Source organism: Dermacentor albipictus, chromosome 1 (assembly GCF_038994185.2).
Source record: "Dermacentor albipictus isolate Rhodes 1998 colony chromosome 1, USDA_Dalb.pri_finalv2, whole genome shotgun sequence".
In the NCBI taxonomy this organism is placed as follows: Eukaryota; Metazoa; Arthropoda; class Arachnida; order Ixodida; family Ixodidae; genus Dermacentor; species Dermacentor albipictus.
This window is the reverse complement of record NC_091821.1, coordinates 73,716,719-73,962,995: the sequence shown is the minus strand read 5'-3', so window position 1 is coordinate 73,962,995 and position 246,277 is coordinate 73,716,719. Positions and strand designations below refer to the sequence as shown.

The 246,277-nt window shown below is 46.4% G+C and overlaps 3 protein-coding genes across 7 annotated transcripts; 1 reads left to right on the top strand and 2 right to left on the bottom strand.

The window, feature by feature from the left end:
• Positions 1-6,422: 6,422 nt before the first annotated feature.
• On the bottom strand, positions 6,423-67,016 carry LOC135903956 (serine/threonine-protein phosphatase 1 regulatory subunit 10-like). Of its 2 annotated transcripts, XM_065434465.1 has the most exons (11): positions 66,884-67,016; positions 66,533-66,754; positions 65,916-65,985; positions 28,708-28,805; positions 19,466-19,655; positions 17,684-19,025; positions 15,992-16,238; positions 15,629-15,704; positions 13,854-14,292; positions 8,166-8,447; positions 6,423-6,913 (listed from the first exon to the last, which is right to left on the bottom strand). In XM_065434465.1, the coding sequence occupies exons 3-11, from the start codon at positions 65,916-65,918 to the stop codon at positions 6,792-6,794; spliced, it is 2,799 nt and encodes a 932-aa protein (XP_065290537.1). In that variant the 5' UTR covers positions 65,919-65,985; positions 66,533-66,754; positions 66,884-67,016; the 3' UTR covers positions 6,423-6,791. The 2 variants fall into 2 exon arrangements, with proteins under 2 accessions (XP_065290537.1, XP_065290538.1); XM_065434466.1 differs by lacking the exons at positions 66,533-66,754; positions 66,884-67,016 and adding an exon at positions 66,063-66,204.
• A 136-nt stretch (positions 67,017-67,152) lies between these two features.
• mRpS18B (mitochondrial ribosomal protein S18B) lies at positions 67,153-105,093 on the top strand. Its single transcript, XM_065434469.1, has 7 exons — positions 67,153-67,337; positions 67,670-67,835; positions 72,472-72,569; positions 89,501-89,572; positions 91,931-91,997; positions 94,792-94,851; positions 104,940-105,093. The coding sequence occupies exons 1-7, from the start codon at positions 67,179-67,181 to the stop codon at positions 105,011-105,013; spliced, it is 696 nt and encodes a 231-aa protein (XP_065290541.1). The 5' UTR covers positions 67,153-67,178; the 3' UTR covers positions 105,014-105,093.
• LOC135903957 (amiloride-sensitive sodium channel subunit delta-like) lies at positions 101,021-237,933 on the bottom strand. Of its 4 annotated transcripts, XR_011507438.1 has the most exons (15): positions 237,600-237,933; positions 186,337-186,394; positions 174,433-174,569; positions 161,214-161,314; positions 160,932-161,092; positions 158,469-158,567; positions 147,251-147,365; positions 145,381-145,453; positions 128,766-128,831; positions 123,947-124,019; positions 119,625-119,752; positions 116,671-116,751; positions 106,157-106,208; positions 102,457-102,583; positions 101,021-101,359 (listed from the first exon to the last, which is right to left on the bottom strand). XR_011507438.1 is itself a non-coding variant. In XM_065434467.1 (14 exons), the coding sequence occupies exons 1-13, from the start codon at positions 237,650-237,652 to the stop codon at positions 106,157-106,159; spliced, it is 1,197 nt and encodes a 398-aa protein (XP_065290539.1). In that variant the 5' UTR covers positions 237,653-237,933; the 3' UTR covers positions 101,021-101,359. The 4 variants fall into 4 exon arrangements, 2 of the variants coding, with proteins under 2 accessions (XP_065290539.1, XP_070378486.1); XM_065434467.1 differs by lacking the exon at positions 102,457-102,583; XM_070522385.1 differs by lacking the exon at positions 101,021-101,359 and having other exon boundaries at positions 101,386-102,583.
• Positions 237,934-246,277: the final 8,344 nt, after the last annotated feature.

Below are 246,277 nucleotides of genomic sequence, written 5' to 3'. Positions count from 1 at the left end.
GTCGCTTCCAACAGTATGTGTGAGAGCAGTAGCAGACGACAACCCTTTGCAGCAAGGATGGCTGTTCGCGGCTGCGATTTCTCCTTTGTACGGGCGTCAGACTGCTTCTTCTGCGGTGACAGCTGTAGGGAAGACGCTGGCCTCTGTGGGAGCGGGTATGAACACGATGTTACCGGTTTTTGGGACAACATGGTCCACATACGTGCCACATACGTGCCGTTTGTCTGCGGGACGCAGACAAACGCCATGGACCCCATTTACATTAAGTAGAGCTCATGCGAACTAGCCGATAAATTTTGTGGACTAATGTGATGTCTCGATCGTGTTCTTTTTTATTCTACGCTTGCCGTAATGCTGCTTCTGTACCTCAAAACGCATGCGGAATAATAAGTATCCGTCGTAAGTGCAGACTTAATTATATCAAACAAATCCGCACGGTGCGATGTCTACATATTCCGCTGTGATTTTTCTGCCGATGAATACATGTGATATCGCCGAATAAGTGCAGTCAAAGTTGCTTCAAGAAGAGTAATTGCGAATTTATTGATGGAAACGCGTACATTATAGTGAACGAAGTCACCAAACGCAAGGGTTATTAAGAACGCGTGTTTGCGCGGTACCACCGATGAACTGCCGTTCCCGCTGCAGTTTTCGCAATATTAAATTCCCCAAGTGAGCTGCTTGGAAACGTACAAAGGTAAAGTCTGACCAACTTTTCAGTACTTTTTTTTTAAATGTTACTAGAGAGAGGTGCCACATGATATATTTAAAGGCAGAGCAGCACCAGTCAAAGTAAATGAGCGCTAGCGGCAAGGCCGGGTTTAGTCCTCTGCGGCGTAAGCATAATAAGAAAATTCAATTCAGTAAAAAATTAACACGCAAGAAGTGACTACGTTGTGAGATAAACAAATCACTCGGCGTGTTAAGTCTGTGCAGTGTTACGGCTAGCGTCTAGGACCTCATGCAGAAAGGACTTTCTCCCACCATGCCTCGTCAAAATGAAGCGCGACTTCTGTTACTGTTGGCACCTCGTGCAGAAAGGACTTTCTCCCACCATGCCTCGTCAAAATGAAGTGCGACTTCTCCGTTACTGTTGGCACCTCGTGCAGAAAGGACTTTCACCCACCATGCCTCGTCGAAATGAAGCGTGACTTCCTAATTTGCCATGGGCATCTCGAGTGTCTGCCGGAAGCCCCGCAGTTTTCAGGCCTCTTTTGTGTGTGTGACTTTAGAGCGATCCTTTCCTCGAACTGTCCAGCTCTACAGGGGAACTTCCGCGAACCAGCAACGCCCAAAAGGGAAGGACAAGCGTTGGAATTCCCGGACCCGAGGCTTGGTATAATCGGAGGCGGGACACCCTTCTCCTTGCAGCAGACTCGGTATAACCAGAGGCTCGGTATAACTAGACGAGGAGGGGCCCTCTTTCCGCAAATCAAACTCTGTGCCGGTCACGTGACGTCGACGGAAGCAAGATCCCTCCGATTGTAGGGAGCTTATTTAAGGGGCTCCGAAATGTACCTTTAGATCAGTTCATTCTCTTCTCACCATCTTTCATCAACCTTTGAATAAACCATGCAATCGTCTCGTCCTTGCCTGGTCGCCATGGTCTACCGGATGCCTGCAGCCCGCCGACAACGCCACGCTACCCAACAGCAACGTCGATCAAGCTTCGATAGGCAGGCGTCGCTACAACTCATCAGCAGTATGATATACTACCCACTACCCTGGAGTACGCAACAAACTGACTGGCAGCGATTGGAATATGGAACCCTGGAGACCCCAACTTGGACGAGAACTACGAGATCGTAGCCTCTTCGTCGTGGCGACAACGTTCGGAAGGAAGGTGTCTGGATTCATGACTGCATATGGTGAGTGCACGGCTTTTCTTCACTAAGATATCACTTGGCTTTACATATTTTTTTGGAAAGTACAGTGCAGTTATTTTTCTTTAACCGTTGATGGAAGTTTTGAGTACGTCAAGGTTGTTATAGAGTGAAGAGTTAGCAGCACTAAGTGCACCCATGAACTTGAAGGCACTAAAGAAGCCAGAATTGTTGCGCTTGGCCAAAGAGTTTTGCCTCCAAATTAACGAATCAAAGAGAAAGCCAGAGATTATTGAGGCGATCGGGGCAGACGACGAACTGAAGGAATGCCTGGAGAGCATTGCAGAGAAGGAGGAAGAGCGTAAGCGCCTAGAGGAAAAACAAGAGCGCGACCGTGTTGCACGCGACGCACTCATGAAATGAAGCGCCTAGAGACTGAAGAGCACGAGCGCGCAGCATGCGAGGCCAAAAAAGAGCGCGACCTTGAAATGAAGCGCCTAGAGATTGAGCTCCTGAAAGCTCAAAATACTGAAAGACCTTGCACAGAGGCACATGAAAGCGAGCACAGAATGACAGACTTGATGGCACTCTACGCAGTAGGAGGGGACATAGGTCTTTTTCTGGTACGGTTTGAGCGCACGTGTGAGAAGGCTTTGGTAAAAACGGTAGTGCTGTGTTATTATTAGTGTTTCAGCATAGCATATTGGGCTGCATTTACATGAATGTGACGCAAGTGGGTCGAGTCAGAAGTCTGGCTGATTGATACCGATATGACCGTGTTAAAATAAACTATAGCTTCTGGTGGGTCTGGACACAGCGACACATAGGCAGCCTCGAGCCGAGACATACAAGCTTTCATACAGGGCTTCCAGTATTTCATTACTTTAGTAAACATTCTCAGAGTGTTCCAAAGCATGCTTATCAGTCAATAAGTGCAGCTGGCCATCCAGAAAGGCAGGCCACAACTAGGTGAAACGAGTTTGTGGTCCTTTGCACTTGTCACAACAGAAAACACAATGAACCGGCAAAAGTGTTAACCTTTGTTACTTATAAGGTGTCTGCCAGTCTAAAATCACCGTGCAAGAGTATTTGTTGGGAAGTACCTGCCTTCATACTTGCATAAGGTTATACATATTCTGCCATCATTCAGAGACCCAGACACTATTTGAGTGCATTTACCAGTCCAGCAGGCAAGATGCTGCTACAGTCAACCATGAAATTGCTTTCAACGGCATTTGGATTTGATAGTTGTTGTTGGATATCCTTTTTCTTCTTTTTAGGTTTTTACTAGCATGTCTTGCATGAACCTGGAATTTCAGTAGGCCTTCCATTTATAGAAAATATGTACAGAACACTCATATGTGCCCCTCTTTCTTTTTTAAGCCACACCTCTTTTGTACACTGTTCAATGTGCAATGGTACACAGTAAAGCCTCATTAATACACACCCACTTAAGAGGAAGCTTTAGCTCGGGCCCAACTCCGACGCGGCCTATTCAAATACATGTAAAAACGCAAAAACGTTTTTCTGAGATAACTCCTGGACCGATTTTAATGAAATTTGTTGTATTTGAGAGAGAAAGTTGAATTCTAGTGACTGTTGGAAGCGGAATTTTGATTTAGGGCTTGAATTTTGTTAAAACGATTTTCAAAAATTCAGAAGTTTGAAAAAAAATAGAAGCACGAAGTTTACAAACTAATAGCTCTGCATCGAAAACAGATATCGCGATTCTGTAAACGGCATCCATTAGACCATTCAAAGCGGACAAATTTGATATGTCAGTTTACATCTTACGTGAATTCGTTACGTTGTTTACGAAGGTTCTGCAAAAGTTGTAATTACACATTACTCCATTTATTGAGGTTCATGTGTAACATATCAATTTTGTCCGCTTTAGATGTGCTATCAGGTACAATTCAAAGAATTGCGATATAATTTTTTCTTGCTGAGTTACGGAGTTGTAAACTTGATAGTTTCGTTTTCTGAAAATTTGCGATTTTTGCGAAATTTTTATAAAAATTTGACGACCTAAATCGAAAATTCAAAACCAACAGTCACTAGATTTTATGCTTTTCTTTTATGCAGCAAACCCCGTCAAATTTGGTGCAGCGGTTGCCGAGAAAAACGAATTCTCCTTTTACATGTATTTAGATAGGAGCACCTGAGCTAAAGCTTCCTCTTAATAAGCAATTCTGGTTTAAAGGGCCCCTGAAACGGTTCGGACAAATTTTGCAGGCGCATAGGGTACAGCTTAAGTAGAACATTCGCGCCACAATATAAGTGAAGCGCTACGTATTAATAGAGTTACAAGCGATTAGAAGTTACCCTCCTCCCTAGCCATGCCTTTCCTCCTCAACTCGCTCGCCGAGCGAGCGGCGCTAAGCTCCGCCTTCACTGGTCCTGCGTCACGATGCGACGTCACAGCGTCCACTTCCGGTTGTTGGAGCACGCCTCCTCCCGCGCGAGACTTCTCCGCTGGCCGCTTGGCCGTCTACCGAGAGCCATCGAAGCAGCGTGCGTTGCGAGCATTCTGTCGTAGCGCCAAAGGTGGCCGGTATTCCGGTAACCACAGGCAAGCTGGTCATTTCGGCAAATGACTGGAGGCATAAACGCAAGCTGATGAAGGAACTTCAGAGTAGACGTACGTGAGCAGCCTGATCGGTCTGCACTGTCCAGACACTTGTTGGCGCAGCGCTTAACCAGTCAAACGAAGCGCTAATATTGCTCTAACCAAGTGTAAAACATTTTAAACATTTATAAGAACAACGTGTTGATGATTACACTCCTGCGAAAAATACACACCAGCAGCAAAGAAGAATGCACTTCGTTGCTGCTACTGTGTATGGTTGAGCTCTGTGCCACCAGGTGGCTGCACCGTGCAGACCATTCACATTTACCTTTCTGCTCATCTCATGGCTCATCCCGGCACAGTCAAGCGGCCAGACCCTGTCCCCTTGCGCTTGTGTTTGCCCTAATACCGGACTTGCGAAACGCTATTGCGTTAGTAATCTTCCGCTGTAAAGTGACGGCCACAAACGCGCAAATCCTGGCGCCTATCGGATAGCCGCAGTCCGATGCGCAGCAGCCAGTTCGCTCGTATGCTGCCTTGCAGAGGGACCCGATTTCGCAACTTCACATCTTTCCAGTCGCTACGTCTGCAGCCCACAACGCAACAAGGGTGATTCATCGTGCTCACGAAAAGACTGATCGACACTGACGGCGGAGCTCTCGTCAAAGACTGCGCACGTTGTAACACAAGCAGACGACACTTGCTGTGTGCCGGAAGTGCTCAAGTGTACTAAAAAAATATTCTTGTGTACTCTCTTTTTTAAGTTATTTTCTTTTTACAAAAACAAAGTAACTAACATTCCAACTATTACGAACATCATTTGTTCACCATAAAGTTGGAAAAATTATCGACCACGCACCCTGGTCAGCCAATCAGATAGCTCGCCCATGTGACGTCACATGGGTTATTTGCATCATATGGGTAGGGGCGGCTTAAAATTCCGCCGAGCAGTGCGCTGCGATCGACAGCGATGTGCATTTTTAAAACCTTATAATAAATTACACGCTTTACACAGAGCACTTAGATGTGTCAATTAATGATCAGAAGGACCTACTCTAACGACTCAGTACGTTTGTAGAAAATCACCAAAATCGTTTCAGGGTCCCTTTAAGTATGGTAATAAATCCCCCAGCCTGTCGCCATTGAACTTAATGCATTGGCTGACCGCATAAGCTGTAGTCGCTCAACACATGCTAAATGGTTAGTGTGTAGCATTTATTTAATTTTTCGGCATGTAAAAGCGTGGCATCAGTGGAATGTGTGCACTGACAACAGATAGTGAAATCGCTACACATGTACCTTTCCCAGACTGTAGTCGCCACCGATAGCAACATCAAAACATGGTAGCCATGACGTGTTTTCTGAACCCATAGCTTCTGGCACTTCCATGTTGTCGTCATTGATGGATGATGGCCCTTCCATATCCGACGCACTAGTGCATTGAACGTCATGAGGACATTCACAGAGAAATGGCGCCTGATGAAACTGGCTCATGGCATCGCCGAGTTTGAGAACGTCATTGTCGCTGCAAGGCTTCTACGGCGGCAAGTGAAAATCTGATTTTTTACTGCCTGCTTGCAAATAAAACTTGTCTGCGTGCATGTTTGAGTGAGAATTAACACATTTTTCTTGGCCAGTAAGTCTATAGCCGCTCATCTGGCATTGTCGGTTAGTTAGTATATTGCTTAGTGCATACCCGATCCGTGTTCCCCGCCAACTAGTATTAATGAGATTTTACTGTACCAAGGCACTGCTGCTGTTGACCAGGTTTGTCAAATGAAGTTCAAGAGGTGGCACAATCGTAGAGACTGGGTTTAACATCCCGAAGCTATAATTGGGCTATGAGGGAGAACAGCCAGGGCTTGTTTTGGTTTAGGGGGTTTAGTAACTTACATGACAGCAGTGATAAAATTTAGCACTGTAATTTAAATAAAAAGCATCAAGTAAAACATGCTCACAAACACAGAGAGGGGAGAGAAAAAGAAGAAAGAAAAAGAAAACATGCACAATAAAATGCACCAAGTCAGCAATACGAAAATCAACATTTTTAATTCATTTAGAAAAGTTTGCAATATTTACATATGATTTTGTCTGCGCATATCTACAAGTATGTACACATTGAATTTATGATGCATGATAAACTTATAGTGGCACGAAAATGTATATACAAAATACATGCTGTTATTTACAGTCACACAAGCAGCCATCAGCCACAACTTCCGTGATTTCTCAGGATGCATCATCCACAAATGAAACAATGAGGGTTGGAAATAAATAAGCACCACTTTTTCACTATTTTTCATATTGAACATTGTTTGTGAACCTATTTACACATTATACAGGCACCTATATACACCGAGATTTGCACAATGTGACACTTAAGTGAGCATGTTCTTGAATCACTGCAGTGGCGGTCCATTCACACCAGGATGCAAAAATGAACAGCTTGCACCAAACCGGCACTGTGAGGTCATGTAGTACTTGCAGGGTACACGGGGTGGATGGTTTCTCATGCGAGAGTCTGAAATAAAGCAAAGGAATAGCTTATTACTGCATGGCTTATTGATACACTAGCAGGTGGCATTGGATGTGCATACAATTAGATAATGATGCTTCTATGAAACTTGTTCAAAAGACAAAGACAAGGACAGCAGCCCTTGTGCCATTACAAACAAGAGGCTGCACGCAATGCCCATGAATGGAACAACGGACTCGGCAGACAGTAGCACTGTTACGTACTAGATGGCGCTAGGGACGGCAGTGGTTGCTTTTGTTATTTCATGGTTTATGTGACAGATGGCACTGATCGTGTCCTCATAACTTTCTTGCTCCGGCCAGCTTGCACAATCACTGCATTCATTCTCTGCATCTTTGCATAGTGGCAGCCTGTCATAATGCATCTTTGCATATGGACACCGTTGATCTCATGAGGCGGTTTGCTGGGGCCCACGAGAGAACCGAGGATGCATTGCAAGCGCTTGTGGGCTATGAGAAGTGTGTACTATCCACTGCTGGTGAAGCGCACGAGGCGAAGATCACGAGTTTTTTTCATTACAAAATACTAAATTCGCAGTTCTCTCCAAAACACCAAAGTGTGTTGTTTTGTTTTTTTATTTCGGTTTCATGCACAAGCGATTTAAGCTGCCCTTGCGGAATTTTACCACGTGCAGGGGGGCTAGCGGCAAATACAGTGGAATCTCGATAAACAGAAATCGCTTAAACGGAATTGCTGCAACAGAACACCATCCTCATCCTCATGGTTGGTTGGTTTTGTATTCATGCAATGCTGTCTGCAATGTCTCAGTAAATGGAACTCTTGATAAACGAAACCAATTTCCTTGGTCCCTTGAGGTTCCGTTTAAAGAGAGTCCACTGTACAATGCCACAGTAGCTTTTGGGTGTCACTAAGTTACAATTTAAGATTTCGAAGCATCGAACAATCCCTTTCTCGATTTTACAAACTTCCAGAATTAATGAAATAATTTGAGCGTTAACATCACTTCGTTAAATTGAGTTTCAGCTGTATACGCAGGCCAAACTAAGTGAGAAGAATAGTCTGTTAAATCCGAAAGTATTAGTCGTTAAATCCGAAAGTATGCTGTATCTGGATCCACTGTAACGGGCGTGGACTGTACCTAGTAATTTCCGAGACCATGGATTGCAAACAAAATAAACTTCAGCACCTGTCCTGTTCTCTTCTTTGTGTGCATACTTCTATTACACCAATATGTAAGAGGAATGGTTGATTCATGCATAATGTCAGCAGTCCTCACTTCTTCCATGAGGTGGTCCTCCACGAGGCATGTCCATCATGTGCGGGCCCCCTACACCACCGGCTCCCATTGGTGGTCCTACCATGCCCATGTGTGGACCACCCATGCCTGGATGATGCCCTCGGCTGTAGTACTCTGCCCCATCCTGAGGCATGCCAGGGTGCATCATGCCCCAGTCCCCGGCATTGGCCCCTGCACTGTGGGGGTGCATTGGACCACCAGCTCCCATGGGGAAGCCTGCAGCTCCACCAATGCCAATTGGAGGACCGATCATTCCGATGCCTAGAAAAAACAGGTACATCAAGGTTACTATCGATAAAATGGAAAAACTGTCATCTACTCAACAGTAGCACAAAACTACAAAGGAAACCAGTATCGGTTTCCCAGAATAAAAGCTTTCCAGTTTAAGAAAATTTGACCTGGTCCGAGGCTCGAACTCGGGGCCAACACCTTCTGATCTAACCAGGAGGCTAGCAGGTAGAAGGGCAAGGTCAAATTAATCGACAACGGGAACTGCAGGCACACTGAATATGGCAAATCAGTTCAGAGGAAATCTGCAACGTAGAGAAAGGTGGAACATCCACCACCTTGCAAATTTCCACAGAAGTGATTTGCCATCAATGCAATTATTACATCAAAGTTTCTGGCAGCCTGTCTTATGTACATGCTAAACATGCTGCGCCGCTTTCAGCAAAAGCTAGAGGCTCTGCATACAAGACCATGAGAAGTCAGGGAGATCAACAAACAAAACCTTCTCGTAAATATTTATGCAACATTTGCAAAACTGCAACATAAACTCAAATTTGTAAACCTTAGGATAAATTTCCAATAGATGGAAGGTATGCACATTTTAGAAGGAAACTTCACAGGGAAAACTGTAGCAAAATCCTGCCACTCTATGAAATTTGCTCCCAAATTACATCATATAGTCTGCGGGATGATCTCACAGTCCTTCCGCCACCAATAAAATAAAGAGAATGATTTTACAAGCCAAATTACATCATATAGTCTGCGGGATGATCTCAGAGTCCTTCCTCCACCAATAAAATAGAGAGAATAATTTTACAAATGCATAACAAGTGTATTCAAAGAACAATCAACAGATATACAAGAATATTCAGGATGCCTTTTTTCTTATGCAAAACATTTACATACCGTATTTACTCGCATAAAGATCGCACCCCGAACTTGCAGCAGCGATATGTCGTGTGCCAAGACTAGCTAATAATGATCGCGCTTACCACCTGTCGAATGCTACGCGAACGACTCTTCAAGACAAACCAAGCGGTCTTCACGCAAACATACTTAAGGGGGGATGAGGGTCTTGAAAACTTTTTTTTTATTTCTTAACGTATCTTCCTGAAAATTCGCATGCAGATATATCTTTCAATGCTGATTCCAAATATATATTCAGATTTGATATATCTCATTTAGAAATGAAGATATCGCAAAATAACTTATCCCACATAGGTCTTTTGTTACGGGCCATTATGGTAATTTCTTAATTAAAAAAACTAGTTTTAAAGAATAGCTGTCATTTCCAAGGACCTACTGCACATCCTAAAGCTAAAGAAATTTTTTAAAAGTCATCATATAGGTCATGAATGAATATCAAAGTAGGAAGAAAAAAACAATGCAGGAGTAATTAGCTTACACCTGACCTAATTGCTAGTCTATTTGGTTTAATGAAAAATGGAAAGCTTTAGGATGCAGCTGAGGTTTCACTGAAAAAAATGATACCTAATTCAATAAAATCAGTTGATGCAAACATTATGAAAAGTTCCGTAAGGCAAAGGCATTTGATCGAAAAAGCAAAGCTGAGAAAATTGCATTCAAAGTTTTGCTTACTCTGCCACTTTTGTTTACCTATCACATGGAAAAATTTAATGCTTTAGCATGCAGCCCAGTCATTACTGAACACAATAACACCAAACTCACAGAAATCTGTTCATGTAAAGATTGTGAAAACTTCTGTATTGCGTTGGCCTTTGACAAAAAAAAAGCTCAAAAAGTCACCTGCTATTTTCTATGAATCTGCCACACATTCACAAAAGTCCTGGGTTCTGTCAGGCTTGTGTTTCTTGGCCATCCTCTTCTTCACCTTTTCAGCGTTGGTGTGACTTTTATCAGACCTGCACAGCCTCTGCTTATCTTTCTCAAGGCTCCTACGAATGAGGCAGCTCCCAGGACTGTAACCAAGCTGTGCTGCAACAGCTCTGCTGGTTGCTGCCATTCCTTGGTTGAAGCGAGAAACTGCTTCTGCAACAGCTCTTTCAACAGCCAGCAAAGAGTCATGCGTGTTCTTGGAGCTTTGGCTCCAAATGACAGAGTGTAGGCACTCAATGGCGTTCTGTGTCATGCCATCTTTGCAGCGCTCCAAGAGGGCCTCGTCGCCCAGCCTTGCAAAGATTGGCTCAAGAGCAGTGCGAACGTGGCCTGGCAGAGGGTTTTTGTGTGGTGACGGCTCCACTTGGTTCGCCAAAGCACGATTGAAGGCACACCACGAGTCAACCCCTTGAGGACAGCAACTGTGGTCTGGGGCTTCATCTGTCGAGGTCATGTGCAACAGCGTGGCATGCACTGCCTTTTTCATGCCTGCAACGTCGTGGCTGTGGCTCCGCAAGGCATACCCATAGTAGTTTGTAATTTTCTTTATCTTATCTTGGGTGAGGTTGCCCTTTCCGCCAAGAGATTCTCCTTGTGCCTTCTTCTTCTCCACCAAGTTGCGAAGAGCCGTCCCCATCCGCTTGTGGACATGGTTCAAGCAGTCTTTCTTTTCAATGGATATATATCCATACACTTCTCCTGAGGTCAATGCATGAAAGGTGCGGCTATCACCATCAGAAAGTATAGTTGTGTACCGCAACCCATTTTTTTCCAGAGACCTGTTGAACAAAATGATAGCTGCTTCAGTCTCCATCCGGCCGGCATTGCAGTCGATGTTTTTCATGCACTTGTGGTTCATAGCCCAGTCACCGTACCCATCATCACTGGGATCAGGTGCCCCTTGGCACCCACGACAGTACCTCGAGAGCACAACATGGTCCAGTACTAGGCCAGTGTATAGCTCTATGATGCAGCCTACTGCAATATTTGAATTGTGACCACGTGTTTTCCATGTGCCATCAAATATGACATCTACATTTCCTGGTGGATTCAGGAAGTTCTTGTACATGTCCTTCACCACTTTGACGCTTGCTGCTTCTGTAGCAGTAGCTACTGCCTGGCAAGCTTTCACCATGGTGTCCATATGCCCCCTGAAAGTCTTGTGGTGAAGTCCTCGGTGAGAGAGGTTCATGGTGGCACAAAAATCTGCTAGGGCAGTCGCTCCCTTGCCTATACTTTGAATTCCCTTCATTGCCCGCAAATTGACTTCAAAGGGCGTGATGTTGGATTTCCCGGGCACTCGTGGCGACGAGAAGTGCCGCTCGGCGAAATCGCAATTTGAGCATGTGAGCTCCAACTTCACTGCTAGGCCGTATTCTCTCTCACTGCACTTTGCGAGTTGGAGAGTGGTCATCCCACACTTGCTGCAGCTTGTGGACACAAACATCTTCTTTAGCACTGAGAGATCAACGATGATGTACTCTGTGCCGCGATCGTCATCTTCACTTGCTGTGCCGACGTTCATTAGCTCGAACTTGCGGGAAGTCGCGGACTGCTTCGCCAATGAAGTTTTAACGTTGTCTGCGTAATTTTCGCGCCCCGCGCACTCCGCCTCCGTGAAAAACACCGTGTCGAAGCGTTGAGCACGCGAGCTCGGTTCAGCCGCGTCCGTCGGCACCGAAGCGGCGTGCGGAAACGCCGAAGTCAACGTTAGGCTTAGGTCAGCCGGCTCGGCCGCTTCCGACGACACGGAATCCGAAGCGACTTGCAGCGTCTCAAAAGTTGGCATTTTCGACGGGCTTAGTCCAGGCGCATCCACCGGCACTGCACAGACTTGCGGTAACGAAGTTGACACTGATCGGCACTGTCCAGCCGCGTCCACAGGCGAAGCTAGCGTCGACGGGGTTTGTTCAGCCGCGTCCACCGGCGAAGCTGTTGTTGGCGAGCTCAGTCCTGCCGCATCCACCAAGGGCACAGCAGCTTGCGGCATCACCGAAGCTGTAGTTCTCGACGATGTAGCGCTGTTCTTATTCCATGCGCGTCTCTTTTTGCCGACTGCTTTTCGCGTGCTTGCTTTCAAGCGCGCGTCTCGCGCCATCGTGACACGCGGAACAAAGCCACCAGGCACGCAAAAGCAAGAAATTCGTGGTTAAAAGAAGCGACCCAATAGCCAAAATATCTAGAAGAACGATAAAGAAAAAGGCAGAACGAAAAATACTAGGAAACAAAGAGGAGCTCGAAAAATGACGTGCGTCCAGGCGAAAGCAGACGACGTGAAGGAGTCGGACAACGCGGCCGCGGAAGGCGAAGCATACGTCACGGCCAATCAGAGGGCTGCGCCTCGAGGAGGCGCCCGGTTCACCCAATCAGCGGCTGTCTCGCGACGATTTCCCGCTTGAGAACGGGTGCCAATCCCTCCGCTGCACGAGGGTCTACAGCGTGCCGAGGGGCGCCAGAATGGAGAGCGGGAAACCAGCTTTCAAACGAGACCAAGATGGCGCCGATCGGTACGCGTCGCGCGGAGCTACGGCAGCTTGAAAATGAGGCAAATCTTCGCGCTTGGCGTTCAATTTCGGCTCACCGACGTTTATAAATTACCGTTTATTTTATACTTCGAGTAGGAATTGCGCCATAATATTTTGTAGAGGCATAGTTGGGACATTAAGGACTTCAAAAACGCAATTTTTGAAAATTGCCATTTTTGACCATTTTTCGCGATTTCAAGACCCGCGTTTCATTACTTTCATCATTTTCCGCACTTCCACGACTAAAAAAAGCTGCAACCAAACTTGCCTTTATTATGTGTAGGCTTTATAATGGTTGTGGTCAAGAACAACAAAAAAGGCACCATTAGATTCTTCTCATCTGCACTCGTGGGCATGCAACAAATCGTGAGCGGCAGCGATAGTAGCCACGTTATACACTGATACATTAAAAGTGTACCCTATTTATACGCCGAGGCTTGTAACACAGCTAAGATATTCACCCACCCTTAGCGGAAACGTGCCGTATTAGGATAGTAGTGAAGACAGATGCCACAGTTTCCGCAGCATGCCGGCCATGCGTTTCTATGTCACTGGCAGCTAAGTGAGCCCATCTGTTTCTGTCCCCTCAAAGTGGACATGGCTACGTTATTGCTGCAAACTTGGCGATATTAACGATATTATTCATTACTGATATGGAAGAAACTGTTTCAATGCACATAATGTACTCACAAGAAAAAAAAAAGAAATTAAAAAATTGCGTTCGGCTTGCTCTGCCGGCCGCCATTCTTGTTTTGGTGTCCCGCAGCAAACACTGGACGAACAAAATTTTTTTGTTCTTTTCGCGAAAAATGTTACCCGCGTAATGATCGCACCCCTGATTTTGCGTCAATTTTTGTGACAAAAGAGTGCGATCATTATGCGATTAAATACGGTATTATGCAGAAAACTTATTCAAAAGCTATTGCTGGTGTATGTACATTACTTCTAAAAGAACATTAAAGCAAAATAGAAAAGACAGCATTTTAAATTTGTGCATTCCTTTTGAAATTAGGATGTGGAAGGACCACATTGGCCAGCTGGACAGATCTCGGCTCACCTGGGTTTTGCATGGAGTTGCCATGCATGAAAGGCGGCCCGTTGGGGTCTCCTCCCATAGGTATGCCTCCTGGGTGCATCCCAGCCTGCACTCCATCTGGGCCTATTACACCCATCATGGCCAGTGTCTGTTGCTGCTGAATGTCGGCCGCAATCTGGCCACTGCCAGGATGCAGGCCAGCCAAGTTTTGGAGGAGGGCTCCCTGCTGCTGCTGTGGCTGCTGCTGCTGCTGCATGGGACCACCACCCTGGAATGGTCCCTGTAGGAGGCCACCCTGAAGCGGCGGCTGCTGCACCCCCTGGTGTGAAGGGGCACTTCCTTGAGGCTGCTGACCCTTGGAAGCTATGGAGAGCACCAGATTTGACAAGATAGGTGGCAGGCTGCTGGATTTGGGAAGCTCCATGTGCGAGTAGTCCAATGTACCTCCCGGGCTGTTTTCCTGCATTAGAAACATTCTCAGTCACTTCCACTGCATACTGACTGATAAAACCAACAGAAGTTGATTTGAGGAATTAAACACGTGGCTGATGATCATATCACCTGCAGGTGATTTTTGATTAGCCTTCTTTTATTCGTTTCTTTCTTTTTTCAAATCTCGCATTTCATGAGGTAATGAAACACTTTTTGAACATAAACGTTGCCGATCTGGCGTCGAGACTGCTGTGAACATGTGAGCCAAATATTACTGCACTGCATGCAGCAGGGAATTTACAACCTCAGGCCAAACCTTGTGCAAAAATGTTTGCCCTCAATGCCGTCACATCGTAAGCAGTTAGCCGACCAACGCTACTGGCTGATTTCGTGACTGCGAGAGCATTTGCAGTAATACATAATTGCTAATTTTGAGTTAAATCCTCAAAAAGATGGAAAAATTTTAAAAAAAATATGGAAAAAATTTCGTCTTTGCACTGCGCGTAGCTGTGTCTGCTGTGTATGGCCTCCTAGATGGCAGCAGCGCACTGCGTAGTGTAGTCTACCCCGGCTGCCATGGGGTGCTACAATGAGCCCTTTCTTCCGCCGCCACGACACTCAACTTTTGGCCAGGGCTTTTGGGCTCGAATCCTGGCTGTGGCGGCCGCATTTTGATGGGGGCGAAATTCAAAAACACCTGCGTCCTGTGCATTGGGGGCATGTTAAAGATCCTCAGCTGGTCAACGTTAATCCGGATTTCCCCACCATAGCGTGCCTCATAATCAAATCATAGCTTTGGCATACAAAACCCCAGAATTCAATTTAATTGGGCTTTGTCCTCTTGGCTTTTCCGCTGTGTAGCTTCCAGCACGCTAATGGAGGCGAAAAGGGAGAGAAAGCCAGGTATCAATGCGATAACTCCACTTATAGTTAAAGGATTCGAAAAAATTTTTCAGCATGAGATTCGCGAGACAACTTCCTTTAGAAGTGAGGCAATTCCACGATTAGATAAAGTGGCTTTTAGGGCCTCTTTAAGTGCATGTACGACAGCAGAAAAGCCACAACAAATGTCTACTGGCATTCAAAAATTTTTTTGTCAATTTGCCAAGAGCACATGCCTTTTGCGGAGTAGACACACACTTTGTTAACAATGATTTACTTTCAGTGGCTCTGGTGGAGCATCAAAGCAGGCATTGAAAAGTCCTCATATATATAGGGCACTATACTTGTGGTGTATGGCAACTGACACTGCCACAAGAGGGTGGCATAGGTATTGCAGAAAATTCGGGAGAGCAGAGAGCTATGGAATAGACACCTAGATAAGATTTTAAAAACTCAAAGGGGAAAAAAAAAATTTCACTTACATCTTCAAGTGGGATAAGCTTCGGCTCTTGTGAAGACAGTTGTTCGGGGTCAGGTTCATATGCAGAGTCTGGAATCCTGCGAAGAAACATTTAACATAACAATCGACTTAACTTCACAGAAACTGATATGTGCACACATGGGAACAAGGTAATAAAGTCAGTTACCTCTTTTCAGACTGCTAGCAACATAGCTTTCACAGCAGTATGAGACAGAATATTACCTGACTTGCTCATTGCTAAGCAACAAGCTAGACCTATTTTTAAGGTTGAATAAAAAGGTAAGCACGTGATTCAGACACTTGAAAAGGTAGCTCTTACTGGCATTTGTTAAATGATAGCTCAATGTATTTTTAGTTCACTTACATTTCTTTTGAGAAATAGATTTCCTGCAATGTCTTCTGCTGCCGAAGCTTCTGTATTTCCTTTTCCTGGCTGTTGGCACCCGGCTCAGCAAGAGGTTCAGGCAGTGTCAACCGCCGAGGTGGTCGAAATGGAATGGCCTCCTCCATACGGTCGCCCATCAGCCTACGAGCTGTCTCAACTGCTTGCCTCTCACGCTTCATTTCTAGGGTCTTCATGTCACCAAAGTTGTGCAGGTTATTAACATTCACTGTAAAAATGGGGGAAAAAACATTTGTGTGATCGAGCTTCACATGCTAAGGCTTACTGAATATTAGGTACATTCGGCATCACACTGAACTCGCACAACACTAAAGTGTTACAATGAGCTAAATTCCTTTCCTCGGCACATTGTTAGCCCTTTCAGCTCTGAAGAAATGAAAATTTTACAATAAGATCTTCTAGCTTTTTATGTGAAGACAACTTTTCTTTTCATAGAAATTCCTGTGCTAAAGCACTTAGTTTAGCCAGAAATGTCATTAATATAGAAGTCCCAGTGATGGGCTTCACTGTGCAACACTAGTTGCCAGAGTTTATGCTTTGGTGACATCTCTAATGCCTCAAAAAGCAAAACATCGTTTTTGGAGCTGCTCAAACAAAATTTGTTGTGTAAGCAATATGAACTCTACACATACACACATAGTTCACACTGACACATTGTGCCTTGTATATGTCAGATTTCCATTATTATTTCCATGATTTATGATATGCAGACTCATTTCAAGCCTTCCACTTAAAGAACTATTCGAACGTATATGCTTCATCTTCTCTTGCAATGTGGACAAACCACAACACTGTCAACAGTGGACAGTATTTTTTCCCTAAACATTGGCAAAGCCAACCACAAAACAAAAGACTATTCTTTCAAATGGCATCTACAGGTCTTCACCCACTTCCTAGTATGCTAAGAGGCCTACTGCCACAGACTGTGTTTTAAGTGAATTAATATGCATAGACATGGTAGACTTGCTTGCATAAATAAATATTATAGCTTATAGTCCTGTGAAGATTCTTGTAGGCATTAAAGCAGCAGAACAAAAAACACACAGAAGCTTCACTAATGCTAATAGTTTGTACCTCATACAGTCGGGATAATTACTAGCATCCACCACTGCAATATACTGTGGATATTCCCTTCAGACGCTCTGTGTACTAGTGTTCAGGCCAAGGAAGTGCCTCAAAATCAGAAGCATTATGCAGGCAATGTTTTGAATGTTTTGCATACGTTTCCTAACACTTGTGATCAAACCTGTGCTCGAGCTTAACAAACATCACGTGTGCTATTAAAAAAGAGCTACAATAGACTTATGGGTTTGCTGCAAAGGTAATATGTTGCCATGTAACTGGTTATTTCCCTGCTTTTGACAGCAATGATTTTCACTAGGACAATTTTTGAAGGGACTTGTTGCTTTCAAAGCATAATCCATGTGAGATAGTCTACATCTGGTTCCCACACCTCAAGCATTCTTTAGAATTTAGCACGGGGGCCATACTTGTGGATGCAACAAAACTCACTAAAAATTTAAGGTTCCAAATCTGTTCTGCTGCTTCAAGTTTCGAATGAGGCTGAACACACCAGAAATTTACTAAAACTGAATTTCCAACAAACAGAACTAACTGGTGCCTGAAGAGGATATATAAAGATGGGTAACTCACCTCTTTCAGTCTCATCAAGCTCGAAGTAGTGGAACTGCTTCAGTTTGCTTTCTTCCACCCAGCGCACAGACTTCTTGGTCTTTTTTCTTGTCATTGAAAGTATTGAAGTTGGCCTGTCTGATGATGGTACATCAACCTCACTGCTCTTCTCTTCACCTTCATTTTCCTTGTTAGCAATTTCTTCTTTGCTGTCCCCTTCTGAAGCCTTTGCTGCCCCCTCCTGGCCTTCGCTTGTTGTCCCTTCTTCCTCTCCTGTAGCTGTTGGAGTTGGTGGCGAATCCTCCCTCTCTGGGGATTCAATACCTTCTCCATCAGACTTGCCTTCAACTGCTGCTGTGGCCTGTCCCCTCTTCCTCCGCTTCACTCTCTTTCCAATATCATCCTCCTCCTCCTCCTCCTCTTCTGTCTTTGCGGCTTCTTTTGTCTTCTCGCTGTCCGCTTCCCCTGCAGCCTCTGCAGTCTCTAGTGTGTCCTTGTAGAATTGGAACTTCGGCGCAGCAGGCGTGGGGCTGGTGGGAGAACTGGAAGCAGCATTCTTGCCACCTCCAGGGCCCGCAGCTGTGGCGGCACCAGAAGGCTTGCGCTTACGCCGTGCTGCTGTTGTGGTCGATGGTGCAGGAGCTGCTGTGAGAGCATCCATGAATCCGCCATCCTCGTGCAGTACATGAACAGGTTTTGGTGCAATGAGCCGAATTCCAGGGCCTGCCGTGTCACGTCCATCCCCACCCATGGATACAAGACTTGAAGGCTTCACCCTTCTCTCAGCATGTACCGTTGGAGCAAGCCTTTGCCGTGCCGACAGAACTGCATTTTTATCAACAGCTGGCCGACTCACTTTCTTGGTGCCTGCTTTTGTGGGTGGTGGCAGGGGTGCCTCCTCTAGGCCTGTAGATCGGAATCGTGTTTGAAAGGTCTTCACTGTCTTCGGACGATCAGCAACTTTAGGCTTCTTAGCTGGCACTTCCTTCAGTGTTGAAGTGGTCTCCTTTTCAGAGGATCCACTGGATGAAGGACTTTTAGAAGGGCCATGTGTGCCACAAGACGTATTACTATTTTCACTGCTAGACTCATCTATGGAACCCTTTGAGCGATCCTTCTTCACAGGAGCCGCCTTTGGAGTATTCGCAGATGCTGATGACGACTTCTTCTTTTTCTTGACCGTGGTGTCTGCCTCCCGGGCTGGCTTGACAGCCTCCTTGGAATCGCCCTTGATCAGCTTCATCCAGCCACTAACAACTTTCTCAGCTGTTAAACGCACATTTTCATCGCTGCTTTTCATCAGACTCTTAATAAGTTTAGGACTGCTGTTCTCTTTCAATCGTTCCAGTGACATGGGAAGAATCTGAAATGGATATGCATAAACAAAATGACATGTGAGCATTGATTCATGCATGTTTAAAAATGCCCAAGCTCAAATTAAATATGCACAGCACACAATACATCTAATTAGACTACCCATTCTGTTTGTTTACACACTCAATACTCCATTTGAATTTAGTTTTCGAACCTATGTGTCAACATGTAGGTCAAACTACACAGCAGTCGCTAGCAATGAATTTGAAAGATGCACAGTTCCTGCACAGTATCGCTTTAAACACTTGCAACACATTCATTCAGAGCAGGGCCTACACCTTCTTCATTTAACTGCAACAAATGCTTTTCAGCCAGCTGGGCTCCAACATAATGCAGAAACTGCAAATCCTCACTCGGGTTTCAGGGGTGCTTATGTGCAGTGTTCAAACAGGCTACTCCAATTAATACACATCAGAAAATGGTTCACACCTGGCACAGCTTAAGCAGCTCACAGAGGAATGGCATGTTCTCAGCAGTCTTAGCTTCTTGCAGCCACATGTGAATTGTAGACCAGCCATCCAGCTCCAGAAACACCTCCAAGATGTCTGGCGAGGTAGCGCGCAGCACATTGCAGTAGATGCACCGGCTCACCAGCTTACGTGAAAACTTTTTCATAAGGCTGCAGGTACACAAAGAAGAAATTAGTCTACTAGTTTAGCACAGTCTTCCACAAGCACAACAATCTGTTTTACTGGCATGGTTGCAGATTGACAATTACTGTAGTAGTGCATAGCCAGCAGCTTTACTGTGGGCTATGAGAAATGTAGTGGAGGCTTGTAATTAAGGCTTGGTGCAAGTTTTCTTTCATAAGCTAACAAGATATGTGTAAGCACCCACATTTCTGGAACATGGAAATCACAAATTTTTCGTTGCTAAAGCATGCAGCCAGCCACTGCATTTGTGTGCATGACCTAAGAAGTACTATAATTTTAGGCAGTGTGCCTATGCTGCAACAAAACACCGTCCTTTCGTGGCTTCCATGTTCCAAAAACTTCTGTGGCCACCTGCACAGGTGTATAGGACTAATAGCAGAAAACTACTCTTGGAGGTACTTTCTGGTAACAAGTGTAATCGTCCAATAATATTAACTAGGCCAAAAAACTTTTCCTCTGCAATATCCTTTTGTGCTTTTTAGTGTGCATGACCTAAGCACACTTGAGAAGGGCTATAACACATTGCATGAGGATGATGCCCTTTCATTAAAAGCACTTAAGCAGCAATTAAGTCATAGGCATCTCCAACGAAAACAAATAGGTGATAATGCTGTAGACATTAACCCTCAGACAAAAAGCAATTGCTTTAGGCATCCCGACTAATGTCTTCCACAATATAAAGAATAATTACCCTTATTCTGAAGCTAAATGCGGAAACAAGTGAACACAAGTTCCAGCCTTTGAAAAAAAATCCTCCACTACTCAACACACAGAGGAATAAGCTCCACTCAAGGTTTTTATAAATTAGCCACATGTTACGGTTCAACATACTGCCATGCAAAGCGGCAACAAAGCTAGTCCTGTAATGCCTTTGAAGGGAAAAGGCATTGCAGGCCTGCTGTGCCTTGGTACATGCAATTAAAATCATGCTCAAGGTCACACATTGAACACAAATAAGCTCGTGACTTGCTCCAAGCAGCTGGTATGAATGTACAAGATGCATAGCATTTAATTCCCATTGCACAGAAGCCAATTTCCATTTGTCTGGTGTACACAGCACCTGGTTAACCACAGTGATGGCAAGTATTCATTTTTCGCCACTAAAGTAGACTTGCAACAAAGCACGAGCTTGTTAGATTTTTTAAAATGCAATTGCACATATATATTTTTTAATTTGCTACAACACTTGCTGCTACTCATGTGTATTCTGCACTCTGGCTGCTGTATACGTACTGCTTATGTGCTTTTCTTCAAGCACTTATAAAATCATAATTGCCTTCTAGGAATACCATGCTAACAATGCAGTTAAATTCCTGCACATCTGGTGCTCAACTAGGAACAGTTTAGAAAAAAAGAAAAAGAACAGAGAACACACATTTTCCAGTTCACAAACCTTTATTTTCATTTCTCTGGCTGTGAGCAAACTCACAGATACAATAGAACATTCACAATTGCACACAGCCAAACACACAAGACACATTTGAAAAACAAGCTGCTAACAAAGCACACTAAGCCATTAACACATGCATATCAATTACTATATTATTGAGCAACAAAATATTTTGTTTCCTTTTGCACCTGTAACTTACTTTATACTGCAAAAAACAAAAAACAATATACCCTTGGCCAGAGCTGTACAAATGTATAAGCACAAACTACTGCACATCTATCCATAATTACTTCCTGCAATGGTGGTTTCGAACAAAACCTTCTCATTGCAAATCCAATAAACAGAATTGCCACTCATTGCTTTTATTACATTGTTTCAACACAAATGGCCAGTTGCTAACAGTTCATATGCTCATGTTTTGCTGACATTGGCAGTTGGCATTTTAACTAAAGCCCACAAGCTATCACACTTGATGCCCAGCTGCTTTGTTGCATTGTCCTCCATTAGATTCTTTTATGTGCTTGTCAGAGCTACATAAGAACACTTACATTTCTCCCAATACAACTCTTAACATTTGTATGGTTTGTCAGAATGGAACTGCACACATTCTAATGAGCTACTGAAGCTCTGCTGTACAGATATATAGTATTTACAACTCGCCACTTACATGAGAACAATGGACATTTTGTTTGCAATACAACAAATGGAAGTTCACAGTTGTCATTTATTTTTTTGCAAGGTGACCTGGTGTTCTCTCTCTGTGAACGTACAAAGAAAATTTCCTTGTGCTGCAATTTTCAAACTTCGAAACTGTAGCAACACATAACACAGTCTCCAATTCATATAGGCTATGGCAGCCAATCGAGTACCCACACACAAGTTATGCAGAAAATACATTTTGTACAAGCTTTTAATTTATTTGCAACCTACCAAATGGAGAGCTATATAGCCTTCACATGCGGGAAGCCTAGAAGGGCTTTGCAACTTCAACGAGAGTAAATTCTACTAGGTGAAATCAAATGTGATTACAGAAATACAATGGATATGTACAATGTACATTATCTTACATGTGTTTGCCAACATGTAGCAACTGATGTTCTGAACTCGCACTAAAAATTGAAAGTTCAGAGTAACACTCACGTGAGACATTGTTTCACTTTGCATCAGTGCTACATCACATGTGTAAAATGCTTTTATGGTGCCCTGTTAAGCCACTTGCAAATTAAAGATGGCATGCATTTTAGTTTTAGCACAGCTTTTGGAACTACCTATAGTCGGATACAACTTTAGAAAAAAGGGGGCGTTTACTCCTCCGAGGCGGATGCACACGAGCATCCACCATTGGGCGCGCACTCTGGACCGACGTCATGCGCCGGACGGCCGGTGACTTCGCCGCTTCGGCCATCTGGGCGGGGCCTCCCCTTTTTTCTAAAGTTGTATCTGACTATAGTGTATACATACTCATATAAACACAGCCAGCTAAATTTGCGAAGGTACATTGTATGCTGTGCTTGCTTTTTCAAAAAGCTCCATTAGCATAAAGCCAAATGAGGTTAGCAACGGGTTGTTTTCTGCGCTACGGTGGAGGAAAAAAAAAAAACAGTGCAACACAGGAAGGTGTCATGGAAAGCCCATAACTGCAGCCACAGCCGGAGAACATGTTCCACACAGCCTCACTAAGATTACTGCTAATCACACGTCTAGGGGATAAGACGTGCAGAGAAACACCTTAGGCAAAGTTACATAAATTTATATATATATATATATATATATATATATATATATATATATATATATATATATATATATATATATATATATATAATGTACAGAAGTACCATGCGTCTCGAGTACACAAGCACAACTGTGTCGCGAATTGTCACAAGACCACGCTCACTCAACCATTCCGCAGGTAACATTTAATGTAGGTCGAGTTTATCGCGCGACGCCCATGCATGCTTTACAGGCTGTCAATCTACTTGTAGATGCGATCATCTACACCTCCTCTAGTGGCGGGCAAAGAAACTTCGAAGACGCGCGCCCCAAATCAAGTAGCGACGGCGCAAGCCAGTGTTGAGAGAGAGAGAGAGAGAAACGGAGAGAAATACCCAAGGCGAACGAGGAGACTCCGAGCTACGCCTGGCTCGCCTGGCCGCGCGCCGAATTGAGACAAACAGTTGGGAAAGGGCACCATTTCCTGCTTCCCTGCAGGGAGCACGGCTCAGCGCGACCGAATGACGCATGCTACTGCCGTCCTCTTCCTAGCACTCGCCAACTGCGTTGCTACGGCAACACGCCCCTCACGCGAGCCGACCTCGTCAACCTACCCATGCAGCTTTTCTCTCGCCGATTCCGAGGAGGAAAGCGCTGCTATGGCAACCAGAGCCACCCTCTCTCACAAGTTTTCCCGAAGCTCCTTTCTGGCTGCGCGCGCGCGTCGCGAAGCGGTGGTTTTGGATTCCCCCCCCCTCCCCCCTCAGTTGAAGCTCCAGACGCCAGACCAAATTCGTGGACGAGCACTACGCAAGTGCCGCCGAAACACGCCGCGGACGAGCCGCTGGCGGCGCGATGCGTGTGGCAGAGTTACGTCACGCTTGTCTGTGCGCTGAATGGGCTATCTCTCGTGCCGTGTAATTATAGCTTAACAGAAAACATCCATAAGCACGAAGATAATGCTATCCGTAAACGTATTCCGGCATTTCCTTCTCGCCCGTTGGTTATGCGAAAGTAAGCGTTGACATACTGCTGCGCGCTGGTGATGAATGAAGCACTTATGCTCTCCTCCTTTAACAGCATACCTATTAACCAAGGTGCTAACAAAATTCCGACACCGGCGCTTAGTCTCGCGCCCCGAGAGGTTGCCACTCTCGCAGAGCCAATACACAACTGTTCCAGCTGCTGCGACATCTGGGTACCGCAAGCGCCGTCGCATATCCTGTGGAACGCAGCTCTCAACGGCATTGCAGAGCAGTAACTTGCTTCACGAAAACCGCGCCGCTCACGCTAGCTCAGAGATCGACGCATGGGCGCATGTAATGCTCGTGCACCTATTGACATGCTGCGCTGCGATACTATTTAGCCAATCGATGGTCACGGTCCCCGATACACCGTCGTTCTATAGAAAAAAAAAAAAGGGCGAGGGAAAACACGCATGTATACGCAAGTTCTGGAGATCCTACCGCGGACGGTCTAATGCACTTCCTCTTTGCGGCGCCCTCACTATAGGCAAGCCACTAACTTTGAAGCCACATTTTTTTTTAACCTTCCAGTTAAGTCACTACCACAAAACGGAGTTGCCACCGACAACCAACGAACACACGATTTAACAGCTACGGGCCTTAACCGCCACTAAGGTGCGACGCAGGACAAGTTTGATCAGTCATGCAAATTCTGGGGTGATATGCCGCGTTTACCACGCCGGCTTCTTCACACAGCTAAGGTGAAGGCTCTTGCAATAGTACGTACAACTCAGTCTCTAGGTAGCCATAAGGTGGGTATCCCACCGACTCGTAAACCGGTAGTACTGTAGCTGGTCGCCGTCGAGGCCCCATTTCTTCGTCCCGTGAGTGCTAGGCTATGCAAGCCCTGCGGCGTTGTTCCGCCGTTCTGTGACGGAACCACGGGAAACTAGATGAAGTGGTGAACGTTGCTTGCAGCCGGGTACCAATAGAGCCTGAAACAAATGCTCTCGCAGAAAGGGGGACCGAACTAACTAACGTTAGCGAGCACCCTGAAGGAGGCACGGGCGGCACTGACGTTTTATGAATTCATGTGTTGCAGCTACACCATTGCGTAAGTACAAGAACGAAGTCTGCACACGAGCTATAACATCGATCCTGCCTTCGCGGTTTCACAGCTACCAATTCAACAGAGGCGGATCAGTAATCCATAAGGTTGTATCCATTCGCTAGAGGTGCTATTTCAGGCGTAACGAAAGTAAACGGAACATAATTCTGCGATCCGAGTGGCACACGACTTAGAGCAAATCGGGAAGCGCATTGCCCGCAAGTCGTCAGTGCGCTTGCGCATGAGCAGATCGCGCATCAATCAATGCATACCACTAATATCGGAACTATTCCAGATTCTTTCGGCAGCAGAAAAAGTATCTGGCGTCATCACGCGGCCCTCGGATAAATCGCTATCCCCTGCTTATGAAAGAAGCGGACCGCTTCATGCTCCCTACATATTGCAAGGTGTCTTGAACCTAAATGTATGTAGATTGCAGGTCCAGAATTAACAAAAACGCTGCTCACGTGCCGAGACAACAGCGCACTACCTACCGCGGTAGCTCGGTGGTTAAGGCATTCTGCTACAAAGCACGAGGTCGCAGCGGCCTCACTCGAATGGGGCGGAATGCCAGAACGCTTGAGAGCCTCGTTTCAGGCGCACATTAAGAGCCCTTGGTAACCGGAATGGGTACTCATCGTATTTAGTAATGCGCAGCCTTTGGACTCCGCAAATCAGCTGACGCCACAGTTTCACACCGAGCATCCCCTAATTGATGCAGATTATAGAAGCGAATTGCCAACAGCGCGTTAACACGGCTGACCCCTACCGCTTGCATACGTGGTGCCCGGGGTCGGGATGCACACGCTAGACAATGTCGATCAGTTGACAGTGCCGCCCGTCCAGTGCGCAGTCTTTTTCCCAGTGAACGGTGCACACGACGTGCCACTACTTTCTTAATGCGATGTGAATAAGCCCTATTTTATTGAGAAATAATTCAATGGAGAATTGTTTCATTACGTCCCACAGGGGTAAAACAAAGTACTGGTAAGGAGTAGGCGCGCCACACTGATTAATCCACAGGTTTTGCCGTACCTGGCGCACATAAGATACAAACCTGAAAGCTGCATGAAAAAAATCGCTGTCCCTTAAGGAATGTGTAAACGGACGCAGGGTACAACCCCCAATAGGTCCTGCGGTAAAAATAATCACCTGCCGTGGTTGCTTAGTGGCTAGGGCGCTGCGCTGCGAAGCACGAGGTCGCGGGGTCAAATCCCCGCCACGGCGGCCGCATTTCGATGAGGGCGAAATGCAAGAACGCTTGTGTACCGTGCAATGGGTGTACGTTAAAAACCCCAGGTCAAATTAATCCGGTATCCCCCACCCATAATCAGAACGTGGCTTTGACACGTAAAACCCCAGAATTCATTTTTTTTTTATTTTCATGCAAGAACGGAGACGCCCTTCAAAAACATACTTCAGCGCTTTCATTTGTTGGGACCGTTTTCATACAGCGTGTAACTTGCGCCAACAATGGCCGTCTGGTGCAAATGACGCTCTCTGGGCTATATTGGCTTGCGTGCCGTGCCAGATGAGCCAAGTGCCTGAACCAGGGCGGCCTTTCGAAAGCCACCTCGCCTATGATTAAAACCTTGTTTTCTGTACCGTAGGCCTCCCAATCCCAAACTGTAAGCAGATGGGCCGTGACGCAAGCCGGTGTTGTAAAAGTCCTTCCCATTGTTCAGCTAAACGGCGATGAAACGTGCTAGCGCGTAAGTGCTACATCAATAGCAGCCGATGTCCAGGTACAACGCAACACGCTGTAGAAAACGTTACACCAGAATCATGTTAACTGTTACTGTGCCCATATCCCTGCAGGAGCTAACTGAGCGGAGTCGCAACAGAGTATAGACGCGGTCAGCTCGTCTCTCGATGTCGACTCGGCACAGGTCACCTCGGTTGCACCGAGCTTTGAAAATCACCTGCTGCACGGAGGGGGTAGCTATTATGACACAGCTGTTCTGGTAGACTGACAAGAATTTGCATATAACTTGCAAGCCAATACAGGTGTACCGACCGCAGTGCTTTTAAGGCTGAATCTTTGTAGGCTTTCAGTCTGAAACTTCCGTCGACGTAAGTATTGACATTAACGGCAACAGCTCTTTACAGCTGTTGTCGCACCGCATTTTGTCAGTTTCTGCATTGACAATCGGGACACCAGCGATTCTCAGTTAATACGCCTCACAGCCTCAGCGACAAACCCATGTCCATTTTGTGAAATGCAATCGGGACACGTATTAGCCGGTGACGAAAGCAGTGCAGCGCAGAGGCATGTATCCAGATTCGGTGTGCTCTGTCCAAGAAACTTCGGCCCGGTCAGACTAACGTTAACCGTACCAGCAAAAAACTTCTGGTTACGTGCCTGGCTGCGCTGGTTCTTGCCATTTCCTTTTAGCTACAGGCAACAGATGCCCAAGTCTGTCCTTGTCGGTTTCACCACTCGCTACATGTGGAGCTTGTTGAACTGACAGCCGGTGCCAGTAGCCGCCAGTGTTGCGGCGTTCAGGATCTACAATGCAGACATGCAATACTGGATGGAAACGTCGATTATCAATGTTGCTGAAAGGCTAGTTACAACGCGTGGCTCTCCTGGGCGCTGGATAAAGATCGTGTCATTGAGCAGGTTGTTCTACTTCCAGGGCGATGCTTAACACTTGCCACCACATTCGATGGCCTGAGGACGGGGATATAGTAGCTGAGATGAGAGACTGCTTCGAAAGAAACAGCCCAAAATTCCATCAATGTTCATTTATTGGGCACCAGACAAAAGTACAGTTTTCCTTTTCTCCATTACAGGAATGAAACATGCTGCACACATCAATATCTCCCGGGTGAAATATTCAGCAATTTAGCCATGCACTATTTAAGTGCCTGAGACCTACCACCGACTACGGCGACACTCTTAAAACAACTGCCGCGGGCAGCTTTTTCTCTACGAGTTACCGATAATCCATCCCTTAAATGGCGAGTACGCGATGCCAGCATCGCTACAGTCGATTCCCCGATAAACTCCAGCTTCCACTTACCTGCAAAGTCTTCACAGAAACATGCTTCAGCTTCTCAGATGGGGAATATGGAGTAGCTGCCAAAGCAACGGGGAGTTCCATACATATACCCCCCATCGTCTTCGTGCTCCGGAGAGGGGGGGACGGCCGGCTAAGACGAAGGCATAATCGCTTCTTCAGCCCTGCCATATCGCGCTTAAGCTGGGTCGAGAGCAAGGCGCCCTAGCTTCACACAAATTCTACGCGCACGCCCAACCCAACGAGCCCTGGCACTGAAAGCGTAAGCAAAAAATGCTCGCACCACACATCAGTAAGAAGTCAGTCCCTCAAGACCCACGCGCGCCGTCCCCACCACGATGGCGCCGCAGCCACTTGGCGAGCGATGCGTCTTGCGCAGCCCCAAGCAAGCGGCGTGGGTGCGGAGTGTCCTTACTCTTGGCTTGCCAGTTATACACGTTGTCGCCAGCCGACGGGCCAGTCCCCGACGGCTTCCGGACGGCAGGTCCCCTTGGCGATCCGCAAAGGGTGCTAGCGATCACAGTGGGAGACGGGTAAAAAGGAAACGGGGTGGGAAAGAGGGAGGGAACGCAGAGAAACGCACACAGAGGCGCCAGTCCGGCGGGACAGGCGCCATTTCCTCCAGGGTCGGAGAGCGAGCTGGGCCCTCCCTGTCCTGGAAAAACAAGACCCGCGTTTCATAGATGCAAATGGCAACAAAATCCCAGCTCCCACGGTGAACCACCCATCAACCAAAAAGTTCCAAAGAGCAGCCAGTAGTGTAGTCATTACTCAGGAGTAGCAGCCAGTGAGGACAATAGTGTAAGGCGAGGTCCTCACCTAGACAACCTGGACACTTCATCGGAACTCCTGATGCCACCTTCCGGCGACAGCAGAGGAGACAGTGCCTTTAGCAGCTGCAGCGGGTCAATTGGAGCCTGAAAATAGACAAAATAAGTCCGGTGAGTACAAAAGCAGGCATACAAGCGAGGGCGCGGCACGGATGTGTATGTGGCAAGTATTACAAATAAAATTAGGTCACATGGCAACTGGGCTTTGCGTTTGACGGGTACGCAACACTAGTACCGAACTTTGCTCGACGATGCGCGCGGCATGTAAGATTTGACAGCATTTTTACTGGTAGTTGCGGATTGGAAACATTACGGTATGCTTTACATTTCTATGACAACCTCCCTCATCAACAAATCACTTTGGTGAACATGAGCCTTGTGGTGATGAAACGGCACGCATCCCAAAACCTACAGGGTTTGGATGCGTTAAAGGAACCCTGAACCCCTTTATACAGAAATCAATTTAATTTGAAATAGACTACTTCAGAAATTGCAGCGAAAAGTACTTCAATTCCTTCAGTACAAGCAGATTTACTGGCAATCAAAGATCGCCTATGATCCCCATCGCGGTGCTGCCCCGCTCTTTGTTCAATGCCTCGCACTGCGAGGATGAAGGCTGAGTGGGCGTGCCCACAACGCTCAACCTACTGAACGTCAATATGGTGCGCAGTTCAAATTCGATTTTGGTTGCTCACGAAAACGCCACTACAGATTTTGGCGCCTACGACGCGCCAAACTCGAAGGCGTGCGCTGCCATGTTGCTACGACTCATTTTTGTAACGCTAAAATATTCAGCATCTAATGCAAAAACAAGCATTTATACGTAGCACGTACGTATGGAACAGTATGTAAAGATTATTCTGTATATTTTTTCAGCAAGATCGAATCAATATAAAACACTGATGCAAAATTTACGGTGTGAAAGGATACGTTTACAGTAACCTAAACTAGATGGCGCCACCATACTGGAGGAGACTCGGGAAAGGCGTCGATTGGGATAGCCCCTCGTCGTTTGCGCCTGCGCGCCTGTACCGAGTAGATGGAACACGGCGGCGCCTATGCGGTTGCTGATTTCAATCCATGGGTGCAATGGAGTGGTTTACCACTAAGGGTTCGTTATATTATCTCGGAGGCTATCCCTCAACTTACCATAGAGTTAAAGTGCCACGCCACATTCCTTTCCTGTGCTACTGAGTACTTTGATAGCTAATGCTTTATCAACACGACGGACGGCTCCGAGCAAATCTGTGCCGCGGATGCTTATTCCGCCGCCCGTCCGGCTGCGAAGCGCATCCAGACGACGGACGGACTGAGCAGACGACCACGCCGGAAAAATAAAGATGGCGGCACCACCCGAAGCGACTGCCGTCCGCCTCGAACCTGTAGGGTCGTCGTCGCCCACTGTGTGGCACGTAACTTTCAAACTGAGGCTTGTATTTGGTTTAAACTTGTGTACAGAAGCTTCGACAGCAATGTATTCGCGATGAGTAGGTACCGTTTCCGAAAGCGATACTCAGATTCTCGGCGTGTAGGCTTAGAGTGGCTGTATTGGCTGAACATGGCCTCGAAGATGTTTCGGCGGCCCCCGCGGATCTCAGTTGCCGTAAGTTAATGATTGCTTGTTTCTACTCACTCTAAATGGCGCTATCGGTGTAACAAAGACTTGTCATACGTGTTTTTCACTGCGAATGAAAATGGAGATCCAAAGGAAACGACTTGGCCACAATGGCTGTTGTTTTGTCCGAATTGGATGATGACGAGTGCTTGTTTCATCGAAAGAAGTCTTGTTGCGCTCTCGTGTCCGCGTAATCGGTTAAAGTCATGTCCCACAACGCGGCGCGGGGAACTGCTCCACGATATGTAAGAACAAAGGTACCTCGTCGCTCTGGTTCATTTCAGTCGCTCTTGTTCGAGTCGCGCGCGCGCGCGAACAGACACGAACGGTGTCAGCAGCGATGAAGCTGTTTCAGAAAGATCCCAAAGCCGCGCTTGTTGCCAGACTGTAGAGCATGCTAGGCTAAATCCGCAGCATTCGACCCCCAAAATCCGGGTGCGAAAAATAGCTCGGCATTTTACGTCCGTGGGGGTCGCGGACGACGCGCGGACGGCACAAATCTGACGCGTGGTCACGTGATGCGCCGTCCGTGGTGAAAAAGACGGATTTCGTCCGCCGTGTGGATCCCACCACAAGCGCAGCTTTCTCGCACCGACTGGCATGAGTAGCCCATTTCCTTTCGCACTTCTCTAAGGCAGTCACACAATTTCCGCGGGTCGAACGAAACGTCTTTAAGTTGCTCATGTGGCGACACCTCGAAAGTGTGCGACTCCGAAAGCAGACGACCTGTTCTAGTGGGATGTTGGCGCTCGTGCAGGCGCGCGCCTGGAGCCACATCGCTCACAAGGGACCACGTGGTTGTCTTCAGCGAGCGGGCTCGCCGCGGCATTCCTCGGGATCTACGTTTTGTTGAAGACGCGCTACATGCAGCTGTACCGCGTTTGCTATGAGCACAACAGGGCAGGCGTGCGCGTTCGCGCTCATGTGCTCCAGTCTGGCCGTGCTACTTGGTGCCGACCAGCTTTGTCCTGCACCAGTTTGACGGACAGTAGCCACATGCTCATTACGCAATAGCTCATTACCAAGCGAAGTCTGAAGGCGTCTAGCCACGAGCGGCCAGGCATGAGCGCGCGCTGGCAAGCATACGCGTGGTCCGACTTAAGGTTTCGCGTGGTTCGAGGCTAGTTCAGTGTTCAAAACTAATCGAAATCGGTGAGACCTGACGGCTACGGCACTCGTAAGCAATGTGATCAAAGTTCCTAGACGGGCGGTCGCGGCCGAGCGTGAGCAGACAGTAGTCTGCTTCAGGAAGTACGTACAGAAAAGTTTACATTTACACCCTTTGAGTTGTATCTTGCCACACAAAGATGAACGTCATCCGTCTTTTCCGCATTTCGTTTCTTTAACGCTGCGAGCCCTGTACTTCCCAGTAACGAACGGCATGCGCGTTATCAGCATGGCATAGCATTGGCGACAGGAAAGTAGCGGGCGCGGCGTTTTCAAGAAAGGAAACGCAAACAAGGCAGATGACGATTATCGTTGTGTGGCAGATATGCACCCGAAAGGGCGTAAACTATTATTACAGTGTAGAGTAACTCTTATCAGAATTCAAAACGAAGATTTTCGGTTACCTCAGTCTGTTTAATAAACTGCGCCGCTAAATATGCACAGAAACAGCAGGAAGAAGCGCAATGACCCCAAACGATTTCTGATTTATGTTGCATATCGGCCAATGGCAGCCCCGAAAAGGCGAGAAGGCCTCTGCTGAATATAGCGTTCGAGAAAAAGGCGACTGCGCGCTCCGCGGGCTAAAGCCCCTTAAACTTTGTGTAAGGAGACATTGCACTAGCGCGTAAAATGTTTTTCATGTTCCTGTCCGTGTCCTTTTTTACGCCCTATGTCCCCTTATACGAATAACCACCAACTAGCCCAGCTCACTGCCTTAAATGAATTCCTTAAACTTCGTAGAGCAGAGAAACTCCTCCTCCGCCTTCACTCCTTTCTCCTCTCTTTTGCACGCTCCGTCCTCGACCCTGGCGCCGCCTACACTGCTAGAGCGTAGCAATGCCGCCAACATGTGCTCCTCGCCACTCCTTAGACGCTTCTCGAGCAAAAATGGCGCTGATGCACGGCGCGAGGGCCCACGTGATGCTATTAGACCAATAGCGACGCGGCGTCGGCCTCGGCCAGAGCGCACGAGGAGGAGGCGGCATTCTTCAAAGCGTACCGCTACTTTACGAAGTTTAAGGGGCTTTAACGCATGCGAGTCCCACGCGCCGCGCACGAGTGCAAAATTTGGCTGAGATACAGCAGCGTATGCTATCCGTAAAATGCGTTTTTTAACCAAACCCGAGGGGTGGTTCAGGGCCATCTGAATACTTTGTCATTGCTGTGAGTTTAAGCGAAGTAATTTCTTTTAAGGGGGATGGGGGCGCTGAGCGATAGGCATGGTAACTTAACGCACCTACGGCGAATTCCGCTCGAAACGTGCGGTTCCAGCTATCATCGGCGCCGCCAAACCACGCTAAGCGCACAAACGAAGCAAAATCCTTCAAAACGGATGCCCGATATGTTCCTGCGTATGCATACACAAGGATTCTGAGCACGCAGTTCAGCAAAAGTACGTTACGCTGAAATTACGTAACCTTTATTAATTACTTCGAGGAACCGTGCCCACTACGCACAACGAATGCTGGGGGATTCACAATCGCAACTTTCAGTTGGTATTTGCTATTGAAGCGCGGTCACGTCAGCAACAACCATGCAACGACTGATCTTGAATATAAAGCATACGACGGGTAGCGGCTATAGGCTTTTAAACCCTTTTAAAATGCATGAACTGTCTGATAGCGCACCACTAACTTCGGCACGAGTTGGCGCCGCGATCGAGTTGATTTTTCGCGGCGTGATCGTGAAAATGAAGGAACTTGTCGGTGGTATAAGCACTTGTTGAAAGTAATTTCAGACCACACAAGACGCCCCACAAATTCTGTCCGATACAGCTTGGCAGGTCGGGGCGAGCGGCTTCGGGGCAGGTTGCATCAAACCGCCTGCAGCAGCTGGGACGAGTTGACTCGCTCGGTCCCCCAGACAAAACGCTCGTAAACGCGGTCGTTCAGGGATGACGACTGAGTTGTGACGATTAACGAAGCAAGGAGAAACCGATTTTTATATACCCGCTGTGGCCCCGAGCCTCGCTAGCCTTTCTGTTCTGTGCGAAAAAGCCGTCGAGCGATAACGCCGATTTTCGCTTTGCTATACCACTAGCTCACAGGAGTGCGTGGTACCTCAATTTGTAAACGTTGAGTTTAAAAACTCTCCAACACCTCTACCAACCGCTTTCTGGTCTACGACCGACACGACAGTTCTGGCCTGTACGTATGCGTATGGGCAACCACGCTCAAACTTCGCTAGCCAACGCAGCACCGTAACCCAGCCTAGTGAGCGGAGCCGCCAGCGACACATCTTCAGGCTCCTGGCTTGTTGGAAAGTAGAAGCGCATGCGCTCCCTGTAACGCGCATTGCCATTGACATATGTTGGCGGCACGCATCGGGCTAAGCGAACGTGGATACAGGCGAGCGTCTGTTATCGCCTCATGTGTCTTGCCACTTTCACGGCCTCTATCGGACGGCGACAGCTTATTTTAGTTGCACGCCTCCTATCCAGCGCTGGTTCGCCGTTGCATTTTCACTGAATAACGGAGCGATCACATGGATGGTAGCAGCAGTGCAAGTAGTGACATCCCGTGGCTGCTGCTTGTTCAACAACTAAACCTCATACGTTCTTGTTTGGTCGAAAAAAAGAAAAGCCACAATAAATTAATGATAACGTTAATGCCGACGCATCTACGCCTGTGCCTAAGTTCGGTAACAATTCGGTAATAACGATTTGGTGTGATCTGGTCGAACTAAGATTCACAATATGGCGCCACTAGCGCTGTGTTGTCACACGCCGTTTTCTGCCAGCTTTCTTGGTACACAGAAATTTGAGAGGGAAACACGAGCTCGGAGTAACTATTGGCTAATACTTTGACCGCTGGCTTGTTCCCGCTTTATATAGGTAGTTACGAAACCTAAGCGCTAGCTCCAAGAACGCACGCAAGCACATGCAACGTTTAACGCAAGGCTGTTGACGACCAAAACATCCAAATTTCACAAGTCTCCTTATGTTCGTTTATCTGACCCGACCTCTCATTATGGCACTATGGCATGAAGTTTTTATCGAAATAGTGGGATAAAAAAAAATCTCGTAAAAATGGCACTTTGTGGTCTTTCCAATTGTGTCGAATTTATCACTAAAGAAATATTCCACATAGTAATTTGCTGCAAAAGTAGACAGTAGATAAACCAACAGGCCCAAATAAAAAAAAAAGTTCAACCATGACAAGTAACGCGCTCGCCCACCCCGAACCTCCAGCTACGGTTACGTCAGAGCAGACGTTACAACCGATTACAATTACATCATTCAAAATTATTTGATTACACTTACCGATTACTGCCCCACGAAAATTATTGAGGATTTAGTCAAAATTATTCGAGTACTTCGGCATTACTTTTCTCCAACTTTATTAACATTGCATAGATACAGTAACAAAAGCAGGCTTTGTACTTTATCTTCTGCAGCCCTTCATATATAGCTTAATTACACTAGCTATTACTAGCACAATTAAGCTGCAGCGACACTGAAAACTCAGTCGAGGACGACAAAGAGAAAGAAAGGGAGGTTAACCAGTTCGTCAGATGTGCGCGCTGGGGGGTACAAGGCGGTGTTGTATACGGATCTTGCAGGCAAGATTGCCGTTACTAAGCGTCTCGGTCCTCTATAAAGCGCAGCGTGCTTCATTGTTACTTGAAGACGCTCCCGCTTGGGCCAATGAAAAGCTGAAAAGATGGCCCCGTATGTGATTTCCTGTTAACGTCATAAGTCGCCTTCGCTATCAACATGCACGCACGGGTTTAACGAGGAAACAAATACTGAACCACCGGGTTTGCCTGTCTGAACATGCGCAATCGCGAGGCTACTGCGCGGCAATATCTCAGACGGTCTACTGTAGGTTATGCCAAATTCAGGTTCTCAAGGTTGCCTCGCTTGTTACAGCTTGTCCCGTCAATAAAGTAATAGGCTGCATGTAATTGCGAACGGTACTGTGTAAACAAAGTAATCTTGCATCACAAAATTACCAATAAATGTGATTACAAGTTATTGCATGTAATTCGCTACGTAAAAGTCTGCTTCAGAGAATACTTGGCCAAAACTTGGCAGTGAACTTAGACCGGCAATTTGGTCTTTCAAAGTTTCACATGTGATGTCTACAGTAACTAACCAAGAGGAGACAGTACGAGCCTATAATACTGGACGTCTGATTGTACACCGGGAAACTGGAGCAGGGGCAGCACCTTTGCTTTTTATGGAGATGGGGGACGTTTCCGACAATCGTGCAAGCATGGCAAGACACTATAGCACGCGCGTCTGTCGCGGGATGTCTAGCGCAAGGCTCGTGCGCGAGAACGGCTGAATTCATTCAAGAGCCGGCTAGTCGAGGCTGAAAGGCGGTGTCAAGTGTTTATTACGAGCTCGAATTTAAGCACTTAACGCACAGGCCTATCAAAGACGCATGCAACCGAGTGGAAAATTCTGGAGGGCTAAAATGCTTTTGACAAAGGACGCAATGGGCAGAACAATCTTGCAATTCACTCCACAGTTCGAAGCTTTTGGTTCACAGTGTGGCTGCCGGTACGTACCCACGTGCTGGGCATGAACCCGAAGAAAAGGGATGGGGCTCCAGTCAATCACAACGGGAAGTGCGATGCGCGGACGGGTGAAGTGTGCCGACTGCAAGACAACTCAGTTGCGCCAAAAACAAGTCCAAAGCACTTTCGCGGTTCGAGGGTCGGTGTCGCATCCTGAAATCTGTGTAAACTGATTTACGACTGAAATTATGGTCAACATGGCAAGGAAATCTAGGGCTTCCTATGCGAAAACCAATTCTGAAACGCCGCTACTTGAAACATTCGAAGCGAAGCGAAAAAATGTTTCATTTACAACCCGGAGACCCGGAGCGGCAGCCAGCGACTGCCGTTCATTTCAAGAGCCACATTGTACGCTCGTGTCGCTATACTCAACCGAATCTTCTGTTTGCCCGAAATTATCCCGGGGTTGGTAATGCGGTGGCGAAACTAGGCATTTGGTGGGAAACACCACGCAGTTTTAAATGTCGGAAGCTTCTTTGGACGCAAAGAGGCCTACCTCACTTGCACATAGCTGTGCATAACCATCGGCAGCACATGCCCGCGTGCCCCTGGATAAGAACATTCGGTAAGCACGCGGCACTGCGCGCCTTGCCCACAACCCGGAAAGTACTCCAACATCAAGCGAATGGATACGCGCGCTATTTCGGCGGCGGGACACCTGCCGAAGGACACGCGAGGCAGTCTGCGAGTGCCGCCCGCACTCCCGCCGCAATCATTCACAAAATTCTACAACAGCTTGCTTTTCACGGAAAACCACGACTAGTATAAACAGGCATAAAAGTCTGGCTTCTAGTCCGAAGTTTTTTAAAACGCGGTCGAATCGCTAGCACGAGCAGTTCAATGAAAATACGACTTAGCACCACCAGCGCTCTGTTTTATCACTTGCGATTACACTTGCGCCTAACCAGACTAACGTAGAAAACTTACTCGCGCACGCTAATCCGACAGCACACATACAGGTCGCTTCGCCATAATCTGTCGCCTTTACCTGTACCTGCCGACGTGTTAATTTTATTTCGTAAGATCCCTCAGGGGGAGCGGGATATCGGGTACTTTTCCTTTCTAAAGCTTGCCCTGAGCGCACGTCTTTTCAGGCATTCACACTAGAGTAACCAGGATTTAACTTTAGACGCCGCACACCAAGCAGCATAAAATATGGAGAAGCAAATACTGACAGGCGACAAGCCGTTTCAAGATCACAGTTACTTTTTCAGAGATTTAGCTGTTGCCAATTTTACCTCGTTAAAGAACATGTCTGTATAAACGAGCTTTTAAACTATCCCTCTTGCCTCCTTTCATCACCAAAAGACTTTCAACGGAAGATACGGAAACCCGACGTGCGATACATTTTCGCAAACAATTATTTTTCGTAAAATCTTAACAGGCCCAAATACTTAACCTTTACAAAATACCCGGGGGAGTTTGCAGATATGCGTTCCCGCGCTCACAAGTTAAGTAAAGCTCAGAACAGAGGACCAGGGCAAAAGGCATTTGGGTTGCCTCATCCGGTGTGCTATTCTGTAGAAAAGCACCGCCGATAAGAAAAAAGAACGAAAACCCGGTTTTGAGGCTTCCAGCAGACTTGAGAATTCGAGCTATCGGAAGCCTCGTAGGAACAACCGTGAAGGGACGTCTTGACATGCAGTACATGGATACGTAGTAACTATCGAACGGTGCAACTTCTTGGATGGCAAAACAACCTAACGCAAAAGATAATCCTGTCAAAAAAATTGTTTCTCGCCATTAGCTTATGTAAGTTGTTTTTCTACAACACTTATTTTTCCATAAAAAATACTTCGTTAAGCGCAATCGCGTTCTGTTGGAACGGATCGAAACCCCGGGAAGCTGATCCCCGCAAACTGTTAAATTATATTTTAAACTAAAGGCGAAAGGTGGATAGCGGCTTGCAATACATTACTGCTAAATTACTTAAGCTGCCAAATATGCATTAGCGAACTTTGGAAGCACGCTGAAACCTAATGCCACAAAGCGGGTAATTTCAAACAGTCCTAACACATACCCTCGTACTTTTCTTAATTCTTACATTGCTGTTTTAACTGGCCTGTAGAGTAGTGCCCTCAGTCTCTACACAACTAAAGGGAGCGGAAAGGAGAAGACAGCGAGTAATCACAAGACTGGTAAGAAAAACCGTGGAAGGGACGCCTGGACACGTCAAAACGCTCAAATATCCGACTTTTTGTACTACAACAGAGCCGAAACCAAAACAGAAGAAATTGTTTCTGGCTATTAGTTCATGCATATTGCTTTTTACCCACTTTTTTTTTTCTCCATGAGCTTAGCTCGGCAAAGTTGCTCTATCGGTACGAATTAAACGCCGGGAAAGTGTTAAATGGCTGCTCGAAATGGTCTGCAGAATAGCGCCCAAGGTTTCTCCACAACTAAGTCAGATGAAATTATATAACAGAGAGAGAGCGAGCCTTTGGACACTGATCACGAATTCGAGCGATCGCAAGACTGCTAGGAAAAACCGTGGGTCGCCTTGACATTTACGACGTACGCACGTAATCGCGTTCAAAATTTTGAATTGCAACAATTAATGCATGTTGGTTTTTACCACTTCTTTTTCTCCGAAACCTTGGCAAAGTCACGCGAACTGAACCTCCGGACAGCTTGCACCCGCAAAGTTTATCAGTTAGAACTAGCGCCAGATGGTGGACAGCAGTTTGCAATATACACAGTGTGTCTACTAAATTTCAAGATTGACAACACTGCCAGATAACCGGTGGAGCCACCAAGCGGTAATTGTGTGTAGTTTTTAGTGTCGAGTGTGTTGTGCTTTGTGTGAAGAATTCAAGAATTTATGTTCCGAATTTTGTGAGGTACAGTGATTTCAGTGAACTGTGTTTTGTGTGTTCATCATGGACAGTAAAGTGGAGCAGAGAGTAGCCACCAAGTTTTGCGTAGAACTTCGCGAAACAACCACGGAGACAGAGGACATGACTCAAACAGCTTACAACAATGATGCTTTTTCTCGAGCGAACATTTTCGTATGCCATCGTCGTTTTCATGAGGATCGGGAGGTGGTTACGGACGACCTTAGACATGGCCGTCCGACAAACGTTCGAACTGACAAAAATGTGGAGAAAGTACGAAAAAGCTGGCTGAAGATCGTTGTCAGACCCTCAGGATGATTGCGGAGTACTTGAACATTGGTAAGGATACTGTTCGGAAGATCGCAGAACAAGATCTACAGAAGAGGATTTGTTCCAGATTTCTGCCCCACAGTCTGACAGAAGAGCAACAAGACCGGGCGTCTTCGTGTCAGGAGTGCGCGGTCCAACAGGCCGAAAATTACCGAGAATGGACAGAGACAATCCGCAGTATGGGTGCGGAAGAGTTCCCCACCAGAAAAACTCCACATCCAGAAGTGCGAAGACAATGCTAGTGATGTTTTTCGACTGGCAAGGTGTTGTGCATAAAGAATTAAATGATGGGGTTTTACGTGCCAAAACCACGACCCGATTATGAGCCACGCCGTAGTGGGGGGGACTCTGGAAATTCGGGCCGCCTGAGGTTCTTTACCGTGCGTGCATAAAGAATTGATTCCACAAGGTCAAACTGTCAATGCTACCACGCACAGAGACATTTTAGCACGCTTACTGCAGAGAATGCAACTGGTCCGTCTAGAAATGGTTCATTCGGGCGCCTGGCTCTTGTTGCACGACAATGCACCATGCCACAGAGCCATTCAAGTACACATTTTGAAAAAAAAAAAAAGACAAAAACAGGTAACATGTTTCCACCATCCGCCCTACTCACCTCACCTGGCCCCAGCAGACTTTTTTTTTTTTTGAAAGGTCGAAATGACACTGAAAGGAAAACATTTTGACTCAATTTCAGACATCCAAAGGGCTGCGGTGAAGGAACCCAACACTGTTGGACAAGAGGACTTCCAGAAAGGAATCCAGAAACTACAGAGCCGTGCAAGTGGTTGTATACAAGGAGGGTCATATATTGAATATTAGCAGCCAATCAAGGCAATTCTCTTCTGCATTATTTTCTGATAATGCCAGTCTTGAAATTTAGTGCACAAACTGCGCTACTAAAAAAACTTAGGGGGCCCTAAACCACGCTTTATCGAAGTAGAGAAAGGCATTTGAAGTGAAAATAGGCTATTTCAGAATGATATTGGCCGCAAAAAGTACTTCAATGCGTTCAGCAGAAGCGGAGTTATTGGCAATCAAACACGGCCCCCGCTGTGCTCCCGTTTCTTCTTCAATGCATTGCACAGTGCACTGCGAAGGCTACGGCGCAGCGAGGTGTGCCCACAACGGTCCGCCTTCTAAATGTCACCGTGGCGTGCAGTTCAAATTTCATTTCGGATGTTGACGTAGACACCACAACTTCCGCCTTTGGTGCCTACAAGGTGCTAACGGTAAGCCACCAAACGCGGTTGTCCTCAGCGAGCCGCAGCGTGATGTCAGCTATCGGCGAATAGCAGTCGGATAAGGGAATGACTAGATAAAGCGTCCATAAGAGTGAGTCCAGGGCCTTCTGTTGAAAAAAGAGCGTTTGAGAGAAAAGCAACTTCGCGATCCGCTTACGAAGCTCCACGCGCTGCGTGCGACAGCAGAACATCGCCGAGATGTTCACGGCAGCGTATGCTACCCGCGGACTATGATATTTCACGAAGTCCGAGGGTGTATTGGGGCCCCTTTAAGCTAGCGAATAAATATTGGCAAACTTCGGGAGAAACGTGGGCTCAAACCCCATGGCGGCCGCGTTATCTAGGCTAAGTAGTAGACCGCCACTATATGCAACTGTAGTACGTATGCGCAGCGCTTCCTTTGTGCACTACAGGGTTTGAGTGCGTGCTCGCGCTCATATGCTCCAGTCTGACCGTGCTACGTAGTGGGATTGGCTTTGTCCTTCACCAGCTTGACCGAAGGATAGTAACGACCATTGTGTCGAAACGGAACGAAAACGTAACCGAAACGTTATTTTGGTTCCGAGTGAAACCGAAATATTTTTGATCGGCTTTCGATTCAAGGGGAAAATCGGCAATCCGAAATAATCGACGTCAGCCAATGTCAGAGCTAGCGCGTATCTCAGGGTTTCGCATAAGCGCGTATCTCATGCAGGGACAATGCGAGCGATAGCCGGTCGAGCGCTCCACTAACCTAAGCCTGCCGCTCGATGCACTAACCGATCGGCATCGCAGCAAAACCTAGGCCTCGCGCGTTGAAGAGCTTATCGTTCGTTTTCTACGGGTACAGCGCTTTCTTACAGAAGCTTTATTCATTTTATCAGAACAGCAGTGCCGCATTTCGGAGAGTACCCTCAATGACGTGCTGCTTCCGAGATCGTGCTCAGTGCCTTGACTCAAGGCACTGAGCACGATGACAAAAATGACAATAAATGAATTCACGCATTGCGTAAACGCCCGGCACCACATGTTCACTTAAGAACTTGCCACATTTTTTTTTACTTTGTATTTAATGAGCAAACAGGAACACTGCGCAGTCATTCGACTAGCGCTCAGTATGATGACGCACACTTCAGAGGTGGCGCCCTCTCGTCTATTTGCCGCGTCCTCCTATTCTTCCACGTCTGCCATGGGACGTGGAAGTGGCGAAGCGAACCGTTCGCTTTTTTTAACGCGTGCGCTTACGTGACAAACTACATCACGACAAGTGCACGCTATTTTTCTAGCATCCCCGCAAGATGGTCCCATTTTTGTCACTCTGTGCTCTGACGGTCTGCGGTGACGACGCAGTTTCGCCACGTGGATTATCTTCCGAGTGGGATTGACCGATGACGCCTGGTTTCCTTCGGAGTGCAGTTTAAACGCCCTGTAGCAGTGTTTACATGCCGCTTACTGCATCGTTTGCAATGGCACAAAATAGCAATGCCGCGGTTTAAGCGCCGCAGAAAGACATTGACGTCAACGGGGGAATGCTATGACATTGACTACTCTGGACCAGCGAGAGACACGCCAGCGGGAAGCACAACGCATTCGCGCGTACCGGAAGGCGCACACTGCCAACTGTGCCTCTCGAATTCGTGAAGCTGAGCGCGTCACCAGTTACTGGGCTGTAAAAGACACTTCCGAGTCACATCAAAATGTACTACCCAATAGTGATAGACACTGTAAATTTATGGCCTTGCATTTCTTAATGTCCAACAAAGCTGCAACTATTACTATGAAAACACGTTTCACTTTCGTGTGATGACCGATTCCTATGAAAGAGATGAACAAATTCTTTACCACCTCCTTGTAAATAGAGGCAGTACCTTCGAATATGTCCCCACCGTAACACAGCCCTAGAGTGCGTGTGTATACGTAGGCTATCTAGCGATGCGCGGAATGCAAACCATCTGGTGCTGCAACAGGCAATCGAGCTTTGCATCACGTGACCGAACTCACCCACTGTTGGAAACACTTTCTGGTGTCCTTGTCAAGCTATGCGCTACGGACAGCACCGACGACCACACGAAACTGAAAAAGCTAAGCTGGTGCATAATATATAGCATCCTGTTTCGAGATTGGGCATCCTGAATGAGGAAGGGTGGACAGCGGTTTGCAATACATTGCTACATTCCTTGAATCTTTCCGTAACGCGCCCATTGGGCATCGTTAGCCCGCTAACGATGACTGGAAACGCCGCTCACGGACACACTGCGCTATCGGACGTGAAGGAGAACTACATTTTTGTTTGCTAAGCAGTTCGCTTTTGTTTTTCTCACCCCAGGCGGTGATTTTTTTACGCACTCCGAAGTATTCGCGATCGTCAAAATAGAAAGCAAAAATGGCCGCCTCTGGGAGCGGCGCACGCGCGCGGCTGATTTTATCGATGGATCGAGCACTAAAAAAGTTTACACCCTTTGGGGGCTTATCTTGTCCCCTAACAATAATCGTCATCTGCATTGCTTGCGCTTACTACCCTCTTGAAAACACGGCGCTCGCGACTCTCCTGTCGTGAATGCTGTGTCAAGCTGATAACGCAAAAGCCGGTTGTGGCTAGGAAGTACCGGGCTCGCAACGTTAAAGGAAATGCAGGCAAGACAGATGACGATTATCGTTGGGAGACAAAATACAACCCAAAGGGTATAAACTTTTTTTAGAGTGAGCAGCAACGAGTCTGAGGATGCTACACTTTCGTAGGACGTCTGACTCAGAGCGACGACGACGCAAGCCAGCCCGGAACATCGGCGGCAGCAGCCCGACACGCCAAACTTTAGTGCTCGAACTTATTTTATCCCACAACCTTGAATCTGGTAATTTATATCTTTTTTTTGACATTCATCTCGTTAATAAAACTTATGCGTGAAAAGTGCATTCATTCTACTTTTTGTTTATGTGTTACAAAACATATCGAGTGCAGTAGTTCCTTCAGAAAAAATCTGGCGTTACCTATAACACCTATTTTCCACATGGTAGGGACAAAAACGCGCGTGCCCCGTGCATTGGGGGAGCGTTAAAAATCCCCTGGTGGCCAACATTATTCCGCAGTGCCGCACTACGGCGTGCCTCATGATCAAATCGCGGTTTTGGCACGCAAAACCCCAGAATTCGATACACACGATCGAGAAATGTGGACCTGCATAGCCTCTCAGATTTCCTAGTGCATCATAGCAATAGCTTTTCACGCTGATAGTCATATTCTGGGAGCGAATGGTAAACATGAGCTTCTGTAATGGGTGAATTTCTGTAGTGAATAAACTACCGTAAGAGCACGTAACGCGCTTACACGAGCAGCCAAGGGCCGCATTTCAAACAAATCACTTCGCGTCGGTTTTGTTATCCACAAAGGCGAGTGGCTGAATCCGGCGTTAACGGCAGCGTCCGAACCAGTGGCCATGAAGCGAAAATACAAGGGCTGAGTACTCTTACAAAACCTGGGCGAAGGGCCGGATTTTGAGCTCAACGATTCTTTTCACGCACGGCCACCGGCTTCCGCGTCGCCGTGCTGCCGTTACCACTGGAACCGGCCACTCGACGCTACGGATACTAACGCTTGTAAGTATAACATAAGTGGTTCCCCTCTCGAAGAAGTGACTACTTGCAGATACTTAGGGGTCCACATTAATTCTAACCTGTCTTGGAAACCACATATTACATTGAAAGTAATGCTAACCGCATGCTTGGGTACCTGCGTCGTAAGTTTTCAATGGTCCCTTCTCTGAAACTTCTTTTATAAAACTTTTGTTCGTTCCGAACTAGAATTTGCACCAGCTGTGTGGGATCCATTTACGGAATGTCTTACTAGTCACCTTGAAGCTGCACAGAATCGTAGCGCACGCTTCATTTTTACCAACTACTACCGTCTTTTCAGTGTTTCATCTATAAAAACAATTGCGTTAGGGCTTCCGTCCTTTACGCAGGAAAATAGCACGTCTTTCCTTATTTCAGGAGGTTTACTACCATAACCCTCGTCTTAAGTAAGAATTACTTTCCCACCCTTCATTCATATAAGCTCGTATTGACCACTGTTATAAAGTGTTTGTTCCTTGTCACGCTAACCAACACTTTCATCTTTCGTTCCTCAAACCTATGATTGGAACCACTTGCCCACCTCCATCGTACATATAACGGACCCCAGTGACTTTAAAAAATGCGCTTGAATATGTTACGTAATATTTGCTTTGTTTTTTCTTCTATTTATTGGTACCACTCATTTCTGTAACGCCCTATGGGCCCTGAAAGTATTCAAAGAAATAAATACATAATCGAAGGAAATTGCTTGAAGGCCCCGCTTTTCTTCGCAGCAAAAATACGGCGCCAAACACAAAATTAGTTATTGAAATACATCGGCGGGGAGAGGGGGAAGTGCGGCGTCAGCTGCACAAACCGTCACTTCGCACAAGAGACAAAACGTGCGTTGTTCTGGCATCGGACGATTCATCGCAGCCGCACAGCAGACAGTTATCTCCGAGGCAGCACGAGCGTCTAGCGTGGACAGTGCACGTTCCTGTCACCAAAACAGCCATTCTTGTTTAATTTTGTTTCCCGTCCGTTTACACTAATATGGCACGGTAAACTTATGGTGCAATTTCTAAAATAGATGTAAAGTTAGGGATGTGACCTCATACGAGCGACACCTGGAGACATGTTTTGTAAGAATTATCCTCAGAGTATATTGCACTCATTTCGTGGAGTGGCCGATCCCAGAGACAGCGGAGACTCGCGCATGTGCGAACCAGTCATGAAGTGCACAATGAAATGAACGCGGCTCCAAAGTTCGACTGTGCAAGGACACGCTACTTCTTTGGAACTCTAAACATCTATGCACACTGGAGATCGCGAAAGCAGGTCTCGATTTTTGCTACAGCAAGAAGAGAGAAGTTAATAAAAAAGTTGCTGCATCTGCCAAAACAAGTTGCAATAGATATTCTCTAGTTGCACCTCCTAGAAGGGACCTTGAGCTTTTTCAAGCTAATTGGTTATGTTTCACGGCTTGTATGTGCCCACAGCATTTATAAATTACATTCGTGTTGGAGATAAATAATCTCGTTCGGTGTTCGCGAATCTTCATTATGAAAAACGCCTACATCTAAATGTGCAATATCGAGGGTTTCAACGCTTATGCACATGAGCAAACGCCTTTCCCATCGGCTGCGTTCGCTAGCTTATTATGCGTGTTAATATAAAGTATGGCTAAAATTTTGATCTATCGGTTGTAACAACCATTTCGCTGTCATTTACTATTATAGCTTTTGCAGCCTGTTACTGCGTTGTTTCTAAATGACATCTTTCAAGGTACAAATGATTTATATTTACTACGTGCGGCTGATACAGTACAAAAGGAGGCAGGGGCCCTATCAGGCATGTAATGTATTTAGTTTTCATACACTGTTGAAAATTTTCGAAGAAACAGATGAGACAAGTCACAGAACCCCTCTCAACCACACGTTCTGAAAGCTTAGCCCGACATCGACGCTAACTGTTCCCGATCTCGAGCTCGTAGTGAGGCATACCGTGGTTTGAGTTACGGCAACAGTGATGAGGTGCATCCCCACAACAGCTACAGTACTAAATAACCGGCCCACGCACAGGGCTGCCGCACTCGTGCAATGTGCCCCGCCGTGGCTACATTCCGGTCGGTTATGTCTAATATATCTTTAAGCGTAGAGTTCTGGCAGCTTCTGTAATCCTGATTTCAGCTCTCCCAAAAGAATAATGCTCTCCGCGCCAAGGTCCTGTACTTCTACGTTATCGCTGGCAGCGCTGCTCGATGTCAGTCAATCTGACTGGCGCCAAAGACATGCGCCGGCACTAATGAAAGCAGACATGTTCTAGCAGTGGTGCAGGTACAGGATCAGAGTTGTTCGATATAACATAAGCAATAAATTCCGTACTGGCTACGTTTAGCGAGTTGGGGCTATTAAGGTCGCACATTCACAGTGTCAGAATTCTCTACGTCACGTCCGTACACTTGTCATGCGATGTGCTGGAAGTTGAAATGCCGTCTGTCACTAAAATTCCCGCTTAAAAAAGCGAAAGCTAATAACTACGCGACACGGCCCTTAATAAACCAGACGTGCTAACGGCAAACTCGCCAAAAAATTCCTCATGAAAGTAGCACTAGCATGACTTTTATAGTTAACGCGTGAAGACTCAAGTAACGAGATATGTACATCACTCGCCCATGCTGAGCACGCTGATCAAACTTTATTCAGTAAGATTGGCTCATAACAGCAGAGGAAGAGAGGGTGAAGTAATGAAGTGGGCCAGCCGTCGAAAGGTGCTCCGCGCTACACCATGCGAAGGATGCCATACTTTACAGCGAAGAGCGTTCGCTAATCGCCGCCAGCCTCCGCCGGTGGATGGATCTTCATGGCTGGCGCCCGTAAAACCAGCACGCCAACGAGCATGCTCTTTATCAGTTCTCGTTGGAGGATGGGTTCTAATTTTGCGTTAACCTACCATTTTTAATAACTTCAGAGCTCGTCTGAGGCTACTACCTGTAGCCATAACGTTCTAAATGTCATGAGAACGACCAAAGATCGCCGTAGAACCCCCCATATTAAAAAAAGGCGGGAAAGGGGAATAAACTCCACTAGCAAAACTAAAATTCGCCTGACGAAAGATCCCACGCATATTCAAGAAACCTGCATTGAAGAACAGTTAAGTGAGATGCGCGGCGAGGTCCACCAGTGACCAACGGCGATAAGCCCAAGATAACAATGAAGCGCGCCGATAATTGTATGGAAAAGAGGCCGGAATCTAGTGGGGGCAAAGCCAGCTGTTGGAAATAGTATCTGTTCACGAGGTTGCGAGTTTGCCCAGTTGCGCAGCAAGCAAGCAAGCCGATTACTCGTAACTGCTACTGGTTTCAACATCTCGCGCTGCGAAGAGCACTACTTTCTGCGGTGCAGCCAGCGGTCACATTGATGTTTCTCGCCGAGTTAAGACGCACCAAAGCACAGCAATGTGCCTTGGCGCACATGTGATCACAGTGCCGCCATGCAAAATGCCAGTGCTGTGAAGTGAACTCCCGGAACAAGTGAAATTGTGGAATCTGATTTACCAATGTGCCAGTGCACGCCGAGAGATGACATGCTTCCTTTACCTAGACAATCTTTCGCACAATCCGATAAAAGCGCAAGCGCTGCTATCGCTTTTGGGTCCAAAGTTGAATGACACTACTCCGCATTGATAGAGCACGCACGACTTAATACAATTGCTTGTTTTTTATTAACGAACGTTGCCCTTGTATTACACTATTGTATTACCCCCCCCCCCCCATCCCCGAGGCTTCGGAAAGCTCCATGTGTGATGGCGCTTGCCGTTGTGAAATAATAATAATGATAATATGCGACCATGGGCCACCCATCGCAGCTTCGCGTTAATATCAGTTTTTGCAAGTCGTTCGAAATACTAAAAGCAGAACACAGTCACTCGTCTTCTGTGTCAGTGCAGAGATACGTTATCTATCCGGCGCGGTCCACTGTTATCTGCAAGAAATTAATCGGACGCTGACGCACTGCCCGCGATAGACGTGCTCACATCCCAGCGTTACGCATATATGAAACACGGTGGACCGATTGTACCAACGAAGTAACAGACGAGCTCATGTGGTCAGCGAAAAGCTGTACCAGCAAAGCTTGAACATTGTCGGAATGATTGCCGTTCGTGTTCCATTCAGTTAAACGATTCTGGTTTTACTTGAACGGTTACAATGTCGCACGAATTTACGATTGCACGACTTCTTTACCGCATCCGAATGCGTCAGTACGCCTTCCATGATTTGTACATATGACCGCTAAAACTCCAGAGAAGCTTGCAAGCCCGCCTATTTGCAGAGAACAGTTGCCGCACAGGCAGTACACACGGCAGCTTGAGAAAATGGCAGAGAAAAACGCGGGATTTTCTCATACCGCGTGTGCCTGTGACGACTATCAGATTGTTATAAACTGGGGACTCGACATACACTTATATTTTGCTTACCAAGCCTCACAACCATGACGGAGTTAGAAAATTTGCACGATAATGGCCAATGCGAATAATTTACCAATTAAAATTAGGGACCATGCTGTAATTGCACGAGCTGAAATCCAACTTTTGCTAACGCTTTGTGCCTAGATCCAGTTTCAATACGGGCTACACATGGCGGCAACACCTGGAAGAGCGATGCGTTTCACCGCAGACTGAATACTTATTTCTAGAACTCGGTGCAAGGCACACAGTTTCCAGCAAGAGGTCACGCTTTGAGCACTGGCCGACTTCAATTACAAAATGAACTCTAAAGACAAATGATCAAATTTCATTAATAGTCGGGTTGGCGATTATCTCGCAAATCCTGATGTCCGCCGTTATCAAGCGAGAGTCGTCGCAAAAATATGTGACATCGCATACAAAACAGTCGTATAAATAATAATAATAATAATGCGAAGAATAAAAACGCAAAAATGATCACCTTAACCGACCATGGAAGACAGTAGCGGCTGGCGGCCAGCGCCGGTGGTAGACGGCGCCACAGTGTCATGCGCTCACAGGGTACAGCTATCTGCGGCTACGCGCGTTCGAGAGCGCTACTGTACACACTGCCAAATTTGATGGCCGCTTTAGCCGTAACAAAGATTGAACTCTTAATTGTAGAAGTCTATCGAATTATACTGTGGTGTTTGCCATTACGATACAAAATTTCTACTTAAAAGCTTTGTGGCAGCGCTTTAGGCGACGACACAGAAACTGAAAGCGACATCAAACTTGTTCACTCATGGTACTGAAAGGCAAGCGTGCAAACACAAGTAGTGGACAACACTAACGCCTTGCAGTACCATGCATGCCCGCCAACTTGCTCAAGGTCCGGAATACTGGAGGCTCTGTCAAGCTCAAAAGCATATTTAACATCGCTGGTAGGTTATCCCTAAGCGTAACCTTAACGACAGCGCATCACGTGACGGCGTTACTTAGAAGACAGGAGGTCCATTATTACTATGCAAAATCACGCCGCGCCGCTACCACCTGAGTATTTTGAATGCGCAAATTACGGGCGTTACTGCGCACACCTGTATCGATCGCACCTGTGCGCCTCTAACACGAATTCTCTGTGTAAGAGTTGCGCAGCTGCAAGTACGTCCAAAAATAGCATAACAGGTAATGCTTCTCTATTGTTCTTCAAAACAAACGGAGACAGCTTAGCCCCCCCCCCCCCCCCCCCCTCTCCAAGATTAACCCACCAAACTCAAAACAAGTTGTTTCGGCCAGCACTTTCCATGCCACGGTCACCAACACTGCTTGTCTAAAGTGCGCGCAAGGCTCCCTGCATTGTACAATTCGAGACTTTCTTTCTCCCTTGTGTCGCATGAATACGGCGGTGCTTTAGTGCTCGTAGGAGCGTCGAGACATTACGAACAATTAACGTTTTATTTTATCCGGGACATTTTATGCAGCACTAGCGGTAGCACACATTTTCACAGTGGCGATGTAACGGAAGAAAAAAAAAAAAGGAAGGAAAAAGTAAAAGTGAAAAGTGTGTCGTGTAAAATCCACTCAAATGTTTTCAGAGGCATTCTGTAGTCTCGGCTTAGATTTACTAAAACCAGGACGTACACCAAAAAAAAAAAAAGAAACTAGAGGGCGATTGTTAAGTCGCGTATTACCTTAGGCGCTGACCAATTGGCCGCGATAGTACGCCTAGTTCCTCCAAGTGTCAGCAATTCGCCAGTGCGCATGGTAGCATCCAGCAACGTCACTAGCAGAGCGAAATGCAAAGACCCGCCAAAATTCGAGCTGACCCGAAAACTTTATTCTTTTCGGTGCCAAGGTCAGATATGGCGCAAAAGTGATAGCATGCACTCAGGTGCCTTTTAAGCACGTCGCCACTTTCAAACTTGGTTATTACTACTACATTATTAACTCACGCAGGCGAAGGAGGGAAACTTTGACGCGAGTAAAATCAAGCAATGGTTTTTCGACGAGTGTCGCCGCAACATAAAGCACTTTGGCTCGACATCTGGTGCATGTTCAACTGTTGGCCTGGTACCGTGTCGGGCCAGCATTAACAACCTTCTATTAAGGCACTTTCCACACAATCGCCGTTCGGTTCCTCCAAGGAATGATAGTTACGCCATGAACATCTGCGCTGGAAGGTTTAGCAGCGACGGCCCCAAAGCTTATATAAAAAGTCTTCCGTAAGCAGCTTTCCCAAAGAGGCACACATTCATGCACAAGCTCACACCTCTCGCGAGAAGAGAAAGTCACATGAGCAACAGAGAACAGGTAACCACAAGAATATTTAAAATGTGCTCGACTGCTAATAATGAAATCGCATATTGAAGAGGCCGACAGCCGATTTGGACGACTTTACCGACCGCCCTATTTTTCGTAGCGCAACGGGAAGCTAGTAATGGAAACAGCAGTTGCTATAAAAAATGCCCAGATAAAACTGCAGCAGCAGTGACAACTGGTGAACTGCACATTACAAACTTTTGAGTACTGGCTAAGAATGCAGCTTTGGCGGCAAATTTTTTTTCTCGGTGATACGGCCATACGTTAAAACCGCCTTTAAAATGCTAGCAGAATGCAGCAGAAACTCCCCACGACAGCTGTTTTCCCTTGCCTTGTCCGACTACCCGATGCAGCCTTGCGCATTTGCCGTCGACACACACAATACGTGCGAGTAGAAAATCCTCGAGTACGAAGAAAGGGGAAACGAGCGGAAGCGCATACAACACAGCATGCCATGCGAAGCACCAGCTGGAGGTATATATGTCTGCGACGGCTAAAACATAAAATACTCGCACACTGGCAACGAACCATCTGCATTGCCATTTTCTTCGGGTATGCATTTAACTTCACAATCAATACAGTATCATGCCGTCCATGCTTATATTCGATGTTTCGAGCTATTTAGATACGGCGAAAAGAAGTTTTCTTACTGTTATTTGGCCAGTGACAAGAATGTAAAGGCCATCGCCGTCATAAAATTGTGCGAAGGTCTCTGCCATAGTCTCATCCTTCTCAAGAAAAGACGAGCACATAATTAAAGCACTTAGGCTTCGCAAATACATTTTACTGTTATTACACTGCCACAGCCTGAATAGGTAGCGACTTCTTGGGAGAGTACTGCCGACAAAACACCACAAAAGTCTTATTTTTATAAGCGACTATGTCGACCACTTCCCAAGCTGGAGCAACAAGTTGGAGTAACATTTCATGCCAAACAATCGAAATTTTGGTACTACTAGACATTGCAATGAGATTGCCAATGCTTGGACGCTAACTATGTGCAGATATGGCAACAGGAGTGCTTCATCCATGCTCATAAAGAACCATGCTAACAGGCATTGCAAAAGCTTGGATGCCTGGCAAGGGTTACAAGAGACGAATGGCATATCAAACTATTTAACCTTGTCAAGTATTGCGCGTGCAGGTAAGAGCTGACAATTTCTGCAGGTTTTTTTTTTTTGCCTTTGTACTTAGAGAATCTGCAAAGACCTCGACATGCAGCTTGTTTACACATGCTGCAATAGAAATGAAATGGCAGAAAATCTGAGTACTACTACAGAGGCCAAAATGTCTATTATAATGTGTTGCAAATGCTTGAGATGTTACCTAAATAACAAAGCAAATAGTAATGATTTATAAGATTGACACATTATCAAACAACACTCATTTTTGCAGCGTGCTTATTTTCCAAGACAAAAACTTGAACATTTGCCACAGCCACAATGTTCTGTGGGCTCATTAGTGCCCAGGCCACACTGAAAGCTTCCTACCCTTTTCACTGCCCATGTGTCCATTCATGCAACTCAAAGCAAAATGATCATTAACCGAAGGGCAGGCAATAGCTAAAATTGTGCTGGAGGTATGGAGAAATCTAAGAATTTTACAAGCACCCCCCCCCCCCCTATTTTTAAAACTTCACTGTAAACATTCAACAGATGAAGGGGAGAAGCAAAACCAGGCATGTCGCACTAGCCCATCCTCGGAACATTCACAAGAGGAAAGCTGTCCAATAGTTTTTTCATGTTAATCTGCCTCCCATGTCACCTTCCAGGAGTCAAAAAGATAATATACTACTGATAATTGTGAGCTGTTAATAGAACTGATCTGTAGAGCCAGAATGTTAGCTGCATTTGCAAATAGAAAAGGTTGTCTTTTTATGCTTCCCGACGAATAAACTGCAAATATTAAAGTAACACAATGGTAGAGAACAAGGCTATTAAGCCATAGTTTCACTGTTACAGCACAACAAATAAACAATAAGTCTGTCTGGCTCCCAAGTATTTCTAAATCAAATGGAATGAAACATGCAATGTTGTCCAGGTTAAGCAGTCACCTATTCAGTGTTTCAAAGACTTCAGGTATGTTAAAAGGCTTTCAAAGTAAAAAGATGCTTCTCTCAGTAACAACGCTGACAGACTACTTAAATATTTTATGAACTATTATATTTAAGAGTTTCATTGTCATCGGCAAATTGAAGCAAGGTTATACGTACATGCAATACCAACTAACTTGCAGACATCAAACAAAACTGTTTTCAGGGTTGTAGCACAACATTCTGGGTGAGCGAAACTGAAGCTCACAGGTGTGCACCCATGCCACTGGGATACATAATTCAGTGCTGTGGCCTTGTTTACATAACACTGCGAACTAGCCCCCAATGGCACGGAGTGGCGTAGTGCGCGTGGACTAATGAGTTACTGGGCTCAGCAATGGGTAGCTTATCTCTGAGCAGTGACGATGTCTGCAAATGCAGTGCAATTGTGTCTGAATTGATACGATGATAAAAAATAATGTCCCACTGAGCAATGAAACCTAACACCAATCGCAGGCCACGGTGTGTGACGCACCCCGCTGCTTAGTGACATACTCCAATCTGATCAAGGCTGTGGCTAAGCGAGCTCTTCAGCCACTTTGCGTAGATTTTGCGGCCTAAATCACCTATATACAGTGTGTCCCAGCTAATGTTAGCCAAGCTGTTCAGCGGAAAAGGAGAATACAAAAACATGATGCAGGATAAAATTATAAAACCTAAGATGGTTGGTCCTCAGAGATCTGATGACCAAACACCGTAGGTGTTAAAATCGTACCTTGCCGTGTTCTTAATTTTTTTTTTTCATTGAAGAACTCTCAGATCTGGCAACTGCCACTGCTGAAAACAATGACACCAAAAAAAAAAGCATCTTTCTGTTTCAAGCATAAATTTAAAAGTTTGGTGAAACATGACAAAGCATACTCAAGCATAAACAGACGTCATATTTCTGTTGTGAAATGCAATGTACTAGAAATACAATATTATCATATGCTAGCGAAACTATGCAACCACTGTTTTAGGTGAAGGTGTGGGAGTATGTTCAGAAGAACGAGCAGTGAAATTAAAGCCACAGCCTATGGATTAACTTAAAAAATGGACACATGTAAGCAAGAAAAGGCGTACATGCTGTACACCATGTTTACAAAAACTCTAAAGAACCCACATTACATGCAGAAGAGGGAAATGTAGACAACTTGTGAATAAAAGATTTTTATGCTGCGACATTAGCGTTTTACGAACATTTTAAGACAGCCACAGGCGGGGTTGTCATCCCAACTGGAATGATGCATGAACAAGCTGAGCACATGGTCCGCCAATGGCTGCCTCGTGGAATCTGTTGTAACCATAAAAGTGGCACCAATGGTGGCATCCAGTGCTGCAAACATTAGAGTTGAGGGCTACTTTTTGCTTGTGTTCTGATGTTTCTGCAACCAATACCTTGGGTTTGCATGCATTAATTGCCATACTTCAGTTTCCCTTTAAAGTCTAGAGGAAAAATGGTGCACTCGAAAAGTGTAGCACCACCCCTTACTTTAAACAGCAATTGTTTGAATGGAAAAAAGAGAAGAATGACTGCCAATATATATGACAGGGTATAGTAATTCACATTACAGCAATGAGCATGTCACTAGCTTTTGCTCCTAAATTAGTCTACGCACTAATACTGTCATTAGATATGGAAAATGTGTTTCTCTGAGTAGAGGGATTGAGCCATGCAAACATTTGCAGTCATAAATACTTGCAACATATAAGCAACTGCATGAATTTTACAGTACTATAGTTTCAGTAAGTAAACACAGTGAACCATTCAAATCATGCACTTACATGTAAGCAGCAAAGTAAATGCTGATTTACAATATTCAAATCAACAAGCTGATACTGTTAAAAAGAAGCAGGCTTCTTGGCAACACTATTAAACAAAAAAATGCTATTGCCTTAGGCAGTTAAATTTGCACACGTGAGGCCACCTTCATAAAGCTTTCCCCAGCTCTCAAAAATGCTGTCTGAGGCATTCTTTTGATTATGCACTATAATACTTCAGCCTATTAGAAAAAATGTTGCCATGTAAGCGCATGGTGCAAGGTTGGACATTTGAGAAACTCGCACCAGAAGGCAAACCCTTGCTTGCACAGCGCGGGTGCTGAGAGATCACACCATTGGTGCAAATATCAAAGTTGGATGCAACAAAAAAGTTGCATTCATATTTTAATTAGCAGTATATAAAGTAGAAATTACTTACAAATGTGGCTGCTAAAACAACAAACTGAACCTTCAGTTAACAAAGTCGTGGTGGATGCCGTTAATACATTATGGAAATTTTGTTAGTGAGGTTTCCATTCTTTCGCAATGTTAATGGCTTCACATAATCGGAAACAGTCCCACTGAAAACTGCATTTGCATTCTTAAAGACCTTGCCTACGCGAACTAGAGGAACCTAACTGTAGGAGCAGTAAAGGAACAAAACCTCAGAGTTAAGAAGACCACCAGCACATAATACTCAACCACTTTTAGTTTTGCGCACTTGTACACAACTTATTTATCACACGATGCATCCTGATGCGTGGCACTGCTGAAGCTGCCTTAATCACAGATTAAGAGTTCGAAAAGAATGAATCATGGTAGACCTGAGCTAGTTGGTTTTGTGCACGAAAATGGGACAACTGTTTTCACAGAAGCTAAAAGAAGTTTTGGTCAAACGTTAAGCATGGGTACTCAGTGCAAGTCTTAGGACTTGTATGATGGGTCGGGTCACCAGCAAACACGCATTTTTATCGCTTGCATAGGTGGAAGTATGAAAACATGTGAGCTTCTATAGATATTTGACATGCCAACGTTTGCGAAATTTATTTCTTAATCAAAAAGAGCATTTTGCTGAGGCATTCTTGGGAAATCATGAATAAAAATTGAGAACTTGGAACTTTGTTAACTCTGAGTTGGACTGTGCTGAAGAAGCATAGAACAAGACTGTACTCACTATATTTAAAGACAATGTACGCACTGCAGCTTTGATAGCATCGCTGCAATATTTAGGAGTTAGCTGTGTGTCCTACACGTTGGCCGCATAAACGATCACCCTGCGCATACAATGGAGACCTTCGATGGTTGGTACTGCCAATAACAGATCACGGAAAATGGAGCCGATTAGCAAAGTGCTCACTCGGGAGAAGTTTGCCCCCAGAGAATTGACTTGAGCTAGCTGGCACAAGAGATCATAGAAAAACTGACAATAGTATGTGCGCCTGTAGGTGTAGCAACAGGCTGCGGTCCCTCAACAGCTGTGGCATTCTGCTGCTATGTGTGGGGGCACGGGATTGAATATTGGCAGCATTCCGATATACAAAAACGTTCATGTACCTCGATTTATGTGCAAGTTAAATAAACAGAGGTGATAAAACAAAATCCAGAAGCCTCCACTGCAGCATCAATCACATAGTGAACGATAAGATGTTTTTTTTAGTGTGAAAAATTCATTTACCAGTGTTCTCATACCTGCACCCCCCCCCCCCCCCTGATCTAAAGTAAAATTCGTAAAATCCCGTAGTCATGACACAAACGGACTAAGGGAATTGCGCATGAATTTTTTTAAAAGCTCATCCTGAGCACATGCCTCTGGTGGGGAAACATACGCATTTTGTTAATGATAATTCACCTTTAGAGACTAATGAGAACCCCACTTCATATACATTACTGTAACCTTTTAAGAGACTTTGTTGCCAATTTCACATGCTTAAAGATTTGTCTCACAGACATGCTGCTGGAATTCTTTCACCATCAGAAGACTTCCCAACCGAAGGTTCAAAGATTGACAAGCAAAACATCGTGAATAACTTTAATAAAACTTGGAGCAACATTAGTAGAGTGAGCCCTAACCCATAAACATAACAGAAAATTGGGAAGAGTTGGCGGGCATGGATTGCTTTGTTTTTATAATGGCACACAGGATGCACACTGCTGCCGCTAGGAGGACAACATATTTTTTTGACATTGTCATAGCTCCACTTCGTGTCATGGTGCTCATTTGCGCACGAGTGCTTTTCTTTTCTTTTGCCACTCATCAGACGTGCACATTACACCTGCAGCAGCATGCCAAGCCTGTCACTGGGACAATATCTCCAGTTATCACTAAATTTTCTCTCGCACACGCTGGTCGATGTACTGATCAATGTATACAGCAGTCCACTGTTTAAATATCAGAGTGCCTGGCCACCATTAGATGCCATCTCCAAGCAGCTGCTGCAATAGTTTCGCGCAGGTGCAGCTCAGCTCGCATCTGCTTCCTCTCTGAGCAGCGAAGGCCAGTGCTGAATCACCACTACCCAAGCTGCTTGTGTATTTTTCCTTTTCCTTGCAACCATATGCTTTGAAAATTTTTTTTCAAAAGTGCAAAATTACCTTCGGTTGTTCTGCTGGCTAATACTTGTCTGCCAGCGGCCTAAGAGGCTGACATTTATAAAGTCAGGTTATGGGTGTTAGAAGGCGTTCCCCAACTTCGACAAGGTCAAATGTAGGGCTGCAGCAGCAATGACACTGCAGCCCTTTATTCGCCCTTCTTGCTTCATAAACAAATGCCTGCCGAGCAAAAGGTTTGATTCCTCGTGGATGCCTGCAGTTGCACAGTGGTTCAAGTGGCGGTTGATGAAAGCCAGTGTATTGTTGGGCTATAACTAGGCAAACGAAGTCAATGTGCTATTCCGAAAATAAAGAGGAGGCACAGACAATCTTCAAAACATTTTGAACCCAAACATTTACAATTTTTTCTTGCAGCAAAACTTTAGGTACTACATCAAAGTGCCTGTTACTAGTAATAAACACGTTATTGAGACCCCAGAGGCTACAAATACCCCATAGTTCCTATGCCCTGCGCTTTCAGTTGGGATACGCTTTGGAGGTGCCCGAGTGTTTGTTGTTCAGCCGACACACCAGTTGAATAGTGCTTTAGTGCACAGGCATTGCACAAAATACACAGGGATTTCCAATTGTTGCTGTGCTGCCATCTTCCAATAACAGCAAACGATAGCGTGAAGTAATGAGAATGTAGGACAGCTTGTCAAGACACTCATAAGTTGAAACGATGAAGTGAAGATTACTACGCAATATTTTGTGTAAGTGGCCTGACCCCTGGCTATGAGATTGACCAAGCAGTTGTCAGTCAACTCCAAAAAATATGCTAGTGCTGCTTTGTAACAGTTCAAGTCGAGCACCACCCACAGCACTCGCTGCACCTGTGCGAGTGTTTTTGCAGCCACCACTAGCGTGGCACCGAGCAGGGGCCACATACTCCAGTACTCTTTCTAACATTAGGCCGTTCTGTACATGATTTCCTTGCGTAAGAGATGGGTAGGCTATGTGGCACAAACAACAGTGACCTGTGTTCAAGAGGCCATTGTTCAAAGCTATCGAGGTCTAGGATTACCATATTTACACGATTGTAAGTCGACCACTTTTTTAAAATTTGAAAGTCTGAAGTTGGGGGGTCGACTTACAATCGAAACCAAAACATGGCCCCGCCAAAAAACCGAGACCAATGGGAGCTACAGTGTAGTTACAATTTTATGTTTGCTCTATGGCCCTACCCGTATCTTTTCGATATCCCGCGTGTTTGCTTTTCGGAAGGGTTTTTCAACATTTTTGAGAGTTTTACAGTGCACGCAACACTCATGGGGAGGGTGTCGATAGTTGATGGAAGCGCCACTGTTCCCATTTGCAGCAGCACCCTCAGAACGGCAGCGCTTGCGGGTAGTATCGGTAGTTCATGGAAGAGCAGACACCGCTCGCGGGTTTCTCTTTCTCTGTTGAAAGGCATTGGCATTGGTTTGACGCGTTCTACTTGACTGCCGACTACGTGCTACTTCCATGCTTCCCCAGTCGTCATGAGTGCTCCAGGCCCACTAATCGCTCGGCACTCGTTCACAGCAGAGTTCAAGAGGGCTGCCATCTTTTACACCAAAGAAACAAATCACTGCGCAGCGAGTCGTAATTTCGATGTTTCTGAATGGGTGTTGCGAGAGTGGCGACTGCAGCGAAGCGGAATTTTCACCTGTGACGGCAAGTGAGAAGTTTCCCATGTGCCGAAGCCTGGACGCTCTCTGGAGCTGTAGGCTAACTTGGGGCGTACGTCGCTGAAGTGCATGATCGGTCCCTGCCAGTGAAGTGCGACATGGTCATGAAACAAGCCCGGACCTTCGCCTTTTAAGACCCTGCTCCGCTGTGAGTACGAGTGGCTGGCGGCAGAAGACCGCGAAATTACGCCAACCAGACCTGTCAAAAGAGCCTCCCTGACGGCTGAATGTGTTCCACAAGGTGTCATGGTGCGGTCGTTTGCCAAATGTGAAATTTAGCTGGACAACGACGCGCTGTGGGACTGCAGTAAAGATGACGATGCCAGCACTAGTGAAGACCAGTAGTCCAGTGACCATGTCAGCTACTAATAAATTATCGTTATCGAATGTGCCCTCGGGTATGCTCCTTTTTTTTTCCTGTCACGCGATATGGGGGGGTCGACCTACATTCGAGTCGACTTACAATCGTGTAAATACGGTACGTAGTGCCAGGTTTCAGAGACCATATAGAGAAAATGTATTTTTTGTCCACTACTGCAGACCAGAGTAGCTTTAGGACTTGGCTATTACTCAATTATTACATGAGTTCGCACAGCTTGTGATGCCCACCTTATATTCACTTTGAACTCCCAACAGCCCTACAAAAAATATCATTTGTAACAGTATTCTTACTATCAAAGTTTACCACACTGTTGTTTACATTTAAAAAAGTACAAACTTCGCAATCTGTTAGCTTACAGTTATTTAAAAGCAAAACAGTTACTTTAAAAAGTGACGAGAGGCTGTGAATTTTTATTGGAGTTGCGTTAACTGCAAAGAGTTCACATCTGAAGACGAGTCAGCACAGTTCAAATAAATTACATAACAAATGGCCGGCTGCACTGTTCCGGCTGCAAAGTGCCGGCTGCACTGTTCACTATGTGACATTGGATAAAAATTGGGCTTATAAACGGGTACTACCATGTTACAGTGGGTGCTGAACGTCCCTTAATTTGCAATTAGTACATAGTAGTTATTTAGACCTTAATGAATTAAAGCAGTAACAAATATTGAATTAAATGACAAATATGAATTAAAGCAGTAACAAAAAAAGGATAAACTTTAGCTTTCTAACCAAATTCCTGCAGTGCAAACATAACTTTCCTCCAAATTTTTTTTTTACAACTTTCAATGTGCCTACAATTTTTTTTTCCTTTGTATGACAAAATGGTGGAATTCAGTAAGGAGTTATACCTCGAAAACATTATATGTCCATTAATTCTAGCAGACAGTAAGCACGCTTAAAGACAAGGCGGGGGGGCTAACGATTCTGCCATTTTCAAGTTTGCAAAATTCAGACAAATGGCATCTATTAACTTGCACCATTTATGGTACCTTCTGAAAACCTACCCTTCCCAGAATAGTTAAATGCTTCATGGCTACCAGTGTACCATAACAGTACTGGTGCTAACCTGCTTGTCATGCTTAGGAGGTGAAACCGGAGGGTCTGCATTAGTTGGGCTTCTCTAACTATGACCAAAAAATGTGATATTGTGGAAGAGCAAGTCAGCCACAATATAATGTTTCACATGAATGCAACATTAGCCTTTCTTTCCCCATTGTGTTCACCTTCTCAGGGCTTGGTGGACTCACTCAGTCTGGTGGACTCACTCAGAAAGAGAATCTTGGTGGACACACTCAGTCGGCAGTGGCTGAAAACTATTCTTTTCTAATCATTTCCTGCACATATGCACGAGGTAATTGAAATAGCATTCATAAAATCTTGCGCAAGGCTTATGTTTGTATGAAGGACCAGACATGCAATTCTCTTTTTTAACAGTGCTGTACACACAACAATGAAGAAACCCCACACTAACTGGTGATAACCTAGTGACTTGTACACTCATTTAAATGTGGTGTCCTTGCTTGCATGCAAATTTTGACTAATGTGCTCAGTGTGCAGCAGGGCATCTGGTATGTGGTAGCCTTAAATGCGAGATGAGTTTTGCAGAGTAAAATGCTTTTCATGGAGGCAAGCTTAAAAGGATACATGTCAGCAGCACCCAGCCTCTCTTGCCCCAAGCTGCAAGACTATGCATCTCATTTCTCCACTTGTGGCAATGTTTTCATTACTGTGGAAGCCATAAAATTTATTACAAGTATGCTTCTTTTAGAAACAAAAGCCTGAAAGGTATCCTGCAATCTGTGAACTGAAAGAACTGCAGACTTCACTGTGGCACTACACTTAAGCCAAATACAATAAGAATGTGATGCAGAAATATGGTTCATAATGTTATGCCTAGAAGAAACAGAAAAATAAATTAAGTTGCATTCAAAATTTGAGTAAAAATGACTGCAAGCATATGGTATAAGGAGAATGTTTATAACAAAGCAACCAATACTGCCTTTGCTAAAGCAAAGAATAAGCTGCGTCTTCCTGCATAGGCCAAACATTCACGCATGCCAGCCATGTGCTTTGCTCAGCTTAAACAGCAACAGATTTTGAACATGCTTTGAGAAGGGTGCACTTCAAACAAATAGCATGCAAGAAGTGCAAGAACACATCTATAAAAGTAAAGTAGCACAAAACAGTATCAAAAGTCAAAAATGGCCTAGCCATGCCACACTTCTCTCATATGTCTTGGTTTTGGGAATGCCTATGTGAACCCCATTAAGTATATTGACACTTGTTAGCTTTGCACTGAGGGGTGGGCTTGAGTCAAATAGTGGCGATGTATTCAGCAGTTTGAGAAAAGCTCATCATTACAAAGCAAAGAATAATCTGAAAAACTAACTATACCTCAATTGTAGCTGTTATCATGAACACTACCTATTCAGAACAAAGTTACTATGGCCACAATGGCAGATTCGGGATAGAAAGCCTACTGCATAAGTTTCAGTGGACATGGTAAGCAACTCTAGTACAAGCTGCATGGATGATAACATGTTGCTGCTTGGGAAGTGACTAACCCCAAATATGGTACCCAATAACTAAAGGTATGTGCATACAAGTATACAACTTACCTACAAATAAACGATTGTTCAAATAGCTGCCGCCACGCTAGTGAAATTCAGTATGCATAAATGAGTACAATGCCAGTGCATGAGAAACAAATCGATAGGGTTTGGCCAATTGATTAACATGCCCAATGTAATATATACAATGTTCAATGCTGTATTACCCTTTCTAACTTTAAAAGGGCCAACAACCATCAAGAACTTGTCATAAGATTTTGAAGGAAATGAAAAGACTGATTTATAAGGATAAAATCCAGTATGCAGCTACTTGTGGTTTAAGTAGGAAGTATAAATTTAAATTGAAAAAAAGTCCACAAAAACAGTTTGTCGCGCCACTTTGCAGTAAAACCTTGGTATAAGAGCTGGATGCCAATTACTGTTTGCAGGTCTGCTGTTATTAAGTGCACTATATATAGTGTTTAAATTTGCAGTTTTTATATTATACAGGCACTTTATTCTATGCATATTACTATATAAAAAACGGCCGCGCTGCCTTCGCAGCAAGAAGTGGAACTGTGGCGAGCGATGGCATTCCTGGGCGCTATTACATAAAACTATTCCAAACTTTTCTATTCCAATTCTGCAATCAGCCCACCGCGATTGATCAAAAATTTTTGGACCACCCCCACTTCACCTGTCTGTCACACGACGTCACGAAAACCGCGATAGCTCCCCATCTGACATGACTTGTACACACTGATTATGCATAATTTGACCGAACAAAACAAAAATAGTTATTCCCGATTCGACGCCTTTTTGCCATTAGCCCTCAGCTAATTGTCAAAAGTTTTCAGGCTGCCCCCCTTCAACTGCCTCTCACGCGATGTCACAAAACCGCATGAACTTACCGCGTCAAAGTGACGCGTATGCGTTAAAGATGCATTAATATACCGAACAGAACTTTATTTTCTTCTGAATAGCCGCAGGCTGCCCTGTTCTGAAAGGAATAAAAGATGGCTGCCGCCGATCGCTTCGCCGCTGGCTACTCGCCCCTGCCGGAGAGCATGGGTTTATTTGTATGTAATAAAACTTTTCGCGTGGTCGTGTAACGTTTTCGAGAACTTTCGACAAGTTTACGACCTCGTTCTGCCAACTCTTCTTAGCTCAGGATCCATTTTAGCGTCATTCTTAAGCTTCCGTTGCATGCCGCCGCGATTGTCGACGAGCCACCGCAAGCTAAGTAAGAGAAAGCAGACCAATCGCAGATGCCGGCATCACCCTCTTCATCCGTTTATCGATATTCAGTGCAGTGGCTCGGCCCCATCGAATCCCTCTGCACTTGAGCATGCTCCTCGCCTTTTGTCAGCCAATCAGATAAGACAAGCCGTTTAGTGCAGGCAATGTTATTCGTTTTTCAAGCAAACAAAAGTGACCTCCTATGAACGAGGGGAGCATTTGATAGGTTCGTTCAGACAACCCTGCCGGCGACTGCCAATGCTTGCGTCGGCGGTTACGCAAACTAGATGTCAGGAGATTGGAATAAAAACATATTGGAATAGTTTTACATTATACGGCCCCCTCTTATGTATGGCAGCGCACATGAGCGCTTTTGTATGCATGGGAGTGAGCATGTCAACCGAGTTCTGTGGTTTCGCAGCAAAATGCCTTCGCATGACCATCAACTTGATAAAATATTAATTTCTTACATCTAGGGCTGCACTTGCCTGCTTCCCACCAATGCCAGCGCAGAATCTGTATCGTGCTCACCTATCACTGTTTCCAGCATGTCACCCAGCATAAGACTTCATTACCACTACAGCAAGCGCAGATAGAGAAGTTCTCACAAATGTCCCAGAATGTTTTGCACATTACCACTCCAGTATTACATTTACTGACCAGTACGCCTACATTGGTTGTTGGTCCCTTTAAAGTTCGAGCACAAGCCATACCTAAATCTGGTTGAACAGGTCCTTCATTGCATGCAAGCCAATATATGTTTCTGTGAATGGCTATAACCCTCCCAGAGCTAGGAAACAGTCCTCTAGGCTATCGTAAAAAAATATCTTATTAAAATCTAAAATGAAGTGTCTTATACCGAGATTTTGCAGGCAGCAGCACTAAGTCAATGCAGTGCTTAGTTAAATAAATTTTCAAGCTTCTCACATTAGTATTTTCTGTGGCTTGTATGGCACATTCAATTGTTAAAGCGTGTACCCAACGGAAGGAGAGGGGTATGGCCTGGAAAGCAGTTGCATGTGCAGTGCAGGCATTGAGTGAGATTTGTTTTTTTTTCAAGTTTTACAATGCTTGGTTTTGCAAGCTAATAAAATAAGCATGTTTTCTTAAGCCTGAGCTATTACTGCCAGCCGAGACATGTACAGTCGAATGTCCCTAAATCGAAATGAGCTGTGTACGAATTATTGATATCTCAGCTGAACTTTTATCTTCTATAGGTAATGTGAATACCTCAACAATGAAAACCACTACACGAATTTGCCTGTACAATGAAAAAATTTAGGAGTCCCCGCCAGCTTATGTGATTCTGAACAATGAATACTAGATAGCGCTGCCGCGGACGCCTTCCAAAGACGTCACCAAGGTGCATTCTGCACCAGCACAAAGAGCTGCACTGACATGCCGATATTAGTAGTCCTGCACTGCTCCAGGAATCATTCAGCTTGCATGCACTTTTTGTAACGCGTAAACGGGCATGACAGCTGATGAAGGTATCACAGTTGCATAACTATGTAATAATATAATTGTAGCTAACGTCTGATTATGTCTTGAACGTCACCGAAGGCGACAGTGATGAAAATCCTGTAAGTGAACCATTAATTTTGATAGCAAGGAAGGCATAGCAATTTTTGACAAACTATACAGTTTTACTCTGCAAAGTTTGTTTTTCTGTGGCGCATGCTGCGAACCTTAGTACAATAAGGTTGCTTGCAGTCACAGATTCTGTCAGACAAAGTGCACAAGAAAATTAATGACCTAGTCCATTAATTCATGTCATATAGAAGCTTTTCGTTGTTGAATGTGCTTAGCGTGTTTTATTGTGAGTGGTATGATGCACGACTTTTACAACGCTGTGACCTGTATAACAAAGGATTTTTGAGACCCTCAGAAATTTGATATGAAGGTGCTTGACGGTAATTTGTGAGTGCAGCTACCAAATAACATGTGCACGGCAACTAATTTATGTAGCGTCCATCACGTACTGCTCTTACAGCATCCAACTTAAGGTTTCCTTAAGAAGTAGCCGTAAGATAGTACACCACTGACAGGTTACATATTGTTAAAGTGGCAGCAGCTAACAAAAGCAGCAGGAACAAAATTGTGTCAAGCAGCAGCAGACTGCAAAGCAACCCTGCAGGAAAAATTCAGTTCTTCAATGCAGTGCTCACATCACGTCAAAACGCATGGCTAAGTGATACGTACTGCCTGCTAAAGTGTACAATGCCAACAACAATTTCAGACCCACATTAATGGCCAGAACAAACTCAAGATGAGGGATGCGAGCTAACGAAAAGCATAAGCTGCAGCACTAGTTCCAGCCTTTCAAGAATAATAAACGTGGATAAATTACTACGGCGAACCCTGATGCCAAGCATTGTCCTTAATGTTACCAGGTCGATAATGCAATTACAAATTTAGGAAAAGATCACCGCAGCTTTATAGGGACACTAAAATCTGATGGCACAAGTAATTCTGACCAAGAGCCCCTAAACGGACGCTACCGCTAAGTTCACCACATCCTAGGTATGTCAGTAAGTGCAATAACTACACCATAAAATCAATCTAAATTTACACATCAGTGTCTGCTTCTGTGTGACAAGTATTGAGCAAAAAAAAAAGGGGACGTGTTTTATTTCCTTTACGTACCCGTATATTTAGATGCGAAATCTGAACCTCTTAACTGGGCGTGTCAAGATGCGACAGACAAAACAGGTGGTGGTCAAATGATGTGTCGAGTAGTAATCGATGGTGCAGGACGCGCACAATACACGCATCAAGCCTGCCGTCGTATACACGAAGTTCGAAATAACGTACGCCATACAGATTTTAAAAAAAAAAAAAACCCTTCCGCTTCGAAATATCACGAGCCTCGCTGTTTGGGCGGACGCCGCGCCAGAAGCCGAAAACAGAAGCGTAGTAAATCACTCACCATCGCAGATTTCGCTCAGGAAACGCGAATACTCGTCTATCAGCTGGTGTTCTGCAACATAGTCCGCATACTGCAAGAAAGCCGGAAGCGACACGTTAGCACGCAGGGTTAACCCTTCGCAGCGTGGCAAAACCGCATACTACTAACTTGCACGCATTTCACGACTGATTTCGAAGCACACCAGCCAACTAGCCTGTATACATAGTCGCTATGAAAGCAAGATACGGCCCGTTACGCAGCCACGGTGTGCACGAGCGCGCCATCTTGGACGCAAGGCATAGGAGCATGCATAGGAGGGAGGCAGTCTTATGGGCAGCCATCTTGGTACTGTGGTGACGCAGCGTTCCATACGCTTATATCACGAGCTCGACGGAACGCTTCCTAACGCTACTATTTTGTCCAGCGTACATGCATTGTCCCTTTATATGACTCATTTAATTACTTCACTCGGCACCACGGGCACTCAGCTCGAAAGCTGAAACACCACGCGGGCTTAGCGCGGTATTTCATTACTTTTTCACGCGTTAAATCGCATGCCACCAGTAAGTTTAATTGGGTATTAAAACAATATTTTTATCTTTTCCTACGGCATATAGAGAGAATAAAACGATGCGTACCTTTTATATTTTTATGGTATATTTTTGAATACGCGATCTGTTTAATGCTGGCGTTGCCTTTATACAACCCGCGAACAGGAAAAAGACCGTGTTTAGTTCAGAAGAGCTGGGGTGTCCAAGTCGTTCAAAGGAACAGTATTTTTTTCTTTTCGTGGTAATCCCGCGAGCTCTTCCTGGGTCAATTTTCGAAGTCCTCAGTCTTTCAGGCAACGGCCAGTCACTCTGCAAAACAAAACATGTACGGGAACATAAGAAACGTCGAATTTACCATCAAAGGTCACAGCTTCAAACGCAAGGGCGTACAGAACAGCACATTCTCGGGAAGACGCAGAACAAGCGCCCGTCACCTACCTCAGCGATCGCAAGAATGGAATGTGGCACGTGATCACCGTTGCCTATGCGAGATCACAGCCATGGTAGTCAGTACGATCCAATCTTCGTTCCTCTCTAAATCAAAACAATAGTAATTTATTTGCAAATGAAATTTGTTTTATTTAGCTTCGAATAGATATGTGTTGATAAGTTAGAAATAAATATTTTAGAGTTGGTTAATATTTAATTGAACGGCTACTGACGACGCCAAGTGACAATGCAAACGATGCAAGACGAAGCCAAGAAATGACTGAAGACAAATCCGCTTGTCAAAATGGCTGCGCTCGTGCGGCAGGCGAGTTGGGCGAGGAATTTGCGTGTTGCGTTGAGTTCTCCAGTTAAACATTTGGAATCATTTCGAAAGAAATCGTTAGATTTCGAGCGTTCCATATCCAAAAAACCTATCTTTGCTGGTTTCTTACGTTCATCTCAGGTGAGCACTTATGTGTGATCGATAAACACTTCTGCATGTATACAGTAGTGAGCATCCCAGAATGGAGGATTTCGTGATACTTACGGGGCCTTTGTAACTAGACGCTATTAAGCGAATTTGCAGAACCGCGCTAAGCATCTGTGCATCTTATGCCGCGTTAATATTTCATTTGTTTGCTTTCGTGAGATGTTTTCGCACCGAGTAAATGAAAGGTACTAGGTACAGTAACCGTAAACTTGCACTTAAAAAAAAAAAAAGCAGTAATAATAAATGAGTCTCGTAGTTGCGATGTGACGACTATGACATTTCATGTGGTGTAATTGTTTTGGCAGAGCTGCAGAGAGTTGTCGACGTCAGTTCGCCGTCCTTGTAAAGGCGATTTGCAAAATGAAGAGGTCGGAGCTGATACTGAAAAGGCTGACGGTGATGACAAGCTGAACGTAAAGAAGGTGACGCTTCACCCTCCGGAAATAAGCATCCAGTATCTAGAAAGCAAAGGTCTGTCCATGTTTTGTTCATTTCTGGTAGAGCACTTAGCGAAGATCTACTTGAAGCTATCATGGCAGAAACGCGCTGCTTAAACGATAACGTTGGATATATATGCCACTGATAAAGGTGCCTTAATACACTTTTACTCCAAAAGTGTTTTGTCAGAGTGTAAATGATGTTTGTAGCGCTAAAAAAGAAAAAAAAGGCTTAATATGCTTTTGAATCCGGCCTCTCAGTATTTGCTCAAATCTTGGGAAATACCTGTTTTCCACAGAACTTCAGTCACGTGGCACTTTTACGTGTATCGCGGCCTTTCTTTCAGGCTTGGAAAAAACTTACATGTAGCACTTATTAAGCAACAAAAAGCAGGATCGGAAATATTTCAAGATGGTCTACAATTTTCTCATTAGCACATTTGCTCTGTGTATAATATTTGAGAAGTGGATTAATCAATAATAACATAAATGTAAGTAGACAAAATACAAAAAATAGTCTGACTTGCTCCAACTATTGCAAACAACATTACCTTGGTTCTGTCCACCTATGTGGCATATGTATATTTTTTAAATTTTGTCACAAGTTACGTGGGACACATGGTGTAGTGTGAATATATATATGTGTGTGTGTGTGTGTAGGATGATGCTATGCACACTACAGAGTGTGCCCCTGCTGGAAATGGCTGGGTGCATGATGCCCAGGTGCCGCACGATGATGCTGCGACATCCTGTGTAAGACTTGTTATTTCAGCAGTACAGTAGCTTGCCTATCGAAACCTACACTAGCCAGCTATACCGAGTCTGGCTTAGACTTTTATAATTCGTGCACCCAATCGCTGAGCTTCAGTTATGTTTTGTTCTAACCCAATTATTCCCAACCTATTTTTAACCTAGCCTTACCTAACCTTGCACCAACCTTAATCTATGTGATAACATGCGCTAAAAAAAGTTTCACCAGTGCAAGAATTGCCATTCCCTAGATGGTGCTGCATCGTCGTGCACTCAGCCATTTCCAGCAGGGGCGTACTCCGAAGTGCTCATAGCGTCATTCATATATATATATATATATATATATATATATATATATATATATATATATATATATATATATATATATATATATATATATATATATATACACATATACACATATCATTGATAGTGCAGTGCATGTGTAATGCGGAGGCTTTAGGTTTGGTTCCCACTGGCAACAAGTTACCTTTTCGTCTACTTTCATTCTGCCTTTTCCTTATTGTTTTCTATATGTCAACTTCAACCACAGCTAATTACCACTATGCTTTCCTTGACTTCATTGCCTGTTGATTTTATATGGTCGTGATCAACAAAAATCGCGCCCATCTGTTTCCCTTCTTGTTCATTCATAGCGAGTGTCTCGAATCTGGCAGCTGTGATGCCATTAGATAGCTTTCGTGGGTTTATTTCGCACATGCTTGCTCTTAAATTGGCCCTGCAATGCCATTTTCAGGTCCCCATATTTGCTCTATATCTATTCTGAGCATGTTGTAGAACAAAGAGTAAAAGGAATTATGAAATTTGACCCAAACAAACCTAGGTGATTGATCGGAGAAAACTCAGAATACAAGCAAAATGAAAGCTGCCCTCCATTCAAACATTTACGGCTTTAAGGAGTACAACTCACTCTCCCATGGCATCGTATGGTGCCGCCGAATAGCAGGAGCGCTTTAGCTGAAGTAACCATACCACGGTTGCCAAGCCTGCTCAACCTGTTGCTGACGTTCGCATGGCATCCACGATCACTCACGTGTGCGGTCAAATCTCAGAGGTCATGGCGTCGCTTTTCTGGTTACAACAGCGTCCATGAGGCAGGTAGCTGTTGGCACACCAAAGTGCTTGGCAAGTGATGCATCATTACCCTGGCTCTGCAATACTTAAAATGATTGTAAAGTGTAGTGCCGTAGATTTTTTTTGCATACTCTCAGTATCGTGTGAACGTCACTCGCACATTACATTTTTAACCAATCATCATAGCAGCACTCTAACATGTGACATCCTGTCTACGAAGTACACAATATCACTGCATCGAGGTGATGTCATCGGTGCTGCTCAACAAGTTTTCCCTGGCGCGTTGCAAAACCCCTTTAAGTTCACATGTTACATGACACTATCTGGTAAAAAAGGATGTTCCACATGTGCCCACCACGACCCTGAGAGGTGCTGGCTAACACTTCAGGACTATATCTGGTGCACATGTAGTAATAGAAATTGTCTTTGTCAAATTACAAATTATTTGTATAGCTAGCATAGTGTCTTTATCAGAATAACTGATACCCTTACCTCTAAATAACTTGTGTTATAAAGCCTTCAAAAAATTTTTCACCAGAAAAAAGAGATAGAAGAAACAAAAATTATATATGTGTGATGTGCAATGCAATCAATGGTATTTCTATGTAGGCGGGAGTGTTGTGGTTACGCAGCCTGCTTTAGCTGTAGCGTGAAGGATAGCATTTTGACATGTTATTACTGACATTTCATTACTCAACTACATGCACTTGAAGAGCACAATTCTTGCCCTACCAAGGGGAATACACTTTCCTTTTCAAACAGATCTTTTTTTAATCACCTGTGGCAATTCGGATTCTGCATCTTCTGGTGGATTATACTTAAGAGGCAGGCGTTTGCATGACAAATCACCGTGTCCATGTGAATGCAAGAAAAAGTGACAGAAGAACATAGCAGTAATTCCCTACATCTGCACCTTATAGAAATGAGGGCACTGAGGAAACATAGAGATTGTCTTTTTACATCCAAATATGTTGGCTAATTTCTTTTGCAGAAAGACAAATCCACACTTCCGAAAGAAATACTGATATAAGTTTGTTGCATGGTCGATAGGGGCGGTTTACAACATTGTATTGTCTTATTTTAAATCTTACATCAAGCAGACAGGCAGGTTTGAGTGATTGCAAGAATGTAGCAAAAAGGTTAACGAAGCTCTGTTTTATGGGTTTCATGTGTTACACTGACAAATATGGCGCTGCTTTCCCTATTTCGTAGATGCAAATGTTTAGGTAAATATAACTCCTAAATGATGAGATTAACTAGAGGCTGAATATATCTATTCTTCCACTGAGCAGTGCATCAGCAGATCTAAGGCAGATGTGTGTCATGTGAAGTGTATCGCACAATAGTTGCATTGCAAGTTTTATGTCTGTTTTTTATTTTCATTTTTTTTGTATTTTTGCTCTAAAACTTGTATTTACATGTGGTTGTATTTGCGTATAGATACAGCAGGTCTGGACATAACCTTTATTTTTGAATAAATTAGTGAATGAATATTGTAAGGAACCGCTTTATTCCAGCTGAGCTCGTGCTACTACCACGAGAATCAAGCTTTGCTGCTGGTTATGATATATACAGGTGAAGGTGATATGTGGAGATGATGAAGTTGAAAGTCAGGCATATGTTGCGCTCACAATATATATTTTATTTAAGAAAGTATGACTCCATGGTCTATGCTGAGGTACGGGAAAATGGGTAAGGTATGGAGAAGCAATTTCTAAGTCATGTCCATTTAACAGAAATCTTCATATACCCGTCCCACAATGTGCTATGAAATACATTTGCATTACAGTTAAAATTTTCTTAAAGAGCCTCTATCACTCGTACGAGGAAATTGTACAGGATGCCATGGCGTCCACATTTCGATCGTGGCAGAGAGCAGATGCACTCATGTACCAAGACTTTGGTTGCACATTACAGAATCCTAGGTGGTCAAGTTAATATGGAATTTCCAGCTACTGCATGTCTCGTAGCCCATGATTTGCTTTGGGACTCCCATATTTAAGTAGGAACTATGTGGCATGTCTGTACTTCTTATTAAAGCACTAAAATATTCTATCAAATGTGCACATATGGCCTGCATCTGTTACTCCAGTGTGTACGAGTGCAGACTACCTTGCATGCACTTCTGCTTTGAGGTCCTGCACTGTCCAGGTTCTTGTAACTCTTGTGACATGGTTTCTAATTCACCTCCTGGTGGGCTAGTATTACGGTATATGCACCTGGGGGCATGCTCCAAGGCCACTCCATTTATGCGAACTCCTGCAGGGAGCTGCTAGTCAGCATACTATATCAGAGGACTGGGCTGGAATAGCGTGAGGATTCTCTTCCAAATGATTTTTCTTGTTGTGCTTCATGAGTGATCAGAGTGGCACCCCACCCACAAATCACCGAGATCAGCTGGCTGTAAATGATGGATAAGAAAGGAACAGAATCAAGCAAACTGAATCCTTATGTTATACTTGGCCCTTTATTGAGACTGTTTATTTTGCCATTTCTTTTTTAAAGCAAAACACATATGATTGTTGACATAATGTTTTATTTGAGAAATAGCAAAACATAATTGCAGTGAATTTTGATGCACTTCACACAAGTGACAGTCACATCATCGTGTCATCTTTTTTGGCATTTTCTACACGAATTAACTTTGGAATGTGGCAGGACAGTGCTGTAGCCACATCCTCTACAACCTACATAAAAAATTAAATCAGTGTGCCTTTGATTTAAGGTGGAACTGTAGTCTTTTTGTATGATTGGTTTACTCATGCAAGAGATTATGTATAGCTTGTTTTGAGGCATACCAACTTGTCACGAACTTCTGTTCGCAGCCTACAAGGACACCTATGGTGATGACCCAGTGTGGACCATGTACCGAAGAAATTTCAAAGGCCAATTTCCACCACCAAAAACACGGCGTACATGCATTGTGAGTAGTGTGGGAAACCTCCATCTGGTTTTATTTTGCAACCAGCTGAATATATAGAATGTTTATTGACCATAATTTACAATGATGCGCAATGCTTTCACATTCATCTTGGCACCAATAACTAGAAGGACACTAAAGAGAAACAGTAATTCAGTTTAGACTTTGGTAAAGTATCCTATGAAAACTTTATTTTCGTTAATTTCATGATAAGAAATCGATTATTAAAAGAAAATGAAGGTCAAAACTTAATTTATTCAATTTCACACCTAAACGCTAGCGCCGGTACATAAATGTGATGTCATGAATTTCAAAATATTCTTCCATGCATTGGGGGCACATTAAATATCCCCAGGTGGTAAAAATAATCCGTAGTCCCCCACTACAGGGTGCCTCATAATCCAATCGTGGTTTTGGCGCTCAAAACCCCAGAATTCATTCTTCAAAGCATTTTTCGTATTTGAGCTGCATTAGCACAGTAAAAAGTAAGAAAATTTGCCATCTCCAATCTTTGGCTTCTTTAGAACACAATGTTAGTCCATCTTTAACAATAAAGAATTAGCAGGGTGTCGGCAAACAGTCAAAATTCATGACATCACGCCGACTTAGTCTTTACCTTTTGTCTGTTTGCTGGCTTACCAAGCCTTTTCTCGTGGTAAAAGTAATGTTTTTTGGTGTGTGAAGGGTAATCTACTAAGACAGACGAAATAATTTCTCTCTTTAGTGTCCGTTTAAGAATTGGTGTTTCACATTCGCCGCTATGGTCATGAGTGTGCTTGCGACTTAAAAAGGAAGTAACATATCATAAGCAGTTGGAAAAAAAATCACTTTGGTTGGTGTCTGTTTTCTGTTCTCACATATAATAAGTACACACAAGAATCAGGATAGAAGCCACTGCCATGATTTTGGTTTGATTCCGGCAGGTGCATGCAGCTTTTTCTTTTTCATTTGGAATTTCATCCTCTCTACCTCCATAGAGATGAAAGAATGTATCACGATGCGCTTCCATTTGCAATACCAAAACTAATATTTATGCGCATTTACGATGAAATTAGTCGTAGAAGTACCAGAGGCTGCCATAAATTATTCACTGCTGCTGTTACGCGGCAACTCGGATGGTCAGGGTAGAACTACTGGCCTTGTGCACAACCTATGGTTGCACTGTGATCAGCGCTTATTTAGTAATGTCTTTAAGAGGGCGCATTTGCCATGCGCTGTACTCTATGCAGAATTGCAGCACTTCCTTTTGCTTGTTCGTTCTCTCTGTATGTACTAGTATACTTAGTGTTGCTTTAAAATAACAGTTAACTTTTTATGTGCATAAAAAAGAACCATATTAGGCCAAGAACCAACCTGCCTCTCCTATCTTTTTCTTGTTCTCATCCGTCCACGTTAAAGCTACAACTGTTGCAACCGTGCATCCAAGCATGACCTCAGCATCAAATCAGCAGAGTTGCACAGTATGACACAGAACAACTTTACTGCCTCAATCATAAAATGTTACACTGAATGAATTGCAAAGCTAAAGACAGATGCACTTTGCTCAAAATTCCGCTAATTTCTTGCTGTAAGGGGCCCCTCACCAGGTCTGGCCATATTGAGCTGACATGCACAGTGCATACGATCATAGTTGCCGACTGCGGCAGGGCTCTGGGGTCCGAGCCCCCTCTGGAGTTTTCCGGGGGGTAGGGGGGCGCTGAGCCCCCCCCCCCTCCTCTGGGGGTGCCGAAGCCTTCCCCCCTCCCCCCCCCCCACACCTAAAGTGTCATTACTAGAGCTTTTTCACCCATATCATTTGAGGTGTCTTTTGACTTGCCTCGACCTTTTCACTTAAAATTTTATTGTGGCTAGTAGCTTACTACATCATTATTGGCGCGGATGTGCATGGCTTTTAATTCGTACTTTCACTTTATTCCTGCAAATCCTGACAATAGGAGGACAATCACATTAGAAACACCAGCGGCGGCTGCCTTATCCCTATTTTTTCACGTCAACATAATTTTAAATTGACACTGTAAGCACTATGTACATACACAATATATTTAAATATACACATAGGACAAATTTCATTATATTTTTGAAAGAGAAGGAGGTAGCCAATTAACAATTATTTCTAAAGGTATGAATAGCCTATGCCTTGAGAATGAATATGTTGCTGTATGTTCACCTTGCTTCCAATTGCATCGCATACTTTTCTGACCCTGAAAAAAACCTATAGACTTCAGTGATCCCTTCGGCAAAGTCTTTTATCAGTGGCATGAGAAATGCATATGAATGATATGTATCTCAGTATTGCTTCTCTTTCCAGTAAACAAGGCTAACGACTCTTGAAAAAAACTTCTCTAATAATTTATAAAACTTATTAAGGGCAGAAGCATCGTCACTTGTATGCAGAGGTCATAACTATATATAGGGTGTCCAAATGAACTATCATTCACCAAGATTTTTAGAAAAGAGCAATGCGTTGCTTGAAGAAAATGTAGCGCTTATTATTTCCAGTACACTGGAGTAGCTGCCAGTAATTTTTTCGTTACTCAGATTTAATTATGTCATTGTACTTAATTATCTAACTCCATACCTACTATTCTAATTATAAAAGTGTTGAGGTATTTGTAAGTGCAGATAAGGAACATCTAACTGTGGTAGCTTCAGCAACATACTAATTGCGTATTAAGTTTTTATTATTGATAAATAAACCCTGCGAAATATGGAGAATACCACGTGACTGTGCCCCTACCCGCATCATAAAGCAGCGCCCTTAAATATACTAAATAAAGAGATAAAGAAAAACAGCGCGATCGAGCTAGTGCCTTATCTGCCGCACCCCGGCCGAATGAACACGTCGCGTTTGGTGTTAGTTGGAAACAAGCTGTAATAGCTGTTGTCTTAGTGTAGATAAAGTACACTGACATTTTTTTTTGTTTTTTTTTTCCCACAGAACCTATCATCACAAAAGTAAATTGACAATGTTAGTGCAAAGGTTTAAAGGTGCGTTTCGTCCCAGTCTCAATGTTTTACTCTAATGAGTAGAAGGTAAACATGATCCTTGCCTTGGGAACTGAAAATGACAACAAGAGGGAGGCTGCAGATATATGTATCAGTCATGGAAGTGTGGCGGTACACCAAATGCATCGACTATCATCAGAAATTATGAAAACCCGAGACTAATCGGCAGCTTTAAGAAACAGTGGCGGAGGACTCCATCTTTGAGTCCCAGCGTATACTCACTGATGTTCTACCATTTATGGCCTCAAACACTCATGCCCCTCATGCTAGCGTGCGGGACATAGCCCAGGTACCAATTTCCAAGTCATCACTTTGGAGGATTCTCAATGACGGCCTGAATGGAAGAAGACGACGACGGTGCGAGCGGTCGCATGTTGCCTCGGCTCCTGCATTTTTCCTTTTTGTGCCTAACCAATCGCTTCAAGAGCCTGATTTCCTGCCTGGACCTACGTGAGTGTTATCGGCACTTCTTGACAGTTCCTTTAGCAACTCTGACGTCCCTTACGCGAGCCGCAGCCCTTTTTAGGGCTCTCGGCTGACCGTCTCGCTGCTGGGCCTAGCTCCGCCTAGCATGGGCGCAGGAACGGAGCGCGATGGCGCGCGCACTTGGCGCGAGATCCACGATAACCTCTCGAAACAGCGTCAGCATCCTTCGCCACCAGCATACCCCGCAGTGGCTCATAGGACTCAATCAAGAGCAGAACCGAAGCCCCCGCCGCTGCCACGCAGCGATTATAAAATCATCCTAAGAGTTCGTGGGGGCCTCAACTGCGCTGGAATCCATGCATGCATCCTCAGACAAGTCATCCTCAAGGCTGCGGGGCTCCCCATCACCGACTGCACCAGTTCTGACCAAATTCGTGTCAACACCATCAACAATACCGTTCTAATCAGCACGCCAGACGTGGGACGTGCAGATCTCTACCACAACATCCAGAGTCTGCAATTCAATGGTAACCCTTACGAATTTGCCACTCATGTGGCCGATCCCATCGATACCTGCAGAGGATGCATTCACTTGCCCCCAGATTACTCAGAAGATGACATCGCCTCAACCCTCCGTAGATGCAACCCAACATTGATTATTGGGGGTGCACGACGCCTGGGCAATACTGAAACCATCATGGTCATATTCCAAGGCAAAATCATCCCTTTCTACGTCAACTACGACGGCTGTTCACTTCGATGCCGCCCCTTCAGGCAGAAGGTAGAAGCCTGCACCCGATGCCGCGGGATTGGTCATCGCCAGGACGTCTGCACTAGTGCCACCGACACACTCTGCCCCAAGTGTGGAATGAAAGACGCACCCATGGACCACGAATGTGACCCGATATGTGTTGTGTGCAACGGCAACCATCAAACCGGCTCCTCACTGTGCAAACAAAGGTTCAAACCACGCCCTACACGTCCCAGGCATAAACAAGACACTGCACCCACCAACCGAACTCCCAGTCTCGACCGCACTCGTGACTCAAGCCGGCGAAGAAGTCGCAGCAAAAGCAAGGACCGCGGGCCTGGCTACGCAACCCAAGACGTCGCCTGGCCAGCTCTATCATCAAGCCCTACTCTCGCCAACTCCTCGCGCAACCCACCCCAGGTAAGCTGGGCTAAGGTAGCCTCTTCCAGCTGCTCCTCAAACCAGACTGCTACTAATGAATCCCTCCTTGAAGAAAATACAATTCTAAAAGCCGAAATTCAAAAACTTAAATTAGAACTCCAATTTCGTCACCCCTCTACTTCAACCTCTGAAGCCCCTCTCTCTAACACGACCCTTTCGACTCATCATCCATCAGCCCTACCTGAAACCTCTTCACACCGCCCTATGGACACTAGCCCCTCCACTGAACGGGAACCGCTTCACCCTCCCCCCAGCAAACGTAAAACTCCGAGCACTCCGCGATCAGAGGACACCCTGGACGAGACAATCTTAAATTATAACGACAGGCTAACCGCTTTGGAAACTAAATTCCATAATATACTCACTGCAATTGAAAAAATCAATACAGATGACACATCCAGGAATGAAAAGCTCGACAAATTTATTGAATTCGTACAAGTACACATCCAACAAACTACAAGTTGGATAGCTGGAGTCACCGCGAATCAACCTAACATAGCTGCACCTGCTCGATCCGCCTCCCCGCCAGCTCCGCTTAACAATGGCCAATAACCCGACCCGCTCCGAGCTTGAAGTGTGGCAATGGAACTGTAGGGGGTTTCGAAAAAAGAAAGCACACCTCCAGCAGTTTCTAGCCTCCTCTTCTAATCTCCCAGCTGTCATTGCGCTTCAGGAAACTCACGGACTAATCAGCTTTCCAGGTTATAATGTTTATCAGAACAATAAGGTCTCCCGGCCCGATACGGCAATTCTTATGCAAAAGCACCTCACTGCCAATCACTCCCAATTCGACAGCGTTGATATAGAGCACGATTTTCTAGAAATTATTCCTCGCAAAAATAATGCACCTGGCCTTTACATTCTCAATATCTATAGTCGTCCACAAGACAAACATCACCGCTTTGACTCCCTTTTCGCTCAAGCTATTGCCGCTGCCACCCACCACCCCCTCCTAATCCTTGGAGATTTCAACGCACCCAATCATTTGTGGGGTCACTCCGTTTCTACTCCTAAGGGCAGAGCCCTATGGATCCACATACAAGACCACAGACTCACATTACATAACGACATCGATGCACCAACCAGGCTAGGCAATAGCGTAGCTAAGGACACCTCCCCCGATCTTACGCTTACACACAGAATCCAACACGTCACATGGCACAACTCACAAGTTAACCTCGGTAGCGACCATTACATCATTACCATCACACTACAATTCAAACACAAACCCTTTGCACCCAAACGCCTCAGCCTTACCAATTGGGACAATTTTCGAGAGGCCCGCCAGATATCAGCTCCCACAAACATTCAAGACATTTCAGAATGGGTTCAGCAACTACACTCAGACGCCCAGACGCACACTACCACTCTGCCCCCCGAAACCGCTCTCACTACGGTTGATTCCAAGCTTCTACACATGTGGGAAGCCAAAGAGTCTCTTCTCAAACGGTGGAAGAGGCAACGGTTCAACCGAAAACTAAGACTCCGAATTGCCAAATTAGACCTCCAGATCCAGGAGTACGCCACGCAACTGGCCTGCCAGCAGTGGGGCCAGGTATGTGAAAGTATGCATGACAACCTCGATAACAAGCGCACATGGCAACTCTTGCGACACTTATTAGACCCTACCACATCGCGCACACGGCACAACCATAGCATAAACAAACTGTTACATGCACACAAGAACAATCTCAACGGATTCTTCGACGACCTCCGCCATAAACATCTGCCTCCCGCTCAGAAGTATGACATGCCAAAATATACTGGCGAACCCAACGAGCTACTTAGCGCCGCTATCACGGAAGCAGAGGTTCGCCATGCCCTCGCCACCCTGCGCATAATGTCAGCACCAGGCCCCGACCTTATTAACAACAAAATACTCCGCAATCTAGACGACAACTCTGTCACAGCCATTACGGCGTACTTCAATCACTGCTTTGACACAGGCACCCTCCCTAGCTCGTGGAAAGATGCCAGGGTAATTTTTATCCCAAAGCCAAACAAACCACTCAACATTTCTAATCTCAGGCCTATATCACTAACCTCTTGTCTAGGTAAAACACTCGAACACGTCATCCTCAACCGGCTTAGTAAATACATGGAGGACAACAATCTTTATCCATCAGAAATGGTAGGTTTTCGAAAATCTCTCTCATGCCAAGATATCATGCTTCGAATGAAGCATGACATCATTACACCTAATAGCAGTCTAGATACGCAAGCAATTCTCAGTCTGGACCTCCACGGAGCTTTCAATAACGTTTCACATTCCGCCATCCTCCGAGAGCTTAATCTCATTGGGGTTGGCGGAAAGACATATGACTACATATGTACCTTTTTATCCAACCGTACCGCAACGATACACATAGGCACAGAGCAATCCCTTTCATACGATTTAGGTAGCTACGGCACGCCCCAAGGCTCTGTGCTGTCCCCTTTTCTTTTTAATCTTTCTATGATGCCGATGGCGCAAGCATTGCGGTCTATTCCCGAGCTCAAATTTTCACTCTACGCCGATGATATCACTCTTTGGACGACTGGCGGTTCTGATGGAGAGATTCAAGACACCCTACAGGCCGCAGCAGACGCCGTCGTGGCTCATGCCGGGGCTATGAATCTCACATGCTCCCCTCAAAAATCCGAGCTGCTGCTTCTACCATCCCACCGGGGGGCAGGAAAACACATGTCTAGTATAGAGGTAATCCTAAACCACATCCCTGTTACTAGAGTGGACAGGCTCCGGGTGCTCGGTTTACACATTCAAAGCAACCGGCTCAACACATATACCCTACATACACTCCACACCACAGTCGATCACACCCTGCGCCTTCTAGGGCGAGTCTCCAATAAACATGGCGGACTAAAGGAGGCCGAACTTCTCCGCTTGATTCAGGCCTTCGTCATCAGCAAGATTACATTCGCAACACCATATCTACATTTCCTTAAATCAGAATCAGATAAGATCGACACTCTTTTACGCAAAATATATAAATTCGCTCTGGGAGTCCCCATACGTACCTCCACTGAAAGGCTAATGCTTACTGGAACTTTCAACACACTTACTGAACTCACAGAAGCCCACCTCACCTCCCAATATAGCAGACTTTCTAACACCGCAACAGGTCGGCACATTCTACAAACTCTTTCTATCACTCCGGCACCCATCATCAAGACTAAATACACCATTCCACATCACATACACGAAAACCTCTGCATCCCCCCACTTCCTAAAAACATGCACCCTGTGCATCACAAACAGCGCAGGAGGCAGCGAGCAAAGGCTCTCCAAAAACAATTCTCCACCTCTAAAGACGTGCTCTATGTTGATGCCGCCGAATATGGGAACAGAAATCATTACGCAATATCAGTCATTAACTCTCATGGCCAGGTCGCTGCGGCCGCCTCCATTCCTGGCTCTTCCTCGGAGGAGGCGGAGGAAGCGGCCATAGCCCTGGCCCTCACAATTCCAAATTCATCAGTTATCGTTAGCGACTCCAAAGCAGCCATACATAACTTCGGAGCGGGTAGGGTCTCTAAGCCAGCCCTTTCTCTCCTCTTGGCCCATCCTTTTCAGCAAACTGTGGCATTAATCTGGACTCCCGCGCATGCGGGCCTTGCCGGAAACGAGGCGGCTCATGCCTGTGCCCGAGGATTTACTGTCCGGGCTCAGGCATCAGATGTGTCGGACCTCGCCATGGAGGAGGCACCGTTTACAGCGCGGGATCGACTTATTACTTACCACGACATCTGCGCACACTACCGATTAGACCGCTTAACCTTTCCGCCACTCATGGGCAAATCCCCGCGTAGGTGTGAAGTTCTGTGGCGACAGCTGCAGACTCGCACCTTTCCGTCCCCTTACCTCCTCCACCGCATTCATCCCGCCATTTACCTTTCTCCCTCTTGTAAATTCTGTGTCTCTCCCAAAGCAGACTTAAACCACATCATGTGGGGGTGCCCTAAGCACCCCCTTCCCCCTTTCCTTAAGCAATTAATATCTAGTGAGGAGCAGTGGGAGGCTGCCTTGCGCAGCTCCAGGCCCGATCTTCAGGAGGCCATCCTGGAGTGGGCTGAGAGGATGAAGGAGGCCTACTTCAAGTAGTTCCTCCCCCACCCTCTATTCCATTGCCCCCTTCCCTTTAAAGAGGGATAAATAAAGTTTTTCATCATCATCATCATCATCAATGACGGCCTTTCACCCACACCACCTTAACCAGCACCAATGCTTGAAAGATAGGGACATGTAGAGTCGCCTAGATTTCTTGAATTGGGTCCTCGCAAATGCCGGTGCTTCACCGGACTTTTTGAGCAACATCCTGTGCACAGATGAAGCCAATTTTCGAAGAAATGCCCGGATAAATCTGCATGATGCACACTGTTCAAGTTGCTCCAATCCACATGGGGTAAAGCGCAATTGGCACAAGTACCAGTCGTCATTCATTGTGTGGTGCGAAATTTATGCCTGTGCTATAATCAGGCCAATCTTCTTCGATCACATACTGGCTGGACAGCGTTACGTGGACTAAATCCTTGGAGGAGTGTTTGATGAGTTTCTCAGTGAAGTCCCGCTGTCACGTCTTCCACTTCTGTGGCATCAGCAAGATGGGGCATCCACACACAACAGTAGCCGAGCACAACGCTGGCTGAATGCAACTTTTTATGCGCAATAGATTGGAAAGCATGGGTCTGTAAATTGGCCGGCTAGGTCACCTGACCTCTCTTCACTCGCTTTCTTTCTTTGGGCTTATGTGAAAGATTGTGCTTATATGATCAAGATGGATGCCAGATTAGCTCAAAGCAAGGATAACGGATGCCTGTCGTAGAGTTTCAGCGTTGGTCATCAAGATAGCCACTGAACATATGATAAAGCGGTCTCATTACTGCCTAGCAGCAGAAGGAGACCTATTCGAACGCGTCCTCTGGGCAGCAGCTGGTGATCAACGGGGCTTACGAATTCATAGGCAATAAGGGGAAACTGTAATCTGAGTTTTCTTTTCTTTTTTTTTTTATTTCTTTGTGGAGGAATCCCGATTGCCAATTTACCTCATTTAGAAGCGACATATTTTCTTTGTTGAACACATCAGTTTTGCCTTTTCTATAGATGTGGGTCGCTTCTCAGTCTGTTTGTTCCGCTTTTATTTTTTGTCACGATCCTGTTTTTGAGCACGCATACACTTTCATGAAAAATAAAACTGTCACTTTAATTTGGTTTTAGTCTGCAGCAAATTTCTGGCGCGAAATATAGCTGCCCGCGCACTCTTTTGATGAGGTGCGAGCGGAGCCGGGATCTTGAAACATTCCATGCCTATTCCATTGCTTTTTGCGTTTCGTATGCAGTCAGAGTGGCGCTTCGGCTGCGTTATCAAGAGGATATTTTACCTATGTGATCAGAAGGCCTTGAGAGACGTATAATAAGTGTGTCATAGAAATGAGAGGAAGAAATAGCTGCGAAACACAAAACCTGCTATTGGTTCTCTTTCCGTACCATTATCAAGGTGATGTGCTGTCTCTTCGGGTTTGCGACAGGCACGCAGTTGCCTTCAATCAAAATATTTAAGGGCGTTGCTTTATGATGTGAGTGGAAGCGCAGCTACATAGTATTTTTTATATTTCGTGATGTTTCTTTGCCAGTAAGAAAAAACTACGCAATTAGTATGTTGCTGAAAACACCCCAATTAGATGTCATGTGGGGGTGCCTACAGATGTCCCATTGACACTTTGATCATTAGACAGCACTTCTTGAGTTAGGTAAATAATTGCAATTACCGAGATAAATCTCCGTAACAAAAAAATTACTGGCGGCTGGAGTAACGCTGTTGGAGCACCCAACGTTATTAGACTAGCTTCAGTTGTAAAACTTTCCACCCGTGCCCTTACAGCCACTGTGACAGCCGCCAAATGGCAGCGCCATTCCATCGAGCTCCACTGCAGATGCCTCGCCGCAGCCTTGGTGCTCGGGTGGACAGGCAGCTTGCGCTTGTTTCACGCTCGCTGGCGTTCTCCCTGGTCCGAATTAGTGATACCATGAGAAAACGGTATCCACCTACAGCAATAAGATTTATCGGGCCAGTTGGTTCATACTGAAAGAAGGGTAAACTGCACGAAAGGAAGAAACGCATGCAGCGAAGCACAGAAGCTGTGTTTCTAAATGTGTGTTTCTTCCTGTCGTCTTAACGTTTCACGTAGTTTAGGCTCAAGAGCCTGAAGATCTGGCCAAAGTGCGTGATTGTAGGATGATCTTCATCCCCAACGAAGCTTCTCATCACGCCAAAGAAGCACTACAAAAAGAAAGATGAAGTCAGTCTTTGAACAGACAAGCACCCCCCCTCCCCCCCCCCCAAAAAAATAGACCTTTTCACTTCATGGAGATGGTTAACCAGCGAAGCTGAAATGTGCGGCCTCCGTGTTTATCACTGGGTTAATCCCGAAGGTTCATTAAAGTATTTCTCAATTATTAGGTTACACGCACAATCGGATGCAACGGAGAGAACAACGTCACTGACGGTATGCCCGCAGTCCGCCGTTGTCGCTTGCGTTCGATGTCTCGAGTTTGCTCAGCGGCGTAGTTAGCAGCCTTCGCCTGCCATTTGCCGCTTGTGATTCTTCGAAATGAAATTTTTTCAAAATTAAATCTGTCCGTTGCGTAACACAACAAGTGGCTCATACTCCCTTAAGCAATGGCTCATGCCCCCGTAAATGCGGCCTCCCCTTAAACAACGACAGAAGTGAAATTCTACGCTGCAGTGATGAACTGCAACGCAGCCAGCTGAGGATGACGACAAACGCGGGAGCAGTGGCACGAGCGCGTGCCATGGATATCGCAGGGAGTTCCCGGTTGGCACGAGGAATCGCTCTGTTCCATGACGAGCGAAGCGTCGCATTGCTGGCAGCACAGAAAAAGTGGCACACCGAACTGTCGGCATCGTTCCGATAGGCTCCTATGCAGCCAGGTACGCAGCACACCGGCATCGTGTGCTCATATTCTGAACAAACTCGGCAACGGCTACAGTTTCGCGGATGACATGCTTGCTGAAATTCGCCGTCAACAACGAACCACAGAATACACCAAGGCTGCACCGCGTGCATAGTTCAGCCCGCCTTCGTAGCCGGCTAGTGAGAAAGTGAAGCTGGGCACGACTGCAGCGCCATGAAGGCGCGGGCGGGTGGCGGTTCTGCGCATCAGCGCCGAGTTTTAAAACTGAAGCTAGTCTAGTAATGTTGGGAGCACCCTGTATAATTCACTCAGTAATCGAAATGAGGCCAAGTCGGATTCACTCGAAATCAGAATCAACAGCAGTCATGCGCAGCAGCGCTTATAGTGTGGCTCACAGAAAATAAAGAAACAGAAGAGAGAGAGGGTGCTGCAGTTTTGCCGGAAAGGCCAAGCAATATTAGTGATAGCCAAGTATACGACAATTACACAAGGAAGATTACACCATCGAGATACGCCAGATTCTTGGTGGTGGCGCGAGGGGACTCAGGCTGTGAAACTGAACTGCCTCCTATGAGGTCTTGTAAATTCTCATATTCTTCTATTGTCCGACAGGTGACCGATATATATATATATATATGAGGTCCGGAAAGCTGGTCGGCCGCAAGCTCCCCTTCCCCCTCCCCCGGAAAAATAAAAACTTTCCACCTATGCATACAGTGCACGCTAATGATTGTGTGTGCTAAGTATTACATTGCTACGCACCGTGGAAGGAGCTGCAATATTGAACCAAAGCCCTTTTGTCCTCCTCCTTGCGGGCACTGCGCTCTCAGCTGGGGAGGTGACGTATATGCACATGTATGTGCTCTGACATCGCTCATAGTGACACATGACTTTGAGAATGATTCAAGGCAACATCTGTTATTTGTGTAATCTGCTGCTTCAGTTGGTTAGTTATGTGGAGTTTTATGGTGCAAATGCAACTGAGGCTATGATGTGCCAACCATTTGTGTTGCTTCATTAGACGAATTAAAGTTTATAGAGATAATAAAACACATAAACCGAATGTCTGCACGTTTTTGTTTTACTACAAACCGTAGCAAGAGAGATGTACTTCTGTTTCTTCTGCTTGTTTCCACATTGTTCAGCCGTGCGTACAGACAATAAAACTATGTCATTTTCTACTGTGTTCCAGCATGCGATCATGCTCTGTGATCCGCTTGTGTCTGCCTTAGTGTTTGTGTGGCACTGACTTGTACAGCTAGCCAGGTGTTTTCATGTAAAGCGTGCAAAATCATGCACTGCGTGAAACAAGACAAATGGAACAGCTTGTGCGCGACATTGTCAGTGGAAGTGCGCCACACAGCAAAAAAAAGGGGGGGGGGGAGGAGAAGAAGAAGGCAGGGCCTGTAACGTATACATCACGTGATTCTTGAGCTTCAGTATGGGAGAATGCAGGGAAGGAATTTCACTTGTGGAGACTAGAAGGGGCCAGTGGAGAAAGTGTCTTGTGGCGGTGATGCTCACCTCCTGAAATCATGGATTCGTGGCATTTAAATATTTCTGTCTCGGCTATTAATGAACCAATTTGAAAAACTCTTGCGGTAGAACGCTCTCTAGAGGCTATGTAACAACTTCCAGCGTATAACCAAAATATTCCATGTGGCCTGCTGAGGTTTGGTAAAAAACCACAGTCCGCAGACAGCATACACTGCTGTGAACATCTCGGCCAGATATTGCAGTTGGCACTGTGCATGCAGCTTGCAAGCGGAGCATGAAATCACCTTTTTAACAAGCGCTCTTTTTTCAATGGAAGTACCCGCCGCTGTTGCTTAGTGGCTGTGGTGTTGAGCTGCTAAGCACCAGGCCACGGGTTTGAATCCCAGCCACGGCAGCCACATTTGGATGGGGGCAAAATGCAAAAACACCCATGGGCTTAGATTTAGGCAGATGTTAAAGAACTCAAGGCGGCCAAATTATTACGGAGTCCCCCACTACTGCTTGCCTGATAATCGGATTGTGGTTTTGGCACATAAAACCCCATAATTAAAAAGAAAAATTAACTTTTCAGCAGAAGCCTTCTCCTCACTCTTTTTGGGGCGTCCATATCTTCTCTAAAGCAGATTCCCATACAGTGCTGCTGTTTGGCCAATAGCTGACATCACTCAAGAAGGGTGTTTGGAGCAGTGCACTTCTTTTTACTGTTATGGCATAAATTTATTGACGCAATTTAATAAACCAGCAGAAGTAAGCTAAAATCTGTGTTTGGAATTTTGATTAAAAATTCCATACTTCTGAAAATACGACTATTGTACTATCACTCGGTCGCGTGGAAATAAAACTTTGGCCACACTGCTTATTAGTGTCGTAGTTGTTGGTTGTCGCTAATTTCTATTAGTTTGAACACTCAACTAGCCTTAAACCATGCGAAACTTAAGGTCAGACCACATGTACGCTTGCCGCAGGTGCTAACTCTTCTACACACTTGGCCAGATGCCTCAGCAGACCTAGTGCGGATGTCAGCCGAGCTGGTGCAGGAAAAAGCTGGTCCACACCACATAGCACAGTCGGACTGGAGCACGCTGTGCCTCTAGCGGCCAGTCATGCGGCAATTTCGTGTGTATAAGCGGGCTTCTTTCACACTTAGAAAAACACTTTTATGGATCATGTATTGAGCAACAGAAAGCTGTATTGGGAGTTTTTCATGTTGCTCTACAATTTTCTCATTGGCAGTTTTCATCTAATTATAATATTTGAAAAATTGTTCAATTAAGACTAATTATGTAATTTGGCCAAATGCAAATAATAATCTGAGTATCTCCAAGTGACAGCAAACGATATTACCTTGGTTCTGTCCAGCTATGTGGCATTTGCATATATTTAAATCTTTGTGCATGATAGTTGGGACAGCCTGTATATACCACATGTAATCGATGAGGTAAAACTGCAAATCTCTCTTAATTGATAAATTTAATTTTACACCTGCTAACATTGGTATTAGCAATCCAACATCATTAGAATACTTGTCCTTGCAATGTCCACTGTAATGGTTGAGAAGATACATCTAAAATATTTGCTAGAGTTAAATATTAAAGCATAGTTGTGTTGTTTTTACCTATAATTTTTTATTTGCAAATTCATTCACATTCCTTGCACATTATTCACACATTCATTGGCACACTTTATTCCATTTGGTGATGTCCCTCGTACATCCATCAGAAATCTTATGTGGAGGTTAATTAGTGGGTGTGCCATGAGTATCGAGTCATTCAGCATGAATATTCCTGTAAAATGTGCAATGTTAGGACCATACTTGGATGGCCCACAGATATCCATAGCTATTATTGTTGCAATACCTGGAGCTTGCAGCTGGTGCTAAAACGTGTTTGCAGAAAGTATGTTTTATTTCTCTTGCAGCTTTGAATATTGCCACAAATATCAGCTGGAAACATCTGGTTGGAATATAATCAGAAAATTAAGTTTTCTTGCAGTCAGTGCAAGGGTACTTGTGCACTGTGTTGTGTGGGGAAGTAATCACAAACACCATTTTTTCATACCTTTGCATTAAACCCTTCTTGGCATTTTTATCTGTGTTGTTGTAGTGTTCTTTTATCTCTGAATGTTCCTTGCATATTGGCTCAAACTTTGCACAGGCATTACAGCATTGACGCAGCGTAACTGTTGACCACTAATTAAGAGCGGAGCATTAACCTATTTAAAACACTAGAAAGATCTACCAGCCAGATTTTATTGATTTTTGGTGCTCAGTGACATTCTCATGCAGTAACTGCATTGTGAGAGTTTTTTTAATTGTCCTTGAAATGCTTCGATGATGCACTTTATCAAATATGCTGGGCCTTTATGGAAGCAAACCTAATGCAGCTCTTTGAAGGTATGTTATATCATGGAACTTCCTGAAACCAAATTCTTTCAACAAAGGGTCAAACCATACTGTACAAGTGCCTAGTTAATTTATGATGGCCAAATTGTACATTTTATTGGCAGTTATTCTTTCTTAGGGAGATCTTTTTTACTGTTCACATGTGTGTATTTGTTTCAATGATGGTTGAAACATTTGACATAACTGGCGGTCTCTTCTGCTATTACAGTCGATTTCTATTTCTGCAGTCCTGTTGCATTGTTTGCTTGGTGCCATCTATAAAACCAGTCATTTCTGTTAAAATTTTCTGAGCTATCATGAGATTAGGACCACCTCTGGTTCCTATTGGGTTACACAACTTTTGTCATATTGCTCCTCTTGCACACAGCAAAGAAATGGGCACTGTCTTTGTTGCTTTCTATTTTCTCTCACTTAGTTTGCAGTTTGTAATAGAATCATGCATATATGCTCTCTCCTTTCAAAATTCTTCATAGAATATTGAAATTTTAAAAACTTATTGAATTTACTGTGACATAACTCGCTATTTTTTTACTGTGAAGACTAGTGCATCATCATCTTTGCTGGCAAGAAAGAGAGCGGAAGGAATAATAACGTTGATTTAATCCTTATTCTTTTTTTTATATTTTCAACAGTCTGTGAAGGTTTCTTAATCAGCAAACATTTTTTTTTTTTTGCCAAAATAAAGGTAAAAAGCCATCATATGTGTTAAGGGAACAAGCAAGCCATTTAGCATGCACAATAGCCCAGCATACTTTATAAAGTACAACTGCATTAATTTTGTTGCAACACTTTAAAGTTGCATAGTATATGAAGTGTCACACATTTATCATTTAGTATTCCATTTTTTGTTCTAAAACTTGCACAAAAAAATGATGTTCGGCAAGCATGTACTAAGAATGATGAATAAAGCTGCACACCTAGCAGTCTCTGCTCTCTCCAGTAATCTTCCGAGTATCGCTATTGGCAATCCTTGTTCAACTCTGAAGTAGTTAAGCAATTCCAACAGACTTTACACCCATACCAAGAGGCCCACAATGCCTTTATGTGAAAGAGAGAGGAAGTAGAAGGAAAAAAACAGAGTGTAGAGGAAAGAGAAAAGTATGGAAGGAGTATAGGATACAACTCGGTATGGTAAGTGCAGTTATAAGTTCCACAGGTATGATGTATTATGTAAGCATAGTTTCTCAGGTCGCATCAAAGACATCATACAGCCAACAAAAAACTACATAATCATCTTTGCAAGACCCTTTGCAGCAAAATTATGTACTAAGGAAAATTTTTCTTTAAATATTTAGAAATAAGAATGGTGCTGTAATTTCAAAATTATACAGGGTGCTATTAGGTTAACAGGTTATTTCCGTGGGGTATTACGGGTGAGTGAAATGATAAATGTGGGGGCATAAAATGTAAGTGTACGTTAACAATGCTAGTGTTGGCTTGTGTGTTCTATCCGTTTACTGGTGTACTTCACTTTTCAGAAGGCGGGCATGATTGCCACGGGTAGCCCCTGCCCTCTGTGCAGAGATGAGTACCTTGTCGTTCACCACACTGTGAGTCACTGAACCAAAACTTTTGTTAGGTTTGTTGCATTTGAAACAGTTCTTATTTCTGAGCTTAAGGGACAAAAAAAAAAAACGTAAATCAGTTTAGACTGACAATGTATTCCTTCAAAACTCTGTTTTCATTAATTTCATGGTAGTAGGTTTAGTAGCAGAAAAGAAAATGATGGCCAAACATTTTTTTTCACCAAAACCCTAACGCTATTATGTCTGTGTGACATCATGGATTTCAAAGTGTTTTCTCATGTTTAGAGCCTAGTGGCACAGTAAACTTTCTTGAAATTTGTAAAGTTGAGGCTGTCGCTCCTTTAGCATGGAATGTAGCCAACCTTTACTGGTAGTAGAAAATTAGGGGCTCCAAGCAGGTGCTGTAATATCCATGACATCACAGCAAGCTGTTGTGGGAACTTCAAGATAGCGTCACTACCTGTCTTCATTTTTTGTGTATTTTTTGTTTTCTGGCTTGCCAAACCTTTTCTCATAGTAAGGGTGGCTTCTTTAGTATTGTAAATGTGTAATTTACTAACATACAGCTCAACTTATCTTTCTCTTTAGTGTCTCTGTAAAACGTGTGTTATTTTTTTTTTCCCCATGTGAGAGAAGTATTTGAGTGTATAAGCTTCAGTCTATAAATTTGTTAATGCTGCCCTTGGTGAAATGCTGTATGAGTTTGTTTTTTTTACCTAGGATGCATCTGTGCTTAGCTTGGTTTAGTGGTTGCATCCTAGTAACATACATCTTGATTGAAGTACTAATTATTTGTGTAAGGACCTGGCAGGCTAGACTTCATGAAGTTTTGTAGCAGTATTTGAGCTTCACCTTGAGTAAGCTCGCATGATGTCTACACTGTCATTTTAGAAAGTCTTGGTAGATGATTAGTTGAAATGCACCCATAAAAGTAGATAAACTGTTGTATACAACATTTCTGCCATGTGTGTAAGTCGAAGTCTATTTGTCGGCCCTTTGCAGTTAATTTTATCGAAAGCATTAGTTTTATTTGTACAAAGAACTCAGTTCTTGGACATTTGACATAAGAGGCTTATGGCAGAATGTAGCAGCATCATGTGAGAAACCCTAAGGGGTCTTTAGCAAGCAGGGTGAACATCCATGTGAGTGATAAATGTTTGGAGTGTAAATGTTTTCTTTGTGCTTTTGCATCCACCATACACCTGTAAGAGCACCGAGAACATCTTCATTTAATGCTTATGCTATCACCACCCACACAGCCTAGCCTCTGCAGGCCCTCATGATGTCAGGATGTGTCAGCTTTGGTTACGCATTGGTATGTTATCATGGAAGTTCTGGTGACCAATGACCAATGGTAGCAGTTGCACAGCTGATGTTAGCAAAGAGAGGGCATTGGAGTCATCCTTGTCGAGACACTTGAAGGGCAAGAAGTACAAAGCACTAAAACCTGTTTAGGGTCATATTAACAAAACCTCCATGTTAACTTGGGTGCTAACAAAATGTAGCCAAAGGGGCCCTGAAACACTTTTTGAACATAATAAAAAACATTGCTGATCTGTTAATAAGGCTCCTGTGAACATGTGAGCCAAATATTGTGGCACTGCATGCAGTAGGGAATTGACAATTTCATGTAAGAATAAGTGAAAAATTGCTTGCTCTCTCCTTTGTAATGTTGTCATGCAGCGTCATCGCAAGCAGCTGGACCCATCAATAGCTGCTGGCTGATTTTGCGATCACAAGAACATTCTTAGTACTGTAATACAATTATTGCTCATTTGAGTTAAATGAAATAATATATATATATATATATATATATATATATATATATATATATATATATATATATATATATATATATATATATATATATATATATATATACACACACACACACACACACACTCGTCTGCAATCTGAAAGCAACAGAAAAACCATATCATCTTTGCACTGTCGGTCTACACATGGCAGTTATGTGTTGCTGGGTCTGCTGCGTGTGGTCTCTGTGATAAAAAGGCGTAGTGTAGATACCGTGGCGAGGCCACACATTGTTGCCATGAGCCGTCTTGCCACCGAGACATTCAGCCTTTTGGGTGGGCCCAGCAGGGCATTGCCCCTTTGCGCCCCTTTGCCGTCTCCCTTGTGTAGCTTCCAGCACGCTAGTGGAAATGAAAAGAGAAAGCAAGTCGCCCATTTTTCTTATAACTAGGTCTAACATCACTTGTGCTTGAAGGTTTTGAAAAAATGTTTGCAAAAGAGGATTCATGAGATAAAATAATTTACATAATAGTGATGTCATTCAATGATTAGTAAAGCCAGACTATCTGTTCTAGAGACAAATATTGCATTCTGTGATTATGAATATTTATCTCTGGTCTCTTACAGAACACTAAATTACTGACTCAGTTCATTTCACCATACACAGGAGAAACACTGCGACCACAAAAAACAGGTGAGTGTGAGAGCACAAATTGTATGTGTAGCAGGAATTATGTAGTTGTTTGCAGAGACACCTTGTCTAGCAACTAGTAAAATCATGCTTAATGTAGAGCCCCGGGTAAGTCATTTACCTGAGGGCTGCTTGTTTCGTCTTCATCAGCGATATGAACACTCACCAGAAATGTGTAGTACATGCATACACGCCAAATGTAATTTTAAAGAAAACTCAGTATGTTTACACAGTAATTTCTTGTGTACTCTATTGCATGGAAATTGCATAATTTTTTGTCGTCAATTCAAGCCTAAATGTGCAGCTTGCACTGCAATCGGTATGGTGCTCCAAAGAGAACATTTTTGTTCAGTGCATTAGGCCCTACCACTACCTATCTGACAGGTGGAAGAAGGCCAAGCTAAGACTTCACTCAATAATTTGTAAGTGGACTTCACCTTGTACCTAAGGTACAGTGTGTTCCACTGTTAAAGGGAACACCTAACCAGTAATAAGTCTTATATAAACGGAACATTTCTTCATCTTCAAGTGGCCAATATAATATACAGTTATGCATTAAAATTTTAGTCTGTGGGCTTTTTAAGCCATGTCTAAGTGATAATGACAAAACAGTATGTGCGTGTTGCGGACACTAAAGGCAAATATCAAGGCAACACCGATTGTTAAAGTACCTATCCGAAAACTTTGGGGTTTTTGTTTTGCAGTAAGAAAAAACTTAGTTACAGAGAAAATCACGACTGAAGTTTCTGCATTCCTCTGCCGCAATTTCAACAATCCTTTCACTAGTGAGCCAGTGTGACAAAGAATACTTCACCACCACCATTTGTGAGTTAAATGGAACCCCACAGCTGTCACTAGAACTTTTTTTGTGAGACGTGAAGTGATGGCTGGTAACCGAGACAAAACAGATGCAGTCATGAGACCAAAACAAATCATGTGCCTATCGTGAACATTGCCTACTAATCATTTTAGAAGGCTTATCACCATTGGCCCTGTTAATGTCCCCGGTAAGGATGCTTTGGCTTCTGATGCTGGACACCATTTCAGCAATTTATGCTCATAACGTCGCATGAACGCAGCGTTTCCTGCGGCTTGCAGTCAGCATGAGCTTTGCAAGACAAAAGAATCAGTGCAGCCTTACGTGGTACTGAAACTACCAAAACATGAGAGCACAGATGCTGTGGGGTTAAGCAAAAATTAAACTTTTTGACCATCCACAGTGTCGTCAAGGGTACCGTTTAATTAGTTCTTTTTGAGAATCCAATAGGAGACAACTAGCACTTTCTTCCATGTTAAAATGCTATGTAGTCATATTTTTATTATCAATGATTGGCTAATAATAAACTTAACAAGGTGTCTATCATCAGGGAAAACCTGAAATTCTTAGGGAATTTGTCAGTTCTTGAAAACTCAGGAAAATGGAAAAAAAATTGAGAAAATTTTCACCCTAGCTCGCTTGAATCAGGGAAATTCGTATACCTACAGTGACCAGAAGAAAGTAAAGTTTTAAACTGAACCTATGCAATCTACAAAATAATGGTGTCTTATGCTGATTTTGTTAGTGTGAGCTTGGCCATATGGTTGGAATATCAACACAATTCATTCAATTCTAGTAGTCCATCCTGCCTGATCTAAGCTTACTGGTAGCAGTTATTGAAAATTATGGGCTGGCGTAGTAGCTTGGCAAGCTAGAAACCACCATATCCCTTCTCTAACGTGCACCCTGTAGTGTCATAGACTGCGAGGGAATTTTCATGGATAGTCAAGGAAAACCTTCAAAATTCAGGGAATTTGAAAGTGTTAACATGGGAGACTGATAGTGACAAAATTATAATGAGGCAGTGTGACTTCATTGGGCCATTGTTGGAAGGTCCTTGTAAATTAGGAAAGCGTGTCTTACACTTGCCTCATTTTCTCACTCACCTACTAAAGCTTTGTTCTTGGTAATATTGATGCCTTAGATGTTTTCAAGCATTATCCTATTACTTTAGCTTGACTTTGTGTCTGCCTTTAGTGTACCTTGAACAGTGAAATGTACTGTACAAAGTGGTGAAATGGCGATGCAGGGTGGCATCAGTGGCCAGGCCCATGGGCACATACCCGCTAGCACATATCAGCCCACGAAAAAGACTAGAAACATACCTGATATAGAAAAGTGGTGGCAACTCGCTAAGAAAGACATTGTCTTAAAAAACAAACAAACAATATGCATATGGTTTAATCAAAGAATTTGGATATGAATTTTGGATATAGATATTTTGTGTAACCTAAGAAGATTTGCATCACACAAGGTTTTTTTATAGCACTGACATCACATGTAAAGTGGTGCTACTTTTTTTTAATTTCTCAAAAGTTGTTTATAAATAAAAAATGGAGCTGCACAAAAAATAGTGTGCTGTGTGCAGCATAAGTTTGCATTTTCAAATGTAATCTACATGTCATTTGTTTAAACATTAACTCTTCAATGATTTTTGAAGTTGGTACAGTATACTTACTTTTCAGCAAATAACCAAAACAGAAAAAGTTACCCGTGCTTTGCAAGACAGCGACTAACAAGATGCAGTTACTTTTGTCTTTGCAGAAAAGCATGTGGGTTGTGTTTATTGTATGATAATTTGGTCATGCTGTTTGTGTAAACTGTATGCTGCACATCTCATAAAAAATGACAAAGCTTGCCATGGCACTTATTCTGTCAGTGCCATGTGGTTTTTATGGGTAATGTATTCACTATCTTTTTATCTGTGCTTATTATTTATCACGGACATTGTGTCCTATTCAAATTGCTGTTTTCCTGCAGGTTTGTGCAGAGAGAAACAGTTCCAGCTTGATCTGGCCATCTTAAAAGCCAAAGATTTAGGTGAGTCATTTTCACAAGTCCTCTTCCATTTGCCACCGTGTGCAAAACCTTGCTATAGCACAGTGTTCGAATGAAAGCTTATTGCAGTAATAACCATATTGTTTAAGAGGGTTAGCCTTTCTGCTTCAATTTTTTTTTTTATCAGAAAGCAACCAACATTTTCTGAATTTTTTAATGGCTGATTCGTTGTGAACAGCTTTCATTTATGCAATATCGGCAGTGCATTTTTTATTTTTTGTTTTCACTTACTCTTAGCTATTTATCCATGTTTTTAAGTTGCAGATAGGCTAGGCCATAAAAGCAGTCTGTGTGAAGTGCAATATTTTTTGTAACAAAAATCAAGCATGCTTTTGTTCTCTCTGTGATGCGTTATTGATAGCATAATGAGGAACGGAAATCATACAGAAGCTGGTGGTAAGGCATTTTTGTCGCGCTGCGTCCATGTTAGAGAAGCCACCAGAAGCTATAAATCTTTTTCGCAGTTGTTGGTACTAAGTTGAAGCTACGAATAGGACTCACTAGAGCTTTCCAGGTCTAATTGTTTGCTTGATGTGAGGAAACATTCTAAGACGCCACAATTTCAGCATTAAAAAAGGCAATCGCTATAGCTGCCTCACTCCATGCCACCATTTATAAAACCCAAGGGAGCTGAACTTCTGCTTGGTTTCAACCAATTATGCACTCAAAAAATAAATTTCCCTGAAAGCTGGTGTCATTTAATAGCGCAGCATTCACACCGAAATTATGAAAACAACTGCCACACTTTTGTGGCACTCACTATAGTAGGATACAACCTAAAGAAACAACAGTTGGCAACCAAGGCACACAGCTCGCGCGGGGTTGTGTTACTCCGCTAGCCAATCACAGAAGCAAATGAAGTCGCCATGCGATATTTTCAAAATGGCGTCGTACTTGATACCTCCGGAGCGTCTGCCGTTCTTGAAGAGTCTTTTTATCGATGAAAGCGATCAGGTGTACAACATACATGTGCGAAGTGTATGGTGTCTGAGCATTTCACTCATCAAAAGTCCATGGTACAGTTCATTTCGCTACTGAGTCCGTTTTACTCATGTAACTTCAATGCCAACTGAAGTGAAACTTGGCAATAAATAGTTGTAGCGAAGCAAACATTTTATTTCAGTTCAATAAAGGATATAAAATATATATTCCACTATAAAAGACGATTGAAGACATAAAATTACGCGCTTATAATTTTATTTTTGTGGTTACTGCCTTATTTAGCTAACAGGGAAAATTTGATGTACGAACTACTCCCAGCCTCACGGACGAACAGTGGCTGGCGGTTATGAGGGTGTGGGCTGGGCTTCAGTGCGGCTGTTTTAGGCTTGTAGCGCAGCTCGGAAGAGCAAAAAAGGAATAGGGTAGGGGTAATCAAAGGGAACGGGAAACAGAGTGAACAAAACAAAGGGAACAGAAACAGAGCTCACTCTGTTTCCCGTTCCCTTTGATTACCCCTACCCTATTCCTTTTTTGCTCTTCCGAGCTGCGCTACAAGCCTGAAACAGTCATGACATACCAACTCGCCCAAACTGCCACGCTTTTGACCTTCAGTGCGGACTTAAGTTGTATCCGACTGCAGATGAAGGGAAACCTCTGGACTAGCTAGACTTGTTAGTGCAATATTTTGGAGGAAATGCCTAGACAAGTGTGGCTATACAATCTTACTACCACAAGATTGTATAAGTGATTTAGCTGCGAACATTGAAGAATAAATACAGGCCATAATTATGTAAGACCTGCTAATTTTTTTAATATTCCGAATGGGCTCAATTGTGACGTGCAGGCTCTGTATTGTGCATGCTAATGAGTTCTTGAATACTCAAAGACAACCTGCATGTGCCGCGGCCTTTGAGGCATACCAGATCTTACAATGGTGCAGACTTTATTGCTTGTCACAATGTGTGTGTCTCAAAAGCTCTTTCACTACTATATAAGCATAGGCGTAACCTTCAGGTAGCAAGTCTGTTGTACGCATTAGTAGTCAAACAAGAGTTTACAATATTTTACATTAGGTCTTTCCTTACTATGGAAGAAATGGTACTTTCTTGAAAGCTCTAGTCAGAATTTTTTATTGAATACACCATCAGGATTACAATAATGTGTTATGTATCAGCTGAAAGCTAAAGAAATTTACTTTTCAAAGATAGAAATTCTAAAAAATGCATGGTAGGGTGTAATATGTAATATTTACATTGTTATGCTGATAACATAAAAAATAAAAGGGAAAAATACAGTTGAGCTCAGATCCAACAAACACCTTAAATGTACAAAATGTATTTGCTCAATCAGGGGTTTGTTATAATTAGGTTTGCTGTCAAAAGTTCAGATAACAAACTGAACAAGGTTCAAAAGAGATGTTGTATTAAAAAAAAAATATGCAGATCCACTGTACGCGTTGAAATATATGTACAGCAAAGTTTTAGTGAAGCAGTTAATACAAATAATGGTGATGCATACAATTGTGTTTACTAAATTGTGTGCAATGTGTAATGTTGTGTAGTGTAGTGTTTATCCACAACAAAAGTCACATCTTTATTCTTGTGCAATTTTTATGCACTACACTGCTCACAAGCTATGCTGAAATGCAAACACAAAATGAGGTGCATGCACAGTGCCAGATGTCTACGCAGCAATGTCACGAGGACTAGATCGATGTACGGTGCTTGTCTAGGGAAGAATGGCGATGACAGGTGCTTGCACAGAGGAGCACGACACATCTATACGTCTTGTGTCATAGTGACACATACCTGTGGCGCATACCAAATGGCTAAATCAAGGAAAACTAGCTCAAAGGATTTGTTGAATATAATGTGCTATTGCATCAAGAGGTCGGTAGACTTTAGAGAAACATCTGGGCCTGCATTATACTGTATGTGTTATTGTTTTGAGTAGGATTTTTTTTTATTATTATTATTATTTATACAAGACAGATGTGCACTTACTGGCACTACTTTGTTGGTCAACACAAAGGGGTTATTTATATAAACCCATTTGCTGGTACTACTTGTGTTCAGTGCACGTATAACCTTTGTATATACAGGGTGTCCTAGCTAACTTGGACGAAGATTTTGAAAAAAACCTATGCATTATTCAGAACAGAAGTCACATGGATGTTGTTAGCATTTATATAAACTTACAGTACCATTTTTTTGCTCGTCTTTGTTTGAGTAATTAGCCGAGATAAGTTAACTTTTTAAATATAGCTGGAAATGTTAAGGAGTCAATAAGAAAGTTGTGGAGCTCCACAGATATTGCCCAATCCAGGTGCTTCCAACGAGATAGACTTAGCATGGACGTTTTTATTTGGGAAAAACGAAAGCCCGCTGAGTTTAAAAAATACCACGTGACAGCGCGTTCTGTGCGCTTGAATGCGCTGCGATTACAGCGCTCTCATGAGTGATTTGTCAAAACATCACCAGTGCCGTGCCTTCCCTTCATTGACGAGAAAGGGCTTCAACCTTTGCTCAGCTCTGACATTACTGGCAGTGGCTGGCGACGGTGCTTCTGAAAAGCGCTTTGTCAGCAGGCACTCGTGCCTATAGCCGAAGAATGTGCCATCATCAGCCGTTTATTCCGATATGACGAGAAGAGCAATTTTTTTTTCCAGTGTTCAAGTCGATGCGGAATAGAAAAAATACACACAAAACATGCATCATACATCTGGAACCTGTGTGAGAGAGAGCATAGTTTTTTACAACGCCGCTTTTCTTCCAAGCTGTGCCAGCGGCTGGATGCATGTGAGCTGGACTGTCTATTACTGTCGTGCCGCGCAACCGTTTCGAAGAATTTGTTTGCAGTGCCTAAAGCATGCCATACTCATGCGGGCAGAAGGCGAACATGGTTTTAGCCTTGGGAGCGGCACGGGGCGACAAGAGGAAAGCTGCCAAGGTATACCGAAATCGGCAATGTGGAGGAAGACCTAGCATAAACACAATTATGAGGAGTTACTTGATGCTGAAAGAAACAGGTAGCTTCAAGAAGATGCGGCACAGGTAGGGGACCATCAGTGAAGAGGCTGAAGGAGACGTCTTCGCTTTCATGACTGCAAACCCTCATTCCAGTGTGCGTGATGTGAGTGGTGAGGTCGGCATTTCAAAGTCTTCAGTGTCAAGAGTTCTTAGGAAGGCTGAGATGCATCCATATCACCTCTAACTGCATCAAAAGCTGCAAGAAAGAGACCTTCAATGGTGGCTTGATTTCTCAAATTGGATCCTTGTGAACAGTGATGAAATACCGGATTTTGTTGACAGAGTGCTCTGGACAGATGAGGAAACCTTCTCCAGAAATTCTCGAGTCAACATCCATAATGCGCATTACTGGAGCGATACGAACCCGCATTGGTTGGCGCAGACTAAACACCAGTACCAGTGGTCATACAGTGTGTGGTGCGGTATCTTTCATGGAAGAATAATTGGCCCCATATTTTTTTACCACGTGCTCACAGCTGTGATACGTGAACGACATCTTGGAAGGCCCAGTCGAAGATTTTTCGTTGTGATCTTCCTCTTGCATTTTTAAAGCGAACTTGGTATCAGTACCACAGTGCACCAGCTCACAGCAGCAGCCTTGCCCGAGCCTGGCTTGGCGAAGCCTTCGAACGCCAGTGGGTCGGGCGGCATGGACCAGTGGCATGCCCTGCAAGGTCACCGGACTTGACACCTCTTGACTTCTTGTGGGGACATGTGAAAGACCAAGTGTACCGTAAACCTACAACTACACCAGAAGCGCTAAAGGCAGAGATTGCTTAGGCCTGCGGCGAGATACCGTCTTGCGTCATCAAAAAAGCTACATCGGACGGGCTGAAAAGGTGCCAATACTGCATTATGGCAGAGGGCGACTTGTTTGAACACATTCTTTAGACAGACATCACAGTGAATAAATCTCTACAATCATTATCCATGAAAAGAGCCATCTGTGTGAAACTCTTGTACGACGTGGAAAAGGCACGTAAGTAATATGAAATTACAAATTCTCTGCCGACAAGGAATGGACAGGAAGCTAAAAAGCAACCTTCTGTGTCAGTTTACTGTTCTTTTTGTGACAACCAGCGTAATTCACACGACGTTATCAAGCTTGTTATAATGCGTGTTTGCTTGTTGGGGTCTTGCTCCCAAATTCGAACTGGTGAGCTTGTCATTTTTCTTCCGCATGCATTTTGCTAGCGTGAGACTGCAATTATCGCCGCAGAGACGGGAGCCCGTATTTCAACTGCCGCTTGAACCCATTGGCGTTTATCTCGGAACCAAGCACAATTCGAAGCTCGGTCGTGGCAGCACGAAAGGCGCGAAGCGAGCTATGTTTTTTACAAAGCACGGTTGAGAGCGCTGTAATCGTGGTGCATTTAGGCGCACAGAGCGCACTGTCGCGTGGTATTTTTTAAACTCCGTGGGCTTTCATTTTTCCCAAATAAAAACGGCCACGCTAAGTATTTCTCGTTGGAAGTGCCTGGGTTGGGCAATATTTGTGGAGCTCCACAACTTTCCTATTGACACATGAATGTTTCAAGCTATATTTAAAAAGTTAATTAATTTATCTCGGCTAATTACACAAAAAGAAGACGAGCAAAAAAATGGTACTGTAAGTTTAGATAAACGCTAACAGCATCCACGCGATTTCTGTTCTTAGACTATGTTCTATATGGCACAATAAGTCTGTAACGATGCCACAAGCCTTGAAATTGAACATGGCACTCATGCGTCGCCCGTGATAAGGAAATAGTTAAAGACGTTGAGGTGGGAAGGTCAGTAATGCTTAGAGGAGGTAACGTAGGGAGGGAATATGCAGGTGTGAAGTGTGTCCAGCTCACACACAGCATTAATTGGTCCTGTAGCGGACTTAACTAGGCTGGCATCCCTAATAATGAGTTGATTTTTCTCTAAACAAAAGGGATGTGGTGGTGAAAAGCAGACAAGTAGAAAGACAACACCCTTTTCTCCAGTGTTCAGTCTTATCTCTAGCCATTGCCATGAGAATGTTCGATGAGTAGTAGGAGCAATGACAGTGAGTGCTGAGAGTGTCTTTTACTTGTTTACATTTATTACTTTTATGGTGTAGGCTAAATAATGTGCTGTGAAATGCTTGTCATAAAATAACTATGTAGCTGTGCAGTGTAGAGCATTTAGACAGTGAAACTGGAACAAATTTGTTTTGTCAGAATATTTTATTGATGTTTCAAAGCCCTCACAAGGGTGCAGTGTTCACTTCAGACTCTTTATTGCTTGAAATGCACCTTGAGTAGAGCACATACCCATGGCACAGTGCCTAGATGCTGCAGTGCAGCAGTAAGATGGAAAACAAAAGGTTCTTTATTTTATGGCCTAGCCTAACATTAACCTTCTTTAATGAGTGAAAAAAAAAAAGAACTACTGTTTGTTCACGGCGACTAGTACCGTGAATGTCTTACTAAGCATACTGTTTGCAGACATGAGTCAGTTGCATGCCCGTATCCGTTGGGTGTGTTCATTGGCAGCATTGCAGCACAGGAACCCTGTAACAAGTATTGTTATAGGTAAACAGTACAAATGGGACACTGAGGTAGAAGGTGACATATAATTTACTGGCCATTCTTTCTCCTCTTTTTTTTTTCTTCTAAAAAAGAAATACTGAGTCAGCAGAGAGTGGTAAATTACTTTAAAAAGCAGCTGGGTTCATGGAACAGAACTGATAGTTGGGCGAGTTGGTACGAATTCATAGTGAAATATTTAGCGCGCGCAATTGACAAGCGCTCGTGTGTCCCCCTTCACTTTGTCCTTGTCAATTGTGCGCGTTAAATATTTCACTATGGGTTCATGGGTTTGTAGTAAGTCAAAAAAGCGATATAAAATACTTGTGGTAATGCCATCTTAAAATTTCCAAGAAGCCTTCCATCGTGTCACAAATTGTGGCAACTAAATGATGCCTGTCTGTTGTTTAGGATTAGAAAAAGATGACTGCATAACTCGTAAATTAAAGGAAATTGAGCCACCAAACGATAGTGTACACTCAAATGCTGAATAAAACCATGAAATCTGTGGCGTAATGCACAGTTACATAATTTGTGCTATGGCTAAGGTAAAATAATAAAAAAGAAGAAAAAAAAAGACTTCAAGGTGGACCATTGAGAATACTGCAGAAAATACTAGTTGACTTAGTAGTGAACGGTTTTCATAATTAACTTCATTTACTTAATTTACACACATCAATTGTATATGGCAACTAAAGAATGAAGAATAAATGCTGAGGTTTCACATGACAAAGCCACCACAATCTGATTATGAGGCACGCTGTAGTGGGGGACTCTGTATTGATTTTCACCACCTGGTGTTCTTTAACATGTGCCTAAATATAAGTACACAAGCTTTCTGGCATTTCACTCTATCAAAATTCAACCACCGCAGCCTGAATTGAACCTGCGACCTTAGCTCTGCAGCGAAATGCCATAGCAAGTGGTTTACCACGGCAAGTTGTGTATGGCTACTGATACCGGTATTCAAGTAATGACAAGTAAGATATAACAGCTTGAAATAAATCATTGCGAATCAGACCATTTAGTAAAGCTTTGCAAGCCTCTCTCCCATTTCTAAATGTACAGAAAAGAACACGCACACCGAAAAGGAGCTGAATACCACAGCGCTCCGACAGATAGCGTCTGGCAGCATTCGGGGCACTTGACTGCATCGGGCTACGCAATGCCAGTGCAAGCTTCTGTTGCAGAAAACTTCTTAAAAGGATTCTGTGAAAGCAGAACAGAAGGCTCAGACACGCTAACAATGATTAACTCTTGTATTGTGCACAGTATACCAGTCGTCAAACCTGTGACCATGTTAGTTGTGAAAAATGAAAATTGCTTTTGTAGCTACATTTTTGTTTTATTTTTAAACGTGAGCCATATGAATTCAAGATATGAGGGCAAATCAGAAAGTCTGTCTCTATTTTTTATCAGCCAAAATTAGACACATACAGGTAATTACAAATATATGCACTGTTCTACATAGAGTACCTTACGCTGTTTTTCCACATATTCCCCACACCCGTTCAAACACTTGTCCCGTCGCATCAATAAATTTGAGATGCTCCTGTCGTCAGTGTTGCGACTTTGGGGTGGTCTCGTAGCGCTTGTCACCAGTTTCGTGACAGAGTGTTGCCAGCTCTCTACTCAGTAGCGAAGACTCCGAGTCAGGCATCGGTGAAAATAACAAAAGGGACTTTATACACTATATACAGGTCATTATACAGGACAAGATTGGATCGGCACGGTGGCCGAGAGCTAACAGCAAACGCGACTGTTCCCGCACGGCAACGTCCGGCGAGACTCCAACGCGTAGCACATCTCACCCCACTCGAGAGCGGCACTCGGCTCACAGTGATTCGATGGATCTGGTTCTCCAGGCGGCGGCGTTGGGGCTTATAAAGCCCCGAGAAACGATTGTCACTCAAACGGCCCAATACAAAGCCCGCACTTGACGGTCGTCCGAGAGGTCCAACCAGCAACCGCGCTAGCCACCCGCTTCAATTTTGCCGCGTGCGGTGACCTCCAGGGGAAAGGAAATATGGCGGCGGGCTGTCTAGCACTTAGTTGCACATTTGGACATGTCGCTTGCCGATGCTCCTCCACAGGACGCCACTGCCTGGCAGCACAGCACCTTGACTTGTCAAGGTAGCGTTAGGGCGCTGTGCCTTTCAATGCAGCCCTGGGTTTGTCCAAAGGGCGTCCGCAGGATAAATTCTGCATCTTGTAGATTCGGAATCCGGGCTGGTTGTACGGGCACAACATCAGTCAGCTACACACGCGGCCTCCCCGATAGCTGATTGTCATGCAAGTCCTCACGGCTTTTTGCAAACTGACACCACCACCACCACCTCACACTTCTCAAAGCGAGATACTTTTCCCCATATGTGGGCTGCATTTCCCTGTGTATTTCGATGGGTGTTCGTCCCTCGCTCCATAGAAAATGAATCACACTTCGTTGCTTGTACACCGTGGACACATGTGTGAAGCACAACTGCCATTTTCAACAACTGACAGCAGCGCCATGCCGCGAAGCTACCGGCATGTAAGGCCAGGCCGGTCCAAGAAACGTCCACTGCCGGGAATGGATATGTTGACTTCGCATTTACAGCCGTAATTTGGCTAAAAGAAATAGGGGCAAAGACTTTCTTATTCGCCTTTGTATGTTAAGTTGAAATCTTTTAAGTGCAACACCACAATCTGCATTGATGCTTTTTCTTAAATACAGCAGTAGCAATCATAAGCGGAAGGGCTCCCACTACAGTTTACCAAACACTATAGCCACAAATGGAATTATCTATTTTTGTTTTGGATATCGTTTATCTGCACTTTTGATACTTGGCAATTTCTGATAATTGAGCACAGTGGGTAACAAACTTGTATTTTCTTTCCTTGGCTTGTTACTTGCTCCGTTTCTGGATTTATTCCTTTGCAAAAGTTCCATAATATTAAAGTGATTCATTATAATAGAAATTTCAGCTTTAACATTGCAGTAAATTGATGAGCATCATTTTCTGACCCTGTGAGTGTCAATGAAATTGCTCAGTTCCTCAGGAAACAATTTGATAATATTTATTTCCTTACCTCCACCATAAGTCTGTCCCTTTTGAAATCCCATTTAAGCCTTCCCAGTGAAATTAAATTTTGATTCCATGCTGAATTTCTCTTCAGATTTATACATCACTGTTCATTGTTACTTAAAGTGTCTTGGTTTGTTTTGAGCTGACATGTCACTGCCTTTGAATTGCATAAAAGAACTTGTACGGTGTAGCAGGCAAAAAGCATTCCTTTTATGATGGGCGTTTCAGCATGTATAGATTGTCTCAGAGTGTGGGCTTGCTTACGTGAAAATGAATTTCTGCACGCTCAGATCAAATGTGCCAGAAAAAGTTGCGCTCTCTTTGTTTAGTTATAACTTATAGCATGCGTAACTGATGCATGTGGCCTTACTCTTTTGATTGCCTTTACAGAACAGCAAATGGTCTTGGAATAATTTTGTTATTTTTGTGTACACCCTTGTATGTTAAAGTATGACATTTTGAACTTAACCATTCTTCTTTTTTCTGTTCATTGGTGCTAGGATTGATCAGCTACCAAGTGCCATTTAGGCATTATGACTACAAGGACTACTACCCACAGCTCCAGGAAAGCTAGAAAAAAATTGTGGTTGGTCTGCCTGAGTAAAGGGTTGACTTGTTTTGCATAGTTATAATAAAAGTCATTTGCATCTCCTATATACACCTTGTCTTAGTTCTAGAATGCGCATTCATAGAATAAGCCAATAGAGAAAGCTCTGCTTGTGAAATGGCTGTCTGTGGAAACAAACATTTATTTTCTTGTTTGCTTTTTTCGCATGATTTTTCACATTATTCCTCCTGCAAAGTGCACAGCGAAATCCTCAAATGTAACTGACTTAGTGCCACAAATATCATAAGTGGGTTGGTTATAATGGCCACTTGCCTGCTCCTAAAATCACATTCCACATGGTACCTACAGTTTCAAAGGCTGTTTTTATCGCCATCGCTCCTGAGCAACGCTGGCTGTACTTGTAGACAACTTTCTGTAGCCATGACGAGAAAGCTACAGGTGTCGAGTATCTACACATGTGTTACTGCTCCAAGTAGTCCGGGATAGCTTAACCATGTAAGCTCGAAGGCACCTTAGGTTTCTTGAAAAGTGAGCTTTGTGTCCATGTGCGACGGTATCACATTTGACCGAACGTGGAAGAGAAAAGCTGATTAAGTAAAATTTAACACTCAGTAGTGTGTTCCGTCTTATTTTATTATACTGAAATATATGTTTGTTTTTCTGTTCCCCAGCTTAAACTAATGTCAATTAGAATGTGAAACTATTTTCGGGAGTGGTCATATGCTCGTATGCGCTTTGCTTTCATAACTTTCTCTTCAGTGCCACCATAGAGTTGATTATCACAGAAAGTCGTCCACGAGTATAACCTGCTCAAGCCTGGGTTACATACACATGCATGTGCACACTCGGGGAAAGTGGAAGAAGGGACAGTCACCACCATGCCCAGAGAGCAGTTTTGTTTTTCTGTGCCGTAGGTAAGGTAATGGATAGTGCTTTACTGCAATTTAGATTGAATTAGATCACTAGAAAAACAATTTTTTCTACTCACTGTAATGTTGATAGAATGTGCTTAACATTTTGAATATCCCATATTAATGGAGCACTGCATTTGTAATGTAAAAATCATGGGTTAGGTCCTACTGGTGAGATATTGTCTTTAGGAGTACAGTCACAATCAAGAGCTGCAGAAAACTGGTGGTACAAACTTGCCTAAAATAGATGCGGAGCTTGCTTGAATGCTGCCACCACAGCTCTCCTGCGCCTGAAAAAAATGTGCCGAGAACTCTGGAGGAGTCTACTGTGAAGAGTATGGTATATACAGTGCAAACTGTATTGTAATAATTGTGCATGTTTTAGAAGTCTACTTTTAGTAAATGGGAAGTGCAGGTTGTATTATTATGGTTTGCAAAAATGTTGTGCATGCCTGAGGAAGGTATTTTCCAATGAAAATACTCTAGACCACAGAGTGGTTGGGCGTAGTATTGTTCTCGTTCAACAGCTTTACTTTTAAAGGGGCCCTGCAATGCAAAGCTTGTTGAACGGCACCAATGGCATTGCCTCGATGCAGCGATTTTGTGTGCTTGTAGATAGGACGTGATGAACAAGAGTGCTGTTATGATTATTGGTTTAAAATGTAATGTACATTTTAAGTTCACACGATACTGCGAGTACTGCAAAAAAAGGTATGGCATTACGTTTTACAACGATTTTAAGTATCGTAGAATGCACCGCAGGCGAGGGGTTGCAACCCCTCGCAGAAGCTGCTGTAACCATAAAAGTGACGCCATGGCTGCTGGCATTGTAGGGCCCCTTTAAAACAACAAAAGGTTGAGTAGTTGGTAGGAATTCGTGTTAGAAAAAGTTAGGCTTGCAGAGACGGACACAATAAGAAGAGGAAATGGAGAACAAACTTGTGATGTTTACTAAATGCAAAATAAAATTAATGTGGATATTCACTGCCTCACCTGACCATCAAGGAGTGAACCCAGCAATTGCATTTGTGTTGTCCGTTTCCTCCTCTTGTGTCCATGTCTGCACTGTGCATGCATAACCTTTTCTAACTTACATGGTTGGCCTTCCCTGCACACCCGTCTACTCTGTGGTGTTTTCAGATGAATTCTCGCAAAGCCTTTGTGCTTGCACTTCCATGTGCAGCTGCACATGGAGGTTGAAATGTAGTTAGTGGATGAGAGTTTTGTTGAAAAACAACCTTGAGAACACTTGTTCTCCAATCACACGGCGAAGTGCATGGTTCCAGATTCTTGTGCTAGAGGCAGCTACAAATTGTGCAAATGGTCCATTAACTACTAACTGTAACTTGCGGTAGACAGCACAAAAAATAGTGGTCTTGAAGTGCTGTCATTGTATGGACACACTTTGCGTGTTAAAGTTCTTTATATGTAGCATGAAGCCCAACAGTCTAAGAAATACCTAGGCTTAAGTGTTACATTAGATGCAGACGTGTACATGTAGCAGAAAAAAGTAACAGATTACCATTACAATTACTCATTCAAAATTGTAATTGATTGCAATGGCAAATTACTGCCCCATGTAAGTAATTAAGCAATTACTAAGTTGTAATCGATCACTTTTATGTTACCTCCCAATCTTTATTAACACTGCAGCACAAATGCAGTAAATTGAACGAGCTGGCCTGTCCCACCGGGGGCTCAGCATTTCTTTCCTCGTTGAACCGGCGCTGGTATGGCTCAATAGCGAAGGCCATTTAGGGTCAGGAAATCGCGGGCGATTTTTCGAGCTTTTCATTTGCATAGCTTAACGCACCGTGCTTAACAGAGGACCCAGATGGTTAGTAACCACTATCTTGTGCGTAAGATCCGTGTACGTTACAACACCACTCATAGGAGCCGACACCCGGGGGGGGGACTCCGGGGTCCGGCCCCTTCCGGAATTTTCCGAAGGGGGCAGAGCTCCCTATGATAGTCGAAGCTACCTATCCCCCCCCCCCCTCCCTCCGGCGATGCCGATACCTTACCCCCCGCCGCTACACACATACACACCTGCACTCTTATGGCGTTTTTCACTGGTCGATTCGGAGCAGGATTTCTTGCTCCACGGCAACGGATCCGAATTTCACAGGTCGATCTGGAGCGGGTTCGCGCGTTCCACTGGTCGTTGCGGATCAACTCGCTCCGCGCCGGATCTCTCTCACTTGCTCCGTCGCCGAGGCGCGGATTCGGGCAGAAATAGCACGCGTCACTTCCGTCTTCAAGCGAAATCGGTACCCGATTGGTACGCACAACATTGTGTTGCTTCGGAAAATGGCTGCGTTCGGTGCTGTTGCAGCGCTCGCGTTTATCGATGAGAGCTCGGACGACAGCGATTACGAAGTGACGCAGGTGCTGTACGAAGCCTTCTATGTACGTTGTCCATACACAATACTTGCGGGCGCGACATGGAAATGACGGACTATGCAACTGCCACGGTCAAATTACACACGGGGGACGGCGAGTTTGGTTGCCGTGGAAGCGTACAGAACGGAAGTCGGGCATGGTTTTCGGAACCGGTTCGTGCGACGTGTATGCAGACTTCCTGTGTGATCCGCCGCGGAGCGTTTTTGCGCTCCGCTGGCCGATTCGGATTTGTGAAACCCGAGCGCTTGCTCGAGAATTTCGGCGGCCGCTCCAGATCGACCAGTGAAAAACGCCATTAGAAATATTTACAACCTTTGGGGCTTATCTTGTCTAACAACGATAATCGTCATCTGTCTTGCCCGAGTTTCCTTTCTTGAAAACTCGGCGCTCGCTACTTTCCTTTCGAGAAGCTGCGTCACACTGATAACGGGCATGCCGTTCGTGACTGGGAAGTACCGGGCTCGCAGCGGTAAAAAAAAGGAAACGCGGGCAAGACAGAGGACGGGTATTGTTGTGGGACAAGATAAGCCCCAAAGGGTGTAAATATTTCTAAGAGTGTAAAATGCTATTAGCAGAGTTTTGTCGTCCACATCATTTGAGTTTTTTTTTTTTTTACTTGTCTCTACCTTTTCACTTAAAATTTTATTGTGGCTCATAGCTTACTGCATCACTGTTGGCGCGGACGTGCACGGCTTTTAATTCATACTTTCGCTTTATTTCTGCAAATCCTGACAATAGAAGGACAAGGACAAAGCACTACCGGCGGCTGCTTCATCCGTATTTTCTCACTTCAACATTGTTTCAAGTTCCACTGTAAACGCCATGCACATACACCGTACATGTAAATATACACACAGGACAAAGTTTATTATATTTTTGAAAGAGGAGGTAGCCAAATAAAAGTTATTTCTAAAGGTATGAGTAGCCTATGCCTAGAGAATTAATATGTTGCTGTATTTTAACCTCGCTTCAAATTGCTTTGCATGCTTTCTTTTGATCCTGAAAACAGCCTGCAGACTTCAGTGACCCCTTCGGCTGAGTCTTTTATCAACGGTGTGCGAAATGCGCGTGAAAGATATGTCTCGGTATTGCTTCTTTTTCCAGTAAGCAATACTAACGACTCGTAAAAAAAAAAAAGAACTTCTAATAATTTACAACATTCATAAGGGATGGAAACATGCACGCTGGGGTCATAAATCTATACAGGGTGTCCCAATTAACTACCATTCACACAGATTTAAAGTAGCAATTGCGTTACTCGAAGAAAACCCAGTGCATATTGTTTCCGCTACAGTGGAGTATCTTCCAGTAATGTTTCTATTACTGAGATTTATTTAGCTAATTGTAATTAATTATCTAGCTTGAGACGTGCTATCCTAATTATCAGTGTCAATGAGGCGTTCGTAGGCACAGCGAAGGGGCATGTAACTGCGGTATTTTCCGTGACGTACTAATTACGTACTAATTTTTTTTCGACTGATAAATCCGCGAAATATGAAAAATAGCACGGCACTGCGCTCACCCACATCAGACGAGACGTTCATTTGAGGGATCGCCAGCCGTTTGTGCGCAGGCGCGAGCAAGAGCGGGCGCGAGAGAGAAAATGTGGGGGTTCTTGCTCTTTGAAGATATGATTCTGCCTAGGCCATGGAGGCACTACGGGGGAGGTTTCTTAGCGCGTGTTGTATATATGCGTTTGTCCCCTAGACAAATCTCTTACCTCGCGGGCTGGCTGCCCGCGCGGTGAGGCATTGGGCACGGACGCCCCATTTGGTGATCATTATGTCTGAAGGGGCAAGGTTCTGACTGTCGCTTTTTTCTTCGTGACGATAGATGGGATTTTTTACAAGCACTGCTCCAGGAGGACACATGTAACCGGCAAACGGAGGCCTCAGGAGAGCACCTGAGGTTATAATAAAGCAGGCGGCGCAGGATCTCCAGTTCACCCAAGCGGTAGCGGGGGTATCAAAGCTCAAAGCAGGGCGGCAAGGGGTGCCATGGGTGTATAAGATCGGCTGTCCGCGACAGCGGACAGCCAATTTCTTATGCGAACACCTCCTGGCACGCTTCAGCCTCCGCGGCCCCAATCCACGGACCAGTCCGGGTTCTAGCTTTGGTGTCCGCGCTGCGGCTTTGGTGTCCTGGAGGCGCCGCCAATAATGCGAAATGATGACACGTTGTTACAATCAGTAAAAAAACACGATTGAATAAATATAATTACGTCCAGCCGCCAACTTGTGACGCTAAGTTCAGCACTGCCGCGCCCCGCGATTTTTTTCAATATATGCGGTCCGGGCTCTACCACGGTTGCTACTGCTCCCACAGAAACATGTGTGATGCTATATACAAGGTATATCGCCGTAAGGCGCGAGAAAGCTATGATCCGCCACGACTTAGCACGAGCGCCGCAAGTGCGGGCTGTCAGTCCTACACAGAGGTCGCCAAATCGTGCGTCTGCGCCGCCAGCCAGCGTCCGAGCGTAAACAAACTCGACCCCACTAAGCAATGCCGGCACGCCTAGGGACAAACGCCTACAAGACGCGCTAGGAAACCTCCTCGGTAGTGCCTACACTGTATACGAAACACACCAGCATATTACCACGAAACACCTCGTCAGTACTACGAAATGTTACGCATCATTCAGATAAATCCAAGAGAAGATTCTGCGTAAACTTTTTCCTTTTTTTTCTTTTTTTTCTTTTTGTACAGACGTCCTGATTGGCGATTCGGCTCATCTAAAAGTGGTACATTTACTTTCTTGAACGTATCGGTTTTGCCGTTTCTGTACACGTGGGTCGCTTCCCGGTTTGTTTAGTTCGCTTTTATTTTTTGCCACGAACCTGTTTTTGCAGCACGTATACTTTCTAATGAAAAAATAAAACAGTCACTTTAATTTGGCTTTGGTCCAAAGCAATTAAGTTTCCGACGCGACACATAGATGCGCGCGCACTCTTCGATGCCAAAAAGACAATCCTCTTAGACAATCTTAGACAATCCAAAAAGAAGTTCTTCCACCACGATTTGCCTAACATCATACCTGTCAACCTCAAAAAATTCTGGAATATTGTGAAACCAAACAATAGCTCCAATAACATTTCCTTGACTTATCCTGACGGTTCAAACGTGCCGCTTGATCAGCGGTCAGACGTAATGAACTCATATTTTTCTTCTGTTTTCACTCGTGAGCCTGCACTGAAGGACTTTGATTTGCCCAGCCACAGTTTTCCCCTCATGTTTCCCATTACGATTAATTCCCAAGGCATTATGAAACTTATTGATAACCTAAAGATTTCAAGTGCCCCCGGGCCAGATAACGTACTTACATCACTGCTAAGATACTAAAAGGTACGAAAGCAATTTCCAGTCTAATATTACAAATAATTTTTACCCAGTCCATTACTGATAGTTCACTTCTAAATGACTGGAAGATTAGTAAGGTGGTACCGGTATATAAGTCAGGCAGCCACTCTGATCCTTCCAACTATCGCCCCACTTCCCTAACGAGTATTCCCTGTAAACTCCTAGAACATATAACATATTCGCAAATAGCATGTCATCTCGGTGATCAGTCCTTCTTTTTTCACAATCAGCACGGTTTCCGGCCTGGTTTGTCTTGCGATACACAGCTTTTTGAATGTATTACTGAACTTCACCTGAACTTAGACTCATCACTTCAAACTGACGTCATATATCTAGACTTCGCCAAAGCATTTGACTGTGTTCCACATAAGCGGCTTTTGGCCAAACTTTCATGCCTCGGTCTCGACCCTCTCGCACTGTCATGGATCCGTTGCTTCCTTACTAATCGATTCCAGTACACAGCTATCGGAAATCATTGCTCAACCACTGCTAGCGTCAACTCCGGAGTACCACAGGGGTCCGTCCTCGGTCCCCTTCTCTTTCTCATCTTCATAAACGACCTTCCCAACGGCATATCATCCAATATCCGACTTTTTGCAGATGACTGCGTAATCTACCGTCACATTACAGACCCAGCCGACCATGCAATGCTCCAAAAAGACTTACATTCATTAGAAACCTGGTGTTCCAACTCTTTAATGAAACTTAACATCTCCAAATGTAAAGTTATGCAGGTATCCCGTAAACACTCTAACAAGAATCACCCGTACTTTTTGAACTCGACAGCCCTATCCACCGTTGAATCGTATCGTTATCTCGGTATCACTATTAATAGCAAGTTGACCTGGTCCGACCATATAACAAAATTGGCTACCGACACTAATAAATCACTTGGTTACGTCAGACGTACCCTTGTGCTGTGCCCCTCATCCACAAGAAAACTAGCTTTTGAAACTTTTTTTCGAAGTAAACTTGAATACGCCTCAGCTATTTGGAGCCCGCACCGAGCTTACTTAATTAATATATTAGAATCAATACAAAATCGTGCCGCTAGATTCATCACTTCCAGGTACAGCCGTGAAGAAAGTGTCAGTGCGATTAAGTCATCTCTAGGACTCGAACCATCGATGTTGCGTCGGAAAATTGCAAAACTTTGCCTTTTTGCAGCGACTTTATTATAACTTCCCCGAACTGCATGGAAGGCTTCTAATCCCACCAACCCGTACATCTCGTCGCCTTTTTAACTCTTGCAGCATCCAGCGCTTGTATGGTTCAACATTTTCCTTTAATCAATCGTTTCTGCCTAGCGCCATTATAGAGTGGAACAATTTACCAGATAGAGTTGTCAATGAGCGCAACCCCATTATCTTCAAGCAGCTGCTTACTGATCACCTTAAACCCTAACCTTATAATGACCGTACTGTGCCTTCATTCTTTTGCGATTGCCGTCTCACATTGTGACTGTTCTGCTGATTTGCTTTTGCATTCTATTCAGTGTGCCTCTTGGCTTTTTTGTTGTTGTTGTTGTTGTTTGCTTTAATGCGAATCCACAGGCTGAGTCTTGTAAGAAATTGTAACCATATCTTTGTTTCTATCCTTATCTTCTGTAACCCCCCCTTATGTAATACCCCGACAGGGGTCCTTAATGAAAAATAAATGATGATGATGATGATCATGATGATGATGCGGTGCTAGCAGAGCCAGGATTTTGAAACATTCTGTGCGTATTCCATTGCTTCTCGCGTTTCGTGCCTGGTTATAGCGGCGCTTCGGCCGCGTTGAGAGACGGATAATAAGTGTGACGTAGAAAAGAAAGGAAGGAATATCTGCGAAGCCGAGAAACCTGTTGTTGGTGCTCCTTCCGTACCATTAACAAGGTGATGCGCTGCCTCTTTGGGTTTGCGACAGGCAAATCAATTGCTTTTTGTCAGCTTATTTGAGGGCGCTGCTTTATGATGCGGATGGGAGTGCAGTCACGTGGTATTTGACATTTTTCTAGGGGTTTATTTACTAATCGGAAAAAAACTTGTGCGCAAATAGTACGTCGCTGAAAACACCGCAGCTAAATGTCATTGTGGAGTGCCTACAAATGTCTCATTGACACTAATAATTACGACAGTACTTCCAGAGTTAGATAATTAATTCAAATTATCAAATTAAATTTCAGGAACGAAATAATTACTGGCGGTTACACCACTGTACTGGAAACAATACGCACTACGTTTTCTACGAGTAACGCAACTGCTCTTAATTTAAATCTTGGTGCATGATAGTTGGGGCACCCTAAATAGTTCACTCAGTAACCGAAATAAGGCCAAGCCGGATTAACTCAAAACCAGAATCTACAGCCGTCATGTGCAACAGCGCTTATCTCGGGCTCCCAGAGAAGAGAGAGAGAGAGAGAGATGCTGCAGTTTCTCCGGAAGGGCGAAGCAGTATTAGTGACAGCAAAGTATAAAACAATTTCACGAAGGAATGTTACACCACCGAGAGACGCCAGATTCTTGGTGGTGCGAGAGGACCCGGGCTGTGAAATTGAACTGTCTCCTACTATGAGGTCCTTAATAGACTCATATAAGGCCGCCACTTCAGTGAACCATTCTTCGAGATGACATGAACTTTCTTCAAGCGAACTGTTATAAAAGGTGTATATATATATATATATATATATATATATATATATATATATATATATATATATATATATATATATATATATATATATATATATATATATATATATATATATATATATATATATATACAGTAAAAGCTCGTTAATTCGAACCGCAAGGGAAAGCCGCTTCAGTTCGAATTAACGAAAGTTCGAACTAACGAAAGTGAAGGAGGGCAACAGTACACTGCGATTTGGAAGCAGTAGGGCATGTCAGAAATTCGGCGTGTGAGAAAGTGATGGCGTGTGCCCGCGGCACACGCCATCTTCAAGTCGAAGCTCTGGGTCCGACTGTGCCACACCACCGATGTCCACCGAAACGAACGTCAGCCGAGGCTTAACACCATCACAATGAATCGCGACGGCCGATACCTCCTAAGCTGAAAACAGAGGTGCACAACCGATGAAGACTGCCGAGACAAAGACGCCGAACATGTGAAGGTGGCGAAGGCCCTGATTCGTTGGTTCTTGATTGCAAGCGCAGCTGCATCGTACTTGATTCGCTGTGTTTTGGAGCTTGCCGTGCCATCTCCGCACAACATTAGCAGCTGTACAAGATTTGCGAAGCCTCCGAGATTCGCAACGGGCAAGAAGTCTCGGAGGTTACGTAGAACGGAGAGGCGGCAGCCGCCGCTGCCTTCTGGCTGACGCCGCGATCGGGTAGATTTTTTTGCGATTTTGCCTTCTCTCGCCGTTCTCTCCGTTTCGGAGGCAATACAGCCTTGTGTGTAGGCAGTAGGCGCGTTTCTCTGGCCGTGTGCCAGGCGAGCGTAGTTCGAATTATCCGTGAGGGAACCTTCTCGCGTTCGAATTAACGGACTTTTTTATACATAGACTTCTGTGGAGCTTGGCCGGACCAAATCGTACAGTTCGAATTATCCATAAATTCGAATTATTGAAGTTCGAATTAGCGAGCTTTCACTGTATATATATATCTTCTGATTATTTCAGTCTCATGATCCGGATCCGCGGTCACTACCTGTCCTAAGTATAGATGTATTCCCTTACTACTTCTAGTGCCTCGCTACCTATTGTAAACTACTGTTCTCTTCCGAGACTGTTAAACATTACTTTAGTTTTTTGCAGATTAATTTTTAGACCCACCCTTCTGCTTTGCCTCTCCAGGTCAGTGAGCATGCATTGCAATTGGTCCCCTGAGGTACTAAGCAAGGCAATAACATCAGCGAATCGCAAGTTACTAAGATATTCTCCATTAACTTTTATCCCCAATTCTTCCGAATTCAGGTCTCTGAATACCTCCTCTAAACACGCTGTGAATAGCATTGGAGAGATCGTATCTCCCTGCCTGACGCCTTTCTTTATTGGGATTTTGATGCTTTCTTTATGGAGGACTACAGTGGCTGTGGAGCCGCTATAGATAGCTTTCAGTATTTTTACATACGGCTCGTCTACACCCTGATTCCGTAATGCCTCGATGACTACTGAGGTTTCAACTGAATCAAACGCGTTCTCGTAATATATATATATATATATATATATATATATATATATATATATATATATATATATATATATATATATATATATATATATATATATATATATATATATATATATGGGGTTCGGAAAGCTGGGCGGGCCCCAGCGCCTATGACACCACCCTATACCCCTCAGTGCGCACACCCAGCAAACTTGCTAACTTCCCTGTCCCGCTGTTTTTCCTCCTGGAGCGAGTTTTCAGTGATACGGCCGTTCAGCAAATCACCTGCCACAATGCATCAGTCTTGCCTGCTGAGTTACCAGATGCGGTGATATATTCTATAAGTTGATTTTGTCATGCATAGCTAATTGTCTGACAGCCTTAAATTCTTTCTTTGGTAGGTCATTGAAAGTGTTTCTGTGATTCTTTTAGATATACTTACAGAGAGTCTCTTCATGCTATACCATTTCGCCAGAACAGTAAATTTCATTAATTTGTGCAGTGTTCTGCATGTTTAGCATATTGGAGCTCTGTGAAGCGTGGGAAAGAAAAAGGACTAGGTTAGAACACATTGGCGGGCTAGTTGGTTTGAATCTATGATAGAGTGTGTAAGCGCGACTGAACGAGGACGTAGAAAGAAACAGCGCTGTTTCTGTGTATCTGTTTCTTTCTACGCCCTCGTTCAGTCGCGCTTACACACTCTACCATGGAAAGAAAAAGGGCAATGCATGGTTCGTGTCTATCGCAGAAGAGAAATAGGTTTGTGCACGAAATTAATTCCAGGCAGTTTTCGCACAAGGAAATATGCAGCTGTTTGAAGTGCTCTGAAAAAAAAAAAATAGAGGAAGGGAAAAAATAAAAAAATAAAGCTTACCTGATTTGCAGCGGTAGTCTCCTACCGACGTAGGTTAAGCAGAATCTTAAACCAGGGATATCATGTCCAGGAAATGACGCCCTGCATGAGAAACGCGACGGTATACCTGTCTTTCACCACGTACTTTGTTTTCCATTTACATATTTCAGCTTTGGAGATGAAATTACATGTACACTTCTCTGCTTTTGTAGAAGCTTTCAGTATATCAGCCATCTCAACAGCTACGACGGCAGGTATAGGTGCTTCAAAAGGTGCCCGTTTAGGCTAATCGCTATTTATGTTCTGCCACATTCGAGCATGCTTCATGTGATACAAACGTTAGTTTTCTTTGATTGTAACAACTGAACCGATGTTAATACAGATGCGCACAAGATGACTTTGGTGGAAACGAATGCGTGTAAGCGGAAATATATGGGTTGTTCAATAACTGCTGAGACTGGCGCTCTGAGAGCTTTTATTTATTTTATTTATTTATTTTATTTATAGATACTGCGATCTGAAATCAGATCATAGCAGGGTGGGTATACATAGATATGTACAAGCATGTAAACACATACAAATCCATCACATATGCAGGCATTTTAGGACATTAATGAAGAATACATACAAGAAAAAAAACATACAACAGATAACGCACACGAATTCATAACATTTGCAAGCATTTTTCAAACATTGGTAAGGAATTCTGGGTAACAATGTGAGAATTAAGATCATTCCAGTCTTTTATTGTCCTAGGAAAAAAAGAATATTTGAAACAGTTATTCCGTGCGTTGATGGGGGTTATCGATAAAGCATGCCTTCGTCTCGTGTTATAACCAGATGAGTAAGTAAAGAACTTGGAAGTGTTAACCTTATAATGGCCGTTTACAAGTTGGAAGAGGAACTTTAATCGACAGATACGGTTGCGCACAGTCACCGGGGGTAATCCACTGCGCCTTACGAGCTCACCAACTGACGCGCGGCCGTATGAATTAAAAACAAACCTAACTACCTTATGCTGTACACGTTCCAGTTTTTTAATATTGGTTAAAGTGAATGGGTCCCAAATAATTACGGCATATTCCAACAACGGACGAATGTAGGAATTGTACGCCAGTAGACGAACACCAGACGTAGATGATTTCAGTGAGCGCCTCAAGAAAAACAGTTTACGCAAAGAATTCGCAACAACATTATCTATGTGCTTCGTCCAGGAAAGCTCATTGGTTATCCATAGGCCCAAATATTTGTACTCTCTTACCTCTGATAGAGATACGTTGTCAACATTATATGCAAATTGAAGAGGTTCTTTCTTATGTGTGATTCTCATAAAAACAGTTTTTTCAAAATTAATAGACATTTGCCATTGTTCGCACCAAGCAGTGACCTTTGCCAGGTCATTATTTAGACGCACCTGATCATCAACAGAAGATATCTTTTCATACAAAATACAGTCATCTGCGTAAAGTTTCACGGAAACTGAAAGTTCTGCGACTATGTCATTTATAAATAATAGAAATAAAAGTGGTCCCAAAACTGATCCCTGGGGGACTCCAGACGCAACCTCTGTATTGTTAGAAGAAGTATTGTTTAAGGTGACAAATTGGTGTCTGTTAGTAAGATAGGCTCTGATCCATGTAAGTATCTGTTCATTTTTTATATAATACCCTAATTTATGGATTAATTTGTTATGTGATACCTTGTCAAATGCTTTACGAAAATCCATGAACAGAATATCTGTTTGCTTCCCTTCATTAATTGTCTGTGCGAGATCGTGAACAGTCTCAACTAATTGAGTACATGTAGAAAAGCTGCGCCTGAAACCATGTTGGACATCTGTAAGTACCTTGTGCTCTTCTAAGAAACCTAATATATGTTTATGAATTATATGCTCTAAAATTTTGCATGATGTAGATGTAAGAGATACTGGTCGGTAATTGTCTATGTGTGTTTTTTTCCCGGATTTATGTAAAGGTTTGATTTCGGCCGTCCTCCAGTCATCCGGTAGGGAACCATCGCGCAAAGATCTGGTGAACACGACATACAGATACTTAGCGCACCATTCCGCATAACGCTTTAAAAAGGCGTTTGGTATTTTATCTGGTCCTGGAGACTTTTTAGTATCAACGTTCAATAGCAAATTAAAAACGCCGCTCTCAGAAATGACTTTCTAGATTTCTAAATTTCTAGAAATTATTATTCGGCAGTTTTTTCCCTATTTATATGCTTCGCAGAAAGCAAATTGCATGCGTCCCGCCATTTCTACAAAGCGTAGGTAATATGAGTCGAGCCATCTTTTGTCACCTTCCTAAAAATCACCTCCAGTGTGGTACCTACACCATGTACCTTGTATTGTTCCAAGTCAAAGCAACGTCTTTTTTTTTTTAATCCTTCTCCTGAGCATCGCAACGATGCCCTTATTCGTACCACAGACCAGATGGGGCACTCTTGGACTTATTTATGTGCCTCACGGTAAAAAGGACATTGCCTTGACAAGGAACAAAGTGTAGTTAAGACATTGGAGGCGATTTTTTAAGTAGGTGTAAAAAATGGCTTCACTTGTAGAGATGGTGAGACGCGTGCATTTCACTTACTGGCGAAGAAGGGATACAAGTGACCGATGAATAATTTTCAGAAGTTTCCAGAGCATGGTGTCAGTCTTTATTGAAAAACCCTCGTACTGGCTCTGCATACGGATTACTAAACTTTACAGCTGTTACAAATACAAGGTGTTCACAGCACACTGTAATCAAACTGTCCATGATTTTTTTTTCTGAAAGACACATCTGCCAGCTTCCTTTAATTTCGCTTGTTTATTTATTTACCTTTATTTATTGTTATTTATTTGTATTCCTAACACGCCTCCAAACGGGTTATACAGCAAGGGGGGGGGGGGGGTGAATGCGCAGTGATCAGTATATAGCATACTGACCTACGATTGCGCGGAATGCGTGCACAAACTCGACATTGCTTACTGTCGTTCCGTCAGTGAGCGCCGGTGAGAGGGACAAAAGCGGTTCCGGGCCTGGATAGCCAAGGTGGAAAGTGACAGTCCCAGCCAGATGCCGAGATAAGCGCTTAGGTAGCCGAGGACCTCCACCCGCTGCACGGTGGAGAGAGCAGTTGTGCCGAGACAACAATTTTAGGAAACAGAAACGTCTGGTGGTGCGTGGGTGGCAGCGGGAGTGCCTGCTCTAGAAAGGCATTTTTGATAGTCGCTTCGGCAGTTGGAGCGGTTGCCAAGCAACGTTCCGCGCGCACGTGCACGTACCCATCAGGCTACGAATCGTTCCTTCACGAGTCCTTAAAAATGAATTAGTTCTTTCCACCGACTTCGCATTGGTGAGCATGAATGACATGAACCGAAGAGCTGTGAACACCACTTTCAGTCGTTTTTAGCCTGATGTGCCTGGAGTCGCGCACGTACGAAATGCAGCTTTGCAATTTAATTAACCTTTCGGTCTGGAACCGACTTTCGTCAAAGTAAAAAAAATTTAAAAATAGATAACAATTAGAGCAGAAACCATGTCAAGATAACTGTCAACGTTAATGCGATTAGAATTGAAGCAGTGTAGCGACGCGCCGTATTGCCGCCACCGAAACGCGTCATATGTACGAGGCGTATACATGTACTGCAGCTGTGCTCTCTCACGCTTCCCACTGGGCACGTACCCACATAACCATTGACCCAAGTTGGCATCAAATATGCTCGTTGAACAGCATTACCTTAGTTCTGTCCAGCTACGTGGCACTTTCATATATTTAAATTTTGGCACGTTACGGGGACACATGGTATATGACGGTGACCCAAACTGGCGTCAAAGAGTTTCATTGAGATGCGGCATATGTCCAATGTCACATGGCCAGTGACGCGCTGGTCTTAAGGTTGTTTTTAACATGGTTCCCTCAGCACAGCATCCGGATACCCTACGCATTAAACCATGGACTACCCAGTGACCAAAGTTGGTGGGGAAGAGGTTAACCGAGGACAGTCGGACAGACATACAAACACACCGCAAACTTCTCACGTACCGCAAACAAAAGTTCTCAAAGAATCTAATCACATTAAATGACTAGGCCAGCACTTAGCAGTTAATGGCATCTTCGGGTGGTCGCTGTTATCCTTCGAATCGGAGTGCGCCCATTCCGGACGCCCACTTTCTCCAAGCAAAAGATATCTTGCGCCAACCGAACAGCCGGCTCTTTTTCGAAGCAGTGCGAGGGAAGGAAGCAACGGCTGAGGAGAACTGCCGGTAACGCGGCCCGTCGCCAATCTTCGTCGCCGCGAACGGAGCGAGGGTCGGGTCGCATGACTGGAAAGCGACTTTCTCTGCTGCTCCGACGGCAATAGTGGCGCTCTCGGCGCTCTGACTCGGACGTTGGGAAACGACCGTCCGAGTGTAGCCGGAGCACCCCTATTCGACCACCCGAACAAGATCGGCCTTTTGGCAGCGCTTAGAGCACTCGAAAACGACCATCTGAATATGCCATAAGTGTGCTATAGCATATATGGTACGTGTGTCCCAGCTAACATTAGGCCAAGCTGTTAAAAAAAATAAATAGAATAAAGAAAACGCTGCAAACAAGACCTGCACAGGGGTCTGACGACCGTACACGGAAGCTCCTATAAGTTTATCGTGCACCGTATTTTTTAATCTTTTTTTTTATTGAAAGCTTGGTTAACGTTTAAGAAGCCCCCTCCCAGCGATGCCGAAGCCGATACCTCCCCTCCCCTCCCCTCCCCTCCCCCTTAACTCTCATTACCGGACTTCTGTCACCCATATCATTTGAGGTTTCTTTTGAGTTGCCTCTACCTTTTGACTTATGCAGTAAACTAAAAGCTTACTGCATAATTGCTGGCGCGGACGTGCACGGCTTTTAATTCATACTTTCGCTTTATTTCTGCAAATCCTAACAATAGGAGGACAGGCGCATCAGAAGCACAAGCTTTTAAGGAAAAGGAGGTTGCCAATTAAGAATTATTTCTAATGGTATAGACAGCCTATGCCTATAAAATGAATATGTTTCTTTGTGTTCACCTAGCTTCAAATTGCTTTTCATGCTTTTTTGACACTGAAAAAAAACCTGCAGTCTTCTATCAACGGCGTGTGAAATGCACATGAATGATAAATTCAGTATTGCTTCATCAATCTTTCCCGTAGGCACTGCTAACGTGACATTCAAGAGTACATCCAAGAGGTCCTTTTCTTGTCTTCGGCGACTGAAAACGTACTTGCGGTCGACGACTGGACAAGCCCGTTTGAACCATCTGGCAATTTTGCACGCTCTAAAAAAACTCTCCCGCAAAATCAACTTGAAAAAAAAATTTACTCCCATCTTGGCCCTGCGAAAGTGGATGTCCAGCGAAGCTGTTGAAAACCACCACCGCAACTGCTGAGGGGGGTATACAATGCTTCATTGCTTTAGAGTAATGGTAGTAATCAAAGTAATGGTAATTTTGACAGCACGCCGCCGGTGGTCGTATTGCCGTTTCTTTTTCCTTTTCCCGCTCCTCGTATTCACGCTGCTCCTCGGGAGTCGTATACCTGTGCGTCGCCTACCCATAGCGGTGCTGCAACAACAATGACATCAGCTGCTGGGCTGGTTCTTTTATATCCGAAAGGCTAGTGACGACACTCCCCACGTCGCAAGCTGCCGTCGCCGCGGCAGCTTGCGGAACTGTAATCTTTACAGGGAAACGTACGCGGGGAGCGCTACGTGCTTCGCATGGTTATCAGGATCGCTTTATCATTATCATCAATTATGTGGTTCATATGCTTGTTTTGTGCTTGTTCTTTATTGAAACGAATGCTGTTCTGTATGATGTATGCGCGATTCCAAAGAATGTATACGCTTTTCGTTTCGCTTTGCTGAGTGCTTGGAGCCTGCTTCACCTCCGTCGCGGGTCGAGCCGATATTGCACACCTCCGGGCTCGGCCTACATTTTCGTCTACGGACACGGACACGAAAAATGCCGACCAACGAGAGGCTAACAGCTTCGCTGTAATAAGATTGCCGACGACTTCACTGCCAGATCAAGTGACCGAATGGACACTTTCTCACTGATGGTGAAACCATCGCATCAGACAACGAACTGAAGTTTTTAATAGGAAAGAGAAACGCGCCAACTTACAAGTCAAAGCAAACCACCTGGCTTAGAAAACAACGCAAGAAGGTATATAAAGGAATAAAAATGGCGTACATAACAGCCCAAGCAGGGTGAGTACTTTTGGGCATGCAAAGACGCGTTGTTGCGCTTGTTGTATAGCTCCCTAGTTTATGCTTTGCATTTTCCTTATTAATTTTTATTCGTCATATGATGTATGTTAGCTACTCAATAACGCAATCCACACTGTTCCTATTTGCTCTCGTATCCTTTCGCGCTTTTGAGATATCGCTGGGTCTTATTTATTTATTTATCTATTTATTTGTTAATATGGTTGTTTATTTGTGCGCCTGATAATTTATTATTCTATAATCCTCTATTCCGCCACCGGAAGTAATTGAAACCAATGGCATAAGGCATGCTTTGACAAGTAATTAAACTATTGCGTTATGGAGTCACATTGCTTCATGCTAATAAATCTAGTCATAAGTTGAGTTCAGAAATTGTGATATAATGTCTAAGTTTGATATATGTTATGTCTTATCAACTGAACTTTCGTCTGGGAAAGATTTCTTGATTGTATCTGTGTATTAAAACTTTCACACGGAATTACATGGCTTTTTTCAATGATGTGCATTTGTGCGACTTAATACGCACAAAACACATATATCTATATATGTGTCTATATAAAGACACATAGTCTATATAAAGAAATGCGTTACCGATGGTGGTATCGAATCTGTCTTCCAGCAGAGTAGCCCATTGCTCTAGCCATTAGGCCATGATTACTCCCGCCACTTCGATCGTGAGACCACGAAAGGTACGCACCAGATGAGCTAACGGTGGTGTGACCGTGATGCGTATCTATGGCACCATGCAGGTGAAAGCAGTGGAAGCGCCATTTTCAAAACAATGCATGAGGCACATATCACAGCTTGCCATGAATATCTGTGCGCACTGCTTATCGTTCTACTGCGTTGCATGTACACAGGGAAAGCCCCCCCCCTCCCCCCCCCCCCCCCCGGTTCGTACTCTTGAATCGGTGCTGACAGTATACATATGTGGCGCGTTTTTTGCGCACTCTATAAGCGGCCACGGTCTATAGGCTGTCGCTGTGCGGCGCAAAGGGTGTGCGAAAATAGAAGCACAAATAATTCTTGCTGGGCTATATAGCTGGAGACGAACACTCACGGTGATCACTGGAACGTACTGGACCACTTGCATCACGTCAGAGCTGAACTTGACTTCGAGGTCGACCCTGCTCCTGAAATTAGTCACGTGCTCACGGTCATGCTTTGTTTGTATATGTGGTACGATCGAGTATGAACGCACGAGCGTATATGCACGCGCAATCGTCACGTAGTATATGTGATGCATGGAGCAAGTGTATAATACTTCTGGGGACCGTCTCTTCACCACAATCAAGAGTGGTCGAACAAGGGATGTCGCCGGAGCCAACGTTTCGACAAGGTGACCTGTCATCACTGTAAACCTCCACATTCGTGTAGAATTCTTTGACGTTCGGCATCTCTACATAATGGGCGCTAAGAATACGAGGAACTGCAAGGCACTATTTTTTGGCAACAGCTGCGTCATCTAGTAATTGGTGCATGGCTTGCGTAGAAGAGCAGGTTGGGAGGGGGGGGGGGGTTATTCTGCAAGTGTCCATCCAGTGGACACGCCCGTTTCGTCTGCTGCTGAAGTTCTGATTGGCTGGGATAGGGTACGCTTCAGCAGGAGGCAGGCACCCCCAGCCAATCAGCACTTCAGCAGCAGACGAAATGGACGTGTCCGTGGACACTTACAGAATAGCTCCTCAATGCTCGCCGAAGCACTTATTCAGTTAAAGTTGTCTATTATAATGTGGTATAGTTGCACAATATAGTATACTTCGAAGAATCTAGACGCAGACGTCACAAATAAGCTGAGAATACAACGGCAATCGCACCCCAAAATGAATATATAGATATGCATTCGCTAGGCAATTGTATTCACTCATTTTACAGCTATATGACAGGCGTACCCGCAGAGCTGCTCGCGAAATGGGAAAGTCGGGTAACTCGCTAGAGACATGCAATATATCCGTCTGCCTTAGTTCAGGCCTCCCGACTATATATTCTTTGGGAGAAGCTACCTTAGTCTACTATTCCGGGTTCCGCGTAATTCCGTTCTGTCTCGCCGAGTAGAACAGAGTAAAGGCTTATATAGATAGCACGAAATTGCCCACAAAATACTGCCAGTGAAACAGCACCTGTGCTCTGCGTAAAAAAAAAGGGAAAAAAATCAGCCACGACATAAAACATGTCCATACGATTTTGGCTCATAGCAACTCTATGTTACTCCGTCGGAGCTCTTAATGGAAGAGTGCATAATATTTGGCAGCTTTGGTTTTCTTAAATTTCCTATATTTGGTCTACTGCAATCTTGGGTCAGCTGGTTATACGTACCAATGGTTTGGCTTATATAACCGAAAATTTTACTGACAGAGTGGTGCCATGTTACCTCTGTTCTGCATAACAATGCAATAAATCACGGCATAAGACTTATACATACAGGGTGTTCAAAATTAAGCTTTATGGTTCTCTTAAAGTTAGGAATTGGGAGGAACGTGAAGACCACCTGTGCAAATAAGTTATGTGGCCAGGGGGACACCAAGTGAGATGATAATTATCACTGTTAGCAGCCCAATTACCTAAAATTAAATGATTAACTTTTTGTTCACCGCAATAAGTCGGTATGTTTGTATTGAAAAGTCAGAAGCAGTCGTGTTTCTACATAGTGTTAGTAGAAAGAATTATTCTAGCTTGTCTGTGCTCGGAGATATCCGACTCCAAATTTTAATTGCCACCCGCCGTGGTTGCTCAGTGGCTATGGTGTTGGGCTGCTGAGCACGAGGTCGCGGGATCGAATCCCGGCCACGGCGGCCGCATATCGGTGGGGGCGAAATGCGAAAACACCCGTGTGCTTAGATTTAGGTGCACGTTAAAGAACCCCAGGTGGTCAAAATTTCCGGAGTCCTCCACTACGGCGTGCCTCATAATCAGAAAGTGGTTTTGGCACGTAAAACCCCATAATTTAAATTTTAATTGTCGTTCGCATGATTGTACGCATGCAAGAGAGTGAGGATTGGCGCAAAGCTCCTCCCTGATGTGGCACGGCTATTGCGTGCGGCCTTTAGTCTGACAACGGGGCGGAGGCATCGGCAAAGATGATAACTGTTCCCCTACCCCTCTTGGCTGGCCAAATAAAAAATGGAAGAACCCGGAACCGCTGTCGTAACACGCGACCGCGCAGCCTGTAACCATGGTGGCAGCTGCCATGCCCATGATGGCGCGTGCGGAGAAGCCGTAGGGCAGTGTGCGTGCGTAATGGTGACTAGACGAGCTATGCAAATAAAGTGACTGCTGATTTCCAAGTACTGTGTGTTTTATTGAAATCAAGAGGTATAACTGCACGGCAGACTGCGCTGTCATGTCTTGATTTCGCCAGCCGAGAGGGAAGGAGAACAGTTATCACCTTTCCCGATGCATCCGCCCTGTTGTCAGACTAAACACCGCACGCAACAGCCGCGTCACGTCAGGGTGGAGCTTTGCGCCGATCCCCACTCTCTTGCATGCGTAATCATGCGACGACAATCAAAATTTGGAGTCGGATATCTCGGAGCACAGACACGCAGAGTAATTCTTCCAAGTGAAACTGTGTAGAAACACGACTGCCTCCAACGTTTGAATACAAACATGCACACTTACTGCAGTCAACAAAAAGTTAATTATTTAATTTTAGTTAATTGGGCTGCTTCCAGCGATAGTTATCATGTCACTTTGTGTGCCCCTAGCCACATAACCTATTTGCACAGGTGGTCTCCGCGTGCCTCCCAGTGCCTAATTTTAAGACAAGCATAAAGCTTAATTTTGAACACCCGGTACAATGTCGCCTCATTTGAACAGCACACAGACGCATTAATGAAATAGCGCATGATATTCAGTGGCTTCCTTGATATCCTTTAACTTTTTTTTATATTTAGGCTACCAATTATTGGCCCCCTGGCATATACCACGGGGTGGGTGTCCGTTCTTAGCCAACCCTTCACTATGGATATATGTGCCACTCTGACAGAAGCGGCACAAAATCTCGAAAACGCCTATCTAAATACATGGGAACGGAGAAATAGTTTTTCTTGCATCCACTGCACCAAAGCTGATGAGGTCTGTTGCATTTGAAATATAAAGGAAAAATCTGCCAACTGGATAGGGAGGAGATATTTTGTTCAGGCTCTGACATTTTCTTTTTTTGCACAACTTGTCAAAAGGGCCAAATTCAAGAAAATTGAAGCGTGAAGTTTACAACTCTTTAACTGAGCAATAAAAAAAAAGAACTGCATCAGAGTTCTGTAAACTGCACGTATTAAAGTATCTAAAAGCGGTCAAAATTGATTTCTTAATTATACGCCGCTCAGAAATATGCCTATTTCCGGGTGGCACCGCAGTAGCTGGCTGTTGTAACGCGGAGTGTGTCCTGTTTTCTCGGCGTCTTCCATTGTTTCAATCTGTTTAGAACAGCTTCGATGTATCTTCAAGACAGAAGCGATAATGAATAAACCTTTGAAACGCCAGGCACGTTCTTTGGACTCGGGTGTAAGCTCGTACAAACCATTGTTCGGGTCTTTTAAGCTGCTTGGAAAAAGTAATGTCGCACCCCGGCTCCTAGCGACTTACATAATTCGTACAGGTGGTGATACTTGTATCAGTGACACCTCTGTTTAATCGCATTTGGGGGGTTTTCCCTGTGCACATGTCTGAAAACCTGAAGCAAGGTTTCTTTTTGACTTGCTGGGTTCAATTAATTTAATAATCGTTATTTAGTAGGTAATTTATTATGTAACAAGCTCTGTAGCCCGAAGAATGATCAGAAAAATTAAATGTGACGAGTGCTCGAAGGCGCTTATTTGGCCACTTGTTTCTGAAATGCCTGCGGATGCCTACTTAATCAAGGAAGTATAGAGGGTAAGCGGTGGTTTACCCATCTGATTGACAAGAAATAAACTCATTCCAGTTGACTGCGCACGATCCTCGAAGCATGGAATTATTTAACAGCCTCAGCAAGTTCTATGCAACGATGAGGCTTCATTTCCTTGTAAAACCAGAGCACAAGGGAAAAGAAGGCAAGCAGCAGCGAATGGGCTATTTGAAGCTTCGTCGTGTTACATGAATGTGCCTGCAGATATGCTTTCTTTTGATTGTGATCTTGAACTGCTTGTTACGTGACGTTCATGATATACCAAAATAAACACGCAATCTTCGACACTCCGGACATTGTGTTTGTATATACATGAGCATGCCTCAAGACGGCAGTAACTCAGAATACCTTCATTCACAAAGCACCGAACTTTCATATGATAGCCCGAAAATGAACGGCCGCGTAGTGAAAAAAAGAAAAACAAAACTATTCTTAAAGGCTGTATGCTTCAAATCGGTTAACTCGTCAGCTCACACTCGCACGCTTTCACTCGCACGTACAGCATACGGCGCGCGGCGACGGCGCTGTCGCCCTTGTACTTTACACTGAACATCACGGCGACGGCGACGACGCTGTCGAAAATGCGCCTGGAGTGTCAATATAATTGCTATCGCAATAAAAAGCGTCTAAGACTACAAGCGGAACGGTGACGTCGAATATATGCATGCTATGCCGACCAAAGTGCCGGCCTATTATATAGCGACGCGACTTGCGGCGCGAGTAGGCCGGTCTAAGAATAGCGACAGCAGTGCCGCCGTTGCTGCTGCGCTCCGCGGCCATCAATGCTTCCACCTTCCCTTCTAGTCACTATAACTGTGCTGCACGAATCTGTGCGAGCCTGCAAATGGTTAATAAGGATCTTCCGGTACTCATTTGTGCATGAGGGGAAAAAAAAACATTGTTACCATGCATACGCACTAGTCTAAATCAGTGTGTTTATACGTCAAAGGTAACTGAAAGAGAGCAAAACAATAAAATGATGGTTGATACGAACTTTCGGTCGTGCTTGAAACCATCTTCTTCGGTGATGCCTGCAAGCTTCACGTCGTACACGATTTCTCTGAAAATGAAATTGACGTTGCTTTGGATGGAAAAAGCATTGAGACTCACTGCTGGTGCGCCCTTTGATTTAAAGAATACTGACTGCTGTTGAGGTATGTCAGAGCACTCCTACGCGATTATAATAATATACTGTAGAGTATATATGCGACATGCTAAAGTGAAGCTTCCAAGGGTACTCGATTATGCAAGGCCGGCGTCACTGCGCGATCTCTTGACACATTGAATGTATTTGCGTGTTCCAGCCCACGTTACTTGTTAGAACGGACTTCAACTGTGAACTTCACAGCTTCCGTTCGTTTCCAAGCTTTAACAAAAACATAAAACATTTGGGAAACAGATATGAGGCCGCGGCGGCAGCATTCCGATGGGCGCAGAATGCGAAAACGCTAGTGCACCGAGCATAGGGCGCACGTTAAAGAGAAACTCACTCAGGTCATAGTTCTGGCACGTAAAACGCCAGATTAAAAAATAAAAAAGAAGAAGAATAGGTGGTTATTCGCTTAAGTCAGCTATCGAGCGAGCGAGTGAAGTCGCAGTATTTGCGCTTACGATGCTCCACGGTCCCATATATAGAACTTATAGCTGAAACATGTTATATATAATATGCTTCATCGGGGCGTATACGGCCCGATGAAGTCAACGGAAATCATCGGAAAACGAGTCAAACTAACCAGTTTTCAACACATGAAAGTACGAAATTAGCAAAGAAAGCGTAAAGTGCCATAATAAAAGTTGAGAGGCACATATACGCGTTGACTGCGGAAACACACGCAGGCTAAGTTCACTATGATAACACGTGAACTTGAGTCAACCACTACAGGGTGCGGTTTCTGTGTCGTGCGTAGAAGCATAAAAAGCACCTGCGCGACGCAGAGACAGCGCACCGCCGGTGTGTCTTGACACGCATGCCAACGACGCAGCGGCGTAGCTAGGGCGTCTGGCATCCGGGGCCCATAGGTCTTCTGTCACCCCCCCCCCCCCTTGATGTAGTCGAGGAAGGCGAAGATATCGACAATTTCCGGGTTTCAGAACCAGTACAGCCGCCTTGGATACGGCGCACGTTCCCCGGGTCCCCCTCTCCTTCGCTTTCTTTCCGAGAGATCACGAATGCAGCAGATATACACGCTATTTTTTCTGCAGCAAATAACACAGGGTGCTGCACTGATAACGTGTGATAAGCCGATGTGCACATCTTGGGTCAGACTGTAAGGCTTGGCAGCCAATACAAATGCGGCATCGTGGAAAACATGACTCACGTCACAAGTAACAAAAATATATTTATAATAAAGTTTTAATTACCAATTTTAGCGGCAATATTGCATTTGCAAAACTGAAGCCCGACATTCATATTGACACGTGTACTTATCGCGCAACCACGTTTCGCCGCTTGACAACTGTAATCGCAGAGCGAGGGACGCGCCTGCATGTATCCGACGTTTCTGGAAAGTTATCGACGCTTCTATCCGCGTATCTGTTGTCGCCGAACCTTGTGTTATCAGATTTCATCGCGTGACACGAATGGTGTAGAACTTTGTGGAAGACACGCGGGTCCCATCAGTTAATCTGGAACATTCGACGACTGATCTATAAAAGCCGACGCGCTTGACCCGCTGATCAGATTTTCGACGATCGCCGAGCGTGTTCGCCGCTTTCGTTGTGCTATAAGTGTAGCCTGTTTTGTGGGCACAGGTTCGCCCAATAAAAGCTAGTTTTGTATTCCACCGTACTGCTTCTTTCGTCACCGTCACTACCACGTGACATCTGGTGGAGGTGCTTGTGCGTTCATGTACCGAACGCCCCCGCAAAGCCGCGATCCAAGCCCAAAGCCCGAGGACAAAACTAACATCGCCGAAGACCAGCGTGCTAGCCGCAGACTGCAAGGACTGCCCCCAGAGCACGGACTTCTGAGTCGACAAAGAAGATCGTGGTCAAAACAACCCCAATGGCTGCCCCAGCGTCCCCCGTTATCCTACAACAACCTCGGGACCCACCGACCTTCCATGGAGCAGCGACTGAAGACCCAGAATCCTGGTTGGAGACCTACGAACGAATCGCGACTTTTAACAACTGGGACTCCGACGACAAGCTGCGGCATGTATACTTTGCCTTAGAAGATGCCGCCAGAACGTGGTTTGAGAACCGGGAGTCGACCTTGACGACATGGGACCTCTTCCGTACCGGCTTCCTGCGCACCTTTACGAGCGTCGTGCGCAAGGAAAGGGCCGAAGCCATGCTGGACGCCCGAGTGCAGCTACCTAACGAGAACGTCGCCATCTTCACGGAAGAAATGAAACGTCTGTTCCGCCATGCCGACCCGGATATGCCTGAGGAGAAGAAAGTCCGCCTTCTCATGCGTGGTGTGAAGGAAGAACTTTTCGGCGCAATGATACGAAGCCCACCGAAGACCGTAGAAGAGTTCCTTCGCGAGGCCACCAGCATCGAGAAGACACTCGAAATGCGGAACCGGCAATTCAACCGCCGTACAAGCTCTACCCACTACGCCGGAGTTCAGTCACTCGCCGCCGACGACCTACGCGAGACTATCCGAGCTGTCGTGCGGGAGGAGCTACAAAAGCTGTTCCCATCATCACAGCCTCAAGTGGCTTCGATTGCCGACGCCGTGCGTGAGGAGCTCCAACAACAACTTGGAGTAGCCCCTGAATCGCCGCAGCGTGAGCCGCAAGCGATGACCTACGCCACCGTCGCACGCCGTCAAGGACCCCCTCCGCGACCGCGCCAGGGCCCTGTCACGCCACAGTTTCGTCGTCCGCCAGCACGACCACCCGTCGCCCAGCGCACCTACGCGAGGAAGACGGACATCTGGCGTGCTCCTGACCACCGCCCGCTCTGCTACCACTGCGGAGAAGCGGGTCACGTCTACCGACGATGTCCGTACAGGGAGATGGGACTGCGAGGTTTTGCCGTCAACGCGCCGCGTCCACAGCTTGGCGAGCGCCCACGTGACATCGCCGATTACCTCGCCGCTACTCAGTGGAGCCCTCGACGGCCGTCCCGTTCGCCATCACCAGGCCGCTACCTGTCGCCGCAGCGCCGACCATACACTGGCCCAGCCCGGGGCCGGTCAGCGAGCCCATACCCGGAAAACTAAAAGCAGCAACCGATGAAGGTGCGGTTGCTGTTCGTCGAACTGACCAAGATCCTCCGCCGCCGACGAAGACGACGAAGAAACCATCTCGACGACCTAATGACGACACGCCGCCGTCCCGACGAAGTCTGGAAGCCAAAACTACACCGACGAAAGACGACTTGACGACGCGACGTTCCAACTTCATTTCAACACGACGCAGCCGTGATCCAACGCCAAGACCTAACTGCAATGCCAGACAAAGAACAACCGACCTCGACGTGCTTCTCGACGGCTACAAAGTCACTGCCTTAGTCGACACAGGGGCCGATTACTCCGTAATGAGTGGACACATCGCCGCCCAGTTGAAGAAAGTGAAGACCGCATGGGAAGGCCCTCAGATTCGCACCGCTGGAGGACACCTCATCACGCCGACTGGGATCTGCACGGCAAGAATAACCATTCATGACCGGACTTACCCTGCCACCTTCGTTATCCTCCAACAGTGTTCACGAGACGTCATTCTCGGTATGGACTTCCTGGACCAACACGGCGCAATCATCAACCTCAAGTCGAAGTCAGTAACGCTGTCGGAAGATAAAGCAATGCCGCCGGAGAGCCCTCGTAGTCACCACGCCTTGAGTGTGCTTGAAGATCAAGTGAGCATCCCGCCTCGCTGCAGCATTGTTATTTCGGTCAGCACCGAAACACCCGCTGACGTAGAAGGCGTCATCGAAGGCGACCAACGTCTACTGCTAGACCGTGAAATTTGCGTCGCAAGAGGGATCGCTCGACTGCATGGAGGGAAAACTGAAGTGTTGCTGACAAACTTCAGCCAGGAGTTCAAGCACATCAACAAGGGCACGACGATCGCGTACATCGAAGAAATTCTGGAAACAAGTAATGCGTTTGTCCCATCGGATTCCGCCGCATCTACCCCGACGACCATGGTTCCCGAACCAGACTACGACATTAATCCAAATCTCCCTATGATTAAGCAACAGCAGCTGAGAAGTCTGCTCCGACGATACAAAGGCTGCTTTTCGACGTCATCGAGGATTCGACAAACACCAGTCGCCAAGCATCGCATAATCACCGAGGAATGCGCTCGACCACTCCGTCAGAGCCCTTGCCGAGTTTCGGCGCGAGAACGTGAAGCTATAAGAGAACAAGTCGACGAAATGCTGCGCGACGACATCATCCAGCCATCGCAAAGCCCGTGGGCATCCCCTGTTGTTCTGGTAAAGAAAAAGGACGGAACCCTACGTTTCTGCGTCGATTATCGGCGTCTGAACAAGATCACGAAGAAGGACGTATACCCCCTCCCACGGATAGACGACGCATTGGATCGGATCTGCAACGCTAAATACTTCTCGTCCATGGATCTCAAGTCTGGCTATTGGCAAATAGAAGTCGACGAAAGAGATCGCGAAAAGACCGCCTTCATCACACCAGACGGCCTCTACGAGTTCAAGGTTATGCCATTCGGACTGTGCTCGGCGCCTGCAACGTTCCAGCGCGTGATGGACACGGTTTTAGCAGGATTGAAGTGGCAGACCTGTCTCGTATACTTGGATGACGTCGTCGTCTTCGCCGAAAATTTCGACGTTCACCTTAGGCGGCTGGCAACAGTACTAGAGGCCATCAGGACATCAGGACTTACTCTGAAGCCGGAAAAGTGCCGCTTCGCTTACGAGGAGCTTCTATTTTTAGGCCACGTCATCAGCAAATCTGGAGTCCGCCCCGACCCGCAGAAGACAGCTGCCATAGCAAAGTTCCCACAGCCCATCGACAAGAAGGCAGTGCGTAGATTTCTTGGCATGTGCGCCTACTACAGGCGATTTTTCAAGAACTTTTCACGCATCGCTGAGCCGCTGACGCAGCTAACTAAATGTGACGTCGAGTTCAAGTGGGAAACGCCGCAGGCCGAGGCATTTCAAGAACTCAAACGACGCATGCAGTCGCCGCCCGTACTTGCGCACTTCGACGAGAACGCCGATACCGAAATCCACACTGACGCCAGTAGCCTAGGCCTCGGCGCCGTCCTGGTCCAGAGAAAAGATGGACATGAACACGTGATAGCTTACGCTAGCCGGTCGTTGTCAAAAGCGGAAGGCAATTATTCTACAACCGAAAAGGAATGCCTCGCCATCGTTTGGGCTACAGCGAAATTTCGCCCTTACCTATATGGCAGGCCATTCAAAGTCGTCAGCGACCATCACGCCTTGTGCTGGCTAGCGAATTTAAAGGATCCCTCAGGACGGCTGGCACGGTGGAGCCTCAGACTACAAGAATACGACATCACTGTAACATACAAGTCCGGACGAAAACACTCAGACGCCGATTGCCTATCACGCGCCCCCATTGACCCGCCGCCGCAAGATGACGAAGATGACGACGCCTTCCTTGGTATAATAAGCGCGGAAGACTTCGCCGAACAACAACGAGCGGACCCGGAACTTAAAGGCCTCGTCGATTATTTCGAAGGGCACACCGACGTTGTCCCCAGGGCATTTAAGCGCGGATTATCTTCCTTCACGCTTCAAGACAGTCTACTCGTGAAGAACTTCTCACCAGTCCGCGCCAATTACCTTCTTGTTGTCCCGTCAGGACTTCGTCCAGAAGTATTGCACGCCCTACATGACGATCCGACCGCTGGACACCTCGGTTTTTCCCGGACACTATCGAGGATTCAAGAAAAGTATTATTGGCCGCGCCTGACCGCCGACGTCGCCCGTTATGTCAGAACATGCCGAGACTGTCAGCGACGCAAGACACCGCCGACAAGGCCAGCCGGATTACTACAGCCAATCGAGCCTCCTTGCCGACCATTCCAGCAGATCGGGATGGACTTGCTGGGACCCTTTCCGACGTCAACAACCGGAAATAAGTGGATCGTCGTGGCGACAGACTACCTCACCCGCTTCGCTGAAACTAAAGCACTGCCGAAAGGTAGCGCAGCCGAAGTGGCGAAATTCTTTGTCGAAAACATCCTGCTTCGACATGGCGCCCCAGAAGTCCTCATCACCGACAGAGGAACGGCCTTTACAGCGGAGCTTACCCAAGCCATTCTGAAATACAGTCATACAAGGCACAGGAGGACCACGGCCTACCACCCGCAGACGAATGGCCTTACGGAGCGGCTGAATAAGACCCTCGCCGACATGCTAGCGATGTACGTCGACGTCGAACACAAGACCTGGGATGCCGTCCTGCCGTACGTAACATTCGCTTACAACACGGCGGTGCAAGAAACAACACAGATCACGCCGTTTAAGCTGGTTTACGGCAGGAACCCGACGACGACGCTCGACGCCATGCTGCCCCACATCACTGTTGACGTCGCTAGCTATCTCCAGCGCGCCGAAGAAGCCCGACAGCTCGCCCGCCTACGGATCAAGACCCAGCAGCGTACCGACAGCCGACACTACAACCTCCGAAGACGCTTCGTCGAGTACCAGCCCGGCGACCGTGTTTGGGTATGGACCCCGATACGCCGGCGAGGACTCAGTGAAAAGCTGCTGCGACGCTATTTCGGACCCTACAAGGTCATCCGACGTATTGGCGCACTAGACTATGAGGTCGTGCCAGACGGCATTTCGCACTCACAGCGGCGCCGCGCACGATCTGAAGTGGTCCACGTGGTGCGCCTTAAACCATTTTACGGACGCTGATGAACTTCCTTAGTTTGTTGTTTTCTTTGCTACGAGTGCTTTTCTTTGTTACTTTCGTTTGTTTGCAGCATCGGGTCGATGCTTTTTAAGAGGGGGGTAATGACACGTGTACTTATCGCGCAACCACGTTTCGCCGCTTGACAACTGTAATCGCAGAGCGAGGGACGCGCCTGCATGTATCCGACGTTTCTGGAAAGTTATCGACGCTTCTATCCGCGTATCTGTTGTCGCCGAACCTTGTGTTATCAGATTTCATCGCGTGACACGAATGGTGTAGAACTTTGTGGAAGACACGCGGGTCCCATCAGTTAATCTGGAACATTCGACGACTGGGCCGCTATTTTGTAGCGATGCCTTATGCCTTATTCTATGCTATTCTTATCATCCACCACACACGGCCGCCTGATCGCTTTGATAATGTGGGCAGGCCGTCGCTCTGACCAGTGGCCAAGCGCGAAAAGCCTGAAAAAGCATAGAATCGGAACAGGCATCGCTACAAAATACCGGCCCAGATCTATAAAAGCCGACGCGCTTGACCCGCTGATCAGATTTTCGACGATCGCCGAGCGTGTTCGCCGCTTTCGTTGTGCTATAAGTGTAGCCTGTTTTGTGGGCACAGGTTCGCCCAATAAAAGCTAGTTTTGTATTCCACCGTACTGCTTCTTTCGTCACCGTCACTACCACGTGACAATATCTTGCCCAACAACAACTTCACAAAAATCTTCGTAGGTACTATGGCACGCAGTATTTCGTCTGTGGGCAGCGCTGAACGAAAACGAAAATTAAATTGTTTGTCAGTGACGCTGGTCTCCCCACCCTATTAGAAAACGCTACCTGCTTCCCCGCTGCGCGGGCGCCAATGCTATGACAATTACGAGTTCTCTTCATTCTTATCAATAAAGCCTTGTTTTCATTTTCTGCCATACGGACAAACGTGATTATCCGAGCTGCGGTACCACAGCAAGATTGGGAACAGAATAGAGCATGCGTTGCGTCGATTCTTGGCGTGGTTTTGGCACGTAAAACCCCATAATTTTTTTTTTCTTGGCGTCACCATAAAGAAAAGAAAGAAAAGGGCGCGATGGAGCCCGTGCCAGCGAAAGCTTGCACTAATTTTGGTCTGCACTCGCAATGGAGAGGATTATGTTATCAACGTCACTGGTCCACTATTTCAGATTTATTTCGCTGCTGCTATATACTGGGCGCCGCCCGCAGTGCCAAAGTACTGTAGGTTGTAGCACCGAAAATGATTTTGTTTAAGACGTTTTTGTTGAGTTAACAATATGACTTTGAGTCCTTAATTCTCGAATTGAAGTGCTTCCTCTATAAGTACTAATTACGGGATTATTAAGGATATGGTTATTACTTATCTGCCATATTTTTCGCGCTACCGAGTTCCTAGTAATCAGAAAAAGACATAACTTCATAGAATCTCGATCGGGAAATATTCTTACAAAATTCACCTTTTTTTTTTATAAAACTCTGTGCAGCTGATACAGACACTGTACTTGTGACATGAAGTCACACAACAACAGTTTTCTGAAACTTTCGTCGGTAAGAAGAAAAGCGTGAAACATAACGGCAGGTTTCGCAGCGGCTTCTCGGAGCGAGCGGGAGAGGGGAAGTAAAAGCGAGCAGGACATCGCGCCGGGCCCGCGACTACAGCCTGTCGAGTCATACGCCTCCGAACTCTTTGGCCGAACCGAGTCTGAAGGCGATCCAGAGAATCCCATTCGCGTCTTTTGACGGCCCCACTTAGGCAACGTCGCTCTCAACGAACGCTTCGCCGTAAACGCGAGCGCCGGGCGCGCTGTTTGAACGCCCTCTTGCTGCTGTCTTTGTTCGTCTTCGCTGCGCGTTAAGAACGGAAGAGGGACCCAAGAGCCCCGACGCCTTACAACGCCTCACTGTATGTTTCGCGACTCCTAGCTGCTCCCAGCATGAACGCACAGCATGAACGCACAGCACGAGCGCACCCCACATGAAACGTTCCGCTAAGGCGAATAGTTTAGCGACCATTTCGCGAATTAAATTTGTTAGCCCGCACATTCGTGCAATTATTTCGTGGGGTGTTGATAGAGCTTAAGCCGACAATTCTGCGGCGCAACGCATTGGGTGCATGAGCTCGGGCTACTGGATACCGGAACATTCTTAGCAATTTGCGCCCAGTCAAGCCGGCGGAAAGAGGGGTGTCTTCAGGCGTATATGACACCCCCCCCCCTAGCCCCTTGCACCCGGGGCCCACGGCCCCCCGGCCCCCCCTGTTGCTACGCCACCGCAACGACGTTTCTCCGAAATACTTTTTGAACGTCATCGCTTTTTCGTCATTTCTGGCTTGCCGCGTCTTTTCTCATGGTATAGCAGTGGCCGTTTTGCCATTGCAGAAGCGTTATCTACTAATGCAGCGTAGGAGACGTTTAGTCAAATGCTATGAAGGCATGTAATATCACACCTGTCAGGCCAGCTAGGTCAGGTTGCTTGCTGACGTGGCAGTTGTGGGCAAATGGTAAAAGCTGTAGGACGTTGCCAGCGCCACGCAACAGGTAAAATGTCGCTGGGTCACTTCCTCCAAGATGAGCTTGGAGGAGAAAGTACGCACCACAACAACAAAAAATTTAGGTTGCTATACGTATACGAGCGGGATGTTGAAGTATATAGAATTGATTATGTGCTGTTATCTGCCACTGGCATATATTCTTTCTGCGCGGTCAGACAGGGCTATAAATAAAGTATGAGAAAAGGGCGGGCGTTGTGAGACGTGTGTGAACAGCCGCTGTTAAAGGGAAGCTGAAGTGGTTTTCAATTTCCATGAATTGCTGGGATTGGGAAGAACAGACCTAATAATTTACGGTTCCGAAATTTTTTTCTTCGTTTTGTTAATATAAGGGGCGGAAATCGCTTTCTAAATCACCCCCGCGGACACGCCCCCATCGCTTCCCGGAGCGCCGGGTGAGGAGGTTACCAGAGGAGAGAACCGGCGAGAGTGACGTCACTGGCGGGGACCGAGCTGCCGGACCGGCGTGCTGGCATGCGCTCGCATGCCTCTTTCCGTCCTGCGCTTTACTGAACGACGCTACGAGAGATTTGCCGCCGCCGCCGCTCACGTTTGTTTTGCGATTTTCGTAAACTGTTCTTTCCTTGTGTGCTGCGTGAGTGCCTACAGCCAAGGGCGCCCAACATGCCCTCGTTCTGTGCAGCATTCGGCTGCGCGAACACACGCGGGCGAGACGATGTGGTGTTTCACAGGTTCCCGAAGCACAAGAAGCTTGCAGCGCAGTGCGGTGAGGAGAGACGAAATCAACTGTGCTGTGCTCGGACTATTTCCGCGATAGCCGGATAGCCTTACGACAAATGCGGAAACGCGTTGTTGCTAGCGTTGCTATACTCCGTTTCATACATCAGGTGCAACGCTGTGGAGGCTTGAGATACTTCTTGCAGTGGCTGCGTTCGCACTTAGAAAAAGTTCGATGTTTCTTGACCCGATTTTTTAGAAAACTTTTCATATCTAAGCTCAGTTCTGAATGAAAAAAAAAGAATTTACCCATAGAAACAATCCGTGTACTTATACGGCTGCTAACACGTTCTTTCAAATCAATTTTCTTTTCGGCATTCTTTAATTGCAGCCCGTTGCGGCAGCTTCACGTGCATGCTCGCGCGAGCAAATGCCGCTGGCACGGTGCGAACCATAGACGGAAACGCGCGCAGTAATAAATTTTGGTAATCGGACTTCGTGCGTAGCTTCCACAGCGTTGCACCTGAGGAATAAATTTCAGTATAGGCTTGCCTAGTGACATTCGACGTACGGTTGCAGTTATCATGTTTACCACACGGCGGTGCTAAAACTGCCTAATATCTTTATGTCAACACTAGCATGGAGCGCGCATACCGATTCTTGATCGAGCCACAATCGCAAAGTCGTCGAACCATATTCTGAATATTGCACATATAATCCCCCTGACCATCTCGATCTGGATGTGTATGATAAGCAACTTCCATGACTGTACCTCGCAGCACTGCATGTGCGCGCTTTGAAACGCGGCACTTATGTTCGCGATCGTGTATCAACGCTCAGAAAACCACGGGACTTCAGACAAGCAGCGGCAAGGTGCTTGACATCGCGGAATTGTACCCGTGTTTACAATCTAATGAGAAGTTAGTGCTTCGGCATTCTTCCAGCAGCAAGTTCCCAGTGACACTTTAGCGCATTTTTTCTCCCGTCATTGGAACGTGCAGCTACATGAAAAAAAATAATAATAAACCATACGTAACAGCTAAGATTTCCAGCGCGCGAGAAGGTGTACACATCGCTCTCGCTTTTGGCACACTCAACATGGTCGTTGCCGTCGTTGCCGCTATCGTTTTCCGTAACGGCTGTCGGTTCGAACATGTACGGCGAAAATACAAGCTGTCCGAGACAGCGAGAACGTTCCATAATGCTTACAACTCAGCTATGCAGCCGGAACAGAACAGCGTGCTACGCTCTCAGACGGCGGCATGCGGCGGCGCCGACCGGCGACTGCCGCCACTGACGTCACAGCGGCTCCGACCAATCACGGGCAACAGCGGCGTCCGCGCGATACCCTGAGGCGCTGGTGCGCGTTTTCATGAAAAAACAGCCGCTTGCGCTTGTTTCCGCCCTTTTTGAACGAGATATTCGTGTTCAGGGGACTCAAAACTGTAGAATGCCGCAGAGAACTCATTTTTTTCGAAAAGTGTTTCAGCTTCCCTTTAAGAACGGCCAGCTGCAGTGCAAGTTTGCCAGCCATTTACGCCAGCGGTGGCAACCTCATCTTGGAACGCCGCCGCCAACCTCTAGCCACGGCGTGACTAAGTCGACTTTGTGTCGGGAACAATACGCGCGCCCTCCACTCTCCGTCGCTTCAGCTAGGATGCGTTTGACGAAGCAGGCTTTGTGCAGACACCGCCACCGTTACGCTCAAGCCTCGTCGCCGTTGTGACTGAATAAGTTCGGCGGGCCAACTATTGTTACCGAACTCCCAAACGCGGACCTGATCTGCTACGGGTGGAGGAGTGGCCGCGGGAACGTCGTCGTAGGCTCCTTCCCACGCGCCTACCAAGACGCAAGACAATGTGCTACCCGGTCGGCTCCGAGTTCTACGAAGCCCCTCTGACGTCAGCTCCGGACCATGCACCTGTGTGTGTGTGTGTTTTCTGTCCCCTTGGAATCAAGGGGAGACCGAGTGCTTATAAGCCGCTGTTGTGCGGATGCTCGACACTTTTCTTAAGCAGTCATGTTGGACTGAGACACTCTCTCAAGCAGTCGTGTTAGGCTGACGTACTTTCTCTCGCAGTCATGCTAGACTGATGAACTGAATGTAAATATTGTAAATAAATCCGTATTCCTCGTTCTCGATGAGAAGCAGTCCTTCCCTTCATCAACGTCCTCAGCATGGATAAGTTGGACGACGGCATGGGCCAGCTACCTTCTAATTCATGCCTGACTCCAATCTTGACAACGGATCACGAGCGATATGGGATTGAGCCCCCAATCCCGACAACGCCCGACTTGTTGATGGAGCAGGGGCGCAGCTGTAGATAAGTGACAGTCTGCATGAAAACAGACACTACGTGTCTGCGCAAATGTGCGCCGCATTCGAAAAGAAATCAGAGAAATTTTCCGCCGTCCATAACAGAGCTTAAAAGTATGAGTGCTGCGGTATATTTTTCGTTCATTATCAAAATTACTCGATGCCATTTTTCATGTGTACTTCACATTAAAAAATCTGGAATCGCAACTGAGAACGTGGCATTAAAACCCACTTTTTTGTTATTGGCCATGCATGACCAAAAATGCGCATTATAATTTTTAACTCGACTGGATGTCCTCCTCATTACCTTGCTTAAAATTAGAGAGCTATGTGCGCGTTTGTGATAATTATTTCAGCATATGCATGCGAGCGCGTGAGTAACTGAAAATAAAAGAAGGACAGTGTTGCGAAATCTTTCTCCCAATTTTCATAGACGTTCCATCGTCGTAGTCGTCATCGTCATCATCATCATCATCAGCAGCAGCAGAAGCAGCAGCCCCGCTACGCCCACTGCAGGGCAAAGGCCTCTCCCACACTTCTCCAACTATCCCGGTCATGTACTAATTGTGGTCATGTTGTCCCTGCAAACTTCTTAATCTGATCCGCCCACCTAACTTTCTGCCGCCCCCTGCTGCGCTTCCCTTCCCTTGGAATCCAGTCCGTAACCCTTAATGACCATCGGTTAACTTCCCTCCTTATTACATGTCCTGCCCATGCCCATTTCTTTTTCTTGATTTCAACTAAAATGTAATTAACTCGCGTTTGTTCCCTCAATCAATCTGCTCTTTCCTTATCCCCTTAACGTTACACCTATAATTATTCTTTCCATAGCTCGTTGCGTCGTCCTCAATTTAAGTAGAACCCCTTTCGTAAGCCTCCAGGTTTCTGACCCGTACGTGAGTACTGGTAAGACACAGCTGTTATACACTTTTCTCTTGAGGGGTAATGGCAACCTGCTGTTCATGATCTGAGGATGCTTGTCAAACGCACCCCAGCTTATTCTTATTCTTCTGATTATTTCAGACTCATGATCCGGATCCGTGGTCACTACCTGCTCTAAGTAGATGTATTCCCTTACCACTTCCAGTGACTCGCTACCTATCGTAAACTGCTATTCTCTTCGCGAGACTGTTAAACATTAGTTCAGTTTTCTGCAGGTTAATTTTTAGACCCACCCTTGTGCTTTGCCTCTCCAGGTCAGTGAGCATGCATTGCAATTGGTCCTCTGAGTTACTAAGCAAGGCAATATCATCAGCGAATCGCAAGTTACTAAGCAATTCTCCATTAACTCCTATCCCCAGTTCTTGCCAATCCAGGTCTCTGAATACAAACACGCTGTGAATAGCATTGGAGAGATTGTATCTCCCTGCCTGACACCTTTCTTTATTGGGATTTTGTTGCTTTCTTTATGGAGGACTACGGCGGATATCTTTCAGTATTTTTACATACGGCTCGTCTACACCCTGATTCCGTAATGTCTGCATGACTGCAGAGGTTTCGACTGAATCAAACGCTTTCTCGTAATCAATGAACGCTATAGTAAGGGTTGGTTATATTCCGCACATTTCTATATCACCTGATTGATAGTGTGAATATGGTCTATTGTTGAGTAGCCTTTACGAAATCCTGCCTGGTCCTTTGGTTGACAGAAGTCTAAGGTGTTCCTGATTCTTTTTGAGATTACCTTAGTAAATACTTTGTAGGCAACGGACAGTAAGCTGATCGGTCTTTAATTTTTCAAGTCTTTGGCGTCCCAACTTTGTTAAATTAAGATTATGTTGGCGTTCTTCCAAGACTCCGGTACGCTCGAGGTCATGAGACATTGCGTATACAGGGTGGCCAGTTTCTCTAGAACAATCTGCCCACCATCCTTCAACAAATCTGCTGTTACCTGATCCTCCCCAGCTGCCTTCCCCCTTTGCATATCTCCCAAGGCTTTCTTTACTTCTTCCGGCGTTACCTGTGGGATTTCGAATTCCTCTAGACTATTCTCTCTTCCATTATCGTCGTGGGTGCCACTGGTACTGTATAAATCTCTATAGAACTCCTCAGCCACTTGAACTATCTTATCCATATTAGTAAAGATATTGCCGGCTTTGTCTCTTAACGTATACATCTGATTCTTGCCTATTCCTAGTTTCTTCTTCACTGCTTTTAGTCTTCCTCCGTTCTTGAGGGCATGCTCAATTCTATCCATATTATACTTCGTTATATCAGCTATCTTACGCTTGTTGATTAACTTGGAAAGTTCTGCCAGTTCTCTTCTAGCTGTAGGGTTAGAGGCTTTCAAACATTTGCGTTTCTTAATCAGATCTTTCATCTCCTGCGATAGCTTACCGGTATCATGTCTAACAAAGTTACCACCGCATTCTATTGCGCACTCCTTAATGACGGCCATAAGATTGTCATTTGTTGCTTCAATACTAAGGTCCTCTTCTTGAGTTAAAGCCGAATACCTGTTCTGTAGCTTGATTCTGAATTCCTCTATTTTCCCTCTTACCGCTAACTCATTGATCGGCTTCTTATGTAGCAGTTTCTTCCGTTCCCTCCTCAAGTCTAGGCTAATTCGAGTTCTTACCATCCTATGGTCACTGCAGCGCACTTTGCCGAGCACGTCCACATCTTGTATGATGCCAGGGTTAGCGCAGAGTATAAAGACTATTTCATTTCTAGTCTCTCCATTCGGGCTCCTCCACGTCCACTTCCGATTATCTCGTTTGCGGAAGAGGGTATTGTTTATGCGCAAATGATTCCGTTCTGCAAATTCTACTAATAACTCTCCCCTGCTATTCCTATAATCTATGCCATATATTCCCCCACTGACTTGTCTCCAGCCTGCTTATTGCTTACCCTGGCATTGAAGTCGCCCATCAGTTCCATATACAGGGTGTTTCACTTGAGCGTAACTTGAGCTAAACTTTCAAAATATGCACATGTCACGTAGCTGGACAGAACCAAGGTAATGTTGTTTGCCGTCGTTTGGAGATACTCAACTTATTTTTCATTTCACCTAACTAAATAATTAGTCCTAAATAATTAATCAAGCTTAAATACTATAATTAGATGAAAAGTGTCAATGAGAAAAATGTAGAGCGACATGAAAAAACTCTCGATACAGCTGTCTGTTGCTCAATACGCACTACATAAAAGTTTTTCCGAGCGTGAAAGAAGCCCGCAAATGCACGCAAAATTGCTGCGCGACTGGCCGCTCGAGGCACTTTACGTGTATTCGCGGGCTTCTTTCACGCTAGGAAAAACACATTTATGTAGCACGTATTGAGCAACAGAAAGCTGTAGCGGGAGTTTTTCATGATGCCCTACAATTTTTCATTGGCATTTTTAATCTAATTATATTATTTGAGAAGTTGTATGATTAATTAATTAAGGCTATTTATATAATTAGGCGGAATGCAAAACCTAATATTAGTATCTCCAAGCGACGGCAAACAACAGTACCTTGGTTTTGTCCAGCTACGTGGCATTCGCATATTTTTTAAAGTTTGGCTCAAGTTAAGTGAAACACCCTGAACATATGAAAATAAAAATAAAAGACATTATATTAAACCGTACAAATTGCCGTAAATGCTGGCAAAGTGAAGGACCAGAAACAATAAGTACAAATTGGTGAGCGATGAAAAAGGCATCCGCGAAAACGGATCATATTAGTAGATTATTATCAGTAGTAGATTATTTTTCTATAATACCAAAGACGCTACTCATGCCGCAAGATGAGGCATGGTATACATAGCCGGGAAAGAGGCAGAATCTCAAGACTGGTGGCGACGCTGTTGTGAAACTCCTTCTCCAGCTAGCCGTCACAGATTTTCACAGCGTCTGCTGAGTTCTTTTTCCTTTTTTTTTTTACTGGCAATCATATGGACTGGCAAACATATAGGAGCCAACTGCTGAATTTAGCAAGTTTTACGAAATTTTACTGAGTCACAATGGGCCAAATACGAAAAGATACATTGAAATATGTGACGCCACAGTGACGTAAAGACGCCGGGGTTTCGGCACATTCACAAAATAAACCCTTGAGCTTACTTTTTTCTTTTAATAGTCAATATACCACCCCGAAATTAGCAACCGTATGGTTTTAAAAGAACATTTTATCAGCTTAAACTCATTTAGTGCTTCTCGATTGCTTCCTTTTAAAGAAGCCTGGCATCATTGTTGCTGAAACACTTTAATATATGTGGTATGTATATGGTAAACAGGGGCACTAAAGGAAACGCTTACTCGCATGGCAGACCGCAGCGACTCTCGCAGCTCGTGTACGCTCCACTTGCGTTCAGTGCATGGAAACAAGCGCCTGCAATGCGAAAGAAGAGGATAAACAAATTAACCGTCTCTGTCGGTGCGCACGGGCAAAATGATTACGGTTCAGCGCTTGCTTCAAACTTCAAGATCAGCGCCCGCGCGGAAATAATTCCAGTCCCGTGTACGCAGGTTCTCTCCGAGCTGCATGCAAACGGTTATCGTTGTCTACGTATTGAATTACGAAACAAAAATGCTCCAATCTGTCCCGCACACAAAGACCTCTTAATTCTCGCCCAGCATACATTTATTTCTTATCGTGAGAGACGGGTGTTCGACTGCAGTTCGGAACGGGCGGCAGCGTCGTTGACTCTCGTGAGAACCGCGTTGCAGACACAAAGGTGATCGTGCAACAAATAGCTGGACATGGAAGGGCGCCTTGCTTTGTTAACGTTTATTATTTCAGCACCATCAGTGAAAGACAAAAAGTGCTTCCTCGATGGGGCACTTCCTGTTGTCTTTTGCGGTGACAAAACTTCTTTTTTTTTTTATGACACCGCAACTCACGATAATGAGCACTGATCATGGTGATCGACATCGTGTGGTGTTTGGAAATGAATATGTCGAGCGAAGCTTTTCTCTCTCTCTCTCTCTCTCTCTTTTTTTTTTTTTTAAGCAGCACTTCTAACTGTGTATCGCCGTAGTCCGAGGGCAACAGAAAAAAAAAAAGAACATGTAGCGCCGAACTAACACTAGAAATTTATTTTCTGGGAGCAGGTGTAAATGCGCTTGACAGACGGAATACTGGAAACACAAGAACAACTAAGAGATAGCACGGTTAATTGAAAATAAAGATAAATTAAGAAAGCGCCAGGGAGCACGTGTCAATTACTCTACGAAAGGAATTCGCATGCCTTCCTCGATATAACAATAAAGCCGGAATGCTGACACACTTGTTACTACGTTTCGATATTTGTAGCACCTCAGTAATTTCTCTCGTAAGCTTGTATATTCGCTAGGCGAATACAAACGCATGATGGATAAAACAGGCCGACAGCCACAATCGCGACAGAGCGCGCCCAGATGCTTGACCCTTTAGAACTGTGCTCTGCAACGTCTCCATTGGTGGCTTTTGCGTTTATACCAAAAAATTAAATGCTGGCTAAATAATAATTGGTAATTATGACTTCAGCTCACGCATAGTAAAACATACTTTGAGTTGCTGAAGAGGAAATCAAGAATATTGAGTTGGTTGCATTCGTGTAGCGCTAACCTGTTTCTTTAAAGCCTGGCACAAGTTACCTTGGGTTAAAAACAGTGCAAAATAAACACGGACAAGGCAGGAACACAGGACGAGCGCTCCCTTGCTCCTCCTTTTTTATGGGTTTATTTTGAGCTGTTTTTAACTTGTGAATTTGTACCAACTAGCTCGCATTCATACCCTTCCAAGCTACGTACCTGACACACCCTGTAATAAACAAGAAGGGGAACCGAGGGGCCCGATTCCTGTGTAGCTTGTGATCGAATCGCACCTGTCCAACCTCTGAACGAACGGTCACCGTTGACCGGAAGGGCAGATGCGCACGCACTGGATATGCGATGCCTACAACTGTAGGAATTCGCACATATCGTCGGCAAAGTCGCCGAAGAACCAACAGGGTTGACTGACGTTTCGCTGGCCACCAGGCACCTGAGACGGGATGACAAGTATACAGTGGTAACCATGAGGTATGCGAATTTCAAGTTGCAAAAGTAGTCGACAGCCGGCTATAGTTCTGTAGTGGTCCCGTCTTTCGTTCAGCGGTTACCCAACTTTTGCGGTTAACGGTCTCTTGTCGGCAATGGCACGAACCTGACTCCTGAATGTGGCAGTTGGTCCATCCCACAGCGCCTGCAAACTCGTGCTGGGGCCGCACGCAGCCGCACCGCTCATGCTCCAGCTCCATGCTGCAGTGTTGCATACATGACTGCCCGCCAGAACACAGGGTCCGTCATGCGCCAGGAAGAAACCATGCAATCAATGTCTGATCGAACAGCTGCGCTATATTGGCATATTACGTACGAGTGCAACAAGTACGGGGTGTCCGAATAGTAGCTTTGCAGTGAGAAAATCAACAAAAATTCACGCAGAAACTTCTCTGGGAGTATAGCCTACGTATGCGTAAGCATTGTGCCACTTGCTCATCTCCACGCAGCCCGGTGTGATTATTAATGCTATGAAACTTGATCCGATCATTATAAGCCCTTATCGCTCTTTAGCACCTTATCCATCCGCGTCAAACCATTTATCAACCGTAATGAGACCCATATAACCCCTCTTCACTCCTTATCATCCTTATCAATTCATTGACTGCTTATCCGTGCGTGTTGCGCGACGGGAAGCGACCCAACCCCACCAACACTTATGGCGCCACCTTCAGGCCCATACCTATCTTACTCCCGCACGTCTTGCCCTCTTCCACCCCGGGACGCACTCGCCGGCTTGCCGCTTATGTGACGGCTCCCGCGCCGATTACGATCACGTCCTATTCTCCTGCGCGGCACAATTGCCCCCTGCCTCTTGGCGCCTAAGCAATCCGCAGCAGTGGGAGGCTGCTTTGTCCACGAGCCGGATATCCAACTCCGGCTGGTGAAATGGGCGGAGGACGTCGCGACTAGGCATGGCCTGGGCGCCACAACCGGCAGCCTGAAAGCCGCCCACAACGCTGCTTTTTAATTTTTTAATTTGTTTTTACTTGTGGCCTTCTCATCAATAAAAGTTTTTCACCACCACCACGGGAAGCGAATGAGCTTTCAGAGATCGCTGGCATTTCGGTCGGTGAAGGAACGCCCCAACGGAAGGCTTATCCCGCGACCACCGAAATGTAAATAATAAATGTTTAAAAAAATACACCGGGGATGTGGCGTGCTTGGTATAAAATTTTCTCAAAATCGAAATTTTCCTGATGTCTACAATTCTCCAACTCGTCTCTATATGTGGTCCTGCAGATGGCTTTTATTCCACCATCACAAAATTTTTCAACAGAGCCTTCATAGAAACTGTTCTCCTTCACTCTTAAAAAAGTTTGAACCTTTTGAGACTTATCTTAATTGTCACACATTATAATCGTCATCTGCCTTGCTTGCGTTTCCTTTATTGAAAGCTCTGCGCTCGCTACTTTCCTGTCGAGAATACTACATATGTAACGCTGAGTACGCACATGCCGTTCGTGACCTGAAAATACCGGGCGCGCAGCGTTAAAGGCGCGCGCAAGTTAGATGACGATGATCGTTGTGGGACAAGATAAGCCCCAAAGGGTGCAAACTTTTTTAAGAGTGTTCAGGGTGTCTACCAAGCTGACATTTCCAAATTCCCTGAGTTTTCCAGGTTTTCCCTGAGCACTTTTGCTAAATTCCCTGAATGAGCCAGAACTTTGTTTTATGTCAAGACAGGCTGACACCATGTTGCCCGATACTGTCACTCTCTAGTAAGCATGTTGAAACAAAAAAATGACTTAATCCAGTTTGAATAGTAAGGATTAATATCTATTTTATTTAAAAAGAAAACAGAAGGAAGGTGTTAGTAAAATGCACAGTGAAAAAATGATAAAACCCATTGCAAATTGGGTCGAACATTTACAAATACAAATGTAAGGAGATGCATACATAAGTAAATATTTTTTTAATATGAGCTATTTCTATCAACTGATAGCAAGCTCATCGGTATGAGGCCTGAACTTTGTCACAACTAAGATTCTCTCTCAGCAGCTGGGAAGTCAATCTCAACTGTCCTGGCAATGACATACTCTCAGCCCCAACAAAACATCTCAGTGTAGGGTTTCACTGCTTTAAATAGCTTATTTTGGTTTGAATGAGGGACACCTGCATCTCGGCATCAGCCAACGCTTTGTTTTTTGAGCTCAAGCTCCTTCAAAGAGGTGGCGGCACGCTTAATTTCCCGTTAATTCCTCAGGACGTCGGTCCTTCCTGTTCTCATCCTCCTTCTGCCACACGTTCACCCTATGGATCATTTGAAGCATCCTCTTGGTCAGTTGTACAGTCAACGTCCGAAATTTCGGACTCCCTAGGGGCCGCAAAAACATCTGAAAAATCGGGCAGTCCAAAAAAAAATGAATGCATGTCTCTAACTGCCTATAAGGGCTAAAATTGGCACAGGCAGGTCCGCAAAAGTTCTTAAGGCCTGCCAGTACACTTATTAGGCATATCAGTGCTCGTGCCTTGACAGGAGATGGGGGTGCACGCGCGTATGTTTAAGGAATACATACTGTGTCCCGTGACAATTGCCCCTTCCCACGCTTGTTAAGCTTCACCGCATAACACTGCTGTAATGAGGCCAAGCTAACTTTCGGAGACTGGCATTACGAAACGCGCTGTGTGTGCTCTGAGAGCTTCGAAGCCAATGGCGAAGATTACAAACGTGGTGTTGGTGCCATTGCTGACAGCGGCGAATTCTTTCAATGAAAAACACGGCACCACACGGCAAGAAGCTTAACAGCGAACGTAGAAGCAGCTTGGCCTAACGTTGCCGTGGTGGTAGCTGCGGCTGCCGGCGGATCTGCGTGCGATAGTGCCAGTTCGAGGCGGCGAGATAATCAAAATGGCGGCGGTGGCGGCTTTGATTAATTCCATTTCAGACCTGCAGTCAGGGCAATATACATTGTCTATAAGGAGTACGTGGTGGTGCCGCAAAGCTGTGCAAATTATCGGGCATGTCCGAAAAAGCGTCTGGAAAATCGGTCGTTAACTACTCTGGCAACACATCGTGCCGATGACACGGCGTCAATGACGATTCATTGCGATTCCTCTGTTACTGCAGCGAGCATTAACACGACTTTCGTTCCCTTTCAATAAAGTTACAGCTAATTTTCCCTGACAGAAGCACAAATTCCCTGAGTTTTCCCTGAGTTTTTCCAGACTGTTCAAATTCCCTGAGAATTCCCGGTTTTCCCGGTTTTCCCGGTTGGTAGACACCCTGAGTGTTTGACATTTGTAACACCGGTACAACACATTCATATGGTTCAGATATATTCACCTTCCGCAAGCGCAGGTATTTAGCCCTCATTAGCACTCATTGGCCCTCATGAGCCGTCATTCTCTCACCGGCTCTCATCGGGAGCGGACGCGGGACTCCGTGCAAAGTGCTTTTTCTGCCGGCGACGGCCGGGGTAGGAAAGCGCCGAGTATCGCTTCATCCTGCCGCAGCTCCCTTCAAACGACGGTACGAAGAACTGTGTGTTTTTACACTGCGATGTTGCCGCCGACGGTACAGCATCCATTATTTTCGAGCGCGCCTGGAGAAGCTCGCTGTGCTCAAACAAGTGGAATTGGCCCGTATCAGAATGGCCACGTCTGACTGGAGAAACTCCGCAGCGCTCATGCCAAGGAATGGTCCGAGCAGGAGGTGTGGAAGTGAAAGGATACTATTGCGCGGTGATAGATCCCGTGAGGCGTGATATCACCGCAAAGGTTCACGGGATTCCGTGCTATGAGACCAACGAGAATCTACGCAAGACTTTGAGTGAGTTTGGCGAGGCTGTTGACATCCGCACCGAAGAGTGGGGTGCTGCGGCCTTAGAGCTGGTGGAATCAACTGCCCGTGTCATGCGGTTTGTGCTTCGGGAAGGCGTGAGCCTTGAATCGCTGGCGCGTGTTTTCAAGTTTAGTGATGGAGCTGCGTTCCTGGTTGTACCAGGTCGAGCTCCAACATGTCTTTGCTGCAAGCTTAAGGGACACATGCGTTGCGACTATCGAATGCCGCAGTGCAACAAGTGCCGCGCGTTTGAGCACGAGCGGGCTGATTGTGTCGCAATGTAGGCAAGAGATGAAGGTTGCAGGAACGACGCGGATACCATCCACCTTATGGACGAAGAAGAGGCAGAGAAGATAATGAAATCATCGCTTGGGGGAAATGTGACCATCGCTGTACTCCCGCCAAGCCGACAGAGGTGAGGCGTCCCAAAATGGCAGACAGCGATGCTACTGGTGTCCCCACGGCCACCACACAGGAAGAGAAAAAATAGGAGGATCATGAAGAAGACCTCAGCAAGGTTCCAGCCGCAGCTGACGTGTCAAACGACGTGATGGATGCCGAGGAGGCGTCGTTAAAGGGCCCTCACCAGGCCGCATATTTTGGTTATACACTTAAAATTGATGCCCTCTAGGGAGCGTTCTAAAGCAATAATTTTTGAAATTGGCTCATTAATAGCCGAGACAGAAATATCTGAAGTGGCGCGAACCCATGATTTCAAACTGGTGTCATGTGGACCCGCCCAGCCACTCGTTACGAACTCGTAAGTGGTCCCCGCTGGACCACTCGTTTCATACTCTCGTCTGCTCGCGTCAGCTCTCGCTCGCGCTTATTTGATTTGCTTGGTTTGGTCTCCTTCGCACTTGTTTCGATTCTCATTGTTTGCGATTCTTTTTTAATCTGGGGCCATATAACGTAAAACTATTCCAATATATTTTTATTCCAATCTCCTGACGTTAAATTTGCGTAACCGCCGACACAAGCATCGGCCGGTCACCCGCAGGGTTGTCTGAACAGACCAATCAATGTCACTTTTGTTTGCTTGAAAAACGAATAACATCGCCTACACTGAGCGGCTTGTTTGTCTAATTGGCTCACAAGAGGCGAGGAGCACGTTCAAGTGGAGAGGGATTTGATAGGGCCGAGCCACTGCACTGAAAATCGATAACCGGATGAAGAGGGTGGTGCCGGCGTCTGCGATTGGTCTGCTTCCCCTTAATTAGCTTGCGGTGGCTCGTCGACAATCCCGGCGGCATGAAACGGAAGCTTAAGAATGACGCTAAAACGGATCCTCAGCAAAGAAGAAGTTGACAGAACGAGGTCGTAAACGTGCCGAAAGTGCTCGAAAACGTTACATGGCCGCGCAGAATGTTTTATTACACGAAAATAAATCCGTGCTCTCCGACAGGTGCGAGTAGCCAGTGCCGGAGCGAACATCAGCAGCCATCATTTATTCTTTTCGGAACGGGGCAGCCTGCGACTATTCAGAAGAAAATTCAGTTTTGTTCGGCTTATTAAAGTATCTTTATCGCGTACACGTCACTTTGACGCGGTGAGTTTTTGCGGTTTTGTGACGTCGCGTGAGATGTAGGTGAAGTGGGCGCAGCCCGAAAACTTTTGACCAATAGCCAAGGGCTAATGGCGAAGAGGCGTCGAATCAGAAATAACTATTTTTCTTTTGTTCGGTTAAATCATGCATAATCTGTGTGTAGACGTTATATCAGATTGGGAGCTATCGCGGTTTTCGTGACGTCGCGTGACAGACAGGTGAAATGAGGGCGGTCCAAAAATGTTTTTGACCAATAGCGGAGGGCTGATTTCAGAATTGGAATAGAAAAATTTGCAATAGTTTTACGTTATAGCGTCCCTGATTGTATGCTCGACGCGAATTGTGCAGTACTTTCTGGAAGCTACGCGACACCAGTGATTACACTGGAACCATCGATGAGTCATGTTTAAAAGCCGATGCGCTTAACCCACAGATCAGATTTTCGACGATTGCCGACTCTTCTACAGGTCTCTCTCAATTTTTTTGCCTCAATATATCGCGAAATGACAACACATATAGAGCTGCGCTCAAATGTCGCATTACAGGGAGCGTCGTAATCGTCGGTGATTTTTTTTCTCTCGCGTTTTTGTTGAGTGGCGCACTTTCTTTGACGGTCTCGTGTGCGAGCTGTTGCGTTTGTCTCGTTTCGCACAGCGGACGATATTGCGCGCTCTGCACAAGAACATCTGATCAGTGCCGCAATCACGAGCAATGAGGCAGGCGTGAGATGATGAAAGAGCATGATCGCGGCGCTGGAACACGGTAGAAAATGAGATAGTTTCGTTCTCTGCGCACGCGACTTCAAGACGTGGGAACAAGCAGACGAAACGGAAGTACACCTCTCTTGCTACGTTACGAAGTAAAACAGAAACATGCGGCCATTCGGTTTGTATGTTTTATTATTTCTCTAAACTTTAATTCGCCTATTGAAACAACATATTAAACAAATAACTGATGTTGTCACATGTCATTATGAGCGACGTCACTGCACTGTCATGTACGTAGGCGCACTTGCGCGATATATGTCGACTCTCCAGCTGGGATCGAGGCGCCCGCGAGAAGCGCAAGCGATGTTCGGCTTGAAATTTAAGCTCTTTCTGCGGCGCATACGGATGTAATGCTTAGCAGACATCATTGTATGCACTGCGCTTGACAGCTCAAAATGGCCAGAGTGTTAAGAACGGCCAGCTGCAGTGCAAGTTTTGCCAACCAGTTGCGACTGTGGCGGCAACATTCCGGGAGCGTCGCCGCACACCTCTAGCCACGGCGTGACTAAGTCGACTGTGTGTGAACAACAATACGTGCGTCCTCGACTCTCCGTCGCTGGAGCCGAGTTTGACGAAGTCGCCATTGTAACTAAACGGGCTCGACGGACCAACTATTGTTATTGAGTCGCGGGAACGTCTACTGAGACCCCTTCCCACGCGCCGACCAAGACGCCAGACAATGGGCGGCCGGCGGGCGCGCTGCAGTTCGGGGAATAAATGCCCCTTCGGTGCCGGGTCGTCTCCCCTACGGTGCCTGGTCAACTCGCCTACGGTGCTTGGACGGCCGTTTCCGACACCTGGGTATCGGGGGATGACCGAGTGTTTAAAAACCGCTGTTGTGCGGCTGCCCAGGACACTCTCTCTCAAGCAGTCATGTTAGACTGATGTACTTTCTCAAACAGTCATGTTAGACTGATATAAATACTGTAAATAAACAAATATTCCTCGTTCTCGATGAGAAGCTGTCCTTCCCTTCATCAACGTCCTCAGCGTGGATAAGTTGGACGACGGCATGGGCCAGCTATCTTCTAATTCATGCCCGACTCCAATCTTGACAACGGATCACGAGCGATGGGATTGAACCCCCAATCATAACAGGACCCAGTGAGGGGCCCTTTAACATGCGCGGCCGCGGCAGGAAGAAAAGCCAGAACCAACTGAAACGGTTGATGCTGGAAAACGACTTGGGCATTGTAGCCGTGCAGGAGACGAAAGTGGAATGTGAGAGCAAGACCGACAACAATATGATTAACCCTTCCCGCGAAAGGTACAGCGTTTGTGTTAGCGACGTGGTAGGCACTTCAGCAGGTTGCATTTTATTTTTGCAAAATTCGATTAGTGTAGTAGTTGATACTGTTGTTGGTTGTGCACGCGGGCGTTTTGTGGTGGCCGATTTTGTACTCGACGGAGGAACATGCATGTCAGGGTCGTATGTATTTACGCACCCACTGAGTGCAATGAACGCCTGCTTTTTTCCAAGAAATAGCTAAATATTTCGATACCAATAGCCATTGTATAGTTTTAGGATATTTCAATCGTGTCCTGCAGCCGGAAGATCGTTCCAAACGCAACGGTAACAATAAAACAATTGCGTTTCTGAAGGAGTGTGTCGGCAAGCATTTATTAAAAGATGCCGCGCAGTTCACTAATGGAGGCTTCTCAATGCACTATACGCGCACTTCCAAGGTAACAGCCATGCGAGCATATATAGGGCCTACCTCTCACTTGATCTCGAAGCACTCTGCGAAGATTACATAGCTGAAATGGTCTCATTTAGCGATCATGCCCTGGTTATATGTACAATATGGGACGAAAGCAAAGTAAGAACGTACAATTTCAATTGGAAACTCTGGAAGCTCAACGTTGACTTCCTATGTGATGAAAAGTTTGTACAGAATATAAAGACCGAGCTCCGTTTGGTTGCTGAAGGTGTGTCACGCAGCTCGGCTGAAAAATGGGAGGCGTTTAAGGTTTTTATAAAAATGGCAGCAATTCAACGCTCGGGCGAAATTCGCTACGAGGGGCGCAGGGAGGAATAGCGCGGCTCAGAAGTTTGCTCCAAAATATATTTGAGGACGAAACACAAGCACCGGGTTCCCTAACAGCAGAATTAATAACACAAAAGGGAAAATCGGGGCCATTGACATTCAAAAATATGAAGGGGATTCGGTACGCGCTCGCACTTGGAAAATTATACGAGGTGAGATCCCAAGTCGGTGTGCGTTCGCGGCAGAAAATAAGTATGTGCGAGGCAATGTTACGCAGATATTGCACGCAGGGCTTGGCAAAGATCATTTCCAATTGTATCATGATACGGTACAAGATATTCGGGCAACAAGTACTTGAGATACGCATACAAGATACTACCACTTTTATTGTATCCGATACGATACTTTCCATTTGTATGTTAAGAAAAATCGACATACTTGCAAATTTCTTATTATAGATCTATATAATGTAGCAGAAAACGCGTATACACGAAAACTGTTTGCTAGGAAATTTCTCAAGTCCGACCAACCTTGTTTGCTTTGGAAAGCGTTCGTCTTTCTTGCTCAAAGTATAATATTTTCATTCCGAAACAATTTATTGGGGTTGCTTTAGCTGCTTAACATGAAAGCTCTTTAAACGCTGCGCTGTACAGCGGTTTTTGCTTGTCGTGTTTGTAATTGATTTGAGTCGCTGCTCTGCTTGCCGACCAGCTAGCGGGTCGCCATCTAATAACAAGAACGTCAATAAGAAGCCTCTGCACGATGACGCAAATACCGTTTTACTTTGTCCCTAAATGTGTTACCATTTACGCAATATACGTTTACGCGCAGACAATCGCCTGCCCTCGCAGGGGGGCTCTGGCGGAAAGATAAAAGAATGCCGCTGCCTTTAGTTTTGTTCAGGTGGCTTAGTGGCAGCAGTATCAGCTCGAGAAGCTGAGTTCAGCCAATGTTTATAGTTTCGCTCGGTGATGATGCGACAGCCAGTATCTTGTACCTTAAGACACACGACACATTCTTTCACGTATCGGCAATGCAGATGCTGATACACGTCTTGCCAGATGTATCATGATACAGATACGGGATACCCAAAGAGAATCTAAGATAGTATCTAAGATACATGCATCTTCGATACTGCTCAGCACTGAAATTTGCATGAGGGCAATGTCTGCACAGATGATGCCGTGATGAGAAGTGCTTTCGTTTATTATTACTCGGGACTGTTCAAGCGACGGAGCAGATAAAGATGCAGGTTTTGACATGAAATTTTTTGACGTCCTCCCCACGCTGGATAGCGAAGTACGCGAAGCATTATCGCAAGACATCACCGTAGGTGAAAGAGAAAGCACTACTAATTACCTAAATTCTGAAAAGTCGCCAGGGCCGTATGGGCTAATGGTGGCACTATATAAAGCATTTAAACATAATTTTGCTATCATACGCCAAGAAGTAATCACTGAACCTTTTGCCAGGGGTTCGCTACCCCCATCCTTTTCGCGGGCGCACACCGTTTTTATCCCGTTGGGGAAGGACTTATGTTAAGTAAGAACTGTAAAGGACTACAAGGCAATAACACTAACCAAGGTCGACTACAAAATTATCATGAAAGTTCTTGCTGCCAGGTTGCAGTCTACTATATCGGACATCGCGCAAACGCATCAAATGTGCGGCATTAAGGGTAGGACCATTTTCACTAACATCCATATCACATGTATATAGTAATCTGGAATGGGACCTGTCGTGGTCGCCTAGTGGCTGTGGTGTTGGGCTCCTAAGTGCGAGGACGCGGGTTCGAATTCCGGCCACTGAGGCCGCATTTCGATGGGGGCGAAATGCGAAAACACCCGTTTACTTATATTTAGGTGCACGTTAAAGATACCCAGGTGGTCCAAATTTCCGGAGTCCCCCACTACGGCGTGCCTCAGAAAGTGGTTTGGTCACGTAAAAGTCCATAATTTAATTTTTTTTTGCCATCGAGCATTGTATACATCACTAAAAATGATGCTTTTTTCCACGCATTGAAATAATTTGTTCATATATTTATTCAAGTCTGTAACCTCCCTGCTGTAATGTCCTACGGGGCAATGCAGGAAACTAAATAACTAATAAATAAATAAATAATATTCAAATAGTTGTGCCTTTAGTGTATCTGTATTTAAGTATGTTCGAAAAAAAATTAAATTATATTATGTGGGTTTTACGTGCCTAAACCACTTTCTGATTACGAGGCACGCCGTAGAGGAGGACTCCGGAAATTTCGACCACCTGGGGTTCTTTAACGTGCACCTAAATCTAAGTAAACGGGTGTTTTCGCATTTCGCCACCATCGAAATGCGGCCGCCGTGGCCGGGATGTATGTTCGAAGCTTTGCACGAAAAGGAAAGAGATGCTCAAAGAAGCGCGTTGAAGGTTTGTCACGGAGTTTGAGATAGCGCCAATAAAAGAACACTGACAACCGCGCGCAATGCTTATACTATAGTTTACCCATGCTAGGTTTTATTCAGTTAAGGTCGCCTTCTTCAAATGATATTGGAAGACTGGTCGACAATGTTCTTTCTGTAAGGGACTGACTGACTGACTGACTGACTGACTGACTGACTGACTGACTGACTGACTGACTGACTGACTGACTGACTGACTGACTGACTGACTGACTGATTGATTGATTGATTGATTGATTGATTGATTGGATATAGATAAAAACAATACATAAAGGTGCCCTCACCAACCTTACTAGATAACTAATCTGGCGTTGCTACACATTTACGTTTTCCTTTTTTTCCTCCATCAATAAATTGTGAACGCAGAGTGTATATAAAAGTTCAGTAGCAAGATAGTCTTATTAAATCTTGTATTATATATCTGCATCATGTATTATTATGGATTATTAGAAAGGTTGTATTGTGTAATAACAATCTTGTATTATAAATCTTGTATTTAATTGTATCTTTTATGTGTTATCTTATATTTGCTGCTTCTTAATCACTTCTGCAGACATAGGTAACTATGTTTTGTTTAGTGTTATAATTAAGTTCTAGCACTCACCAATTGTGACCCGCTACTTGTAAGAGCCCGAAAAAGGCTGACAGTATCGATAAATAAAAACCAATAGAGTAATTGCAGGGGGGTATAGCTATGAGCTCTATATATGCGAATGCTTACATTGTGCTGTAAATCTATGCGTCTAAGCCATGTCTAAGCATGGAAATCTTAGGGAAGGTTTCGAATCCTCTACTCACATCGTAGTTCAGGTAGCCTTCAAAAGCAGGGTAGATGCCGCGGGCGATGTAGTCGGAACATTGAGACTTGTACGGTGATGGAAGACGTTCGACGCGCCGCTGTTCAAGATATTGGTGGCATGGAAGCGTCAGAAAAAGATATTAACGACTTTAGTTTGCAACGACTTTAGTTGGCTCTATTAAATATCTGGGTGTTATGATACAAAACTGAGCTGGCGCAATCACATTGACCATGTTAAAGCTAAGGCAGCGCACACTGTTGACATGGTAAGCAAGCTCGGCAGACACCACTCTGGGCTACTCAGGGACACTCTCATTATGATTTGTACGTTCGACCAATACTGGAATTCGGGTGCGTGCTATTCGTTGGTGGGCAGCATACAAGATTAATTCCCTCATTCTTATAGAGCGGGAGGCTTTTCGGAATTGCATTACCAAAATTTGTGGCAAATAATTTTTCATATCAAGAAGCACGACTGTTGAGTACTCTTGCCTGCAGATTCCGCATCCTCCCAGTAAAAACATATTTAGATATTTACGGGTCTTCATTAAGATGATCACAGTTTATATTTATTAGTGAAACAAATGCTCTTTTTTTAATGACCCATGGTCCCTTTTGTTAAACCTCAGGTTTTGTGTATGCAAGCTGAGTTAGAACCATTAGAAGTTAATGTGCGGGAAATCATTTGCCCAGATAAACCATTGCCTAACATAACTATTGAATTTGGTTATATATTACCACCTAATGCCAAACTTCTGCCCACTACATATGTAAAAACGGCATGTTACAAGATCAATAATGTAATATGCGCGACTAATGCACCAATGTGTGAAGACAAAGCGGGCGCGGGTGTATTAGCTGAGTCATTATCCTGGTCATGTACATTACATGCTCCGTATTTTATACCCATATTTCAGGCTGAACTATTGGCGATTATTAAATCTTCAAAAACTTTCTTTAAATTATTTGACAGCTGTTATAGTGACTTAATATATTTCGTCAGTACACGCATCACTTGCTTCATCTTTAGACACTACTGTACTGAATGCACTTATACCAATAATCTATCCAAACTTACGATGGCGCGATTGCTATCGGTACCAGGTCGTCGTGATAGAATTAAAAAAAAATGGCTGACACATTCGCGCGGACATCCTTTGGTGAACCAGTTATACAGTTGTGTCATTTATGCTGACTTCGGTTTATGTCACTGCGGCTAGGTTTAGAAAATTTTCTCTTTCAAGATTCTTCAAAACTGAAGATCCCAACACCGGAATTTAACCATTCGCTTTTCCCATAAGACCATCAATGGCGTCTCACACTTAAATTGGAATTCTCCCTTACACGATTACGCTACAGTATCCCACCATAAATTATTTATCTATACAGGCCCGGTCTGGCGCCGTCCCCTCATGTCATATGCCAGTCAGGAGCCTGAAAACATTGACCATTTTTACTGACTTGCCGTCTATTTGCAAATCACAGAAGAAATAATTAGGTATTCCTGTAAATAATTAAATATTCGCTCTTTCGGCGCCTCTTTATTGGGCTTTAGCCACAGGAACGCCTGCATGACAGTTTTCGAATAACTCAGTGACACAAGGAGGCTACTATGCTATTTCTTCGGAATCAATTATTGGGTAACTCACCAAATTGCCAATCGTGTATTCGAAATTATTCTAATACCACCAAATTTGCTGTTTATGTATGTTTATCATTCTTTCGTAAATTCAGTTTCTCTCAGTCAGTCTGTCTGTTTCCTAATTTAAATATTTAGGCGTTATCCTGCCTTATCCCCTCTCCCCCCTCCCCGCCCCCGCTTAATTTTTTTTTTTTTTTGCTTCAGCAGGCAGCACAATGTATAGTCTGGTTACATTTCAGTTATTGCATGAGAGTGCCGTCATGATTCATATGTACGTCAAGTCTGAGAGACCGCAGACTTTAAAAAATTATTTTTATTAACTATATATTGATGCACAGCTTTGATACTGCACTGCAGTGCATGTGATCTTGTAGTTCGAAATGCCATCTAGTCTCTAGTGCAAAGGATCATCACGTTTACAGGCTGCCTTTTCATTGATAATAACGATTATGAAGTTTGCATTAATTTTCTGTGTCTGTCGAATTATAAGACAGAAGAGTCAGTAATATCCGTGCAACTATATGACGCCTTTCTTTCTTCTTCATCTTTTTTTTTTAAGAACCATTTCGTCACGGGCAATGTATGAATTAAAGGAGCAGTATTTTCCAGCCTTCACAACTGAAAACATGGGCGCGGGAGGCGCTTACAAGCATTCGATAGCGCGACACTAGCGAGATTAAAAGTAATTGTAACTGGTTTGGCCGAGACGAAAGCACCCGGACTGTTAAAGCCGCAAGCAGAATAGGCTTGCTCCCAGCTGTGCTAGTGGCTCACGAAAGTGCTAGTATGCAGACAGATGAGAGGTGTACGAGCATAATACCTGACTCACGACGACGGTCAGGAGCTTCCCTGGCTGGAGTGACACGGCGGTCAGCTTGTGAGCGGGGCAGGTGCGCGCTTGGTGCACAACGGTGGCCAGAGATCCCGTGTCGAAAAACACCATGGTACGCCGTGGGTCCCACGAGGCGCCCAGCCGCAGCTCTATTCGTTTGATTGATTGATTGATTGATTGATTGATTGATTGATTGATTGATTGATTGATTGATTGATTGATTGATTGATTGATTGTGGAGCAAGTGATGGGTGAATAAAGCTGACGTACCCCATGTCCACGGCGAGGGGCACTTCAGAAAATGCGAGTCGTTCCAAGCATCCACTGTATAGCACTGCTGCGTCAAGGGCCGGAAATAAGTCCGCTTCATGCTGCGTGGACAGCAAAAGACAAGATAATGTCTCTGTTGACAGTGTATCCTGGTGCGTGTATCCCCCCGTACTCACAAAAATGAAGTAGGCACTGCGGCACGTGCCGAACAAGCGTGTACGGACAGCGGAGCAAGAATAGACAGCCGTAGGAACTGTGATTCCTGAATGCATACTTGATACATGCAGCGCGAATGCACAAGGGACAAGAAGCGCTCAACATCAACTTCTACGCCTACCCTTCTTGTTTACGTTGTGCATTTGTGCTGAATATACTTTTCCTTCTGAAACAACGCCCCAACTAGCTAACTCGGCTTTGTTATATGTGAGTCATGGAGTGATCAGTTGACAGGACGTAAAATGACCATAAGTACAAGCAGTACAGAGGAGCGATTCGTTGCAGGAGGAGGAAAGTATCGAAGAGAGTCAAAGACAGGGAGGTTATCCAATGCATACATAGACCGGCTGAGTATACCCTGTGCTAGGGTAAGGGGGGTAAAGAAAACTAAAAGTGGTAGGCACACGAACAACAACAAAAAAAAAGACAGAGAAAAAAAATATTGCATCAGTGCGATGTAGCGCGCGACACTTCTCAAAAGCTGTCACTCGGTCCACTGGTCCTCAACAAGCGCAACAACGCGTTCAACTCCTCTACTGAGGGCGGTCTCTACCAGTGTCCGAGGATTCTCGCTTCCGACAAAGAGCGCTTTTCTAGTCTTTCTAAAATGGTTGAGAGTTGTTTTCAAGGCGCACTGAAGCGAGGGCACTCACAAAGGAGATGCGCAATCGAACTTATTCATAATTTAAAGCTAGCTTTTTTGCGGGGCAGTCCACCCAGCTAATAGGGGCTTAGTAAATTTTTGCCAACAACGTGTACAAGCACAGTATTGCGTGTTTTAATTATGGCGTAGAAAATGGATACGTGGCTCTTGCAACGAAACCACGTGCAAGAGACAACTCCCAGCATGTGTAACTAGCACTTCGTCTTCATTTGAACCGTGATCAGGGCTACCATTAGTTGGACGAATGTGCAGTGCAGAGAAGGGCACTTGTGAAAAACGAAAAGGTTCTGTCGTCTCCTCGCGGCCACTGTTGCGGTGTGTAGATATGACTGTCGGTCATTCCAATGCGAAATGAATAAGCGCGGTTGTGCAGGCCACGTCAAGTCACAAGCGGCACATAAGCGTTTGTTCGGCTTGGGCGGAAGACGAAGCTGTAGATCGATGCGGATCCGAATTATAGAGGCGAGGGTTTGTAAATTCCGCCGTGTTCCTTTGTGCCATTGTAAGCTCGCGTGTTAGCGAGCGAAGACTTATAGATGAGTCGGTTCTCGACAGTGGGATTGCTATACAATGGATACCGTTATGGGGCGGCTTCATTCGCACGGTCACTACCATATATATGCCGCAACGGCCGGGTATCCACTAATACATATATTCTGTGCTGTGTCCTTTGTCGATTGCATGGTGATGAAGTAGTTTTAAGTCAGCGACTAATTGTTCATTAGGTTAGGGATAAAACTGTCAACTAAGACACTGGAGAGCTGCCTTCAGAGAAGGTGGACCATACCTGTGACAGTTCTTGAAATATGAACTCCAGACCTGCACGGAGGGCAACGAGTTCTGCAGCCATCGATGACGTCAAATGAGATATGTCTGGCATTTCATGGCGACGGATCTCGCGGGAGCGACCACTGCACCCGATGAGCTTGCAGGTAAAACAGAAGCATCCGTGCAGGTGTGCAGGCATCCACTGTGCTTCTCAAGCAGGTATAGTATATGGTTTGTTGCGAGGCTAAAGATGACAACACGGTTTTATTTTTGATACCAGGAATAAGAAGGGCTTGGAGGGGTTGCAGCCACCACAGCGGTAAAGATGGCCTTGCTGCAGGGTGAAGTTAGACTATATAGTTGCATGATGAGCAGCAATAATATTGCTGAATGCAAAATATGGCATAGCCGCAGAATGGGAGGTGAGCTGGTGTGATGGAAGCCGGGCAAAGTGTCTGATGTGTATCCTGAAAGCGTCGACGCGAACGTATGTTGTCCTTGGGTGATCATGAGCGATGACCAAAGTCGCCGGAAAAGATGTACACTTCGGAAGGCCTAGACATAAGGTCAGTGCTTGAGCAATTGTACTGACTCAAGGGTACGGATGCTCGTTTTACAGGTCCTACCAAGCAGAGGTAAGCTATAGCGTAGCATACCTATGAACAGTGCGGTGTCGAGTTGAAGCATCGCTTGTACAGATGCACCCCACGACTTTTCCGCGAGAAATCTTAGGACAAGGGTGATCATGGTGAGTTTATTTTTTAAATAGATGTGAGGGCTTCAGGAGAGGTCGATCGCTATCTATTATTACGCCCAGAAAGCGGTAGGCCTTGTCGTTATTGATTGCGTGCCCATTAATTCTAATGACGCATGGTCTCATTGCTTTGCGCGTGAAGGCAACCAGTAAGCACTTCTCCGAGTTTCTTTGCAAGACGTTCCAGCCTGCAGGCATATTCCTTCTCTCGTGCCGCTCACAAATCGAGCTGCCAGTGCAACAACCTGTCATTATTTAGTATGCTTTAATTGGCGGGGCCTTCAGAACACCGAAGCTATAGAACCTGGACTGCCCGTGCAAAAGGGGGGGGGGGGTAAAATCGCGAACACCGCCCCGGTGGCGTTTTTACAATTGCTAGTAGGTACAGCGGGGCGTGGCGCTTTTCACGGCGCTCGACGTTTCTGAGCAGGCGCAAGTAAGAGCGGTGCGAGAGAGAAAATCTGGGGGCCTTTACTCCTTGAATATGTGAGTCTGCCTATAGGAGGTTTCTTAACGCGTGTTGTATGCGTTTGCCCGCTAGGCATGCCGGCATTGCGGAGTGCGGTCAAGTTTGTTTACGCTCCGCCTCTGGCTGCCCGCACGGTAAGGCAGTGGGTACGGATGCCCCATTTGGTGATCGCTGTGTCTGAAGGGGCAAGGTTCTGACTGGTGTTATATAAGTCGCGGGTCGCTTTTTTGGTCGCGACGATAGATTGCATTTTTTATCATCACTACTCCAGGAGGGCGCATGTAACCGGCAAACGAAGGCCTCAGGAGAGCACCTGAGGTTATATTAAAACAGGCGACGCTGGATCTCCAGGGCACCAAAGCGGTATCGGGGGTTCAAAGCTGGAAGCAGGGCGGCACGCGCAGGCCTCTGCGAGCCCCAACCCATGCACCAGTCCGGGTTCTAACTTTGATGTCCCCGTTGCCGCTTCGCTGTCCTGGAGGCGCCGCCAATAATGCGAAATAATGACACGTTGTTTTAATGAGTAAAAGACACGAATGAATAAATATAACTGCGTCCAGCCGCGAACTTGAGATGCTAAGTTCAGCACTACCGCGCCCCGCGACTTCTGCCGGCACGACTAGGGACAAACGCATACAACACGCGCTAAGAAACTCCTCCGTAGTGCCTAGGCAGAGTCGTATATTCAAAGAGCAAAAGTCCGCACATTTCCTCTCTCGCACCCGCTCTTACACGCGCATGCGCGCAAACGTCCGTTGTCTCTGCAAGTGCCACGCCCCGCTGTACCGATTAGCAATACGCACCCCAGTGCACGCTCTGGCCTCGGCTGCCCAAACCCACGGATCGCCCTGGTCCCAGCTTTGATCCCTTGCTGCCCGTTGGTTACCTTAGAGTCATCCATAATCACCGGTAACGCCGAATGTAATACATGTGGTGGCGAAACCTTTTCATAGGGCGAGGAGGAAAGCGTGCGCGGCGAGCCTTTCCTCCTCTCTCAGAAGGCAAGGAAGGGCTACTACTAGACACGACAGCGGTTGCAGGAAAATGGGATAAATTTAAGTTCAAGGGACGGTACGGCACTTTTCTGCTATTTCAGAAAAATAAACACCATGCACCTTTGTCAAGCGGACAACTTCCGCAGGCGTGCAAAAGCAGAGACCCATTGAAGCGCACTGTGCGTAGCGTCTAGGCGACCGTACGGAAGTGGTCACACGTATAAAATCAACACTTTTGTGCTCACCGCGGTAGCTTTGCGGCTATGGCATTGCTCGAGGTCGCAGGTTTGATCGCGACCGCGGCAGCCGCATTTCGACGGGAGCGAAATAATAATAATAAAAAAAAAACTCGTGCACTTATATTTAGGAACACGCTTAAGAACACCACGGTGTCAGAATTAATCCGGAGTCCGCTACTGCGGCGTGCGTCATAATTTGATTGTGATTATGGCACCTGCAGCCCCATAATTCAACTAAATTTTGATACTTCCGCCACGATGCGATGTGCCATGTGAGGTAATGAATACGCTCAAGCCTCTCAGGGGTTATGAAGTATGGCGCACAACAGTGCCTGAAGCACATAAACACCAAGCAAGTTTGTCCGTGCGGACGATTCACGCAGGGCGGGCAGACGGAAAGTCAAGACGACAATACGCGAGCGGCACGTGGCAGCAGCTATTTCTCTTAAGTCTTACCCAAAATCATATCTTATGGGGATGCCCTAGCAAGCCCCTTCCCCCCCCCCCGAGACCCCCCCCCCCTTCCCTGAAAAACCTACTGCCAGCTCTCTCGGAGGAAGCCTGGGAGGCTCTCTTCAGGACAGAAGACAAGACCATCTAAGAAGATCTCACGACCTGGGCTCTGCAGGTCGCCTCAACCGAGGCCACCTAGAGACCTAGGCTTCTCAGCTCTTTCTGCCGGAAATTTTTAATAAAGTTGTTTACTCCTCCTCCTCCTAAGTCTTTACTAAAAAGTACTGTCTCTCTCTCAGCCACGATGTGATGCGCCGTGTGATGGAATGACAGTGCTTACGTTCTCGCAGGCTGCGAACAATACACAACAACACCTCGAGCAAACACGTATCGCTGCATGTTCTGCGTACTACATAGACGAAAACAAGTAGTACTGTCACGGTGCGGCATTGTTCGAGTCGGTGAAGCACCAATCAACGGGCACCAAAAGGTCGTGGCACCAAAACGGTTATTGCCGGCCACTCGAGCAAGCAGCCAAAATAATCGAGGGCAGATTTAGATATTATTTTGTTATTGTTAGTGGTGGTGTGGTTGTTGTTGGCGCGACCGTGACATCCCGAGAGTCTTTTGCCGGAACCCCCGTGCATTCTCTGCCACGCGCGTGCATTGAGAAGGTTGCTAAGACGGGAGGGGTGGCGAACACCCCTAAATATTTGGTGTCTCTGTGCAATTCCATTTCCACGAATTTTTAACAGTGTATGTGTGTCAGAGGGTTTGGCGCCGTATGACCGGCTGCCGCGGCTGCTTCTGTGTTTGTAAACGGACAATATAGAAGTCTGCCATGGATTCAAGGGTGTGCGTGTGTCTCTGTGTGGTACAATGCAAGGGCGTGACCTCTAACAGCAGGCAGAATCACCCATTTCCTCACACCTAATTAAAGGGGCGCGGCCGAGACCTTGGGAGGAATCGTGATACAAATGGGGGAACTTAATTGGATCGTCACCAATATCTGCCATTCCCCGACCCAGGGAACTAGGGAAAAGAGGAGTTACTTATGGTATCTTCGACTGGTCGCCTGTATGCCCTGTAGGGGTTGAGGGACGGACTTCGGGATGAAAACCCAAACTTGGGAGGGATTTATTCTACATTATATACAGGGACGTGAGAGTCAAGTACCAGTCGTACAGTCATTACGGGCCGGCAGCAACTCGGACGCTGCGGCCCGCGGCAAGAAGTTCGAGAGAGGTGAATCAGGGAATCAGGGAATGTTTCCAGAATGCTCAGGTCTCTCTGGAAGGCTTCTTATAAACCCTTCGAGCACTGTAAGTCACGTCATGTTTGACCAATGGGAGAGTCCGCTCCGATGACGCCACTTTCAGCCAATGGTAGGCGCCCGTGTCGCGGTGTCACACTGGCGGCTCTCTGTGGTCTTGCCTCGCAGACTGGCAATGCACTTCTAACGAGGAGAAGGGGAGGGCTGCTCATGCTCCATTGTCGGATGCCCACCTGCTAATCCCGGCGGCGCACGAACTTGTTGGCACGTGAACTTGTTGCCTTAAACTTGTTTGCTCGGCCGCTCCTCTGGAATGTGCTTTCCTGCTTCGGCATTCCTCAATTAGCTGTGCTGCGACTCGAAGTGGTTTGGGGAACTCGAAGTAATCGCAGGAAACAGCTCCATATCTAACAGCTCGTCCTCGCCCCGGTTGTTCTGAATGGCCGGTGAACTCAATTCGCTGGCCATGAGGAACGCTGAAAGAAGCTGCAGGGTACTGGGGTCGAGCGTCGTTTGACAACCTTCGGGATCCTGGGCCCTGGAGAACATACGTCAAACAAACAAAACAACACAGCGCTGCACCACGCGTAAGCACAGGCTCTTCACCCCTGACTCGCCAGGCTATTACTGAGTCAAAATCAACCCTGATCATTTAGTTCCCCAATTTTGACAAAACAGTTGTAACCACCCTTCCAAACAGCCATCCATTTCTCCTCGAATGCCGACAAGACCAGAGCACTATTGTTGTTGCAAAACAAAAGGGTCGTTGACGATGCAGACAACAAATGAAAACAGCCGAACATAACTTAAGTGGCCTAACTACACGAACAGCATGTTTCCAATCTATCGCAGTGGCGTACTTATCGCACGTATTGGTGCCACTGAACAATCTGGTCAACCTCACAAGTACGTAATCACAAGCGCACTAGCCTTGTGGTCACTAAACAGAACGCGTACTTGCGTTGTAGGCAAACTTTTCATTTACGCTTACTCACGTTTTTTCCCTGAAGGTCCTACAGGACACGTGACTTAAACGAACAATTAAACTCGCGGGACTTACACACTCCGCACAACTCTTAAAATGATGCGTCTTCTACTAACTCTTTCCACGCACATTCACTAAAGAAGTCAGAATACGGTTGCCCTCAACACACAAACTAGCAACCCAGTCATAAAGTCTGCTTCCTTCCGTCCACACAGGACACGCGCTAATGGAACTAAGAACGCTTCTCCGTGCAAATCATGCACTCACTGAAAATCTACGCGCTTAACCTTAGAAAATTCAACACTTAAAAAGAAAGAAGGTTAAATAACACACACGCGCGTTACGATAGGCCTCTCAACAATAACCTTGACCCTCAGGTTACTCACACACACACACAAAAGCCCATCTACTTATTAATGAGCATCTCGCGAGACTACATGTTTACACAAACGCGTCTTTCAAATATCGGAGCTTTCTCAAACCAAAACATAAAAAAGCTCATACCTTACACGTTGAAAGAAATCCCAGTCTCAATTCGCGAAAACTTTCCGATGCTCAAAATAAAAAACAAAATAACACGTTTTCCTACTACGGAAGCTCTCTTGGCCTCCCATTCCAAACGCTTACGTCTGACTCATACTTTGAGTCGTACCCGGGGTGGGCGTGGCTTGAAAGCTACTCTGGCTGCCGAGAAACAACAAAAGGGCTGATTCACTATCAGCTCCCCCAAGACGTTACCGTCTCCTGCCAATTTGCGTCCCCGCGCCCCGCTTTCAACACGAACTCGATTGACCGCGTCGCTACTCCCCACCTGGTCTCGTCCTGCCACCTTGCGTTTCTTCGAACTGCACGCTGAGCTATGAAAAGAACTACGGAACGACGAGGAGTTTAACTGCCCCGTGCCCTTTGTCCGCGTCCGCGCAGAACATGCTTCGCGGTCCCCCTTTGACCGGTGGCTCGAACGTTCTGGATGCGTCAACATCGTCCTTGACGACCGCATCTTTTTCCTCGCGCCCTGCCCATTTGGGTTCCTCGCCATCTTTGGCGGCGCCTCATTAGTTACCGACTTTCGGTTTTTACTGCGCTTCTTTTTACGGCGCTTTCTCTTTGCACTCGTTTTCCTGTCGCCTTCTCGTGCCTCGTGCTGGCCGGTACACGTTTCGTCGGCCCGGATCGGCCTCTTACCCGCACAGTCTGAGTGATTTACATTTAAATTAACACTCTCTCTGCCTCGACTGGCGGACAGCCCAACCGACTCTGGCACAATGCAGCAGGCTTTACTCGAGTAAGACAACTCGCACTCTTGCGAACTGCCCTCTACTACATTGCCCAGCTCACGCTGTGCATCGGCACACAGCCCGTCGGTATCGATCGCTGTCTCACGCGCACAGTCCGAATGATTCTCACTTAAATCAACACTCTCTCTGCCTCGACTGGCGGACAGCTCAACCGACTCTGGCACAATGCAGCAGGCTTTACTCGAGTAAGACAACTCGCACTCTTGCGAACTGCCCTCTACTACATTGCCCAGCTCACGCTGTGCATCGGCACACAGCCAGTCGGTATCGATCGCTGTCTCACGCGCACAGTCCGAATGATTATTAACTGAATCATCCCTATCTAGGCCATCTAGACTGGCGGAGAGCCGCACCGATCCCTGAACAATGCAGTTGTTCTCTCGTGAGCTACGGAGCTCGCCATCCCGAGAACTACTCTCAACTGCATCGTCCAGCTCGCACTTCACTTCTGCACGCAGATCTGGCTCTACATGGGTGCTCGCGTCTGTCGCGTCAACAGTACCCTTTTCCTCGCTAGCAACCTCGCTAACCTTACTAGCGACGCACACACGCGGTAACTGTGCCAATTTGTTCGCAGCTGGCCTAGCTGTCTCCACAGTCATCTGTTGGCACAGCACCTCGTCGCTCTCCTTGCGGCCTTTAACGGCCTCTGTTGCCACTAAGGCATCGTTAGCAGCTAGCCTTTTCCCTTCACTTATGAATTTGCAGCCAATCTCACAGGCACTACTCTTTTCGTCGGCTCCTGGCGAAAATCTGCTAGACACTTCGTCATTCTTTCGCTCTGTACTTCCTACAGAATTCTCAGACAGCCGTTGTCTCTGTGCCAATAACTGATCACAATACTGTATCTCTTTGATCAGGGCTGCCTTCTCTCTCTTATACTTTTGCTCACGCTCAAGCTTACGTTCCTGATACTCAAGTTTGCGTTCATTCTCACGTTCGTGACGCTGACACCTAAGAGTAAATTCTTGAAGCTCAAGCTTCCGTTCATTCTCGCGTTCTTCACGCTGACGCTCACTCCTAAGTTCACGATGCTCTCGCAAACGTACACGACGCACACGCTCCCGTGGCTCCTGTATCACCTCCCAAGCAAGCTCAGTGCTTTTATCATCATTGCCACTATCTTCAATCGCCTTTATGATAGCTGGCGTTTTCATCCGTTCGTCCGCCTCAACTCCCAAATCGTCGCACACCAACAAGTCTAACCTCGTCAACCTTCTAAGATCCATGGCAGCTGCCCCGACAGGTGGTTAAAACTGCTTTCCTTAATTAATTTGTGCAAACACACAATGCATCAAACTCCCGATTCCCAGAACTATCAAAATGAACACACAGCATTTGAGTCTGGCGAATCATAAGGAAAAAAACCACGCGCTCACTTACGGTTGCAGCACCCTGCCATCCGGTTCATTTGTCCGCTGTTCCCGGTTCCTCCGGACTCCCTGGGTCGAAGGCTCGCTCCTTCTTCGCTACTCCCAGTTTCTTCGGACCTCTTTCGATGAAGGCTCTCTCTTCTTCGTTCTTCCCGGTTCCTTAGGATCTCTCTCGACGAAGGTTGATCTGTAGCGCTGCCACCAGCTGATGCATTCGGAGGCGATCCTACCGCTGCCAACCAGATGTAGGGGTTGAGGGACGGAGTAAAGTTTCGTTCGTTCTCCGTCCTCGCTTCACCGTTGGAACTTGAAGCTTATCGGACGATGATCGGCAGTTGTTGGTCAAACGCAGGCAGGAAACGATGAGGTCAGATGTACAAGAAACATTTATAGGCAAACTTTTCTATATACATGGCAGGTAAAACAAATACATTGCAAACTTGAACAATTGAGAAACAAAGTCTCACTCTTCTACTGTTTCAATGACTGTTAGAGCCCAGACTCGTTTTAACGTACATAGTACGGAGGCTCACTGATCTATCAGCAATCCTGATTTCAGCCAAGTCTGAGGGACAGCATGTCGTCCCGATTTTTATAGCGCAAATATACAAAGAAAAAAAAGGCGGTAGGGCCGTTGGCCCGTCCCACAGGTTCAGTTGCCAATCAGAGTCAACCGTCTGTTAAGCCACAACCCACAGGGATGGGCTTACTCTCAAAAATAAACATATTGGAAAACAAAGCTCTTTTCCTTCTTCGCCAAAACTCCGTTGCCCTCTCATTTCTCCGTAGTTAGTGGCGGGCTCAGCAAAACACGCCAGGCCCGAACAAGTTATCGCTAGACCGTTTCAAATCCCAACGGCGTCTAGGCCGCAAATGTCTCGGAAGCAGGGGCATCGATACCACGAAGTGCCGCTGTACTCAAAGTTTGGCCGTGTGGGAGACGGACGGCCCTCCTTGTCCTTCACACTTATTGTCTACAAGAAAAAGTTCTTCGAGTGCGTGTTTCCAAGACGCCGTCGTGCGAATGCACTCTTTACGTGTGCACCGCATTCCTACAGCGTGCACGGTAAGCTGGCCTTCGACACCACACAGGCAGTCGCACCCAACAACAAGGCTGGCGATTACGTTCCGGACGCGTAGCAGATTAGGTCCATGCTCACTGCATGCATCACGGGGTCAGAGTTGCTAAGTCCTTCTTAACCTCGGCGGCGCCTCCAATTAGTCAGGCACTGGGGCGCCAGACCCACAATACAGCGGTCCGTTTCAAGGCTGGTCTGTGTGACCGTCGGCGGACTGTCAACATCGTGCGCACAATACCGACTTCCCGGAATCGGCACTCGCCCGCCTGGCACCTGCCGCGACGCGTCACCTAACCCCGCGCGTTGCCTGTGACCCCACATAACACAGCAACTGTCGCCCCGCTGACATGGGGGGAAGTGAACCCCCCTCTCTATACATACAGCACGTGGCCGATTCGTGAAACTTAAAAACACGAACAATCAGAGCGACCTTACAGACGGACTTCGGGATGAAAACCCAAACTTGGGAGGGATTTATTCTACATTATATACAGGGACGTGAGAGTCAAGTACCAGTCGTACAGTCATTACGGGCCGGCAGCAACTCGGACGCTGCGGCCCGCGGCAAGAAGTTCGAGAGAGGTGAATCAGGGAATCAGGGAATGTTTCCAGAATGCTCAGGTCTCTCTGGAAGGCTTCTTATAAACCCTTCGAGCACTGTAAGTCACGTCATGTTTGACCAATGGGAGAGTCCGCTCCGATGACGCCACTTTCAGCCAATGGTAGGCGCCCGTGTCGCGGTGTCACACCTGGCGGCTCTCTGTGGTCTTGCCTCGCAGACTGGCAATGCACTTCTAACGAGGAGAAGGGGAGGGCTGCTCATGCTCCATTGTCGGATGCCCACCTGCTAATCCCGGCGGCGCACGAACTTGTTGGCACGTGAACTTGTTGCCTTAAACTTGTTTGCTCGGCCGCTCCTCTGGAATGTGCTTTCCTGCTTCGGCATTCCTCAATTAGCTGTGCTGCGACTCGAAGTGGTTTGGGGAACTCGAAGTAATCGCAGGAAACAGCTCCATATCTAACAGCCCCGAAGCAGAGTCGGGTAGATCGGTCGTTTCCCGAGCTCAAAGGTAGAGGACAAGCGCGCAAGCCGCACGTGCGACTCGCTCTCGGAGGAGGAAATTGCTGATGCGAAACCACGTGACTACTGCCAACGTCCGATGTTTCGCCTATCCAAAGTTCCCGGCGCTGCCGGAAAAACCGGCGGACGTGCCGGCGGGACGAACGTTCGTCGAAACGCCAGCATGCAGTGGCCTAGGTTGCCAAGGTTACGGTGGGCCGTCGCCAACAGCAGCGACGCGGCGCTGCGATGACGTTTCAATCTTGATGACTGCTCCGACGACAGGGCTCGGGGCGCGTCAGAGCGCTCCAAGATAGAGGAGAGCAATCGAGAAGAACCAGCCGAACGCAGGGTGCGCACCCTCTTTCAACCAGCCGAAGACAACGCCGCTCGCCAGAGCGCTCCAGAGTGCTCAGAAACGACCAGCCGAAGATAGCATTAAACGCAGGTTTTAGACAGAACTAGGCAGTCTAGAAGCTGAGCCTACAATCTGCTGAGAAGCGTCGAGTGGCTTGTGCCGTCCAGTAACGCCTGGGCCGCCTAGCCGCGTCTTAACTCCGAGTGACTAGTTGGCGCAAGAGACGACAAACCAACGTCTGCAACGAAGCTCACGGTAGTTCCCCTCAAGTTAGCTGAACCTGCTCGAGGGAAGACGTCATATCTAGACTCCCGGGAAACCCAGCACAGCAATCGCACCCACCGCAACGAAATCGGCTCGCCAGCGTTCTTCGGAAAAGCTCTGCCGTCGACTCCACGCTTTACGGACTTGCTGCTGCATGCTGCCCGGCCACGCGTATGCCATCATTTGTTTTCTTGTGAGCTCTGTTTTAGTAGGCTACTGGTAAGTGTATTCTTGTGCAGTGTTAGGTTTTATATCCACTGTTAATTGTTCGTTGTATTTCTTTTGTAGTCATCATTGATCTCTATTAAGTCCATGTGTGTTAGTGTTTTTGTGTCGTTCTTTTTAAATGTGTATCGTTGTCAGTCGATAAAAGTCTTTTTTTTTTCTTTCTCCCGACTCTGACTCCTTCACTGTGTTCGCTTGAATGTGGAGTACGGAACGACCAACCGGCTTGCATACCCCGTCGACGACTTTGCGCCGACGGCGAACGGGTTACAAGCTGTGACAAGTACTCTCAAGGTAAGATTTATCCTCACATCACGACTGTCGTATGCTGTCAACACCACCGTCAAATATATTCGGTGAACACAAACAGCACAGAAAGCTTCGCTTGCATCGATTCCCACAATGCATGGCATCTGCATAATTTTATCACTGAAGTCCGAAGTGGGGCAAGACAGGAAATACCTAGCTACCTAGCTACCTAGGGCAATGTGCTTGGAATGAGACAAAGAATGCTTCGCATTAAAAGTTAATTAAGACGTTTTCTTGATTTTACGTTGGATGACTCAATTTCTTTCTGGAAATTTTAACCGCCAAGGCGCATAAACCACTTTTTAAAGCAGTTTTTGCATAGGTAGCATCGCGTTTCTGTTAAAGGTTCTGTGAAGACCATGTGTATACGCCGCGACACCTAAATAACGTGTAATCACGCAGCGTGCGTTGCAGAAACTGTATGAGTTCGAACTCACCTGGAAATGCAGTCGAAAGATTCGCAGCGAGCGTCCGACGAGGAAAGGTGACACTGGAAGATTTCCTGTGGCGAGTACGCACCATGTATACGGAGGTCCGGACTGTACTGCGGATGGAACACTCCATACGTGATCGTCTGCAATACAAGCCACGCGGTTAGCTGAAAGCAGCACAATCACAGTGTTCTGCGTATGCATTACTCTTTATGCGCGTATGTGTCTGCTCCAGGAACATTCAATGTAATTAGCATTCTCAGATACCTCACGCAATATCTATGGATCTAACCTCTTTTACGCCAACATGGGTCATTGGGTAGTTCATGGTATCTAAAGCAACCGAAGAATTAACCGGCCAAGTATCGAGAGCTTTTTCTTCGTAACGGCCCAAATATGGCAATGATATGAAAGTACGTGACGTCATACTGACTTACCGATGCTGAGAATACGGTGTGAAATCCAATAAATGGAACTTTGGCCTTCACTTTCTTAAACGATAGTCAACCTCTTTCCGCCAGATGAATGAAAATATGGTTTGGAACAGGTATACTATTCCATGTCCAAATTTATTTAGAGCATGTTCCTCTTTAGCGTCCCTTCAAATCGTGCTTTGAAGTTGCCTGCACACGTGTGAAATTTCGATTGGTGGACGCAACGGCGGGCCTGGCGCTCCTGTCACATAACGGGCACTTTCGAGTCAACGAAGCTCTGTATCTCAGCGTAAATGGAGCATCGCTACACGTCACTTTCAAGCACGCGTCACTTGCAGAGCAGGAAAAAAAAGCAAAGACAAAACTTGATCGTACGAAGAGGTTCATTTCCAGAGGCTTTTTTTCTGCAAATGAGTCACTTTTTCCATAATCAGGAGCGTGCTGGCACAGACGCCGCGTGTGTACGCGCGGCTCCTGCTGTTGCACGGTGGTTTCCTCGGGCAATTATGTGAGATTCTTTAGTTGAAAAGAACAGAAAGCATGGGTTGGAGAGTTTTTCTTTGTGTATGAAAGAAAAGGACATTTTATTTTGATGCCGGCAGTGCGAGATTATTTATGAATCGGTGGCGATAGACAGAGGCGTGCATGCAAATGTGGATAGCATCCCGTGGGCTTCGTAAACAACTCGGCTGTATAACGCGAGTACAACTAATGTTTCTTTTTTTGTTGTTTTTTGTTCTTTACTAGAATTAATTAGGAACCGTGATGCGTGTCAGCGTCCTTCTAAATTCTAGCCGGTGAAAATAGGCGCCATTTCCCTCTAATTCTTGAAGTAATTGTAAGGCGAGTTGCAAACGTCTTTTTTCTTTCTTTTTTTCTTTGTCGGAAAGAAAATTATGGGGTTTTACGTGCCAAAACCACTTTCTGATTATGAGGCACGCCATAGTGGGGGACTCCGGAAATTTCGACCACCTGGGGTTCTTTAACGTGCACCTAAATCTAAGCACCACGGATGTTTTCGCATTTCGCCCCCATCGAAATGCGGCCGCCGTGGCCGGGATTCCATCCCGCGACCTCGTGCTCAGCAGCCCAACACCATAGCCACTGAGAAACCACGGCGGATGTTTGTCGGAAAACAGTTGCCAAGCCAGTCGAGGTTCGATTATTTGGAAAATTGCCTACTGGACCAAATTAACCCTCGGAGGCTGGCTAAAGAAAGCGGTAAAGAGGGCTCTAATATATCGCGTGGCGAAAATTCAACTTGTCACCTCGTTTAGGGCAAACTGAGATCGAGAGAAAACACTCACAGGAGTGCAGGAATCTTTATGCGATGCACTAGTCCCCATGAGCAGCTTACTTCGGACATCAGGGCATTAGCAAGCACATAACGAAAACGTAGTTTTGTTTTCATGCGCAAGAATTGAGCGCTCATTTGCACCGTTTTGTGTGCGCACGAGTGGATGCTTGTGCTTGCAAAGGTTATACACAGACGCCCTGCATAGGCCCTCTGCAGATTCTTGTTCTAGCGATTAATTCCGCATGCCGTTCAAATGTGGTCTGCGTCATTTTTTAGAAACAACGTTACATCCCACACTTACAGAAGTGTTCATCAGTTTGAACAGCGAAACGTCTGCTATTCAAACGGTTGAACACCTTTGTAAGAGTGCAGTGCAAAGTTTTTGTTAAGAAATCTTGCTAATTGCTTCGTCATTGCATATGTGCTGGAATTGTATACTAAGACGAAAATTCTTTCGACCTTTGACTAGCAGAATAAGGCATTGTTCCCACTCTATATAGCTTCACCTTTGCCATAGCCGGACCCTGCACATCCCTCTACTCTGCAAGGGTTGGGCGGTGGTAAGTGCTATTGAATAGCAACAATACATTACTCCTCGGTATAGCCAGGTGTCGGGCGTGGTGGTGGTGGTGGTGAAAACGTTTATTTCCTCTGAAAAGAGGGAGTTACATGGAGGGTGCTCTGGAGTCAGGCTTAGTGCCTTTCCCCTCACAAACACTAGGTGGAGTCCCTAGTACGGGACCCCAGTGGCTTCCGCTGCCGCCATAGCTCGTTCGACCATCGCCTTTTGGGCTTTCAGGTCGCAACAGGCGAGTAGGGTCGCCTCCCAGTCCTCCCGGGTGGGGTTTGGGTGTGGAGTAAAAGCAGGGTTGGAGGGGCACGCCCACACCATGTGGTAGAGGTCCGAGGACCTCTCCCCACAGTGCGGGCACTCCCCGGAGAAGGCAGGGTCAAAGTGCTTTAGCGAGGCCGGGCACATCATGGTGTTCGTGACAAGGCGGAGGAACAGGCGTTCCTCCGCTCTCGTTAATCCTTTACACGGGTAGGGGTACAGTTTATGTCTATCTTTGTATAATTGTGTTATTTCCTTGTAAGTGTAGGTCGGCGTGGCTTCCGCTGCTTCTTCAGAGGTGGCGGGGGACGAGGTTGCCCGGTTAGAGAGCGCGCGGGCGGCTGCATCTGCTGCCTCGTTTCCTCCTAGCCCCGAGTGGGCCGGAGCCCAGACTATGAAGCGGTGGGATGGACCTCCTACGTACGAGCTATTTTGCAGTAGCCGGTAGGCCAGGTACGGGACCCAGCCCTGTTGGACGTTCCGACACGCCCCTCGCGAGTCGGTTATGATTGTCTTGGAATCGGAGTGTGTTGCCGCTAAAGCGATGGCGACTTCCTCTGCTTGAGTGACGCTTCGGGCTTTGAAGGTGAGCCCGTTCACCGTTTTGGACTCGTGGATCACTGCCGCCGTGTACCACCCGCCATGGTGCGGGCCGGATGCGTCCACGTAGTATACCCCGGGTTTCCTTCCGTAGTGGTGAGCTAAGGCCTCTGCCCTGGCCCTGCGTCTACCCTCGTGGTCGTCCCTGGACATCTTAATTGGGAGTGGTCTTACGTGCAGGGCGTAACGCCATTCCTGAGAGAGTCTTACTCTTTCCTCGGTTAGAGTCGTGTGTTCTATGTGCAGACGGGCCAAAAGGCGGCGTCCTGACGGCGTCTGCGATAATCGCGTGTATTGACCTGTGAGGTGGGCTTCTCTAAGTTCATCGAAGGAGTTCGTCATACCCAGACCTTGGAGTCTCAGGTTAGACGTGGTTATCGGGAGGTCGAGGGCCTTCTTCGCCATTTTCCGTATTATCACCTCGATGATGTTCTGGTCGTGTTTGTTGAGGCGGAGATAGGGGGTCGAGTACAGGATTCTGCTTGTTACAAAGGCATTGGCCAGCCGCAAGGCGTCTTTGCTTCGCAGTCCCCCTTTCTTGTTCGAGACTCTGCGGACCATTCGGCCCACCTGATCTCCCACCTTCTTTAGTTTGTCGAGCGTGGTCGTCGCCAGCCGACGCTGGTGGATGAAAAGACCTAGGACTCTAATTTCTTTTCTTTCGGGTATCGGTTCCGATCCAAGTCTCAATTCTATCTTGTTTGTGCATTTTTTGTTGGGGCGAATGTGCACGAATTCGGATTTTTGAGGGGAGCAATGAAGGCCACATCTTTTCGCGTACTCGTTCGCCGCGGTGGCCGCCTCCTGCAGGCTGGCCTCCATTTCACCGAGAGAGCCCTGCGTGGCCCAAATGGAGATGTCGTCCGCGTACAGCGCGTGTTGCACACCCGGGACTTTCTCCAAGTGGACCGGCAGGTTCTTCATTGCCAAGTTGAAAAGCAAGGGGGATAGCACCGCTCCCTGTGGCGTCCCTCTCGTGCCTAATAGAAAGGGGCCGTGTTCCGCGTTCTGGATCCTCACGTAGGCCTGTCTGTCCGTGAGGAAGCGTTTTATATACTCGAAAGCGTTCCTGCCGCATCCCGTCTCTGATAGGTGTGTGAGGATCGCCTCGTGTGTCACATTATCGAAGGCTCCCTTCAGATCTAGGGCCAGCACTATCTTATCCCCGTTCGGATGTTCGATCGGGTTTAGTACCTCCCTGCTGAGCTGCAGCAGGATGTCCTGAGCCGATTTATTTGGCCTGAAGCCGTACATCGAGTCGGCGAAGACTCGCTTGTTTTCTAGGTACTCAGATAGTCTGTCTCTGACCATAGCTTCCATCAGTTTGCCCACGCACGAGGTGAGAGAAATAGGTCTTAGGTTATCCGTATCTATGGCCTTGCCCGCCTTGGGGATGAAAGTTATCAGCGCCGTCTTCCACTCCGTGGGAAATGGAGCTTCGCCCACCCAAATCGAATTAAAGTGTTCTAGGAGGGATTCGTATGCGCGGTCCGGCAGATTGGCTAGGAGTTTTACCGAGATCCCGTCCCTTCCTGGCGCGGTCCCGCGTTTCATCCTCGCTAGAGCGGCCTTGAGTTCGTATATTTTGAAAGGTTCGTCCAGCTCAGCATTTTGGGCTCCATTGTATCTGTAAGCGTCTCCCCTTGGATCTTGGGTTGTGGTCAGGTACTGGTCCCGAAGCTTCAGTGCAAGCTGGGCCGTATTTCCTTGAAATGCATGTACCGCTCTCTGCAGGTGCTTGTGCGTCTCGGTGCGCGTCTGGTTGGGATCTATGAGTGCCCGGAAGAGGCGCCATGTGTTCTTGCTAGACATCTGCCCAGCGGCCGCGTTGCACCTATCTACCCAGTTCGCGTCCGCGAGTTGCGCCGCGTACTCCGCCGCTTCTTTAGTGATTGCCGCGATCCGAGCTCTTAGCTTTCGGTTATGCTTCTGTCTACGCCATCTTTTGACCATGCTGCGTCTGGCTGCCCAGAGGTGGAGGAGGTGGGTGTCCACGTCCGTCACCGCCTCTGAGAGCTTTACCTGCGTTTCCGTCGAACGCAGGTTGATCAGCAGCTGTTTTGTCCAGGCTTGATATCCCTGCTCCTGGATGGAGCTTACCTCGTATTCCTTTCTAAATTTCGTCCAGTCCGGCAGCATAGTGTGCCCCGTAGGCCTGGTAAGGGGTTTCGTACAGATCGTTATGGTGATCAGGCAGTGGTCACTACCGAGAGTTTCCTCCGTATTCGTCCACTCCACTTGCCTCGCGTTTTTCGTGAAGGTTAAGTCGGGACACGTGTCCCTCTGCACCGAGTTCCCTATCCGCGTGGGGCACGCCGGGTCAGTGTGTAGGGTTAGACCTAACGCGGACGCCGCCTCCGCTAGCTTCCGTCCTCGTATGTCTTCTCGATGATAGCCCCATGAGGGACTCTGCGCGTTGAAATCTCCCATTACTAGTAACGGGTCTCGTCCTGCTTCCCTGATAGCTCTGCTCAGGAGTGTGGAGAAGGTTACGTTTTTTGCTTTAGGTGGGCAGTACACGTTCAGGATGTGTAGCGGCGAATCCTCCTTTTTCAGTGGCAGAAGAGTCACCATCACGTGCGAAAAGCTGGTTTGTAATTCCAGATCTACCAAATTTGCAGTGTAGTTTTTGTGCACAAAGATGCACGTTAGGGGGTCGAGTTGGAACGTTTTGTAGTTTGTGAGGCTCACGTTCCCGCCAGGTTCCTGTACGGCCACCACTGCCGGAGTATGCTCGTACGTAGACAGGTGCATCCTAAGATCCGCTCTCTTAGTCCTCGATTTCAAGCCTCGACTATTCCACTGCGTTAATGTTATGGGACTCTTTTTAGTTTGTCTCGCCATGTTGTATCTGGAGATTGTTGTTATTCTGGAGGGGAAATTGCTCCTGGTGGTCTTCCTCCTCGTCCTCGCTTATCACCCTACGCATCCTGTAGGCTCGGGGAGTCTGGAGTCTTCTCGTGTTAGTGTATTTGCGAACCGTCATCGCTTTCGCTATCTGTTGTGAGACTATGGTGGGAATGGATTCCTGGACCCTTCTCATCATAGCTTCTAGTTTATTTTCAAGACTAGGTTCTGTGTCGCTTTCCATCGCCTCCTCTTGCTGAGGTGGCTGGGGTTTAGCTAGCGCACTTTCTAGTTTGCTCGTTAGCACCGCGATCTGCGCTTTTAGGGCTGCTATCTGGTTTCGTAACTCGGTTTCTACTGGGTTGGGTGTGGGTGGAGAGGAAGGTTTGGGAGGAGGAGGAGGAGAGGCGGTCCCACTCACCTGCCGCATCCCGTTCTGGACTATGCTGGCCCAGGTCTTCTTTTGCTTGGGTTGATCAGAAGTCGACTCCCTGCTAGGTGGAGGGGGCGGGAGATTCCCGCTTCCTCCCTTCTTCTTCTTCTTGTTTTTTTTTCTTCTTTTTCCTCCTCCTTTTCTCCTGATTGCTGGGTTGTTGCTGCGCGTTCGTGCGAAATTTCGCCGTGCAGTCTCTGGAGTTCGTGGCGTGTTCGCCGCCACACACCGCACATTTTGGGTTGCACAGGTGAGGGGACCGCACTCCCTCCACAAACGGGGCTAGCGTTCCGCAGAGTCCGCAGTTTTCTTGTCTCGGTGTCGGGCAGGTATCTGGCCTATGCCCCACTGTGCCGCACAAGTTACACGCTGGTATGGTGCGGCGGTACCTTGCTACCGGTATGACTTGCGCGTTGTACAGTACAGCTCTGGGCTTGTACTTGCCTTCGAAGGTGATTCTGGCTTTGTTAGAAGTTCCGAACTTTCGGATCTCCAGGATGGTGCTTTCTCCGTGAAAGCTTTTCACCTTCCCTCGCAGGGACTCGGTGGTTTCCAGATTGGCCACTGTGATGACTCCGTGAATCACGTTGTCTTCGCTCTGTTTTACGTGCCCGTGCAAATGGAGGTCTGCTCCTTCTTGGATTTTTATCGCAAAGTCCCCGACCAGTTTGTCTGCCGCGTGGATGCTCGACGTGCCCACGATGATCAGGTTTTGGTCCGGGGATATTGTGAAGTAAAAGTTGTCCGCTTCGGCCTCCCCGACTCGCTGTCGTAGGGCTAGGCCTAGCTCACCGTGTTGTAAGTTCTTCAAGCTTGTCGCCGTTAATGGTTTGATGATTAGCACCACATCGTCTGGTCTAAATCTGCAGAGAAACTTGGGTTTCCATGCAGCTTTGACTTGCCTTGGGCCTCCGGCTGCGCGCTCATCGGGTGCCTTGTCGGGTTGCGCATGGTGGCCTCCGTGAGCTGACGTGGCCTTCCCTTGTGCGCAGGCTTGGAGTTTCTGGGCTCTTGTTTCAAAGGCCCGGATCACATTAGCGTTGCAGGCTTGGTCCCGACTGGTCTGCGGCACAGTTGTCCATGCCATGCCTTCCGGGTCGTAGCCGCGTTGCTGGTTTGCGCTTTCCATGTTGGCTTGGAGCGGCCTCCCCGCCGCCGAACGCCGGCGTTCAGCCTTGAGGCTGCGTCGCGGCGCTATGGCGGATGGGAGGAAAAACGCTTAAAAAGGTCAACAAATCGGCCCACCGGATTGGGAGTGGTCTCCCTGCGTGCCGGCTGACTTGCTGGTCCTGTCAAGTCCAAAATTGTCGGGATCAAACGCGTTGGGCCGCCGCCACGGTCGAAAATCGCCGGAGCCGATGTCCCATGCGTCCGCTCGCTACGCGCGCTCTCGGCTAGCAGCGTCGGGCGTGGCGGTCCTATGACGACAGGAATATTTCGGAGTAATTGTCGGAAAGCCATTGCGCTCCCCTCACTCCCTGGTTGTGGAGGGAAACCGTACACGAGGAAGAAACGCAGTCTGTAGACGCGAGCTTTTCGTTGAAAGACAGCCTTGCGTAGCAACCAAGTTATTTATTTTAGTGAATAGATTTTCCCCGACATGCGGCATGGTGAAAAGTCAGACGCGATGGAGACGGAGCATTTTTCAACCATCGACGAGAGACATCATGTAGATGCAACAAGGGCGAGCACTCTCATACGCTTGCTTTCCAACCACGCAGTGAGGCGCGATGTGCTTGGCAGAGTCAGTGACGTAGTATAGGCACAGTATTTTGTTGGGGGAGTTGATGCAGAGCTAATCCGACGTACTGTGGCGCAAAGCAAGAAACTATAGGAAAAAGTAAAGAGCGCCAAAATGGTCAATAAGAATACTAGTCTATTTTTTTATACACATAGTACTGTGTTCCAAGCCATTCTCGGCACACTAGCTAAGGAGGGAAATATTGTAATTACCAAAATATTTTCCTCTAAAACTAAGAGAAGGCGTGAGAAACACTGACACATTAAAGTGATTATTATAATTGACAATGGTCTTCACATATTTGGCAGCAGTATACGCGTATATATGTTGAGTTTTAGTACTACAGCGTAATATCTGTCGTTGTATATATGCAATGCTAATCTAGAGATAGTGAGCTTGATGTAGTTTTGTCACGAAACGTGCGCAATCGCTATGTACAAGCATACAGCGCAAAAATCACCGCACAGAGGCGAACACCTTGGTCCACAAGAAAAAGAAGGGGGGGGGGGGGGGCACGTATCTCACATAACATTCCAGATGAATGGCAAAGCGGCCTGCGCAATCGCAGTCAACGTGCGCTGTTACGTGAGAACATGCGACCGCAAGAACACGATAGCAAATAAAGGTTACTCGGTGCTCGATGCTCGCTTCCTAATCGACTTGTGCTTCCTTTTTTTACTTGCCAACTTTCCGCCAACAAAAGTCCCTTATGTTAGCTTCGAAAGCCTGCTTGCACTACTCCCCTCCAGGTCGTCAGCCAAACATGAATGAGAACCGCGGCGTATGTCGTCACGCGTCCGCTGCTTGCCCTATCCTGCGCGGCCCTTAGTGAACCTGAGAATCGCGATATACAGGGTGTTGAAAATTAAGTTTATGGTTTTCTTCAAATTAGGCACTGGGAGGCACGCGAAGACCACCTGTGCAAATAAGTTATGTGGCTAGGGGGACACAAAGTGAGATTATAATTATCGCTGTCAGCAGCCCAATTAACTAAAATTGAATAATTAAATTTTTGTTGACTGCAGTAAGTGGGTGTGTTTGTATTAAAAAGTTAGAGGCAATTGTGTTTCTACACAGTATCAGTTGGAAGAATTCTTCTAGCGTGTCTGTGCTCCAAGATATCCGACTCCAAATTTTAATTTTCGTTCGCATGATGCGCATGCAAGAAGAGAGTGGGGATCGGCGCAAAGCTCCTCCCTGATGTGGCGCGGCTGTTGCGTGCGGCCTTTAGTCTGACAACGGGGCGTAGGCATAGGCAAAGATGATAACTGTTCCCCTACCCCTCTTGGCGACTGGAACGTAGCTCCAGGGAGGACAGGAACGCGAGAGAACGTCGGGGTCTTGACGTACCTCCACAACTTTATAAGACCGAGACCGACCAAGCTGTCAAGCGCTCTTTATTCTAAAGGAAAGGGAACGCCCCAGCTCATGCGCGAAGAAGTAAAACAGGGAAGATGATGATGGTGATGTACAAACGAAAACGACGAAGTACGTTAATAGTGCTTACAATACTTAAATATACGTATAAGTCTCCGATAAATCTACGTACCAAAGAAAAAGTCATTATATATGATGTGTCAAACAAGGCAAATAAACACGTTGTGCCACCACGGATTAACAGATCACAGCCCCCCCTCCCTCCACTCCATCCGATGTAGCGCGTGCGACGGAAGGCGGCGCGCTTGCTCCCCACTTTTCTTCCTTGCGCACACAAGACTGAGCCATCACTGCCGGCTCACTAAACGGCTCACCCATGCCACCCCCAACCACTCCCTTTCACTCGCACATACAGCATGCGGCGCGCGGTCATGGTGTTACCGCCCTTGGACTTTATACGGAACATAAGGGCGACGGCGACGGCAGGAATGCGCCTGGAGTGTCCGTATAATTACTATCACGATAATGTAATAAGAATATCCTGCAACTGAAGTGTCCCGTGGCCCACAACTTTCCGCAAAAGAAGAAGTAACAAAATCGAACTTTCATCATGCGACAATTCGCTGCAGTGCAACAATGTCTTCTTTTTTTCTTTTGTGCTGCGGGGGGCACCGAAATGAAATAACGGAAAGGAAAGCATGTTGGCTACAATTGAATGCCTACTTTTGGCACCTAGTGGGGCTACCGAAGGAATATCGAAGAAAACGTGAGACGCTTGGTCCACAGAGAACCATGCTCATACTGCTCGGTATCCTACACCGGCGAGACAAGGCTTTCCGGAGAGGTTGCGCTCAAGCGAACGCGTTGCAATACGTGGAGTCCCCACAGTCGTGGCGGCGAGCGACCATTTTTTTCTTTTTCTCGTCTGCTAGCAAAAAGGAGTCCAAAACTCTGGCAGGCCAAAATCCACTCGGCCAGAGAAAAACTAAAGCGCACCGATGTGCGCCGCGCGTTGGTCGGGCAAACACGAGAAAAACGCATGTGCTGGCTCTGGCAGCCCGCGGGTAGGAGAACAAGAAAACTGAAGAATATTCAATGTGTGCTCGCCATTAAAAGTCAAAGTGAAAAAAAGTAAAGAAGAACGCAGTTGCCTTTGCTGGCATCAGTCTTGACATGGTTTCGTTGGCGCAGGTGAAAAAAAAAAATGACGGCACAAATGAACCACCACAACGCTTCGTCTCATCGGACCTCGCTGCGCGCTTTGTCAACTTGTCTGACAGTGTGTTGATTTGGCTTGTCTCGTTGTATGGTCCGATGTACGACTTTAGAAAAGTCAGTGCACCTTTGGCGTCAAATGCTTATAACAGCATTAAACCCACAAAATTCCCGAATCGAAAATCTAATTCGAGTACGACTTTGGAAATGTCAATGCACCTTTCGCATCAAAAGTTTGCGAGAACTTTATGCCCATAATGGGGTTTCAGAATTGAAATCCAAGCGCTCCCTAGATACCACGGCCTCCGCGAGATGCCGCGACCAGCCCGCTCGCCATCGAAACGTCTTTGAGACTTGATGCTCGGATGGGGCTCCTTGCGTTACGATATGCGACTCCCGGTGCATGGGCGCTGTCACGAAATCCAGCGCGAGTTCGCAATTTTCGTGCTAAAATGTCTTTTCGAGCGTGAAAAAAACATTCTAGACAAAATTGAGCATGATTTCCTGCGCCGGGGGTTGTTTTGGTCGGCGGCGCATGACAGCAGGAAAAAATTTCGAGCGGGGCTACACGCAAAATGGCGGCCTTGATACTATACGCATAATGATACTACACTTGATAAAATGGTGGCCTTGATAAACTACACGCAAAATGGCGGCCTTGATACACTGTTGTTGTGATACGTTCACCTGTCCTCGCTGAGCCGCTCTCCCCAGATGGCATGCCAGCAAGCGTGTGTGGCCCGCCATTTCCCTCGCTGTTCGCACATCGTGGCGCAGCGCTGTAGGGTGGCTAGCAACGCTAAATCGTCGGGCTGTTGTACTTCAGGGTGTGATGTGGGTTCGAGTACGCCCTGAACCAGAGAACTTTTAAATGATTTTTTTAAATTAAAGAGCGGAATTGAAAGTGGTAGGATACGGCTGTGCTACATACATACATACATACATACATACATACACACACACACACACACACACACACACACACACACACACACACACACACACACACACACACGCATACATACATACATACATACATACATACAAGCCGCTAAGCGGGTGAAGTTCCTCAAGAATCCTAATCGCGTTGGAAGAAGGTAAGCAATCTTCACGAATCCAAGCTCATATACTCACCATGTCTTTCTTGGAGCAGTTGCCGCTCGTGTACTTGCACAGGTGGTCAACGCTCATCCTGCGAAGAGCAAGAAAACTTGAGTAAACGTCGAATTCGAACCGAGTATATAGTTAAGAACGTTCTAAACGTGATAGCGCGCGCACATCGAGGCGCCCTTGATACGCAGGACATGCATGCCATTCAGTGGCAATACCGACGTGACTACTGCGCTCCCCTTCGTCACGAAACTTTGTTCATAAACATGCGTCATTTCCGTGCGGCGCGTGCCTGCCGCGCCCACTACACAGCCTCGGGCGCACGCGTTCCAAAAGCAAGAAGCGTCACGCACACCACATGTTGCCCCCGAACTCATATAGCGCAATATTACTCAAAGTATTTTGGCTCACACCTATAGGATCACATCTCGCTTTTCTTATTACGCCGGTTTGGTTTTAGAAAGGTCTTTTCTACGGTCACACAACTAACCACAGTAATTCCCAATTTTGCAAGCGTTATCGACAAGTCTGGTCGAACTGACGTCATTTTTTTTTAGGCTCTCAAAAAGCGTTCAACTTTGTTTCACATCAAAAGTTAATCTTCAAGCTAAAATAGACGAGCCTGCCCTCTTTCACAATAAACTGAATTTCCGTCTACTTTCCGCCTGTCGCTCCTTAGGTTAGTTCTCACGCTCAACTATTTCGAATTCGATTCTATTCACTACCTGCAAACTTTCGACGCTAGCATGGGAACATCATTCGCTCCCACGTATGCGAACATTTTCATGGGACAGCTTGACGCAGACCTGTTGAAATCCTACCTTTTAAAACCCCACACCTGTCTTCGTTACATTGACGACATATATACAATATGGGAACACGGCACAAGCGCGATAACCTACTTAATTAGCCATTTTAATCGCTTCCACCCGAGTATTAAATTTACTGGTCGCCACTCTGCTAGTCAATTAAACTTTCTCAACACGACGGTCTACATAGAAAACGGAAAACTGAGAACGACACTTTACCGGAAGCCTACGAATAGCCAGAAATATTTAGACTACAACAGTCATCACCCACGACACTACAAGCAAGAAATTTTTTTCGGACAAGCGAAACGAATAAGAAGAATCTGCAGCGAAGACCATGATTATATCCACCACCTAAATTACCTTACAAGAACGCTAGCAGAAAGAAACTATCCACAGGTTGCTCTCGATGGAGCTTATGATGTCGCGTCGGATTGGAGAGACAGTCGGAATTAGCGAAGAAACAGCCCACAAAAGAATCTGACAGACAGCCAGCCTTTATAACAAAATATTCTAATGTACTCCCAAACATAAATAACATCCTACGAACATACCACCCAATATTATCAAGTAATGAGCGTCTGGGAAAAGCATTCCCGGATTTACCAAGGGTTACCTATCGCCGCAACAAGACCATTAAAGACATGTTAGTGCCCGCAAAACTTAGCCAACATCATTCCCCCGTAATAAAAGCATGTTGTCGCCCCAAGTGCAAAACCTGCAGGCACCTTCAAACTGACATTAAAATTAAAAGCACCCCAAATAGTTAAACTCACGAAGTGAAATCTAGCTTTACTCGTACAAGTTCGGATGTGATGTATATGCTTGAATGTTCATTCTGTAAGAAACAATATATCGGTGAAACGGAACGATCAGCGAACGTCAGATTAAACGGACATTGCGCGGACATAGCTAAAGAGCTTGACAAAGCCGTCGCCGAGCATTTCAACCAACCAAGTCATAACTTTGATGAACCTAAACTCTACATCTTAATGTCAAATTTCCGTTCTGAGCGAGAAAGAAAATACAGAGAATCATATACGTTATCCATAAGTTCAAGATATTGCAACCGATAGGCATAGACGTTTCAAAGGGAGTTTTAGAATCTATTCGCTATGCTAAATTTCAAGCTATAGGCAACAACACTTAGTTTGGCTGCTTAGTGTTTTTCCCCCTTTCTTTCCTTTTTTTTCTTTTATTTATTTATTCATTCATTCATTCATTCATTCATTCAATTTCCATATTTTCTTTTAGTTTTTTTTTTTTTTTCATGAGCACCGGTTTCTGCCGCTCCTTCTATTATCTCTTTCAGAGACACGGTAGCCCACGACCACCAGCGAAGCCGGTAATAGAGGGGTGCTGTGCACGCCGTTGACACGCCGGCTGATTGGCAGACGGCCGTGTCACTGGCCTTGTGCACAGCACTCCTTTATTCTCAATTGACACCCTCGCCGCTAACACACCTTCGCTCGTTGCCGAAAAAAAAAAAGACCGTAGATGGGCGTTTCCCTATAGCCTTCCTACTCATCCTCGCATTGAAGTAAATGAATATAAATATTTGGGTGTGACAATAACTAACAACCTAAGTTGGAATTCTCATGTCTCAATGTATGTGCTGCATCATTTCACAAACTCTATTGGCGGCGAGGAGTTACGGAGTCGCCATCTATCGGAAGCGCCTCGCTGGCGTAGTATGAGGGATCACGCGGCGCGCTCCTCATAGGTTTTGCTGTCAGCGCTCACTGAAAACACCACGCGCGAGCTCTCCGGGACATTTCTGTCAGTACTTTCGAAACAGAAGAATTTTCTCACTGTCTAAATAATAATCTTGGGCAAACTGAAAGCACACAATCGTTTACAGACGCTATCTCTTTACCGAATACGTAGAGTGAACGCCACTGCGTGCGGTCGCCGTGATGGAGTCACCCGAGCCGGCTTCTTGCGTGCAAGGTAGGCAAACGCTGAGAGGAAACTATGTGAAATATGTTCTTATAGTGTTTGTATAACTTAATGGAGCGTAATAGAACGAAGCCTCAGTGCAGCGATCGCGCAGATTCGCAGCGACCGACTGCGCGTTTGCATGCTTGTCCGCGCACTGTTTCGCTTTCGCCGCGCGCGCGTTTTCGCACAGTGCCATGAGCTTTAGGCCGCAGAATATGAGCATTTGACAGTAAACAAGCAACCATTGTTGCGTGGGTATTATCAGAGCTGTTCAAAAATAATTTCATTGTAAAGACTTCGACGCCTACGGGGACTGTGATATGCCGCCGCGACGATTCAATCTTTTTTTTTCTTCTAAATTCTTTGACCTTTCAATATTATTTCTCGAGTTGAGTCGCACTGTATGTTTATCGGTGTTATCAGCGTGCAATTTCACGCTGCTCCTTTTTTGTAATCCAGTGCATTAATTTATAAGACAAACATGACCATATGCCATGCTTTCTTTTTAATGTGTTTCTTACCGCTGCCTTTCCACTCCACTGAACTTGATAGTATCTATAGCATCGACAAGTTCATAGACCAAACCGTCATGACATTAGTCGGGCAGCGGACTCGGGCGAGCGTCTCAGTGCGCGTTTTCAGAACATCGCAGACCGGGCGCCGTAGCAGAAAGCTTCCTCGCGTCTGTGCTTGCTGCGTACCCGAGTTGTAGCCGATGACTGTTTGCCGGTTTTATGTTTCGCGAGCCAAGCTTCACGCAGCTTCTTGTCATGCGGCTACGTGTGAATAAGGCTGACACCGGCCTTCGTTACCTGGGTCCGGCCCTGCGGCACCGAGCAAAAACCTACCATGTTGCGCGCCTTCAAAAGCAGCCACTATCTATTGTAGTGCTTTCAAGCGTTGTAAAGTAGACACTCGAAGCGGGAAAATCTCGTTACTAAATGAGGACCGCAACGTACGCGGGAATTTAAAGTCGTTTTCAGCTCGCTTCGGCGCGCCCGAAGCAGCCGACGCGGCCGCTATGTCCACGTGATCCCTCCTAGCACGTCACGCCGACGGTGGCGCCAGCTTTTCCAGTGGTGGAGCTCGAGGCCAATTATGCGTCATAAACTAAAACAAGCGCCCCCAGACACTAAACGTCATGCATACAAATCAATCATTAGGCCGAAAATGGAATACGCATGCACCGTCTGGGATCCACATAATAAACACACTATTAATACACTGGAAATGACTCAGCGGAAAGCAGTTAGGTTTATTTTTTCCAAGTGTCTTGTAACTGACTCACCATCAACTATCATGCACGATCATGGCATATAGACATTACCATTATGGCGGAAAATTCTAAGGATTACAAACAAACTCTCGATCCATCCTGCTCCATATCACTGACCATTACCCACAAGACAAACCAGACATAAGCACTCTGAAGCCTTAACTCCCCATCAAACAAGAAGTAATGCCTTCAAATTTTCCTTTTCCCCCCGTACTATTGAAGAATGGATTGCACTACCATTATCATTCTTAAACAGCACTGACTCAATTGATCTGTTAATTTCGCAACAGAGATGTCAGCGTTTTGTTTGTTTTCTTCTGAATGCATGTATGATTATTATTTTTTTAACTTTACCACTCCTGCTTGGGCCCGCATGGGCCTGTGGTATTTTTCAAATAAATAAATAAATAAATAAATAGATAGATAAATAAATAGATAAATAAATAAACGACGCAACAGCGTTTCCGTTTGCGCGTAGAACGATATAGAGAGACAGAATAAAACTTTATTTAGGATTGATTAATGTGGTGTCCTTTTCGGGGTTCTGTCCAGCCGACGTGCGTCACCTGGTGTCCTCAGTCCAGGATCCCAGCACGCCTGGGTTGCCGCTCGAGCAACGCCACACCAGCTGTTCTTGTGCATGCAGGTTAAAGCTGTGCAGCCCGGCTTCAAACTGATTTTGGGTGGGGTGTGGTATAACGGGAAGGTCAGTGTGCTGGAACCCTCTATAGTAGTGCGGTATAGTAAAGCAAACATGCACATATAGAGGCTTTGGTTCATGGGTTTTATGTTTTGTAAAATTCTTGGGGTAAAAATTGGGTGCTGTTTTAAACAGAGAAATCGGGGAGGAATCGGCGGTGTTGTTGTCTATATACTCCATTCCATACGTAGCAGTCAACGCTGTGGAGGTTAGAGATACTCCTTACAGTGGCTTCATTCGCACTTGGATACAGTTCGATATGTTTTGACCTCAACTGTGAGCAACTGTTGTTTACTGTAGACTCAGTATTGAATAAAACAAGTTTTAATCCTTGGAAACAAACACTGTGGTATACGGCTGCTAATGCGCTGTTTAAGATAATTTTTTTTTTGTTCTTTTCGGCTTCTTCTATTTTTCTTTTTTGCAACCCGTCGCGACAAGCCTCCCGAGGTGTTCGCGCGAGCGAACGCTGTTAGCGCGCAGCGATGCGTGGACGGAACGCGCGGAGTGATAACTTTTCTAGCGAACCGAACCGAACTTCTTGCGTAGCTTCCACAGCGTTGACTGCTATGTATGAAACGGAGTATTGGCAGTGCAAAGTGCATTTTTTTTCAGGTAACTTTTACAAACGACCAACACGAGCAATGGTCTCCTTTTGGACACAATCATTCTATCTGAACAAGCGATCAGGATCACTCACAGCAACATGTAATGACAAAAAGAGCTGCTCGCAAATCATGTGACATACTCACCTCTACAAATCCTCGTTTTCAGGCATTATAAGTAAACATAAAAGAAAGCACATTAAGAAATAACAAATAAAGACGGGTCTGGCGATCCATTGTTTCTTTTTTTTTTGGTTCTCTGCACTTGTTTAACAAGGGAAAAAAAGTGCTAAAATGATTGCACGTGGGCGTGCTTCGCAGAAGCTGTGATGCTTTTCCTTATCCTTACAAAGCCGTGTTGACGTACATTATCATATCAAATGGGAGAGTTTCTGTATCCATCCTAGACCTGTTCTTGTCCGTTGTCCTGTTTTACTGGTTCCCAGTATTCGCTCTTGCAACAAAATAATGTAATACCCAATTGGACGAATCAGCCATTCCCTGAACGAATAACGTATAGTTGGGTAATTCCGGCAAGCGCGGGCAGGGGCGTAAACGGGAGCGGCCTAAGGTCCACGGCCAGAGTGGTGGCGCCAGCTGGTGGCGCAAAGCTCAACCACACAAACACAAAGCTAATGCTGTATTCTGCTTAGCTGCTGGTGTAAATTTTCGACAGTGGCGTACTCGTGTTCACAATAACGCCGCTGCCAAAAATTTGCACCAGTAGCGAAGCATGATATAGTGGGTTACTGCAGTTTTAGCTCTGTGTTTGTCTGCTTGAACTCTACGCTACCAGGCGGCTGCACCGTTCTGGCTGCTCACGTTCCCCGCAAATCCGGTACTCCGCCCAAACCGCCAAATACAGAGCAACATGAGCGCTATGTTAATTAGCTTTCTAGCATAATTCTGCCGTTTACAAGTATGCATGCATGTATGCGACATGCAGGAAATACAATCCAATGCACCAGTGTCGTATTTGTATCAACGTGGCTGTTAAAAAAAAGCAACAAGCTTTCGTTCACTCGAGGCCGGCAGGCGCTCAATATATTGCAGTTTTATATGTGCCGATTTTCGCTTGAGTGTTAAGTGAAAACGAGGTAGTATACTACACTCCAAGGTTAATAATGTCTTGACCACTTGCTCGTAAGAGGTGGTTAACGTTCATTAGTCTGCAACACCTGCATTTATTGTTGTCCTTTACGAAAAGACAAACTTCTTGGACAATACACACACACGGAGAAGGTAGAAGATCAATGGGCCAGTTGTCATTTGGGAAAGAAGATGGCCCACTGATGCGTTGCCGTAAAGTAAAACATAAAAATTATTTTGCCACCAGTTTCGATACAAACTCTCTTCGTCAGGTCAGGTTCAAAGTTAACCAGAGTCATAAAACATGCTGTAAAAATGCCCTGTTATTCCTCTTAGATTTTTTTGACAAAATGCCATTTTATGCACTGAAGAACAAAAGTAACAGAACGCCAGTGCGTTTCGTCGCACACTCTGGGAATGAATATCTCGAGACTGAACGTGACCCTGAGAATTAGTGAAAAATTTAACCAATAAAATTTTGCAAATTAAATTAGCCAAATATTCATTTCGATTTATTGTGAAAGTAATGTCCACCACTTCGAGCGATTTACATGAAGGATTAGGATTGCGCTAGCTGTCAGAGGCAATTTTTGAAAATGCTTGTATAGTCTAAAAATATTATATATATATATATATATATATATATAGAGAGAGAGAGAGAGAGAGAGAGAAAATCAAATAGCAAATAGAATCAGGAACACCTTAACTTCTGTCAACCAAAGGACCAGGCAGGATTCCGTAAAGGCTACTCAACAATAGACCATATTCACACTATCAATCAGGTGATAGAGAAATGTGCGGGATATAACCAACCCTTATATATAGCTTTTCATTGATTACGAAAAAGCGTTTGATTCAGTCGCAACCTCGGCAGTCATGCAGACATTACGGAATCAAGGTGTAGACGAGCCGTATGTAAAAGTACTGAAAGATATCCGCCGTAGTCCTCCATAAAGAAAGCAACAAAATCCCAATAAAGAAAGGCGTCAGGCAGGGAGATACGATCTCTCCAATGCTATTCACAGCGTGTTTACAGGAGGTATTCAGAGACCTGGAGTGGAAAGAATTGGGGATAAAAGTTAATGGAGAATACCTTAGTAACTTGCGATTCGCTGATGATATTGCCTTGCTTAATATATTGCCCATAAGGGGGGGGGGGGCGCCCCCTCCCCCGAAGTTAGGTGGCATACCCTCCGATATACCGTCGATATGGGTTAGATAAGGCGTAGAATAAGATATTGCGGAACAGCGGCCACCATCAAACCCTGCAATATATAACCCTTAAGAGGAAGCTTTAGCTCGGGCCCTATATACTATGCATTAACAACGTACGTCGTGCTCTCTTTTCTTTGGAATTGAACTACCGGGCTAGCGTGAATATATATATATATATATATATATATATATATATATATATATATATATTGTGTACCCGCCGTGGTTGCTCAGTGGCTATGGTGTTGGGCTGCTGAGCACGAGGTCGCGGGATCGAATCCCGGCCACGGCGGCCACATTTCGATGGGGGCGAAATGCGAAAACACCCGTGTGCTTAGATTTAGGTGCACGTTAAAGAACCCCAGGTGGTCAAAATTTCCGGAGTCCTCCACTACGGCGTGCCTCATAATCAGAAAGTGGTTTTGGCACGTAAAACCCCAAATATTATATATTATTATTATATTGTGTGACCCGCCGTGGTTGCTCAGTGGCTATGGTGTTAGGCTGCTGAGCACGAGGTCGCGGGATCGAATCCCGGCCATGGCGGCCGCATTTCGATGGGGGCGAAATGCGAAAACACCCGTGGACTTAGATTTAGGTGCACGTTAAAAAACCCCAGATGGTAGAAATTTCCGGAGTCCTCCACTACGGCGTGCCTCATAATCAGAAAGTGGTTTTGGTACGTAAAACCCCATAATTTAATATATTGTGTGTGTGTGCGTCCAGCCATGCCAGTAAAGCTGCTTTAAAATATTGAGCAGTCCGGGCGACACCACCATTTATAGCCTTACCGTGATGTCATGTACTGTTGCAGTAATGATTATCTGAGCCTAGTTGATTGTTATTAAACACACACTCGCACACACTAAGACAATTACATTAAATGCCAGCGAAAAAGTCAACCTGATAGCTTTTGTACGAAATATTGCCAGCTGAATAAGAAATAAAGAAGGCCACCGCCATATTGTCGCGCACTGACGCCACCGCTGCTGTCTTTCGCTAGCTAGACGGTAATTGAGCGGGTCGGTATGCCGTGGCGATTTTCACCGCTACCGAATCGTCTTTACTCCATTTCTTTTTCCTGCGTACCAAACGTACGCAGAGAGTTTCAAAAGTGTACTTTAAAACAATTCTAATCCGATTCAGTGTTCGCCTCTCTTGTACAGCTTAGAGAATTCCCGCCCAGGGAGCCTACCATGCATCCAGGCACACCGTGACTGCCGGGAACTTGATGCCCGTGCGGCTGACCTCCCACTGGACCACGCTGAAGTCGTAGCGCAGGTAGCTGCTTACCACCTGTTGGCTCTGGTACAAGAAGCCGACGAGGCAGCCTACAGCGACCAGTGCTTTGGCTGGCCTGATGACCATGGTCGACTCGATGGCGCGCCTGACAACGAAGTGACTCTTCGCGATGCCCGCCCGGTCCGGGGCCACGTCAGTGGGGTGGCGCTTTGTCGCAGACGATCGGCACGAATCGATTGCCGACCGTAATTGGGGGACGTCGCGAAGTAACCGGAGGCAACTAATTTCATTGGCGCCATGCAGTCGATACAGCCCCGAAGTAGCGGATACACATGCGCTCGCGTTGTCGGTCCGTGTACGTAGTAAGTGTTTCCTTTCCCTTCTGTGCCCCCCTTTTCGGGACACTGCGTGCGCTCTGTAGACAGCTGGAGAGAATAGAGAAGGAGAAATTAAGGAGGCGTGTTGGTCCACAAAGACATGGGTCGGCATTATAATGAAAGCGAATTAACACGCGCCTATACAGAAATGTCCCCACAGTCGTCAGCTGTGCGCTTTCCATATATATATATATATATATATATATATATATATATATATATATATATATATATATATATATATATATTGCTACGGGGAGAAAAGACGCTTGACAATATATTTACAAGATGTATACAACGGGCAGAAGACAGGCATACAAGATGGAGCCCGTGCGCGCGACTATCAGCGATCGTCGTCTTCGTCAGTCCTCTCATAATCGTTCGCTAATGCAGCGCATCGTAGCATAACCCCCGGAGGTGAAGGCGCTGTCCCGGCGCTTGGTAGGTGTGAGTGATATCGCTACAGGCGAACGATAGACGTGAACGATATCATAGGAGGATCGCGGTGTGGGGGTATCGAGAGCTTGTGACTCGTAGGTCACGTCTGTCAGTTGACGCAAGACACGGTATGGGCCTGAGTAGGGCGAAATCAGCTCCTCACAAAGTACAACTCGCTGTGCTGGTTTCCAAATAAGCATGACGTCACCATGCAGGGTTAAAGTGGGCATCCCGGTGACGAGCGTGACATACGCGTCGTTGCTTTTCTCGGGAAGTGGTCAGACGCAGGTGTGCAATCTCACTAGCCTCGGTATATAGCTCTAGATATGGCATCTCGGGCATATTCTGACGTTGTGTCGAGAACGGCTGGGAGGATCGTGTCAAACGGTAGAGTCTCGTCCATACAAGAGAAAAAAAAATTACCGACGATTACGTTACTTCCTAATGCGAAATTTGAGCGCAGCAAATAAGCTGTTTCACCTTTTCGATAGATTGAGGCAAAGAAATCGAGCAACACATGTATGCGCTATCACAGAATTTTTTTTTTATTTTTCACACGTATTCCTTTAACAAAGACTCCACTAACAGTTCTTGACAGTCATGAAGGAAGCTTTGTGATCGGAGAAATAGACTGATATATGTTCGACTTGGTACACCAATGCTTGATTCTCAAAGACGAGATCTATACAAGTGCCTCGCGAGGTTGTCACAGCCGTGGGACGCGTTACGAGCGAGAGGAACGGGATGTTCTCCCGCATAAGTGTTAGGAAATTGCTGCTTGTCTTTATGTCAACATTAAAGTCCCCCACTACTAACATCGGTGTGGATCGATGGACGGTTAATGCGAGTTGCAGGAAGTGCACGACGTCTTTCGTGAATGCGGTAGCGGATTCACGAAAGCGGTATCAGTCGGTCGCTGCTAGCGCTGGGGGGATGAAAGGGGGGCGGAGCTGGTTACGAGGCCGACGATAACGCCGACGACGACGCGAAACCCAGGAACGGACGCCAAAGAGCCATTTGTGTAGCCAGCCCTCCTCCACAGTCTCTCCTCCTCCCTTCCATCATCCTCCCTCGCCCGGAGAGCCGACAGCGCGCATGCGCGGCGGCGGAGCAGATTCGTCGGCGAGCTGGTTACGAGGCCGACGACGACGCCGACGACGACGCGAAACCCAGGAACGGACGCCAAAGAGCCATTTGTGTAGCCAGCCCTCCTCCACAGTCTCTCCTCCTCCCTTCCATAATCCTCCCTCGCCCGGAGAGCTGACAGCGCGCATGCGCGGCGGCGGAGCAGCAGATTCGTCGGCGAGCTGGTTACGAGGCCGACGACAACGCCGCCGACGACGACGACGCGAAACCCAGGAACGGACGCCAAAGAGCTGCGCTCTAAAATGGAGAGAAACCAGCAGAATCATGGCGGGACGTATTGTAGGCGAATGTGACGAACGGCAGAGCGGTATCCCAGTCACGGTGGTCGGTGGAGACGTACCGTCAACCGCAAAAGCTTACGGGACGCAGGAGCTGCCAAGAAGCTGAATTCTGGCGAAGCGTGGTCACACAGCCTCGAATTGAATGGTCCATCATGTAGCAGCCTCCGCCACCTACACAGTGATTCATTAAATTAGAAATGCCACGCCTTAACAGTGCGCGGAAACACACAGGGGAAACCATATCCCGCAAACTTTTGATGTTGACTGTACATAGCGAGCATTTGTGTGATAATTCTTTTGAGTCGCTCTGTGAGGCCGTTGGTTTGAGGGTGGTACGCCATTGTAAACTTGTGCTTTGTAGCGCAGGTGTGCAAGATGTCCTGAACAACCTGTTAGGGAAAGTAGCGGTCCCGGTCGGTAAGGAGTTGTCGGGGAGCGCCGTGGTGAAGTATTACTGCATCGAGTAGTAAGTCAGCGACGTCGGTTGCACAACTGGTAGGGAGAGCCCGCGTGATCGCGTGCCGGTGGTCTAGTCCACTTGTTCTCACTAAGTGATAGAGGAAAAGGGCCAAGGAGATCAAGACCAACTCGAAAGAATGGCGCAGATGGTATTTCAATGGGCTGAAGACGGTCAGCTGGTAGGGCTGTTGGTTTTTTGCGGTGCTGACAAGATTTACAGGAGGCGACGTAACGGCAAACGGAACGGTAAATCCAGGGCCAAAAGAAACGATGCCAAACATGAGACTACCAGATGACCAGCAGTTTTGACATCATGCAAAGCAATGCGTGAGACTGTGCATCATGCGCGAGACTGTGCAAGCACAGTCTCACGCACATATTTGGGAACGACCAGTACCAGTTCAGGGCCATCAGGTTACATGTTGTAACGGTACAACATGCCATCTTGCAGCACAAACATACGGGAAGAGGGGAAGTTGGCAGGTCCGTCAGGCTGAGAATTATGTCCCTCAGGTGAGGGTCGCGTCGTTGCTCATCGGCGATGTCACCAAACGCGGTAAGCGCGAGGACGCAAGTTGACTCGCCGGTCTCTGGCTGGTGCAGTGGGTCTGCTGGATGATGTGACAAACAATCAGCGTCCTCATGGAGGCGGCCTGTCTTATACACAACTGTGTAAGGCTACTCTTGGAGCCGTAGAGCACACCGACCGAGACGTTCAGCTGGATCTTTTAAAGACGAAAGCCAGCATAGGGCGTGGGGATCGGTGATAACCGTTAAAGGCCGTCCATGGACGTAGGGGCGAAATTTACCTACTGCCCAAACGAGGGCGAGGCATGCACATTCGGTGATCGAGTAATTGCGTTTGGCTGGGGACAGTAGACGGCTAGCGTACGCAATGACATGATCGCAGCCATGTTGTCGTTGTGCCAAAACAGCGCCGATATCGAGGCCGCTGGCGCCGGTGCGGACCTCCGTTGCGGCGTACACGTCAAAGTGGGCGAGAATCGGTGGCGACGTGAGTGGCGTCGTTAGCTCAGCGAATACACTAGCTTGGTCGGAACCCCAGACAAAAGTCGCGTCTTTCTTAAGATGTTCCGTTAGAGGGCGTGCGATGTCAGCAAAATTCTTCACGAATCCGCGGAAGTAGGAGCAAAGGCCTACAAAGCTTCGAACGTCGGTTGCGCAGGTGGGCACAGGGAAATCCTTGAACGCGCGAACTTTCTCCGAATCGGGAAGAACACCGGAAGAGTCGACGAGATGTCCAAGCACAGTATTCGTTGCCGGCGGCCGAAGTGACATTTCGTTGAATTGAGCTGAAGTCTCGCCTTGCGGAACACTCAAAGAACTGTTGACAGGCGCTCGAGGTGTGTGTCAAAAGTCGGCGAAAAGACAATGGCATCATAGAGGTAGCACAAGCAGATTGATTCCGAAGGAGGGCGTCCACCATTCGTTCGAATGTGGCGGGAGCATTGCATCGCTCAAATGGCATCACCTTAAACTGATAGAGCCTATCAGGTGTAATAAACGCAGTCTTTCCACGATCCGTGTAGTCAACTGCATTCTGCCAATACTCGGAACAAAGGTATATCGAAGAAAAATACTTGGAGCCACTGAGACAGTCAAGGCCGTCATCGGACCGAGGTAAGGGGTACAGGTCTTTTTTTGTGACTTGGTTAAGATTCCGGTAGTCACAGAAGCGCCAGCTGTTGCCCTTCTTTCTAACGAGCACGACAGGAGATGCCCATGGGCTTGAAGAAGGTTCGATGATATCGCAGGCAATCATTTTGTAAACTTCCTTTGGTATAGCTTGGCGCTCAACGGAGGACACACGATAGGGACGTCGGTGTATGGGTTTGGCATCACCGGTGTGAATCCGATGGTTGACAACTGTTTGGCCCAGCGGTCGGTCAGTGAGATAAAAAATGTCTTGGTACGACATGAGCAGGCCTCGGAGCGCGTGTATGTGTTCGGCCGGAAGGTCCGTGGCCAGGCACGTACCCAGGTTTTTTTTTTCGGGGGAGAGGCCCAACCCAAGGTAACTCTTCCTATGCAAATGAGGGGGAGGGGAGGTAGCTTGTGAATAATGCCCACCATTCGCCATAAAGACGCGTAAATCCGCAAAAAAGAACTGAAATAAGATGCACCTCTCAGGTACGCCTGTGAGATACACCTCTCCTTTACTTGGCAAACAGGGAAGCACATCAAATGGACTCGCGCATGACAGAAGCACAGGAAGAACGCCGCCAAGAACAAGTAAACAAGCGAAAGTAAAAAATGAAGAGTTCTAGTAGCGTTTTTTGAATTAGCCCTGTAATAATTATAGAAAAATGTATATGTTTGCTGAACAATCACAGTTCTTTTGGTTCCCTCGCTTACTGCACTACCAATTTAAGTGCCAAAACCGACCCGTGCTGCTATTTGGGAAGTTACGTAACGATGCGTGGTCACCAGTCCCGTACAACCGCGCAGAGCGCAGGATGCTGCGGTTCTAGACGTGCTGCGACCACCGCGGAAGGTTAGAAAAACACTCACATTAGCACAGCAGAGCAGTGGCTACGTCAGGCGGCTCCACTGATAACTGTAGAAGCGTGATTCAAGACACACGGAATTATTCTCCACTTCCAGAGGCCTTTTCTCTACTTCCTTTTTTAAATAAAGAGAGGTTGATCAAAAAATATTTTCACAAGCAGTTAAATTAGTTAATTTTCGCTTTTCATTTCTGTTTGGCTGTTGCCTTGGCTCTCTCCCTTAGTAGATCGCTTAATTTCTCAACTGCTTCAGATTCTTGTTTTCAGTTGCCAATTTTGCACGAAAAGTGCTGTACAATTAAGGAAAAGCCAGACGTGGTAATGGTTGACAATGATATTGTTTATGGTTTTATCGGTCATTGCACGGTCCGATGATAGACGCTGTTTGGCATTGTTTTATTTTCCACCTTATCTAACCCATATCGCGGGTATATGGTTCCGAGGATCTGCCAACGTCGCGGCGAGCCGTGACTCGTGGAAATAATGAAGCAAAAGGAAAAGTTTAACGCTAGTGGCGTTTTCTCCGGCCGCAACTTGTTCCTCGAGCATACAGACCAGCTCACTGCGAACCGAATCCGTTTCCTCGTCCTTGGATCAGTCTAAACAAAAAAGGTTGAACTAACAAAGCAACAGCGATGCGCGTGATCCTTGAATAGATGGTGAAAAATGAACTCATCTCGAGTTAATCGCTCGGGCACCGAATCGATGGGAAAACTGGCCTTTACGCCCCAGGAGATGCCGATAACTACCGCCATCTAAAAGGAGTGAAAAAATTGAGAACCATTCCACTTTGTGAAGATGGAATGGCAGCGAGAACTGACGACAGTCAAAGCTCTCAACCGAAGAGGACTTTACCCACGTATGGGGAGTGCTTAACGCCTGGTTTACCTCCGCCGTGGGTCGGCCCGGCATTGCACTACCTTTGGATGGACCCACGCATGCGGAGCGCTCAACGCCTGCATCACCTCCGCCGCGGATCGGCCCGACGGTATAGTGCAATGCCGGGCCCACCCGCGGCGGAGGTGAAGCAGGCGTTGAAGCGCTCCCCATACGTGGGCCGCTTAATTTCAAGGGAGGGGGGGGGGGGTAGTTACGTCCCTGTCCGTGGCGATCATCTTCGTTATGTTATCCAACATCGTGGGGTTATCAATAGCAGCAGGAGGTGGTGCAGCAGGCTCAGTTAAGACGGAAACATGATAGTGGCAGGCTGGAGCTACGGTTGCAAGCGAGATACCTTGGGGCATCACTTGAGGGCTTAGACCAAAATTCACAATAGGGAGACATGCGACATTGCCCTTTATACTGATGACCGAGTGCGGGCACATGACATTCTGCGAACAGAGGACGGTAGCGTTGGGCGACACAATGTAATCGCCGTCATCCACAGGGGGATCAGGAGAGACGCCGATGTACGTCACGGCGAGATGTGGTAGATGAATGTAATCGGCGGAACACATACTCGGCGCAGGATCAGAAGGCTCAACAACATAAGGCAAGGGAAGCTAGATAACCCTTGCAGAACATTCAACAAGAGCCGAATGTGCCGAGAGAAAGTCAAGTCCTAAGATGATTGCATATGTGCACTGATCCAAGACGTAAAACAAAATTGAAGTGTGGCGTCCGGCAACAGAGACACGGGTGGCATACCACCCAGCAACAGCCTGAGTCGCATCATCGGCTACGCGGACTGCAGCGATCGGAGCAGGGATAAGAACTTTCTTCAGACGAATACGGAGGTTTGAGTTCATGACCAATATGTGGGCGCCGGCGTCAATGAGTACGGTGACAGGTATACTGTCCACGTCTTTTTTGGTTAGGTTGTGATGTCCAGGTAGTGTGAGCAGAGGAATTTCGGGTCGGGTCGTCGTGGCAGGCTCACCTCTCGGAGCTGCGCCCGTCAATTTCCTATGATCAGCGGGAGTACGCTCTAATCTTGGTAACCTATAAGTATACCTAAAACATGAGTAACGAATAAAAAAATAACGGTTACATCGTTCGTCCTTTTGATGTTTTCATTATATTGCTCATGCTAAGGGTTACAATGACGAAACTGAGTGCGACGGGAGCTGTTTATTAGTTACAGTGACCTGCTGCCAGCATGTACCCTCTATATTGTAACCTATAGAATTTTAAGTAACCTTTAACCGAGACCCCACGGAGACATTATATAGGGAGTGGAAGTTCGCAATTTGCACATTAACAAAGCGCAGGATAAGTTACCTGCGTGCACACATGGTTGATCCACTTGATAAGCACGTGTACGGGTGTTCAGTCGCAAATTTTGCCTGAGAGCAAATTACTCATTGAGCCGGCAGAGCCGCATATTGGAAGTAGGCCGCGGGAAAATAAGGTTCTGCAAGAATAATGACATTTCTTGCCGGAAGTACAATAGCCGACTGAGCAAATATTATATACAATTAGCGCTTTTCACAGGCTCTACATGTGTCCTGCAGAACGCTATCTCACTGCCGCCGCATGCCGCTGCCGATATACGCCGCCGCAAGTGTTTTTGTTGTTGTTTGTTATGAGTCTCACATTCACGGATTGGAGAGCACTTTTGACATACGTTTAGTTTATCACGCGACAAAATAATGCTCCTCTGGAACTTCTGCCTTCTTCATGAGGCGAGAAAAAGTATTATTATTATTATTATTATTATTATTATTATTATTATTATTATTATTATTATTATTATTATTTATATTATGATATGGTATGAACCTGGGGGGCCCTTTTGCCGTGTTTACTCAGTGCGAATTTGGTTGGGTGCATTCATGGAGCAAGCTCAATCGCAGACTGATGTACCAAAAATGTACCAAAGTTTTCCTCATATTACAACCATCCAATGCAATGCATCATTGCCTAGAAAGCGTCCAAAGAATTTAATGAGTGTTGCCCCAACGGAAGGTATATTAATTGAGCATTTAGAAAACAATCTCTGCAGCCGAGGTGCGAAATTGGAGCAAACAAAATACAATCATTAAAACGCTTGGAGCGTTTCTCCCATTATTATTTGTGTACTCAGCAACGGTACGAGTAAACGTCTGCAACACGCCACATTTCGCTATATTGTACAGCAGCAACACCGTTGGTGCCTTGGTGCCACGCGCCAATGCATAACAGCGCAGCAAACCCAGCGCGGAAAAGCCGCACACAGCCGCTCCAATACCACGGAGCCGCGTAGACAGATGAAAGATACAGTTGTCTGAAGTTCTACCATCATGATGGCAATAAAGAATGATTATGTTCAATGCGGCAACATTGTTTACAAGAGCGAACTATGTACATAAATTTGTGTTTTTGTTTTATCCTCAACGAACTTGTTTTTGTTTGAATATGTGGAGCCGGATCTGAATGTCCGAATCGTGCTTCAGTTACTGTACTTCAGTGCAGAAGCAGCGGCCATGTTTTCATGCCATCTCTCCGCGTTCCCTTATATAGTTCCAGCAATGCATGACGGGACGTAGTTGCAAACATGGCGTTATGAGCTGTGCATATGTTTTGTTGCTGGTTTCGCGCCAACTTTGTCAGTGGCAACGGCAGTGACGGACCTGGACTTGTTTGGGACAGCACGCGGCCACTGCAAGGAATCATTTTGTGACTGTGAGCGCTACAGTGTTCTCAGTTCGGCGAACATTCGCTGTGACTACTGTGACCACAGCCCCGGATCGCATGGAAAAATAGACGAACTTGGTAAGTGTTCTTGCATTGTATTGTGCTGGTTTGTCTGTATTCAGTACATAACTAGGCTGCAGCTTTTCTTTCATTAGAGGGGAGGGAAGTGGAAAAAAGACAAAGCAAATGGGTAAGCAGCGATTTGCGCGGAAACGCATCCGTGTTTCTGTCACGCTCAAAGCGGAAGCTTTAAAGCCGAGACCACACGTATGTTTGCGGACGCGCGCAAGCTCGCGACCGCGTGCCTAGTACCTGCCGCGTCTCGCGAGTAATAGCGGTTTGCATCCACAAATACGCGCGACAGCGCGCGCTCACTGGGCTCACGGGCTCACGGGCTCACTCACAGACGCCTTGGCAGGCGCCGCTTCTTACTTTGTTATCGGCAGTATTTCAAAGTGCTTCAATATCTATAAACGCAATCAGGGTGTCTACCAACCGAGAAAACCGGCAATTCTCAGGGAATTTGAATAGTCTGGAAATACTCAAGGAAATTTTGCTTCTATCAGGGAGAATTAGCTGTACGTTTATTGAAAGGGAACGAAAGTCGTGGTAATGCTGGCTCCAGTAACCGACGAATTGCAACGAATCGTCGTTGACGCCGTGTCATCGGCACAAGGTATTGACAGACTCGTTAACGACCGATTTTCCAAAAGCCCGATTTTTCGGACATGCCCGATAATTTGCGCGGTTTCGCGGCACTACCACGTACTCCATAGAGTTTATATATATTGCCCTGACTGCAGGTCTGAAATAGAATTAATCAGAGCCACCACCGCCGCCAGTTCGATTGTCTCGCCGCCTCGAACCGGTGCTCTCGCACGCCGATCCGCTGCAGCCGTAGCCACCACCGCACGTTAGGCCTAGCTGCTTCTGCGTTTGCTAGCTTCTTGCCGTGCGGTGCCATGTTTTTCACTGAAATAATTCGCCGCTTCAGCGATGGCACTGACTCCACCTTTGTAATCCTCGCGATTGTCTTTGAAGCTCGCAAAGCACAGCGCATTGCGCAATGCCAGTCTCCGAAAGTTAGCTTCGCCGCAATAGAACAATGTTAAGCGGTGAAGCATAACAAGCGTAGGAAGGGGCAATTGTGACGGGACGCAGTATCTATTCCTTAATTATACACACGTGCACCCTTGTCTACTGTCACAATACGAGCACCGATATGCCTAATAAGTGTACTAGCAGGCCTTAAGAGCTTTTTCGAACATGCCTGTGGTAATTTGAGCCCTTAACTATTTCGTTACCGCGAGAAAATGGTACTTTTTTATAGGTCTCGGAAAAAAAAAAACATTTACCACTACAAATAATATTCCAGCAACATAGCGTGTTGTGCATAATGAAATTTTCTTTCCAAAAACATACGTTGCCAAACAAATTTTTAGGTAAAACATAAGAATTCTAGAAAGCATCATTTTTGCTGCCAGTTGATAAAAACAATAAAAAAACGATATCTGGTAAAACATTAATATCACAGGAAATTCCGAATATATATTTCAAAGATAACCGAGCAATAGTGTCTGAAAAAATAAATTCTCAGTACACTGCCATTCTTCGGATAAAAAAAAAAGAAGAAACTAAGACCAGTTCATCGCACATGGCATGCGGTGAAGCAGTTCCTGGATTTTGTGAAGCATAGGAGCACTCCGCATTTTCCCCACAGGATGTATGGTATTTGTTCATCTTTACGGTCCTCGTAACACATTTTGCAGTTCCGTCTTTTTGGCATCTTCTGAGAATGGTCCGATGAGGAGTCCAGGGAACGCACTTCACCAGTTCGTATAGAGTCATGCACCTCTTTCAGGACCAATCGCTCTCAGCGTAGCTGGGCAACTACAAGATTATGCACCCAAGCATATCCGTTTGCATTTTTTTTGCAGATTGTGTTTATTACTTCTGCAGAGAAGAGTGGAAAGAAATCCCGCGCCGTTGCAAACTGTCTTGCGCTGATCCGCAGTGCTGAGTCGAGATGCGCTACGGGTGGCCATATTGGCGTGAATGGAAGTTTCTTTGCTGCCGATGGAAGCATATCATAACCAAGCGACGTATACACCCTGAAGATAATCAGGAGAGCTCTCAGGTCGTGCAAGAAGATTGGCAGATATGTGGGCACAAGGAAGGAGATTGCTCGAGGCCTTAACGAAAACTCACCGGTGAACAGTTGCGGATGTCCCATGCTGACTCAAAACATCGTCGCCTCAGAGCTTGAATCTGCTTTTCTGTCATCTTCGGAATCATAACCCGAGTCCTCGTCACTAAATGGAAGTGCGGGTGCAGCCTAGTTTTGAGCACGACGCTTTTCTCGCGACCAAGCCGCGCGGGATGTTGCCGTGGAAGCCATTTTCAATAACTGCGCAGTGACACCGGCAGCGCCCCTTGCCTGGATTTTACGAGAGGAGCGAAACCGATACTCTTGGGAGCTGGTTGAAAAATGCCAGGTCCACATGCTAGACATGCGGTGGACCTTCAGAAATACACTTTGGTGGAATTAAACGACTCGGACTCCAAACCAAAGCTCATTAGTGAACAGCTGGCGTCATTTTCGGTTAATTATCACCGCTCAGCACTGTCGGACGGCAAAGCCGGCGATATAATTTAATTCTTCACTTGGAGTCATTTAATTACAAAATTTTGATGCTAGTGCAGTGTAATCGCGAGCGACATGATTTTTTCTGAAGCGCGGCAGGTGACGGCCACGCTTCTTTTCGCTGCAACATACGCTCATTCGTTCGCAGAGGTCCATCGAAAATCACATCACCGGAGCGTGAACATTTTAACTGATTCTGAAAGTTCAATGCCTGTACTAAATACTGGATGGCCTGAAGTGGATAAAACGGCTCCAACATGTCGAAATCGGTGATCTAAAGTGTTGATCACCGGGGATCGATGTTAATATGCGTGGTAACAATAGAGTTAAAGACATACATTCATTTTTAACGCGACAGCGTTAGGGACCTCGTGTCGCAGAAAAGCCGGTGTCGTCGGCGTCGTTGGCCGTGAGCGATAAATCCCAGCAGGCACTTTATGAATAAAAAACATCTTGCAAGATGGGCTGGCTGGGACTCGAACCAGGGTCTCCGGAGTGTGAGACAGAGACGCTACCACTGAGCCACGAGTTCGATGCTTCAAAGCGGTACAAAAGCGCCTCTAGTGAATGCGGTGTTGCCTTAGAAACGAGCTGTTTCTAAGGCTCAGGCGTGCGTCGCTTGCTCAGGCGCACATTTCGTTGCCGCGCCGAACGCTGCGTTGCTCGACGCTCACCGCGTCCGATGTGGGGCGCGCAGTCGCTGCGCCGTAGCCCATTGTCTTACACCCCTTGGCGGGTCGACGTGAACGCTGTCGCGTTGCACTCTTGAAGGCGAAGCTTAAGCGTCCTCCAATTTTTTTCGGACTGCCCGATTATTCGGATGTTTTCGCAGCCCCTAGGGAGTCCGAGAAATCGAACGTTGACTGTACAACTGACGAAGAGGATGCTTCAAATGATCCATGGGGCGAACGCGTGGCGGAAGGAGGATGAGAACAGAAAGGACCGATGCACTGAGGAATTAACAAGAAAGGAAGCGTGCCACCGCCTCTTTGAAGGAGCTTGAGCGCAAGAAAACAAAGTGTTGGCTGACGCCGAGATGCAGCTGCCCCTCATCCAAACCAAAATAAACCTTTTAAAGCAGTGAAACTCAACACCGAGATATTGCGTACGGGCTAAGAGTATGTCAGGACAGTTGAGGTTGACTTCCCAGCTGCTGAGGGAGAATCTTAGTTGTGACAAAGTTCAGACCTCATACCGATGAGCTTGCTATCAGTTGATAGAAATAGCTCATATTCGAAAATATTTACTTCTGTATGCATCTCCTTTTCATTCGTATTTGAAAATGTCAGACTTGATTTGGAATGGGTTTTACCATTTTTTCCACTGTGCATTTCACTACCACCTTCTTTCTGTTCTCTTTTTGAATAAAATAGATATTACTGCTTACTATTCAAACTGGACTAAATTATTTTTTCGTTTCAACATGCTTACTAGAGAGTGACAGCATCGGGCAACATGGTGTCAGCCCGTCTTGACATAAAACAAAGTTCTGGCTCATTCAGGGGAATTTTGCAAGAGGGCTCAGGGAAAACCTGGAAAACTCCGGGAATTTGGAAATGTCAACTTGGTAGACACCCTGGTAATTGTTATATTTTTATAGCTGTTAGATCAACGCAAAAATGAAAGAAGAAGCACTTTCTTGCGTGATATAAATCTGCTTCACTGAGAGTTGAATGTTCCGCGCCGTAGCTGCGTAGCCAGGCGCGCTGACGCGAGGCGACCCAAGCGCGCGATAAGAGGGAGGAGCTGTTCCCCAAGATCACGCCGCGTTTCGACGCGTACGAGCCATGCCGCACCGTCTGCGCATGCGTGGGCGCGTGAACGCTAGCTTGCGCGCGTCCGCAAGCGTACGTGTGGTCTGCCCGTCCGCGTTACCGGCATGCGCCGTTCGTGGGCCGCCATTCTACGGAAGTTTTCCTCGCGAACGGCGAGATTTGCTTGCCATAGAGAGGATGTGACCATACGATTTGGCCGGGACCCATTTGTGCGGCAGCCGTACAGCGAAGTGGTCAATCAGCGACCGAGGAGTGGTCGTCGTGGCAATGACGGCAGCCTTACCGCCGCTCATCGCTTGGCGGCGCCGATATCGTCGCCAAGCGGTATCGTCTTTTTCCGGTTCACCTCAAAGCGAAAGGTGATGGCGCTTCGGAATGAATCACCGACGCTCACAAGCCGTAATATTTCGTACCGTTGCTGTCGCTTTTCGCAATAATTATGCTCAACGCAGAAAAATCCCTTGCATATATACGTGTAACCATATGATAGCATATAATGTGTATTGCACATTTGTATAACTTCTTGATTCAGGGGTTAACTTGCGCACGTTCGTTCACTTTCAATCGTTTTCACCGAGGTTCTGTTCGTCATCGCCGATTTTCGCGAGACGTTATACGTCCGCTTTTCGTACAACCGCCGTTCCGCTCCTTTTTTGTTTGAGGGAACGTTTTCGCTCCACGTCTGTCTTGACGGCATACGTCGAAGAAAATACGCCAATATTAGCGGCGCCGTCGACAGCGATGCGAGCACAGCCGCGCCCGTCGTCTATACTGTCGGTAGCCATGCAGTGCAGCTGAGCTGGACAGGTATCGGAGCTCTCGTTCGCCTTTAAAGTTTGACAGTGGATATCGTTTTTCGTAACATGTACAATGTACGCATCGCTTTATGCAGTGGAAATTATTTCGCGGGGATTTGCATGGAACAGGAACTGCAGCCGATGTTTGCGTTGCCGGTGGCGGAGGCGCGCAGCTTCGCGGTCGTGGATTGTCCCGTCGGTTGTGCGGTGGCAAGGTGGCTTTGGCGGCGTGCGGCGCGCCGGCCGCATTTCCGTCTACATTGGACACTTCTTGCGCGGCAGACGTTCTATGGCACTGGAGGCCGGTTTGCCGTTAAGGGATATTTACCGCTAGCATGAACGTGCCTTTACTTGATTTTACTCGCAAGCGGCGCGCACGCGGTGCTGCCGATCGCTGTCTGTGGCGTTCGCTTTTAATGCGTAAGCATTGTTAGGCTACTTCCCCAACAAATATGTCCGTAACTTAACTTCTTTCCCATAGGAATACACATGGCTTCATAGGAAATACGTAGGATACATAAACAGGATGTCCCAGCTAACTTGGACCAAGAGAGAGAAAATAATGCAGAGAAAGGCAGGGAGGTTAACCAGAGGTAGTTCCGGTTGGCTACCCTGCGCAGGGGGAAGGGTTAAGAGGGATAAAAAGAGAAACAGAGTAGAAGGGAGAGATAGAAAGAAAGGGAGACAAGCACGAGCTAAGCGCGTACACTACCGAGTGGTAGGGGGCGGCATTCTTAGAGTCTGTCGTGAAGCCCCGTAGACCGCAAGAACCTTAATAGCGCGAGTAAGGCCTTCAACGCGGATGTTCTTTCGGAGCATTGGCCTAAAGCTTTTAGTTCTGAAAGTGGACGATTGTCCAACTGGTCCAGTACTCTGCACATCACTTGTCTCTCAGCACTGTATCGCGGGCAGACACAGATAATGTGTGCGAGCGTCTCGTCGATGTTACATGTGTCGCACGTGGGGCTGTTGGCCATTCCTATGAGGAAAGCATAGGCGTTTGTAAAGGCAACGCCTAGCCACAGACGGTAGAGCATGGTCTGTTCACGTCGTGGTAATCCAGGCGGGAGGTGCATCCGTATGTCCGGAGGCAACGAACGCAACCGACACATTGTGAAAACATTTGAGTCCCACAGGGACAAAGTGCACTCACGGGACATCAATCGTAGCTCAGCCGCAGCGTCTGTTCGCGAAAGCGGAATGAAGACTCGTTGAGCACTTTCATGTGCAGATCGGGCGGCTTCGTCGGCGTGGTCATTCCCGCTGATGTTACAATGTCCTGGAAGCCACTGAAAGATTATGTTGTGTCCCTTGTCATAGCTTTGATGATATATGTGCCGAATTTCTGAGGCCAGTTGTTCATTGGGTCCGTGGCGCATTGGGCTTCGTATGCACTGAAGGGCTGCCTTGGAGTCGCTAAAGACTGTCCATTGTTGCGGTGGCTTCTGCTTAATGAAATCAAGTGCAGCACGGAGCGCCGCGAGTTCTGCACCCGTCGATGTGGTCACACATGAAGTTCTTAATTTGATTTCCTCAGATTGTGCCGGGAATATGACTGCAGCAGCAGAGCTGTGGAGTTTTACTGAGCCATCTGTGTATACATGTTGCCGGAATCTGTGCACGTTCTGAATGTGCTCCAAAGTTGCTTGTTTCATAGCTTGCAATGGCGCTCCAGCTTTCTTTTTGATTCCTGGAATTGTCAGTTGAACTTGCGGCCGGTGCAGACACCACAATGGATCTGACAATCGTGTAGCGGGCGTAAATTCAGATGGCAAGTACGACTGATGTCTTGCAATAGTTTTAGCAAAAGTAGAAAGTGGCCTTTGCGCTGGCAAGCAAGCAAGATGGTGTGAGGGAATCCGAGTCAGGTGTCGGATGTGCGCTCTCAGGACATCTGTATCAGTGTATACTGTCAAAGGAGCGTCTCTGGCTATGGCCACTGTCGCAATCGATGACGTAGTTTTGGGAAGACCGAGACAAGTCCTGAGTGCTTGGGCTTGCACGCTCTGGAGTTTGCGAATATTCGTGGTGCAAGTATTTCCTATTACAGGTAAGCTGTACCGCAGGAAGCCCAAAAACAGTGCTTTATATAGTTGCAACATTGACGGTACTGTTGCGCCCCAGGACTTGCCGCCTAGAAACGCAAGAAGGTCCACAATGGCGGCCAAATGCTTTGTCATGTACGAGATGTGAGGGCTCCAAGACAAGTCCCTATCAATGATGACGCCAAGAAATCGGTGCGTTCGTCTATATTGTATAATTTGGTCATTAATCCGCAAAACATACGGGGCCATCGATTTGCGAGTAAAAGCAACAAGTGCACATTTCTGAGCGGAAAGCTCCAGGCCTTGTCTTCTTAAGTATCTTGACACAGCCGTTGAGGCTTTCTGAAGTCGTGCGCGAACTTGTACACGTGTCACGCCTGAAGCCCATATGCAAATGTCATCCGCATATACGGAGAGTTGTACGGTTTGCGGTAATGAATCAGCGAGGCCAACGAGCACCAGGTTGAAAAGGGTAGGGCTGAGTACTCCGCCTTGCGGTACACCACGACTAGTATAGCTAGATGGCGTTGGTCCATCTTCAGTCAAAATAAAGAAAGATCTTCCATTCAAATAGTTGCATATCCAGCGAAAGGTGCGTCCACCAATCCCTACAGCTTCTAAGGCGTCCAGAATGGCACGATGATCTACATTGTCGTACGCACCTTTAACATCAAGGAAAAGGGCCGCAGTGATTCGTTTCAGTTGTTTCTGGTGTTGTACGTATGTTACCAGGTCGATAACGCTATCTATTGACGAGCGGCCACGTCGAAAACCAGCCATTACCTCTGGATAGACGTTGTAAAATTCCAAGTACCATTCTAACCGTGTAAGGATCATTCTCTCCATTACCTTGCCGACACAGCTGGCCAGTGCTATTGGACGGTAAGATGACAATTCCAACGGGGATTTGCCAGCCTTGAGGAGAGGAACAAGCCGACTGGATTTCCACGTTGTAGGGACCAGGCCGTCACGCCATGATGCGTTGTATAGGCCAAGAAGGGCATCTCTGGCCTCTTGACCAATGTTTGCAAGCGCAGAGTATGTGACGCCGTCGTGTCCTGGTGATGAAGATCGCCTGCACCCAGCAAGTGCGGCCTCCAGTTCTTCGATGGAGAAAGCAGCGTCCATACGAGGATCTCGGGAGCAAGGGGGCACAATGGGAATAGGTGCGCAAGGTGAATACGTGAGCGCCGGACCCGCGATCCTTGCGCAGTAATCTTCGGCTACTTCGACTTCTCGGCGTCCTTGATGTAGGGCTAGAGACTTAAATGGACGACGCTGTTGAGGAGGTGATCGAAGTCCACGGATTGTTCTTCAGACAACCGACAGAGGTTTACGCGGGTCGAGAGACTGACAAAACGACTTCCAGCGTTGATTTTGCAGTGCAGCAAGGCGACGCTGAATTTTCTTTTGAATACGTCTGGCCTCTCTAAGGTCGTATAATGATTTAGTCCGTCTGTACCGTCGCTCCGCTCGCCGGCGGATTGCACGGAGGCTCTGTATTTCCGAATCAAAATCTGTGTATTTCTCGAATGGCTGATATGAGCGCATAGCATCCTGCATAGCCTCGGCGATCTCAAATTCTAGTGTGGACGAAACGCCTTCGTGGCATGCGTCTTCCATAAGTGATTTAAACACTGGCCAATCTATTGTTTGTTTAAAATTTGATGGAACGGATTTGGTGAGGCCTTTTATCTTCAGGTAGGTAGGAATGTGGTCGCTTCCGTGCGTTTCTATATCTGTGAACCAATGGACGCAGCGAGTGAGGCATCGCGAAACAAATGCTAGGTCTAAACAACTACTGTATGTCCGGCCGCGCAGAAACGTGGGACTGCCATCATTTAGACAACAAAGTTCATGGTCGCAAGCAAAGGACACGAGGTTTCTCCCTTTGGAATTTGTCTTGTTGCTTCCCCAAAGTGAATGATGCGCGTTGAAGTCCCCAACAACAATCCATCTTGGATCCAACAATCCAACAACTTGGACCAAGATTTTTAAGTACCCCAAGAGCTCTAGAGAAATCGTACCGACTGCATAGTAGCGGCAGTCGTATGTACAGCCGGTATTTTTTTTTTCATCACGAAGTATTACTTAATTCCTTTTACTTAGCGAACTTTTTAATTATCGCTTGAATCGCAAACATAGCAAACATATCAATTACAAAGTTGTAGGGCACCTCAAATAACCTCCTAATCAAGCATTTGTTTGGTGCTCAGCATTGCCTCGCTGGTTTTTCCGAGAAAAAACAAAAGCGCGCGAAACATCCAAAATACGAAATAGATACGCGCTCGCGCGCCGCTACTCAAGCGCTCCCAAGCGAACAGCCACGGATACACGGCTTTACCAACGGCAGCAGCTCGATACAAGGCGCCACGCTATGTGATGGTCGCGGCATTAAGAGAACACGCCGCTGACGCATTGATAAGCGTAGCGGAGCCTTGTACGATGCGGCGATAAGAGAATGCAGCCGTATATCATTCAACGGTTGCTTGTAGGCGCTTGAATAGCGGCGTGAGAGTGCGCATCTATTTCGTATTTCGCGTATTTCGCGGGCTTTTCTTTTTTCTTGTAAAAAACAACCAGGATCACTTCAGCACGAAATAAACGCTTGATTCGGAGGTTATTTAAGGTGCCCTACAACATCGTAATTAATATGTTTGCGATTAAAGCAATAATTAAGAAGTTTCCTAGTTTAAAGCAATTAACTAATTAATACTTCGTGATGAAAAAAATACTGGCTGTAAGTACATACGACTCCCGCTACCATGCAGTCGGTACGATTTCTCTAGAGCTCTTGGGTTTTTAAAACATCTTGGTCCAAGTTAACTGGGACACCCTGTATATTGGTATATAGTGAATAACGACTCGAAGACACAACCTGCAAAGCATGTCGGGGCTGGAACCCTCGACCTTCCAAGTACGTAGGCTGTCGAACCCTCGATTTTCGAAGTAGATAAAACTGGTATCCCGAACCTTCTAAGCATGCACGGTATCGAACTCTCGACCTCCGAGGCATATTGGCCTCGAGCTCCCCCACTGGAAAAGCTGGCGCCACCGTCGGCGTGACGTGCTAGGAGGGATCACGTGGACATAGCGGCCGCGTCGGCTGCTTCGGGCGCGCCGAAGCGAGCTGAAAACGAGTTTAAATTCCCTCGTACGCTGCGGTCCTCATTTAGTGGCGAAATTTTCCCCCTTCGAGTGTCTCCTTTACAACGCTTGCAAGCACTACAATAGGTAGTGGCTGCCTTTGAAGGCGCGCAACATGGTAGGCTACTGCTCGGTGCCGCAGGGCCGGACGCACGTAACAGATGCCGGTGTCAGCCTTATTCACACATAGCCGCATGACAAGAAGCTGCGTGAAGCTTGGCTCGCGAAACATAAAACCGGCAAACAGTCATCGGCTACAACTCGGGTATGCAGCAAGCACGGACGCGAGGAAGATTTCTGCTACGGCGCCCGGTGTTGTGCCATTACCACAAGCCCGGATTCCGAATCTGCAAGATGCGGAATCTATCCTGCGAGCGCCATAATTGACCACTTGCAGAAGTCGGAGCGCCACCTAGCATGAAAAACGGGAAGCTTGCGCCTCGCCGCTTGGTTGGAAAACATCCCGGCTCCAGCCTTGCTTTGGTACGGCGGCATCGAGTGGCGACGTTGTGTTTGCAGAGCTTCTTTCACGTTTTGTGAAAGCGTCGACGTTCTTTGGTAGTTGCCATATATGACCTACCTTATATATGATTGAAGAGGACTTCATTCTCTTGCCGTTTTTGCAAATGGGACGGACAGCTGACTTCTCAGAGCGCTGGATAATGAGCGACAATGCGTGGGGTTATCTTCATGCCAAGACTTCGTCCGTTTGTCAGGCACACCGCCGATGGGCTTTAAAAAAAGAGGGTTAAGTTAAGCACATAAAACTTAACGTAAACACCGTGGACCTTCCACTTGGCCTCATAGGAGCTACGTACACACCATCCATGAAGTCGGGCATCTACGTGGTTACAGCATGGTTCACAAAAGCCATTGTCGACATTGCCGGAGAGCACTGTGAATGTGTGGCCGGATGAGTGCTTTATGCCTGTCGCATTCCCCGAACTCTTAGTTGTTGCATGGAACAACAGATGTACACGTTCTAGCTTGCAAATTTGATATTCATCTCGTGCTGTTTCGCCAAACTGCTGTGTTGCATGCTTGTGGTTTACGAAGCCGTATCCCAAATTTCGCATGCGGTAGGTTATTCAGTTTGTTTTTGCGAGCGCTAAGGCCTCAAAGCTTACGCCAACCTATTTTATTATATGTTATATTAGCTTAAATATGGGCAGCGCGTGCGTCCGCAGGCCTGTACGCTCCCGCTCACTCGCGAATACTCATCAAGGCAGATAGTTTGACGAATTGGTTCGAAGTCATGTTGGAAGAGAGCGCAACACAACTGACATGTACGGAAAAAAAAGAAGACGAGCGCAGACTCACAAATGACATGACGTACATAGATTGGCCGCATCTGTTTGCGCCGTTCTTCACAAATCGCTTAATCGTACTCGCATCTACTCAGGGTCACTCAGTGACGAGCGCGAAGGAAAACTGCATTCTTTATATTTAAAAGCCTCAACGGGCCCTGCCAGCACGTCGCTGGCCTTCTGTTCAGCGTTGCAGAACTGGCAGGAGATGACAAGGGAATAGAAGTTGCCTGCATAAGCCACAGATCCTAGAATGCACTGTTAGCTGCCACGGCGTGCCGTCCGGGTTCGACCGCTTCACCGCTGCCGTCCGCAAACTTCTCCACATTAACCTTCGCGGGCGGAAATCTGAAGAAGTTACTATTTCCATTTTCATAATAATAGCTCGTGCAGCCGAAAGCGACTCAGTTGGCTGGCATGTCACGCCCGAGCAGCGCAGTTTGCTTTCCAACCACGGAGACGGCGCTCACGAAGCGCCGCCCCGCGGCCGGTTTTTGCGCATGCGCAGTCGTACTTCTGCAAGTGGTCAATTCTCCCTTCACAAGTCAAGATGCTGCGCCTTCGTGCGGGAGAAGCCTCGGCGGAGCAGCGTGTTTTGACGTGCCCGCGTGTGCCCGACGGCCCGGCGCCGCACCTCCCTTGCCTGGAGGTCACCGCGCGCGCGAACTTTGAACCGAGTGGCCAGCGCGGTCGCTGGTTGGACCCCTCGGACGACCGTCGTGTGCTGACTTTGTATTGGGCCGGTTGAGTGACAATGGGCCTCGGGGATTATAAAAGCAGTGACAAGCCGCCTGAAAAACAGGATCCGCTGACCCCACCTGGAGAGAGGGTCGCTCCCGACTGGGGTGAGATGTGTCACGCGTTTTCGCCGGACGCCGTCGTGCGAGAACAGTCGCGTTTGTGTGAGCTCTCGGCCCCAGTGCCGATCCGTTCATGTCCTGTATGATAACCTGTATATAATGTATAAAGTCCCTTTTGTTATTCTCATCGACGCCAGGCTCGGAGTCTTCGCTACCAACGCTCTGTCACGAAACGGGTGACGAGCGCTACGGGACCACAAAGCCGTTATCGTGGTGCAGCGGTGCAAGTTCGTAACACTGGTGGCACCGGTTGGGAGTTCGTAACACTGGATGGCAGCTACGGGATTGACCGGCATCAGCTACCTCGGCGCGGTGAGTGCCTGAAGTTTACCTCAAACACCAGACTTTCTCTGACACAGGTTATAGTAGCTCAGGGATTGACTTGGTGTTGCATTGTGATAACCTTGTGTGTTTCAAGCCTAGTAAGAGTGTTTTGAAAACCAGGGGATGCTGAGGGGGTAAACAGGGCAGTGTGTGATATACTTGCATATGTCTTACTAGTAGTGTTATAGTAGCGTACGGCAGGTATATTCAAAAAGGGTAAACAGCAGGAGGACAGTGTGAACGATGGAGAAGTACAAGGTGAAGGAACTTCTCGAAATTTGTGAGGAGTTGGGCATTGAGTTGGGCTCAACCAAAAGAAAGAATGCGATCCTTGAGGTCATGAGGACTGGGGACGTAACGGCTGAGGAGGCCGCTGAGGCCTGGGCGGATATCAAGGAACGTCGGGAAAGGGAGGAAAGGGAGAAGGAACGTTGCGAGCAGGAAAGGAGAGAACAGCAACGTCGCGAGGAGGAAAAGAGGGAGAAGGAACGTTGCATGGAGGAAAGGAGAGAGATTCGTGAGCACGAGCTTAAAATGAAAGAGTTGGAGACCCGAAATAGCTCGCCAGCGCCTAGTCTCACTTCTAATGTTCCAAGAATACGCGATCAACTTCCACCCTTTGTCGTCGGAGAGGATATGGCCAAATACCTCGTGAAATTTGAGCACGTGTGTGAACGGAATAGCATTGAGCGATCCCTTTGGGCACAGAATCTGTTAGCGTTGCTTCCTGGGGAGGCATCAGACGTAATAACTTGCTTATCGAAAGAGGCGTTTGAGAGCTACAGTGATGTGAAGGAAGCGCTACTGCGGAAGTACAAATTGTCGCCCGAAGCTTTCCGGCAGAGGTTCCGGTATGCAAAAAAGGGTAAGGAGTCGAATGTTGACTTCGCGTTTCGTCTAAAAGCCGACTTGGTGGAATGGCTGAAGGGCGAAGAGGTTTACGACGACCGCGACAAAATTGTCGAATGCATCGCGTTGGAGCAGTTCTACCGTTGCATTGATGAGGATGTCCGGCTCTGGCTGCAAGATAGGCTAAAGGAGGTTAAGCTAAACAAGGCAGCAGAGTTAGCGGAAGAGTATTACACCCGCCGCAGCTTGCACAGCAAGGCAGTGCGCATAGAAAAAGCAGATAGAAGAGATGGGTTTTTCGGGAAGCCCGACGAACGGAAGGAAATCACGCGTCGCGAGTTTCGGGACGACGAGTCCCTTCCCAAAGAAACTGTAAGGGATGGACAGAATGCATCTCAGAATGATGACGATGGTCCGAAACAGCGAAACGAAATGACGCGTTCTTTTGAAAAACGGAGACCGTTAACCTGCTACAATTGCAAAAAGCAAGGGCACATCGCTGCAAGCTGCCCAGAGAGAATTGCTTTTGCAACGATACAGGAAACTCACAAAAACATACGTCTATTGGAGCCCTATGTGCAGGAAATTAAGGTAAACGGCAAGAAGTGCCGAGCACTGCGGGACTCTGCAGCAACTATGGACGTTGTTCACCCGTCTTTCGTCTCCTCGAGTGATTTTACGGGAGAGTGCGTTAGGATACGGCAAGTGGCCGAGAAGGAGAGTGTCTGTTTACCGATCGCAACGGTTAGCATTGAAGGAGAATTTGGGAAACTTAACACCGAAGCCGCTGTGTCAGCCGCCCTCCCGGAGCAGTTTTCCTACCTCTTCTCAAATAGCTCGGAGCAGTTGCTAAGGGATCACGGCAAATCATTCTTTGCCGACGTGGCGTACATGGCCCCCACGCGATCCAAAGCGCGCCCGCTGTCGAGGGAACTTGACTTAGCGTCGGTGAGCGAACAGCGGTGCGGCACACGGACCGATCACGGTAACTTGAGTGGCGAGCAGTCACGGGAGAGGCAGAGCTCGGAGGCTGGCCTAGACGAGCGGGTCCTGGAAGTGAGTGGGAGTGACGCGTGCAGTGCTAGCCGCGATATAGACTCGACGCCGCAATCAGGCGACGCGGGCTCCACACTCGCTCCGGTTTCCGCCAGCTGGCAGGAGCAGGCTGCAGTTGAAAGGGAAACTCGGATTCGCGAACAACAGGAAGATTGTTCACTAGCCGATCTGAGGAAGAGCGTCAAACGGGGAGTGAAAGAAAAGGGGGTTTCATTTGGCAAGGAATCTGGCTTATTGTACCGCCGCTACACGGATAAGCAGGGTCGCAAATATAAGCAGCTTCGGATTCCGCGAAAATATCGCCGGGAAAAATGAATGACCTCATTTGCTTCCTCAGAAGTATGTTTTCGGTCCAAGCGATTTCAAGGGGACCATTCTATTTGTCATTATTATTGATGATTAATAATTGTTTCTAGTTTGTTATGTTGATGATTTGAAAACTGATTGTTTGAGCCTTGTGTGCTAGATCGTACACCTGCCTCTTGTTGCAGCGGGAGCAAAAGGGGATAGCGATTAATTAGGTTGATTTGAATTATGGCTTTGTCTGGTGTTTGACGGGAGACAGAGGGCACTTGTTCGTGTTGGGTGTTGCCTTTTGCCGGTCGGTTTTGCAAGCTGCAGAACGACCAAGCGGGACCAGTGGCGAGAAGCAAGGTCTTAGGAACGACCCGAGCGGAGCTGGTCAAGGTGCCTTGGCGACGACGTGGTGAGCAGAGCTCCTGTCCTGACGAGTCGGACCTGGGCACGTGAAGTTACCTGGCGTCCCGACAATGGACGTGAACTTGGACGAGCCTGACGAACGTGCGCGCCTGGCATCCGAGCCACGTGGAGGCAGCTCGTCTTCCCGGCGCCTTATCTGAGGGCGGGGATGCTGTTGTGCCATTACCACAAGCCCGGATTCCGAATCTGCAAGATGCGGAATCTATCCTGCGAGCGCCATAATTCTCCCTTCACAAGTCAAGATGCTGCGCCTTCGTGCGGGAGAAGCCTCGGCGGAGCAGCGTGTTTTGACGTGCCCGCGTGTGCCCGACGGCCCGGCGCCGCACCTCCCTTGCCTGGAGGTCACCGCGCGCGCGAACTTTGAACCGAGTGGCCAGCGCGGTCGCTGGTTGGACCCCTCGGACGACCGTCGTGTGCTGACTTTGTATTGGGCCGGTTGAGTGACAATGGGCCTCGGGGATTATAAAAGCAGTGACAAGCCGCCTGAAAAACAGGATCCGCTGACCCCACCTGGAGAGAGGGTCGCTCCCGACTGGGGTGAGATGTGTCACGCGTTTTCGCCGGACGCCGTCGTGCGAGAACAGTCGCGTTTGTGTGAGCTCTCGGCCCCAGTGCCGATCCGTTCATGTCCTGTATGATAACCTGTATATAATGTATAAAGTCCCTTTTGTTATTCTCATCGACGCCAGGCTCGGAGTCTTCGCTACCAACGCTCTGTCACGAAACGGGTGACGAGCGCTACGGGACCACAAAGCCGTTATCGTGGTGCAGCGGTGCAAGTTCGTAACACTGGTGGCACCGGTTGGGAGTTCGTAACACCGGTCTGCGATGTTCTGAAAACGCGCACTGAGACGCTCGCCCGGGTCCGCGGCCCGACTAATGTCATGACGGTTTGGTCTATGAACTTGTCGATGCTATAGATGCTGGCAAGTTCAGGGGAGTGGAAAGGCAGCGGTAAGAAGCACATTTAAAAAAAGCATGGCATATGGTCATGTTTGTGTTATGAATTAATGCACTGGATTACAAAAAAAGGAGCAGCGGGAAATTGCACGCTGACAACACCGATAAACATACAGTGTGACGCAACTCGAGAAATAATATTGAAATGTCAAAGAATTTAGAAGAAAAAAAAAGATTGAATCCTCGCGACGGCACATCACAGTCCCCGTAGGCATCGAAGTCTCTACGATGAAATTATTTTTGAACAGCTCTGATAGCGCCCACGCAACAATGGTTGCTTGTATACTGTCAAATGCTCATATTCTGCGGCCCAAAGCTCATGGCACGGTGCAAAAACGCGCGCGCGGAGAAAGCGGAACAGTACGCGGACAAGCATGCAGACGCGCAGTCGGTCGCTGCGAATCTGCGCGAGCGCTGCATTGAGGCTTCGTTCTATTACGCTCCATTTAGTTATACAAACACTATAAGAACATATTTCACATAGTTTGCTCTCAGCGTTTACCTACCTTTCACGCAAGAAATCGGTTCGGGAGACTCCATCGCGGCGACCGCGCGTAGTGGCGTTCAGTGTACGTATTTGGTAAAGAGATGGCGTCTGTAAACGATTGTGTGCTTTCAGTTTGCCCAAGATTATTATTTAGACAGTAAGAAACTTCTCTCGTTTCGAAAGTACTTACAGAAGTGTCCGGGAGAACTCGCGCGTGGTGTTTTTAATGATGGCTGACAGCAAAACCTATGAGGAGCGCGCCGTGTGATCCCTCATACTACGCCAGCGAGGTGCTTCCGATAGATGGCGACTCCGTAACTCCTCGCCGCCAATAGTGTTTGAACCCCGATATTTTCCGTGTGGTGTTTTGAACCGATGGTCAGTACTGGTTAAGCAAAGCTCGAGTGATGGTCAGTTGTAGTCAAGCGATGGTCAGTAGTACACAACAGAGATGAGCAAGTGGCACATTGCTTCCGAATGCTTAGACAACTCCAGTGAAGTTTCAGAAGTTTTTTTAGTTGAGTTGTACGGGTGCACGTCATTTTGCGAAATCGCAAAACGTCGCCCTTTCATTATCGTGGTTTATTTGTATTGCAATACAATAACTTTTTCCGGATGATAGGTAAATTCATGACCACAACACTGTATATTAATTACGATGGGCGTGCTACCGTAATCACTTGGACGCTTACAAAACATGTTAACAAAAGCTTTGTTGACAAAGTAATCGTGCTTGTGAAATCCTATACTAGCGTACTAACCACACTTCTGCATTACATTCTCATTGCCTTGCATGTAGTGCCGGCTTCTCCCGGGTATGGTCTCGTCGTTTAGGGCGATCCCGTCGCGGGTGAGGGTCGTATGTATTTGTTCTAAAGGGCATCGATTATAGTTCTTGATCTGTACCCTCGAAGTTGTCTGTTATAATTTGGAGCTTCTTGTTATTCTCAGTACGTGTGCTCATTGGGTCTAGCACACTCCGTAGTATTCACCTCGTACTGGTCGTTCCCAGAGTCCCTAATAGGGTTCCGCAAAACGTCGCCCACTCGTTTTTAGCTAGCTCGTTGGCCATGGGCTTGCTCTGCCAAGAGAGCGATGCGTTGTCTCAGGTGTTTGTCTAGACGTTGTCTTTTCCACCTCTTGGACAGTTTCCGCCGCTATTGCCATAGGCTGACCAGGTGAGAGTCTATCACCGGTGCCTCCGCTGTGCGGACCACGGACTCCGCCTTTGTGGTCCTCGCGATTGGCTTAAAAGCTTGGAAAGCACGATGCTTTGCATAATGCCGGTTCCCGAAAGTCAGCTTCGCCTCCGTACAGAAATGTTACTTGGTGAAGCGTGGGAAGGGGATTGATAAGGGGATAACAAGCGTGGGAAGGGGATATTGCCATGGGACACAGTATGTATTCCTTAATTATACTCGCGTGCACCCGGTATTTCCTGTCATAGTACGAGCACCGATATGCCTAATACGTGTACCGACAAGCCTTCAGAGCGTTTTCGAATGTGCTTGTGGTGATTTGAGCCCTTAAGGGCAGTAAATGACTTGTATTTATTTTTTCCAACTGGCCGATTTTTCGGAAGTTTTTGCGGCCTCTTTTGCAACTGACTGCGCAACTGACCAAGAAGATGCTTCAAATGGTCCGTGGGGCGAACTAGTGGTGGAAGGAGGAAAAGAACAGAAAGCACCTACGCATTGAGGAATGAACGAGAAAGGAAGCGTGCTGCCGCCGTTTTGAAGGAGCTTGAGCTCAAAAAACAAAGTGTTGGCTGATGCCGAGATGCAGGTGTCCCTCATCCAAACCAAAATAAACTCTTGAAAGCAGTGAAACACAACACTGAGGCGTCGTACGCGGGCTGAGAGTATGTCAGGACAGTTGAGGTTGACTTACGAGCTGTTGAGAGAGAATCTCAATTGTGACAAAATTTGCGCCTCATACCACTGGGGTTGCTATCAGTTGATAGAAATATAGCTCATATCCGAAAATATTTGCTTGTATGCATCTCATTTTTATTCGTATTTGAGAATGTCCGACTCGATTTGCAATTTTTTTCGAAGACATTTTATTTACTGTGCATTTTACTAACCCCTCCCTTCTATTCTCTTTTTGAATAACACTACTCCTTAGTATTCAATATGGATTAGGTAGTTTGTTTTTAATTTTTTTTTCATATGCTTACTAGAGAGCGACAGCATTGAACGATATGGTTTCTGCCCGTCTTGACATAAAACATAGTTCTGCATCGCTCAGGGAATTTTGCAAAGGCACTCAGGGAAAACCTAGAAAACTCAGGGAATTTGGAAATGTCAACTTGGTAGACACCCTGGTCCGGAGTTGGTCCAGAAGAGTGTCGGAGGAGAGCGTGGAGTTGTGAATGAGTCGTGTAATGTGGTGTTGTGATGCTGTGCGCGAGTGTATGGGGCCAACAAGGTGCCGTAGGAGTTGCCATGCGTTCTTGGTAGAGAGGTTGCCAGATATACTGTTGCACACCTGACCCCAGTTGGAACGGCACAGCTCCTCGGCGTGTGCGGCGATTTGTGTCTGTAGCGTGTCCAGTCTTCGTTTTAACTTTCTATTATGGTTTTGGCTTTTCCACCTCTCTAAGGTGCTGCGGTGTGCCTCCCAGAGGTGGGCTAGGCGCGTGTGCAGTGTTGGGGTGCCCGGTGACGTGGTAATGTGTAGTGTGTGTGCGGTTATGTCGTTTAGGAGAGATGCGACCCAATTATTAATGTCTTGTATCGGGGTGTCTGGGTTTTCTCGGCGTGCGGACCGGATTGCGTCCCATTTGATAGGATTGTGGCTGACGAGTCGAGGGCTGTGTTGTGTGTGAGGTATTTGGATGGCGATAATGTAATGGTCGCTTCCGAGTGTGTGTTGCGTACGTGACCACGATATACCTTTGAGGCAACGGCTGAGTGTAAGGTCCGGACAAGTATCCATCTTTACACTGTTGCCGATTGGGGTTGGTGTGTGAAAGTGTTATGTGAAGTAAGGCGCAGGTTTTGGATGGTAGTCCAAAGCCCGTGACCCCGGTCTGTGGTGTACCGATAACCCCAGTCCGTGTGCTGAGAGTTAAGAGGAAGCTTTAGATCGGGCACAACTCCGACGCGGCTATATTCAATACATGTAAAATGCAAAAACGTTTTTCTGAGATAACCCCTGAACTGATTTTAATGAAATTTGTTGCATTTGAGAGAGAAAGTAAAATTCTAGTGACTGTTGGAAGCGGAATTTCGATTTAATGCTTGAATTTTGTTTTAAAAATTTTCAAATATTCGACAGTTTGAAAAAAATAGAAGCACGGAGTTTACAAACTCATAGCTCTGCATCAAGAACAGATATCGCGGTTCTGTGAACGGCATCCATTAGATCATTCAAAGCGTACAAATTCGATATGTCATCTTACATCTTACGTGAATTTGTCACGCTGTTTACGGGGGTTCTGCAAAAGCTGTATTTCCGTATTACTAAATTTTTCGATATTCCCATGTAACATACGAATTTTGTCCGCTGTAGATGTACTATTAGATTTAGATGTACTATTAGATGCAATTTCCAGAATTGTATTCTCATTTTTCGTTGTTGAGTTATAGAGGTGTAAACTTCATAGTTTCGTTTTTGGAAATTTTCGATTTTTGCCAATTTTTATATAAAACATTGACGACCTAACTCAAAAACTCGAAATCCAGTGTCACTAGATATTAAGTTTTTCTTTTAAATGCAACAAACCTCTTCAAATTTGGTGCAGTGGTTGCCGAGAAAAACAAATTTTCCTTGTACATGTATTTAGATAGGAGCACCCAAGCTGAAGCTCGGGTGCTGAGTAGGGGATGAGTAGGGGATTTCGGCCCGCGATGCGATGAATTTTCTGGAGTATCGGGAGTGGTCATGGGTTGGCGTGGGGATTGGTATATGTTGGCAATAAAGATCGGAGGTGTATTACGTATCATGGGGATGATTTCGATGAGGACACACGGGGTGGTGGAGGTGATTGTGTGTTCTTGGTAGGTAATAGTGCGATGTATCAGTGTGGATACCCGAGGGTTGTCGCGGTGGTATCTGAGTGTACTGCGTGTGCTGCGAGTGTAACTGGGAAGTTTGGCTTTGTGTTGTGTGTCCTGCAGCAAAAGGAGCTTAAGTATGGCAGGGAGGGTAGGTATTAAGAGCTGCAGCGGCGCTTGCTTGCCCCGAAAGCCGCGGCAGTTCCATTGAACTAGTGATAGGTGGGTAGAATTCTCCCGGCCCGCCATATTGGAGCGTGGGTGGGGCGAGGATAGGTTCTCGTGATGGTAGTGGAAGTGGGATAGGAGTAGTAGGTATAAGTGTAGGATGGAGGTAGGGGACCCCTCATGTGAAGAGCTGGTATTTGTCTCTAGCCTCTGAAGGCGCGTCTCAAATTGTGCAAAAGTACGTTCGAGAGTTAGGCCTAAGTGTGTGAAAAGTGTGTCCATCTGTTACTCAATAATAATAATAATATATGGGGTTTTACGTGCCAAAACCACTTTCTGATTATGAGGCACGCCGTAGTGGGGGACTCCGGAAATTTTGACCACCTGGGGTTCTTTAACGTGCACCTAAATCTAAGTACACGGGTGTTTTCGCATTTCGCCCCCATCGAAATGCGGCCGCCGTGGCCGGGATTCGATCCCGCGACCTCGTGCTCAGCAGCCTAACACCATAGCCACTGAGCAACCACGGCGGGTATCTGTTACTCAAGGCGAGAAGATAGCTGTTCGGCGAGTGTTGTGAATTAGGTTTCGAGGCGCGCCTCCAGAGCTACCAATTTAGCGTCAAATTCGGATTCCAAGTCTTTGAGATCAGCTTGATAATCGTCATGCGAGTCCGGTGTGCGTTTCTTCTTATGGGAGAGGGGGGGTGAGGCGGGTATGGCAGGTGCAGTGGGTGACTCCACAGTGGGTGGGAGGGGGGAACGGGGTTGTGTGTTAAATGTGTTAAAAATTAAATTATGGGGTTTTACGTGCCAAAACCACCTTCTGATTATGCGGCACGCCGTAGTGGAGGACTCCTGAAATTTCGACCACCTGGGGTTCTTCAACGTGCACCTAAATCTAAGTACACGGGTGTTTTCGCATTTCGCCCCCATCGCAATGCGGCCGCCGTGGCCGGGATTCGATCCCGCGACCTCGTGCTCAGCAGCCTAACACCATAGCCACTGAGCAACCACGGCGGGTATCTGTTACTCAAGGCGAGAAGATAGCTGTTCGGCGAGTGTTGTGAATTAGGTTTCGAGGCGCGCCTCCAGAGCTACCAATTTAGCGTCAAATTCGGATTCCAAGTCTTTGAGATCAGCTTGATAATCGTCATGCGAGTCCGGTGTGCGTTTCTTCTTATGGGAGAGGGGGGGTGAGGCGGGTATGGCAGGTGCAGTGGGTGACTCCACAGTGGGTGGGAGGGGGGAACGGGGTTGTGTGTTAAATGTGTTAAAAATTAAATTATGGGGTTTTACGTGCCAAAACCACCTTCTGATTATGCGGCACGCCGTAGTGGAGGACTCCTGAAATTTCGACCACCTGGGGTTCTTCAACGTGCACCTAAATCTAAGTACACGGGTGTTTTCGCATTTCGCCCCCATCGCAATGCGGCCGCCGTGGCCGGGATGCGATCCCGCGACCTCGTGCTCAGCAGCCTAACACCATAGCCACTAAGCAGCCGCGGCGGGTTGTTAAATGTGTTGTGAGGCTGCTTACCTCCACACGCAGAGCCCGAAGCTCCTGGGCACAGGGGTCCGGGGTAATTAGCGGGGTGTTGCTTGCCAGTTTTGTGTTCACGTTGGGCGTCTTCAGCTTGTCGGCCCATGTCGGTCGGTCCGAGCTCTTGGAGCGCCCTGTTTGTTGGCCGGCAGATGGTTCCGGGCGTTCGGATCCTGCACTGCGCGGTGAGTGGTGGCGTACTCGTCGCCGGGATCGTGCTTCGCGTTCGGAGATGGGCTTGGTTGTCCTATGGAGGTGGCGGTGCTTGCATTCACGAGTCCCGGACAAGTGCGGGCCTTCGCAAATGATGCAGACTGGAGTGCATGTTGGAGTTGGCTCCTTCGGGTGTAACTCGCCGCATCTGGGGCACTTAATTGTTTGTCCTAGGTTGGATACAGACATCCGTGCAGTGGCCTATGTGCCGGCAGTTACCGCAGGTCTCGATCCTTGGTGTATAGGGCGTGCACAGATGCAGTCCTCCGCCATAAAAAATTTTTCGGGGGAAGATAGCTTGACCTAAGGTGATGAGTATCGAGCGTGTGAGTCCCATACATCGAGCATATAGTGTAGTAGCGTGGGGGTTGCGGGCGATCAAGTCTGCTAGGAGTTCTTGCGGTGATTCTTTCCAGTAGGCATTCGTAATAAGTCCCCTAACTGAGCCATCAAGGGGTGCAATATATGCCGCCATGGCATACTCAAGCTGGTCGTAGATGATGTGCTGGAGTTGTACGAACTTGAGAGCGTCATCTTGATTCGCCGCAGACACTATGCAAGTGTTATAGACGGGGTGAATCCGAAGCGTCAGCGTAGATGGGTCGGTCAGTGCAGCGGCCTGCATGATAGCGGTGAGGAGGTAGCGTGGCTGGAGCATCGTCAGGTCAAGGCCTCCCTGAGAGCGGAAGACGACTTTGCTTGAGCGGAAGGCGGCAGTTGCTTGACCTTTTTTTGCAGCTGTACGGAGCGCGCGTAGCTGCGTCGAGGAGCTGTGTAGTGCGGGAGCTGTGTGGTCTCCCGTGTTTCCCGCGACTGACTGCTTCTCCCGACCGACAGGATAGGCGTTTGTACCTTGGGTCGCTTTTCTGGTTTCCCGGTGGTTCGCCTGTGTTGTCAGGACTTGGGTCCAGTCCCGAGGGTCATACTGGCTCGGGTCCATGTCCGTACCTTGCACCTGAACCTCCATGCTGGTCACAGTAGAGGGAAGTTGCGTCGCGAGGCGTAGCACGGCAGTGACGCAAAGGGGCCGGGTTTTCGTGCCTGGTGGCCCCCTGGGGATCACACACGCCTCAAGAGGGGTCAGTAGAGAGCGCTCACCTGTATGAAGGCGTTGGTGTAGTTGTGCGCACTCGAGATATCAGGTGCGGGGCCGAAGCGAAGAGGACCCAGCGGCCAGTCCCGGGAAAGAGGCGGTCGGTGGGAAACGGTGAGAAGACCGCTTCCCATATGACTCCCGGCGAAAGCGGCCCCGGCAAGGCCGGTCGGTGAAGATCGCGTCGTCTCGGTGGTTGCGGAGCGCGCCGACGACACGTCCGTTCACTCCGGCCGACTGATTGGAACTCTCGATCAGGCAGAGCGTTCGCAAAGGGACTCGGTTGTGGTCACGGACTCTCGGGAAACATGTCGCATGTTTCTCAAGGGGCACGTGACTGTGGGTAGCTTCGCGATAATTCCCAAATCTGTCACCCACCCTCATCGCCTACTCTGGTGGCTGGGACACGCGGGGTACAAGGGAAGGAACAGGCTAACGCGTTAGCTCAAGGGTGTACCAACCGAGCGACGGCGTCCTCTTCTAATCCCAACCACTCGTACTATCTTTCCCGTCAGTTTAGATGGCAAAGACATCCTTGCTCGTCAGCGCGGAGTCCGCAAAAAATACCCGCTGCCTCACCCACAACTTAGCGGGAAAGAGGCCGCCGATTGGCGCAAAATACAGATTGGGGTATCCCCCCCTCTAAAATTGCTAAACCCCATGTATCCCACTCGCTATAGGGCCAACTGCCCTTGGTGCGGTGGCATACCCATCCTAATACAAGTAATCTGGGAGTGCACTAAGCGCCCTCATAGGCCAAATAGCAATAACGCAATGGAGCAGTGGGATGCACAGCTCGTGCCTTCCGACTTAGCAAGACAAAATTCCTTAATTAGCCAGGTCAGGCAGGCGGCGGAGGCCAGTGGGGCCCTGGACTGGGGGCTCCGACCACACCTCCTTAAAACATCTTTCTATATATATATATATATATAAACGAGAAGAAAGGGGGTTAACCGAGGGGACGGATTTTTGTTAGTCATATCATAAGAAGCCAACAAACTCTGACACCAAGGACAACACAGGGGAAGTTACTTGTGCTTAATAAATGAAATAAAGAAACGATAAATTAATGGAAATGAAAGTGGATGAAAAAACAACTTTCCGCAGGTGGGGAACGATCCCACAACCTTCGCATTTCGCATGCGATGTTTTACCAATTGAGCTACCGCGGCGCCGTTTCCCCATCCACTTTCTTGGGTATTCATGTTTCCTTGTAGAACCCTGGGAGTGTTAGCCAGCGCCACCACTCACAGACCTAGGCGGCGGACGTAGAACATCCGTCCTGCCGCAGGCGTTACGAGAACGTGATCTTTTTGGGTGAAGGCAACCGGTCAATAAACCCACACATGCTACTTGAAGGCATCAATGATGCCGTATTCGAGACCCTCGTTATGTAATAAACGAGAAGAAAGGGGATTAACTGAGAGGCGCGATTTTTATTAGTCATATCATAAGAAGCCATCAAACACTGACACCAAGGACAACATAGGGGAAATTACTTCTGCTTAATAAATGAAAAAAGGAAACGATAAATTAATGGAAATGAAAGTGGGTGGAAAAACAATATATATATATATATATATATATATATATATATATATATATATATATATATATATATATATATATATATATATATATATATATATACAGAGAGAGAGAGAGAGAGAGAGAGGTGTAGGCGTGGTAGATGTCGGCGGAAAATTCCACCGAAACAAATTTCCTGCTACGCCGCTGCTGGAGGGGCTTTAGAACGTAAGGAATTAAGCATCAGGTCACGCGGCGCATGCGGTCAAAACAAAACTGGTATCAGCGGTGCACAGAACTCTAATTTCTATGCACGTGCACGTGGTCCGGGGTAGCTTACAAAAGCGCTGCATGCGACTTCTTCGAGCAGTCGGGCCTCGCCATCCCCGTGTTCCACGCGACCTCGCAGTGCCGGTGGCAATCTTTCTCGAGCAACTCACTCCACAAACGAGCTGTCTTTTTTTTTTCTTTAGTTAGTCGCTCTGTTGTAAATATTTCGTTTTTGCTGTATACTCTCTACTAACCATTAAGCCTGCCTACTCTTTTATCGCCACCCCTCCTCTACTGCCGACGGCTGTTCAGGTGTCAGCAGACAGCGCTGCGGTCAATCGCAATTTCCTTCCCTTTATATCTATTGGCGTTTTTCACTGGTCGATTCGGAGCAGGATTTCTTGCTCCAGGGCAACGAATCCGAATTTCACTGGTCGATCTGGAGCGGGTTCGCGCGTTCCACTGGTCGTTTCGGATCAACTCGCTCCGCGCCGGATCGCTCTCACTTGCTCCGCCGCCGAGGCGCGGATTCGGGCGGAAATAGCTCGCGTCACTTCCGTCAATCGGTACCGGTTGGTACGCACAACACTGTGTTGCTTCGCAAAATGGCTGCGTTCGTTGCTGCTGCAGAGCTGGCGTTTAGCGATGAGAGCTCGGACGACAGCGATTACTAGGTGACGCAGGTGCTGTACGAAGCCTTCTATGCACATTGTCCATGCATAATCCTTGCGGGCGCGACATGGAAATGACGGACTCTGCGATTGCCGTGGTCAAATTACGCACGGGGGACGGTGAGTTTGGTTGTCGTGGAAACGTAGAGAGCAGAAGTCGGGCCTGGTTTCCGGAACCGGTTTGTGCGACGTGCACGCAGACTTCCTGTGTGATCCCCCACGGAGCATTTTTGCGCTCCGCTGGCCGATTCGGATTCGCGAAACCCGAGCGCTCGCTCGAGGATTTCGGCGGCCGCTCCAGATCGACCAGTGAAAAACGCCATATGTGTTTATAGGCACAAAGCTACATTTACCATTTCAAGCCTAGATCGTTCCTTTAGCAGGTCCGTACTTTGTCGAATGCTAACAATTGAAAAAAAAAAATTAGACAGCAGAAAGAAAAAGAAACACAACTAGTTGACGATCAACGTCACTCCAGGTTCTGTGCATTTCGATCTCAATCTGTCTTTATTATTGCAAGTGTTGTGTTCCACCGAGGCAGTGAGCACTGCATTCTGCAGGCTATCCACCGAGACGGTTTTCGGAGCAGCGGCCCGCACTCACATGACAGCCATGTCAAAAGCTGCAGTGACGAGCCACTTACCACGCCTATAGCCACCACCAATCAGCGGCACCGACCATTTTACACATAGAAAGGTTCAACCGAGCCATTGTTGAAAGCATCAGCCGTGAGAAGGCCGCCACGCGCAGCAACAAAACAATGGTGCCTGGCACAACTCTCCCTCTAGAGAAGAGAGGCGGGAGGCAGTTTTCTCAGCGACAGCAGATCACGTGTCGCATTGTCGCAACAGAGACAGACCGGAGCATGCTGCGTCGGCAAAGCGTAGATTTCTTGTTCCCCTTTTTCCATGGATGGATGGATGGATGGATGGATGGATGGATGGATGGATGGATGGATGGATGGATGGATGGATGGACGGACGGACGGATGGACGGATGGATGGATGGATGGATGGATGGATGGATGGATGGACGGATGGACGGACGGACGGACGGACGGACGGACGGACGGACGGACGGACGGACGGACGGACGGACGGATACTATGAGCGTCCCAGTCGAAACATTATCCAAACATGACTTAGTGGTGTGTGGGAGAGTCTGAACTAGATGCCAGATGGCGGCCTTGATACCCGCACCCCAACTTTTCTGGTTTAAATTTTTAAAATTTTCGGTGCAGGTTATGCGCGCATAAAGATGGTGGGTGTCCTGTATCAACAATTTCAGCAAACCCATTCGTGACATCTTAATTTCATTATTATGATATGGCTCATGGATTGTGCTTGCACTGTGTGGTTTCTCGCAATCCAACTTTCTTGAGTGTGAATATCAATGTGTAAAATTTTACATTGTGGACTATGCTAAATGAATAGGAGCTTTTGCGTGCGTAGCAATGGAGCCGATAGATTTCATCACAAAAAGGTTCAGCAAGCACACAAGCAACTTGCAGCTTAAGCATGCGGCTGTGCAGGAGGTTGTTGAAAAAAGAAAAACAGTTGAATTACAATATTCATGGACACCCTTTAGGTGTGGTTCAAGACATGTTACACAAAACAAGGAAAGATATCCTTGGGCTACCTTGATTGTAACATATACAGTGCATGCAAATCAGAGCTAGCGGGGTTTGATCATATAGATACAGTAATCTCACCCTACCACCCATGTAACAATAGCTCTACTGCAACAGCCAGCTGACATGACAAAAATATTTTGTTACTTGCACCTTCTAGTGCAATCAAAGTTGCACTAGAAGACTTGCACTAGACCTCCTTCTGTATATTAACATCTTGTAATCTTTCTAATCATCACAATAAAACCGATTCTGATTCCGATTCTGAACATAAAACAGCTTGAATGGGACGAAGTGGTTAAGGGGGGAAGATGTTTTAAGACATAAAGTGTTTTGTTATTTAAGTTAGGATGAAGGATACTTCAGTGATTCTGTACCTTCATGCGCTATCAATTACGAACTCAGTCTTTATGTACACCACGCCATTATATTTAAATTATTCATGAAAACATCATTTGATGACATTTTAATAAACTGGCTGCATAGATCCTGCTTTATTAAATTTCATTGTATTCTACAGGCATCAAACAGCGCAATAAGAGTAATTTTATGGTTCTAGCTTTCCTAGAACAAAGTTATGAAGCTTCAATGTTCTAATTTGAATGACTGAGAAAAAACACTTTTATTTCACCCTTTCTGAAATTTTAAGACTTCCCAAAGCAACATTTGACGCCCTTTTGCACTCGTTAAACATTCAACTTTTCAGCAAAATAAAACTGATCAAATCGAATGTGCCTAATCTGAGAAGAGCCTGTGAGAAGATTGTAAGGTTACGAAAAATTGAAACTGAGTAAATAGCGAAAAACAAAACTCTCTGGCTCAGAGTCCTCGCGCACCGGAAGTTGACCATAAGCTGCAGATCTTAGGTCAATGTCCGCTGTTGTGCGCGTCAAGAACGTTGTCTAGATCCTTGTGCCACGTTGCCGGTCAGCGACGTCGTCCGAGGCGGCCGCCGAAACAGGTGCATAAATGGGCGTTTCGACCCATGAATCGCATTGCACCGCCGCCCTGCGCTGTAATCACTTGTGATGAGCCATGATCTCGCTTTAGGCTAGTTTTTTTTTCTTGCGCTTCTTTCCGAATTTATATACGCTGCAGAATTTTCGATATGGCTTCGCCATGATCAAAGTTTCGAAACGGCGCCGAGAGCCCAGGCCTAATTCGCTTCCGGCGGCTGCGGCGCACGGAAATCTGGTTGGTACCGTGCCAATACGCCGTCACAGTGCGCAGTCTTTGACTGGGACGACGAACAAGATGGCGGCGTCAACTTGCCGTTTAGGTGGAGTGTATACTAGAATACGGTTGAGTGGGGCGAGCGGCTGGGGCGGCGCATGCTTTGCAGAGAGGCGCGCGGCGACGAAAAAAACTGCGATGGAAGTGAATTGGGCCGCATCAAGGTCGCGCCGTTGGAAACTGCTGGCGATACTTCTCGGAAGGGTCATTCCTAACAGTCCACGCGGTGGTATATACTTTTAGACCCCTCAAGGTGTTTATTTATTTATTTATTTATTTATTTATTTATTTATTTATTTATTTATTTATGATACCCTCAGGGCCAAAGGCATTACAGAGGGGAGTGGTGTTAATATACAAGCAAAACGTACAAGAAAAATACAATATTCGCTCATTATACAATGTTAGCTATATCATTGGAAAAATTACGTAAAATATTAGCACAATAACATGAAAAAACAACATTACAAATACCTTGTTTATACATTGTTGGCTAGAAGATTTCGGAAGTGATGGTTATCAGTGATAGATACGGCATCAGAGGGAAGGTGATTCCAATCGCGAGCAAAAAGGAGTGAAAGAAATGCTTAGTGTTGCAAATGTCAATACCAACTTTGTGGCTGTGATCGATGCGATGGGATCGGTAATGAGGCCTAGAGATAAATTGGTCGCGCAAAACAGGATGATAGTACAACTTATGAAAAAGAGTTAGTCTGGAAATTTGGCGGCGCGCAGACAGGGATGGGAGAGCAAGATTAGACTTCATGGCAGTAATACTAGCAGTTCTATTGTAGTTGCACAAAATAAACCTAACGGAGTTATCTTGAACAAGTTCTAGTGCCGTTACAAGCTTGTCCTGACTTGGATCCCATATCGAGCATGCGTATTCCAGCTTGGAACGTATTAGTGTTTTATACAGCAATAGTTTAAGTGACGATGGTGCTCTAAGAAAGTTACGACGTAGGTAACCTAACATGCGGTTTGCGTTGCTAACTATATGTTCAATATGAATGTTCCAGGTTAAGTTAGTGGTAATGTGAATGCCAAGGTATTTGTACGAGATGACTGATTCTAATTGAACATTGTTAAGGTAAAAAGGAGATATGGAGGTCTAAGTGCGGGAAATGTGCATTGTTTTACATTGCTAGTGTTAAGTTCCATGAGCCACGTTTTGGACCAAGTAGCAACCGCATCTAGATCGGACTGTAAGTGGGTAGTGTCATTAACAGTTCTTATTTCGCAAAAGATAACACAGTCGTCAGCAAATAAAAGAACGTTAGATTTTAAGAGAGGCGCCAAGTCATTGATATAGATAAGAAACAAAAGCGGTCCAAGAACCGATCCCTGCGGAACGCCTGAAGAAACGTGACTAAAAGCAGAGCAGCACTGATTCGCGACAACAAACTGTGAACGATTTGTAAGAAAAAATTCAATCCATTTTAACAAACCAGTGTCTAAATTTAATTGATTTAGTTTATGAAGCAGTAATCTATGTGAGACCTTGTCAAACACTTTTGAAAAATCTAAGAATAAGCAAACGGCATGAGATGATCGATCTAAGATTTGGTGCAACGCGTGAGTAAAGCACATAAGTTGCGTTTACATGAATATGTTTTGCGAAAGCCGTGTTGAGCCGCGCTAAAAAATGAGTTTGATTCCAGAAAGTTAACCAAGTTAGTGTAGATTACGTGTTCTAGTATTTTGCAACAGTTACTGGTGAGAGAAATAGGGCGATAATTACAAGGAAAGTTTTTATTGCCTGATTTGAAGATTGGAATCACCTTTCCTATGTTCCATTTTTCGGGGAGCGTACCCGTGTCCAAGGATTGTTGGAATATTTTTGTTAATATAATAGAGCAGTAGGTACTGGTGTTTTTCAAAAATTTGGTGTTAATACCGTCGAAGCCGGGAGAGGACGAGTTGTTTAACCCGTAGATAAGCTTAGCGACACCAGATACGTCGATTCGTACTGAAGGCATAGCTACGTAGTTGAACGCTTGTGTCAGGGGTAATTCATTTGAAGAAGCAGAGGAAAAATTCTGTACAAATGTTAGATTAAGAAGGGTCGCACAAAGATTGTTGGGTACGGGTTCGTCAGAAGAATCATGTAAGGTGATAGTGTCGTGTGGTGGAGGGTTAATGGTGCGCCAAAATTTCTTTACGTTAGAGGCCAGCATCGACGGAAGCACAGTAGATAAATAGTTTTCTCTGGCGTCTCTAATGGCTGCAAGATAAGCGTCAGATGCAGCCTTGTGCACATCCCAACGTAAATTAGAAGGTGAGAGCCTGGCTGCGCGATAAAGACGTTTTTTCTTGTAGGATAGCCGTTTTCAATGATTGTTATACCATGGTGCCTGCGAATGGGTGGTGATGACTCGCTTTGGAATGTATTTTTTTATTAGTTCATGCGCTTTAGTTTCGAATGCGTCCCAATTAGCGTGCACTGAGTTATTGTCGAAGTTATGCAAGAAGATGTCTATGAATGCATGGAGTTCAGTATTGATTGCGTCAAAGTTTGCTCTGTTGTAGTCAAAAATAGTTTTGCGTTGTTTTGAGCGTTTTGGCGCGGTTGTTTCGATGTGAAAGTTTAGCAGTAGGTGGTCACTAATTCCAGGATAGCAAGTAACATCAGAGAGAAGATCAGGGGTAGTTGTTAGAATTAAGTCAAGTGTGTGGGGTGCAGTAGCGGATAATCTGGTTGGTTCGGAAACAGTTTGGGTTAACGAAAATGCAGAACATATATCCAAAAATTCTTGTGATTCGGTTGAGTACGGAGTTAAAGTAGGAGGGTTCGTATTCCATATTATATTAGGGAAGTTGAAATCCCCTAAAAGTATGACGGGTGACGTGGGAAACCGAGTGTAAATCGTATTAAGGACGTCATGCAGTTCATTTAAAAAACAGGAAGCGGAAGAAGGGGGCCAGAAATGAGTTTACGATGGTCAATTTTTACTGATGCCCAGACGATTTCGAGGTATGTGCTAACTGATATGCTCGATGAAGGAATATCATTTAAAATCGCAAGTAGTACGCCCCCACCTCGAGAGGTAGTGCTGTCGCATCGGTATATGTTAAAATGTGAGGCTTCATGAAAGATTTCACAATCTTGTACGTCAGGAAAGAGCCAAGTTTCCGTAAGAGCAACAATGTGCGCAGAGCAGGAATCTATCGCCGATGACAACGAATCATGTTTGTTGACGACGCTGCGTGCATTGGTGTACATGATAGACAGTTGTGCGAATGGCCGTCCAGCACCCCTCTCGCCTTCCTAGGGCATAGCATTTGCAGTGTTAGTGACGGGCTCATGCCGCTCAGTGCGTTCATTGGTTTTAATTTCTTCGATGCTATCCGTCAATGTGTTGTAAGTGTAGCGTTTCTTATTAACGATGACCTTATTGTAGCTGAGTAGAAAGGATGGGGAACCAGGAAGGTTTTTGGCGAATTCGGTTAGTTTCTTTCGTGTGACACGGGTGGCGGGCGAGAAATCTTCAGATACTGTTACATTTTTTGATTTCAACAGCTTGCGTGCGGAAAGTAGCTGTTCCTTGGTTTTAAAGTTCACAAGCTTCACAATAACGGGACGGCATTTGTTCGGTGATAGAGTGCCCAGACGATGCGCACGTTCAATTGAACCAGCTGGAAATGAATCTACGACTTTACTTAGTACTTCAATTAATTTTGTTTCCGTTTCTTGCCATGTTTCGTTCGCATCAGGCAAAGCATAAAATATTAGGTTATTTCTTCGTGACCGATCTTCCATTTCGTCAACACGTGACTGCAAGAGGTTGTTCTGTACAGCCAGCAAGTCAGTAGTTGACTGTATATGTGTAATTTGTGCACCAAGGTCGTCTATTGTACAGGATTTCTTTTCCAGGGCGTCAAGTCGTGTTTGGATATCGGATACTTTCGCTTCAATATTTTTTTGTCCAGATTTAATGCTTTTTATGTCGGCTGCTAGTTCGGCTTGGAATTTTGTGCTCTGCAATGAACGTGTGTGAACATCCTTTAGCAAACGAAAAAGGGCACCCATTTGTTCAGCGGGGTTGTCTGGTAAAGATTCGATATCAAGAAGTGCATCTGCTCTAGTGGTGGGCCCAGGGTTAGATTCAATATCCCCGCAGCACAATAACAGTAACGCCATAGAAAAGCACTCCGACAAGGTTTCGCGCAAGACGTGTGGGCATGGGAACAGCAACAAACAACGATTGTCGTTTTTTTTTCGCATACAGGGAAAAGTAGGTACACACCTGCATGGTGAAAGTTTGACGATTAGGAGCGGTGCCGAAGGCGCTGCTCCCATGCCCACTGAAGGAAACGCTGGCGAGCCGGCTGCTTAAATCGTCCCCGGTGATTGATGCAGTTGTCCATTGCGCTGTTGGGCAGTAGACGAGTTGTGCCGCTGCAGGCCCATCATAGTCAACCGCGCAGTAGGTCGGCGCAGCTGACATTTCGTCCGGCCGGCCAATCCAAGGGGCCGTCATTGACAGCGGGGTGAAAAAGCTTGAGGAGTCACTGACCACAGCCGATAACCATGGCACGAAGAGCACCTGAATGACCTACATGGTGAAAGTTTGACGATTAGGAGCGGTGCCGAAGGCGCTGCTCCCATGCCCACTCTAATTCTCCCATGCCCACTATAATTGTGTATGACATGTATTTATTCCTTAGGAATAGTTGCCGCTCTTTCTCTTCTTTATTACAGTTCTTTAATGCCGCTCGGTGACTGCGCGTGCATTGCGGCCACTGTGTCGGCTTTCATTCTATACTGTGTTATTGTACGGTTCCATTTCGAGAACAGATATTTTTCTTGTTCTTCAAGCAGCATGTATCTCTCGTGTGTATTTCTGCGCATATGGCTTTCCATCAGTAGACTTGCGAAACGCAGGCGGAATAACATATATAATCTTGCTGCTTGCCGCTTCAAACAAATAACACATATCTGCCCCATCCTGCGCCTTGTACTCAAATTTACGGGAAGCATATTCTTATAGAAAAAGAAGAAAAGAAAAAAAACTGCAGTGCAACATTCCATTCGTGTTTCCGTCTTCCTCGCGTAATTCAGAATGCGGAATAATTGGTACGGGTTCTTTTATTGCGGTCGGACCTCGGGCGCCGAAAACAGTTTTAGGTGGTGGTGGTGGTGGTGGTGGTGATGTTGAAGCAGGCGGGGTTAGCCTGGCATACATAGCCGGCAATTGTTCCGCCTGATCCTCCTTCGAGTTGAGATCAGGGGTGTGTCACCAGCTGTCGATGAGCCCCGTGTCTCGCAGGAAGGCTATCAGCAGTCGTTGCGCTCTCTTCCTGAACGCCGCGGGCCCTCCGGGGAAAACAACGTCCTCAAAGGTCCTGTGCGTGAGACCGCTTTTTTGTAGCTTGTCGACCATCGCTTTTCTTTCTGTGTCAAACTGCGGGCATAGCCAAATGAAATGTTCGATGTCGCCAATGTCACCACGGAAAGCACAGAGTGGGGAAGCGCGAAGCCCAGTCTTGAATAACCAAGCTGGGGTGTACGCGGAGTCGGTCCTGATGCGGTATAAAAGCGTCGCTTGTTCGCGTGTAAATCCATGAGTCACACAGGGTTCGTGTGGGTTCTTGTGCATCTCTCTAAAGTGAAGGCGGATTGCACCCTTAGAGTTTTGAAAAGGTTTTGGAGCTTTCACTTTTGGGATACATGTAAGCGCTAGGCGTGCAAGGGCGTCAGCTTCCTCGTTTCCATCAATTCCTACGTGTGATGGAATCCACTGAAACCTTATGCTAAATCCTTTGCTCGTTAGGTCGTCAATCAGTGCCAGAGACTGCCTTGTAAATTTCTCTAGAGGTAGGCCCCGATGTAATCTCTGTAATGCTGACTTGGAATCCGTCAGCACCACGACATCACGTGCAGAGAAGGCCCGTAGTTTCCGCAAAGCCGCGGTGATTGCGGCGCTTTCTACTGTTGTAGAGGAAACCACGCGATCCAGTCGGCCAGACCATGACACATCAAGGGATGGTATGCAGAATGCCGCTGCACAGCTATCTGTTTGTGCGCACACCGAACCGTCTGTGTATACTTGTAGGTGGCTTTGAAACACAGTGCTCAAGTGGTTCAGCACAAGAAACTTGGCTTCGGCAGTTGAAATGGTGCGTTTCGTCGGTAGGTGGGGTACATTAAGGCTGCAGGTAACGTCCGGAAAAGACCATGGCGGGTCAAGGCGGCTTTGTTTAGGCCATTGCAGTCCTAAAAATCGGAAGGTGTTCAGCGCCGCATGAAAATGTGAGCGAGTTCTTGCTCTTAGCCGTCGGAGAAGCGCCGTGCCAGCGCGTGACTCGCCCAGCCTTAATAGCTGCGTCAGCAAGGCCTGAGATGCCAAGAGGCGGAGTGGGAGAGACTCTGCCTCATTAGTGACTTTCTTGTTTGAAGCCGCCGTTGGAACTCCCATCGCCAAGCGAAGTCCCTTTCTGTGCACTGCCTCCAAGCGCTCGAATTGAGTCGCTGACGGTGATATCAGAGGGAGCTGATAGAGAATGCGGCTTGTTATCAGTGCAGCGTTCAGTTTAAGCATGGATATAGGATTGTTTCCCCAACGTACACCTGCCAATCGACGAAGTGCGTTGATTCTTTGCACTGATGCAGCCACAACACTTTCGACCGCACCACGCCAAAGTAGCTTGTTGTCGATGGTGACGCCCAGGAAACGAACATGAGTTGCACAAAGAATTGAATGCCCTCTGATATTCAGCGTCAGACGTGTTGACTTGCGTCTCACTCCCGGGAAAAGCATGAAGGCAGATTTTTCTGCTGATAAAGACAGGCCAAGCGTCGATAAGTGGCGATCTATAGTGGAGATTGCGGCCTGGGCTATCCGGGCCAAACGTTTGTGTTGGTACCCCGAGATCCAAATGCAGATGTCATCTGCGTAGATGGACATTTTAACTGCCGTCCGACCTACTTTCAGGGCATCTGGGAGGCTGGCCATGGCAACGTTAAAAAGCAAGGGAGACAGGACACTTCCTTGTGGGACGCCGAGGGAAATTCGTCGTTTGTCACTCATTACACTTCCGAGCTTAACTTGGACACATCGGTCACTGAGAAATTCATGGACGAATCGAAGAGCATTTCCAGAGACGCCCACGGCTCGGAGTCCGTTGATGATGCCTGTGTGAAGCACACAGTCGTATGCCTTGGCAACGTCCATAAATATGGCGAGTGTGGAAAGGCCGTCTACGCGATGGTGCTCGATATGGCTTAGTAGATCCAAGACACTGTCCTGGGCACTCAACCGTGGACGAAATCCGGTCATACATGATGGCAGTCTATTTCCTTGCTCAAGATACCAAGTTAACCTCGTAGATATTAGTCTTTCCATCAACTTTGATACGCATGATGTGAGCGATACTGGCCGGTATGAGGTGAGGTTTGCAGGATCCTTTCCGGACTTGAGCACTGGAACCACCCATGCTGTCTTCCACGCTTCTGGGATCTCTCCTGTGCTCCAGACGTGATTAAATATGTCCAGAAGGGCTCGTTTTCGTTCATATGGCAGATTTGTCAGCATCTGATTGCTGATTGAATCGGGACCCACAGCACAGCGTCTTCTTAAATTGCTAAGCGCCAAATCCAACTCACGAAAGGTGAACGGCGTATCCATGGTATGTGATGCTTCAGACAACAGAGGGTTCGATACTCCTGCTGATCTGCCATATGTGTATACGTCTGCAAAATCTTCTGCAAGGGTTTGCAAATCTTTTCCTTGCTTTAAAGCAAGTGCTTCAAATGGCCTGTGTAGGTGAATCTTTCCAGATAGGCTATTCATTACTCCCCATATTCTTGTCATGGGAGTAAACGCTGATAAACTCTCACAGAAAGCAGCCCATTGAACTCGTCTTAATCTTTTTGTGTGACGACGGATGACAGCGTTTATCCTGTTGTATTCAGTTTTCGCAGATGGATTTCCCGTTTTTCTCATTAGTTTTCGTTCCGCTCTCCTACGCGCTGCGCAGAGGTTCTTTAGTTTCAAATCAGGAGTAGGGAAATGGTCTGGCAGTTTCAACATTGAGGTAGCCACTCTTTTGCTCCGCAGCATATCTGCGAACAGCTCACCAGGGGATTCATCCAACGCTTCTCTGTATGTGTCCCAGCGGGTCACAGCACAGAATTGCCGCCCAGCAGTGTGAAATCCGGTGATGGTGGTGAAGATCGGAAAGTGGTCACTGCCCATCCTGTCTGGGGCCGTTGTTGACGATACGACAAGGTCTGTAGAATGGATCACGAGGTCTATGGCACTCCATGAATCTGGTGGTCTGAAGAAAGTTGGTTTGCCATCGTTCGCGATACATAAGTCAGCAGCATCCATGGCTGCGACAAGTTCCTTGCCTCGGGAATCTGCAGTCTTATCTCCCCAAAGCGAATGATGTGCGTTAAAGTCGCCACATATTATTATAGGAGAGGGGCAACGAATGCAAAGGTCCTTTATGAACGCCTCCATGGAGACCTTCCTGCGCGGGCTTATATACACCGACACCACACTGAGTTTTCGTTTTCCTAGGCACACTTGCACAGCGGCGACTTCCAATAAGGTAGAACAAAGGTCTTGCACTGGTAAGGTGACGTGAGGTATTTCTCGCCTGATGTATATCATCGCACTTCCGTTTGAAAATGATGGTATACTCGGATTTCCATGTCTGATGTACCCTGGGATCGTCCTTCCATTTGGGAGACCGGCCTCCGAGAGGGCTAGAATTGGTATAGGTATGTCCCGAAGGAAAAGGCTGAGTTCAGAAAGACGCTGTAGAATGCCGGCGCAGTTCCATTGCATTATTAAGGGCACTTTTGGACGACGGAATGGACTAAGTGGGCGAGAAGCTGCCATTATGTTACTGAGGGTACGGGTAAGTAGAGCAGAGTATTACTGACTCAAGAGCCAGCACTGCTTCCAACATATCCTTCGTTGAACTAGCAGGCATCTTCGCGACGTGGGAACGTAGTGCCGTGAACAAGGCGCGTATCACGTGCTGGCAGTTCTCCTGCTGACTGTTGCCAAGTGGTACTTGAGGTCGGTTTACTGCGGCCGCATAGGTGCGTTTTTCGGACTCTTTTCGAACAGGTTTCTCAGCCGCTGTGACCGTTTGCGTTGGCTCAATAACTTCGTTTATCGGTGTGAGGCGCGGGAAATGAGATGCGTACTCTGTTTCCAAACCAGTTAGTTGTGGCGCTCTGGACGTCTTCTTCGTGGTCGATGGTGCGCTTGCACTCTTTGGACCCAGAACAAACAACTTATTTCTCCGCTGAGCAGCTGTCCGCGCAGGACATCGACCGTAGCTAGCAGGATGGTCACCGCCGCAATTTGCACACACAAAGTTGTCTTTAGTTGCACAAGTCTTAAAGTCATGAGGTCCCCCACAGCGCTTGCACCTCTGTTCTCCACGACAGTACTTAGCGATATGTCCGAAGCGCTGACACTTAAAACAGCGTGGTGGTGTCTCCACGTAGTCGATAAGCTCGTGTCTGGTAAAACCAAGGTTGATCTTCTCCGGGCGTTCAGAATTTGGAGCAAATGTGAGAATCACCGAGTTAGTGCGCCTTGACTCCCATTCAGATGACGAGGTTTGGACCCGACGGGTGATTCTTCTTGCATGGAATACTCCCTGAGGTCTCAGGTAGGTGAGCAGCTCTTCATCCGAGTACCATTTAGGGACTCCTCTAACAATGCACGTGTTTTTCATATAACTGTGCGGGACACGGGCAGATATGTCTATGCCGCCGATATTCTTGGTCTCTAGAAGGACGCTGGCTTGTCCTTCTGTCTCTACGTCTAATAGCAATGCTCCCTGTGCTGTGAAGTGGCTCTTCACTGGTGCTCCACCGAGGATCGTTTCAAGCTCAGAATACAGGGCAATAGGGTTTACTTGCCTTAGATCAGCTCTTTCGGATGTTGCAGTGATTAACACTGGAATGCCCTCCGCCCTGTCTTTACGATGGCGCACAATTCGGAAACCACCCTCGGCCATGTCCAGGTCTGAAGGGTTTGCCACGTTGTCGCCCTCGATGATAGTTGACTCGTCGTCAGATTCACCAGTGTCTTGTCGTTTGCTGTCAGGCTGGCTTGTACAAACCAGCTGGCGTTTCTGACCCGGTGTCAGCCCTTGGGAGGTCATGGCGGGGTGCTCGTCGGTGCCAGCTTGGTTCCTTCTAGCACCTTGTGAGGCGGCGGGTGGCGCAGCACCCGTCGGTCTCCGATACGGAAGGTACCTTTTCGAGTCGACCGACGTCTTGAACCGTTCTGACCAGTAACACTAGCAGAAAATAACGAAAATAACGATAAATGTAGGCAGAGCTACTCAGACAGGCTAGCAGCAGACTCGTCGTCTTCTTCCTCCAACACCCCGAAAACAGTTTTAGGTAGCCATTATATATGCTAATCTTTGGCCGGTAAGCCATGTGAATTTTTTGTTCGGTCCATGCTTAAAAAAAAAAAAAAACTGCCTAGCACTCCGTACAGATAGTTAACCGGCGAAGCTGAATCGTGCTGCCCCGGTGTTTATCACTGGGTTAATCCCGACAGTTTATTGAAGGTGAGACCTCATAGCAAATATTGGTTATACGCTCGAAGTTGTTACGTGTCCTCTAGGGAGCGTTCTGCCTCAAAAATTTTTCAAGACGGCTCAATAATAGCCAAAATAGAAGTATTTCAGTGCTGCAAACCCATCATTTCAACAGGCGTGCTCCACTGCATAGCGAGACTCCCTCTCCACTCGCCCCGTCTAGCCTTCGCAAGCGAAATTCCTTCTTTGCGTTGTCCCATGCCGGACCTCGAGGATCGCATGAGGCATACGTCGCGGGCTCCACCTTCACTATTTTTTTTTCTCCTCGCTTTTTTTTCCCGGCGTTACGCATTTCCGCTGACGGCGTCGCGCGCGAGCTGTTGTCTCGTTCGCGCAGCGCACGATTTTGCGCATTGTGCACAAGGAAACATGATTGCAGTATAATTCAGTGCTACATGAATAGTGAGGCAGAACAAGCGGATCGCAGAGCACGATCACGGGCGCTGGAACACGGTAGAAAATGGCATAGTCTCGGTAGCTGCGCACACGTGACTGCACGTCCGTGGGAACAAGCAGACGAAGCGTAAGTACATCTCTCGTGCTTCGGTGCGAAGTAAAACAAAAAACAAGCAGGCATTCCGTTTGAGTGTTTTATTATTTCCCTTAACTTCAATTCGTCAATTCAAGCAACAGATCACACAAGTAACAGATGTTGCCTTGAATAATTACCGAAATCAAGTGTCAGCACGAGCGACGTCACGCTGCGGACACGAGTACGTCACCGTCCGGCTTGGAGCGCGGTCGCCACGAGGGAAAGAGAAAACGGCGTTCGGATTGAAATGTCAGACCTTTCCTCGGCGCGTAGCGATGTAATTCTTTGCAAACACGATCGTTGGCGCGCATTGTACGCTCTGCCCTTCTTCAGCTCATAATGGCCAGGCCTGGTGAGGGGCCCTTTAAACAACGGCTTGGTGGGGTGCCGGGCCCTCAGCACGCAGTTGCTGCTTGCGCTCGGCTGCACGAGCCGGTTGTGCCCGGGCTGCAGCATCGGCACGGCGTATAGACGAGCTCGTTCCGGGTTCTGCTCACTGCGCTGCTGATCGAAGATGTGCTCCTAAGGAGTACGTAAGACGCGTACTCCTTTGCGGACCCATTGCGGAGCTGGAGAGACGCTGCTGCACGCGCGCTCGGTTGAGTCGAAGAGCAACGACGTCACTACTGGCGCAGCCAATCGCGCGCCTCTTTTTCTTTTTTTCGCTCATGCGCAAGGGGGTTGCGCCTGAGGATTTTTCGGCGGCATCATGGGCAGCGTACAGGCGACACACAGATGGACGGACGAATCGACTAGCCATATACAGCGTCGCTGTGAAAAGCGGCGCGGTGGCCTAATTAGTGGCTACATAGTGGATATAGGGGCCCTATAACGTAAAACTATTCTAATATGTTTTTATTCCAATCTCCTGACACCAAATTTGCGTAACCGCCGACGCAAGTATCGGGCGGTCACCGGCAGGGTTGTCTGAACAGACCAATCAAACGCTGTCCTCGTTCATAGGAGGTCACTTTTGTTTGCTTGAAAAACGAATAACATCAATTGCCTACACTGAGCGGCTTGTCTTATCTAATTGGCTCACAAGAGGCGAAGAGCACGCTTAAGTGGAGAGGGATTCGATGGCGCCGAGCCACTGCACCGAAAACCGATAACCGGACAAAGAGGGTGGTGCCGGCGTCTGCGATTGGTCCGCTTTCCCTTACTTAGCTTGCGGTGGCTCCTCGAAAATCGCGGCGGCATGCAACGGAAGCTTAAGAATGACGCTAAAACGGATCCTCAGCAAAGAAGAGTTGGCAGAATGAGGTCATAAATGTGCCGAAAGTGTTCGAAAACATTACACGGCCACGCAAAAAGATTTATTACACGCAAATAAACCCATGCTCTCCGACAGGTGCGAGTAGCCAGTGCCTGAGTGATCGGCGGCAGCCATCTTTTATTCCTCTCGGAAGGTTTGGAATAGTTTTACGTTATAGCACCCCAGGGGCGCTATAACGTAAAACTATTCCAAACTTTTCTATTCCAATTCTGCAATCAGCCTTCCGCGATTGGTGAAAAACTTTCTTGGGCTACCCCCACTTCACCTGTCTGTCAGGCGACGTCACGAAAACTGCGATAGCTCCCCATCTGATATGACGTGTAGACACTGATTATGCTTGATTTGACCGAACAAAAGAAAAATAGTTATTTCTGATTGGACGCCTTTTCGCCATTAGCCCTCGGCTATTGATCAAAAGTTTTCGGGCTGCACCGATTTCACCTGCCTGTCACGCGACGTCATAAAACCGCAAAAACTCACCTCGTCAAAGTGCCGTGTACGCGTTAAAGATGCATTAATATGCCGAACAAAACTGA

Excerpts from the sequence above, each read along its gene's own strand:
- LOC135903956 (XM_065434465.1), bottom strand. Across the intron at positions 8,448-13,853 it reads CAACTCCATGCAAAACCCAG|GCATCGGAATGATCGGTCCT; the intron begins GTGAGCCGAGAT and ends TGTTTTTTCTAG. Across the intron at positions 6,914-8,165 it reads AGGACCACCTCATGGAAGAA|ACTCTCGCATGAGAAACCAT; the intron begins GTGAGGACTGCT and ends GCTTTATTTCAG.
- LOC135903957 (XM_065434467.1), bottom strand. The coding sequence starts at position 237,652 with ATGGGAGCAGCGCCTTCGGCACCGCTCCTAATCGTCAAACTTTCACCA. Across the intron at positions 161,315-174,432 it reads TCTTTCGACTGCATTTCCAG|CATGAAGCGGACTTATTTCC; the intron begins GTGAGTTCGAAC and ends CTGTCCACGCAG. Across the intron at positions 106,209-116,670 it reads AGACTACCGCTGCAAATCAG|GCGCAGGAGAGCTGTGGTGG; the intron begins GTAAGCTTTATT and ends CATTTTTTTCAG.
- mRpS18B (XM_065434469.1), top strand. The coding sequence starts at position 67,179 with ATGGCTGCGCTCGTGCGGCAGGCGAGTTGGGCGAGGAATTTGCGTGTT. Across the intron at positions 67,338-67,669 it reads GTTTCTTACGTTCATCTCAG|AGCTGCAGAGAGTTGTCGAC; the intron begins GTGAGCACTTAT and ends TTGTTTTGGCAG. Across the intron at positions 67,836-72,471 it reads CCAGTATCTAGAAAGCAAAG|CCTACAAGGACACCTATGGT; the intron begins GTCTGTCCATGT and ends TTCTGTTCGCAG.